At 47.4% G+C, this 288,358-nt stretch overlaps 1 protein-coding gene across 2 annotated transcripts; it reads right to left on the reverse strand.

The window, feature by feature from the left end:
* Window positions 1-33,132: 33,132 nt before the first annotated feature.
* LOC138582274 (fidgetin-like protein 2) lies at window positions 33,133-225,890 on the reverse strand. 2 transcript variants are annotated; one of them, XM_069653410.1, is made up of 2 exons: window positions 225,729-225,890; window positions 33,133-48,955 (listed from the first exon to the last, which is right to left on the reverse strand). In XM_069653410.1, the coding sequence occupies exon 2, from the start codon at window positions 48,942-48,944 to the stop codon at window positions 46,731-46,733; it is 2,214 nt and encodes a 737-aa protein (XP_069509511.1). In that variant the 5' UTR covers window positions 48,945-48,955; window positions 225,729-225,890; the 3' UTR covers window positions 33,133-46,730. The 2 variants fall into 2 exon arrangements, with proteins under 2 accessions (XP_069509511.1, XP_069509510.1); XM_069653409.1 differs by lacking the exon at window positions 225,729-225,890 and adding an exon at window positions 180,095-180,709.
* Window positions 225,891-288,358: the final 62,468 nt, after the last annotated feature.

Genomic DNA, 288,358 nt, shown 5'->3' on the forward strand with positions numbered 1-288,358 from the left:
ACAGAACATTGCATATTATAACAGCTACTTGATTTAATTAAAATAAAGCAATATGCTTGTCTCTCCCGCTCTCTCACCTACACAAATGTGTCATCATACAGCCAGTTCATGGATAGTGTGACCGCATTGTACCCCATTACCACATGTCTTTTTTCACAGCAGAAGTAATTTAGGGCCCACCAATTGATTTTCAGATATGATGAGGGAAGGGCCATGGGTGGGATCTTGGATAACGATTGTCCAATCCCTAGGTGTACACATATAGGTTCCATATGTAGCTTAGTAAAGGGAGCCAATGAGCAGGAGGAATAGGTTTCCATAACTGTGACCTCACAATGACTCATTCATGTTATATAAACTCCTGTTGTCTGTTGATATTTTTGAGACTTCTGGAGTGAGAGCTTGACTTTTATCTTGATTTTTCCCCAGTCTATTGCAATAAACTGGGTTACCTTGCATTTAACATACCACACTCTGAATTGTCTCATTTTTGACAAATGCCAGTTGGAGGTCTTTTTGGCTTTTGACCTCTACTTAACACGCATATCTCTGGAACCAAGCAGGGAACCTGCATCTGGGCACAGCTGTAATAAAAACACCAACAACAGCCAATTTAGCTGAACAAGGCAGTTTTTAAACGTTTTCCAAAATGACTAAGAGTCTATTTGACGGAGTTGCAAAGGAAGATCATTCCACAGCCAAGGTCCTCTGGAAGAGAATCGTCTGTCACACCAAGAAACTGATATAGAAAGAGGTACCACCAGCAAATGTTGGTCAAGAGAACATAAAAATGTGTTGGCTGGTAGGTTAGAATCTTTGATGAAAGATATACCGGTGCAAGAACATGTATGCACTTAGAAATCAAACACTGGAAGCCAGTGAAGAGTTCTACAATAGCCCGAAATATGAGAATGCTTGGGCAGTGCAAAGACCAGCCTAACAGTTCTGAGCAGTCTGGAGGCGGGGAATTTGATATTTAGGAATACCCAAAAGTAGGTAATTGCAATAATCCAGCTTTGAGTTGGCTATGGCTCCTACCACAGGGTCACAATCTTTCTCAGCAAGAAAAGGAAAGATGGATTTCAACAATTTAAGTTGGAAATATATAGATTTGACAATGTGACCGATATACATATTAAAAGACAAATCTGATTGCCAGATGGAACGCATATTTTTTATAATAGATGATAGTTGGGTGGGAACACCAAGAAAAGAGGGAAGTGGGACAAAAGGTAGAGTAGCAGCTAACCTGCATGAGCCCAGGATAACAATTTCAGTTTCATGTGGATTTAATTGGAGTTTGTTATCCAACACTCAAAGTGCAATTTTCCCTCCGCAGGCCACAACATTATTCAGGGCTTCCCTAGGTTGGGTAAGTCAGACATAAATCTGGGTGTCATCCGCATAGGAATGATATTGTAAATGAAACTGTGCAAAAATATCCAATAGAGGATGCATATAAATATTGAAGAGAATGGGAGACAATGACGAACTTTGGGGTACTTCACAGTGAACCGGAATGAAATCAGAAACATAAGAACCCAGTTTCACACTTTGAACACGGTCTGATAAAAAGGAAGAAAACCATCTAAGGGACTTACTGAATACTCGAACCACTGAAGTCAGTCTCAAACCAAGATATCAAGATCCACCGTATCAAAGGCTGCTGATAGGTCTAGCATAACCAGCATGTAGATATTGCCCCCATCAGCAGCCCCCAAAATATTGACCCACACTGGGAGCAGTGCGGTCTTGCTGCCATGCCTGGGTCTGAAACCTGACTGAAAAGTATCAAGAATATTGTGTTCCTCGATTAAGTTCTGCAACTGTCGAGTAACGGCTTTTGCTACAATCTTACCGGGCCACAAAAGGCCTGCAATAGGCAGATAGTTGGCCAATATTTCATGGTCCAGAGTAGATTTCTTCAAAAGAGGGGTGAGGTATGATTTCTTTTTTTTTAACTCTGTTGGGACAAAACCTTGTGCAACAGATGAATTAATAAAAAAAATAAAAGAAACACAGAGCAGCAGCCTTCTGTTTAGCCAAAGAGGCAGGAATATAATTAAAAGTTGGGTTTGTTGGTTTCAGAGTTTTCAACAATTCCTCAACAAAAGCTGAATAAACCAGAGAAAATGAAGAGTACCAAATGATGGATCAGGCACAGATAATGGGCCTCATTACGAGTCCAGCGGTAACCCTGCCGGTGTTTCCGGTGGGTTGCCGCCGGACTCGTCACATTTTACCGGCACCTAGCTTGCCAGTGTCACCGAGACATTACAAGTCCCATTGGACTGGCAAGCTAGGTGTTGGTAAATTTTGTTCCCCATTCCCAGGGGAATGGGTTCACAGAAGTGCCAGCACCGTTGATAACGGTGCCGGCGCTTCCATGAAGAGTCTACCTACCATGGCCACTGCACCAGGCAGGGTCAGAACTGTTGGGTGCAGCGGCCCTAGCAGGCAAACTTGTAATTTATCGGTCCGGAAACAAGGGTGCTGGTATGCTTACCAGCAACCTTGTTTCTGGATCGGAATGTCGTAATGAGGCCGAATGTGTCACTCACAGATGGGGCCAAACAATTAGCAATCTCGAGATCAATGTTGTTCTGAATGGATTCAATTTTATTAAAGAAAAAAACATTAAAATCATTGGTAAGCTGAAGAGAGGCGGAAAGACGAGAGACAAATCATTGAGGGAGCGACAAAATTCCTAATAGCCAAAAACAAGGCTTTAGGACTGTTTTTTTGAAAAATCAATCCGTTGTTGCAAATACTGAGCTTTGGTCAGGATTATTTCTTTTTTAGAGGTCTTGAGGGCTTACTTAGCCTCAAGGCGAGAAAACTCATCTTTATTTTTTAACCATTTCTTTTTCCTCTCCAAATATGCTCTTTTAAGAGCTCGCAATTGATCGTATACCAAGAGTTACTCCTATTGCAAAGCTTATGAGATTTGAAAAGTGCCAAAGTGTCACAGTTTTTTGGAAGTCCAGATATAATACTATCATATGAAGTCGCACAATCGGACTTGGAATCAAGGGAGGCCTGTCCATCCAGCAGAATCACACCTGAAGTATGATCCAAATCTTTCCTTGAATGACAAAGAATAGTAGTGTTGCTCTGAGGTTGTAAAGGGGCGGCAGAAGTGACTAAAAGGGATAAGAAAATCACACACTCGTCCGACCAAGAAACTGGTGTGGTTGCTGGATGCTGAATATTCAGTCCCCTGAAAAGTACTGGCTCAAGGCAGTGACCTCCAGAATGAGTTGGAAATGTATTAAAAAATTGCAAATTGTGTGTTTGTAGAATGTCCGAAAGATGATTGAAATCAGAATCATCTGACACATTACACCAGATATTCCGGTCACCAAGGATGACAAGATTGGAATGCAAAAGAGCTTCCCTGCCCAGGCAATTAAGAAAAGTTCCAACAGAGATGATGGACTAATTGGGCAACTGGGGAGTAGTCTGACGTTACTATTGGCACCAGGGAACCATTTTGTCTATGTGCTGCTAACAAGCTGAAAGTCCAAGGTTGGGAAAGCATGCCAACCAATCAGAGGGTCTATGTAGCAACATGCTATACAATGTTGCAAAGACCAACCAGCTGCAATTTTTCCGCCATAATCAGTATTATACGTATTAGAGGTAGTTTGAGGCGTGCCTAACAGTTAAGGGTCAGCCAATGATGTTTTTAACATTTATACATACTATAGGTATATATGTTCCCTTAACCAATCCCTCCCTTTAATAGGTTTTACAGTTTGCCACATAGGATGACATCATACCTGACGTACGTTGAGGTGAAAAACCTTTGTATAGTCAAGTTTGAGTGCGAGTGTGTGGCCCACAGCTTGTTGTTCGGCAGATTGCCCAACTTTATTTTATGCTGATAATAAAGTAGTACTTTGCCATATTCTTTGAGTCTGTCTGGTTATCTGGGTCAGAGATATTGGTAATTACATCTAGCACATGAGGCACTTCAAGGTGCTAGAGCACACATCTGCAACTATAAGCCATGCCTGGTTTGGCATGGTGACTGCCAGATTCACACAATTATAAAGACATAGAAAGTTGGTATCACACCAGTGTCAGCTCTGTAACATGGCCCGCTATGACAGGACTGATGTTTATTTGTGTCTAGGCTGACTGCCTCCACAACTTCCATGTGGAACAATAGCCAGGATGCTGCCCCTGTGATTCTCCAGTAGGAACGGTAGCATACACCCTCAGGGCGTAGAAGGTTCCCCCAGGTGGTCTTCTGGGAATGGTGTTTTAGAGGCAGCACTGACAGAACAAAGCCAGAAACACACCAGGGAGCTGAACACTGTAATCCTTTTGAAGCCAGAAGGCAGGGGAAGAGGATGGGTTTAGAATAGCCAGAGAGGAAGGTAAGACTGAAGAAGGGCCCAACCATCTTGCTTTCTGTTAGGGTTCTCTTCCTTTTCCTGTTCCCTCTATTTCATGCAAGCAAGGCATTCTGTTTGTGATGTCATGATGGAAAACACATTTAAACCCCCCTCTACCTCTCCTTGCCCAAAACAGACCCTCCTAGAATCTCCCTAAACTAGCCCACACTCCTGGGATTTCTATGAGCTATCTCCACCACGCAGTTACTCCAATCTTTGTGCTGTACCAAGTCTGCCAGTGTTCTTTGGAAGCAATCTTTTGAGAGTTAATGACTAAATTGCTGCTACAAATGTGCTCCTCATGTGATACAAATGTCTTAACTATGTGGGCCTTTAGCTGCTTCATTTCTAAGCAATATGTGTCTCCTCACATCTGTTTCGTGTATGTAGTCCTGTAAAAAAAAGCATTGGCATAGCCAACAGTTTTGCCTAGTGTATGTATAGTTATTTATTAAAAAGGCATTTGACAGGAACTGACATCATATGCTCAGGAACTCATACGATTTTAAGCTATTGCCATATTCTGTCCAGGTAGTACCATTATGGCAGTGCATGTCAAACATCTTTCCCATGCCTACATGAAACCCAATGCTGTTGGCTTTGCCAATGGCTGTTCCATTTGTCTTCTTTAACAGTGTTATCAGGCCCATACATATCAAGCGCTAGCAGCAATTTCAAAGACCTCCCTGAATGACAGATACATTCTTTTAACATTTTAGGCAAATGCCTGGGATGACTTACCATGCATCAGGGGTTTAATCTCTGGCGCCGTTACGACTGTAGAACCCATGCGTGTTCAGTTCCATCTGCGCCCGGATACAGTTAAGTCTGTCTTGGAGCGTGGTATAAATAATCAAAATTAAACCTTCCACTTGGTGTACTTGCCAGAGGATCTAATCGTGCTGGTGCACTGGGTGTTATTATCCGAAGGGCAAGGGGCGATTGCCCTATGGGCGTGATGATTTGGGCATCTACCAGTAAGGGCACCGGTGTGATTTATGTTATTAACAGAAGTGCAACAGGTGCTTGCACTATGGGCATGAGTGGTTGGGAATCTACCTGGGACCGAGCACTGCTGCCTTGTTGAGCACACTGGTGGAGGTGCACGCTGGTTGCCCCAGCATTGAGTGCACGTTGGGAGGTGCTGAAAGTTACAACACTACTCATTTCTCTCTTTAGAAAGAGCCTGAGCATACCCCACTTTGGCACCTTTTTTATTATTGCTCATTGAATGGGTCATGGTGTGACCACTCTTTAGTCCCATGCTGCCCTTACCCCTTCCTCACTTCCCATTTCCACCACATCTAGTAGCATTTCACCTTGGCTGTATCCTTAAAATAGATGGGTGCACTTTGGTCAAGACACCGCATCGGTGCCCAATTTATTTTCCCTTCTTAAGTACCATCTCCTGAATATGTGCCCATAATTGTGGGAGAGAGGAGCTTGCCACCATCCCCAAGTTCCATACCCAGCCCTCACTGACATGGTTAGGAAATACTTTCTCCACCCAGACCATGTGGGACCATTGCATGGGGCCATGCTTCCTGCTGTCATATGGAGTTTTGTTCTATGCCTGTTGAGTCCAGATTCGATGGTTACTGCTGCATGGTCTATATTAAATATGCATGCCCTCTGCAACCATGGGGCATGGCATTTGGCATGTGGCATGTTCAAATTGTTTAAATAAATTAAATGAATGAGTTTGCACTGGACATCAAGACTGGATCAGCGAGAGGCAGGTTATGAGCCTATGGATGTCCTTGATGGAGTCGATCTTGAGGTACAGCTGTGTGTCTTTGGTGCATTGGTTGATGTGGATGTTGTGTGTGGCTAGGAGGGCTCCCAGTGGCTCCATGTATAGACTGAAGATCACTGGGGAGAGGATGTAACCATGAGGGACTCCACAGGAGACGGGTAGCATTGGGGATCTAGAAGAGTCCATCTGAACAAACTGCTGGCGGTTGGAAAAGTAGGACTTTAACCAGCATTGGACAAGGTTGCTGATCCCCATGTGCCGATGTAGGGTGTCCGTAAGTGCTTGGTGGTCTAGTTTGGTGAATGCAGCCGAGAGGGCGAGTAGAACCAGAAGGCAGGGGTGGCCGTCGTCAAGGATGTTGAGGCCGTTGTCGACCACCTGTAAGGTTGCTGTCGACATGCTGCTTCTGGGTCTGAACCCGGATTGGTAGGTTTGGAGTACATGGTTGGTGTTGATGTGTTTCTGCAGTTGTGCAGCTATCGCTTTCTCGATGATCTTACCTGTGTGGTGGGGCGATAGTTACCTAGGTTGTCGGGAACCATAATGGGTTTCTTTAGTACAGGGAGGATTGGACCTGTCTTTAGGGTTGTTGGGAAGGTGCCTTGAGTTAGGGAGCTGTTGATGATCTCCAGCTATGGAAGGAGACCTTCTGCAAGAAGGGTCTTGAGGCTGGATGCTGGGAGGATGTTGTCTGTATACAATGTGGCTTTAAGGGTGGCCAGGGTTTCTAGCAGGTCCTCTGGCGAGAGTGTCTTGAATGTTGTCCAGTGTGTGGAGATTTTGCAAGGAGGGGCGTGAGGTGGGTCTGTGAATGCAGAGCTGGTGTCTATGTCCAGACGAATCTTGCTGATTTTGTTAATGAAGAAGGTGTTGACGACAGTGGGTTTTTCGATGTAGTGTGGTATGGCAGGGGTGGGTTGACAGCGACTAATCAGCTCATTTACTAGTAGTTGACATACCTATCAATGGTGCCCACTGAACAGAAAGTTTCATTAAACTGGGCAGGGTCAGAATTTTATTTCATTCATTTGTTTTTGTACCACACAAAATTCAGCCTATAGTGGTTTCTGTGCCCTGAGCAAATTAGGGGCAGAAGGACAAGGCAACAGAAGAAAAGGAAGGAATGGGATGCAGAGCAATGAGATAGGATCAGATGTTCAGTACTTTCCCAGCTGGCCAAATGTTACATTTCAGATGCCTGCACTGTAGCAAAGTACAGAAGTGTCGTAGGATGCATGGGTGATAAATCAGTGAGCTTTATCTTTAAGAAATATTTACTATGGGAAAGATTGACAGAAAATAACAGTTTTCCGCAGCTTCTGGGATTATAGCTGATCTTGCTGCGGTATTAACGAGCTGGAGTCTATGCAGTGTCTATGCCTGTGTTCGAGCAGTCAGAGGGCATGGAAGTCTTGATGGGCCTGGCGATCCTCTATCATCATCTGCAATGTGACTGCTAGTAGCTACCATAACCTTTATAGCTACCACCTTTAAATCTTTCTAGAACCATGGAAGCAGTTTCTAAGGGCCAAGGATTTCCAGACGATGTGTCTCAGAGGAAACCAAACAGCAAAGATTCTGTAACTTCCACCGTGATACAAGTGATGTGATGTTCCGTAGGCGGGCACTTGATGGATTTGTCAGAGAGAGGAAATAAACAACGGGTATCCACTGTACATAAACCTCAAATGCCCCACCACTGCCACTCCCAATGTATGAAATCCTGCTAAAGGTGAGATCCTACCTTGCTGGCACCATGGGCCTGAAATCTGAGGCCCATTACCCTACCCAGCACCAAAGAACATGGAGATTATCATTGGCGCAGAACGTTCAATAGAAACCACCAGCATCAGCAGAGGTTTGGAAAGGTTTCGACTGTCTCTAAGCCTTGAAAAGAATGCCCTCTTTTCCTTCCTTCACACACCACGAACAGGGCATCATCTCCCCGGTACTGTTGCATATTGATTATAAAACGGTACATATATGTCCCAGAACTTTGTTTACGATACAAGAGTTCCTCAAGGACAAGCAATTATTCTCTCCCCCAGTTGTAGGTGAAAGGGTCGAATGAAAAGATTCGAAATACAATTGTTTCGAATCAAAAGGACAGAAAACCAAAAGATCGAAAGTATTTTTTTTGGCGAGTGGGGGGTCCCCCACAAACTCCTGTTTTTGCCCAAAAACTGCAATTTTTACCTATATCAATCACCCAAAAAAATACATTTAAAAAAAGGCATTCAATCCTTTTTTTGTTGATCCTTTTGAGTCAAACTTATTGTATTTGACACTTTTTCATTCGACCCTTTGACTGGATACCCTCTCCCCCAGTAAACTCATATCCTCAAATGCCAAACTGACCAGCACCCTGAGATTTAAAATAGACAGAAGTGGTGGCTGAGCGTTCTCAGTCCTGTCTCCTAGGCTTTGGAAATCACTGCCAGTCTAAGAGCAACTAAGGGTGTGAGAATTTGAAACTAAATCATTAGAAACGTACTGCTTTCCTAAAACTGCATACAAGGATAGCTTAGGGGCAACGCGCTCGCCTTGGAAGTTAGACGGCACGGAGCAACGCAGGTTCGATCCCCGGGTCCGCTTTTAGAAACCTCTGGGTATTAAGCACGTTATAAATGACCTATCATATCATATAATATACAATCCAACTGCAGCATCTAGGCTATGCAATATTCAGCCATGCTTCCACAGTCATTGTTGCACTCTCTAACACCACTTTAACATAAGATGACTTGTACTGTTGTACCATCAAGAGGTTAGGATGCCAGGACAATGAAAACATGTGGCCAATTATCAAGTGCTGTGTAACTTTCACCAGAGCCCTGTAATGACATTATGGGATGATATGTGTTCCCCTGTTGTGCATTTGTCATATTGCAGGTCAGAACATTTTATCAGCTTACAATTGAAATGAAATATTGTATTTATATCACGCTCATACACAAGTGTTTCAGAGCGCGAAAATTGGCAAGAATCAGTATTTCAGAGCAATGTGGTTATTCGCATGAGTTTTGAAAAGGAATCAACAGGTCTGTCATTCCCCTCAATTATGGGCTATGGAGCCACTTCAATGTTAGTGTGAGTGTTGTGAAAATTTTAATGAGCACCAAGCCCAGTGTGCATCATTTACATGCAGCCCCTTTATCACAGACATTTTTGTCAAAAATAGAGATCTGTGGTCATTCTCATTTACTGAAAGAAATACTCCTTTATGCAAACCACGCAAGAAATCTCACTGGTGCTATTGTCCCTCAACGCGTAATTCTCATAGGGATATTTCGAAAGAGTACAATACCTAACTGCACACCCTGGAATGAAAACCTTCCTCATTTGTTAAACATAGCTTCTCAAGAAAACCAAAATCAATGCAACATAACGTTGGTCAGAAAATAATGTATATGGTTCTCTTCGTTTTTTTTTTATTAACTACTTTATTTAAGTATGGTTGCACATGAACAAAGTAAAGATGTCGCTTGTGTCTTTTGCAGATACAGAAAGCCCCTTGATGTTTCATAGACTTCCCACCCCTTCCATCTACCACAATTGTCCTCCCCTCTCCTATGCCCCCCCACTCCGGCATGAACCCTGTTCATGGCCCGCCCTGTAGGAACTGTGCCACCTGCATAGGTTTGTGAGTTTGTGCAGGAAAGTCCAGGCTGTATTCCAGAAAGGGGGACTATGGGCCTCATTATGAGAATCGCGCTACAAACGCAGTCATTACCGGCATGGTGGTATTAGTGCATCCGTGCACCCTTGACGCTGCTAATAGTGTCTGATTACGAGTGCGCAAGCATGCGCGAACCCCCATGCCGTTAATGGCTGCACTGCCATGCCGCAAAAGGCCCCCAAGTGCCCAATAGCGGCATCACATAACCCACTGATGCCGTCTCCGCCCATGAGCAACCCCTTAACAATGCACCCGTAAATACCATCTTGCAAATACCGGGTTCGTAATACCGAACCCGGAAATAATTTCATCGCACAGGAACGGGAAATGCTCCGGCGTCCATCTTTAAAATCACAATCCATTGCAATCCCATGGCTACCGGCACTGAAATCCAAAACCGAGATCCCAGCCTGCCAGAAAATTACACAGTCCACCCACAAAGGCACACCTCGTCTGCGCAAACAACGTTTCTCCGATGAGGAGTTAAACATGCTGGCTGACACCCTAGTCCAGCATGCAGATGTGGTGTTCTGCACAGACCTGCACCGTGCGACACACATCAAGAAGAAACAGATCTGGGAGGAGGTGGCCCAGAAGGTGTCTGAAGTGGAGACAACCACACGCAATACAAAGGAATGCCGGAAAAGGTGGGATGACCTGCGGCTGCATGTCCGCAACATACTGCCTACCAACCGTCAGCAGGCCCAGGCAACAGGAAGCGAACCATCCTCGCCCATCAAGCTAGCACTGTGGGAGGATACCTGCTGCTCCCTGATACACATGGAGCCCATTGAAGGGGTCAGGCGTGCTGAGACAGGAGTAGCATCATCGGCTGACGAAGGTGAGTGAGTGTCGGCACCACACAAAAGTGAACACATGCAACCAACCCCACTGACACAAACCACCAGAGTCCCCAGTTCCAAACCTAAGTACCATCAGCATGCAGACACACACATGCAGCACTGCAGAGAAGCAGGCCCCACCACTGTCACATCCCACTGCATTGTGCAGACATCTCCACCACCAAGTGTACACCAGAGCCGTAGAGACACATCACATGGCACGCAGATCCTGAGGCATGTACACTGCACGCAATCCATGACACCAAGCAAACTGCATGCACAACATGGATGCGCTAGAAGGACGCACAGACACTGCACCACCCACCCAATACCTGTAAGCACCAAGTCTGCCCCTCCAACATGCAGACAGCAATGCACAGGACCCAAAATGTACTTACATACATATATGTTGGATGTCTCTACACCCATGACTCATGCTCTGCCTCTCCATCCCACACAGGCACAGTATCAGACAGCGATGACAGGCCCACCGCAGAAACAAAGTCAACAGCACCACGCAGAAGCAGAGGGGAATATGATGGCACCGGGCCGTCCACGTCAAGGGCCGGCGGGATGAAAACCAGCACCCCCATGCCACAGCGGTCCAGTAAACAGGGGCCACAGGCCGTAGGACATGAGGAGCATCCACCCCCGACACATGGTAATGTGCACCGGCCTGGGAAATTGGGTGCCATCACTGCACACCTGCCACAAGGCACACCGGCCCCCAAGCTCACAGACAAACCGACCCCTGCCCCACTGCAGCCAGCTCATGTGGATGAGGAGACACCAACGGCTAGCAATTGTGAGGCTCCTCAGTCACCGGCCACTAGTGACCCACGGGAGGTGGCCCAATCCGCAACAAATAGTGCAGAGGATGATGTCCAACAGGACGAGGCTGACATGGCAGGGCAATGCATGTCAGAGGACACTGAGGGAACACCATCCATGGGGCACACACCACAGCACTCCATGGGACATGGGTCTTGTGGTGGTAGCTCTGGGGGGGAGACAGCTGGACCCGTATTCAGCCCTCAAAGCAGTCCAACTCCAGCTCCCATGCAACCACCAGCAGTCAATGACATACATGACCTAGAGGCCCGCTTCACCCACATGGAGGAGCGTCAGCAGTCCATGGACGAGATGTTGTGACAATTCATCACAGTATGGGAAACCACACGCCAGGCCCACCGTGACAGCACACAGGCGCTCACCCATGCTGGGAACCACGTCACCAGGCAGGTGCGCCAGGGCATGGAATCAGTGACCGAGGCACTCACACATTTGGCTGCCACCATGGCAAAATGTCCTGCAGCACCTGCCGAGTCACATCACCCGCCATCCACGAGCAGTACCCATGTAAGCTCAACTCAGACAAGCCCAGTGCATAGGTCACTAGGCACCATGCGCCGGCCAGGGGAGCCACAGCCTCCATACAAAAGTGGACGACTGTAGCCAGACAGACATGTAGGATGGAGGCTGTAAGAACTCCTATTGTGTGCCGGGACGTGGGTGTGTGGGGGAGTTGAGCGATGGTTTTTTTTTGGGGGGGTTGTGGGGGGGTAGAGGGATGAGTCGTGGAGGGTGGTGGGAGGGGATGGGGTGGGTGGGCAGACTCCATTGCATCGTGGGTGGGCTGTTCATCTATGTAAATAGTTTCATTGATAATTACATCTCATTTGGAAACAAATAACATGACCGGACATTGCTTATTGAGTGTGTCACAATTTAATGCCATACAGTGTACACTGCCCAGAGTCCCCCGATCCCAGTGCACAGCAAGTGGGAATTGATGCACCCTCTTCATCACAGTGCATCAAACGAAAATGTCCATCACTGATTGGTGCACAGCACGTCCGTCATGTGCATTGGCACATGGCCGATGTACTACTCTTATCCTTCATCATGCCCATCTTCACCCGGTGGTTGCTGGTCAATGTCAGGTGGCAGGGGTAAGTTCCAAACGGATGCACATGTTGTGCAGTATGGCACAGACCATGGTGATCTTATCCACCTTCTCAGGCCTGTAAAGGAGTGCTCCACCAGGCCTGCTAAGGCAGCGGAAACGTGCCTTCAACAGGCCAAAGGTCTGCTCGATCACAACACGGGTACGGGTATTAACCCGTTTGTACTCCTCTTAGTGCTCGGTCTGTGGGATCTGAACAGTGGTGAGGAGCCATGGCTTCAAGAGATAGCCCCCATCACCTGCATGGGAGCACAATGAGGTATGTTTGACTCAATTTCTGGCATTAAACCTGTAGTAATCACTGTCATGGCTGCAGCTATTTGGTGTTCACATGCACATGTCCCTGGATGTATGCACACAGGTACATTTGTCGCAATGTGTGCTGGGCAATGGTCTGCAGGTGTGGATTGCGTTGTCCAGATGATGCAGGGTGTTCACTTGCATGCTGATGCAGATGTAGTGTGGATACAGAACCATGTCTTGCCACCCATATTTCCGATGTATGGCACTCGGTATGTATTGCCACTAGCGGCATTGTCACAGGTGTACTTATGTTTTCCCATCCATCGCTTGACATTCCCGTGGTGGCCTGCTTGTGAGTCTGGCATATTGTCATTGCTGTGCAGCATTGGCCTTATGTATGGCATTGATGTGTCATGTTCAGGTTGGGATGTTCAGGGCAACAGTGTTTAGCTGTATGTGCATTGTCCACTCACCGCCCAATCTCACTCAGGTGGATTATGCATCCCCCCCTTCTCACCCAGGTGGATTATGCATCCCACCAATTCTCCCCCATGTGGATTATGCATCCCCCTCCACATCTGACTCCCCCCCCACTGCACTGTCATGGCCCTGTCGGGCAACTTACCAAGCAGCCAGGCACATTGTCTAGCATGTCACTCCATGTAGCGGGGTAGCGAGGAGTTACGCAGCACCATGGCATCATGTGTGGCTCTGGGATATCGGGCCCAACAATGTGTGATCTTGGTGGAGTCACATACCATCTGCACATTGATGGGGTGGTATTGCTTACGATTGCGGTACACCGCCTCCATGGCATGAGGGACCACCAATTCTACATGGGTACAGTCGAGGGCACCAACGCAATTAGGCATGTCTGCCAGTGCGTGGAAGCCAACTTTGGTGTCAGCAAGATCCTGGGCAGTCTGTGGTAGGGATATGGGGATGCTTGTGTGCTTCAGGAGGGCATCCAGCACTTGAGTCAGCATGCGTGAAAAGAGAGGTTGTGATATGCCATGCAGCTGGCCCAGTGTGTGCTGGTAGGTGCCTGCGGTCAGGAAGTGGAGCACAGACACTACCTTCAGTAGAGGGGGGATGGCAGTGCGGATTTCTATTAGGCTGACAATGTCGTCGTGTATCATGTCCACTATGTTGGTGATGGTGTCCCAGTCCAACCGGTACAGGGTGTGGATCTGCTCAGGGGTTAGGTTGAATGGACTGGCTCTGATGCAAGGGATTGGTGGCTGCCTACATGGTACCACTGGCTGCACTGGTGGGACTTGCTGGGCCTGTCTCACCCTCCTTCTCCTCCTGCGTCTCCTCTGTGCTGCCTGTAGTTGTTGTAGTTGTAGTTGTTGTTGCTGGTGTAGCAGTACAGGCTTGTCCTCCAGCCCCAGGATTGGAACAGCTAGTGGGATCATTTTGGTGTAGGAAGGGGTGTGGGTGTGCTCCTTTTGCACTGGGACAGGCTCCATTGACTCCACCTGTGGTGATTGTGTGCACCTGTGGCAGTTGGCTACAATGCAGTTTGCTATTTACGGGTGGTCCGCGATGCCTGTATTGCCGCCATCATGCAGGCCCTATTTACCGTCTTCGGGATGCTGGTAAGTGCATGCCCGCGTAACTTGTGATGTCCTCCTGTTAGCGGCATCCTGGTATTTCCGCCGCGAAGGGACGCATGTACGCGCGCATGCCGGTAAGAAGGGGCACGGTACGGGCGGTGGCGGTATTGCTGGGTTGTCGGCTCGTAATGGCCCGGACCCGTTATCGATGCCGGTAATACCATTCTGCCTTCCTTTTTTCATTACCTCCATGCTCCTAATGAGGTCCAATGTCTCATTAAAATGGTGTAGCACTGTGTCCTTGGCTACCAGGACCTTTTCCGCCACCAATGTCCCATATTTTCATCCACCATTGGGGAATGAGTGGTCCCTCCATTGCCTCCATGTCCGAGCTATGGTGATCTTCACTGCCAACAGGAGTTGGGTGATTAGCTTGGCTTTTCTCCCCAATTTTGGGTATTTACCTGAAACAGGAATTCCCAGTAGTATCATCTCCAGCTCTAGCTGAAGCTGGACCTGCATCATCCCTTCTATCATCTCTACCACCTTCCCCCAGAAGGCTTGTGCCTGCGGGCACTCCATCCACATGTGGAAGAATGTACCCCTAGACCCGCAATCTCACCAACATGTAGGGTCCACTGTGCTCTTTATCTTGTTCAGTTTGGCTGGGGGTAGTACCATTGGTACATTAGTTTGAAGGCACATTCCCTGTTGGTTACGTGGCTAGAGGAGGAATCATTATGTAACCAAATGTCCACCCATGTCTGGTCGTCTTTGGATCGGTCCAAGCCCCTTTCCCATTGCGACATGTAACGGGGTCGCAACAACCACATATCTGGTTGCAGAAGCTTATTGAGCCTGGATATGTTCCCTCCCTGCTCCACCTCCAGCAGGGTTTGCTCAATGGCCCCTAGCTCCCAGCTTGCCCCCTGTCGGATCGATGGGTGGACCACCCAGCGCCTAAGCTGGGCGTATCTGAACCTCTCCCCTCCCATGAACCCAAATTTCCTCTTGCAGTCCAGGAAAGTCAGAGGTATCCCCTGTTCAAAGAGCTGTGAGTTGTGCTATAGGCCCCTTTGTGCCCAGTTTTTAAAGTCTGAGGGTCTGAGACCAGGGGAAACCTCTGGGTTGTGGCAAATAGGTGTGCATGGGCCCAGTCCCCCCAGGATGCCTGACCAACTTGTGGATCATAGAAGCCCCAGCCAGTGGGTCCGCCCTGCTGCGGAGGTGTAGGGTAGGGAGCCACAGAGGAGTCCGGCATGTTCTAGCTCTACCCACTTAAGGGGATCAGTTGACCCAGACCAGGCGGGTAAGTGTGCTAATTGTGCTGCTGCCTGGTAGCTATGTTAATCGGGGACTCCCATCCTTCCCAACCGTGCACTGCTCAACATTACTCGTTTGGGGATTGTGGTCTTCTTCCCAAGCTAAATAAATCAGAGGACCATTTGTTGGCGTTGCATCAGGGGTTTCCACCGGAGCTCCCCGGGAGCACTGCGCGGTGAGAGAGGAACCTATGAAGCAAGTTCATTTTGCATGCTGTGATGCATTCCATTTGGACGATTTGCTGCGTTTTCCATCTAACTATGTCTGCCTCTAGGTCCTTGAAAAGTTGTGGGAAGTTGGTCTGGTGTATTTCCTTTTGCTCTGCCGGGATCTGGACGCCTAAGTATTTTATTGCTTTCTTTTCCCATTTAATTGGGCAACAAGGGTGGAGGGCAGCTATGTCCTCCTCCGATTGACCCACCCATAGTGCCCCTGACTGGTGATAGTTTATTGCAAAGCCTGCTGTGCATTTGAAGGATTCCAGTTCCCCGAGAGAGTGTCTGAGAAATGATGGGACCCCCATAAGGGATAGAATTACATCATCAGCATATAATGACAGCTTATATTGCTTCCGCCCACCTTTATGCCTTCGAAAACTGGAATGTACCTGACCCACTTAGAGCGAAAGGCTCCATTATTAGGGTGAGGATTAGTGGAGACAAAGGACATCCCTGTCTCGTGCTTCAGGTGAGGCGGATGGGGCTTGATTGCTGCCGATTCACTCTTAGCAAGAGTTTGGGAGAGCTATAATTAGCCAGCACCATGGTCCGAGAAAGGTGGGCCAAAACGGAAAGCCTCCAATGTAAGTTTCATAAAGGACCACTCGACTTTTTCTAAGGTCTTAGTGGCGCCCAACGCCAGGAGCGCCATCTTGCTTTGGTCCTTTGTCGCTAGTTCCACTAGGTCCAGGGCACGGCGTACATTGTTCCATGTGGTTCTGCCCTGAATTAATCCGGTCTGATCTGCATCAATAACCCCGGGCATCACCCTCACTAGTCTGTTGGCCAGCACTTTCAAATAGATGTTTGCATCGATATTGGTCTATAAGAGGCACAATCTCTATGATCTTTACCCAGTTTTGCATGGATTCTGTCACCCTGCTGGTTTGCCGAAAAGAGTTGAACAAGGAGGTCAGAGGTTTCACCAGTTGTGCCCGGTAAATGTTATAAATTGTGGTGTGAAGCTGTTAGAGCCCGGGGTCCTTGACTTAAGGGATTTGATCACTGTCTCAACTGTCTCTAGATAGATTGGGAGGTCTATGGACTCGCTCTCTACATCTGTCAGGTGGGGGAGGGCCGCTTCATCTAAGTATAGTGTTTGCTCCACTAACGAGCGGGGGGCCAGTTGTAGCTTATTGTGTTGTTCTTGCTTAGATGCCATGGTCTCGCTTTTCCTCTCTAGCAATTGTACTCGGCGGTCTGGGTCCGCAATAAATGACGCTTCCTCGGTTGTCTAGTCTTTGCTCCACCTTCAGCACTCGGTTGTCCAGACGTTCCACTTTCATGGAGATCTCCAACATGCAATTTCAGAATTCAGCCTTCATTTCAGACATTAAGAACTGGATGTCCTCCTTCGTTGCCAGTTTCCCCAAGGGTCGTTCTGGAGAGTGGACGATAGCTCACACGTTTTCATACTTCTTCCCTTTCTCTTGTGGTTGCAGGGAACTGCTATGTCAGCGCTTTTCTGTATCTTCTGTTGCTTGGCCACCTTTGCTGCTTCGGGGGCTGCTATCGTGGCAAGTTTGGGTTCCCCCCTGAATCCCACTGCAATGGGTGCCTATTGACCCTCCTGCTCTGCAAACCAGGCTGGGGGGCTCTGATGGTCTGGGGCCAGCCACCCAGCTCAGGCATTTTGTTTGGTGGTGCCAGCAGGGCGAGCACACAAATCGGCTCTACTTAATGGTTCACAATGTCTTCTGGGGCTTCTCCTTTGCAGGCAGTGGGGGCAATATGCTCTGGGCAGTGCACCTCACGTCAAGGCCACACAGAAGCCTCTGTCCCACTCCAACTTGCAACTTTCCCCAGCTGGTGCAACATGCTGCTCCTCCCAATGGGCTGTAGCGCCCGCTTTCTGCTGCCGCAGAGACTGTGTTGCCAGGAGCTCCCCCTCGAGTTCCCGGTCAGCAGGGTACTATGCGGGCCTCTCTGCGACACTCCTGCTCTGGGTTCACTGCTGGGCCTTACACTCCTCTTCTGCTGGGGACTGCCTACTCTCCCGACATCACCTGCAGCCTTTTTACAGATTACCCTCCACGGCCCCCTCGCACTGGGGACTCGCCACTGACCACCGTTCTTTACTGGGGTGTCACCACCCCAGTGCTGGTTCTGCTGCTGGTTGGGCTGCTGCGGAAACTGCATCCGACTGGCAACAGACACGTGCCGCCACTGGCATTTCTGCGGGCTCATTTCGGCTCCCTCTGTCACTGCAGCGTGGCCAGCTTTGCAACCTGGCTGGCATGGCCACCAACCAACTCACTCGCTCCCGTTGGGGCTCCCTGCCAGCCATCTGGACCCCAGCAGGTCTTAATAAGGCAGGATTGGGGCTAGGCGGTGGGCCGAAAATATCCAGGTAGGATGGGCTCCATCTTGGATAATTACGGGGACTCTGTCACCGGGACCTCCACTGTGCTTGCCGGACAATTATTTTGTCACCGGCTGCTGCCTCGTGTCGCCCGCCAGACTCTACTGTCTTATCTGAGGTGCATTGGGACCCCGACCTGCATCAGTTAACGGCGTTGCATGCTGTTTTCAACACGATCCACAAGGAGGCTCTTAGAAGAGCATCCGCATCGTCAGCGCTCCTAGCCACGCCCCCCATTTTCCTAGGTTTTGACCATGTGCTTTTCTCAGTGAGACAAGTATAACACTCTTATTATAAAAGAATGTATATTCAAAAAATGTTAAAGAGTCAGTTTACAATGTTAGTACAATTAAATGGTTTACTTTTTATTTCTTAAATAGCTCATTTGAAGCGAATGCACACCTTGTTGTCTCATGAAATGTCCTTCCTTCTTGGAGAGTGTCAAAATCAGATGATCATTTTCTTCTATGATCACCAAAGCACATTTTACATTTCATGCAGGCCATTGATTGGTTGGTAGTGCTGATGAACCTGCACATTTTTCTAACAGTGTACTGTTATGGAACATGTTAGCAACAAACTTTTCTCAGTTTATTACTTGCATTCCATGACTCTGCCCCTGGCCCTGCCCCTCAGCTTCAACCCCATCATTCAGGCCACACCCCAGGCCCCACAGGAGGAGGAATCACAGAGTACCTTTTTCATTAGCAGCACTACAGTCCATCGCAATCCCTCTATTTCATTATAGTATTATGATGTTATGCAGTTTCTGGTAATGTATTGCTACTTATAAAGTTAGACTGTATGCCAGTTATACAGCTGCAATGTTAACTCTGCCTACATACAGACTGTAAGCGCTTGCAGTGGATTGCTAACCTGGAGGGCCGTGGTCGGGGGTTGACTGGCCTATAGGGAACTCTGGATATTTCCCGGTACGCCTCTGCATCCTGGGCCTCTTTTGCGTGGTATTTTCTATTTTTCCCATAGGAAAAGGGTTGTGCTTGCTGAAAATGTGTAATATGGGGCCACTTTTCAAAATTACTTCCAGGGCCTCTTTTGGTTCCCAGTCCACCCCTGGCCATGGTTCTTTTTAACCTTGGCGATCTCTGTGACTTTTAACATGAAGCGGACCTGACTGTGCGCCTACCTTTTTCCGCTTTCTCGGTTAACTTATTATTTGATTTTTTAATACTATTTGTAGCACTGTGTAAAGTTGAATCTAGGTCAAATAGATTTGAATCCACCCTTATTTTGAGAGGCAACCCGTTCTTGAAATCTCAAATGTTTTTGGTCAACTTTTTCAGCAGAATTAAATATGTTGCGGCACCCTAAGGACCTGTTTTCCAGCCACCCAGTCCAAGTAAAAGTACCTTTCCTATTCCTAGTGCAGGTCGTGGGACCCTCTCCCACACAAGCTAGAAGTAGAAATGCTATGGTTTCAAAAATACCAGTTTATTGTGTATTTTCAGCACATTACCCAATTTGACATCGTTATTTTTAAATTTGCTGCATGGGTGGGGTTCATACCAGGAATAAAGAAAATGATGGGTGGATGGAGAAGTTCCTGCTGGCACACATGAAGGCCTCTGGTTTTCAGGAAGCAAGAGGATGAAGCAGCCATAGGTCAGTGGGGAGAGTGGTTCTGCCAATAGTGCCCATGCGTGCAGACGTCCTGAATCCCATTGAGAGTTGCAGTGCGGTTTTGAGAGTGTAGAGCCGGTCCTAGACCCCTCCACCCCTCAAACTGAATACAGGTAACATGCCAGGCTGATCAATGGTTCCAGTATTGCAAACATCTGAATTATAGTGCTTTCTGAAGACAAAGGGTACATATAGGGTGACATATATTTTTTGGGGTCAGAATGACCCAAGGGGTGGGGGGTGTCTCAGGTATTACATGCACATCATGAATATCTAGATATATAGTCTGAGAGCTGGACAGAAACTGAGTTATGCATAAAAGTAAATAACAACTCCCCATTGGTAGCTGAACAGAACATCCAGGCTGAACAGGCTCAGGTAGATTCTAACATGGATCCCAAAACAAAATTGCTTCAGATCCAGGTGTCAAAAGGGCTGACTCATTGTGAATCTAGAATATTCTTTGGCAGACGGCTGGGTATTGTATATTTAGACTTTCTTGGCAGGAAAAGCTGACAGCGATGGATCATAGATCGGCTAGAGGCCTGGGAAGACTACCAATTAGAGCTGCTTAACTAGCAACAAATATGATGAGCTCATGAGGGCTTGTCACAACATGAACTGCCAAGTAGATTTGGCAAGTCTCGGGAATCAGATAAGGGCTGGTTCTTGGCAGACATTTACGGATTTATAATGAGGGCCGGCAGGATCTCACCCAAGTTTATTAGCCTATGTGTCAGTCAAATAATGCTCGCCGAAATTAAGTCATGTGGGTTTGGTGAGTGACAGATTAACCAGCAAATACAGAAAAGTAGGGGTTTATTTCTGGATGAAGGGACCAATCAGTATGAATTGTGAAATTGTAACGCTCACCTGAATCCCTCGGAGGCGCAGGTCTGGGCTGGGGGTTCTCGGAGTCTTCTAGGGTCACGCGCAGGCCTCGAATGCCACCCTGGAAAGGCCCTTTCCTCACTGAGATCTTGATCTGAAGGGTGAGGTGTCTGCAATTATGAGAGCAAGGGGTTAATATGTATATATAAGCCTGACTGGGTAAGCTGCCTCCCCTTCCCGGTACTCCCAAGTAGTTCGTAGGCTAAATGTGCTCACCTTATGTAGGTGAAAGCGGAGCTCTCCATCCTGCGTCTGTGCAGGGGCGCCGAAGCCAGTTACTTCACTGGTTAATTGTCCAGCCTCTTGGTTGCATAGGATGAAGATTTGGAGCTAGGCCGTTGTTAGCAGCACGAACGGCGGTTGCTTGAATATGGAGGTTCGGAGAGCGATGGAATGGCGAAGGTATTGCAGGCAAGTAAGTAGAAAATGTCAATTCGAAGTTAAAAGCACTTCTTAATGTCTCTTTTCCTTTTTCAGGTCGCAGAAGCAGCTGGGTAGAAAAAATGGATGTCGAGGAATGCGCCGAGGAGTGAGAAAGATGAGCGCTGCCCAAAACACGTGCGTATAGATGGAGTTTTGTATTTCTTAATGATGTCCTTTTGTTTTGCAGATGCGAGTAGCAGCGTCGGCGGAGGCGAGAAGAATGCAGCGCAGGTAAGGAAAGTTTCACGGAGGTTTACTAACCAATGTCTTTGCTTCCACAGGGTGCCGGAAAAATGGAAAGCTGCAGCCCGTGGCTTGAGATGCACCGATGGACTGGGTAAGTGCTGCGCTGGTTTTTATCTCGTGCTAACCTGGTGTTCTTTTCCCTTTTCAGATGCTGCTGAAGACGAAGATGGTATTTCAGAAGGTAAGATTGCGGATTTCTCCTCCCCAGATGCAGAAGTTGAAGATTCTCTGGAGCTGACACGGTGAGCGTCCTGCTGCTATTGCAGAATAATGCGAAGCACGTTGCTCTGTTCGGGCGTGGTTTAAATAGCTTACTGGAGTGCTTAAGTGTCTCCTTCCACAGCAGCCTCGCCCAGGTAAGAAGTCCCAGCTTCCAGAATAGTTCCAGTATCCAGTCCCAGGGAGTGGTGCTGGCCACACCCAGAAGGTAAAGTAGTTCCAGCCATGGATGGATGCGGATTTCATCCTGCAGGTGAGTGAGCAGCATGGTCTGCAGCAGGTAGGTCCACCCAAGCACCATTCCTTACATCATGAGCCCGGCACGTCCTGTGCCGGGACTGGGTCCCCTTATGAGCCTGGCGCCACTGGCACCAGGACAAGGTCCATAAGGCCCCTATGGGAGCCGATGGGTGCCTGGAAATGAAGTTGTGACCCAGCTTCCGAGGTAGTTGGGCTAAACCTGACTCCTTGGAGGCTGCGGTCATGACAGAAATCATAAGAAATGTTTCATCAGTCTCAAAAATGTATAAAAGGGAGATGATTTTAGGAGGTCACTGCTGCCGTTTTCTGATGTCTAGTGTATATGCATTAAAGATTACTTTTTGAAGCAATAGCCCAGGCGTCCATCTCCCTGCTTATCCTGTCTCCATTGCTTGAGTCTACAGATGTCAAAGGTCATGGAGGGCCGAGGGTCCTCCTGTTCACTTGGTGACCAGTTTCGAAGGGACCCTGAAGATCTTTCTTCCAGGCATGACAGAACCCAGATCTATGCTGGCAGAGACAGGAAGATGCCTGGGGAGAGTGGCAGGGTAAGTAAATGAATCTGCAGTGTGACCCCATTTTACCAGAAGAAGTCTCCCAATGAATGTCAGTATGAATGATGGATGGTACACTTTGACATTTGAGGATTTTGGTATGTATTATGGGGAACTGAGGTAAGGAGTGAGAAAATAACATTTATTAAGTATATAATTAAGGTGTTTGTGGTAATGTAAAAAAGTTATGTGGTAGTTTAGAAGAGCAATGGTGTAGTTTAAGATAAGTCATGTAGTACCAGGCAAATAAGTAACAGGGTTGGTTGAGATAAGACGAGGAGCGTCAAGTGGAAAAAAGTGTTTTGGCTGAGGAGCGTTCCATAAGAAGACCGGAGCCCTAGTTCAAGGAATTCTAGAGGGAGTTGCCTGAAAACCCAAGTGGGTAAACTAGGCTGTGCACAGATAGAGACAATTCAAACTCCAATCAGAGTATTTTAGGAGCAAGATAGAAGCGAGGAGCACTGATGATAATTAATGTGGAAGTCGACTAATCTGTCTGTTTGTTATGTGTTTGTTTTGGAAGTAAATGTGTCGAAAAGCGACAAATGAGGTGTAAAAAATGGAGAGGTCAAGGAAATACATTATTTTAAAAAGGTGATTTGCACCAATCCAAAAATAGGCGGGGATCAGTGAAAAAAGATAGGTGTGAGCAAAAACCATTGATGAGCGTGCTCATGTGCATTATTTAAAATGCTATGAAGAACCAGGTAAAAACTGAATTACAGCCAAAAGAGTGTGGCTACTTTGTACCCATGCAGCGCGAGGGCGTTGGGTTAATTTTTATATTCCTACATAGTTGACAGCTTTTAGATGCTTAATTGCTTTGAACGATAAAATCTGCATAGTGCTTGATGTAAACGAAGAGCACAGACTTAATGAGATAGGAGAGAAATTAATCTTGCTTTAAACACGGAACTATGCAGTTACAAAGGAAGGAATTTAGGGGTCTTAAATCAAATTGAGGCAAAAAACCAACATCAAATCCTGGTTCCCTGGTTAAAAAATAAGAGAATAAGATGTATTACACATTCTTTTAAGGGAAATTTCATAGACATATGACAATTTTTAGATGCAATATGCAACTAATAAAAGCCAGCATTGACAGTGTACAATGGAGATTTGTGTTTGAAACTGCGCTGCTGGAAGCAGCTACAATGCCTTTTCAAGGCTGAGAGATAAGAAGTTGTCAGAGTTAGGAGAATAATTTATGATTGTAGGAAAAAATAAGGCTGTTTCACAGTAAGACACATGTAAAGTCCTGCGGGTGAATGTAGTTAAAACAGCCTGCGCAGAAGAAGCAACAATATGCTGTTGAGAAGTTTTGTATAAAACACTAAAGTAAAACTGCGCGCAGATTAGGAAAATATTTGGATATGTATTCACATTAAAAAACAGGCGAAAATTACATTAAGAAAAAGTAATTAAAAATGTATGGAAATATGATTAAAATAAGTAGGGATGGAACTAATATGTGTATTTAGTATATAAGAAATATGTTTAGTAACTCATTTGTGCAAGTTTGGAAAATTAGTTTTTTTGGTGCCAGGCTGGAAGTGGCCCGGGGCTCAGCCGGGTCCATATGAAAATGTGGACTTGAACCCGAACTCATTAAATTGATTTGTTATTTTTTGCGTTTTTAAGATATATATGTATAATGCATGTACTTTATAGTGGGGACAATCAGTTAGGGGTCAAAATGACTGATGCCCACTGAGTAATTGGCAGATGAATACGTTTTGAAAAATAGCATTTATTTTCATGGCATTAAGTGCACAATTGTTCTATATATGGTTGAATCTTGTGTTGAACAAATTGTTTTTGTATTGGAGGCTATCCCCAGCTATTGTATATGTGTGACCTGGGGGCCCCATTGAGTCATTGTTTAGGGCTATATAAATTAATTCCCATTTTTGAGGGATTAGTTGGTCATTTAAATGTTGTGGTGATGGATGATTCCTTGAAGGGCACACACTAAGAATACCCCTGATTTGTTGATTTTATGTTGGGCAAATAGCCATCCCTTGTTGAGGGATGGGGCATTTAGAAAGAGCGTAGGTCCTGGAGCAAGTATGGACCAATTGTATAGATGAGAAGGAAAGAGGAAAAATGTTTAATTAAGTGGTTTTCAGTGCGCTATGGGGGGAAAGACAGATTGCCAAATGGAAGCACAAAAGAGTGCTGTAAGGTGACCACAATAGCAAGAATATTGATAGTTAGGGACAGAGAGAAGGCATGGGATATGCACTACAAATCGAGAATCCTAAGGGTATTATACATGCATATGCACCAAGGTTGGAGAAGATAAGAGGAGCACTGTTTCCCTTATAATATAGTATAACCATGCAATATAGGGGCATTTGGAGAACAAAAGTAAAAAAAATATTGTCCAGGATCACACAAATTGAAAAGGTGTCGCTGAGAGAAAAATATTAATTATGAGTGCAAATTACAGTAAAAAATAGGTTAATGTATTAGTGGATGATATTGAACTAAGCACAGTTAATATTTATAGGGAATAGCAAGAATAAATAAGATTAAAACACATGTTTTGGCAAGAACATTGAAAATGTATGTAAAAATGCTAACATTTGTATTTAGAATGAGGAAGCAATGGGCAATGAGGGGAAGTGCTCGCAAAGCACACTGGGGCTTTGGGCACACATAAAACAAGGGGCATGATACATTTTAACAGTTGGATTGAGAAAACATTAGGTTGAAAAGGTATTTTTCATAGAAGTACACACCTTGATTGCCTGACCTTGAACAATAGGGTATACACTATTTAGGGGTTTGCAGGGGTTTGTTCAAGTAAAATGTATTAATGAAAAGAGTGTAAACAGGCTGAGACAAAGAAGAATGTGGGAAGGTTGGCACAATTATTGGGGGAAAAAAAGAGATGTTCAAGGATAGGATCTCTGTTATGATATGCTTGCAAGAAGAGGGGGAGTGACACACAAACGCATATACACATGCATGCAGATTCATACATGCACATGAGAAGGCACACGTGCACACATGATTTTCTGGAAGTATAGGCGATCAATTAACTATAGACAATGCATTTATAGACAATGCAGAAGATGGAATTCAACATTGCAGTGAGAGCACGCACACACAGAGGATGTTTTTGTTTTATATTGAGAGTACTAGATGAGAACATTATGTTTTATTGAAGTAAAATATAAGAACAGCTGGGATTTTTGAAGAAAATAAATGAAAGGTGAAGATTCAATTGCTTATATTCAGGAGCACTGAACTCTTGAAGAACGCGAGCAGAGGTGAAAACAGTGGCAGCATTTTACCACTTTTTATGTCAGAGATTGTTTGAGCAGGAACAGAGGCACTTGGGAAGCAAGCAGGAAGGTAAGTGAAACTGTGACTTGAGATACAGTGACTATAGTGCAATCACTGTTGGCTGTTGTAGGAGAATAATAAAAAGAATAATGATGCTAGGAAAACTTAAGGAAGCCAAGTTAGCTCAGAGGAAATGGTCAAGGTATGCCGTAGAAGGGGCACTATTGACAGATGGAGAAGGATTGGGAGTACAACAAGCAGTGGGTGCATCGCAGGTGATTAATCAGCGCCAAATGGACCAAGAAGGGAATGGATTTGTGCTAAAAGGTAGAGAAATGGGAAATAGAAAAAGAGGTAGTTTACAGAAATAACCAAGGCAGTCTTCAGAATATGAAGATTGATCAATCAGAATGTGCAAGGACCACTTAACCAAGGGCGACTAGTTAGAAGAGCTCTTCCTGTATATAAAATGTATGGGACAACAGAGCACATTGTGCACCCATGTAAGAGCCAACAATATGCACAAAATTGATCATTTTCAAGAGGGGGGACAGTTTATCCTCCAGTATATAGCTCACAAACTAGGGAAGGGTTTGCCCAGGATCAGACATTGTATCAGACATGAGTGCTGAGAGTGCAACAGGTATAGCAGCTACAGCAAGTGCAAAATTAATTCACTACATGGGCAATTGCAGTGACCCCCCATGAAGATTCAGCGATATGCAAACACAGGACAGGTATTGACACCCAGGATAGATGATCCCCGCTCTGGTAGGAGGAAATCCTTTCACAGGAACAGGGGTATGCATGCACATACAATAAGGCAGCTCACATGGCAATTTGATGTATTCAGAATTATTAGTGACACTAGGCCCTAAGAGGAGCCAAGGGTTAATGTGACGGTAGGAGGTGAAATCTTTGCCCTATTGGTAGACACTGAAACTATGCGTCCATGAGTGAAGGAGGAAAGGCGTTCTATGGTGGGAATTGCTATGAGTGATCATGGGTTTTTTGGAAGTATGGGTAGAGTTTCTTTTTTATTGATGAGTTATGAGTCTTAGTAGGAGAGTGTGACATAATGGATTTTTTAAATATTTGTGACAGGCACCAGTTTCATATTTTGGGAAGGGAATGAATGACAACATTTAACATGATTATTTAAGTTTATTTTGATCAAGGGAGGGCGTGCTCCACTCTTAGGATACACCATTTGAACCCGGGCGAATTTAATTTGCATGCACAGGCCAAGTGGCTCTGCAAGGTATTTTATTAGAGCCAGAGGTCTTTCTTATCATGAGGTGAGCAGTTTGTTAACATTGTTACCCAGCTTAGTGGGGAGGACTATGAGGATAATTTGACAAGTGTTTGCTCAGACAATAGATACCTATGGACAGGGAGGGAGGACAGGTAATCCCTATGGAGTTAAAAGCAGCCATATTGCGAAACAAAAGGACCATGCTCAAAGGAAGGGACAATAAGAGTGGACCATCGAGGTCAGAGATGGTTCTCGGTTGATTGACGTCACTGATGACGACATAGTTAGACAAGCCTGAACAAATGATGAAGTGGCGATTCTTTAGGAGCATCACACATTGAAAAAGAAAGGGAAAATCTTATAGCATTATAGCATGTGGCGATGATGTAGCAGCACTCAGTATAATTTTAGGAAAGCTTGGAGAGAGTGCCAAGTGTCCTGTGGATCATAGGCCCTTATGACATGGGTCTATTAAAATGAATAGGGGAACAAAATAAAAAATACACACAGGTAAGGGATTATAATATGAAACATATGAAGGTTTGTGTTGTAATTAGATTCATTAAAGTAGGCTAATCATAAATAGATAGGGATAAAAGCACAGGAGTAAGAACCTCAAAACTAAGAGATTGGCGTCAATTCAGGGAGTGAAGTAAATAAATAAAACATGAATGAATGAAGGAATATATGAATGAATGGATATTAAAGCAGCAAGATGCACGAGGTACTAGAAGGTGCAACTAAGAGAACAAAGAGTAACATAATGAGACAATGGTGATGAAGGAAGGACTGGATAAGGAATCCAGATTCATAGACAAGAGCACAATGGATGGTGCTGGTTATAATTAAATAATGTAGTGTATTTTAATTTAAAGAAATTATTAATGAAAGGCCAAAGGAGTGTGGATGGCCAAGATTGATTTAACAAATTTGAAAAACCTTTAGTAGAACTGCATGAAAGAACATATGAGAGTAACAAGACATTAGTTGAATGAATATGATAATGTTGATTTATGTTTTACAGATGAAAAAATATTGTCACTGTTGAACATAGAAGAAGTGTCTACATGGCCTTAGCCGGGAATAGCAAATATAATTAGAAGAAACATTATATCATGACAAATGTATGTATTTAGTGAACAGGTAGAGAAGAAAAAGGTAAGTATCAGTTCACACCGCAAGTGTGTGAACACACTGTTGATCATTATTAGGAGTCAGAGGACCCAGGTGAGTACAGAAAAAGGCAGCAAGGGATGCTTTCAAATAAATAGCATTTTCCCAAGATAGGTGCAAACAGGTGTGAGCATAGAATAGCATGTATATGCAAGTATGGACATATCTAACGACAAGGACACAGAAGAGTTTGGATAAAAGGTGGAGTAACCTTTTTTTTAATTATGATAAATGGCAAGATGCCAAATGGGTACATTTGGTAAAATCTATAGAAATGTTTAGGATAGGCAAAACAATGCATTTCTTATATGTCATACTCACATACATTTAATAGGAACAGTGCTGGGTTCCAAATAACAGTGGTAGGCAAGATTAGTGTAGGGCAAGCGGCGCAATATATCAATTATGTCTCAACAGAATAAAAGCATATCAAGGAAGAAGACGACCACGGTCCCACGCCAGCAGAAGAGGGCTTCAAACGTACAGAGAAGAACTTTCAGCATAGCAGGAAAATCTAAAGACAGGCCTAATTGCTAGGCTAAATGATAAATTGTTTTAATGTGCACCAACGTGTTTGTGGGGACACAAAAGTAGGCCTACGTGTCAGTGGGCTCAGAGTGTCAATAAATTACCTCCGTAAAACATATTTTATTGAAAAGAATTGAGCAAAGGTCTACCCTGAGGAAATAATTGCTTTGTCAGCTAAACTATGGCATTAACTATTTTGGTTTTCTACAGAGAGCAAGAACCAACACCAACTTTGTCTTGTTCAGCTATGGATGCATCAAGACAGAAGGGGGCGATTAAAGAAAATACATCCTTTTTTGAAAAATGTCTGAATTTGTTATGTTGTCTGTTTGTCAGTTGTTATTTTTTGTCTCTCTGGTTTGAGAATGTCGACCACAGGGAAAAAAATTTTCTTTTAGTACTATGCAGTTTTTTAAATAAGAAAGCCCATCCATGAGAAAGTAAGGCAATGCCAGAGACAGGAAGATGCAGTTATTGTACAACCTCAGGTCATAGGCCAGGTCCCGATATCAGCCAGTATGCATTTAAATATAAATTGAAACCAAGATGTGTGAAAAGAGAAAAAGAAGCAGCCATTCTGTTATATTAGAATGGAGAAAATGCAATAGAAATTGTTCAAGAGGCAGGAGTGTTTAAAAGAAACATAGCTTTTTAAGGGTTCGGGTTGAAGAGGAAGTACGGACGATAGAGACACTTATTTTTCAAAGGAAACCCATTCAGTTTTAGATTACAGATGGATGGGAGGGACCCAGACACCAGGAGATTGGCTGCAAACAATCCTGAGAGCAGAGAGAAAAGATCGAGGGAGACAGCCAGATGCCCAGTCATAGTTGTTTATGCTTTCTGTTTCTAAAAGAAGTTTTTCCTGAGACTCCCCCATCCTTGTGTTCTCCAGAAGCAATCAAATAACCCGCCCCCCCCCCGAATCGACTTCTGACTTTGGATAAACAAACTAAGAGTCCGAGTACTCTCTGAAGAGATAAGCATTGAAAAAAACAGACCTATGTTTAAAGGGCCTCTGACAACGTGCTGCAAAGCAACCCAAAAGGGACAATTAAAACGGATAAGATGGTCTGTGGATGCTAAACCAAGATGAATCGGGTGGAGGACGTGTCGATAGGAGACTAATGAAAAAAAGAAGACAAGCATTAAGAATGTGCATGCAGAAGAGAATGGGAAACAAGGAAGTGTTGTGGGATGGGAGGAAGGAAAAGGTGTGCAGTAAAAATCACATGTGGACAAAATGGGCTGGTGGATTCCCTCAAAGAATGATTTCTCTCAATTCTCATAATGGCCGTAATTGCCTGTTGTGTATAATTAGTTTGTATTTAATTAAGGAATAGAGGTGGGATCCGGATTGTCAGAAATAAGGGCTGGGGCAGACGTGAGGTTTTGCAGTTTACCCAGTGATAGAGATTTACAGTAGTCACAGGCTATCTGAGCAGGTGAAACAGCTTGTGAACTACAGTTCCCAGCAGCCCCTGGGACCAATGGTAGTTCTACAGTTCACGCGCATACCAGCTAACCGTGATTGTGGTCAGCTTATTAGCAGGCAACGGCATGGCTCAGGTGCGGATTATTTTGTTGGGCACGGGCCTTTCCAGGATTCCCTGCGCGTCTCCTCGCACACCGAAGGACTTCAGAAGAAGGGAAAAGAGGACCGTGGGCCATCCAGTGGTGAATCCACTAGGGTCCCTGACTACACTCTACTTCTTCAGTCCGGGTAGTTCCTCTGGGCTTCCGGACCAAAAGCTGAGTACTTGGGTAATATGCTTATGACTGCTCTAATTACTACAGGCGGCGTTCCAACTTCAATGATTATGTTTCTTTGGCATGCCACATGTTCAGTCTCACATTAGAGTAATGTCTCTCATGATACGCTGGTAAAGACTGCAAATAAGGGTTTTGGGCATCAGGACTTTTGTGTAGCATATGAATTACCCTACAACTATGTTTGTAAGAAGCGAGTGGAAAAAACTCTTATAGTTATGGCCATGTGCGATGAGTTAACACGTTTAATTGCGACTCATTCAGTTTGGTGCCATATGATTTATGTTGGAAAGTGATGTTACGCTACTGTTATGTATGTTTGCTTTTGCCTGCCCACAGGGCCATGTGTTTTTGTCAATTCATCTTGGGAATGTTTTCCAACTGACTGTGTAAATAAATGTATATTCTTTTACCAAGAAACCTTGAGTAAGTGTTTGTTTGAACCACTGTGATTGCTGCACCTTTGTGTAACCTCTTGTACTGCTCACTTTACTCTTGAGATAAGTCTGGCTGCTCAGCCACTGCTACCACATTACTGTGTAGTACAGGCTTGGTCCAAAGGTGAAATTGTACTTACACTTGTAGTCTTAATTGTGTGTAGTGTTCCCAAAGAGTACTGCATGTGATTCTGCCTGATAGATACCTTAGTATGGGGTAATACAGATGAGTAAACAATCATTAGAAGAGTGGACGGTTCTATTGCGACCACTTAATAACATAATTTTTCACAATGAACAGCCAACATTAAAGGTATTTGGAAATTCATGATTATTTTTCTCAAATATCACAAGCCACGCCTTAATTGCAGGACATCATAGCAGGGTATGTGCTGTATTTTATCATTACTCAATGGAATTATATAAATATAGGACATATAGTTCTGTTAAATAGGCCAAACTCTGTTTATGTACTTTTTCCTTCTCTTGTTATTTGATTTGAGCAATGCAATTGTGAATCTACTGGCAGTGTGCTCATCACCATTTACCTTTGATCTGGAGATTGAATAGCTAGCTACAACACACGGATCTATTAGGGTTCCTCTACAGCAGGGCTGTCCAACTCCAGGCTTCAAGGGCCGGATCCATGTTGGGTTTTCAGGATACTTCTCATTAATATTCATGAGATATATATGCATGCACATTTTCCCTCATGAATATTAATGAGGGATATCCTGAAAACCTGTCAGGATGTCTGCCCTCAGGGCGTGGAGTTGCGCATCCCTGCTCTAGAGAGACAGCACACCACTACCCGCTTAGGCCCAGTTTTACCTTAATCCCTCCACCAGATAAACATCTTTAAAAGTGGAAACCTTTCTCCAGACACAAGTTGGGATTGATAAGAACATCTTTCTTGGCTGGCGTTCTAATCATCGGGGCTCTTGGATTTGCCCTTCTCGCGTCATCGCTGGTTTCGAAGGCTCGCATAGCGTAGGGCATCAGGCTATAGAATTTCCTGTACACATGTTCCTTCACCAGATTCTAGGTGATTGTACTTTTAGGGGCACCATCCTCATTTTTGATTCTTTTGACTGACATTTCTGAGAAACATGGAAAGGGTGGTGGCACAGACTGTGTCCAGGGTGTTTTGCGCGTCGTGTACATAGTTTTCTTTTTCTGTGCGAGTTTTACTTCTCTGAGGAATGTCATAACAGGTTACTGGAAACCTAATTTCATCCACTCTGACCCTCCCCACATACCTCCAAAAATATAACATAATGTTATTTTGGTGCACACAACAGGTGTGCAGACATAGAGGAACTGACCAACACCCAAATGAAACTTGTGCCGCAGCACAGCGACTTTCCCCACAGTGCTAGACGCCCCATCTCTACAAGAGCCATGGGATTAGTGATCAATTGGATCGGAAAATCAAGTCGTAGGATTCTCAGCAGGAGCCTGTGAAAGGAATCGTGCACATCAGTGACAACTGGTGGCGTGTGCGCATGTGAGTGCTGCCGCCCAAAATCACACTGAGTCCGCAAAACTCGTATGTCATGCAGCTCAAGTAGCAGCCGTAGGATGGCCATGACGTTCGTGTCCCAGAACAAGTTGGCAGTCACCATAGATGCAAGGCTCTGTATTATCCCAGACTTGCCACTGGCTTCCTCTGGTGTTGTGAAGGTGGTCTAGTAACAGGCGAGAGGAGGCATGCTAGGGCCTTCATGCATGGGACTTGCTGTTTTCTGTAGGTAGGTTTCAGGTTGGTCTGAAACTGTAGGAACTTTGGGACATGTCTTAAAACATGCTGCAGCGTATGCCACAGGGTTTTGATCCCTACACACATCGCTGAGGTTTCAGCTCTGTTAGTTTTTGGAGGTGGGGCAGAGTTAGCTTGTACCAATTTTAATCTTTCCCTTAGTTTTGGCATCCTGAGCCTTGTAGACTAATGCCACCTGTCTTTTGGGGGAAGTCGCTGCAGTTTTTTTTAAGGCATCGTGTGATGCTTTGCGTCAAGTCGCTTCCTGGTACTGTGCGTAGTTTCTTGCAGCAAGCCTAAATGATGAAGCACACAGCTCAACCAGCAAAGTTCATGTAATCTCTTTAATACTGTGTAATACTTTCTTTTTAAAATACAGTATCTTTTGAGGTAGACCATTACAGCTCAAGAGCATTTAATTGTTTTTTTTCTCTCCAGACAATAAAAAGACATGAAATAAATACTTCATGTACAATATGTTGCAAAATGAGGTAGAAATGGTTACAGAGGATGTAAAAAGTCAAAAATGACATCTCCCAAACAAAAAATCTAGTACCACTTTTTGGAAATGTAAAACCAACCAACAGAGACATTTAATTTTTGTGTGGGTGCCGGAAAGTGTTAACAGCACTCTGTTCGGGTACTTAAGGCAAAGCAGCACATTCACAAGGAGTAGTCATACATACACACATGCACACCGACACACATACATACAGACAACGCACGCGCGCGCACACATCTACGTGCCTGGGCCAGACTGTAGAAGGAATCTTTGTCCCAGAAATATGCAATAGAGAAGGAGCCACCCACCCGCCTCAATGGTGTTCTGCCTGCAACCGCCTTGATGATTTGTCGAGATTCCATTGTTTAGCTGTGACGTCATGCACAGAACCTTCAGCAACCAAACGAAGTTTCCCTCACATGGCAACACAGCCACCAGAATGTTCAAAAAATGTTTTTGGTGAAACGGCTGCTTCTGTGGAAATGTACACACTAACGCCTTCGACAGATTTTTAAGTTGGGTTCCCCGCCCTTTCCTAAAATGAGTGTCACTTCACTTAGTCTGTATACTATAGGACTGAAACTCGGAGTACGAATTCACACGTTATGCTTGCTGCAGGCTAGGGGCTTTCTGAGGACAGTGACTATTCAAAGCATAAGCGAAAAAAATGTGCACATGCGTATCTGAGGATCCCCGGTGAGGGCCTAAAATATTTTTAAAAACTCCTTTGCCATGACGTGCGCTCAAGTGGAATGGTAACTAGTTGGATTCCTTTTGTTTTCCAATGCTGTGGGTAAACAGACCGTCGTCTAGTAATGCCCACTGTTCCATTTGCCCCAGTGTCTAAACCTCTCGGCGTATACTAAAAGAAGCAAATGTTGACACTGCTGTGATGAGTAACATGGGACTGGAGGTAGAGGTGGTACAAACAGACATGGAAGGGCGCGGGCGGGGAGGGAGAACATTCTCAATGACACCCTTTAGGCATGCACTTTGTATCTCCACACACCCATCACTGAGTGACTGGAACTACCCAGATCTCTCCTTGCAGGTTCCAATTTGAGAAAGTCTCAAACAACCCCACTACAGATACAGCAAAGTGTCATTGATCCAAGTGCCAAACAAACTGCAACTGCCGAAACCCACAAAGAATACGCACCTCGGTGTATTTTCTCATCGCATATAGAAGGACTGGCTAATGTTGCAAGCACAATGGAAGACTAGTCAAACATGTTCACCCAGAGATGCTGTTATGATAAACTTTTCAGACACTTTTTTTTATTGAAAGTGCTGCCCACGGACAGTCATCGGTGAGCAGGAACTTTGGCAGTCCTAACCTTTGTCCCTCAATGTCCACTCATAGATGCAAGCGCTTTTGCTCAAGACATTTTGACCAAGCTTCAAAAATCGAATGTCAGAGTCATTCTCTGAGTAGGCCACATAGATGCCTCCATTGTTGTTGGTCGAACCAGTTGGAGCCTTGTCGGATTAGTTAAATTAGGTCTTTAGTTGGACTTTTCTGTATTGAATACCGAATTCAAGATTGACTCTTCCAATACGCAAATAATTCCCACATGATGCCACCTTCATCAAATGATTTCTTGTAGGATATACACACGTGCAGGCGACACCAGATCTTTGTAGCAAAAGCAGTCTGGGGAGGAAATAGGGTCTTTTTGTTTCCGGATAATTGGACTTCTGCATAATGTATGGGGCTTGGTGCTCATCTCTTTACAGCCAACAGGACCATTAAGGAAATAACAGCTCACAACACTGATATCTAAAAGTGTCAGGCAGTTGCTTTCTGTTGTGCTTGATGAACCAAGATGCGTATCTATAATACTCCTCTTCCCCCGCAAATACGCCAGTTTCGAGATCAGGGTACTTCTTTCACGCTTTGTAAAATCTGTCAGTCCTCTCTTGCCATCTACCTTTGTAGAAGAGCGGCTTAAATATCCAAACCAGCATCTTCATGGTTCAGCGTGACCACATTACAATATCCCATCACAGCCCGTACTCGATCAAGGAGGGGCAGACATATAGCCGCTCCAATATCCAAAACAAAACCTTGAAAAATCCTTTGCAGTCAACAGAACCGTCTCTGATCTTCATTTTCTTTGAAAACCAAGCGAAAGCAAATCCCTGACCGACCACGTAACAGACGTGCTCTTTATTGCATGTTGTCAGAGAAATAACTTTATTAGTTTCCACATGAAAATACATTAACGTGTATTCAAAACCGGCCGGTAAATTTACAACTCAATTGAAAATGATCAGTGGAAAATGTCTATGTTGCTTTCTGTTGAGCACTGTAGATGTTCTACACTTGACCTACATAACACAGGCTGCTAATGTTTCCCGTCGGAAAACTATCTGGCTCGGTCGACCGATCCTTTGAGAATCTTTTCAGCAACTTTTACAGAAATTCACAACTTCTTGTAATGGTTACGATTCACCATCTTATCTCACCCGTGTTATTACATTGATACGCACCGTTGGTTACGTGGAATTGGTAAGCGATTGTAAAGAATGGTAAATATTTCCACGGGTGAGGGAAATGACTTGACTGGGCAGGTTGGTCTACTTACGGCCATTTGCCATATAACAAGAGGTGTTTCCCATTGAACTCAAAGGTCCTCCATTGGTATCCACCGGGCTGAAGCCATCTTCTACAGAAAGCAAACACTGGTGGATTTAGCTGTAATCAGTGATGACCCCAGAGATGTCAAGATTGGTAATGTCTAAAATACTGTGTGGGCATGTACAGCATCATGGCGACAGTACTGAACATTTTCAAAAGTGGTGGGAATACTGTCTAAGACTGTTCTCCGTGGCACTATTACAAAATAGGAGCGAAGCCAGGAAAGATCACCAAAATGAAAATGTCATTGCAACATAGAGGGGGAACAAAGGAGACACCGAGTGCGAAGAAGTGTGCTGAATTAGCTACCCAGTCGCCCGATTGCGCAGACAATATTCTGATGAACCGAGAGCCTTTGTATGAATTGTGCTCAAGTAAAACTGAAGTGACCCAAAGCGACCGAGAGCGGAGTGTGTGGTTCCGGTGAGATGATCACACGTGCGGTTTGTCCTGTTGCCACTTACACAGCACACAGAGCATACGTTTAGGGCACGTTCTGCAAACGGGCAGCTCGATGTGGACTCCGAGGCAGAAATGACAAAGGGGGCGGGGGATACAACATGCATGCTACATGTGCTGAGCTCGTGCATAGACGTTGCCCCTCACCAGCAGCCGATCCAGCACAAAAACAACTCCATTGAACCCCAAACAAAAACAAAACTACCCACTAACTGCCACAACTAAAAGGCCACACAGGAACCACTGCAGCGCCAACCGTAAACCAGCTGCAACTAACACACTCCTCCACAAAAGAACACAAACAACTAAAATGCATCATTAATTTACGGTCTGACGAGCCTTGGTAACATTCCGCACAAGAAAACACGTGGCATATTGCTCTAATGGAACAACAGGCCGGTATTTCATTTCTGCCTCGTAAATTACATGTCCACCAAAGGCTACTTTTAAATGCATCGCCGTCTTCTAATGATTAACCGACACAGCTGTCCTCGGCCGGCCTCCAAAAGAGAGGAGCTAGTGTTACACGGCATCCATCACCCATTATTAACAGTTGGGCACTCTCGGGCTCGGGCCGGAGAAGAGGGCATTCCTGCTGTCGGGGCAGCCCGAGGCACCAGGAGATTCCCAGCCTGACACCCGAGCCTGTGACGCCCGGGAAGGGGCGGGGCTGCACACACTTGCCATGGAAGCGCCTTCCAGTGGAGTAACTTTGCTGAAAATGTTAGGGGTGTGGGGGCATGACATCTAAATTAAAGGTGCCCAATGAGGGGGACAAAATGGTGTGCCACATAAGTTTGTGGGTCTATGGGGGGGCACACTGGTGCTCCCCTCCTAAAATTACGCCCATGGGGCCTTCTCCCCGACCTGGAGAAAATAAAGGCAACGGACTCTGGGAAGCCTGCTCAAGGGAGTGTAACAAAACCACACAAAAAGGGGCTTGGACAGGAGTCTACTCGTGAAAAGGCATGCGAGCAAACCTGGAGACCTCACTGCACATGCCAAAATGTGGTGTACCAGCCCCAGCCTCGTGGTATAGCTTACACGCCAAGACTGTGCTGCTACTGCGCGTGCCACAAATCTCTTGCAACATCCACGCACGGGGCATATTTATCTGGCAATATTTCTTACTCTGCATGCAATGAACTCAAGACTCTGGAGCCCCTGGCGGTGCGGTAGCCTCCAGGCGCGAAGCAAAAGGCTTGTGTGCACAGTGTGAAGACTGCTCACTTGACGTCCTGCTCTGCAAGTGGCAGATCTGCTGCAGAGCCCTGTGTGGCAAAATAATGCACCGAGGTTGATGTTTAAGCAGAGCACGTCCATTATGCGAGTCAGTGTCACATGACGGCTTCATCCGGCGGAGAGACGCGACGTGTTGTGGAAGCTTAAGGGCACCATTCTCGTGTGTGGCCACGCTTCTGGTGAAGCTTGAACGTGGAGAGCATCTGCTGAGGCGCTGCAGAGGAGTCTGGTGTGGGCAGATGTGGTTAGAAAGCACCTCCCCTCCCAATGGATGAGAACATGCTTATTTAATGTCCTCATCCATGGGGGAGGGCCGCCTTCATTTCTTTATTCATGGGGAGGGTTTTTTTTTTCCGCTCACACATGCCTGCAGCAGAATCATGTGCAACTACTTGTCAGATTGTCTATTTCTACACAACTTCAAGAATGAGAATGGTGGCCCTCCTTAAACTTTCACAACACATTTTCATTTGAGAAATCGGGGTTCTATTTAGGGCACTAGGCCCCAAAAAAAGTGTTGGGGAGGGGGGTCTCATTACCATATGTAATGCCTAGTGATGTCACAGGAAGTGAACAAATGTTAAAGTGAAACATGCACATTTCACTCAATCGGTCTTTCCAAATGAAAGAAAAGTGTGGAGGACAAATGTGCATTTGACTTACACAAGATTAATCGTGAACACCCGAAAATAGAACACCAGAAAGGTGCACACATGTAAAACAAGGAAAGTTGTCAGAATCCTCATGAGATCACTCACCGGTTTTTGGGAACCGAGCTTACTGTGGCTTTGTGGGCAAAAGTGCCGCCCCTTATCCTGACGCTCGTGGTCCGAATCTCGGCTTCTTCGCCGTTTGTGCCAGGCCCAATACACTAAACGAATTGAAGAGTGCAAGATTTTTTTTTTATTCCTCAAACAACCAATTGACAAAATTGTACACAAGGTACAAATGAATAATTGACTGTGCCTGATTGCTATCCTGCACTCGCTGATGATGTCGCCGTTTGCGATGCATTGAACTAATTCGGAAAAGTGCATCACCTCATCGATGCACAGCGGAGCGGATGAGGCCATGGGTTTGGTAGACTGGACAACGCGACCCAGGTTCTGATCTTGGCTGAGCCACTTGAGCAAAACTGCGTGATCCTTGGCATATCACTCAGTTCCCATATCACTCAAAACTGTAAGTGATGAGAAACTGGAGTAAAGCAGCATGTTGTGTTTCATTGAACATTTGATGTTTACAGATCCGAAAAATGAATGCTAATTTGAGGTTGACCAATGATTGAAGGGTTCTCTTGGATCACTTAAGAGCTGGATGCGGAGTGGGTTAAGGGGGTGGGGGGTGGAGTTCACGCCTACACGGCAGCAGGATTGGTGGGGTCTATTTCACACAGCGCATTACTTTCGCCGGGACTGTTCCTCAGTGGACTAATGCATCCACCACAGGGACCTGTGTTTGACCTCATGGTCACAGGTTTGAATCCCGGCAGGTCCACTCAGCCCTTCAGTTGGGTAACAATAAACATCTGCTATCAGCGTCAAGATGCCCCTTTGGGGGTGAACCTGTATTTTACAGATACGTCTGTTATGTTATGTTTCCAATCAACAGAAGGCCCGGTTGTTGATCGGACCTGGATCTTCTGCACTCCGGTGCTTGGTGCCAGTTTCCATCCGCATGTGCCAGCGGTTGCATCGGGTCGGGCTAGCGAGCAGCAGCCTGTGCCTACTTGTGATCTGATTAGGCTTGTAAAATGTCATACATGGAGGATCTTTTCCTGGTGTAGGAACGTGGATTAAGAAAACATGAGATTACATTAGCTGGGCAAAAAGGTCACCGCGATCCCATTTTTAGGAACCCCAGCAGCCTATGTCACAAAGAAATAGCCCCAACCAGTGGGCGGGGCTTGTTGCTCTACTGAGGAAGCCCGCTCATCCTTGACTGCTTGAGAAAGAAGCACTATAAGGCAGCAGCATGGCGTGCGTTTCAAAGTGGAGTGGGCAAAGTACGTAATTTGCGCAAAGACGAACGAGAAGTTACATCAATGAACAAAGTTTCATAGTACAATGCTGCGAACGCAGTCACCTCATAGCGCCTTGAAGCAGACGGGCGCGGTGCATTACTGTTCATTCATTCTGATGTTCAGTCAGATTCCAAGAGATCCGAATTTCTACAGTCCGGGGAACCGTGTACAGTAAGTTTGCCCATAATCATGACATGTGGGGTCAAGCGGGGAATTTGCGACTAGAGTCCACGTGGCTAAGCGTCAAAGTCAGTAACGCAACTAGTACGTCCCCACTGGGAAAGGCGCTTTGCCTCCAAATGCTCCTATCATGGCAGGGTCCGCCTCTTCTAAAACCGGCATGTGGGAAAGGAAGAAAATACTTGCACCGCGATACATTCCACCCGAGATACGCAACCGCATGGCGTAATACAGTGCATTTAAACTATTCAAGAAATGCCGTAACTAGCCAGGTAGGAAAAACACCAGAATTTGTTTCGGATTAGGATCACTCTGTTGCTGGTCATCATTCGGCAACGCCTTTTTCTGATCCCATTCTGCCCTCCCACACTACTGTTCGGGAGAGGTGGCTTGTCGACTCTCCCTTGCATTGCACAGAGGACAGCCCTGTGAACCATTAAAAAAAAAAATTGGGATGCAACCTTTTTTTTTTTTTACAAAGCAAACATTCCTGCTGTAAAGTGAGAGGCCCCCATTGTCAAACCTAGGATGGCAACCATATGTAGCCATTACTTTAAGAATCAACAACCTGTGATAGCCCATATGCAGACTAGACGACCTAATGCTTAGGCTTGAGCGCCGCTGCTTCCAAAAGACAAAACACTCAACTTCAAAGTGCCCAGATACCCCTGGGTCAGGTGCGCTATATAAATAAAATAAACAAACTCAATTTGAAAGAATCCTTTTTGAAGGCAGTCCTGGATTCTGCAAACACTGAAATGGATGAAATTTCAGGTTAAGCAATTATAAATTACAGCACCAGGCATTGTGGGTGAGCGATGTCATGACCCGTTGTTCCAAAATAATGAGCTGTATGCCTATTCCAAATAAAGGGGTGCTGTAATGATGTGGCAATGATGTGGCAATTAAATCCTGAAACAGACTTGAGAGCACATTCTCATCTCCTCATGAAGCAGCAATAAGGACACGAGGGTACAAAGAAAGCATCACTTTGGATACCCATTCAACGTCCATCTTGTCCACCTGTTCTAAAGATAACAAACTCCAGTCCCCCTTAATAAGGCTGTCCGTACACTGCTGATGACATCACTGCTGCCATGGCTTTAAAGTCGATGCAGAGCAGCAGTGACCCTGGACAGCAACCTCAACTGTGGAAGCCATATCGAGAATACCCAGCAGAAGGCAACAGGAAAGATGGCAGCGCTGTACCCACTCCTGAAGACCAAGTCCATTCTCCTCCGGGCAAAGATCAATGTCTACAAGGCGATCATCAGACCTACCCTGACGTATGCCTCCCCAGCATGGATGATCTGCCAGGAGCGACACCGGATGAGTCTTCAGAGAGTTCACAGGAAGGCCCTGCAGATATCGGCTGGAGCTCCATTCTTCACAAGGACAGCTGACCTTCACAGAGAAATGGACATCGAGATGTTGGATGAACATCTAGTGAAGCTGATTAAGAACTTCTGACAAGGACTGGATCAAAAACCAAACGCTTTGATCAGAAGACTCACTGCCACTACTGTAAACCCTTCGACCGCCAGCTGCGGCCCTTCACAGCGAAGACCCTGTGAAAACAGCCCTGCTGTGACAAGTCCACACAGACCAAGAAGAATACTAACTCACAACTACATACTCAACCCGAGAGCCTCGGTATCCAAAAATCACTGCTGATGGATAAAATCTATCAGCAAGAAGAAGACAGCCGGAGTGATGTCATAATTTTGAAAGCTACCTGCCGCCCATCACAGCAAAGACCCTGTGAAACCAGCCTTCCTGTGACACGTCCACACAGACCATGAAGAAATTCAACCCATGACACACTACACATCTTCTGTACGGTCTCATGCCGATGATAAAACAATCCCTCACTAACGAAATTGGGCGATAAGTGCTCGATACATCAACACGTTCCTGCTTAACGTGTTGCTTCTGCTTAAGACGTTGCTCCCATCAAAACAATGAAAACGTTTAAAATGGGCCAGGGTTGCTTTCAGAGCATGCCCATTCCTTTTCTACGTGTGACTTTACCCAGACTTTTGTCTTCTCGCTATGTACCCGGTTAGAATTCTCCCCGAGGGCTCAGTGATGGCGGTCCATATGCCAGACACGCCACTTCCGGCGCACGCACGCACGCGCGCGGCTGGTGGCGTGATCACGAAGAAATACACCATCGAGATGGAAGGCTGTAAAAGGTGCGCCATCCTCGGCCAATCAGTTTCCTTTTAACTTCCGAAGGCCCCCCTCATAGAGAACCACATTCTTAAAATGCAAAGCTCAGACTGCTTATTTTCATTTTTTAGAGCAGACTCGCGTCACGTCGCGGGTGAACGTGAAATGGCAGAAAACGGACAGTACGAAAGGGATACCTCTCTGATGATGTTTTGAAAAAGAGGAATGTTTTCAACCCCTAGACGCTCACCAGCCACTGCAGTTTTGGGGAACTGACCACGCTCAGAGGGCAAATGTAGCCAGCCTTCAAGAAGTCCAGAAGGTCAAATCGAAGGACCGGGCTCGGAGCCATCTTGGATGGCAGAAGACAGAAATACCCCACCCTGGCTCTGCAAACAGAAGGGCAGCAGCTGGGCCGCGCTTGAAAGACCCCGGGGGGAAAGGCTGAGCCTGGTCCTGCGTTTCTCCTACATCCTGTCAGATGAGCAGCAAGAGATGTGACGAGCCTCAGGGGGACCCTAGCGCCACTTTGACTGAGACAGACGTCCCGGAAACGTTTGCATCAGAAGCTGAGCACAAGAACCAGATGACGTTTGCGGCTTCAATGTGCGTTTGCCTTAATTGTTGTTTGTTAGAGTGCTCAAAAATTGCGAGCAGGTAAAAAAATAATAAAAAAATATTGTACACATTTTGCGGAAAAAAATAACTGGGGGAAGCCTATAGCAATAACGTGATTTACACAGGACAGCACAATCTAGTGAAAGGGAGAAGCCAGGAACAGAACTCAAGCTTTCATGGTCACTAACCTAACCTCTAGGGAGAGCTCCTTTCCAGGTAAGTGGTCTTCTCTCACTCAGTGGGAAAGGACCTCAATGTGGTGGAGCTGTGGGGTTAGCACAGGGGGTCTGAGTGTCTATGCAGAAACTTCTTCATGCAACAAATGGAGATTGCTACTCCATCCACGACAGAAAATGGCGCTGGATGGCGGAGTAACGCTCTCTGCACACCACAGCTTTACTCAGATGCTTTCCAGGCTAGGGTGCTTGGATCAAAAACCAAGACCAGCATCCAAATCCAACATGACAAGAACTCCGAGAAGACTGGGTCAGCAGAAAGATTAGGATCAGCAGGGGTAGGATGACGTCACAATCGAGGTCACAGCCTCCAAATGAAACAACTGCTGACTGAAAGCAGAGGGAGGACATCTTGGAAGTAAAAATCTACTTTTCATTTGCTGATTTGTCCATATTCACAAGTCAATATGTCTGGCGTGAATAAAAAAAGATGGGGTAAGTGGGTTCTGGGTGTGGGGTGAATACGTGGAGATAACAAACAAGGCTGAACGCCCACTAATAGGTGGTCCCACCAACAAGGAATTCGGGTGGACTGCCAACAGGCCAGTGCTTCCAATCGGCCCTTAGGCAGAGGCATTGCTAGGGGGTGGGGCTTAAGGGGCTATAGCCCCGGGTCTTTTGGTTGTAGCTCTGGATAGAATCTCAGGGTCTACAACCAAAAGGCTAGCTAGCCCAGAGTCCCGACATTAGTGTAGCCCCGGATCTTTTCCAGACCTAGCAACGCCCCTGCCCTTAGGTAAGACCGGGGCACATACCTGTTGAAACACCATATTTGCGGTGGACAGTTGCCTGGGCAGATAAGTCAGCAACGGGCCAAAGGGTCCAACAGGCCCCGTGGGTGTGGACTCACTGCAGTGACATCCAGTATATAGAGTGCCAGTATCACTCAAAAGAGGGAGTATGAACTAGTGCCTTGGGTCCCAGGCTCACAGCAGCCAGCTGGCCTTATCTAGATTAGTACACTGGACGCAAGACTTGGACAGGAAGAGGTGCAGTTTGGGGACTACGTGGACCCTTGTACGATGTGGTCAGGAGAGGGCTCTAAAGCCAGAGCAAAAAAATGTGAGACAATTCCAAGCTGGACCACGCCTTACGACTCTGCCCGCCTGCATGCTCAGAGGTGAAAAGGAGTACAGTTCTTTGGAATAGCTGCTAGATGTTTTTTTTTTATACTGCTACATGTTAAGATCGCTTTAGTGTTCCAGGAATCGTTTGAAGCATATACATCTTCAATGTGTTTGTAGTGCTTGTGAGAACAGCGTAGCACAGCAGCAGGATCCACCCAACTTTCCAAGCAGTAATGCACGTGTGGATACACAAGCCTCGGATGGGGCAGGAAGGGGCTATGGGGTCTTCCTAAATCAGAGAGTTCTTTGCCAGTGGGCCTTGAACACCCCCATGATCTCAGGGGACCTCTTAAAAATGTCCATTCTAATAAAAATAGCAAACTCGATACCAGAGCAACTTCTCAGCTCAGGGTGGCTACAAGTCTGCTAAATTGTGATGGGGATTTTCGAGTGAAGGGGTGTTAATTCAGCCACCCAGAACTAGATTGGGGCTGCCGAAGACACGCCAAATAGTCCTGTTGCAGAGGTTCCCAGTCACCGGGGACCTGGGCCAGTCTTGACCCGGTCATCAGCCACCCTGGACCATAAGGTCTTTCTAACTCTGCTCCAAACCCATGAAAACATCATCTCCCTTTTATAACTGTTAGAGGTGAATTTGTGCTTTTTTAATCTCTCCAAAAAATTCTGAGCGTCAATAACATATACATGTGAGATTCAAATGGGGTTTCCCAACCCAAAACACGATTCGCTACCGGCAGAGGACCCTCCAATCATACGGTTGAGCTGGGGCTTTTCTTTTCCTTCTAAATTCTCCCTTATTTCCAAACCACAGCAGGAAACGCATGCCTCTGTAAGCCACCATTATTTTTCTGGCCTGTTCCAGAGTGGGATTTCCAGGGTTAATATGGTTTAGGGTCAAAGATTTGAATACAAAGGTTCGAATAAAAATACATTTGAGTCTAAAGGACTGAAAAAAAAAGACCAAATGCATTTTTTGGGGGGGTTTCGGGGGACCCAAACCCCCGTTTTTTGGCCAAAAACCATTATTTTTGCCTATACCAAAAAAAAAAAAAAAACATTAAAAAAGGCATTCAGTCTTTTTTTTCGGTCCTTTTGACTTGAATGTATTGCATTCAATCCTTTTGTTTTCAAATTAATGACTGGACACCGTTAATATATCAGGGTTGTGGTTACACTAAATGACCAGGGCAGGACTAATACCGAAAACCTGGAATGACACATCATCCTCAGACCTGGAAGTGCTGATGCATAAAAATGGCTTTCCCGAACATCTTATATCCTCTTGACAGATGGAAAAAAGGACAAGAAAGGACTGAAAAGAGGTGTCCATCTTAAACATTTCTAGGGATCTTGTTTAAGAGACTTACATTTACTTCTCTTTTTTGCACGCGCGCACACATACACGCATACACACACACCTCCTGCTTTATTACCACACACAAAAACACACAAACTTGCCCTTGTTTAACATCAACACCATGCACATATGAAAGCTTGGGTAAATGTTGAAACATAGTAAAGCTGCAAGGCCAGAAGGCAAACCCCGCCCCCACGTAACCCCTCCAGTCTGGCCACTGAAGAAGAGCAAGGACTGCTCAAGCCGAACGACAAGTTGGAACAAGACAGACAGGCTTCAAAACAAGAACAAAATGCTGAACTGTAACCCTGTTGGCGATCCAAAAAGTGGTACTCTCAAATTCCTTTAACCTACAGCACTACTTATACATTCTGAAGACACGTTACTCCACCAACACTACAATAACAATGTAAAAAGAAAAATATGGCATACATTTTTGTGTGAAAACCCCTGAAATACATTCAATGTTAATCTTTGTAACAACTTCAAGCTTTTTTTTCTTCTTTTGATGTCTTTTTTTATTTTTGGAAGTAAGCACGTAATCTGTACCAAGTCATTAATGCCGCTATTTTGAGGAACGCGGCCTTGTCTTGTAAAGTTCATTTTTTTCTTAACACATACATTCTGAGGTAAATTTTCCTGAGTATTCAAAAAGGAGGGGGAAAACTACCATACTTTAAAAAAATAAAAATAAGGTCTAAGAATTTTAAATTACAGCTTGTTTTCCACCCCTCCCTTTTTCTTAGGTTTGCTCCCCGGTTCCTCTCTTCCCTGCAAACATCTTTGTGAACCAGCGCCCCGTCTGGAGTGAGTCTGGAGGGACCCTCAAAGTGCCTTCAAAGGGTTGCCAGTCCAGTGATAGTAGTAGAAGAAACGAATAAAAATGGAAATAAAAAACAGAGGAAAGAGTCTGTAGCGAAACATAGCAGAGGTTTGTGGCTGCCATGTGATTATTGAATGCTCAAACCTTACTTTGCTCCCTTTTGGTTAATTCCCGCCTTCACTCAGAGCGCGGGGTGACAGAGCAGTGATGAGAAAGTAGCCTTTTCTAAGGTTCATCGTAAACAGATTCCATCAGGGGCACAGCAACCACATCGCACTAAAAAGAAAAGGTAGCCCCGGCCCCCCAACAGAGTTTGAGATCTCTTTAAAAAACGAGAACACAACAAAGTATAAAAAAGAGACCAATCCTGGCTCATGCCACACATCCACAAGCAACACTTAGCCCTCTTGGCTGTGTCAGTTCCATACAACAGCCAGCATTCTATTTTAGTCTCCACCCACCACCTTCCAGTTTGATGAATAAGGGGTTCCACTGGCCCCTGAAAAGTGTTCTTTGTTTTACTACCAAAAAAAGAAATGCCACCACACTTCCGCCACAGGAGGCTCACTACACAGACTGCCTTGCCGCTAATGTCTGGATCCATACATTTTGTTCCAGTCCGCAAACAAGTCCAGCTCCTTCTGAGATGTGCTGGGGCGCAGTTTGCAGAATGCACCCTCAAAGTCTTTGTAGTTTGTCGGCTGCAGCTGGCCAGCAATGCCGTGGAGCTGGTCGGCTCCTGCTTGCTGGCAGAGCTGGACCAGCTCGCTGCTCAAGTAGCCCTCCGTGTGCTGCACCAGAGCGGCCATTTCTCGTTCACTGAGGCAGTAGTTTTGCTGCGCCAGGGTGTGGTGGAGAATCTGCCTCCGTGCTAAGGTATCAGGTGGGGAGATGTAAAACCTCTTGGCAAATCTTTGATGTACAGGTTCTTCAATGTCGTCCGGTCGCTGGGTTGTCCCAATCACGATGACATTATCATTGGCAGAGGTTGCGATGCTATCCAAGTAGGAGAGTAGTTGGTTCTTCATGCTCTTCAACTTACTCCCTTCTTCTTTCACCCGGGAAGAAAGGAGGATATCAATCTCACTGATGTAGACTACTGAGGGCTGACGGCAGCTTGCCATGAAGAAAATGGCTTCGAGGATTTTCTCACCCTCGCTCTTCCACTTGGACACCAGGGCTGCACAGCTGAGTTTCAGCAAGGTGGAACCCAACTGCGTACAAATGCACCGGCTGAGCAGCGTCTTCCCAGCTCCGCGGGGTCCAAACAATAAAATTGTCCTAGGTGGCCGGCTGGCTCCAGTGTAGGCTCCAGGCCTGAGTATAGGCCAGACCAGCTCTTCTTCAATCATTGCTTTGATTGAAACTTGTCCAGCAATGTCGGTCCACTGCACAGGAGGACCACAGTCAACTATTTCATTGTTCACCAGCTCCAGAATTAAAGGATCAATATCTTTCAGCTGCTCTTCCGACTGGCTGAAAAAAGGTTCTTGCTTAATTGCTGGAACCTGCATTCTGTGCGCAAAGGTATGCCCATGTTCATTGCCCTCCCTTTCGCCGTTCACCATTGTGGCAGAAGAGAACTTGTCAAATTGCTCACTGGATCTCAGTGGTACCTCTGTGGCGTACGAGTTAGGGGAAACAATGGTTTTCATTGATTGGCTGTTATATTTCCCGAGGTTCTCGTCGGTGGTTGACCGCTTTCCAGGTTTATAGGGTACCTGTGGCATTTCGTTGCTACGATTAAAGCCATTGCCTCTACATTCAATAGAAACACCATTGTTGGAAATCTGATACGGGGACTCTGAGGTAGACTTTGGTTGCTCGTAGCTGTATTTTCTATACCTTCCATCATTTTCTTCCTCCATAGGCATTTCAAAGGCCTTCCTTTTCAGTGAACTGCCGGACTCGCTGCTGAGGGAAGTTACAGGAATTTGGACCAGGCCAGAACTTTGATAGCCATATGCAGGTCTTGACGAAGTGTTAGCAGGTGGGAGTGGTGTAGGTGCTGCGATACCAGAGGGGAGATAAGAAGCAGAGGGATGAGGATGAATGGCTCCATATGCAGGAGCAAGTCCAGACTGAGAAGTGTAACCGCTCGATGTGTAATTGTACATTGGACCAGATGGACTGTAGCCAGGGACCAAAGCTGGAGATGGATGGGCAGATTGAAGAAGTCCTGAGGTATGAAGCGCTGAAGGATGGGTGGGAGGAAGTGCTGTGGCAGGCTGACTACAGTAACCTGGTGGCAGGTATGTGCCACTGTAGGCCGAGGTATAGTCTTGTGGCGCTACAAGTCCACCGGATGCTGTGGACCCCCCACATGTGTTACTGGGATAGATGGAGTCAGACAGGTTTCCAGGCCCAACTGAAGGACTGCCTATTCCGACAGGGCCATTTCCTGGAGCAACCGCAGAAGGGAGAACTGACTTGGAGCCAGCAAGTCCATCGTGCATGGAGGTCAGAGAATACGTATTCTCGGAGCTGTGCGACATCTGCCACGGTTCAAGGTCACCCTTCTGTCCATTAATTGGCCCAAAGGCTCCATCTGTGAAGCTATTCAGTGTGGGCCGTTCATATGGCGAGTCCAAAACCCCAGAGTACTTTTCGGCATATCGTTTCAAGAGGTTGGATGCCGTCAATGCAGATATGTCGTCGTTGGCCCAGGCGTAGTTGAACCTCTGCCGACTGCTGTGGTATAGGTCAGTTTTGTGGGCTGGGGATGAGGTGGTGGACGAGACATCGAGGTGCTGCTCTGGCCACTGGTTCAAGGGCTGGGCATGCTCCGGTGTCCAGTGCATCTTCAGGAGTCCTGGGTGGAAACACAGAGAAAAAGGTATTGATTAATAACAGAAGCATGCAAGCATGACACATACATGGACAGTACAAGGCTATGTAAAGTTTGCAGGCAGTATGACATGTAAAACAATATACACATTTCCAGCCGTGACTGCCCCACCAATGCTTTGGCAGTGAACCTCCCCCATAAGCAGGAAATAGGCCCCTTTGGTTGCACCCCACCACTGACTTTCCAGCACTAAATCTAGGTTTTCAGATGCAGTGAAAGCTGATGGCGCTGCCCAGAGCCCCACGTGCTGGAACCAGCTTCTACAACAATCCTAGGAAGTTGCTTCAAGATGTCTAGTCTTTTTTATTTTTTTTATCCATGGACAATTTATTCCAGAGGAACATTGTGAAGCATTAAGACATTTCTTCATTTTAAAAATGTCGCCTATTCAAAAGAAAATGACTAGCAAGAGATGTACTCTAGGTCAGAGCCATTTCTGACTTTCCCATAGGTGAGGCTCCTTCCCACTGATATTTTGCTACTGCTGAAAGCCGAACATGCGAACTGTGCAAGTGAGGCCACCCTTCCAGCGCCAGCCCAGAAGCAAGACACCGAGCCTAGAGTTATCCCTAGTAACAGTTTATCAACCTATCCTTGTCTGATGGAATAGTTCCAGATGCTTTGAAGTAGCCCGTTATCACTCCACACCTTAAAAAGCCCTCAATCACACCCTGTTGGTCTAAATAACGAACTATTGCCTTATTGCTAGTTTTCCTTGGTTGCCCAAAACCCAGGCACAGATGGTTACATCTCGGCTGCAACGCTTTGCCAAGAGCAATAACATATTTGAGTCTAACCAATCCGGATGTCAGCCTTGCCAGTCGCAGACTTGGCCTCAGTCCTGGGAGTATTTTGCTGATGAGGGATATCTCACCTTATTTGTGATGCTCCCTCTCTGCGGCCTCCGATCCTGTGGACCATCAGGCTTTCCAATCCCACCTCACGCCTAAGGCCCAGGTTTCAACGGAAGCTCTAAAATGGCTCTAGTCTCTGTGGCCAGAGAGCTCATTTGGGCATTTTCCTTTCTTCGTCGTCTCTTGTGGGGTCCCTCAAGGCTCCACCCATGTCTAGTCTCTGTAGCCAGAGAGCTCATTTGGGCATTTTCCTTTCTTCGTCGTCTCTTGTGGGGTCCCTCAAGGCTCCACCCATGTCTAGTCTCTGTAGCCAGAGAGCTCATTTGGGCATTTTCCTTTCTTCGTCGTCTCTTGTGGGGTCCCTCAAGGCTCCACCCATGTCACCACTGCTCTTTAACATCTACATTCTCCTTTCATTTTCCATCTTAGCTACATACGATTTGTGACATCATTCCTATGCGGACGAGACCTAGCAAAAGCACGTCGGGATGATGTTAACAAAAAACCCCCGGCTGCATGGATGAAATTATTCACTGGACGCTTCACAGTGGTCTCCAGCTAAATTCAAACAAGAGAAAGTGTATTCCGAGGAGTTCAAAGCACAGTGTAATTTATTTCCCTTGCTACCCGCTTGCCTTATTCTTTTCGATCTACCTATCACCATTGCCAAGATAACCAAGAACCTCCGAATTTATTGACAAACAACATGCCACAAGACTAAGCGCTGCAGGGCCATTACAATGGTGATGGGCGCTGTGCAAATTTTGGGTAGCATAACATGAGAAGCAGACCTAACATGTCCTTCCCTGTAGGGGATGTGGTTAAGACATTACTCGTTAAGCTCCAGCATCTCGGCCAGATCCTCCCTTTTCTTCTCAGGGATGACTGTGCGCCTATTAGGCCACCTGGAAGATGCCAATGCGCTCCATGGTAATGCAGCATCTTCAACAGGTCCTAAATGCTGCTGAACACCTCGTCTTTAGTTTGCCTAGGCGGTACTCGGGTTCACTGCTTCGGCAATCCATTGGCTTCCTGTAGAGACGCAAGGTCCTCCTCAACATCACACCAATGCCTGGATGGGTTGCCCCAAGGAACCTGCGACGCAAGATCCTGTGGCATAATACAACTCGATCCCTGCGATTGGAACCCTCCTGATCGCTGGTTAGTCGCAAATCTGGGTTTGAAATGAGACGGGGCAGCATATGTTGGCACCCACCTATGGAATAAGCTCCCCTTAGAAGTTCAAGCCGTCACACACTTTCTTTTTAGAGGGTTGCAAATACCCATCTTCCCTGTTAAACGTCCCTCAGAGGCCCATGCTGGCCTCTTCTGATTGGCTGTACCGCCCTCTGCCAGATCTGACTGTTTGAAATGTTCATAAAATGAAAAATCCACACCCATGGAATAATGGCAAGAAGCATATGCTGCACATGACGAGAATGTGGTCCCGGCAGGTAAGGAGCCTGGAGGCCACTCTGAACGGAACGAGCGCCCTGTTGCACTAAACCTTGCTGGGAAAGGTCAGCTGTGTTTCCTGAATGCTTCTCTGCTCCGGAAGTCAGAAGACGTGGCATGCAGTCAGAGCTGGGCCAGCATGCGCCACATTATCTCCTGGGGACCACCACGATGCACTAGGGCAGTCGTACTCAAGTGTCCCCGAAATTGCAATAATGGTGCACAGAAGACATTCACTCCATAGCGCGCTCTACCCACCTGGGCATTTCTGCCCTGGAACTTTGGTAATGCTGCAGTGCACTGCCAGCCCACGAGGCAGAGCGATGGAAATGCAGTGCTGTGCATGAGTGCACCAGCAGGCAATCCACAGCAGTGCTCGGTCCCTCTCACGCATGGACGTTTAGATGACCTCACAGAACATGCCATGCTTTACATGGCTGGGGACCAGGTGGTCCGGTGTCTGCGGGGTACTTTCCTGTACCAGTAATAAGCCCTTCATTTCGGAAACTGATCCTTTTGGGATTTTCACTCGCAGGCCAGGATTTGGAGGGCTGGCATCCCATAAACTTCTGCATCTGTGGCCCCCACCCTCCTTCAGCCAGGGAACAAGGAGCAGAGAGACTTTTTTTTGTTTAAAAGACACGCTACTAGTTCAATAGAACGCCGTAAAATGGTCAATTGCCAAGCGAATAAGCAAAGAAACCCAAAAAGGCGGATGGCAACGCTGCGCCCCAGCGGCTATGGCGTGACTCGGCAGCGGCGCTGGGAAAGGGGCGGGGCCGCGACGCGCCATAGCGCAATAACGGAACGTTCTGTGCCGCAATTCCGCTGGAGGCCAGGGCAGGAAGGGCCGGTCTGCAGCCTTCACCCTGGAATGCCACACGTGCACACGCCGAGTGGGGCAGGGCGTGGAGGGCTGGAATGCGGTCCTTCCTTTCATAGGTCCCTGTAACAAATTCCTCTGCGTGTGCAAGACCGTGCACCGGGGTGTTGCTAGGCCTGGAAAAGATCCGGGGCTACACTAGTGTCGGGACTAGGGACTAGATAGTCTGTGCAGGACCGTGCACCGGGTGTTGCTAGGCTTGGAAAAGATCCGGGGCTACACTAGTGTCGGGACTAGGGACTAGATAGTCTGTGCAGGACCGTGCACCGGGTGTTGCTAGGCTTGGAAAAGATCCGGGGCTACACTAGTGTCGGGACTAGGGACTAGATGGTCTGTGCAGGACCGTGCACCGGGTGTTGCTAGGCTTGGAAAAGATCCGGGGCTACACTAGTGTCGGGACTAGGGACTAGATGGTCTGTGCAGGACCGTGCACCAGGGTGTTGCTAGGCCTGGAAAAGATCCGGGGCTACACTAGTGTCGGGACTAGGGACTAGATAGTCTGTGCAGGACCGTGCACCGGGTGTTGCTAGGCTTGGAAAAGATCCGGGGCTACACTAGTGTCGGGACTAGGGACTAGATAGTCTGTGCAGGACCGTGCACCGGGTGTTGCTAGGCCTGGAAAAGATCCGGGGCTACACTAGAGTCGGGACTAGGGACTAGATGGTCTGTGCAGGACCGTGCACCGGGGTGTTGCTAGGCCTGGAAAAGATCCGGGGCTACACTAGTGTCGGGACTAGGGACTAGATAGTCTGTGCAGGACCGTGCACCGGGTGTTGCTAGGCTTGGAAAAGATCCGGGGCTACACTAGTGTCGGGACTAGGGACTAGATGGTCTGTGCAGGACCGTGCACCAGGGTGTTGCTAGGCCTGGAAAAGATCCGGGGCTACACTAGTGTCGGGACTAGGGACTAGATGGTCTGTGCAGGACCGTGCACCGGGTGTTGCTAGGCTTGGAAAAGATCCGGGGCTACACTAGTGTCGGGACTAGGGACTAGATAGTCTGTGCAGGACCGTGCACCGGGTGTTGCTAGGCCTGGAAAAGATCCGGGGCTACACTAGAGTCGGGACTAGGGACTAGATGGTCTGTGCAGGACCGTGCACCGGGGTGTTGCTAGGCCTGGAAAAGATCCGGGGCTACACTAGTGTCGGGACTAGGGACTAGATAGTCTGTGCAGGACCGTGCACCGGGTGTTGCTAGGCTTAGAAAAGATCCGGGGCTACACTAGTGTCGGGACTAGGGACTAGATGGTCTGTGCAGGACCGTGCACCAGGGTGTTGCTAGGCCTGGAAAAGATCCGGGGCTACACTAGTGTCGGGACTAGGGACTAGATGGTCTGTGCAGGACCGTGCACCGGGGTGTTGCTAGGCCTGGAAAAGATCCGGGGCTACACTAGAGTCGGGACTAGGGACTAGATGGTCTGTGCAGGACCGTGCACCGGGGTGTTGCTAGGCCTGGAAAAGATCCGGGGCCACACTAGATAGTTCAGGGGCTACAACCAAAAGACTATCTGTGGCTACCAGTGCTGGTCATTGGGCCGGCTCTAGGCGGATCCGAGATCCGACACCAGAAATGGAGCCGGATCTCAAAATCCTCTGGATCACGCCCTGTGGGCAACGCCCCCCCCACCCCACACTCCTCCCCACCCCGGCTCTTGTGTTGTGGGATCCCCCACCACATTTTTTCCATTTCCACCACTGGTGGCTACAATCAAAAGATCCGGGGCTAAAGCACCCTGAGCTCCCCACCCCCCCAAGCAAGCCTCTTGACATGCTGTGTGCTAGTACATATCAAAAGACATGCATATACTTATTAAGGGATAGTGGCAGTGTTTGAAGGGTAAAAAAAACAGTTGTGTAATGATGTTCCTCTGTCCCGTCGCCTTTTCTGCCCCACCCCTTTTTCTGCTCCCTTCAATCCCCCAAAGTCACAGTCACCCACCACCCCTCAATTCCAAACCCCTACATGAGTTCTTCCTTTCCTTCCCTTCAGCCCAAAAGTTCTCCTAAGACTAAAGAAAACGTAGTGAAAGAATATACAATTAAATGGCAACATTATTGTGTCATTGCCCCCTCAGCATGTAGCTCTATGGATCCTCCCCTTCACCCACTATTTGCACCTCTGAAGAGATATGACCATAGCCACTGACACGCCCCTCCCATTACATGCAACAACCTTTCTGCCTACACAAGCATCCCAGCATCTACCGCAACTCCCAGATTGCTGCGTTTCTGCCTGGGAATAGGCTTAATTCGCAAGCAGTTCATGGAAGTAACCAGGCTTGGTCAGGACTTACAAGAGAGCACAAAGTGGGTTGACACAGGACTGATAACACAGAGCATAGGTTCAAGTCCCCAGCAGGGGAGCCATTATTATTATTATTATTTTTTTAAGTGGCCTTTCCTACCGTCCTGCAACGGTACTGCAGGTAACATAAAGTAAGGAATTATGACTGATTTCCCTGAGAAGCAAGGGAACGTCGTACCCTTTAGTTCCCTCCCACTTAGATCTCTGGATAGCGGCCAGTTGCAGGCTGCACTCCTTTTTTCAATAGCTTTAATTGGTTCAATACGAATGAAGATTGAAATAGGTCCTTTTTGCCAGGACGTGAACCAGTGACCTGTGCATATTACACACATTTCTCTGCATTGGGTTCTCAACCCACTGAGCTTTCTAGCATACAGGAGCCATGTCTGTTGACTAGTCCATATTAGGCTAGACTGCGCAGGCGGATCCTGCTATTCCCTAGTCGTGCGACTTTGGTTGGGGTGGAAATGCAACCTCGAGTATTCCAGCATCAGCGACCGAGGGACCACGCAGGTGGACGGCGTCTGCCCACTTTTTGATAGGGTCAACGTTGCCCACCCTGTGTGTTTAAGAAATGTAAAATAAATTTTTAAAAAAGTCAGAACAGCCTGCAATTGGGTATGGTGGACGGAAATCAAACCCTGGTCTCACGCCTATGATACAAGACTCTTAACCGCAAGACCACAGCAATCATTTGAAGTAAAGGTGCAAAATGGCCAAATGCATTGATTTTTTTTGTCCCATGTGGTGTTTTTGAAATCGTGAAAAGACAAGCCTGAATAAAATGTGCATATTTCACGTTGATATCTCGTGGCATCACTTCCAATGGTCGCCCTACTATTTTTTTTAGGACTTTAACCCTGGGTGACCTTATGTTTCTTGCCTTCCAGATTCATGTATGGAGCTCTCCTGGGATGAGTCCCAATCCCCCGCCCCTCCCCCCTCCATAGGTTCCACTGATGCCAAGTGGAAAGTGAAGTCACTCGTGGAGGCCTGATGGGTCCCGGCGAGCAGAGGATGACGCCGCCTGATGGGTCCCGGCGAGCAGAGGATGACGAGGCCTGATGGGCCCCGGCGAGCAGAGGATGACGCCGCCTGATGGGCCCCGGTGAGCAGAGGATGACGCCGCCTGATGGTCACGGCGAGCAGAGGATGACGCCGCCTGATGGTCACGGCGAGCAGAGGATGACGCCGCCTGATGGGTCACGACGAGCAGAGGATGATGCCGCCTGATGGGTCACGGCGAGCAGAGGATGATGCCGCCTGATGGGTCCCGGCGAGCAGACGAGGACGCCGCCTGATGGGTCCCGGTGAGCAGACGAGGACGCCGCCTCCTGATGGGTCCCGGCGAGCAGAGGATGACGCCGCCTGATGGGCCCCGGTGAGCAGAGGATGACGCCGCCTGATGGTCACGGCGAGCAGAGGATGACGCCGCCTGATGGTCCCGGCGAGCAGAGGATGATGCCGCCTGATGGGTCCCGGCGAGCAGAGGATGACGCCGCCTGATGGGCCCCGGCGAGCAGAGGATGACGCCGCCTGATGGGCCCCGGCGAGCAGAGGATGACGCCGCCTGATGGGCCCCGGTGAGCAGAGGATGACGTCCCTGATGGTCACGGCGAGCAGAGGATGACGCCGCCTGATGGTCACGGCGAGCAGAGGATGACGCCGCCTGATGGGTCACGGCGAGCAGAGGAGGACGCCGCCTGATGGGTCACGGCGAGCAGAGGAGGACGCCGCCTGATGGGTCCCGGCGAGCAGAGGAGGACGCCTCCTGATGGGTCCCGGCGAGCAGAGGAGTACGCCGCCTGATGGGTCCCGGCGAGCAGAGGATGACGCCGCCTGATGGGCCCCGGCGAGCAGAGGATGACGCCGCCTGATGGGCCCCGGCGAGCAGAGGAGGACGCCGCCTGATGGGCCCCGGCAAGCAGAGGAGGACGCCGCCTGATGGGTCCCGGCAAGCAGAGGAGGACGCCGCCTGATGGGTCCCGGCGAGCAGAGGATGACGCGGCCTGATGGGTCCCGGCGAGCAGAGGATCACGCCGTCTTATGGGTCCCAGAGAGCAGAGGATCACGCCGCCTGATGGGTCCCGGCGAGCAGAGGAGGACGCCGCCTGATGGGTCCCGGCGAGCAGAGGAGGACGCCGCCTGATGGGTCACGGCAAGCAGAGGATGACGCTGCCTGATGGGCCCCGGCGAGCAGAGGATGACGCGGCCTGATGGGTCCCGGCGAGCAGAGGATGACGCGGCCTGATGGGTCCCGGCGAGCAGAGGATGACGCGGCCTGATGGGTCCCGGCGAGCAGAGGATGACACTGCCTGATGGGTCCCGGCGAGCAGAGGATGACACTGCCTGACGGGTCCCGGCGAGCAGAGGAGGACGCTGCCTGACGGGTCCCGGCGAGCAGAGGAGGACGCCGCCTGACAGGTCCCGGCGAGCAGAGGAGGACGCCGCCTGATAGTTACAGCGAGCAGAGGATGACGCCGCCTGATGGTCACGGCGAGCAGAGGATGACACTGCCTGATGGGTCCCGGCGAATAGAGGATGATGCGGCCTGATGGGCCCCGACGAGCAGAGGATTACACTGCCTGATGGTTCCCGGAGAGCAGATGATTACGCTGCTATGATCACAAGCGCCTCGTAACTCCTACCAACCCAAAATAATGTCATGCTTTGACATCGTCTCTCTAGAAAAATACAATCCATGATAGCTAGTCTGCACACTCTTTTAAAATTGACTGAAGAATGCATGCAATAAATGGTAATATTTTGAAGGACCTGTTGCAGGACTTTCTGCGTAGAGCGTTTGCCTGGGATTGTAGATTTCACCATCAACATTAAGATGGGTAATAATCTCTTGATGGATATTTAATATTTTCCCTGACGTTTGTTGTGCACAACCTTTTATATGAAAGTTTCCAGATAAATCAATGGGCAAAATGTAACGTTATGGCGTTTTAATTTGCTTCTAACGAAGGGTTGATGGCTAGAAACGTAGCAGAAAGAACGCATCAAACTTGTCGCTTCTGTAAAGATGGGGAAACTGTTGAAACACTATATATGAAATGTTCGCATTTAATTAATTTAAGGAGGTTGGTTTATAAGGATTGTGTACCTTGGGAAACCATGATGGATAATTAAATATTTTGGACCAAGACTGATAATGGGAAAGCACATTTAATTGATTATGGCAGTGTATTTTTTGTAAAAGTCTTTGCTACTCAATCTTTAAGGATGTAATTGTTTTTTTAATCTGAAATGCTTTTTACACATTGCACAACAACCTTTAGAATGCAGCTATGTCCCAGACAAAATTCTGTCTAGCTGGACACAGTTCGTGCCCTGCACGCGCATACTCTCCTGACAACCTCAAAGCACCCATCCACGAGCGACATGGGGTCATTAGCAGGGGCTTAGCCACCCCTACCTTCATATTGGCTAAAATGCACACACGCATTGAAAACTCCTTTGACGAATCTACCATATCAGGGGTGTCTGTTCCCAGAGGGCGTTCATCCTACAGCGCTTTGAGGCCATTCCAATGGGGAAAGGCCGTAAACAAATGCCACATTATTTTACATTACTTCTTTTCTTGCTACCTTTTGTATTGTGATTTATTGTAAGTAGATGTGCGTGGTTTCATGCACACCTTGTACCTTACATTTGCATTAATTTGGAAATTTGATTATTTTTCGCATTCTTAATGTTAGTATTGTTTAAGCATCATCACGGCTGTCTATTTCTGATGAAGTGCTTGAGACCCACACACCTCTCTGGGTTAAATGGAAGTGTCAATGTCTTTTGTTATTCGATACGCTGCCTAAGGCTGGTGGTTAGTTGGCTTGTGTTTGCTCATACGTTTGGCATATAGGAGAGGAAAGGCACTAGTCAACTGGTGAAGATCAAAGCGTGCTGGTGATAGGGGGACGCTGGGATTAGAATACTGACCTGGGCAATTCAGCCACTAGCTAAAACCCCAAATACCCCGCTCCACTGCACGAAAACAAGTACAACAGCTAAGTCCACTCCCTAAGAATGAAATCTCCAGAGCACACAGCAGGCACCTCCCTTACTCACAGCCTATCAATGCAGCACAACATGGTGAGCCAGCATGTGGACAGCATAGCATGTTTTACCCATGTGCAGGGTGGGATTTGGTCAGTGCCTCTGGTGAAGGAGAAGCTCAGTGCCTGTTATTCCTCCCTGAATGGGGTGCAGTGTATGTCCACATCTCATGGGATAGTCGGGACACTTCAGCCTTTTAGAGGGAAGAAAGGATGAAGGAACTGGTTTCAGTGGCTACAGAAGGTTTCAATTTTTAGGTCTGGCTAGACGACGTGTTAGCTCCCCGTGAGGGCACTATATGGCATAGAAGACACAACTGGACACAGATGCTCCCAGTCGGTCAACATGTCTGCTGGGTATGTAGAGGCTATCTGCCTGCCCGTGCTGAGCAAGGACACAAACACAGCAGCACTTGTGCATCAACCTGTAATAAACACATCACCAATAGTGGAGTTTTTACAGCCTATGGGCCCAATTTATTTATTTATTGTATTCTTAATTTAAAATGCGCTTAATACCAACGAGTGGTTTCCTAGCATGGGATCGGGATTCGGACCTTGGTTGTGCTGCATTGTCTTGCTTCCAAGACAAATGCGTTGCCCCTGAGCTATCCTTCCTCCCCAGAAAGATAGACATTCAGAAAGACATCCCATTGAAAAACGCTTTGTGAGCCAGGCCTTATGTCTTTTTAGTACCCCGGCGAGAGACAATCAGAATGCAACAAGCATTCTGATTGGCTCCCGCCAGGTCCCTACCTTTGTCCCCGGCGGGGGGCGTGGTAGCCCCTCAGCCAATGAGGAGGCTCGAAGCGGGGCCATCCCCGCTCCGAACCTCCCCGTGGCTGAGAGGCTGCCTTCGCCCCCCGCCGGGGACTCAGGTAAGTATTATTTTTTTTTGTTATTTTTTCTCCACTTTTCCCTTCCCTTCCCTCCCTCCCTCCCACCTGCCCTCCAACTTACCTTCTTGATCCTGCTTCCCCGGCGGGGGACGAGGGAAGCCTTCAGCCATGTGGAGACTCGGAGCAGGGCCATCCTCGCTCTGCGCCTCCACACGGCCCGAGGGCTTCTCGTCCCCCACCGGGGACGCAGGTACTTTTTTTTTTTTTTTCTTTTTCCCCTGTCCCACTCCCGCCCTTCCAACCCCACTTACCTTTTTTTTTTATCCTTTTTCAGGAGCGGACGCGCTGGGAACACCTGTGTTCCCAGCGCGTCCGCTCCCGATGGCCGCCATGGAAAGGGAAAACGGACTCAGTTTTCTCTTTCCATGGCGGCGCCCATTTTATTGGTCGTTTTTTTTTCTGTCCCAAAACGCTGCAGTGTTGAAACGCTGCAGCGTTTCGGGACAGAGAAAAAAATTGCTTTTAGTACCCCGGTCACGCAAATTTTGCAGGCCGGGATACTAATAGCAGTAGAACCCTCACGGCGGGGCATTACCGACTCTGGTAATGCCCCGGGGCCTTCGGTATTGCCCCCGCCGCTCAGGTTCTATTGCTTAATTATTGAGCATGTAACAACAAAACTACAGTGTGTATATTTTGCCCGCACAAAGTGCATTTGCAAATCTTAGGGTGTTTACCGGTGAACCTCTACTAAGCACATGATACTTAGAGTGAGTGTTCACAGTTGTGTGTCTGTAGTAAGCGGTGCCCATAGGCTGTGCTTCTAGCAGCGCTAAGCATATGATACAAACGGTTCCCTATCAGTGTGCGGGTCAAAATGTCCACATACGAAGGCTGCAAGTTCTGCACAGAGGAATTACATCCGTTTGAACCTCCAGCCTCCACCCGCCTGGCACCGGGCCTCTATCTGCTTCTGAAAGATCACTAGTCTAACATGGGCAAAGGACGCCACCACCATGGTCCAGTGCACCAGGATTTCGCCACTCGGGTGCTTGAGTACCATGTACAACCACCATCGCAGCCCCCACCAGTTTCTGAGGCACTGAAGACATTCCAGCTCCTCCACACATCAGCAGGGTTGCCAGTTGGCTTCCTTCTATTAAGGGAACAGCATCTTGAAGCAACTTTCCATTGGGGGTGATGAGTCCCAGCGTGCAGCGATGCTGGCAAAAGACACCAGCACTATATATAGAGCCTGGGTGCAACTCTCCTTATCCCGCTGTCATGGCATGCGCCGAGACGCGGGTCAGAGCGGGGGATAATCTTCTCTATCACAGGTAGTTTCAATGTTACCATACCAGTTGGAGCACTCCAGTCTCTTTACCTTCCTATCACCTTTATGCATAATCTAGTCTTGATTAGGCCACTCGGTGGCTCATTCCTGGCAGTCACAGAATCAGCATTCTGGAAGCCACCAAACTTCCACGATGCACCGAGCACACTCTCCAGCCCTCCGTCACCCAACTTTACACTGTGCATTAACTTACGCTTCTCCAAACCTACATTGGAAGCACAACCCAGTTATCCCAATATTTGAGGACATCTCCACTGCCTGTTTTGCAGCCCTGTGGCCCCCTTAACAGGACTAACATGCATCCATGCGATCACAAAACGTTCTCGGATACCTACTATGGTGATTTTGTGCAGTATTAAAAAATATATATATATTAATGGAACGTCATAAGAAGAAGAAAAATATGTTGCTGCTTTTTGAAAAAACAATGTTAACTGTCCTTTCAGGGCACACTGCTGGTGGAAAATACTTCAGAGGCTGCACGTGCCCTTTGTTAGGGTATAATTCACGCACGGCTCCAAGTGCACCCCTTTAAGACTAATCTCAAAAGGCTGAGCCCGAGGTGGATTCATGCAAGTGGAGCGAGGCCCCTTTGGCCTACTGGAAGGATGGGAAGTGGAGACGGAAGCGTTTGCAGCCGGCAGTGTGTCCCCCTATCGCTGAAAGGCAACGGCGCATGCGTCCTGGAGGGCGTTTGATTATTATGTATGCGAGAGAACTACACAGCAGCATGCTACACAGAGCACAGCGAGGACCATCAAAAAGTACACATGCAGCAAACGAAAAGGCCCGGAATAAGGCTACCATGGAACTACTTGTACAGGGAGCCACAGGGCGGGAGTTGCACCACCACTGGGCCACATATAACGCAATGGAATGGGACAACCATTGGGCGTAAACATTTTGTTTACATTTTTATTATCCACTGTGTTCCTTATATTACACTGCATGAGGGACTCCAGCTTCTAAGCGCAGCGCCAGGTCCCGGACCCATGCGGCTCTGTGTAGTCTGGTTTACGAGACCACAGCATTGCCCCTGAGCTATCCACTGGTTTACACGCGAAGCGATGGAATAGAGACGATGTAGTGGACAGCCTGGTGAAGATGTGCAGTATGCTGTACTGCAACAGTGACGCATTGTTCTGTCCACCGTAGAACTCTCTAGAACGTGTTTATTAGTCCCACAATATATGGAAGTATATTAAAATGTGTGTTTTTTTAAAGTATTGTTTGTAATTACGTTAGACAAGTTTTTCGTTTCCTTATTTTCTTCTGGAGTTGGGTTTTCGACTTTTGTCACGTGACTAACACAGTACGCATTCCCCATTATGAATCTAGAATCTGCCTTTGCTATGCATCTAGCACTTCCAGGTCAGAGGCCGGACTTCCAGGGGGACGACCTGTCACCATGGGTTTCACCCGCCACCTTTCCATGTCAGGGCCGTGCAATGTGATGGGGGACAGCAGATGCAGACTGCGGGCACTTCCTCTTCCAGATGCACGATCCCTCCACCCACTCCCTGTGCATCCCGGGAGGTCTCAAAGAAATCAGTCCGGGAAGAAGCAGCAATGCTGGCATTCATATTTTCAATGCAGTGTGGTCTGTAGTGGAGCGAGGTCTTTGAACACAGGACTCCTAGGTTCCAATCCTGGCATCCCCATTTACTCACATTGTGTGATCCTGCACAAATCATACCACCTCGGTTTCCGAGTATTTTTCAAAAATTGGGAGACCTTGGAAAAGTTCGAAACTCTGGTATTAAATCCTATAGAAAGAGCGTACAATGCGCGCGGAAAGTAGAGGCTGACCTCTTCTGGGATTCTTTGCACTCAACTGGACTTGCTTCACGTTTAGGGAAGAGCAAAGCAGTACCAAGGTTCCGTGGGATTGATCTAATTAACAGTTTTCCAAATGTTTAAATCATCACAATGGAAGATAATCCACTTGGAATATGAAGGGGGACAATGCAGGTTTAATTTGGAGTTAAAAATTGGCATTTAAAAAAAAAAAAAACACTGAAGGGTTGCAGTTTCTTTAACACGTTTTCAATCAAGGTTTCTTGCTTTGTTTTTACTAGAAAAATCGATTTTGATCACATCTACAGTTTTAACGTGGCAGGAAAAAAGGTGGCAATTTTTCATAGGAAGTTACATTTCAGGAAACTTAGAAAAAACAAAATCCTTTCTGCTGCTTCATCCATATTTGATGCGTCTTTTGGATACCAAATAGACAGGCATCCAAATGGACACCCCAGCCTTTAAAGAGGCAATCCAGGGTGAAGAAAACAAAATCCAAGCCTCTTTACCCATCCCTACCTACATCATCAGCCATCACAAATATGGAATCCAGAAGGTCCTATCCAGGCCTCCTTGCCCATCCCTACCTACATCACCAACCACCACCAATAAGAAATCCAGAATGTCCTATCCGGGGAGAAGAAAAAAAGATCCAATCATCTTTACCCATCCCTACCTACATCGTCAGCCATCACCAATAAGGAATCCAGACAGTCCTTTCCAGGGAGAAGAAAAATTCCAGGCTTCCTTGCCCATCCCTAACTACATCACAAATAAGAAATGCAGAAGGTCCTTTACAGGGAGAAGAAAAAAGATCCAAGCATCTTTACCCATCCCTACCTACATCATCAGCCGTCACCAATAAGGAATCCAGAAGATCCTATCCAGGGAGAAGAAACAATCCAGCCCTCTTTGCCCATCCCTACCTACATCATCAATCATCACCGATAAGAAATCCAGAAGGTCCCCAGGCTTCCATGCACATCCATATCCAACATAATCAATCATCACCAATGAGAAATCCAGAAGGTCCATTGTTTTGATAATGTCTACATAGGTATTGTGACATTCACAAAATAACCCCTGAAAATAGTGCTTTCACAACATTTCACAGTATCTGGCAAAAGTTAAAAAAACAAATTAAAATTAGCAGAAATCTGTCGTTCAAATTATACCTTTATTATATCTGATAACTTAGTACATTACCACGGATACATTTTATATTATAGTGTTTCATTGCCTGTATTTAACTCAATCCGCGTCTCGCTTTGACCCCCATCTGCCAAGGATCCTTTATCCTCTGCGATCACCCTAATTTGGAGCCAGATTATCCAACATTTGTACCAGTCCAGAACATTGAGAACATTCTTAGATTATACAGAATGGAGAAAAGAGGTTGTGTCACAATCTGTATTGTCTAAACATATTTGCACTGGAGCAAAACCGAATCAGACTATTTTTGTACTACATTTCTTACATAATATTAAAATAGATAAGTTCACTACTTTTCTTTCCATATTACGCACTAAACATAGTAAATGAAATGGTTTGCTTTATTTTTGCCCAAGTGAAAACATTTTTAGAGAAAACCGACTGGGGCTAAAACTGCTCGCTCTATTCTGTATTTTCTAAGTAACAACATTGGGATGAATTTGATTTGCTCCATCATTCTGCACTGGGGCAAAGTTTTGATAATCTGGCCCATTCCTGGTGAAAATGCCATGACTTTTATCAATAAATACATACAAAATAAAAACTATTTAAAAAATATATTTTGTACTGTTTTATCGAATTGATGTGATCACTGCGCCCTCCGTAATGCTTCTGATGAAAATGTCGACTCCAATTACGGCGTGGCACAGTGATCATATAGATCACTTTTGCCCAGAGGCCCCAGCCCGCAATCCTCCAACCCACACCTCCACACTTACCTTTACTGCGGCACACTTGTGTGTGCCGCCAACTGCCTTGTACCGCTTGGTCCTTTTTTTTTCTTTCTTATCTCCCGCTTACCATAATGGTAAGCGTGCGACACCCCCGATCCCCGGACTCCCGTTACTGCGACCAAGGAGAATGTGGGACACCCCTGCAACCCACGCTACGCTTGGGGGCAGTAATGGGAGTCGGAATAATGTGTAGGCTGAAAGTCGCAGTAACTGTCTGGTCACTTATTTTGGCACCATTTGCGTATATTTCTGTTTTATCTATAGCAAATTCAAAATAAATCTACTTAACTTACTTTGTTCTTGTGCATATTTAAGACACCTGGTGAAAAAAGCAGTTGTACTTAACATTTTTAAGTTGATTCAACACACTTAGACCAGGGGTCTGCAACCTTTTGCTCTCAACATGCATTTGGACTAAAATTTCCATGAGCCCGACCCAGCATAGTCAATGTTGGGGGACGATGAGTCGTAATCCAAAACATCTGGTGGGTGAAGGTAGGGTGGGAGGGGGCAGAGTGGGTGGTCTTAGGTAGGGTGGGGGTACGGGAAGTGTGGGTGGGTGTGGGAAGACAAGGTGGGTAGGGGTAGAGAGGGTAGGTGTGGGTATTGTGAGAAACCTGAGGGTATTCTCACTTCTATTCCCCATATGTCCTCTACCCAGGTGGCAAGGCAAAGGCCATCGCTTTTGGATCCTGACCCTGGGGGAGGACAAGTGAGGGAGGATCACCTGGGTGGAGGGGATGTGGGGGCTGGGAATGGGATGCCCTTGGGAGAGACATCGTATCCCCCTTTTCCTACTAACGATCAACCAAACCCTTTCCCCACCTTCTTGGGGTATTATGAGTCAACTCCCCTAACTTCCTCATATGTAACTACTAACTGTACTGGGATGAGGAAGAGGAAACCTGGGAGTAATGAAGACTAGGTGCTTTTACCACTCTTGTACTGGGACGAGAAGAGGCCTGCTGAGAGTAGCAGTGGTCAGACATGTCCCCTTAATGATGGACAGGTAGGGCTAATTGTACATTTACACCTGCAGCCTGTTAAAGGGCTGCAGGTGTATAAAAGACCAACCCAAAAGAAGCAAAGCGAGAAGCTGTGGCGTTGATGGAGGAGCTGCAGTAGAGAGGCCAAAAGAAGCAGCGAGAAGCTGTGGGTGCATGGCATGCTGGTAGTTGAAAGGAGTGCAGCCCGGGAGCTGGGGCTTTGCGGAACCAAGCAAAATCTGCAAGGAGAGCTGTGCATGGAGGCTGCCCCTTTCTATGGAGTTCAAAGTTCTCATTCTACTGGGGGTCAGAAGCCAATCCAGGAGTGCCTGAGGGGCAGAAAGTGGAGCCTGGAGGCAGAGAATTAAAGGGCGAGAGATCTGGGCTGCAGGAACACCAAAAGACGCAACCAGTGAGTTTCCATATGAAATTAAACCCAGTATGTGAGTGTTTGAACATTAAGAGGAGGATTACTTTGTATCGGAGTGGTTGCGGTTGCGGTTGCGTGCATGTTAAACCACGTTTTCGAAGGTGGAATCCTCATCAACTTTTGAATAAGAATACTTTGTAGTAAAGTGGTCGGGTGCAAGTGAAGACACATTTTCGAAAGTCTGAGTGCGGGGCACGTTACAAAGGCAATCTACAAAGACTTATAACAACAGAATGAAATAAATCAAACCATTTACAATTGGTCAAGAGTTCTGAGTGCTGGACACATTACTAAAGACATTCTACAACAATATATAACAAAGAGGTAAACTGAGACAAGATCTAAAACACTTACTGAATTCCAAACCAAATGAAAAGCATATTAAACATATCTTCATTCTTATTAAATACCGAACTGAAAGAAAACATTTACCTATGAAGACACCCATAGGTTTTGGACTCTGAACTTTATGCTGAATACTGTTTTGTTGGTTGCCGACATCCCTACACATTGTATAAGATTAGTTGTGAGGGCAAATGTAGGTTTTGGACCCAGACAGATTACTAAATTGCATTTTTGGACTTTGACTTTCCTCAGTTTTGGTTTGGTAGGGAAATCCCATCCTAGTATAGGACAAGATAGGCGTTTATCCATCCTGACTTTTGGGGGTAGACAGCTGGGGTAGGGAGAGTGGGGTTGGGGTTAGGAGGGTCGGGGTAGACTGGGTTGGGGTTGGGAGGGATAGACGGGATTGCTCTTGGGAGGGTGGGTGGGATGGGGTAGACAGGCTTGGGGCGAGGAGGGACGGGTGGGTGATGGTAGCTGGAGGCAAACCAATTTAAGAACAAAGCAGCCTCGGGAGGACATATCAAAAGTAGCCCAAAATAGCCCAATCAGTGCACATAATGGTGGTGTGGTACAGAGAGTGGGGTGGGTTGGGGTAGAGAGTGTGGGGGTTGGTGTATAGAGAGTGGGCATTCAGTGGAGGTTTTTAATGCAGAAAGGAAGTCTCGGGAGGGCAAAAAAACGATCTGCTGTGAAAAGTAGCTGAGAACAGCCAACTTGTCTTTGAAAAATAGCCCAAAATAGCCCAATAGTAAATTGCGCAGCTGGGAAATGGAAAGCCTGTCAACCGGCTTGCTTCTTGCAAAGCTACTGATTGGAGCAAATATTATTAGGGAACTCTCATTGGGTAGTACGGAAGAGGAATTTGAAAAATTAGATTTCAGTGATTGTGCAGTTTTATGCTGCAACATTGTCTGTTGCTATGCCAACCCAATGTTCTCAGTTCTGGACCCCCATGCCCTCTCTTCTCTGTAACAATGGTTTAAGCAATTTTGTAGCGCAAGTGCAATAAAAATGAGCCAAAACCAAAAATGAGATGGGTGACAGGTCCTAATAGAATCTATAGAGGGACATCAGTAACATTATGCCCAGCATTAATAAGCTTTGAAATCAGTACCTGAGGCTAATGTGATTTACAAATTAATGAATATGCAAATGGTCAATATCATCATGTTTTTAAAAAAGTTATTCACAAAAAACTTCTTCTGTGAGGGGGCCATGTCGGTTAGGAACAGCATGCTGTCAAGAGTTAATAGGCACCAGCGAATTGAGGGCTTTTAAAAACAGGTAGCGGGCCTACACACAGGCAAGTGTTTCAAAGCGCTCAAGGAGGGTGGGAACATGGAGAAAAACAACAGTCACTGAGAGTCCTTGAAATTCTGAGACGATAATAGTCTGCACAGGCAACGTGCATACAATGGGCCTCATTACGACCCAGGCGGTAAGGGGTTTACGGCAGCGTAAACAGCGCCGACCTTTACCGCCTGAGTACGAGGTCCCTTAGCGCCATGGCGGATTTAACACCTGCTTTTAGCAGGTGTTAAAATCCATGGCGCTAAGGGACCATGGAGTTAATTACGCCACCGTAATTTACGGTGGCGTAATTAACGCCTTCCCCACTCCCATTATGCCCTATGGGGCAAAAATGGGAATGGGGAAGGGTAAATGGGGATTGGGGACTTACCGCCCCGCCAAGGTCGGAATGGGGCGGTAAGTCCGCCAACCACCATGGCGTAAACGTAGTTTACGCCATGGTGGTAAAGTCACGGCCCAGGCGGTAACTTACCGCCTGGGTCGTAATGAGGCCCAATACATTTAACAGTTGAGACACAGAAAATAGGCCTGACGACGATTCTGCAGTTTTTCCAGTTTTTCCAAGTGCAATTTAGGGGTGAAGACAAGGGAGAACAGACGATCTTCAGGCACGGTGCATTCGGATTGTGCAATTGCACAGTCACAGGGAGGGGGAGGCCCAAGTGCACCCAGTCGGTGGAGGCTCAAGAGTTATTTCTCAAGTTTTAAGGCGACTGCTTTTAATCGAAAATATAAGGAAGGTGCACTTGTATTTCATATGAAAAGCAGTCATCTTAATCCCATTTTAAAGAGTTTGGGTCCCCCAGTTTGAAGACCACTGGTCTAGAAACAGATGGTTTAGGCAAAGTAGGGTGGGGGTCTAGGCTGTAGCTTGGAGTCAGAGACAAATTGCTGGGTTACCTCTTGAAACTAGGCAGCCAGCATGGTATGTATCCTGGCAAGGCTATACAATCCCAAACAAACGAATGCCATGTCGCCAAAAGATGCCTAGGGCAACGGCAAGCTTGCTGAAAGGGGTTGGCCAGCCGCTCAACCAGCACCAACGCCCGTCTCAGCTAGGAGGCCGGGGAAAAATGGCGATGCACGAGCTCCTAACAAGGCAAGCATACCACTCGCAACCCCTGACTTATATATATATATATATATATACACACACACACACACACACACACACACACACACACACACACACCCCGCACCCCCCCCCCCCCTTCTTCCTCGCCGAGAATCAATGCTCACTAGCCGATGGCTGGGGCGCCGAGAATCAATGCTCACTAGCCGATGGCTGGGGCGCCGAGAATCAATGCTCACTAGCCGATGGCTGGGGCAAGTTTTGAGGTCTGCGTGATGATGACCAGTTCAAACACGTTTATAAAAATGGCTTCTGGCAGTGCGAGTTGGTACAGGTTACTCACAGCAGTGGCCCTTACACTCCTAGCCCAAGTCTGGCTTCCACCAGAAATAACCTCCGAGTTTACCACATCAGCTTCGACATCACCACGTATTCCGCGCGAGTCACCAGTATCAAAGTTTTAAATAAGGCATACGCTCCCACACTTTACCTTTGCAAATATTTCAGTTTAGGGCAGAGGGGGGTGGGGGGGTGCGCATGGTCAGAAGCACACAATGAAGTAATCAGGGCGGCGCGCAGGAATGCTAAGCGCACATCAATCTCCGCGGCTTAAGTAACTTTAATTGCAGCGTTTCTCCGCTCATCAGTTTCCCCCGCCAACTAATGAAGACAGACAGAACAGAGCGCCTCGCTGAGGGGCAGAACAAAATTCCCAAATCTCAAGGCAGCCGGAGAACGAAAGGCCGTGGGTGGCGGCATCGGCGACTTGATCATATTACAAACTCGCGCACACACACACACACACACACACAAAGTATGTATTGCTCGCAAGCAAGCGGCGGAGCCCCCTCTGGCTAAAACCCCGGAATAAGTGCGGGCCCTGGCAACATCTGCCTCCATGCCCCCCTCCTGCCCAGGGCCCTATTGTTGCAGGCCTCCCTTCTCCGGACCCCTCCCCCACCCGCAGTGGCTTCCCCCTCCACAAAGCCCCCGAAGGGAACTTTGGCCGGGGAGTGGGAGGGGGGGCGCGGTGTGGATCCCCGCGCCATTCACTCGCCGCGCCATTCTAAGCCACTTTGTGAGCGCAGCACAATCACGTTATCCAAGGCTTTAATTGACTTATATCGCGCGGCTGCGCCACTCTGGGCGCCGCGCCTCCACGAGAGGCTTTAAACGGCCGTTTTGCACAGGCTTTATCCGACGTGCCCCCGGCCTCTGGCCGCCGCATTGATGTGCCCGGGACCCCTAAACGGCCGCATAATGAGAGCAAAGTGATCCTTTCCGAAAGGGGCTTTTATTTTCATTTCTTGGGGGGCCACTTCTTGTCGCAGTGTAGAACTGAGGGCAAACGCTCGACAAAAGGCGACTCCACATGGAATTAAAAAAGAAGAAAAAATCCCCTTAAATGAAATCATTTTTCACGGCCGGGGGATAAGCTCGTTCGTTTGCGCTTCTGAACAGCGTGAATGGCGAAATGGCGACAAAAGAAGAAAGGCGCGCGGCTTGTGGACGCGCAACACGGGAGGAAGGGACCAAAGCGCCTGGCCGTGCAGTGTGGCCAACAAGCAGCGACGCAGCCCCCGGGGGCCTGCACGGCAACGGTGGCTACTGCACCAGGAGACCCCGTTTTCCACAGAGACACTTTGTTTTGAGTCAGTAGCTCGGGCTTCCGCTGCCATTCCACGACATTAAAGTGCGACACACAGGCAAACGTAACCCGGCGGGTCGAGGGCATGGCGCCATAATATTACATTTCATCTATAGTAATTCATGCCGATTCCTCCCACTTCCAAGCGCTGTAACGATACCTGTTAGTATTCACCAACTGCAGACGGCTCCCATTTTATGGAAGGTCAAAGGGTAGAGGATTCAAACACGTGTCCTGCAGGCTGATGTCCGAGATGGAATTACTCTACGTTCTTTTACCAGAATAATTATAAATTATAAAAAATGTTATAACGCGCATAATACCAGTGAGTGGTTTCTAAGCACTGGATCGCTATTCGAACCTGTGCGCGTTGGCTTGCTTCCAAGACAAACATGTTTGCCCCTGAGCTATCCTTCCTCACCAATAAGACTTGGAGGCTTGAGAAAAAGCACCGTCTGCCAAATTCTCCAAAAATTGGACATATACAAATGGCGAAGAGGATACGCTGTTTAGATGCCCCATTTTCGGAAATGCGCAGGTCACCTTAATCTCAGACATGACCTGCGCAGTTCCAGGGGCTGCCCTGTACTGCAAGTGATGTGCTGGCCCATCCCCTTCCCTACAGGAGTGTCAGGAGCACGTGATCAACACTAATGTTTTACAGGCGCCTAGCACCCACATGGGTGCTGGGGACACATTGCACCACAACAGGCTCATAAAGGCACTTTCACTGTGAAATGCCAACCAAAAACAAAGAATCATTTCTTTCCTCGTAAACCGGAAAAAAAGGAAGACAGCCATGGTTTACATGGCAGGGTCCACACTTAAAGAAAAATGCGTGCCATGTCCCTTTCATGTTTTGCCCACCCCTGCATCTGTTCCCAACAGGTACAGGGGAACGTGTCCCATTTCTGCGCATTTAAAAGCGCTCCCCCTGATGGAAATGCGCAAAGGCAGTGAAAAAGGCCTCGGAATGCGCACATTCCGATGCCCTACGTGAATTTGTGTGCACTTTTTTGGACACAACTGATGAGATGCGCTAGGCCCAAACAAAACAAAAAAGATTTGGGAACATCGCACCCAAGGGGCTTTTTTTTTTTTTAGAAAGGGTTGTTTACAAAGTCAACATGTTCATTATAGCCTGAACAAAGACAGGGCTGGAGAATAGGTAGCATTTATGTTCTTTTCGTAGCCTGAAACAACAGGCTAGGCAGCATGTAAGAACGTTAGCCAGTCCCAGGCTTTCGACCCAATATCCATTGGCATGCTGGGACTTTTAGGCCAGTACTTCTGATGGGAGATCTGGAACGAGCGCGTCTCGTGCGCCTGAACCTCGGCGACTTGATAAGGGATTAGCATGGAGTAGTTGCGAGCAAAGCGGGTGCACAGACTTCACCCTTAAATGACGTCGCAGGAACAGGCAGGGGCTTGCACTGCATTCGATGAGGGAATGGGCGCACGTCTCTTTCCCTGGCCGCTTCACAGCACACTCGGAGACAGAGCTAACAGCAGGTACAGGGCACACGAGGGAAGGGCGAGCGCCTATCTTTCAGGGGAAGGCGTAGTCCGCCCCCCTTGGATGTTTTTGAGGCTAGGAATGAAAAGAAGAAATGGTTGCATTATCTGAATGAGGTCAGTGCCGAAGGCCGGGTGTAACACCCCCGCCATCCCATCAGGCTAAGAACCCTGAAACGTAGCCACTCGAGACCACAGGAACACGTGGGGAACAGGACTTGCAAATCTCTCCTACTGGGTACCTGGTTTCAAAGCTCCCAGTCTTTCCTATTTTGTCAGCCACGTTAAAGGATCACCTCTCTATATGTAATTATCGTTGCAGCTGTGAGAGAAGTCTAATAGTTATTTGCCCTGTGAACTTTATTCAATTGAAAGGCCAATTGAACAACATTTGCATAGTACCCTTTCCCGTGACGTCATTTTGCAGTAGGGTGATGAGAACCCACTTTTTTGTTAGGCCTTGAGCCCTGGCCATGTGGCTCTGGGGGATCCGCTAGCTCTCCGCACCTACCAGCTTCTCTGGGGACAGCTAGACACTACAGCCCTGCAGCCCCACCCTGGAGCCTTACCCACGACACACTACAGTCCTGCAGCCCCACCCTGGAGCCTTACCCATGACACACTACAGTCCTGCAGCCCCACCCTGGAGCCTTACACATGACACTACAATCCTGCAGCCCCACACTAGGGCCTTAACCATGACACACTACAGCCCTGCAGCCCCACCCTGAAGCCTTACCCATGACACACTACAGTCCTGCAGCCCCACCCTGGAGCCTTACCCATGACACACTACAGCCCTGCAGCCCCCCTGGAGCCTTACACATGACACACTACAGCCCTGCAGCCCCCCTGGAGCCTTACCCATGACACACTACAGACCTGCAGCCCCCCCGCACCTCCCTGGAGCCTTACCCATGACACACTACAGACCTGCAGCCCCCCCGCACCTCCCTGGAGCCTTACCCATGACACACTACAGTCCTACAGCCCCACCCTGGAGTCTTACCCATGACACACTACAGCCCTGCAGCCCCCCGCTCCCTCTTGAGCCTTACCCATGACACACTACAGTCCTGCAGCCCCACCTTGGAGCCTTACCCATGACACACTACAGTCCTGCAGCCCCACCATTGAGCCTTATCCATGACACACTACAGTCCTGCAGCCCCACCATTGAGCCTTATCCACGACACACTACAGTCCTGCAGCCCCACCCTAGAGCCTTACCCATGACACGCTACAGTCCTACAGCCCCACCCTGGAGCCTTACCCATGACACACTACAGACCTGAAGCCCCCCCGCACCTCCCTGGAGCCTTACCCATGACACACTACAGTCCTGCAGCCCCACCCTAGAGCCTTACCCATGACACGCTACAGTCCTACAGCCCCACCCTGGAGTCTTACCCATGACACACTACAGGCTGCAGCCCCCCGCCCCCCCTTGAGCCTTACCCATGACACACTACAGTCCTGCAGCCCCACCTTGGAGCCTTACCCATGACACACTACAGTACTGCAGCCCTACCTTGGAGCCTTACCCATGACACGCTACAGTCTTACAGCCCCACCCTGGAGCCTTACCCATGACACACTACAGTCCTGCAGCCCCACCATTGAGCCTTATCCATGACACACTACAGTCCTGCAGCCCCACCATTGAGCCTTATCCATGACACACTACAGTCCTGCAGCCCCACCCTAGAGCCTTACCTTACCCATGACTGTACAGACACCTGGAGTGAGGTCCTCCAGCAGACTGCTGGGGCCTTAGTGAGGCGAGAGGAGCCCTCTGGGGACGGCAGGGCCACCGCAAAGGCCTCTGTGACGACTACAGAGCCGCCCTAAACTGGAAATGAGGCCGATGCCTTGTAGCTGTATGGGGTCGCCTGGCACACTCCAGAAAGTGAGAATCTCAAGGGCTGCCGACCCATGGTTCACAATCGTGATTTGTTTGCTCTTTCACACCACGTGCCCCTCCCAAATGCCTCCAGCCTCTATACCCCCATGTCGATTGTCACATGCCTCCTTTTTACCCATGTCTAGTCCAACTACCTGTTGACCATGTTTCCCTCCGTCTCCCAGAAGAGCTCTCTCATTCGCCCCTAGATCCAATCTCGCCCACATCTCCTTCCTCCTTCTCACATGCATCACCTCTCTCTGCCCTTGCAATGCCGGCTTCATCCCTCCGTGTGATTCTCTGCTCGCTGCCATCCTACCTCTCTCTCCCCAGTCTCCGATCTTCTCACTCTCCTCGTCTCCCTCCCCTCTCCCTCGCTTGCTGAATATGTGAAGACCCTCGCTGCCCTCTGAAGTCTCTCAGGAAGTGGCTGGGCCAGGCCTTGCGAGTGGCACCATCTCCAAACCTGCTCCCGCGGGAAGCTTAGAGCGCGGGAAACAGTGGCAGTCAGATGAGAGCGCAAAAAAAGCAGGTGAGACAGGAGAAGGCCACTGCTGGTGACGTAGTTCAGGTGGGGAGCAGCATGCCAAGTCAAGGAAGGGAACAATTTACTTCCTGTAGCCATAGCAACAGAGAACATGTTTCCAATGGCAGCAGAGGATCTGTTTCCTTAAGTCAGGGTTCTCCAACTCCAGTCCTTGATTGTCGGATCCAGGTCAGATTTTCAGGATACCCCTCATTAATATTCATGATATAATTTGCATACAATGATTTTAAATGTATGCACATTTTTGCTCATGTATATTAATGAGGCATATCCTGAAAACCAGTCAGGTTTCTGGTCCTTGAGGCCTGGATTTGGAGAACCCTATTTTAAGTATATGAGGAACGTGGCCGAATAGGACTTACCCCTGTGCTGTTGCAAACAGAGGTGACTAGGGACCAGAAATCATGTTTGGGCTGTCCTGGGGTACTCCGGGTAGTCCGAGTACCCTCATTGCTGTCTGGACTTAAGTTTTTATTATTTTTATTGATTTTAAAACAAATTCAAACACAGGAACATGCACAATTGGCAAGTAACTATAAAGACATCAGAAATATACCAGCAACAGTACATCCATTGCCCCATACGGAAAAGAAAAGAAGGAAAAAAGAAAAAACAAAACAAATGGAGAGGTGGTCAGGCATACAACTCATTATCCTCTCGGGAGGATAGCTCAGAGGCAACGTGCTCGCCTTGGAAGCAAGACGACATGATCACGCAGGTTCGATCCCGGGTCCACTCTTAGAAACCTCTGGGTATTAAGTGCGTTATAAATAACCTATCATATCACATCATATCATAAAGGTGGTACACATCTCAGAGTGTATGTCTAACTTCTGCTGGATAAAAGGGATACCTCACGCACCGAGTCATCAACCGTATTCACTTATTAATGTGAAAGCAAATACGAGGGGCGAGTGGAATTTTGACCCTTTAACTATCAGTAATTGGCACCCCACAAGTTCTAGTCAGCTGCATTAGGAAATGAATCAGGTGACTCTGTTGCTTCTTTTATTTATTTACAATGTTACGTCACCTGGAAACACGGGTGGCGCCTTGAACACCTGGTTTAAACACAACTACAAATAGGAGGAAGAGGAAGCCATATGGACGAGAGTCCTGGGCAAAACGGAGAGGTGAGAGCCCAGAAGCCGGGCGTATAGGCCCGAGTGAAGAGAGGGCTCGCTAGCACTGCTACGGGCTCTTAACTCCCAGTATTGCCCTGGAGATCCGGCTAATAGAGCTAGTCCCACCCGTTCGATGGTTGGGTGCTGGGCCTGGTGCATTTGCAAAGAAAGAAAATGTGCGAATGGTCGCCGAGCAAAGAAGGCTCAGTGGCCAGAAAGGTGAAAAGTCCTTTGTTTTTGTCAGGCATGCGAGGTGGAGCCACGGTCCACTGAGAGGAGGGTGGAAGAGTGGCAGAGGTGACGGGTACAAAGAGTTGGCCAGCGGTGAGGAGAGCGGAGCGGGCACAGGGTGACTGGAGTGATGGGGGCTGGCCCAGGAGCAGGAAGGGAATTCCTCTGGGGCATAAGCAACGTTGTCACATTGGCAATGATGGCCCGGTGGCTCTCGGTTCTGATTGGCCCAGATAAGGGGCCATTCTACTCCGGATGCTAATTGCATGCGAGTATCGGAGCAAACCATGCATGGTTTTTTGGGCATTCCATGCCTGTGCATGACAAAGCATAGGGGGGCATGGATCCCCCTCTCAACAAGCCTAGTCCCCTGCCTAGTTGTTTGAACTTGGACATTCTTATGTTAGCTGCGTGTATAGCACCTTTCAGCACTGCCAGCCACCTCGAAGCACTGGCTACAAAGAGGCAAGAGGAAAGAGGAAGTAGAGGGGAGAGAGAGTGCAGTAAAGAGAAGGAGACAACCGTGTACGTTATGTTGGTTGTGCTTTGTACTCCCGATGCACTGGCCCAGAGAGCCCAGGGTGAAGAGGAGCGATCTACCCCATGATGGGCCTTTGCTCTCTACCCCATGATGGGCCTTTGCTCTCTACCCCACGATGGGACTTAGCTCGCTACCCCACGATGGGCCTTTGCTCGCTACCCCACGATGGGCCTTTGCTCTCTACCCCACGCTGGGCCTTTGCTCTCTACCCCACTATGGGCCTTTGCTCTCTACCCCACGCTGGGCCTTTGCTCTCTACCCCACGCTGGGCCTTTGCTCTCTACCCCACGCTGGGCCTTTGCTCTCTACCCCACGCTGGGCCTTTGCTCTCTACCCCACGATGGGCCTTTGCTCTCTACCCCACGATGGGCCTTTGCTCTCTACCCCACGATGGGCCTTTGCTCTCTACCCCACTATGGGCCTTTGCTCTCTACCCCACTATGGGCCTTTGCTCTCTACCCCATGATGGTTCTTTGCTCTCCATCAGTGTGCATGGCAGTGAGAAGTTTAAACTCGACCCTTTTGTTGTCCGGGAGACCATGGAGTTTTTAGAGGGCCAGCATTAAATCAGTCCTGTATTTGTGGCCAATTAAGTTTGAATGATTTGAAATAGCTGAACAGATATGCTTGGCCCTAGTGACCCATTTCTGAAGCCACAGCAACTTTGGCGATGGTGGTCTATCATACGATTTCTCGAGAGAACCAGGAGGGCCTTGCAAACTCATCCATTGATCGAGCTGAAACTAGGGCGACGCCTAAGGTCTGCGGCTTTTGAGAACACATGCATGTCTACGGTGGAGATGGCCATGGGAGGGTGGATAGCTCCCATCTCCGTCAGTGAACTAGTAGAGGTTCAAGTGAGATCACCTGATCTCCCCATAGCTACTCTTGCTGACAATCACTGATCTGCTGACCTCGGGTATAAAAGAGAAACTGAACACCAGCTGTTGCTGTCATATGATATTATATGATATGTTATTTATAACGCACTTAATACCCAGAGGTTTTGGACCCGGGAATCGAACCCGTGTTCCTCTGTGTCGTCTTGCTTCCAAGGCAAGCACGTTGCCATTGAGCTAACCTCCTGAGACTCCTGTGCATGCAACTTCAAGAGTGTATGAAGAGTGGAGCATGAACCTTTGGGAACCCCACAGGTTACACGTTCTTAGACACATTTCACTCACTCAAAAGAGAAATGTAGAAATCCCCAAGACCATTTATCTGCCTTTTTCCGAACAGTAACTTCGTCCTGCAACTTTGCTTCTAAAATGTAGAAGTAACATATTGGGTAGTCCTTATAACCAAAGGGTCAATGGCTGGTTAAAGAGCTTCAAAATCATCCCAATGAAGCCTAAATCTGCAGGTGTCTGTAGCATACATCTGGGTCCACCCCAAAAGATGCCTAAAATACTTGAGAACCTCATGGACCAAAAAACGAGTGAACTATGGCAGAAGCAAAGTCGTCAAAATGGCGAGTTACATGAGGCCCACCAGATTTGGCTACACTGGAGTATAACAATGAATGCCACGTCCAGCGATTGACCTTACGGTGCAGAGAAGGTCCAGAGAAGTGCAGAAATCTGGTGGTTGAGCCTTCACGCAACCATCCCATGATGGAAGAAACAGCAGGCATCATGGGCAGGGACAGCACCATCTACACCCTAGCATTAGAGGAAGAGTATCGCAGAAAATGAACCCACTTCTATCTTGCGCAGGTTTCGGGTAGAGCACGCTTCACCCGCATGTGGCCACAAATCTCCCTCCTCACTGGGCCACCGTACAGGCAAACAACCACCACATTTAAATCTACTCAACTAGTAATGAACATTCAGTCATCGTAAAACGAATTCTTCCACAATTACCCAGAGTGGAGCTATATGATCTAGAAATCCAGGAGAGCCGGATCCTGTTTTTGTAGAATAATGATGGTCTTTCTACAGCTGGAAACACTTAAAAATACTTTAAAAGAGAGTTGTGTAACGAAAAGGCCAATAAAGTTATGCTAAGATAGGCAGGCAGATATATTGGAGATGCCGTAAAAGCACAGTTTCAGAGCCTGCACCTTGCCTGCTTTCTCTTTATTTGACTCTGCTAAAGAGTACAACTGAGGCAAAACCAGCCCTACAGGTAAGGGGTAGATCAGCCACTTTTACCCCCTAAAAAATAGGAAAATACCGGCAAACACATCGTATGCCCCTGATTTCACACGCGCAGCTCCATGGATATGTCTGGAAGAGTAATGCACATACTACCACAGGAATAAACAGCTGTTATAAATGCCTGATCAGAAGAAGTAAAGATGTAGCTTTTAATGTGCACGAATAATTAGGTGCAACAACATTATTTTTCCAGTTAAAACATATTTTTCCCTCTTATTAAATACTCTAATTGGGAATTCAAATTACATTCTCACTCCCTAAAAAGTCATTTTACTCCCAACATTAAAACATAGGGAGTAAAATACTCCCACTTCCAAATCTTATTTGGAGCACTGGACAAAACCCAATGTTTTAAAAAGAAATCATGAAATTGCATTTCAAAATAACAAAGATATGGCGGTCAAGAAAAAACATATGGACAATGTATCTATTCCATACATTTTGGGCCCCTCTTAACAACTCCTGAGTGCCTCTAATATTATCAAGCCCTTCCCCAGTGAAGCTAATATATATGTCTTTTATCTAAGACATGTAAACTAACTCGTTGACTCTTCCAGTTCTTTAATTTACCTTTCTTGCAAGAGATTAAGGGCCTGATTCATGGAAGTGTTTTATAATGGCGCAATCCCATAGGAAAATGCTCTCTGAATCAGGCCCTAAATCTGAAGCCCGCCAGGCTCTTGATCCATTACTTTAAACCCAGTGCTCTGGTGTATTATTGAATATAATCAGTCTCACCTATTGAAGACGAAGACTTTAGGGTCAAAGGAACGTTCTTTAACATAATAAACTATCTTTGGGCTAAAAAGGTCTGTTAGCCCAATGCCTGCTGTTAACATAACAGAAACTCATTAAGCCGGTCTTGTAGGACAAGGTACGGCTAAGCTTTACAGAACCCTGCTTAGAACCATCTAAAATAAATCTGGTAGGAGTGCTCTCATAAGACAAGTACCACCTAAACAGAATGTATTCACTTTGACAGAGAAGTTTATGTGTAATTTGCCAGAGAATAGGTGGATGGCCCGGTATGAGGAACTGCAAAATACTACCAATGAAAGGGGTCTATGGTAGCTCGGCTCTGATCAGGGATATGTTAGGGAGATCTGATGTGAACCTCTTGAGCTATACCCAAATAGGAGACCTTGCAGTGGTGTTGTGAGAAGCTGCAGGACTTCGCTTTGAAAACGTTTTCAGTCAAGTGTGCCAAACTTCAGGAAGTTTTACGAAATGGGCAGAAAAGCATTACCATATGCATGGAATAACACTATGTACATATATATAATGTATATGGGATAAAGTACCACCAATGTACATTAAAAGGTAGTGCAGGTCACAGAAAAGTACTGTGACCAAATCGAGGAACAAGCTCCTTTATAAAGGTCACGATACTTCTTAGTGACTTCCAATATGAATTTTACGTACGGCAGAGGGTATTTAATTCCTTAAAGAAGCTGGAGCACCTGCATTGTCATTAACGGGACGCCGTGCAGAGAAAGTGGCGGAGGTCCAGGCACATGCAGAGGATGCACAGCAGGAAGTGGTGTGGAGGCCGGCTGTTTCAAAGGAGAGAGAAGCACTCTAAGTCCTTCCTGCATCTTGCTCCGGCGTGAAGTTTATACCAGAGAGCATGTCGAGTAGTGAGTGCTCCACTGAGAGCCAGAGCGAGCGAGCGAGGAAAGCTACCAGGAGCTGTCAAATGTTGTGAGGACTCACCGTGTTTGAGGAAGCCAAGAAACACGCCCGCAGAAGACGCCAGGACATAACGATGAGTTGGCCTATTAGAGGTAACCCTCGGGTGATCCGAAGTGGACCGCTGTGGACGAAAGCATATTTCGAATACAATCTTCCAAAAGGAAGAAGTCAAATGCCTTTTGGATACCGAACCTTTGATATGAAGCAAAGTTAATGTAATCCCTCCAGAGGGAAGTACCAAGCAGGAGAACATTACAACCCACATTGCCCTAGCCACAAAGGGGTGTTATTCCAGCAAAGTGAACATAACTCTCAAGAAGGAGGAATAGCCAAAAGAGAAATATTGTGAAACTATATGGTCAGCAGTCAATAAGTTGTTTAAAAAGAACTCAGAAATAGTAGGAGAGAAGCCCTTCTTGTGGAAAGGTTCAAGAGAGAGAGAGAACTGTAACCTGCATTGCCAGTGGCAAATAGATCAATGTAAGAAACATTATTCTTTTGTGCTGTATGTTGTGGAAGAAGTGATAAACGAATTGTGTTGCTAGTTAGAAGACTTGGCTAAGAAGCAGTGGATGGTTTAACTTTCCGCAGTGAGGATTTAAGTGTGGAAAGTTCGGAACAAACTACATCACAGATTACAAGTTTTAGTGTTAGGGGTTTTTATCCTGGCAGGCAAGTATAAACAGGAGAGGGACAAGTAGTGGTTAGTCCTGGCAGGCGAGTGGACCAGGAAGAAGATAAATGAAAGGACTGTGACTGTGGTAGAAGGTTGAGAAGGTTGTGGTGGAAAGGAAGTGGCAATTCCACTACAATGTTTAGTGAACTTTTATGTAACCATCCTGATCAAAGTACATCTTTATGAATAAACCATTTTGAATAAGCTGTTGCTTGCAAAGAAGAAACACAAAGTGATAGAAAGTGTTTGGTCTTTTGAGAGAAGAATTCTATACATTGACTTTACAGGTTGATATATGATGAGAACATCTTTTGTGGTTTACCAAGCAGAAGTTCGAAAGGCTTAACATCGGCCTTCAGAGGGAGAAACCTTATTTTGCCAAGTAAAGAACCTATTTGGATTGGAACTTGGCTATAGAAAATAACTTTTCGGAAACTGAACTTTGGTGTGAAACATCCTTAATTGATCCAGGGGAAGGTGATGCAACTCTGGTCACAAGAATTCTCGTTTTGTAATTGTAATGGGTTATTTATAACGTGCTTAATACCCAGACATTTCTAAGCATGGACCCGGGGATCAAACCTGTGTTGCTCCGCATCATCTTGCTTCCAAGACGCGCATTGCCGTTGAGCTATATCCTCCCGAGTCTCCAATGTTTATGTTTGAAAGTCATTCTGTGAAGTTTGTACTGCCATATAATTCCTGTATGATTTTTGTTGTATGTGTTAAGTGTGAGGTCAGATATCTTTTGTACACTTTAGTATAGTTTAATAGGTAGGGAAATTCTTGTTAGTTTAGACAAAGACATGCGTTTGTCTCACCTGTGTAATTTAATAAAATGTCTACTTGTGAGAAAACTCAACCTTTTTGTCCGCCTCGCATTTCTGACACATAACACAATACAAAAAATAGCCACAGACATAACGACATAGCTGCTGCATTTAACAACAGAGCTGCTGCATTTAACGACACAGCTGCTGCATTTATTTTAATTTATTTTATTTTCACTTATTATCCACTGGCATAGGCACATCCATTAATTAGCCTAAATACTCATTTTGCCCCCTTGCGTGTCACTTTAATTTTATGCAAGAATGAGACTGGTATATTCGTGTTGGGGGACATACACTGTAAACCTCATTACAAGAGCGTGTGGCAGCTCAAGGTTGGGGTAGCTCAACATGTCACTTGGCACAACAAGGCTTAGTGGAAAGCCGCCAAGCACCCGGCAGCATGGCCTCCTGAATTAGAGAGCCTGAGCAACGGAAGTAACAGTGATATCTGGCTTAATGGCTACCAACAAAGCATTTCCAGTCCCAAAGCTTTGCAAGTAACAGCCTAAACTGCAAGCAGCCAGGCCGTGTAATTCAGAGCAAGCTGCCAGGTACTTGCGCTCTGTAAACACCATTCAGCCTAAATTGTGCATGCGCACCCCCCCTGACCACCGTCCTGTTTTATGGACACCTTAACATGCACAACTTTCCTTTGGGGAAGACAGGAACCAACTAAGCAGTGACATGCATGATAAACAGGGTACTCCTGGTGGGGTCCCCGTCTCAGATTACAGCCGCTCGGCGCTCCCAATGCAGTATTACTGCCATCCCAACTAGCAGGCATGGGCACTGGCCCTGCACACGCACCCGCTGGTTACTGCAATCTAAGACACTTGGTTTCACATTCATCATTCTCCCGCCAGGTGGCATCTGCTCAGTAACGATGACGACACTTGTACTTATAGCCATCACTAAAGTGTAAGAGACACCAGTCCCATCACAGTAAACGCATTCCGTAGCGAGACACACATGCACGTCAACAAACTGAGGTCACGCACAACATTACAGTGTGTGCGTGTACACTCATGGACGAATGCTGAGACTCGAATAGTGCTCCTAAGCAGCGATGGCAGTCCACACAATTTGCACACCTTAATTAATCACACTACAAATGAGTCCTATTATTTTACTGGTTTACACAATGAGGATTACATGCATATCTTATAGCATCCAGACACCGGCCTACCCAAGGCCACCTGTACCAATTGCATCACTGTGTTCTCACTTCAAATCCCTTTCATGCCAGAGTCACAATCAGCCTTGCGGTCCTGGCACAGTGGCCCCACCTTCGCCTACAGGGGACACTCTGCACATTACTTGACGAGGCTGAGTGGGCGAAACATGTTATTTTGGGGGCATCCCACTGCCCCACCGATCAATTTTCAAATCAAGAATGTGCATGTGTTTTTGTGCTGGAACATGCGTGGAGGAGTACTTAATTCCTTGGATAAACATCTCTCATACTGTACATATAGGCCACACTTTTAGTGGGATCCTAAGATCCGCGGAGCAGTTATGGCGCTATGCTGAGGTCCACAAACGTGTCATTAACCACAGTAAAACAAACCCATTATATTCTGCTGGAAGAGTGGCCAGGCCTCGCATGATGGTGGGACCGATTGAAATTAAATATACTTTCACGAACAAATACTTAGGTGTAGAATTTGACCACAAAGGAAATTATCCCACATGGATCCAGGTGCGCAGAACCAAAGCTGCCCAACTTACAGCTCTAATTTATAAGTTCACGTGTGAACAGAGTGGTTTTTCAATTTGGACAGCACGCCAATTGTAAGTCCAATGCTTGGTTCCCACGGTCACGTATGGTCTTGACCCCCTTATCAATATGAATCTAGGATGGCAACAACTTGTGGAGGGTAAGTTCTGGGGGAAAATCCTAGGCCTCCCGCAATGCATCCCTATGGCCATGATTAGGCTGGAACTTGGAATCACCTCTCTCGGGGCCATATTTCTGAGAAAGCAGGTGGAATTTTATATTCGGCTTAATAACAATCCTACAAACAGGCTTCTCTTGACCATAAAAGAGGACGTAGTGGCTGGCAGACAGAAAGCACTGGAAACACAGATGAATGCCTTGATTGAAGAAATTAGCTGGTCTCCCGAATGGGGCAGGGAAATTGAGCATCTGTTTACCAGCATGAGCAGACGCTTGAATCTGTGGGACTGGCAGAGTAACTTTATCCATCTTGAAAGCTTGAAAAGCTACAACTTTATTACACATGTTCTTTACACCTTTATGAAGGCGCAGCCCTACTTAAATCTGTGCCCGTCGGACCAACGGAGGCGCTTTATTCTACTCTTACGCTTTAATCATCTGCCTGTTCTGGCAGCTAGAGGACCGGGAATGGGTTTAGTTGTAGCAGAAAGGTATTGTAGAATATGTGAACTCTATACCGAGCCGGAAACTGCTAGTCATGTCCTAACATTATGCCCCAGGATGAGGATAAATTGTATTAAATATCTAGGTGAGTTTGTCCATAACCCAGAGTTCATAGAGCAGGCAGATTTCTGGAATCAGTGTGTTAATACTCTTAACTCCAAACTGCATTTAGCACTTTTCCAGGTGTGGCGTGAGGCCTCTACTTGCATGAAAATAAGTACTAGGGTGGCCCCCGGTGCTCAGGGATTTTCTCTTCTTTAGTTAACGGTTGTTTAAATCTATAGAATGTGATTATGTAAATCTGAATTGTGTTCAAGTGTGTTTTCTTGGCCGGAACGTATGCTTATCCAGTTGTTTTAATTAATGAATTGATTTCATTTGATGTGCATATTAAGTATATAATGGGTTTTTTCTGTACATCTTTTATATTTTTCGCATATTTTTTATAATTCATTGGTTTAAATATGTGTAAAGTTTTATACGTTTGTACAAACCTGTATCACATTAATAAATATATATATGTATATATAATATCACACTTATATTAGGGCGCACCTAATCTGCTTCATCGAGTAAAGTGCACAGTGTTTTAGGTAAAACAATATGCACTTTAGGTGTATATATATATATCACAAACATATTGAATAATTATGATTCTATTATAAATTGTAGTTATGTAATATATATGAATGTTTATATTAAATGTATTTCTTATATTGATTATATGCATTCTATATAATTATATTTAATATGTTCATTATATTTTTAGATATAAATATATTGAATATAATAAAATATATGAATACACATCAATAAGAAACGATGATATATGTTATACTTTTTGTATGTATTAAATGTAGTCATAGATCTATTTGTTTAATTACTTTTTAATATATTTATTTTATTACATCGGTTGCTATGGATTACATTACAGTAAATTGAATATGAACATATGATACAAATAATAACAAGTAAATACATCCAATAAAGACAAATATTATTTGTATTATTATGGTATCGTTTTTATTTTCTGACGTCGGAATTACTTAAACAATGTTTTTAATATTTGGCAGGAGGGTAAAAATGGGCAAGAAGGGTTTGGGGGGAGGGGTCAAACAATAGGGAAAGCGGACTTTGGGGGAACCCCCAAAAATTCCACAAAAAAGTGAATGTTTTTTTCGAAGTAACTCCGACGTTGGGGAAAAAATTTGTCAGAAAATCAACATAGAACCATTATTTTATATGTTTGTGAGTAACCTAAAAAAAAATATATAGATAGATAGATAGATAGATAGATAGATAGATAGATAGAGAGAGAGATAGAGAGATAGAGATAGAGAGATAGAGATAGATAGATAGAGATAGAGAGAGAGAGAGATAGAGAAATAGAGATAGATAGATAGATAGATAGATAGATAGATAGATAGATAGATAGATAGATAGATAGATAGATAGATAGATAGATAGATATAGATGTTATTATATACAGGAGTATAAAAGAGATGAAAGTAAGTTAAAAAAGGGATTACATTTTTACTTCCGTCTTCTGAATTTGGCAAGTTGCTAAGTTGAGTAAAACACTGCAACTTCACAGTTTGCACATTCCCAAACGTTGCAGATCTCTGCTGGTGGGCACCCCTACCTACATGTGCAAACATACAAGAGAGATGGCGGACCTATTTGAATGGTCACCCACGAGGATGGGGCTACCTGAAAGAATATATGCTATATTTCAAGCAAATTAGCATTAAACTCTTAGAAAATCTCAGGGACGAGGAGCAGCTAAAAGCAGCTGGTGGGCGCCGAATCACCCACTGAGTAGGAGGCAACAGTAAAGAGAGGGCCACGATCCCAACATCCCTAGAACTGTTTCTCCATTACACTTCAGGAGTCTCCCAATAAATCTCCTACGTTGTTAGTTAAGCCAAGTCTTAAAATGATGAACGTTTAAAAGAAAGTAAAATAAGGGCCACCTGCTGTGCGCTGTGATTTTTCCACCTCCGCAGATTGAGGAATTAAAGAGGCCCAAGAGCAGACTGCACTATGGGCAGCCGGGGTACCGTAACCAAAACCATATGATCCCCACCTTACCCGTAACACAACCAAGAATAACATGAACACATGCATATATTTTGGAAGAAATTGGTGGTCACAGGTTTTTCTCAATAAGAAACTGGAAAAATGATAATCAAATGAGCCTGTATTCCCCCCCCTGCATTATAAATAACCAGAACCATTTGTCCATGGCCTTCAGCCGTGTCCTCTGCACAAGAATCAGGCAAAAAGACTGAGTTCCATTGGCCATGGCCTTCGACCATCGCCTGCATCAGCCTGCTTAGTAACTAACCCCCATTGCAACGGCCCTGGCCTTCAGCGGCATCCAGTGTGCATGTTGCAGCAATGCGGCAAAAAGACAATGCCCACAGCCCAGGACCCTATCACCCACACTGGCAAATAATCAGAGTCACGTCTTTGGTCATAGCCACTGGCCCTGTTGCACCAATACAGCGATTGTTTCCCCAGGGCATCTCTGTGGTCACCTCAATGCCACCTTGTATTACCCTGTAATCGTTCCCTATAATCATCCCTGTGGTAATGGGAGAACACCAGACAATGTAAAGGTCTTCCTCATCCCCACTGCCACTCTCCATGGGTGGTTCTCGTCCTTTCTAGGTGTCCTCGCCCCGACCCTCTCCTATTATACCCTTTCCCTCACTGGTTCATGTGATGCATTCGTTTTCCTGAACTGGAATTCTGTCAGAATGCCGTCACATTCTCACAGAAAGGCGAAAACAATATGCCACTAAAAGGGCTCTCCAGCCCAGCCCAAACTCTCCAACTAGACATGCGGGCCTCTCCCCCGCTGTAATGTGAAACCACCACTTCCCCCTCGCCCCCCCCTCCCCTCAACCCCCACAGCTCCCACAGCTCCTTTACAGCCCTCCTGAGCGGTTTTCTTTTTCGGCTTCCGGTTGGATTCCCGTGGGAGTCCCTCGCATCAAGGAAAACACAAACAAAGGCATCATGATACTTCTGAAAGGCCTCAGGGCTGCAGTGCACCATGACAGATATAGACACTTTTATTTAGGCCGGGCCGGGGCACCCCTTCATCTGTCACATTTTACTGGACAGATTTACACCCAAACCAAAAACAAAGGAATATCTGCAGGACTTTGGGCAGCGCGTGTTTCTTGTCGGGGGCAAATCCGGCCAGCGGTTTACCTGCTACGGGTGTTCAATGGAAGCACCTTGTTCCTCCAAGGGAAAATGAATGGGTGCGGACCGGAAACAGCTGTTAGGTTTTCTTAATAAGTGTTGGACCGTTTAACAAACTCTCCGCGTTTCTTCCCATTTAGAGGGGCCTTTGCCACTCTGTGACATGAGAAGACTCCAACCAAATCGATCCAGTGAGACAAACGTTCCCAGCAGCAGCATTTTTGGAACAGCCAATGCAAAGTGGTTTCATCTGAACTATAAGGTGGTGATCGGCGCCCTAATGTATGTGGACAACAGCTTTAAAATGACCTTCATGGATACAGTGAGGTAACGGAATATGAAACAGTATTACAAATAAATAAGCCGGACAATGAAAAATGCATAAAGTGAATACAATTATACATTGACTGAGGTATTGTGGACTCCGGGGTTTGAAATGCATGATACTTACAAGGGCGGTGGGGCAGACATGAGGCTCTGGGGAGTAGAAATAGACCGTGCAGAACCAGGTGGAGCAGGGCCATGAGGAAGAGGGGATCAGGAATGAACCAGAAGGTGCAGGCTATACAGCATTGGGGAGTAGAAATAGGCAGTGCAGAACCAGGTGGAGAAGGGCCACGAGGAAGAGGGGATCAGGAATGAACCAGAAGGTGCAGGCTATACAGCATTGGGGAGTAGAAATAGGCAGTGCAGAACCAGGTGGAGAAGGGCCACGAGGAAGAGGGGATCAGGAATGAACCAGAAGGTGCAGGCTATACAGCATTGGGGAGTAGAAATAGGCAGTGCAGAACCAGGTGGAGAAGGGCCACGAGGAAGAGGGGATCAGGAATGAACCAGAAGGTGCAGGCTATACAGCATTGGGGAGTAGAAATAGGCAGTGCAGAACCAGGTGGAGAAGGGCCACGAGGAAGAGGGGATCAGGAATGAACCAGAAGGTGCAGGCTATACAGCATTGGGGAGTAGAAATAGGCAGTGCAGAACCAGGTGGAGAAGGGCCACGAGGAAGAGGGGATCAGGAATGAACCAGAAGGTGCAGGCTATACAGCATTGGGGAGTAGAAATAGGCAGTGCAGAACCAGGTGGAGAAGGGCCACGAGGAAGAGGGGATCAGGAATGAACCAGAAGGTGCAGGCTATACAGCATTGGGGAGTAGAAATAGGCAGTGCAGAACCAGGTGGAGAAGGGCCACGAGGAAGAGGGGATCAGGAATGAACCGGAAGGTGCAGGCTATACAGCATTGGGGAGTAGAAATAGGCAGTGCAGAACCAGGTGGAGAAGGGCCACGAGGAAGAGGGGATCAGGAATGAACCGGAAGGTGCAGGCTATACAGTATTGGGGAGTAGAAATAGGCAGTGCAGAACCAGGTGGAGAAGGACCACGAGTTAGAGGGGATCAGGAACGAATCGGAAGGTGCAGGCTATACAGCATTGGGTAGTAGAAATAGACAGTGCAGAACCAGGTGGAGAAGGGCCACGAGGAAGAGGGGATCAGGAATGAACCAGAAGGTGCAGGCTATACAGCATTGGGGAGTAGAAATAGGCAGTGCAGAACCAGGTGGAGAAGGGCCACGAGGAAGAGGGGATCAGGAACGAATAAGACGATGCAGGCTATACAGCATTGGGGGGTAGACAGTGCAGAACCCGGAGGGAGCAGGGCCATGAGCCACAGGGGATATTGGGAATGGGCACCCCAGAAGCCGGTGGAGCTGGGTCACTTCAGTCGCAGGGAACAGGCAATGGATGGTGCACACGGAGGTGGAGCAGGGCGTCGCCACCTCTGGCATCTAGAATTCATGTAGTAGAATCGGATGGCAGAGGATCCTGGACAGAGCTCCTCTGCGATAGAGAGTGCATGATATGCCGAGGCATGGCAGTGAGGCGTAGGGCACCACGACTGCCTGGATCCTGGATCCAGCATCCGGGTCTTCAGGCGGACAGATGTTCCCATTCGCCCCCGCTTGGCAGTGTGAGAAAGTGCGTGCCCAGTAACCAAATGGCATGTCACACTCCCACCCTGGCCATCACGACGGCCTGTCCATTATCAGAGGGCCAAGACAATGGCAGCGGCGGGAGGGGGCGCCGCGCAGTGGCGGATCCCATTGTCCAGCCGGGCTCTAATTATGAAAATCTTGTTAATCTATTCAGCAGAGCCCTGAACTGGCCCTTTGTTCTTGCCTCCCCCCAACCACACGACTTTTGCAGGCTCCATCCAACTGGTGCCCGCACAGCGTCTCCCAGCCTTCTGCCAAGGGTGGGGGGGTCCAGATCCCCATGCACCCCAACCGGCCGGGCCCAGCGTGAAAAAGGTGAAATTCAAAGCACAAATATTTGCCGAATCGTCTGGCCGCAATGGGAGCTTCCCTGGTCAGTTATCATCCCATTGTCTTTGCCATGACAGCTGGACCCGAGCAGGCTCCAGGCCCCCAGTCTGCCTCTTCCAGAAAAGCCTTTTGTTGCCCATGCGGGTTTGTTTGGTCAGCGCCCAGCCCTGCCATGGATCAGATTTTAAAAAGAAAAAAATCAATTCTTAGAAAAAAAAAGTAAGAGAGCTCTAATGGCACTGGCTGTTTGACCAAGGAATTACTGTCTTTTCACTAATAGTAGGAAACATTTGCGAGCTGGTGCTTTCATCCTCCCCAAAAAAGGTTTGAAGAGGCGGTCCAATGGCTGCGTTTACCCCCAAAAAGAAAAGTGGGTGCGGGTCGGAGCTCAGCCGATTGGACCACGGAAAGAAACCACGCGTGACTTGGAGCTGGAATTAGAACAACGATTTCCAAAGTTTGTCATCGTGCGAGAATGTTAAAGGGCACCTCAAGCATTGGTAGTGTTGCCCAACTTGCAGAAAGTAAGTGTGATTGCTGTGTTATACCTAAACAACATTCTCCAGGCCTTGAAACCTTTGACAGGATTAACTGAAAATTATAGGCCGAGACCGTGGTACTGGACTTTCAACGATTTCCCGTTTCAACATACTTCTTAAATCTTGAAATCCGTGTCCTATGGGACTGACTGACCAGTCTCTTTTTAAAGCTCAGGAAGTTCAAAGGAACTTAAGGAAGCTGTGTGGCCTGTCCTGGGAGCCGCCATGTTGGGCGTCAGTCGCTTCCTGTATGAGCTTTCTCTGGCAGGCACCCTAATTCTTGGGTCAGAAGGCGAGGGAAGGCAGCTGCAGCAGAGGGCGTCATCAAGGGAGACCTTGCTTCTCAAAACGGCTGCCTCCAAGAGCAGCCAGTGGGGTTTCTTAAACCAGTAACTTGTCAGGTCAGACCTACAAGACCCCCGGCCAGCGCCTGCCTCGGATTCTGACTTGGGCAAGTAATGTATTCATTATCTGTGGGTGCTCGACGAGACAGCATTTCCCAATGCACAGGCATCGTGTCCTCATCCCCACTCCGGCCATTGCCTGAAAACTCACAAGCGTCAACTTGCGAAACCCAAAAGGTATTTCACGGTTTACCGTCTGCATTTTTTCGCTTTCCGTGTTGCCATCGAGTCGAGCTGTCTGTCCATCGTGACTGGGGCAACACGCTTTGCTTTTCACCCATGGACTATTGGGCTCCTCTTTGTACCATGTTCAGCGGCCATCTGCACCACTGCATGCATGCAGATGTGGAAATAAGCCCTGCCATTCAGGTAGGGCCCAGCGAAACTGAGTGGACCCCCGGCGGGTAAAATAGGGGGAGTCGGTACCCAATTCAATGGGACGCAACTCATCCACCCGGGAAGAATGAAGGGCTGAAGTGGCCCCGCCCGGATTTGAAATAAAGGGTCACATATAAGAGGGAGCCCTCCTAAATAGCAACAATATAGCTGCATGACGCAGAACATAAAGTGATGTGGGCGCATGGGGGGCATTTTAGGGGGACACGGGTGTTTGTCCCCCCCAGCTTTCCTGACACCACTTGTCCCACTCATTTGCTGCCTTTTTACTTTAGATGTCATGCCCCTCCCCCGACATTTTCAGAAAAGTTCCTGCGTGTGGGCGATGCAGTGCGCTTCAGTATTTTCTCTTCTAGGTGAGGCTACTTGCCCTTGCCCAGCTGTGCCCCTTAGGTCCTGCTATGGACTCATTTACCACAATGCCACCTGGGCACATACCAGCCTCTCCAAACCCACCAAAGGGGCGAGTAAGCAAGCTGGAGAGGAAGGCTGGTATAATCTTTTAAAACGTTGCATTGGTGGTTTTAAAACTGAAAATTGCTTACAGGAAACTTTGTGACACGAAAGTAAACGAGTGCAGGATTTTGAATGAGAAAAAAAAACGTTCACTAAGAACTGCCAGAGTGAAAGAACAGGCAAGCGGTAGGGTTGGCAAAGGGTCTGCAGGGATCATTGTGGCCGGTGCCCTGTGATGGGGCAGGAGGCAGGGGAGGGGGCATGGCGCCTTGCACCCAAGCCTTGCTGTGTTACCGGTGCCATCACTGTACTAGTGCAGTGGAATTTCAAGAACCACCGTGCACAATCCTCTGCTGTGGTTCAAGGGCCCAGGAAGCAATTTAAATTAACCCTTTCCCGTCTGGGTCCATGTGTCCATCCGCCCGCCCTGGTGACGAGACAACCACTCGGCAGCACTGATACTCGGTCCTGACCTCGAAGAGCGGCGGGAGGTTGGCACCAGTAGGTTGGCACCAGTATGCCAACACCAACTGGGTCATGGCATGACACCTCTGCGGTGACGCAGCAATCAGGGTGGCTCTCCGATGAGGGAAGATAGCCGCAGTCCCTCACCATGTTCATAACTATGGCAGCACAGAACGGGCAAATTTCACTCCAGGAAAAACAGGGAATATTTGGGGCAACATCTGCCGGCTTCACCATTTCACCAAGAGACCAAACGGGAAATTTCAGTCATGTTTCCACTCCAAATTTCAGAAATGTGGTTGTTTCGCTTCAGTGCTCTGAATGTTTCTGGCAAACTGGAAACATGTTGGTCCCATAATTGGCCAAAATACTCAAGCGTCCAAAGCAAGTGAGGCGGGAAAGGGTGAATTCGCCCAAAAGAGGCGAAATCTGATTGAAATCTGCTCTGCTGCAAAGGGGCATTTCAGGCCATTTTTGCCCGTTCCACTCCCTAACTGCCCTATCATAACAGGCAGCGTTTCCCTACCTGCCCTATTCATAACAGACAGCATGTCCCTGCCTGCCCTATTATAACAGGCAGCATGTCCCTGCCTGCCCTATCATAACAGGCAGCATGTCCCTACCTGCCCTGTCATAACAGGCAGCATGTCCCTGCCTGCCCTATCATAACAAGCAGCATGTCCCTACCTGCCCTATCATAAAAGGCAGCATGTCCCTGTCTGCCCTATCATAACAGGCAGCGTTTCCCTACCTGCCCGATTCAGAAAAGGCAGCATGTCCCTGCCTGCCCTATCATTGCAGGCAGCATGTCCCGATCTGCCCTATCATAGCAGGCAGCATGTCCCTGTCTGCCCTATCATAGCAGGCAGCATGTCCCTGCCTGCCCTATCATAGCAGGCAGCATGCCCCTGCCTGCCCTATCATAACAGGCAGCATGTTCCTGCCTGCCCTATCATAACAGGCAGCATGTCCCTGCCTGCCCTATCATAACAGGCAGCATGTTCCTGCCTGCCCTATCATAACAGGCAGCATGTCCCTGCCTGCCCTATCATAACAGGCAGCATGTTCCTGCCTGCCCTATCATTGCAGGCAGCATATCCCTGCCTGCCCTATCATAGCAGGCAGCATGTCCCTACCTGCCCTATCATAACAGGCAGCATGTTCCTGCCTGCCCTATCATAACAGGCAGCATGTCCCTGCATGCCCTATCATAACAGGCAGCATTTCCTTACCTGCCCTATCATTGCAGGCAGCATGTCCCGATCTGCCCTATCATAGCAGGCAGCATGTCAGCGCCTGCCCCATCATAGCAGGCAGCATGTGCAATGGGAATGGCCGGCTGAATGGAGGTCGGCCTGGAAATAGTGCCGTAATTCCCAGCTCCTGCCTCTGGGCGCCAAGGACTGCACCCTCAGGTGCCACATCGGGACATTCCCCGGGCACTGGCACAGCGGGGCGCAGCCCCCCCCCCCCCCCGATGCATTACGCTAGATCGACTCTCTCGAATATATATCTATCACAGAATGCACAGGACACGCTGACCAGGCCTCGTTCTTTGCTAATGACATCCATCGCCCACGCAGCGCCCCAATTTACTGGGCAATGCAAGGGCCGCTTGGGTGCCGCTTAGCAACGCCCCCCCCCCCCCCGAGGAGGCTTCAGGGATAGCAAATAAAGAGATGAGCCGCGTCTCGGCACCTGCGCGTCGAATTCAGAGGCATCCGAAATAATCCAATAACAATGCTCGTGTGATTGTCCGCCCGCGAGGACAATTCGATTACGAGGCGTTGGACTGCGACGAGCCAGCGAGGCAGGGACACAAATTGCACCCGCAGCCAGGCTTTGAGAGTGTAACGGGGTCACAGAGACCCCCCTGAAGCCATCTGCGATCGTTTTTTCTACCTGTGACTTTTATGCTTGCATGCGGGGTTCGGCTGATGGATGGGTGTGATAAAGTCTCCCCATCAGGGGATCAGGGGATTGCGATGGACACAGAAGCTCTGGGCCTGTCTAGACACGGATACAGGCCAAGCGCCCTCATCTGTGCCCAGAGCCCTGCGGTGGCTGGCAATGCCCTCTGGATACAGTGGGGGGCAAGGTGTGCATCGGAATTCACGGTTGCCACCCCCTTCTGCCTGCATGCCACTTCACTGAACACTCCTACACATGGCAGTAGGCGCTATATAAGTGCCAGATAACATAACGTAACTCGGTAACCCAGCTGCCAATATCGGACAGTGATCAGGTCAGGGCATGGTGCAATCCCACGGGAAAACGCTCTGTGAATGAGAACCCCCCACCCCCAATCTCCACCCATTCACCCATTCATGAACCCACCATTTACCTCATTTATTTTTCGCTCCAGTCAAACTAATGCATTGGGAGACATTCCTCAGAAGGCATTTCAAGCAGCAGGAAAGTAGGTTGGGAGCAGCTCCAGACGCGAGGAAGTGAATTCCAGAGTGTGGCACCCTAGTAAGAGAATGCCCCGACGACCATATGGTCACCACGGTCAGTTTCCACTAAGGGGCAGCGTCCTAGGACCATAGGAAGTTCTGTGTAAATTGCCTTGTGCTGAATTCGCGAGCCAGAGCAAACGTCGCGAGACAGAGGACGCATGGTCAAAGGGACCACCGGGATAGCGGAGAAGGTGGCGACTCTTCAATGGCCCAAGCAGGAAGGTCAAAGTGCACAGCATTACAGTCATTTCGGCTAGGTTTAGGCTAGGAGCGGCTAGGCATTTGGCAAAGTCATTTGAGCACTGAAGGAAAACCAAAAAGATCCTAAATATTTTACGGAGAAGTCTCAGAGAAAAAGTCTCCCCGTGGTGGAGCAGAGATCAGGGTCAAGAATGAAAGGGACGCATCAATTTGTACCCCAAGATTTTTCACCATTGTGAAAGGTGCTTATCCCTCTTCATACCAACCCATGCAAATCAACCCCCTCATACCGTGCAGACCCCCACCCTCATTTCCCCCCGATAGGCTGTGAATGTAGTGAGCCGAGAAGGTGCGATGGCGGCACTAGAACTGGCCTAGCCTAGCTAGAAGGCATGGGGTTTCAATAGTAAACTGAAACAGCGCGCGGCGCGGGTCAGTGGGGAGTACTTGCCACGGGGGATTAAAAAAAGTTAAAACAAAATGAGCTAAAGTGAAAATAGTGTCACAAATGTATCAATGGCAGCGACCCATTGGAATGCCCTGCCCCCCCACCCCCAAACCCGAAAGGTTGAATCTCACTTAGCATTCAAGAAACTAATCAAAACCTTACTGCTCACCTAATCACCTCACCCTCCGAATGCTTTTGTTCTCAATCCAGGCTACTTTTGCACAGTTCACTGGAACTGTATCGCGCTCACTGTAACCAAGAGCTAAATTAGGCTTCTGAACTAGATCTCTTCACGTAACTAAGACAGCATTGTATCGCGCTCACTGTAACCAAGAGCTAAATTAGGCTTCTGAACTAGATCTCTTCACGTAACTAAGACAGCATTGTATCGCGCTCACTGTAACCAAGAGCTAAATTAGGCTTCTGAACTAGATCTCTTCACGTAACTAAGACAGCATTGTATCACGCTCACTGCAACCAAGAGCTAAATTAGGCTTCTGAACTAGATCTCTTCACGTAACTAAGACAGCATTGTATCGCGCTCACTGTAACCAAGAGCTAAATTAGGCTTCTGAACTAGATCTCTTCATGTAACTAACTAAGACAGCATTGTATCGCGCTCACTGCAACCAAGAGCTAAATTAGGCTTCTGAACTAGATCTCTTCACGTAACTAACTAAGACAGCATTGTATCGCGCTCACTGCAACCAAGAGCTAAATTAGGCTTCTGAACTAGATCTCTTCACGTAACTAAGACAGCATTGTATCACGCTCACTGTAACCAAGAGCTAAATTAGGCTTCTGAACTAGATCTCTTCACGTAAGTAACTAAGACAGCATTGTATCACGCTCACTGTAACCAAGAGCTAAATTAGGCTCCTGAACTAGATCTCTTCACGTAACTAAGACAGCATTGTATCGCGCTCACTGTAACCAAGAGCTAAATTAGGCTTCTGAACTAGATCTCTTCACGTAACTAAGACAGCATTGTATCGCGCTCACTGTAATCAAGAGCTAAATTAGGCTTCTGAACTAGATCTCTTCACGTAACTAAGACAGCATTGTATCACGCTCACTGCAACCAAGAGCTAAATTAGGCTTCTGAACTAGATCTCTTCACGTAACTAAGACAGCATTGTATCACGCTCACTGTAACCAAGAGCTAAATTAGGCTTCTGAACTAGATCTCTTCACGTAACTAACTAAGACAGCATTGTATCACGCTCACTGTAACCAAGAGCTAAATTAGGCTTCTGAACTAGATCTCTTCACGTAAGTAACTAAGACAGCATTGTATCACGCTCACTGTAACCAAGAGCTAAATTAGGCTCCTGAACTAGATCTCTTCACGTAACTAAGACAGCATTGTATCGCGCTCACTGTAACCAAGAGCTAAATTAGGCTTCTGAACTAGATCTCTTCACGTAACTAAGACAGCATTGTATCACGCTCACTGTAACCAAGAGCTAAATTAGGCTTCTGAACTAGATCTCTTCACGTAACTAAGACAGCATTGTATCACGCTCACTGTAATCAAGAGCTAAATTAGGCTTCTGAACTAGATCTCTTCACGTAAGTAACTAAGACAGCATTGTATCACGCTCACTGCAACCAAGAGCTAAATTAGGCTTCTGAACTAGATCTCTTCACGTAACTAAGACACCATTGTATCGCGCTCACTGTAACCAAGAGCTAAATTAGGCTTCTGAACTAGATCTCTTCACGTAACTAAGACAGCATTGTATCACGCTCACTGTAACCAAGAGCTAAATTAGGCTTCTGAACTAGATCTCTTCACGTAACTAAGACAGCATTGTATCACGCTCACTGCAACCAAGAGCCAAGCACCCCATTGTTACCAAGTGAAATATGTGCAAATAAGACAATCTCTGCAACGGCGCCTCGATGCCCGTGGGCTGCTTAGTGCACTTTACAAATACAAATAAATCAATGTTTAATCGATTTGGTCACATTCAAATATAGAACAAAGTCCACCTTAAAGGGGTTAATATTAGCAAATGTAACCGTTTCTACGTGCGAGACAATGGGTGTGAAATGGCCTTTATATAGACCGATTTAAGGAGGAGTTTTATATGTGCAGTCATATTTAAATACCTTGCTAATATTATTTGTTCAGGAGTGTGAATGAAGGGGTTTTACTTACTTGTTTGGAACTGAGAAGGGAGTTTAGTGTCCCGCTTTTGCACCATATTATTTATATCTAGCTGTGGGGGCAGTGTCAACATTACGGTGTATGGACTTTTAGTGTGGGGAACAATGACGTACACCCGTTCTGTCAACTATGCAGGCACAGGTATTTACAGGCAAGTTGCCGTGTCATTCAATCCTACGGGCTTAGGGCACCTGGCCGCGAGCCAATCAGGGTCAGGATATTACAGGGCATCTACTACCAAAATCACATTGACCATTTAGAATGCGCACAGCCCCTCCCTCACAGGTCTAATTGCACATGCATAAGCAGGTGCTATCATCATCCCACATGCAGTCAATAACATGGACACGCTTCAGAGACTATCAACTACTAGACCTACAACATCACTTTGGAACAATGTGCATTAAAGACATCCTGACTACGAGACCAAGCACTTAGCATGAGAACCCAAACTTATGTGACCCATCGTTTCACTAAAATGCACAAAGACCCCCATAAAAGCAACCCATTTACCAACAGACCATAGTTGCAATGAGATATTCCCAAGCTTACTACGAAAGCAAATCCCTTTACTACTAAACTAAAAATCCGTCTTCAAGACCACCAAACGTGCCACACAACTCACAAACTCCTAGAAAACCCCTAAAACACACGACAGGACCACTAAACTAATTACAACACCAACATGATAGGAGGGCAACAAACTCACTAAAGCACAAGGAAACTCGACCTGTGATCCACATATCAATAGAAGTTCCAAAACTCACTGGGAGATCACCAAATACACAATGGGAATGTCAAAACTGCAAATTTACTAATGGACCCAAACTCACTATGAGACCAACAAAACCTCAAAAATATTCGGAACCTCGCTTTGACATTAGAAACACATTTATATTCACTGCAACACACACGCACACTACGAGACTATGCAACGCTGTAGAAGAACCAAAAATTGTATCTACCTTCAAACTCACTAACAGATCTCCAACCCTCCCTGAGGGAGACCACACCTCATTTTGAAGTCTGCAGGCTCACAGACTGTATAGCAAGATCCCAGAGTATTTCAATAGCCCCACGCCCACTTGGAGCCCCCGACACTCATTACAAAAGACCTTACGTGTGAGAGCTCAAGACTGATGAGCAGCCCAAACAAAATGCAACTTCTACTAGCCCCAAACTCACACGAGAACACCCGATTCACTAAAAGATCACCAAATTCACTATGAAACTCGACAAGACCACCTAATTCTCAACAGGGGTGTGCAGTTTACTCCACCTCCACACCTTTCACCGTAGAGCTCCAAGAACACTACACACTCATTAAACCCGCTGCCCGCAAACTCCCTACAAGTGCCCCACACACACACACCATGAACATCAAAGACTCACTGAGAAATCTTCAAACTTAACATGGATGACCTAAACTCACTACAAGTACTCTAAATTCACTGCTAGAGCGCTAAACCCACGATAAGAGCCCCAAAGCACCATCCTACGCCCCCACACTCGCAACGAGAAAGGAACCCACATTCACCATCAGAGGCAACTTTCCCAAAAACACACATACACTTGCAAACCTTCAACCGTACAGTGCATTTGCTTGCTCTGGTGGCCCCGACCACAGAAGTTCCAACCAATGCCAAACTGTGATGATGGCGTTTGAGTGGTAGGGAATGGGCATCTCTGCGGCAGGAACTCGACTTAAACCACCAAACCTGTGATACATACAGCACTTTGCATTTCCCAGATGGCACGAGCTTTCAGACCCCTGCAGCTCGGATGGTCTTGAATCAGGACATCTGCGGGCCAAAGGGGCTCGTAGCAGATCCTGGACTGCGAGACATTCTGCCCTGTGCCCCCAAGGGCGCACCCACTGCCACAGACAGATCTGCTCCCTGGTGCCCAGTGTGGCTCAGAGATTGGCAGGGTTACAGATCCAGGTAATAAGGAATGAAGAATGCCCCACCATTTGGTACTTGCTTTGGCATGATATTTAATTGCCGACCTCCAATGATTCTTGGGGCATATACCCATACTCACCACTGGCACACACCGTTTCGCCTTAGCAAAGAGTCCAGATACTGCCTGAGCATGGAGCATGATCTCTCCCCCACCCCCCGCATCCATGCGCAATGGGGTGTGTGAAAGAAAAGCACCTTTCACAAGCACTACACCAGGGCCAGAGAGTAAAGGCGATCCAGCTCGCAGCCTGGCACCCGCTTGGCACAATCGGGACCCCTGCACTGCACGGGACCCCGTGTTCTGTGGCTGAAACTCTGAAAGAAATGGCCGCTCTATTTTCGTGAAGACCCCCTCAGGGTGGGTTGCCCACGAGTCTGGTAACCCCCAGAGTGAGGGCCACTCGTGGTTGTAGATGGCGGTGGCCGTCGCCATGGTCTGGCTGGGTCAGCGCGCCTTCAGCGCTTTGCACTATGGAACGCGAGGGCTTCCTTTAGAAAGGACTGCAAGGCGCAGGGAAAATGGGTCTCGCAGCAATTTGACCCAATGCAGCCGCCATACTTAAACCACATATTGATTTCTTATTAAAACCCTGAGCACTGGATATGAAAAAAATCTTACTAGTTTCGGCAGGGTTTGAAAGTTATGATTGAAGATTCAACCACGTGCGACACTTCCCTGTAAAGGGATGTCCCTGTGTGAGCCTATAAAAGGGGAATATCCCCACAGCGCCAAGAGGCAGCCAAAATGGCATAAAGTGCGCTTTACAAGACCCGTCTACCTTTACCACAGAACAGTAATAGAAAGTACTTGTGTTCTCCACTGAGGCTGGAAGACAAGGGTTGACCCAACGTACATGAGCAGGAGCTAAAACCAGCTCCTGGGTAGTGGGCCTCGCCTAGTGCGAAGGGGCTACTCCTGGAGAACCAGGGGCTAGTACACAGCGTGGTGCAAATCTAACATGTATGTGCAAAGCATATTGGAACTCTGTGTCCATTACATGCAATCCATGATGGTGTAAAGGTCTTCTAGATGTCTCCAGTGCTCCTTGTCAGACATTCACAAATACAGAAAGTCACTGTCACCTGGGTATGCTTGTATGGCACAGATAGCCTGGGGAGCCAAAAGTAGTTCCCGGTAGCTGTTGGTGTCTAGCTAACCAGGTGCCCCAGGGCAGGACGCGGGAGCTAAATGGCGCCCAGCAATTCCAAACCCTGTTATGCAGCAGAGGTCTTTGACATATCGAGATAGCCCTCGCCGCATTGATCAATGCTATTATTGCAGTCTAGTTAAACGAGCTCGGCGCAGAATGCCGGCGCTGGGTGCATTGCTGAAACAAAAGAATAAACAGTGCTTTAAGTGGAATGTCAACACTAGGGGGAGCTCTAACTTGGGGGCTTGTCCTAAAGTGTTCAGGGCGTGGCCTAAAGGGAGTGTGCCGCCCCCAAACAATACATCATGACACCCAACAAACATGTAGTTTGGTCACTGCACATTGCCCCAGGTGACCCTTTTTGCATCCAGTCTGCCTATTGTAAATGCACCCCTTCATCTCCATTTTTAAATAACTTGCTGTCCATAAATGCAAAGCTCAGACCATGAGACATCTAAACTCCTTTGGAGAGTTACACCATTGGGTGGGGGCGGGGGGGTTGGGTTGCTCTGAACAGAGGGGATGGTCTCATGTCCCTCAGTGAGTTCATAGCTTCACAGAGACTTGCAGAACGCTAGTGCCTGCATCTCCTGAAGCACAACATACAGAAGAAAAACAGCCTGCTTGTAACTAGTGGCACACGGAGGCCAGGCTTGGGGCCAGATTTTAGAGGCTGCTGGGGCTCCAGCCTGCCTAGCCCCTGCCCACTTAAAACCGTGGGTAGAAAGGACTGGAACGTGATAATATCCAATAGCAGGAAAGGCACATGTGTTTTTCCATATTCTGAGCATGTTCGGCAAAGGGTGCATTACATCTGTTACATAGCCTGCCCAGGTCATGGTAACCTATAGCCCGAGCCCACAACAAGAAGCCCCAATTGTGGTGGCTGGGCTGTGGTCTCGTGCAAAGTGCGGCCACTGTCTCGCTTTGATGCAGAGAGGTGGACAGCAAGGTACTGGGGGGAGAGCAGGGTACGGTGACCAGATTAAAAAAGTAAAAACCTGGGGCAGAGCAACTAACATAAAAGTAGGACTAATTCTTGAAAGTGTCCGTCAAGGCACTACACTTCAGTAGCGGTTGAGGAGAAGGAGGTGTTGATGGTGGAATAAACACATATTATATGACAAACTACCACTATCTTAATTCGTAAAACACAGCATTTCTTCTGTGTGAGATTGTGCATTCCTGCCTGCCAGCAGTCGTATGTAAAAGTATACTACTACTGGAAATTGAAGCCCCTCTCATCTACGGCCCTGAGTTTATAAACGTCCACCATATCTCCCTCCCTACTCCGCTCGAGCCTGCACCGATCCTGCATCACTCACTGGCACTGATGCAGCGGCTCTCTGACCTCTCCCTCTCCTGCATTAATGCTCCTTGAGTTGACGACCCGGGAGAAAGCACTATACTTCAGAGCGGGTACCCAGAAGTGGTCATAATACTCGAGATGAGGACTCCAGAATTGGAATTGATACTGAAGAAACGGCCTCCAGAACTAGGCAAAACACTGGAGACGAGGCCCTCAGTACTGGGCAAAATACTCCCAACACCTAGGTCCACAGACCCTCCACTCGCCACCCTACCTGACACTCAGTGATCTGCTCCTCGCTGTCTCCCCCTTTTATCCACCCCCTCCCCGGTTGCTTGAGGGTCCCTTGCTGCCATTTGCTCTCCTGCTCCTCTCGTTAGCTCCCGGCCCCCCTTCTCTGCTTCCCTCGCTGTGTTCTTGCCCCCATGATTATAAAGCACCCATCGCTTCCTGAAGCTAGGTCTGCGCACAGTAAACACCACCAAAACATAACAGATGAGGCCTCAAGAGCAGGACACACGAGTCGCGATGACGCCTCCGGCAGTTCTCCAGATGGGGCCTCGCCAATGCTTCTACAGAGATCTTTGACAAACAGATTGACCAGGAGGGAAGGAGAAGAAGAGAGAGAGAAAGAGAGACAGAGAGAGAGAAACAGAGAGAGAGAGAGAGACAGAGAGAGCGAGACAGAGAGAGCGAGAGAGAAACAGAGAGAGAGACAGAGAGAGAGAGAGAAAGAGAGAGAGACAGAGTGAGAGAGAGATAGAGAGACAGAGAGAGCGAGAGAGAAACAGAGAGAGAGAGAGACAGAGTGAGAGAGAGATAGAGAGACAGAGAGAGCGAGACAGAGAGAGAGACAGAGAGAGTGAGAGAGAGAGAAAAAGAGAGTGAGAGAAAGAGAGCAAAAGAGAAAGAGAGCAAAAGAGAGAGAGAGAAAGAGAGAGTGAGAGAGACAGAGAGAGAGAGAGAGTGAGAGGGAGTGACAGAGAGAGATAGAGAGAGAGAGAGAGAGAGAGAGAGAGAGAGAGAGAGAGAGAGAGAGAGAGAGAGAGAGAAAATGATACATTTCTTCCAGAGCATTTCCATAGCGAAAACCAGACCCAGAGACAGGTCATTCCAGAGGGACAGAGTAGGAACAGTGTGTGTAATGTCGGGTAACCAAACATTTCCCTAACATAGGAACACTGTTGATTTGATAGTCCATGGACAGACTGTAATAGTCTATTTACATTCCTTCGTGTTACCTAAATTAGACACATTCTTTGATTTAAACACGGCGTGTATAGATAGCGCTTCGAGGCTGACTGAACATGCACTGAAACTGTATTTCTGGGTCCACAAGCCCAGAGTGTTTCTCCCTGAGAATTGCATCCCCACATTTTCGGCTTCTGATTGGATTTTGGGGTGCAATTTCGCCATTGAGGAAGAACGGGACTGTGCGTTTTGTAGATTTTCATGAAGAATGCACATTTTTTGCTGCACCTTTTATTGAAGTCACTGACAATCTTTTTAAAAATGTTTTACAATGTGCTGGTAGTGGAACACTTGGAAAGGGAAATGACCGATGCATTCACACTATATTAACGTCTTGCGCCAAATCAAGGTAATTGCAGTCCTTAACTGATGACCGGACGCTGCTGTCTTTCCCCGTAAAGAGACATTTGGCCCAATGTCTTTTTTACGGCGGCTGCGATGGTCGTTCTTGGTGCCAGGAGTTGTGTTTTAACAGATGCAGGCAGCTCCAGGCCAGGAGACTGGGGTGGTGTGTATTTCAACAGATGGGGGCAGCCGGCGATGGGTCAGCAATCAAGGGGTCAAGAGTTCACATGCGGATGGCATGGGAGGCTGGGAGCACATGGGAGGCTCAAGAAGGTTTGGTGGGCACCGTGAATGGAGTCAAAAAATGTTCCGCGGCGTTACAGTATTATTAAGCGGGGGCGGGGCTGGCGGAGAAATGACTACATTATCAAAGAGGCCTTCCAGGGGCTGCAATACCGGCGTTTTAGTATTTGGTCAACGATAGGCTCGTCATTTCCACCTGAAACGGAGTTCATAGAAGTGGTGCCGACCAGTCCTGGAAACTGACAGAATGTAATGGGGAAACTCCCTCTTCCCCCCTCCCTTTGCGCGTGCGGGGGGTAGAGGGGAGTGGGGTGCTAGCATGTGCTGGGGGGGATTTTAGTTGTATGGGTAGGATTGATGGACCTCGGTGACAAATAATGTGGGTGCCCTGAATCTATGATTCTGGCTGCTTTGCATAAAAACCAAGTGCATTTTGGGAACATAAGAATTACGAGTGCAACAAACATGCGTGTGATAGTAATTCAAGTGTGAATTCCTTCTGAGAATGCAATGCACGCTAGGTATGGTGCTCATTTGCTCATTTAGTCTCTCAGAACATTCAACATGAGTGTAACATGTGGGCAAAGCACGATAAGCATAATCGGCTTTCGACCGTTTCCTTGTTTGCGTTTGGGCCAAAGGACAGCGCTCAGACGCCGTTTGTCAAGTCGCTGCGTGCAGTTTGGGAGACTTGCGGCAGTCGGGGGCAGGGCGCTTCCTCGCCTTCTGGGTTTTGATCTCGCGTCTTCACAGCATGGCGACCTGGCAAGGCAATGTTGGTCTTTTTACGGCCCAACCTGGGTAGGGTGCTTTTAGAAGTGAACCAGCCGATGGAGGGTCGCTGGACAGGGGCAGCCTAAACAGAAAGGGCCTAGTGCCCCAACAGTTGATGAATATTCACATGTTGTACCCAGTACATGCCAGCGGGATGACACCAGGAAGTATAGGCTGGGGTCAGTTTGCGGGCTGCGATATCATACTGCAGCAATATAGCAAAGGCGCTGTCGCACATTATGGATGAAAATAGAAAAATGCTTTCCCAATAATCTGTAAATTGCTCTACACCGATTTAGGAATGCGGCTGATCGCGACCTATAAGGCTAAAGCATACGTCATTTGTTGACAACCCACAAAGTGTTTATAGATCTACAACACTTTACCTTAGAATGCTGGCAAAAATAATTTCCTCAACACGCGATTTCTCCAAACGTTCCACTGTAACTGTCGAGATTTGTGTATTTAAGCTTAGCATGAAGTTGGCATCCTTCTATTTTTAAAGACATATCAGCCAAACTCAAGATATTTATTAACATGTACATGCGCAACAAAACAGTGTTTCGAACAACTTTATTGAACTGTGTGTAAACAAGAAATGTGAAAAAGAGACATATGCGATTGTGGCACAGAAGGGTTGAAGCAGGTGTCGCTAGGGTAGGAATCTGCTTTGTCACCGTTGGTGTCATTCATGATTTCTCTCTAAACATGAGTTGCGCATGCGCCTAGAGCGCACAGTGTTTGCATATCCCAGCCAATATCGGAGCAAACCAGAAAGCATAGAATGTGGAGACGAAGTGGGTCTTATTCATTCATCAGCACTGGATTCATCAGCACAGGGACCATTTCAGGACACTTCTCTGAAACGCCTGGACCGATTTTCACAGTTTCCTCACATGCACACACATCTTGCGCTCAACGGGTGTACACTACCACGGAATACACTTGCTTACCCGTTTTAGAAGAAAGAGCAAAGCAATTTTGGGCCAGATAAGGAATATATATTTTGGAAATGCACACAGCAAAACAAACACTTTTAGTTAATATTTGTCAAAATTGAGATGTGAACATTAAACTAGAAAGCTTTCTCACACTGTTTTCTGTCGGTTCCTACACACACCCACATTCACATGAAGTACATACATGTTTATCTAGTTTTCGTTTCACTTTCTTTTTACTTATTGATCAAATATCGCAAACTATGAACACGAAGAAAACGTGTCCACCTTCACTTCCCTTTTCTTCACAAATCATTTATACAGACCCTAAGCGTGCACTTTCATTTTTATTACACGTGGATACCTAAATAAACTCGCCGACATACACACATGTGCAGTGCAACCTGACCAAGGCCGAACACATTCTCCTAGGACACTTCCGTAATCATGTCCAGGTGCAGAAGTGCCAGACGGTCAGGACCCTGGATGGATTCATGCCCCAACTCTCACTCAGAGCAAAATCTCTTGGCTTCAGCATTATCTGTGACCACTCATCCAAAGCACACATCGCCAGTAAGACCCAAAGAGCACAGTAGCAGCGTGTGCTCCTCTGCAAGGGCAAGCCTTGCATCCTCTCCAACCAAGTTTCAGAAGAGTTGTCTCAGCCCTGATCTTTTCTGACCTGGATGATTGGAAAACCCTACCTGCAAGAGCCCTAGACGCTAACTTGGCCCTTATGAAAGTCACCCAGCATGCTGCACCGTGCCTCATCACAGGACTTACAGGAGCTGCACTACCCACCCCTTAAAACATGCACCGTGTTCAAGGCAGACTTCATCGCCTACAAAGCAGTCACAACCAAGACACAATCCTCTGGCTGAGAAACTCGCCATCTCCCAAGGCCGGGACACCCCTAGAAGCCACAACGTCACCAGACTGGAGGCATCACCGCAAGAGGGAAAACCATGTCCTGCAATGCACGCCGTCTCTACCAATGCCGATGGGACAGCCTCCCATACTGCCTACACTTCAGGAAGGACCTGAACACCCTACTGTTCAAAGAGCATCGGGCAAACGTTGATCCCTCCACTCAACCGTACTTCTCCCCCCTCCCTGCTCCACTTACCCTCTTCCAGCTCTTCTAATCCTCCCACTTTTCAACAGTATGTGCGGCCCGCGTAGTATCACAAACCTAGAACTTTCCAAAAGTGGCTGCCTCAAGGTTTGTGAAACACGGATATGAAGATGCCAATCCATATTCCACTGCTGTGAAGTGACAGAGGATACAGCATTTGGAAAATGATGTCTTTTCCAATTGCTTTTTATAGCAGCCATACACAACAATACTGTGCCTTCTTCCTACGCTGAAGGTATATTACCTTGATTAGGTAGGGCCCATTCAAAGAGAATTCACAGACCGACTTGCACTGTGCTCAGATGCAAATTGCACATGCACAACGAGTCACAAAAAAATACACGCTTGTACAGTGCACCCTTTGTATGCCATGACTTGGATATGACAAACATTGTGCTACATAAAACCTAGCTACATTCCTAGGTGTGCATCCATGGCTGGGAACTTGCTCATGCTAAAGGGAAATGTGACATTGCTAAGTAAGGGGTCTAATAAAGTTGGGGCAGTGCAGCACTTTTAGGTAAAGGTGGCCAAGCTGACTTACGACAGGTTTGCAACCAGGGAAACCAACACAACCAACAGTAGTGTTACTCATTCAGCCTTTCCCGTCCAACTGCATCTGGTACCAGGCTTTGTCGGTTCTAGATATTGCCACTAGAATAAAACTGTGCTCTAATTCGAGCTGTACTCTCCAGAGTGCCACACTCATGTTTACCAATAACTTATCACATCTGAGAACCATATCCCATCCCACGCATCCCAATTGTCTCTCGTCTCTGTTTTGGGTCATTCTGTTGTCTACTTTCTCTTTCCTACCCTCGCCTCGGGTTCCTGTCCACAGACTAAGGCCTGCCGACACCCTGGTAGGCAGTCAAAGCAAGAAGCTGCCATAAGACCACTACAGTTGTGACGGGCGCAGTATAAACATTGGATACCATAACATATACAAGGCAGAGAGATTGGGAAGTGCAGTCACCCTGCATTGTACGGATAACTCATATCCATAACACAATCTTTGTCCCACTCGGCTTGACACATAAGCTCTACCCAGGAGCCAAAACTAATGGTGACTCTAAAGTGCCATCTCTGCACCAAGAATGCACAGCCTGGCTATGTGGTACTAAATCACCAGCTATGACCCAAACATGTGCAGTCTCACTACCTGGTGTCTGAGTTAAAAGTATTCATGGAGCTAAAGTGCCACCTCTGAGCCAACACTATGTAACCCAAGGACATGTGCAGATTCCTGCCTCTGAAATGCCACCCGAATATTTTAGCCTCATTCAGTTGTGCCTCGCCACCTGTGAACCCAAACTAGATGGCGGTAATCACCATGTTGAGAGTTGGCTTAGCTCCAAATGCAGGTGTGACTCGCGTGCCCAATGCCCAATGCCTGTTCCAGGGCACACCTTGAGCCATTGTCACTGTGACCACCCATTCGTATAGCTGCAAAAAATGCACACGCAGTGTAATTTGCATACGCACAGCACAAGCTTCCACGAAAGCAGTTTACCATTTATACCGCAAAAAATAAACCTATACCTCCAGAGCGCCAGACTCACGTAATCCAGATTTTTATCAGTATGGTGTTTCTCCAGGAGAATGCTCGTGTAGCTCGTTGTATTTTAGGACCTTTCTGGTTGCAAATTTAATGATACAATTCATTTAGCCTTGAAAAAGACCCTAGTGGGTTGAAACACGTGTTGGCTGGCCTTATGTATTGTGTGCTCATATCGAAAAACATCTTTTTATAAACCATTTCCTTCAGCATTTTGTCTCACACACATTCATTTTTTGTTCTGGATTACGGGACTCTGGCACTCCAGTGGTTTAGGTTTATTTTTGGCATATTCTATCTGGTCAATTAGGGAAATTAGTCACCTTAACCACCCACAATCAGATGGGGCTTTTTCATTAATCAAATAGGTGAGGCCCAGTTTGAGAGTTTGTTGTTTGCTGTGCTGGACACAGAGCTTCCTGGCTGTTATGAAGGATACACGTTACTATGACGTCTTGCTGTGCTGGACACATGGCCATGTTAACTATGAAGGATACACATTACATTGACTTCTTGCTGTGCTGGACACATGTATTCTCCATTTTGGGTAAGAGCAGGGGCCAAAGTTGAAGAAACAAGGCCTGCCTTGCTATTTGCCAATAAGACCAAACGCAACACAGCACTGCCCAGTCCAGGTAACTGCGTGTCAGAGAGAGCGCTGCATTCCAACATGGCGCTCAGGTGCAGGATTCTCTGCCATGGAGCACAGACATTTAGAGAAGGGACTCATCCACACACAATTGTGAAATGAGATTCTGAGCTTCAAACCTCCTCTGCCAGCAGTCGCCTGATGTCCTCAGTTTAGCATCCGGCTGCAGTGCACACACACATATATATATGGCCCGCCATTGCACACAAATGACGCAGTGCATGTGGTATGTGCACAGAGCTTGCTAGTTTCATACACGTCGTGTTACTTGAGGCCTGCAGCGATGTTCTTCTCACTGGCATGCGGGCTGTGCCAAAACGGGACTCGGGGGCTGACCAACCCTTTGACTGAGAAGACACATTCTGCACGTTCCTGAAACACCCGAAGAGATGGAACATTCCAACGCCGCCTCTCCAAAGCTGAACTCGAAGGGGTGGCTGGCGTTCCAATGAAATGTATTGCCCCAGCAACTCCTAACCAAGGCCTCTGTGTACCGTCTAGCTGAGCCCTTAACTGCCCCCACCCGCCAGATCAAGCGTGCACACATTCCCGCAAAGTCATGGTGCACAGCTCCATAACGGGCGTAGGTTAGAATCAAGGTGCTGCCTAATGCCATGTATTTTAACAGAACGTAAATGGAAAAGTACTGGATAAAGGTGACCCTATGACCTGTGGGTAAGTGCAGGCTAAACCGCGCAGTACCCGACCAAAGGCAACCACCAAATTCTCGAAACCTTGCCTCGTCACCCTTCCTTTCCAGCCGGAACCATTTCAGATCCATAAGCAACAGGACCCTCTCACTTTATGAAAAGCCTTTATAATATGGCGTATTCCCCACAAAAACACAGAGGGGTGCACGTGGGCAAGCAACGGTAGCCAGCACTTATGGCTAGCATCACCAAAACCAGCAAGCAAGTCCTCAATGACTGCGATTTATTTATTTATTTTATTTATTGTTGGCATGTTAGGCGCTTATACAGCAAGTCAAATACTGTTTCAAAGTGCCCACATAGCAAAGGGAGGGAACAAGGGAGTGAAACACATTACAAACACAATATTTAAAGCAGTGGAGGGGAAAAAAGAACGAACCTACGAACCAAGCGATGCTGCACAACCTGCAAAAGCTGCGTTACCCCAAAGTGCCTAGGGCCTTATTCACAAAAAGGTTTTCAATGGGATTTAACTTTGTGAAATCAGGCCGGTTGTGTCTTTCATAGGTATTCCTGCACGCCTTAGCTATATAGACAAGAAAAAAGATGCACTTCTCGACCACTTCTGTGGTTCTCATGCAAAACACCAGGACACTCTTCCTCCAGACAAAGGACTTCCATCGCTCCAAGACAACCTCCCAGGACTAGGAGGCCATACCAGTGGAAGATGTGCACTATTCAGGAGGCCATACCAGTGGAAGATGTGCACTATTCAGGAGGCCATACCAGTGGAAGATGTGCACTATTCAGGAGGCCATACCAGTGGAAGATTTGCACTATTCAGGAGGCCATACAAGTGGAAGATGTGCACTATTCAGCAACGCTGCAAGACAACCTCCCAGGACTAGGAGGCCATATCAGTAGAAGATGTGCACTATTCAGGAGGACATACCAGTGGAAGATGTGCACTATTCAGGAACGCTGTAAGAAACCTCCCAGGACTAGGAGGCCATACCAGTAGAAGATGTGCACTATTCAGGAGGCCATACCAGTGGAAGATGTGCACTATTCAGGAACGCTGCAAGAAACCTCCCAGGACTAGGAGGCTATACCAGTGGAAGATGTGCACTATTCAGGAGGCCATACCAGTGGAAGATGTGCACTATTCAGCAACGCTGCAAGACAACCTCTCAGGACTAGGAGGCCATACCAGTAGAAGATGTGCACTATTCAGGAGGCCATACCAGTGGAAGATGTGCACTATTCAGGAACGCTGCAAGAAACCTCCCAGGACTAGGAGGCCATACCAGTGGAAGATGTGCACTATTCAGGAGGCCATACCAGTGGAAGATGTGCACTATTCAGGAGCCCATACCAGTGGAAGATTTGCACTATTCAGGAGGCCATACCAGTGGAAGATGTGCACAATTCAGGAGGCCATACCAGTGGAAGATGTGCACTATTCAGGAGGCCATACCAGTGGAAGATGTGCACTATTCAGCAACGCTGCAAGACAACCTCCCAGGACTAGGAGGCCATACCAGTGGAAGATGTGCACTATTCAGGAGGCCATACCAGTGGAAGATGTGCGCTATTCAGGAGGCCATACCAGTGGAAGATGTGCACTATTCAGGAGGCCATACCAGTGGAAGATGTGCACTATTCAGGAGCCCATACCAGCGGAAGATGTGCACTATTCAGGAGGCCATACCCGTGGAAGATGTGCACTATTCAGGAGGCCATACCAGTGGAAGATGTGCACTATTCAGGAGGCCATACCAGTGGAAGATGTGCACTATTCAAGAGCCCATACCAGTGGAAGATTTGCACTATTCAGGAGGCCATACCAGTGGAAGATGTGCACAATTCAGGAGGCCATACCAGTGGAAGATGTGCACTATTCAGGAGGCCATACCAGTGGAAGATGTGCACTATTCAGCAACGCTGCAAGACAACCTCCCAGGACTAGGAGGCCATACCAGTGGAAGATGTGCACTATTCAGGAGGCCATACCAGTGGAAGATGTGCACTATTCAGGAACGCTGCAAGAAACCTCCCAGGACTAGGAGGCCATACCAGTGGAAGATGTGCACTATTCAGGAGGCCAACCCAGTGGAAGATGTGCACTATTCAGGAACCCATACCAGTGGAAGATGTGCGCTATTCAGGAGGCCATACCAGTGGAAGATGTGCACTATTCAGCAACGCTGCAAGAAACCTCCCAGGACTAGGAGGCCATACCAGTGGAAGATGTGCACTATTCAGGAGCCCATACCAGTGGAAGATTTGCACTATTCAGGAGGCCATACCAGTGGAAGATGTGCACTATTCAGGAGCCCATACCAGTGGAAGATTTGCACTATTCAGGAGGCCATACCAGTGGAATATTTGCACTATTCAGGAGGCCATATCAGTGGAAGATGTGCACAATTCAGGAGGCAATACCAGTGGAAGATGTGCACTATTCAGGAGGCCATACCAGTGGAAGATGTGCACTATTCAGGAGCCCATACCAGTGGAAGATATGCACTATTCAGCAACGCTGCAAGACAACCTCCCTGGACTAGGAGGCCATACCAGTGGAAGATTTGCACTATTCAGGAGCCCATACCAGTGGAAGATTTGCACTATTCAGGAGCCCATACCAGTGGAAGATGTGCACTATTCAGCAACGCTGCAAGACAACCTCCCTGGACTAGGAGGCCATACCAGTGGAAGATGTGCACTATTCAGGAGCCCATACCAGTGGAAGATGTGCACTATTCAGGAGGCCATACCAGTGGAAGATGTGCACTATTCAGGAGCCCATACCAGTGGAAGATTTGCACTATTCAGGAGGCCATACCAGTGGAAGATGTGCACAATTCAGGAGGTCATACCAGTGGAAGATGTGCACTATTCAGGAGGCCATACCAGTGGCAGATGTGCACTATTCAGCAACGCTGCAAGACAACCTCCCAGGACTAGGAGGCCATACCAGTGGAAGATGTGCACTATTCAGGAGGCCATACCAGTGGAAGATTTGCACTATTCAGGAGGCCATACCAGTGGAAGATGTGCACTATTCAGGAGCCCATACCAGTGGAAGATTTGCACTATTCAGGAGGCCATACCAGTGGAAGATGTGCACTATTCAGGAGCCCATACCAGTGGAAGATTTGCACTATTCAGGAGGCCATACCAGTGGAATATTTGCACTATTCAGGAGGCCATATCAGTGGAAGATGTGCACAATTCAGGAGGCAATACCAGTGGAAGATGTGCACTATTCAGGAGGCCATACCAGTGGAAGATGTGCACTATTCAGGAGCCCATACCAGTGGAAGATATGCACTATTCAGCAACGCTGCAAGACAACCTCCCTGGACTAGGAGGCCATACCAGTGGAAGATGTGCACTATTCAGGAGCCCATACCAGTGGAAGATTTGCACTATTCAGGAGGCCATACCAGTGGATGATGTGTACTATTCAGGAGCCCATACCAGTGGAAGATTTGCACTATTCAGGAGCCCATACCAGTGGAAGATGTGCACTATTCAGCAACGCTGCAAGACAACCTCCCTGGACTAGGAGGCCATACCAGTGGAAGATGTGCACTATTCAGGAGGCCATACCAGTGGAAGATGTGCACTATTCAGGAGCCCATACCAGTGGAAGATATGCACTATTCAGCAACGCTGCAAGACAACCTCCCTGGACTAGGAGGCCATACCAGTGGAAGATTTGCACTATTCAGGAGCCCATACCAGTGGAAGATTTGCACTATTCAGGAGCCCATACCAGTGGAAGATGTGCACTATTCAGCAACGCTGCAAGACAACCTCCCTGGACTAGGAGGCCATACCAGTGGAAGATGTGCACTATTCAGGAGCCCATACCAGTGGAAGATGTGCACTATTCAGGAGGCCATACCAGTGGAAGATGTGCACTATTCAGGAGCCCATACCAGTGGAAGATTTGCACTATTCAGGAGGCCATACCAGTGGAAGATGTGCACAATTCAGGAGGTCATACCAGTGGAAGATGTGCACTATTCAGGAGGCCATACCAGTGGAAGATGTGCACTATTCAGCAACGCTGCAAGACAACCTCCCAGGACTAGGAGGCCATACCAGTGGAAGATGTGCACTATTCAGGAGGCCATACCAGTGGAAGATTTGCACTATTCAGGAGGCCATACCAGTGGAAGATGTGCACTATTCAGGAGCCCATACCAGTGGAAGATTTGCACTATTCAGGAGGCCATACCAGTGGAAGATGTGCACTATTCAGGAGCCCATACCAGTGGAAGATTTGCACTATTCAGGAGGCCATACCAGTGGAATATTTGCACTATTCAGGAGGCCATATCAGTGGAAGATGTGCACAATTCAGGAGGCAATACCAGTGGAAGATGTGCACTATTCAGGAGGCCATACCAGTGGAAGATGTGCACTATTCAGGAGCCCATACCAGTGGAAGATATGCACTATTCAGCAACGCTGCAAGACAACCTCCCTGGACTAGGAGGCCATACCAGTGGAAGATGTGCACTATTCAGGAGCCCATACCAGTGGAAGATTTGCACTATTCAGGAGGCCATACCAGTGGATGATGTGCACTATTCAGGAGCCCATACCAGTGGAAGATTTGCACTATTCAGGAGCCCATACCAGTGGAAGATGTGCACTATTCAGCAACGCTGCAAGACAACCTCCCTGGACTAGGAGGCCATACCAGTGGAAGATGTGCACTATTCAGGAGGCCATATCAGTGGAAGATGTGCACAATTCAGGAGGCAATACCAGTGGAAGATGTGCACTATTCAGGAGGCCATACCAGTGGAAGATGTGCACTATTCAGGAGCCCATACCAGTGGAAGATGTGCGCTATTCAGGAGGCCATACCAGTGGAAGATGTGCACTATTCAGGAACGCTGCAAGAAACCTCCCAGGACTAGGAGGCCATACCAGTGGAAGATGTGCACTATTCAGGAGGCCATACCAGTGGAAGATGTGCACTATTTAGGAGCCCATACCAGTGGAAGATGTGCGCTATTCAGGAGGCCATACCAGTGGAAGATGTGCACTATTCAGCAACGCTGCAAGAAACCTCCCAGGACTAGGAGGCCATACCAGTGGAAGATGTGCACTATTCAGGAGCCCATACCAGTGGAAGATTTGCACTATTCAGGAGGCCATACCAGTGGAAGATGTGCACTATTCAGGAGCCCATACCAGTGGAAGATTTGCACTATTCAGGAGGCCATACCAGTGGAATATTTGCACTATTCAGGAGGCCATATCAGTGGAAGATGTGCACAATTCAGGAGGCAATACCAGTGGAAGATGTGCACTATTCAGGAGCCCATACCAGTGGAAGATTTGCACTATTCAGGAGGCCATACCAGTGGAAGATGTGCACTATTCAGGAGCCCATACCAGTGGAAGATTTGCACTATTCAGGAGGCCATACCAGTGGAATATTTGCACTATTCAGGAGGCCATATCAGTGGAAGATGTGCACAATTCAGGAGGCAATACCAGTGGAAGATGTGCACTATTCAGGAGGCCATACCAGTGGAAGATGTGCACTATTCAGGAGCCCATACCAGTGGAAGATATGCACTATTCAGCAACGCTGCAAGACAACCTCCCTGGACTAGGAGGCCATACCAGTGGAAGATGTGCACTATTCAGGAGCCCATACCAGTGGAAGATTTGCACTATTCAGGAGGCCATACCAGTGGATGATGTGCACTATTCAGGAGCCCATACCAGTGGAAGATTTGCACTATTCAGGAGCCCATACCAGTGGAAGATGTGCACTATTCAGCAACGCTGCAAGACAACCTCCCTGGACTAGGAGGCCATACCAGTGGAAGATGTGCACTATTCAGGAGGCCATATCAGTGGAAGATGTGCACAATTCAGGAGGCAATACCAGTGGAAGATGTGCACTATTCAGGAGGCCATACCAGTGGAAGATGTGCACTATTCAGGAGCCCATACCAGTGGAAGATGTGCGCTATTCAGGAGGCCATACCAGTGGAAGATGTGCACTATTCAGGAACGCTGCAAGAAACCTCCCAGGACTAGGAGGCCATACCAGTGGAAGATGTGCACTATTCAGGAGGCCATACCAGTGGAAGATGTGCACTATTTAGGAGCCCATACCAGTGGAAGATGTGCGCTATTCAGGAGGCCATACCAGTGGAAGATGTGCACTATTCAGCAACGCTGCAAGAAACCTCCCAGGACTAGGAGGCCATACCAGTGGAAGATGTGCACTATTCAGGAGCCCATACCAGTGGAAGATTTGCACTATTCAGGAGGCCATACCAGTGGAAGATGTGCACTATTCAGGAGCCCATACCAGTGGAAGATTTGCACTATTCAGGAGGCCATACCAGTGGAATATTTGCACTATTCAGGAGGCCATATCAGTGGAAGATGTGCACAATTCAGGAGGCAATACCAGTGGAAGATGTGCACTATTCAGGAGGCCATACCAGTGGAAGATGTGCACTATTCAGGAGCCCATACCAGTGGAAGATATGCACTATTCAGCAACGCTGCAAGACAACCTCCCTGGACTAGGAGGCCATACCAGTGGAAGATGTGCACTATTCAGGAGCCCATACCAGTGGAAGATTTGCACTATTCAGGAGGCCATACCAGTGGATGATGTGCACTATTCGGGAGCCCATACCAGTGGAAGATTTGCACTATTCAGGAGCCCATACCAGTGGAAGATGTGCACTATTCAGCAACGCTGCAAGACAACCTCCCTGGACTAGGAGGCCATACCAGTGGAAGATGTGCACTATTCAGGAGCCCATACCAGTGGAAGATTTGCACTATTCAGGAGGCCATACCAGTGGATGATGTGCACTATTCAGGAGGCCATACCAGTGGAAGATGTGCACTATTCAGGAGGCCATACCAGTGGAAGATGTGCACTATTCAGGAGCCCATACCAGTGGAAGATTTGCACTATTCAGGAGGCCATACCAGTGGAAGATGTGCACTATTCAGGAGGTCATACCAGTGGAAGATGTGCACTATTCAGGAGGCCATACCAGTGGAAGATGTGCACTATTCAGCAACGCTGCAAGACAACCTCCCAGGACTAGGAGGCCATACCAGTGGAAGATGTGCACTATTCAGGAGGCCATACCAGTGGAAGATGTGCACTATTCAGGAACGCTGCAAGAAACCTCCCAGGACTAGGAGGCCATACCAGTGGAAGATGTGCACTATTCAGGAGGCCATACCAGTGGAAGATGTGCACTATTCAGGAGCCCATACCAGTGGAAGATGTGCGCTATTCAGGAGGCCATACCAGTGGAAGATGTGCACTATTCAGCAACGCTGCAAGAAACCTCCCAGGACTAGGAGGCCATAACAGTGGAAGATGTGCACTATTCAGGAGCCCATACCAGTGGAAGATTTGCACTATTCAGGAGGCCATACCAGTGGAAGATGTGCACTATTCAGGAGCCCATACCAGTGGAAGATTTGCACTATTCAGGAGGCCATACCAGTGGAATATTTGCACTATTCAGGAGGCCATATCAGTGGAAGATGTGCACAATTCAGGAGGCAATACCAGTGGAAGATGTGCACTATTCAGGAGGCCATACCAGTGGAAGATGTGCACTATTCAGGAGCCCATACCAGTGGAAGATATGCACTATTCAGCAACGCTGCAAGACAACCTCCCTGGACTAGGAGGCCATACCAGTGGAAGATGTGCACTATTCAGGAGCCCATACCAGTGGAAGATTTGCACTATTCAGGAGGCCATACCAGTGGATGATGTGCACTATTCAGGAGCCCATACCAGTGGAAGATTTGCACTATTCAGGAGGCCATACCAGTGGAAGATGTGCACTATTCAGGAGCCCATACCAGTGGAAGATTTGCACTATTCAGGAGGCCATACCAGTGGAATATTTGCACTATTCAGGAGGCCATATCAGTGGAAGATGTGCACAATTCAGGAGGCAATACCAGTGGAAGATGTGCACTATTCAGGAGGCCATACCAGTGGAAGATGTGCACTATTCAGGAGCCCATACCAGTGGAAGATATGCACTATTCAGCAACGCTGCAAGACAACCTCCCTGGACTAGGAGGCCATACCAGTGGAAGATGTGCACTATTCAGGAGCCCATACCAGTGGAAGATTTGCACTATTCAGGAGGCCATACCAGTGGAAGATTTGCACTATTCAGGAGCCCATACCAGTGGAAGATGTGCACTATTCAGCAACGCTGCAAGACAACCTCCCTGGACTAGGAGGCCATACCAGTGGAAGATGTGCACTATTCAGGAGCCCATACCAGTGGAAGATTTGCACTATTCAGGAGGCCATACCAGTGGATGATGTGCACTATTCAGGAGCCCATACCAGTGGAAGATTTGCACTATTCAGGAGCCCATACCAGTGGAAGATGTGCACTATTCAGCAACGCTGCAAGACAACCTCCCAGGACTAGGAGGCCATACCAGTGGAAGAAGATTTGCACTATTCAGGAGGCCATACCAGTGGATGATGTGCACTATTCAGGAGCCCATACCAGTGGAAGATTTGCACTATTCAGGAGCCCATACCAGTGGAAGATTTGCACTATTCAGCAACGCTGCAAGACAACCTCCCAGGACTAGGAGGCCATACCAGTGGAAGATGTGCACTATTCAGCAGCCCATACCAGTGGATGATGTGCACTATTCAGGAGGCCATACCAGTGGATGATGTGCACTATTCAGGAGGCCATACCAGTGGATGATGTGCACTATTCAGGAGGCCATACCAGTGGAAGATGTGCACTATTCAGGAGCCCATACCAGTGGAAGATGTGCACTATTCAGCAACGCTGCAAGACGAGATCATAGGACAATCATGCAAGTCCACTGGAAGATGTGTACTATTCAGCAACAGGTGCAGGAGGCCAGTCCAGTGGAAGATGTTCACTATCCAATAGTGCTCCAGGACACTCTCACAGGACTAGGAGGCCGCAGGCACGCAACACCATTGAGCTGGCCAGGCATCAGCCTCCCCCGCCCCCCTGAAATTTGAGCTGAGGGGCGGGGCTTTTTGTTTCTCAGAGAGGGGAGAGAAGCGTTTCCTAAAACCGGCAGCTTTAAAGTGTTGCTGTGTTCGAGCAGAAACATTTATTTTCACAAACGCAGCAAAACTTTAAAGCTGCTACTATATGTGAGCTCATTATGTATGTATGCATGTGTATGTTATGTATGTGTGAATGAGTATGGGAGGTTGGGGGCGCATGTAAATCAGCAAGTGTATGGTCAATGGGATGGTTAAATGAGTGAGTGGATGTGTGAGAGAGAGAGAGAGAGAGAGAATATGTGTGTGTATATTATATATATATATATATATATATATATATATACACACTTATGTGTAATGCTGGACCGAGGAGCCGATTCTGGCGGGTAGAGGGTGGGAGGTAGGGTGTGTGGTGGTTGGTAGGAGAGAGACGGATGGGGAAAGAGGGATAGGATCTATGGGCTCCCCGCCAGACAACCCTTGCGGTAGAACACAGGGGGCGGATCCTCTCGGTGGACCTGCCCATAAAGTTAGCCCCCGCCCACGAACTGTAGCTTTCGCTGCACTCCTGGGAGGCCATACCCGTGGAAGATGTGTATTATTCAGATTTTAATAAGCATATTTATTTGCCTTCTACTATTAGAGCTTGGCTTTTTCCATTTTCAGTTTTGGACTTGCTCACCTTATCGTGCAAGTCAGGACGATATAAGGCAGCTGCCACGGCACTGCAATGAGATGTGCTGTTGCTCTCTCAGTGTGACAGTACCGAGTCCGCGGACGTGGCCCTGCATTAAGTACAGTTATTTGTGTATGTCTCTTGAGTCTCAAGAGTCTCAACGTAGTCTCCTCATTTTGATTTCTCAATGTGTGGCATTTTAGCTAAGCAAAGAAAAATTGAAAATAAAAACACTTTTACGTGGAATAAGTCTTTTTCAGGGGCAATGCCCTACCAAAAGAACTCCGCAAGTTTCGAAAGAGGCTACAAGCTTGACTTTGAGATCAGGCATTTTAGGATTTTATTTAGAAAAGTGGTTGATGTAATTTAGAGATTTCTATCATTGGTTTCAAACAATTTTAATGTGTTTTAGAGAGTAAGTATCCTCCAAAATAATGTTAGGCTAGGTATATTTGTATGTATTGTTGTATAATGGTGCTGCTGTAATTTATGAATTGTACATTTGTGTATATGGTTTTATTGTAAAGAGTTCCGATGCGCTCGTTAGCCATGGTCGCACAACATAATTATTTTTTTTATTTAATAAAAAAAAACGTAATTCATGAATTTTAATCACGGTGAAAGCTGATGCTTTCTAAGGGCTTTAAAAGATGAGACACGGAGGGAGAGCCCTTGCAGTGCTAGGACCTAAACTCTGGAACAACATTCCTCTTGACTTAGGAACACAACCCAACCCATACAGAGTCAAAAGGAATCTGAAATGCTGCTCCACCAATCACCTTGGTGGCAGCATGGTTTCACCCGTATAGCCATGACCCAAAATATCCTCCAGCTGGCTGTAGTCATTTCTGCCCACCTAGAACCATCCCACTCTGGGCCTGTGGAGGGTTCTTACCTGTACCGATTTTTTCGGAACATGTTTAATAAGGTCTGTAAGGTTAGCCCAAATAATACTGTGTTACATGCGGAGCAAGGAAATGGCAAAATGCCAGTTTTCCCCTACGTGTAACTCCACCTCATCGGAAGTAGTGACAACATGGGCCGGTCACCTACACCACACCAACTATAGATTACTGGTCATTTTGGGTTTTATGCATTCCCCCTCCACATCTTGTTTTCTGCTGAATAAGGTCTGTGTTTCTAGGGCTTTAAAGAAGTACCTCTGCTAGTTTGCACATAACAAAACAACATATTCAAATAAAATATTTGCAAATACACACACAGATTCAGGCTGAACACAATCATCAATTAGACTTTGTGGATGGTGCTTAGCAGGTACAGTGCAACTGGCTAAAAAGACGGGGTAGACAAAGATGCTGTGAAGTCATGGCAGCGGCAGAGATGGCCAACCCTTACAGAGAGGGACGTGTGATATAACTCATTGGTACGCCGTACCACTAGCTCGTTTGCTTTTTACAGAGGTACCTTTAGCTCAAGGAAAGCGTCTCGAGCCAAATATAGATGCAGCTGGGACCGGACATTCAAGCAGCATGGCCAGGCATACACACACAGACCAACACACAAAGTGGCTCTCCGTCCATGGCCAGGCATGCACACACAGACCAACACACAAAGTGGCCGTCCGTCCATGGCCAGGCATACACACACAGACCAACACACAAAGTGGCTCTCCGTCCATGGCCAGGCATGCACACACAGACCAACACACAAAGTGGCCGTCCGTCCATGGCCAGGCATACACACACAGACCAACACACAAAGTGGCTCTCCGTCCACGGCCATGCGTACACACACAGACCAACACACAAAGTGGCTCTCTGTCCATGGCCAGGCATGCACACACAGACCAACACACAAAGTGGCTCTCTGTCAATGGCCAGGCATGCACACACAGACCAACACACAAAGTGGCCGTCCGTCCATGGCCAGGCATACACACACAGACCAACACACAAAGTGGCTCTCTGTCAATGGCCAGGCATGCACACACAGACCAACACACAAAGTGGCCGTCCGTCCATGGCCAGGCATACACACACAGACCAACACACAAAGTGGCCGTCCGTCCACGGCCATGCGTACACACACAGACCAACACACAAAGTGGCTCTCCGTCCGTGGCTGTGTAGCCTAAGAACCTTAACGTTCTGCAAACACATTTCTTTAATCGGCAGCAGAGCCTTTCATATGCATGATGGAACATTTCCAGCTGAAAGGCCTTGCAAAGCGCCAGTAACCTTGCAAGTCTATGATAGAATGAGCAACACAAAGGGCCATTTTAAAGATGTGTTTATATTCATGATGTCCTCTAGCTTGACGTGCAAAAAATAGAGCTGTTCATGTCACCAATCAAATGTTCTCAACATAATGAATAACAATGAGCTGGAGGGGTTGTAACAAAGAATTTCCACATCTCACCGGGTTTATTACACACTTTATTTTATTGCATGCCTTAAATCACTGAAAGTACACTAGGGTTAAATAGAATTTTCAGGTTCCCATTATCTTGCATTCTGGGACTTATAGTTTACCATTCAGGATGTGAAATTAAAGACCCAGTGACATTCTTTTGGCCTAACATGTTGCTATAAGGGCTCCCATGTTGTCACGTGGCTTTACTAATCAACTTGTGTATTTAGCAAGTAAACTTTTTTAATGCTTTATTGTGGCATGCCTCGAAATCCAAAACTTAAATATTTGTACCAAGTAAAGATTGGAAGATGTGTGGTTAAATTACCAGAGGGGGTTAAAATCCAAGCTTCACTGCTTCGCCAAAGAGTGTGATCCTGGTCAGTTATTCAATCACACTCTGACTTAACAGCAACAATCGGGAGTCTTTATTTCAAATAATGTGAATTTACACTATTTGAAAACATGACACCCTTGCAAGGAGACAGATTTAATGAGTAGAAAGAAAATAGTGTACACTCGTGCTTCTCTGTCAGTGGACCCCAAAGCGGTCACCCAGGATTTCACTATTGGTGCACTGGCCCTCCTTCAATGCTAGATCACTTGGTTTGACAGACAAATATATAGGGCCTGATTCAGAGAGCATTTTTCAATGGGATTGCGCCATTATAAAATGCTCCTGTGAATCAGGCCCATAGTCTTAACAGCCAGTGGTACACTTCCTGTGCCAGAGCCAACATTAATGTTCTCCCCCTTTGCTGCCACTCACGGAAGTTGCGTGGGCCATGCAGGGTAGTGCGCACAGGAGAATGACTGACATGCTTGTCTGTGTCCTATGCTATTGTATTGCATCTTTTATGGCACACCTGCTGCCATGTTCTTACTTTCTAGGAGCTTCACGATCTGCAAGCATTGGGGTTGGAGGCTGAAGCAGTGGCGCGAGACCAGGGCAAGATTGATTTGTTACAATGTTGATGTGTTCTGTTCTGAGGACGCGGCTCTACGCGGTGTAGGATTTAGATAGTTTGTGAGCTGTCTGGAGCAATAGTTGATGTGCATGCACTCCAGGTTATTATGGTGCTTGTTTGTGTGGTTGCCTGTGGGTCTGTCAGAGTGACGCTTAGTGGGTGTGGGGAGTTGTGTTGGTGCATCTGTGGTGGGTTGGTTTGGTATTTAGGCAAAGGTAGTGCATATACGCGCATCCAGATGATGCACGTTCCATTTTGTAACCTGCGTATTTTCGGTGCACAGGTTGTGTGCCATTATGTATTTTCAGTTAGGGTGGGAGGTACAGTGATTTTGAAGTGGCTATTGCTACCATATCTTTCTCAAAACAATTGCAAACTTGATTGCATTGACACACCATGCAAGAGTCTGAATATGAGGCTTGCAAAGTGCACTTCGAAAAGAAACAGCACACAGAAAATGGAAGCCGTATGCTCTAGTTTGTTTTGGACAGCGACTCACCAGGAAGTCAAGGACCAGTCAAGGGGTGAACCAGAGGAGCAGCTCCCAGGGGTGCCCAGGGCCAGAGGGGAGTGACTCACCAGAACAGCCAAGGAAAATGGGGGCGATGACCACAGAGCTTTGCATGTACAGTAGTTTTACTTCAGTCAATTTTTAGCTTTTGCTATTAGGTGGTGCTTATAAGCCGAATGTATTACATTCAAGTAAAGCTGGAAGGAGAGGACATGTGAGGAGGGACAGAATTTAAGGGTGTGGTTTAGTTATTTAAAACCCACTGACTGCTCAAGGCCATGTTGGTCCGCATGGCCACACCCACTCACTATCGGCTCATCCCTCTCAGCCAAAACACATCCTCCTGGGATGTCTTTGAGCTAGCTATATTAAGCAGTAAAATCAAACCTGCCAGTGTTATTTCGAAGTAGTCTGCTGAGAGTTAATGGCTTAATTGCAGCTATAGGTTTAATAAAAATGTCTTAAACAAGTTTGCCTTCAGCCACTTGATTCATATACGATCCCTTCCACTGATGTCCTGTCTAAACAAACATTGACAAAGTCAACAGTTTTGGCTTGTGTATAGCTATTAGATAGGCATTTGCCAGGAACGTACATGCCTAGATAATCACACCATATTCCAGCTTTTACATCTTATGGTCAGGTAGTCCTATTATGGCAGTGCCTGACAAATTCCTATTCCATGCCGACACAAAAAGTATCTGCAGAAATGATTGTATATAAAAATACCTAATGAGAAATGACCAAATTGTTTTGGTCGAATTTGTTATGGATTTTTGTTTATTTTTATTAAAAATAGATGGGGTGGGGTAAGGGGATAGGTTAACGTATGCATTATTAAAAAAAGAATTGATCAAATTAAATTCGGTTAATACTCAGTAGGTAATTTTTTTCTGATCATTTCATGGTAATCCGACACAAAAGCCAAATATGTTGGTTTTGCCAATGTTTCGATTCAATTGGAGTGACTACCGGCAACTGCACAGTATATTGAGTTTAATGTATGTGTATGGGCTTTCTCAAAGTACTGAGTTTCTGTTTCGCTTAGTTACTGTCACTTATAAATATAGGTATTGATTAAGAGAAGAGATACAGTAATTAAAAAAGGAACAAGGAACATTAAACTGTTAACTGGCATAGATGGATTAACTTCTCCTGTACCATTAATGTAGGAAAATTACATTTTAACCTACTGACAAGGCCCCACACAGTTCTATTTTAAACATATTTTGATTGGCAATCAAATGTGATGTGTAATTGTGTGTTTTAGTATAAATGAGGTTTCACAGATAACAGTAATAAACATGTGTGTCAAATAGTATCTTGTTTAATTTGCATGCACAGTTGTATCTAAGATTTCTATTTATTAATATACTGTTTTTATTTTACTGTCAGGGGCGTATATAGTCAACTTACATGAAAAAACTACCACATGAGATATATAACGTATTAATTATTTGTCCCTCCCCCTAAGTGTTGTTCACCTTAACTATCACAGATTTGCAAGGGAACGGGGGCTTTGCGAGCTCTTTGAGTTGGACATGTCCCATCATGCACCTGGAAGGCTGTGACTGCGACTGATAAAAGAAATGGGTTTGCAACCCGAGCACCTTTAGGACCTGCAGAGCCACGGACGCTGAGACTTGGGAAACGGGTAGTGCTTGAATGTCCGTCCTGAGCCGATTCTATATTTGGCTCTGGAGAAGGAAAAAGCATCCAGGACACGTTTCTTGAGCCTTTGAACTAAAGGTACGCTTTGTAAAAATTAAAAGAACTAGTGGTACCGCTTACCAATGATTTACACTACACCATCATCTCTGAATGACGGGGAATTGCTGCCCCCCTTCCCTTTTTTGCAGGCTTCATTAACACTGTCCCTGAAAATGCAGTGGAGGGCATACAAAACATTTCCTGCAAACGTACTTAGTAACCGTTAAGGTCACTATCACCACCACTCTATTTATGAATTGGGAGGAAGGATAGCTCAGGGGCAACACGTTTGTCCTGGAGCCCGGCCTGACCCCCAGGCTCGGCCCTGGCTCAGCTCCCCCCATGAAATAATGGACTGCCTCACCTCTAAGAGTTTTCTCACAGACTGTGGTCACCCCAAATCCGAGATTTTTGCAAAGCGATGTGGTGGAGTCAATCCCAGACATCGAGTCTGTACCACAGGAAGTCGCAGGTTCCTCTCCTGGCAACGCGTACACAACTTTTCATCCTTCAAAGGTTGGGCTGTGATGGGAACACTCCAACATATTTGCAGTTTTAGGAAGCTGCCAGAGGGCCAGCAGGACTACTGGTTAGGGTTCCTAATATGGGACAGCACACTGCCCATTGCTTAATGAGGAATTCTGATTAAGAAGCTTTTCATTAAAAAAAATGAGGGCAATTCAGAAATAGAAAGGACGTCAACACCAATGAAGTGTAGAGGTATTCTGAGGAGAGAAAACATGTTATAGTTAAGAACGAACAGCACAAAAAGATTCAGAAAGGAACAAAAAAGGAGGCTGAAAAATATCTTGAAAAAAATGCAAAGAGGTCGGGGCAGGCTATGCCGCCTCCGCTCCAGGGAAGATTATGCAGGGGGCTCCAGGGAGACTGGGGGAGTTCAAAGCCGTGTCCTGAGCAAGCAAAGCTCTCGGTGATCTCCTGGTTAGCATTCCCGGGCAGGAGATGCCAGGCCTCTGGGATCTGATGCTTGTAGGCCTGGGCTCCCTCCGGGCAGGAGGTGTGTCACGGGTCACTTCAGGGGGTTAGGGTCGCTGTGATGGGTAGAAAAGACGGAGCAACACATCCTGGCAGATGGCAGGAAAATAGGAAATCCCTTTTTGGGACTCAATGTGAATACTGAATACGGTCGATCATTTATGCGATGCAACCAGACGCCCCCTTTCACCCTTCTAATCAGTGCTCGCTGTATTCATGACTTTTTGCCACAAACTTTGGGCCTCATTAAAAGTACGGTGGTGCGAGGAAAACCCATTACCACTGCATTACCACACCGCCGCACAGCAAGTCTGGCGATACGCGGTAGGATTTAGTTACAGCCAAAAGCTGGATGTAAATCCTCACCCTCACCACCAAAAACCCGCAGCATCAGCGGAATTACCCTACCACCACTTGTAATCCTGTGGTAAATCCGCAGGACCAAGTGGAACAAGTTCAGCGGTAATTCAGCCAATTTATCGCCAAATTACCACAAGTCTCAAAATGAGGCTCTTTGTGATGAATGGTGCATTGTAAAGCACACTGGCCTGGTCACTACGTTTAAAACTACTAGCTGCGCGGTGCATGAAGTGTATTTAACGGACGCACACTGGCCTGGAAAAATCGCACACTGTTGCCTGTTAAGCTGGCATACTATTGCCAACTGGGCTAGTCAGACCCAGAAGCCACAGCACTGCTTTTAAATATGCACCTTTTCACCCAAACAACCCTCCAGACTATCTGCCTCATCACGAGTTTGGCAGTAGCCCTTAAATGTCGCGGTAACGCTATTAACGCTGCATTTAAGGGCCTGCCAAATCATGGATTTGGCAGGATTGGGAAATCCGCCACGATTTTGCTGATTTCTGTTGCTATTACTGCCGCGCTAATACCAACGGCGGTAGTGGCGCCGAGAATTCCGCATTGGGCCCAATGGGGAATGGGAAATTCCCGAATGGGCCCAATGGGGATTTACCATTCCGCCAAACCCGCGAGCCGGCGCGGTTGGCGGTAACGCTAATAGCCCCCAACTCGTGATGAGGCCCTAAAATACAGGAATTTGCGGCTACAAAGCTGCCCTACTGTGGGGCAGGACACAGCAGATACAGCGCTTTCTAACCATGTGAGCCCACAACACCCTCACTGCCGGAGTAGAAGAGACGCCATCTGAGACCCACCACCCTCCTGTGTCACGAGGGTCCATTTCACACCACCACGTGCACCCTCCTAATGCACATCAGACTGCATCTGGGGCAGCAACGTGCATGCTTCTGATGCACGTTGTTGTGTCCTATTTCCATGGACACGTTTGTTTAAAGTTCAGTCCTCTTTCATTGTTTATGACAGGCTGTGGCGTGGCCACAGGAAAAGGGAAGAGGCGGGGTTACCGCCTCTAACGCCAGTACTGGCGTAGTTAATAAAGAGAGTGCATCTACAGACCTGGCTCCCGCGTGTCATTGTACGACTTATTGTCGGGGCCTGATTTGATTTACTTTCGCTTCCGACCAACGTCGGAAGCCAACACTGGCGACGAGGAGCTTCTACCCACGCCCATCTACAGGCAACCCCAGCGTCGCGTGGGGGCTGCACTGCACCGCCTCCGGCATCAGCCCGTCTGCAGGCAACTTCAGCGTCGCGTGAGGGCCGCGCCGCATCCACTGCCTCCGGCGTCTGCTGCTCGCCATCGGCCCGCCCACGCTCGCTCGCGGAAGAGACCATTTCGTCACCCTCTTGGCGCACAAGGGACTCCATTTGAGGCACCGACACCCCCCCCCCTCTTTACGCACACGTGTAACATTTTTAAGGCTCCAACACCCTCCGTTGTGTTGTGCCCTAGACTTAGGGTAACAGCCCGTCACCGGGATGTACACGAGTCTCCATTAGGAGGCTAGGCAGCCCGATTCTCATCACGAGCACAGGACGCCATCCCAGCCTATCAATCCCCACTCTCATTTTGAGCGCAACTTTCGCTTTAGCGCCAGAATACCTTAACAGCGTGACGTAAATTAAACTGGGGCACGGGCACCCATTGAAGACGTACGATAGAGTGCATTCATCCCGATGCACTGGCCACGCCTCCAAATATTAACAGGGCAAGTGGCTCACCCCCTTAAGATTCCCATACACTCCGAACATACCCTTCAGCACAGAAGGAGCCGTCTCTGTAAATGCGAACAAGAGCTCCCGGATTCACCTCTAGCCAGTGACGCCATTGCGTTGCACCTGGAAATAAACACGTGCCCTCAGTATTTTGGTGCCTGAAATAGCGAGTGGCGCCAGAGCAAGGCCCGTGTGTGGTGGGTGTTGCATCGGGGGCAGCTGGAATGCCCAAGGGTGCACACCTAAAATTAGTACCGTGACTCAGATCAGTGTAGCAGAAGAAGAGGACACCGTTAGCCTATTTTTAAGAAGAGGGACGCCCCTGACATGGTGCTTGTAGTCATGGCCAGACAGCTGTACTGCCAGAATGTCTCCCTCTGACATCAACGCCGCCACCTCCTGCATTTGGCACCTGTGAAAAAAAACGAACAGCCCTCCACAGGAACTTCTCCCACGGTTCCTGCTCTCGTCACCCAATGTTAAACGTACTTTTGTAATGAAACCTCACTTTTTCAGCTAAAAAAGACCACACCCACAGAATATATTATTTATTTCGAGTATTTGTTTTAAATGTGCACTAGGCTGATGCATCTGAGCGGACCTCCCACTCTAGCACAAAACCATAAAAAGTGCGTACTTCCTGCCTTTCAATGGCTCTCGTGAGTCAGAGACGTCCCACCTATGCAACTGCCCTCCTGCTGCGCCATACAGGCAGCCTTGCAACGTCGATCGTAAGAGGAGTGGGGAGGAGCTTTCTTACGGAAGATGACTTGAGAAACACTGAGTGGAGTTCCAGCTCCCGCAGGGGGGCGCTAGAGGGACAGCCAGCATAAAGGACCGACCCTCTGCACCCGCCCCCTCCATTCCCTCCCCCCCGCAATTCCCCTGGTTGCATTATGGTACAGAAGGACAATACCCCTGGTTGCATTATGGTACAGAATGACAATTATTAAAAAGTTATTCCTACAGCTGGATCCTTAGCAAAATGTGGTTAGCCCTGTGTGTGAGGAACCTTCTACAGAGTCAAAGCCAGTCCTAGTATGCGCTGCTGTACCGCCTACAAATGAGGTGTAGAGGTTCTGACCCTTTCCTCTCTCACTACTTTACTTTCCTAGATTCTAAAAAGTAAGTGCGCACATATTGGGGGTCGGTGTAGGTCTTTAATAGTACCTGCCGCCTACAGAGTGTGTGTCTTATTTAATTCTGTGGCCAATATGGTCAAAGAATAGTTAAAAAGCTAGTTTTCTACTCAACAGACAGTTGGTTAGATATAAGGAGCTATGATAATTTCCTTGGGATTGACCCAATAAGCCCATTGAACACCCGAAGACATCCTCTTTACCTCCAGAAATTGGAGATTGAAAAAAGTAATTTATTATTGCACGCAGAATACAACAGTAATAAGTATTCGTCCTGAAGAAAGCAGCACCTAACCAGTCCCGCTGAAACCGGTTGACTTTCACTGAAGTAGTACTGGATTTATAACCCAGACTCCGATACCCCACATACATTGATGAAAGGGCTCGTTTAAGGAAATTATCATAGCTCCTTATATCTAACCAACTGTCTGTTGAGTAGAAAACTAGCTTTTTAACTATTCTTTGACCATATTGGCCACAGAATCCATTTTGATAAGACACAAACTCTGAAGGCGGTAGGTACTATTAAAGACCAACACCGACCCCCATTATGTGCGCACTTACTTTTTAGAATCTAGGAAAGTAGTGAGAGAGGAAAGGGTCAGAACCTCTACACCTCATTTGTAGGTGGTACACCAGCGCATACTAGGGCTGGCTTTGACTCTGTAGAAGGTTCCTCACACACAGGGCTAACCAAATTTTGCTAGGGATCCATGCAGGGTGGGAAGGCAGACCCACCACTACTTCACAATTCACCCAATAGCCCGCTTTTGATTGTTTAACAGTTTTAAAAAAATAATGTATTTAAAACTTCACGTATGTGACCTATATGAAGTACATATGGTATATGTGGTAGGTTATATGTAATGTACTGTGGGCCGGGGCTAGCCGGGACCAAGCCCTAGCAATCTACAGAAAGGGCTCCCGAGCCAGGGTCCTGTCGGGGCCCAACCCAGGCTAGTCCCAGCTACGCCAACACCTCAGGAAGCCTGTTTAGCCAAAGCACTGCACGATACATGGGCTGCAAGCATTTCCAATTTTTAAAAAAAGTACTGACACCGGATGACAGCCCATGTAACTGTTACTTCGGCTACACGGGCTGTCTGATGACTCTGTACTCAGAAACAGGAGGAGGGCTGGAGGGCCCTGCTCTCTTATTGTTTCCAAGTAAAGAGTCATCAGGCAGCATGAAAGCTCTTTCACCGCGTGGTACGAACAGACTCCTTCTCTGGAGAGCACCTCCAGAAGAAGCAGTCTGATGCAAGGTGCTACTGACAGATGTAGGTCAGAATACCAAATTTGCTGTGGCCCCGTCAGAGCAATGAGGATCATCTTGCAACTGCTTTGCTTGAGTGCATTGATTACTCGTAGAAGAAGCAGGATCAGAGGCAACGTGTAGAGGAACAAGCCCTCCCAGGGCATGGAGAAAACATCCCCCAGACTCCTCCCTTGAGGGTAACTGCTGGCACATTGGTCACACTTGGAGTTGGCCGCTGTGGTGAACAAATTGATCTGTGGGTGACCCAACCTTGAGAAAAGATGAAGAACTTGATCTTGACAGTGTTCCCATTCATGGCAGAGTTGCAGTTCCCTGCTGAGGGAATCTGCAATAGTATTGTGGATCCCCTGCTAGGTGAAAGGGAGTGAGGAACATGTCCTGGGAAAGCACCCAGTGCCGCAGTGTCTGTGCCTCCTTGGACGGGACGGGAGATCGTGTCTCTCCCTGCTTCCTGATGCAGAACATTTAGTGGCGTCTGTGAAGTTGCGAACCACTTTGCCTTCGAGCTGAGTTTGGAGGGACTCGAGAGCCCAGAACACAGCTTGAAGCTCCAACACATTGATGTGTAGTATCTTCTCTTCCGGCTGCCAGAGTCCTCTGGCGTGTAACCTTCCAGTGTGTGCTCCTAAACTTTCCAGGGAGGGGTATGTCGTCACTGTGGCCTGATGTGCCGGGGGGCAGAAGGGGGCGCCTTGTGTGAGGTGCAGTCGATGAGTCCACCAATGCAAATCCCAGCTCAACGCCGAGTTGAGTGAGATCTTGTCGTTCCAGGAGCGGGACTCCTGTTTTCCACCTGGCATCTAGAAACTCCTAGACAGGTCTCATACACAGTCTGCAGTGAGGCACTAGAGGAATGCATGAGGAAATCATCCTGAGTAATGACTTGATTGAGCGAACCGTTGTCAGTTGGGGAAGAGGACAGGCTTCGGAAATTAGCTAAGAATGGTCTTGACCCTCTCCTCTGAGGGGGGTAGCTACACACGGCTGTGTGTTGAGTTGTGAGACCTAGAACAGGGCGTTCTGAGATGGCGACACACATGACTTCAGAACGTTTATGGAGAATGCCCAGCGAAGTGAGGCATTGAATGGTTTGCTCAGTGTTGCAGGGCTAGTGGGTGAGACGGTGCTCAGATTAGCCAGTCGTCCAGGTATGGGTAAACATAGATGCCTGATCGGCGCAGATGGGCAGTTACTGGTGCTAGGCAATTGGTGAATACCCTTGGTTCCTAAAATAGTCTGAACGGTGGAGCCTTGACTTGATAGTGCTTCCACTGCACCACAAAGTGAAGGAAACACCTGTGTTTCCGATGGATGGGTATGTGGAAGTATGTATCCTCCACATACAGGGATGAGAGGCAACCCCCCTGTTCCAGCACGTGCTGAAGCGTGGCCATGCAGAACATTTGCGATTTTAGGAACTTGTAGAGTTTCGAGTTCCAGGATGGGTCTCCACCCACAGGACTTCTATCTCACAAGGAAGTATCTGGAGTGCATTCCGAAGCCCCAGACGTGCGATGGAACAGCTTCAATGGCCCCTTTTCATAGCAAGGACTGAACCTCTTGTAGGAGGATTGCAGATGTTCTTGCGTTAGTAGTAGAGGAATGTAGGGACATTTGTCTTGAAATTCTAGCGTGACCGTGCTGAATGATGTTGAGCACCAGTTTGTCATTGGTGATGTTTGGCCATTGCTCAACAAACTGCGATAGCTGGCCTACGACTGGGGTGCTGAAGTGGGGGTTCGAGACCGGACGCTGGCCAGGCTTGCTGTGGGGTTGTCATGCATGTGGAAGCACTGCGTCACCTCTGCATACCTCTGTAGCCCTGGCACCTTAGGACTGCTCTTTTGCTCATCTGGTGAAAGCCTGCATCAGCAGTGTCTAGAGCCACAGTAATGGCATGATCTGAGGCCGCTTCCCCCTTGTGCAGCAAAGCTAGAGCCTTATCCCATTTGTTATCAGGCAGTAAGTACAAGATGGGACAAATCTTGGACCATAACTCCCTGTCGTACCTGGAGAGAATGGCCAAGGAATTGGCTGCCTTAATGGGGGTTGCTGCTTTGGTAATTACCCACTTTCCAAATGAATCTAGCTGCTTGCCTTTGGTGTCCAGGGACACCATGCAATGGGAGGATGGGTTTGCTGATCGTTTTCTTGCTGCAGAGGACTCCACAGAGTTGGGGCCTAGCTGAGTGCGAAGACATTTTGGATCGGAATCTGTAACTTTATATTTTTCCTCTAGGCGGTCTTTCTTTGGAGGTGCCTACAAAGAATTCTTCATAATCAGCAGCCCCTGCTCCCAGATGTCGTCAAGCATTGGGACGGCAACTACTGATCTTCTGGAGGCTTCCCGCCTCTAAAAAAGGAACCCCCTCCTTTCGTTGTTCCTCTGGTACAAGGTCAAAAAGCTTCACAGCTCCTGCGATAAGAGCATAGAAAGAGCCGATTCCGTCTGGAGGTGAATCTCTGGAAGGCAGGTCTGGCATGCCCGGTGGCTCCCGATTAGCAGGCACCAGGTTGTCATACTCATCACTAGTAGTATGCGTGTCTGGAGATGTATCCCTATCTGGGCCAGTATCTGCGAGCGTAGCTGCAGGGGCAGCAAACAATTGAGGAGTTGGTCTTGGAGGGTGTGATGGCAGAGCCACTGCCTCACATGAATGTCAGGGAGGAGGAATACTACTACACCTACTTGGCCACCTTGTGCACCTTGCGGGGCTGGAATAGTCAGGCGCTGCTGCAATTCAGTGACTAAAGGTTGCACTTCAGACAGGTAACTGTGTGCTTATGGCATTCACACGGGAACGGTAGGCACAGACACTGGTGGTTCAGGAACAGGGTGCTGGCTGAATTGGGTTTGGTTCTTCCTCTATTTCCTCATGCTCAGAGAATAAAGACTCCAGAGACTATCTGGACTATATGTAGACCTCACAGTTACAAACACACAGCCCTGTATTTGGAGCGATCACTATAAAATCGAAGCCACACTATCCCTGTCATTCGAAAAAACTCACCTCGACAACACACCCAAAACTATCCAGAGCAGAAACCTCAAGAGAATCACGCCAGATATTCTCTCGCAGGGGATCTCGTACATCAGGGAAAACACCACAGATGATGATCCCTGTGACATTATTACCACCTATAATAACCACTTCCAAGAGCTTCTAGATAAGAATGCCCCACTGAAAAACAAACAAGTGCGCCCCAACCCCAACCACCAAAGTTGGTACACCGCAGAACTAGGCACCCTTAAGATAGCCAAAAGGAAACTCGAAAGACAGTGGCTTAAAACCCCCACAGAACTTAATAAAGACAAATGGAAGGAATCTGACATCCTGTATAGAAATAAAGTAATTGAAACAAAGAAAAACTATTATAATGAGCAAATTACAGGTGCATCCAACTCCACAGGAAAGCTGTTTCAAATTCTAAAAACCTTTGAAAAGCCGCCTACTCTCACCCCTCCCTTCCAGCCATCCATGTTGGATTGTGAAAAAGTTCAAACTGCATTTGCACAAAAAATTTTAAAAGCTAGAGACACCATCTTAAATTGCAATATCATTTGCACCACACTGACTTTTAACAAAGCTGACCCCGAAATTAAAGTATCCAAATTTCAATTCACACCAATAACACCAGAAAACCTGTCGGACACTCTCTCCAACATGAATTGCACTTCATGCCCTGAAAATATACTGTCCCCCAAATTCATCCTAGACAACGCAGGCATTTTTTCACCTTTTCTTTGCCGTATGTCAAACTCGTCTTTTAGAGACCAGACTGTTCCCACCAGTCTAAAAACAGTAACAGTTACACCATTGGTTAAAAAGCCTGGCCTTGACCAGCAAAACCCGGCCAATCTTCGACCTATCACGAATTGCAACTTCTTGTTGAAGATTCTTGATAAAATAGCCACGCACCAACTCCAAGAATACGTGGACAAGCACGACTTGCTACACCCCCAGCAATCAGGATTTAGAAGTGCACATAGCACGGAATCAGCATTACTCGACCTTCAGTCTAAAATGCTGGAAATCCTTGATAAAGGAAAGGCCGGCCTGCTCAACCTATTGGACCTCTCGGCGGTATTCGATTGATTAGATCATGGGAAGCTCTGTGAGGCCCTGGGAAAAGCAGGAAACTGTGCCGAGGAAGCCATCGAGTGGATATCCTCCTTTCTGGAGGACAGAAAATCTAAAATCACCTGGGGTGGATATTCCTCTAGTACGAACCCTGGGACTGCGGCATCCCGCAAGGCACCATCTTCTCTCCTCTTCTATTTAATCTATATATTCGCTGCCTCTGCGCTCTTCTCTCACAGTTGGGAATTTACTTTACCAACTTTGCATATGATACACAACTGATTATAGAACTCCGCGGAGCCCACGCTACAGACAACAACAGGCTGTCAGCTATCTATAATACCATAGAAAGCTGGATGAAGGCCCACTGGAATTGTCTGAATGGTTCAAAAACAGAACTTATGACAGTTGGATCTACAAAAGCCTTATCCAATCTAGGCCCAGTCTATTCGTCATTCAATATCAAGGACTCCAACATCGTGGTCTCAAGTAAAGTGAAAACACTTGGCATATACCTGCAATCCTCACTAGGAGCAGATGCACAGGTCTCATACCTTAAAAAGAACTGCCAATACTACCAGAGATTATTACGCCGCATTAGGCCATATCTCAACGCCAAAAATAGCGCCACCATTGCTAGAGCCACGATTCTGTCCCGACTGGATTATGGGAATGCGTTGATGCTTGGTTCAAGTAACTCCTGCATTAAACAATGCCAGATAATCCAGAACAACGCTGTTAGAACTATCACCAGGAAATCCAAGCGCGAGCACATCACCCACGACCGAATAGGCCTCCACTGGCTCGCCATAGAGGAGCGTATTAAATTTAAATCGCTGACACTTGTCCACCGCCGTCTATTCGGTACGGCCCCATCATACCTTAAAAATGAATTTCACTGGTATAAACCAAGCCGTTGCCTAAAATCAGCCAAAAAAAGAGCTACTTAAAATTAGCCATACCAGAGTCAAAGCTACTGGACTTGGGAGAGCTTTTCCCACCAAAGCCATTGCACTCTGGAACGAGCTCCCAGATAACCTCAGACTGGAAAGCAGTTACTCCCTATTTAGGAAGCAGCTGAAAACGTTACTTTTCCAGTAATTCGTTAATTATTCAGCCTGGATTCCCTTGAGTCCTCCTCCTTTCTTTTTATGTAGTCCTGTGACCTCTGGTTTTTTTCGTGTTCTTGTCGCGCCCTGATGCTTGCGAGCTTTGGCGCGTTATAAATACATAAATAAATAAATAAATAAATATCTCCTGAGAACACATTCTCTTGCATCAACTGGGTAGGAGGTCTCACTGGCACCATGGTGAGAGTGGTTTGGTAATAGTTGGCTGTGGCAGGGTAGGTAGAGAGAGAGAGAGAGAGAGAGAGAGAGAGAGAGAGAGAGAGAGAGGTGGGGGCATCTCCTTGTGCACACTCATACTTCTAGGAAATGAAGCAAGCACTGGGGCTTGCAGAGTTGACAGCTGTGCCGTAGACACCAATGGTGCAGATGTTGGCCCTGGATGCCGAGCAATTCTGGATACTGTCACAGTCAAAGCCATTGACGACGCAATTGTGGACAGAGGATTCATTGATGAGGTGCTAAATTATCGTAGACGGGACTGTCGTTGAAAGGGTTGTGGACGAAGTTACTGGCAATGACGACGATGTTAGTCTGTGGCCCGTAGACAGAGTAGACGTTGTGGTAGTCAATGGACTCCTCATCTCCGAAGAGTGGGACAAGTGTTTTGTAATCACGCAGTCGTGATTGTAGACGACATGGCCATCTGTAGACAGGGCTGGAGATTGGGCCGCTGCTGATGTTGTTGACGGGGGTAGTCGAAATCTGCAAATTTTGACCCATTTTAGGTCTCTTCCCCTGGGAAGTGTCCTCATGGGATATGAACCTCTTTGAAGAGAGAGTCCAATCTACGAGTCTGCCAACCCTGGCAGAGGCATGACTCTGGACTGAGGTCATGACAGAGGCCCTGGCACGCTATTCCAGCTAAGCCACCAACCTTCTATGGGGATCCTTCCTAGACTTTGAGGAGAAGGCTTGGCAAGTGGAGCAGTTGTCCACCTTGTGTGGGTGCAGGCAATAGATGCATTTCTTGTGTTGATTGTCCAAAGAAATGTTCTTGAGGTGACGCTTAGATCAGGGCCTAAAAAGAGTTTTTCTTGCTGACGCCTGCCATGCATGCATGGAGAGGGCCTGCAAATCGAGAAGAGGGCCTCTCTTAGAAGACAGTAGGATGTTCAGAAGATTGTCAGACGTTCAGATCTTCACTGGCAATGAATCCCTGCTACCAGCGGTCACAGCAGTGACGATCATGAAGAAAAAGAGAAAACATTTTCTCGAAAAGAAGAAAAAGTCAAAAGTTTGAGGAGCGAAATGAGGATACCTAACATGAAAATGTACAGGAAAAATCTGAAGATGGTCACCAAGGGTGGAGCTAAGGAAGACCACTGTCAGTGGCTGGGGCAGTATGACCCAAAGTGACAGCAATAGGCTATACAGGTACCAAGCAGTTCGAAAGTTTAAAGCAAAAGTGCATTATTATTACCAAGGATTCCCAGCCTGACAACGGAGAATATTCAAAAGCATGTGAATCCATGAAAGATCCAATGCTGGAGAATGGTAAGAAAAACAACTAGCCATGGGTTCCTCATGCATCCACGACCCAAGCTCAATGACCAACGAACAGCGATGTAAGGATTGCTGAACCAGGGGAACACAATGGATGTGTCACAAAAGATTGAAAGATCAAAAGTGAAAGGGCAAAACACCAACTAATGCTTGGAATCGGTTGTGTGCAGTGAAATCTACAATCTAGCGTATCCACAGGTGTACAGAAGAGCAAACTGCAGCAATGCGGGAAATGGTTCCATTAGTTAGTTGTAGCCTAGAAGTGCCAAAGTGATGGTCACTAATAGCTCGGATTATAAATGTATTCCCCATTAGCAACCAGGGAACTTTGGAGATAAAATCACCTTCTCCGAACAGAGGCTTTATCAATTAATCAAAGCCTGTATTCCATGATGCTGGCTACCAGACCGCCTGGCCCTTGATGTTTGGCATTGCACCTGGGCACTAAGCATCCTGCCCTACCAGCAAACTGCTCCCCTGCGTTTACTCCCACTACGCTGCTCCTTTGGCTCTTGCTTGTCTCACCTGCCTTCAGCGCCATGCCAGCGTACCACTCCTTGTGCATATAAATCAAAGAGGGCCTCTGTTTTTTTTTTAATTCTTATGCTCTTTGCACCACGAGGTTTTGCCCAAAGTGCTAACAGCAATAACGCCCACCTCCTCGGTTCAGTACTGGCATCAATCGGGCCTATTAACTAGAGACTAGGGTTGTTCCCGCCTGGTAATGGGGCCTGGCCGGGAAACCTTGCAGCGACAGATGAATGGATCCTGCAGAATCCCGACAGGATCACTTTGCCTTTCATCCAAGATGACCACATGTGTGCCATTGCGTTGGCTGATTTTGGTGGCAAGAACCAGGGTGGTCTGTTAGTATAAATGGCCAGAAATAATGGCACTATGTATGATGCCAATGCTGCATGTTGTTGCTTAGCACACCAGGGTACACACAACACCGGATTGCATACAAACATGTGACATCTGGACATCTGCTGTCCATCAATATCCACCGCACCACTGTGCTTCCACCGGGGGCAACTCCATAGCTGTCCATCAAAATCCACCGCACCACTGTGCTTCCACCGGGGGCAACTCCAGAGCTGTCGGGTGCCAATCAGCACCTCCTGGAGTAAATTAACCGAAGACTGCTGACTCAGTGACTGTTGGACACCACATTGCCCCCTTCCCGCCCCCGCAAGCTGGAGGGTGCGTCACAGCCCGCACCACCGCCAGTGCATTTCAGAATTGCCAAAGTCTCCTTCCCACATCTCTCTGCTCCAGTGAGCAGCGAATCAAATCTGGGCTGTTTATAATCACAGAGATCTAGGCAACCCGAGAGGCGGGGCTCTGGTAACACTGGGGGAGGCTGCAGGCTTGTGGGTTCATACAAGAAGTGGCTCAACTGCCTCAGCCAAGATGGAATAAAAACCAGCCTGCGACAGCCCCAGAGAAGCGCCCACCATGCCCAAACAAGGGCGAAAGAATTATGCAGGCACACATAACCTTGTCATGCACAGCCAGAGGAGGCCCAGAAAGTCTCATCTGATGGCATCTAGGTGTGCAGTGCATTTGTGCATTTTTTTAGGCTGTTTCTGCAGCGCCGCACACAACCAGTGACTTAAAGTAAGAGCAGTTCTGGAGTTTAATAGGTTCTGCAGAGTTGGTACAGACAGGGCGGTGCTCATCAGAATCTAGGGCAGAGCAAATCTGTTACTACGGATGTGGTCTTTTTCTCAAGGCTGCATACCCCGACCCAGTGGGGTGCACTTAGTAGGGAGGTGGAGATTAGTGGGGTGATCCATTGCGTTGGTGGGGTGCAAGTGCCGATTGGTGACCAAGCACAGTATCGAGCTGGTTTGAGGGTGTGGTGAGGCATTTCAAGAGGGATAGGGAGGTTTTATCGCAGGAGATTTGGTCGAATCCGAATCCATCTAATTTTTGGGGCCAAATTCAGCCGCAAACATATGTGGGGTTGGGTAAGGGTAATAATTAAAAGGGGTGGGAGGGGCTGCAGTGGGAGGGGTCTCCCCCGCATACATTTGTGGCCAAATGGCTTAAAAGAAAAAAAATGTGTGCCTTCAATTCGCGGGCAATGATGCCATCTGCGCGGACATTGGAGCGTGCGCACGTAGACAACTTAGACACAGGCCTATTTGACTCGGCCCGGCTGCTCGGCCAGGGTTTCTGAAGTGTGCTCAGCCCTTGGGGACCGCTTCCTTCTCTCGCACATGTGAAGGGGGCAGCGGCGCTCCAGACAAGTCTCTCTCTCTTAGCTTGAACACTTGTTTAACATTTTCTTCATTTGAATGTGCAGTCAGATGAAGTTGGCCACGGGCTGCCAATCAGGGAGGAGCGAATGCACTCGCTGAGCTACGTGTCCCCTGATCAGAGGGTACTTGTCGGAAGCATAGCGGGTAAGATCGGGGCAGGCGTGCAACTCCCCGTCACAGAGGGGAGAGCAATCGTTCACCTGGGTCATCTATTACTCGGGTCGCTCCCTAGCAATTGAAGGTCATGGCTGTGGGGAAGGTGGGGGCGTGGGTTGCTGTACGAAGCACACTCTACTTGGCAGCCATAGTTATTCGCTGGTTCTCAGAAGCCATTCACTTCATAATAGGGATACCAATCTATCAAAATTACTTACAATTATTTTTTTTAATGATTAACCATATCCGCTCTCATCCCAATTGTTTTTGCTCTCTGATTTTGGTCATTCTATCGTCTAGTTTCTCTTTCCTATCACTTCACCCCCAAACGCCCCCCCCCCTTACTTTCCACAGACGACGGTCTGGTGACACCAACTCTCTCTTTCCGCATACAGTACAAACAGGGGACCTTGTAGTTCCGTAGCCTCCAACCACAGCTATCAGAAGCCCCTGGAGACTGCCCTTGGGTGGTGGTAGTGCGCGGTATAAATCAACACAACATCTCACTGTGGAAGTACAAGAGGTCACAAATGTTAGCGGCTCTTCTATAGCACAATGTCGGCCCTTTCCAGGGCCTCTTGGCACTGTGGGATCTGTAAGAGAAAGTTGGTGGGTCATATTCTGCTCTTCTTGGCAAAGAGTGCAGAATGCTGGGCCTTCTCTGATAGTACATGTCAGAGGAGGATCCGTCTCACTGATGCCCAGACTGGCACCATGTTCGAGCGTGCCTCTGAGTCCACCCACCCGAGCCCACTGCCACATGGGCCTGCCTGCTCTCTAGGGGCAGTGTGTGACCCGCCAGCTAGAGTCAACATACACAGAATGACTTACAATCCTTTGGAATACAAGCTCCAGGACAACGCCCCGTTAAGGATGTTAAACACAACGTACGCCTAATTCTCTGACGGCGATGAGCCAGATGTTTTTCACAACAGCCAACACATCCGCAACTCGGTCCCCATGCAGCATTCCCTGCCCTGAGGCACAGGGACCAATTTGACGAGGATCACATAGCTTGGTCATTGGGCTGAGCTGAAATTACAGCTCCGGACTTCAGTGGCGAGACCGCACCCCTCACTCGCCGCTGTGGGGTTCCCCTTGGCGTGGCACATGTACAGGGAATGCCTCCCTGTGATGACCAATGTACCGCAACTTGTAACCCGACCTGGGATTCGCGTACACATCCCCCCTTTCTAAATAACATGCACATGTCTCTCCCGCTGTGCTTACAACCCTCTCTGGGCTGCTGTGTGTACGCGACGGCCAAAACAAGTCCACCTTATTTTTAGCCCTTCTCGCCACCCAAAGGCGTCCGCACCGCCTCGGGGTCCATTACGGAGCGGCGACTCCGACCATTCGCCCCACAGCTGAAGTTTATTTTAACTTTAGCAGGTCACGTGGGAGACTTTGAGCAGCGTGCAAGCTCCTGCACACACTGCAGAGACGGCATGCGTGGCGCCAGCGCTCTTCTGCACGTGTTACGCCAGCGCTTGGCATCTGGCCAACTATCCCTCTTAAGCGCTCCGAATGCACCTGTCTGTTGGTACACATCAATGCCAGTTCTGCATAATCAAATAGAGCCAGTTACCAGTGGCACCTCAGTCAGAAGTCTGCAGTAATCCATAATTGCCAGTCCACCAGGAACCCCAAACCTTGGGACAGAATCCTGCAATGAGCAGCACTGATATTGGGAACCCTGCGCTCCAATACGAGTCCACAGTAACCCCAAATCGGCACATTTGCACATTCCGTCCACCAGCATTTAAGCGCTGCAGTGTAAATGTCCATCCGCTCAGAATGTCCAGTTTTAACCATGTGTGTATTCTTGCAGGGAGGACGGATTATTGCCCATTCAAGTTCTATGCAACCATGGGCGTCATTTTTTGGGGGGGGACAGGGGTGTTTGTCCCACCAACTTTCATGGCACACCATTTAGTCCCCATTCCTTTGGCTGGGGCACCTTTTCTTCGGCTGCCATGTCCCCCTCCCCCCCAACATTTTCAGCAATGTTTCTCCACTGTATGCAACGATGATCAGAGAAGCCACTAGTCCAATGCATGAAGTGTGAGATACACGGAAGGAAGCCCTGGGCACACCCGACTTCTGCATGAAAGCTAAAGGGAGGCTGCCCTGAACCCGGGCAGGCTGGGCCCCGCACAGTCACAAGCTGGAGAACCAGCAACAGTGACCACAAGTATTCAAAACATGTGAAGAATATTCTGGAAAAATCCTCTACAAATACACAATCATCTCGCACAAAAACATGTGAAAAAAAGATGCAAATAAATATAGAACATATATTAACAAGAGCAAGGCATTTCGGGAAAAGCAAAACACATCCGAGGGCTGGAATAAAAAAAAAAAAAACTAATGTTATATCTTGATCACAGAATAAACCACTCGGATATGGATCTCTCATGTATAGAGCAAAACAATTCCCGTGTCTAGATAACTCCGGAAATGTATCTACTTGATGTGTCAATATTGAGATGTGAGCCAAGACGCGGTTGGTAAAGACACATTGAAACGGTATCAGATAATGTTCTAGATAGGCTATCAGCTACGTACAATCATAGATCAGAAGTCACAAGTCTGTGATCATCATTTAAAAAGCCGAATCACAACGCTGTAGACAAATAAAGAGGAAAGGCAACACTAACGAGAAACAAATTGGAGATAATACTATCAAAAACTTCAAATATATATATTGTAGGAAAACACTAACAAATGGTGAGTATACAAGTAAGACTTCTAAGTTATAATCCCTGAAAGAAAGTTTGTAGGTCAGCTGATCAGTGTATTCATAGAGATAAAGCAGAGTAAGCTAATCTTAATACATGTCAACGTCGACACCGTGGGGGACTTCTTCTTCTTCTTCTTGCTGACAGATTTTATCCATCAGCAGTGATTTTTGGATACCGAGGCTTGAGCCACATTACTCCATCTTCTCAGGTTGTGTGTAGTCGTGGGTTAGGATTCTTCTTGGTCTGTGTGGACTTGTCAGAGGAGGGCTGTTCCACAAGTTCTTCACTGTGTTGGGACGTGGCTAGCGGTCGAAGAGGTTTGCTGTGATGGCAGTGAGTCTTCTGATCAGAGGGTTCGGGTTCTGATCCAGTCCTTGTCATAAATTCTTACTCAGCTTCACTAGATGGTCATCCAACATCTCAATGTCCAGTTCTCTATGAAGGTCAGTTGTCTTTGTGAAGAATGGAGCTCCAGCTGCTATCCGCAGGGCCTTGTTCTGAACTATCTGAAGACTCTACCGGTGTCGCTCATGGCAGGTCAGAAGGTCCCACACTGGCGAGGCATACGTCAGGGTAGGTCTGATGATCGCCTTGTAGACAATCATTTTCCATAGTGGCATGGACTTGTCCTTCAGGAGTGGATAAAGCGCCACCATCTTTCCTGCAGTCTTTTGCTGAGTATTCTCGATATGGCTTCCCCAGCAGTCCAGGGTCATACCTTTGTGAGACTTCAGAGCACCTCTTACTTATATACGGTAACTTTTGCCCGTGGAGTAATAAAAAAAGACAAAGGACTATCATGAAGTAACAGTAAACAGAAAAGACTATCAAAACAGGGTAGTAAACAATGATGAAGGAAGATGGAAGGGAGTAAGGCACAACATTGAACAGTTTCTGGGAACCCCCTCGGCACATATCGGTTCCACAGTATCTCTTTCCACACATGCCTTAACAGTTCTCCAGTAAATCATAATGCATCAGAAAGCCCATATTGCCTGCTTCCAAAATGTACCAGTGTTTATGCACTGTGGAGCTCATGCCCCAAGTCCTCCTAATCTGTGTGCAGTGAACCACCTATGCTTTCAATATGCATACATGCCGCCTCTGCGCATTGTGTCGGCATATAGGAGGTGTAAACTGCAGGCCAAAATTACCTGTATGCCTCCATTTTACACTCCACAGTGCAAATTGAGCAAACAATGCTTGCCATTTAAGCATGGTAGGCAGTGTTTACAATGGATTCCAATGGAATCAATTCACAGAATTTATGTCAGCATGAAAATGTCATGCTGGCATAAATGCTTGTGTGTTTGTATGGCGGAGAGGAAGGGGGAGACAAACCTAAATTAGGCACTGTGCCCCCTCTCCAACATACACATGAATAAAGATGTTGCATGAAATGCATACGTGTGCAATTTATGCTACACCACCCGGAAAACGAGCTGCTGTCCGTTTCCACACTCCTCAGAATGTGCATGCATCCCTCTTCCACAATGCAAAGCTGTGCATACATTCCCTGATGGAACAATGTTCCAGTATGCATTCACGATCAGCTTCTACAGTGCTCCAGCAAGCATGCATTGCCTTGTTCCTCAATGCAGCAGCACGCACATAATTAAAGCTTCAAAAAGGCCCCAGTATACACACAGCACACACATTGCCAGTTTCCACAGTACACAGGGTCTCATGGGGCTTGTGGGCCATACGACTTTGCTAGGGGACAAGGAGGTTTTGGGGCCCTAAACAGAAACACAACAGTGAAGAGACCCGGTAGGGCCACAGATCTACAAAGGCTGGAAGACAATGGAAAACGGTCGGGCAGCTTGGCATTCCAGAGAGGTTGGATAGTGAGGAGAGGGCAGAAGTCTGGGATTTAGGACATGCAGCCCTAGTGTAACCCAAGAACCTAGGAGCATCAGGGGCAGAGTTACCAGGGAGGCCTGTTCGGTGAGGTGGGGGAGCAGCCCAGAAATCTGGGGTCCGTGCCTTTTACCCGGGGAGCAAAAAAGGCCCAGAAAGCAACTGGAATCAGTATCTGGAAACATGACCAGCCCCAAAACAGTGCCTGGGCTGGAAGAGAGGTGCCTTCTTCAAGACCTGCCAGTGCTGCCCTCTGTGAGCAGTGCACAGGGATGGCCTAATGTTAGCCCTTGGCTGCCATCTTCTGCTCTAACCCAACAACTCTGACCTGTTCCAGGCCCACTCTGTTCCATTCATCCATTAGCACAAGGCCTGACGGACTCAACCTTAAGCTAGGCGCAGACAGACAGACAGACACACACCCCTGGCCAGCTGCACCCCGGGTGAGCTCGGTATTGCTCTCAAAGCCTTGCAAGGTGGGCCCAGGAGGCAGGGTCACGCACACCACATCACCACATGCATGCTGTACCTGTGGTGGAGGGCATGCTGGCTCAGCCGCTGGACCTAGGGCTTCCATGCTCCATGAGGCGGCAGGTCAACGTTTTATTCACAAGCTTGCATAACACACACACTGGCAAGCCAGCGTGGCTCATGGATATGAAAGCATTGGAGCGACCACGCTTTGTGCCCACTTGCCTCTTGCCCAAGTTCTGCTGCACCCCAAGCATTGTGCCAGCTGCAGAGAGCAGGCCATTAGAAGACCCCCGATTGCTCGAAAGGCGAGTTCAAGCCTACCTCTGGATGATGAAACCATACAAGAAGCTTGCGTTTTCTGCGGCAGCTGAATTTGCCCATGGACCCCCTCCCCCGTTTTAAAAAGGATGAAACAAATATCACCCGATACACATAACGCCTTGAAGCTTCGGTACTAATAATGAAAATGGACCCAGACAATTAGGCGATTTTATTGGCTGCTGGTGGCTGTCTAGGGCAATTTTCCATGTTTGATGCTTGTCCAATACTCTACGGTACCGATTCATGGAATGTGTTTGCACGGTTCAAAGTGACTTTGCACGGCCGATACAAACCCCGATTCATGGAACTGTGCAACGTGTATGTTTGCAGTGTAAAGTCAGTGCAAAGTCAGTGAAAATTCATTTTTGCAGTACAAAATGACTTTGCACTACAAAAATACAGATTGCAAAATTCCATGAATCAGGGTTAGTGTTGGCAGTGGAAAGTCACTTTGAACAGAGCCCTTAGTGTGCACATGTATGAACTACTAATAAAAATAAAGCCAATGTATTCCTGACAGACATGCACACGCACGTGTTCGTGGTCCGGTTTGATTTACTGTTGCATGCACTCTTTCCACGTGTGTCAGTGATGCCAATCAAGCATGCAGGTGAAAGACAGGGCATGGCCACCCTCTGCAACCGGGGTTTAGCAAGCCTGAAGTGGATGGGCAATTGGAAAAATGAAAGAGAGACAGAATAGACTATCACTCTGCCAGGGAACAAGGACTACTGCCTGAACCAACATTAACTAATGTTAGCGGCCCTTAAAAGCTAGAGTCCGAACTAGTGTGAACTACTAGCAAATAACTGCCAGCTGTGAAAAGGTGTGGCCAGACTTCTATTCCCGGTTGTTCTACTCTCACCAAATTGTATTTTCCTGGGCATATTACCATATGCCATTGCCTCCTCAGTTCACTAATCAGCCAAAATAAAGGGCACCCAGAGGCCTGTTAATAAACAGAGACGTGGAAATAAAATACACAGTTGACCTATGCCCTTAGAGGTCACACGCTGTGTGCTATACTCCCTTGCATCTGGCCGGCATGTTGTGGACTGGATCGCAGAACTGCTGGTGGGTGGGCTGCCCGGGCGCTTGCTGGGGCATTAGCACGCCCCATTTAAAGCGGTCACCTGCTGTGGGCATGTGCTCAGAACCAGTGCCTTCTGCTTGTGGGTTGGGGGCATCAGAATGCCATGCAATGCACACACTTGACACCGAACCATTTCCGAAATGATTGGGTACAACGGTGGTGGCTACAGACATTGCCCACACTTGACTTGCTATGAAGAGAATACATATTGCCATGTTATAGCACCTGCCACAAACGAAAATTGGGGTTGGTGTCTAAATAATGGGCAATACTTGTATCCAATACAAAGGCACACTCATTTTACTGTTCTAAGAAGGATGGAAGACGGAGTCACGTCACCCGCTCACGATCTATATATAACTTGTTATGTTATGTTATCAGTACTTGTATAGCGCACCGTCTCCAACGAAATTGGTCCCCAGGTGCTCTGGCGGATCTGTAAAGAGGAAGGGTGGGTTAGGGTTAGTCAGGAGGAGGGGAGAAGGAGAGTGGGAGATGTGGTGTGCTGTTGGCAGCTTCAGCTCAGTATACACAGAGTGCTGGGCTTTGGTGCTAGTATCGGATCGGATGAAGGCCTCGAGTGCTGTGGGTGAAGTTTATGTGTTGTTGATGCGGTGTGGTAAAGTGCGTGCGGATTGCTGGGATAGAGATGGTTGTGTGGTTTTGTGTGGGTTTAAGTATGCAGAAGATTGAGGGTTGGGTTAGTGGGGTCTGTATCCAGGTTCAGGTACTTATGATTCCGTTAGAGTTGTATACCTGTGGGTTCGGATGTTGCTGGTTCCTAGTGGCCGACTCGATTTTGTGGTGTTGCGCCGATCCAACTGTACCCTATTGAGTATAGTTTGGATTGGTGGGTGCGTCTGAACCTAATCTTCAGGTGTGGGACAGGGTGGGTGATATCTATTCTTATGTGATCTAGTGTGACCCTGGTCGGTTAAGGCTTTGAGTGGTTCAGGATTGCGGTCAAGTTGAAGTGTTGACCTAGTGGATCCGTCTTGGTGAGTGTGTGTATTCAGACGTAAGACACTTGTAAGTGACAGAGAATACGTTCTACAGCAGGTGCTCAACCCACCTAGCTATTTCATTAGCTCTAAGCATTGCAAATAGTGGTACAATTTCCTAAACACATGGTAACGAAGAATGAAGGAAGCCAACCCAGAACATATAACTTTCTCTCGAAGTAAGAGCACTGCACACATCGGCTAAAATGCCAGAGGGCAGTTTAGGCACTGAGCCAAGGCGACATGTCAAGCTACACATGGGATTGCTTCTCATTGGGGCTATGAGCGAGATTTGAGGGGCGGGGGACACTGCTTCCCATGGGTAGTGCGCAGGCGTGGAGTTAGGTTGGAACAAGACGGTCCTGCACATAGGCAAAATGTGTCTAGCTGGAGTGCCGTTATTTCGCGTGGCCCAAGGCCCAGATCCACCTGGCCACCAAGATCTGCCCCCAGGGCACCCTCTATAAACCATAAGGGCCCTATCAGTAAGCGTGGCAACTAAGTGATCAGCCTACGAGCTTTGGGCCAAAGAGCCCATGCCTCTCATCCATAAAAAGGCACTGTCAAAGAATATATATGTCTTGTGGTTTACAGACATATGTTTCTGTTAGAGTGAGAATTGTGACAAATTATATGAGCAGACATTCCCTGTTTATATTACTTGAATTACCCCTGTTTTACTTGAATCACCATCACAGACATATTTTAAACATAATATTCTATGGTGATTCTTATGTTCCCAAAATGCTCTTTGCTTTTATGAATATATATTCTCTCTCTCTCTCTCTCATCTGTAATGAGACTTAAAGGAGGGAAGCTACAACATTGACTGCAAAGCACAATGTTCAGAAGCAGCCAAACTGCTTTATTGAAGCAGGAGAGTTTTGACAAAAGTACAAATTACAAAAATATGCTTATTTTGAAAATGAAGAGCCCAACCAGCTTTTCAGGTACCACCTTAGCAGAGCAAATCACGTGTGTGCCCCCCCCCCCCCATTCCATGCATGAGAAAGCCATCCCTCCTCTTTATTTCTTGGAATTCTGGGACTTGTAGTTGTATTTTCCATTTTAAATGTAGGGCTACAAATTCCAGAATTCCAAGAGACTGACTTTCAGGACCATGGAACAGAGAACTTGAAGGCTCTGCCTTAGGGATGCTACCAGATCTTGAAGGCCCGGATAATTGTAAGAGTTGTGGACTGTGGTTAACCATCAACCGGTGGTCAGCAATGCACACCCCTCAAGTCAGACAGTGAGGACTAGAAAAACGCCCCAATTAAGGGTTATATAATGGCTCTGCTCGAACGCCAGAGCACTGTAGGTATGTAATGATATTACTAAACCTTAGCACCTCTAATCCTGGACACCTCAACCGGTACAAACAAAAGGTGTCCAAAACCAAACCATTGATTCAAATTAGTTTGCGGTGGTTATAACAAATACCTTTCCCGATGGATAGTGCCAAGCCAGCAGGCAATTGGCTAAAAAATAAGGCTAAAGTCACAAAAGTCACAACTGACAAACGTGGAGACTTCCCTCCATAAACTCTGCAAACCTTCGACATTTTCTTATCTTGTCATCTCTGGCTAAAAACGTGCCTCGCTGCCAGTGCTCAAATATAAACAAAACAGCACAGGAGGAAAGGAGAAAAACAAGATGGCGCCCCCGTTCACTTCCCACAGTGTAATTGCAAAGAGCCACTAAAAGCGCTCAAAATCAAATATTAACTGCTAACCTTGTATTCACGAAGGCGCTCATCGCTGGACTCCAGATGGCTTCCCCCAAGCGAGCCCCCATTCGTGGGACGGCCCAGTGTACGCGGGTTCTCTTTACTGAGGACTATACAGTGGGAATCCCCCTTCAAATCCATCCACACGAAAAACTGCAAGTGAACCAAAACGCCGCAAAACCCCTCTCGGCTGGGCGCTTATTTCTGGGCATCATTCGGCAAATTGACAGGAGGAAAACAAAAGGCGCGCCCCTGCCCCCCTTTCTCCCTATTGTGACAGCTCCGTCAGCCATCCCAGAAGCCGGGAAATTTGCACACGGTAAGCAGAGGAGAATTAAAACAATAGAGTCGCTCAGCCGGCAACCAACAATGGGCCATGCTGGCCCAGGGGAAGAAAGGGGGAGAAGCACAGGGGGCCAAAGCATGGGGGAGCCATTCGCGCTGGCTTTTCAAGCGCGAGCTCCGGACGAAGCGCTAAACGGGAAGCCCTCTTCAGTAGGAAGGGCTGCTGTCCTTCCACGCTTCACTGATGACCAGTCGCAAAATACTATTTAATGGGATGACAATACCTACAGCACACTCTGCACTGTTCGGAAGCCCCTAGGCCCTTAGGTAGGGTGACAAGATTTTCCAAATGAAAAACGCCGGGGCAAGCCACCAACATAAAAGTAGGACTGCAATTTTAAAATGGCTGACAGGACGACACTTTAGTAGAGGGAAAACGGTGGAGGATTCGGACATTCCACTGCATGTTAGTTGCGCACATTTAACTGTGCCTGTAAAGCAAGTTAATCCCCCAGAAACTGATTGTTATTCTAGAACTGGCCACGACAACAAAGCAGTGTCTCTGTGGCACAATCAATGAATGCAGTGTGGCTGCCAACTAGAAGGTTGCTGATTCCAGCCCTAAACTGGGGCCCACACAGGGAAGGATGGTGGAGAAGTGGCTAAATTGACCATTTAAAAGATTTCACATTTATTTGGGCTATACGTATTCTGGTGACTTGTTGGTAAAAGCGGATTGTGCTTTGCCTCAAATTCCACAGTGCATATTTTGCAACGTCCTTAACCCTCTCCCAAAAAAGGGATGTGTTCTCTGTGAAAAAAAACTCTGGGGACAGAGGTTCTAATTTTGATAAGTCTGGTCACTCTACATTCGGGGCAAGGCAGAAGATGACTGAATAATGCATCGTAGCTCGGAATAGTGTATGTTCAGCGTGGCAGCAATATTGCACAGTTCCCATGAAATAGGCATGTGCTGAGAGTGGACATGCAAACGCCCTCTTTTTTGGGTGGTGCCAGTCTGCTGGTAAGCGCTCCGAGCCTGGGCAGAAACAAAGGAAGGGAAATTAAGTGGTTTGCTTGACATCGTACAATTTCTTCAGGTGGGGTAAACCGATTAGAATCCTGGCTTCCCGGCTCCACCACCTTCTCTTCTCTGGCCATGTTTGGGCCTGGTTATGGGATTCTGTATTTTTAGTGCACCCATCACCACCGTAGTGGTCTCACGGCGCCTGAGCTGGTCAGAGGTAAGGTGCGTTATGAACCCGGCTGGGTGTTGGCAGACCATAGTCTATTGGTTAGAAAGCGTAGGTTGCAGTAAGAGCCGAGTGGCAAGAACAGACTTGAGACGCGAGTTGGACATCAAAGAGGGAGAGAGCAATAGAACAATCGGGTTCCGACGGGAAGGCAGCCGGGAAGAGGGGAATGCGATATTGCTGCAGTAGTTGGGGATGTGTGTTCAGAACTGCGATTAGTTAGAGATATGGAACAGAGGAGGACTAAGTAAGTGTCTTTCAGTTAGGAAGAGAAACTTAATGAACCAGCAATATCTAGAGCAGTAGATGCATTTGGTGAATGGTTGCGTGATGGACTTGAAAGCTGCTCCGGCAGGCCCTGCATGGGGAACATTAAACGCCAACCTGGTGGTGCGTGAACTATTGGCAAGACCCTCCTCTCCTTCCCATGCCACATTATCTCAAGGGAAATTCCTGTTCTCCTTTTAGATTTAGAAAAGGCCTCCTGCCCCGTGGGTATCCCTCTGTGCCCACTGAGGGACATCCTCCGAGTTTGACATTCCGCAGTTAAAAGATAACTGGATTATGGGGAACTTGGGAAAGTTCAGAAGACTGTGTATCCCCAAAGCCATCAGTGCGTCCGTCAATAGTGCCGGCTATAGCTCCTTCAGGAAGACCATCCACAAGAGTGGCACAGTGACCATTCCTCCATGGCAGAGCCTGTGCAGCAGCTCAGGGATCACCAACGATTGTCATATAAAGACGGAGAGCATATTCAAAATATCTCGCAAGCGAAGGAAGGCCTCCACTCACAGGTACGAAACCCGACCACAGCCCTCCCGGCCAATCACATTGATGAGTGCCGTTAAATACATGGACCCCTTAAAAGAAGAGTGCGGGTTGAAGCGCTAGATTAAATTGTGATATTATTGCATGTCTCTCTTTAGAGATTCTGAGACGCCGCCTGCGGCATCGATTCATGCTATTATGAGAGTGGAGCAGAGTAGTTTGTTTGATTGTTTATTGTTCCTGAATCAAACCGACGCGCCAATACCTGGAAAACGTTATTCTAAGATCAATGCAAAAACAACATATTCTATGTCCCAACATGAAGGCCAATGGTTCCCCATGGCCTGCATCAGGACCCCGTGGTTACAATGCTACTATTGTGTTCTTAAACTCATGCTGTTTTACAAACACAAGTTTGCAATTGAATTGACAATACTCTTATCCTGTATATGTCCGATATTCTGAATGTCAATGCACACCAGGCTGACACGGGTTTCGCACAAAAATGGATGAGGCATTGTCCACTGTGCGCGTATTTGTTATTTGTAACAGAAAATGGATTCACAAGTTCTTAACAATTCCTTTAACTGTTGGCTGTGGGCCCAATTGGATTGCAAACCTGCTGCCTCTGCGGCTATTTATGCATTCTTAGTAGTCATAGTTGTACTTATGCCTTAATTACACAACGGCTCTACCCAGTTTCCTTTTCTCTCTTTCTCTCTGGTTGTCTACTTGGCAAATACGCCACGCCCTCAAAACAATACCAAGGCGAAATGACGACAAACTGAAAACTACTGAACATCAAAAAACGAGAAAAATGAGACGCAAACGCGAGAGCAGTCAACGTTTAATCTTCGTAGAGATAGCACGAGGATCAGCTCAGGCCTCCTGCTTGGGTACATTATGATGGGCACTTGGCAACCTTTCCGGTGTTGTGGAAAGGTTGGCATGAGGGCCATCTCTGACCTCCCTATGAGGGAGAAACCCGGGAGAATCAATTGTCCGCCTTTCAGCTTATCGTGGATAAAATGCGGAGCAGCAGGGACCTCTGTCATCGATATAACCTTGTAGATCGATTGCAGGTTTTTAATCGTTTAGAGATGGATACAATGGAGACACTAGCATTTGGGAAGCAATGCAACCAAGGTGTCCAAAATAGCAACCGTTTACATAACGCCTGACACACATTCACTCACGGTGCACGATGCCCGCCTCAGCCCACCCACCGCGTGGCTGTCCCGGCAGAATCACGGCGCTGGGCAAAATGCCCACAACGTATTCCACAGCTGCAGATGAGCCTCAGAAGAGCGCGCGGAGCGCTGCTTTACATGTCTAAATAAACACGCGTTGACTTCAGTCAAACGCCACAAAGAGCAGGGGAAAGCCGACTGGAGGGGCCTGTGCGCGCGCGCCCAGTGGCCCTCTCTGGTTACCGGCTCCTTGGAGTGGAACTCGAGGGCAGGGCCCGGGGCTCGCCTTCTACGGGCTCTCTTTGTGCCGCGCAGCCCTGTGACGGACAGCTTTCTTATGCCCCCCGGCCCGGCCGGTGAAAGCCGTGAGTCAGCTAATGGCGTCCCCGCAGTGTGCACTCTGGCCACGCTTGAAGCGCCCTCATTGCCATGATGCCAGAGAGCCGGGCAGCGAGGGCAAGCGCTTCACCCGGGCTCCTTCTAAGTCGGCGCTTCTAGTGGGCGCCCACAGTCCTCCCAGCAGAGATCCGCCAGTTCGGACTAACAGACCCACAAGCAGTGCTGGTCACTGGTCCGGATTTCTACAGATCCAGCAACAACAACAAAAAAGGCTCCCCCCCCCCTTTCCGGGAAAACCATTTGTACCCTTCAAAAGCTTTAGTGTCTTGGATTTGCTGTAAATATTACCGAAGCCAGGATTCGAACCCACGGACGTGACACCCACCAGACCAGTTGAACGTCTGCTCAGGATGCCTGTGAAATTGCCAGTACCCTGCAGAACATATTAGCCTTTTAGGTTTATATTTTGCTGGCAATATTATAGGAAAGACTCAGCCTCCCTTTGGTTATTTTGCAGGTGTTTATGATTAATCCCATGAAAGGCAAATGAATGCTTACTTAAGTTTGGGCTGAGAAAATCTCCCACGCCCCACCCACCCTCCCTCCTCGCTGCTGGGGTCCCACAGTAAATTATTTCCATTTCCCGCTACACACAAGCATCACATTGTCTCGGGAGGATAGCTCAGGGGCAACGTGCTCACCTTAGAAGCAAGAGGATATGAAGCACCAGAGGTTCGATCCCTGGTCCGCGCGTTAAAAATAACCTATCATATCACATTTGGTGAATTTCAAGGCAACGCTCTTGCCACTCCACCCCAGGCCCGCTTCCTTTCATAGGATCTGCTTTTACTTTTCGAGCCCGACAGCTCCCCCAGATTTTAAATTTAAAAAGTTCCTAAATCCAGCCCGCTCCAAGGGATTTCCCTCTATGCATATTTGTGATTGTGCTATTTTTGTCCCTTGCCTCCTTTCGCTTAATCATAGAGCAATGCGTTGCCCTGGTCAGTGTTGGAGACCATATACTCCAGCGTGAAACTCATTCTTGCACATTAGTCAGGACTAGCAGATAACTCAATGCCAAAGGGGACACCACTTGTCCAGCCCTGGACTTTCCTTACACACAGTGTTGCCATCTGGTACTTTAAATCGATTGACTGATTGAAAGTGACCCGAGTCTGCAACTCCCAGGAAGCATTAGTGCAGGTGAATGAAAGCTCACGACTAGAGGTTGGTGAAATTGCAGTCCGGCAAGACAATTGACAAAATCCGTCAACGCTTCTCTTCCACCGGCTGCGCGGTTGCCTACCTTTTACGACACAGCCTTTGGTGTGGTTTAATTTGGCACGTAGATTTAAATTGTTTCCCCAAAATTTCGTTGTTATTGGTGTCCGAAACACACAAAACTGAAATTTCAGGAAATAACTAAACGTAAGGGGGCAAAACACAAAATAAAACGAAATTTTGGGTGGCAAAAGGCATAAAAAGACGATGTTTTGGCAGGAAAAGGCTGCAAACTGTCAATTCCACTCCTTGTGGAAAATTGGCAGATCGGGCACATTTTTCCTCATACTCGCCAATTTCTCTGCAGAACAAAATGAAGCCATTTCGCCCATCCATACTCACGACTGCAACACATTGCCACTGATAGTATGGAGTCCCCTGGCAACCATAACAGAAGTTACACATTATGTAAATCTTTCTATACCTTGAAGCGCCCCCAAAATGTCACCACTCCTGCCCTTCGCCTACCGAGTTAACAAAATATGACTTGTCCGTTCTTCACCCGGAAGCAGAATGATCCCCCGCTACCCTGCAATTAGAGGACCCTCCCAGTAGTATCCTTTAATTTCAGCGTCTTCCACCATCGCTCATACACAACAGGAGTCCTCCTCTTTCCTCTTAAGTCGGGCAAAGGGGGGTGGCATTGCAGACAGGAACATCATGTGAGATGGAGGGGGTGTGCCATCTCCACTATTAGAACCCACATGCAATGCTTTTTGGGTAGTTGTCTGCCAAGGACCAAACGAACTAGCACTCCACTCTCCTTTATAAATCTGAACGGGAAAGCCCCAACTCACCAGATGATTCAATCTTCAATAAGGAATCTTAGCAAAGGTGACCCAAGGTTGCGATAACAAGTGTAACTCACTTCTTCAGGCAAAACGAAAGGAGCAGAGTTGGCCGGCAAGGATCCAAAAGAGAGCAATCAGTGCTGGACCGGCCTACAGGGAACTCGAGGGATTTCCAGGACGGCCTCTGCACCCGGGGCCTCTTTTGCGAAGCATTTGCTATAAAGCATCCAGTATGTAGTCCACACTCTTAATAAATATTAGATGCCAGTGTTTTGGTAGGTTTACTTTTTTCTGTCCCTATAAACGAGGACAAAACATGCTTTAAAATTCACTATTTGAAGTCCAACGTTTCCAAATGTTATAGTAGGAGAACCTGCAAACCCTACTTGGAGGGGTTCGGCTTGGTCACGTGATGTTATATGGGCCACTTTGAAAAACGGTGCAATTCCATGCACACTAAGCACGTATTACAGCAAGGGCTGCTCAAATCTGTGTATATAGTTTAATGTTACAAACATGTTAATGTTAGGGGGAGTGTTGTGAAAATTAAATGAGCACCAACCCCAATGTGGATTTTGTACTTAGATATTCAAGCATATAACCCTTTCCCCACAGTACATGCTTGCCAAATAAAAGATCTCTGGTCATTCACAAGTTCCCACAATGCTCTCTGGTTTTATGCAAACTGGAAGTCTCATTGGTCTTATGTTCCCCCTTTATCTTACTAATAAGGGTATTTTGAAAGAGTACAATATGAATTTAGCAGACTGTCCTCCATCTTGAATTAACCTATTATAAAATAACATGTAGTTATTGTAGGTTGTGTGCTTTACTTAGACAAGTGGAACGTTCTTACAGTTATTATGAAAACAATATGTACTGGAAGTGATATTTAGAAATGAACACACACATTTTCAAAAGAGCCAGTTTACAATTTTAATACAATTAAATAAGAGTTAATGCAAATTCTGGGTTCGAAATTGATGGAGCTGGGAGCGATTTAGCTCCTGAATATAGCCAAGGAGTGCCTAGTTAGCTTAAAATCAAGAGCTACAGGAGCTCCTTTTGACTCCTGGCGGAAGTGATGCCATACAAACGTAGCTATGTGATATTAACCATGTAGGTTAGTGAATGTGTAAAAAATTAATAAGCATAAAGGACCCACCAGAGGGACATTTGAAGGATATTGATGATCTATAAAAGAAACATGGTAGCTCGTGCCTATCGGGTGAGGCACGATACCCAGGAGCTGCTTTTTGCTCCAGGTCAACACAACTTCATTTTGATCACCGAAATGGTAGCAGTGTGCTATATAAAACCATATAACAGACAAACATTATTTACCTTTCTTTCCTGTAAGTGGGATAAAAAGTGAATTGCAAGCCAAGCTAGTAGACAAGTACCATAGACTGCTCACTCCTTTAGTTCGCCAAATGCGCAGAGCACACCATTTCACACTTGTCAATAGTCAATTATCACTCACCTGTGCACATTTTGAGGCCTGCATTACAGATCTTTCAGGTGTGTTTAACCTTTATCCCCCTTTACACCCTACCCCCCCCTGTCCTTTTTCTATTCTTTCCCTGTCTAAGGTCTGGTCACCCCAGCGGGAGAGCAACACGCCATTCTGCCGACCAGCCACGCTGATGTCAGACCACCACAGTGTGGTGACTGGCATAGTAGAAAAACCTATGAACATAAAATAACAGCAAGAACCAGTAGTGAAGAAAAAAGAAAGGGGTGTGACGAAAAGGATGCCACATGGCAACATGTATGAAATTAAATTGCATCACAAATGGCACCAATGTGGGCCATTTCCAGACGGACTGAAGTACGTGCCCTTGAAGGCTGGAGGAGCCTTAGCGGTTACTGTAACCTGCCAGAGCCCAGATAGAAACATCTGGGATTTCCCAGCCAGCTGTTTGAAATGGCAGATCCCAGAGTGGCCTGCGTGTGGTGAACCCCAGAGGGAAGAGGAATAGGGAGCGCAGCCCGTCAAATACCAGTGCATTATATGTGTCATTTAGGTGTTTTGTTAATTCCTGCATGTTGTTTTGTGGCAACTTCAAAACGACTTTCTGTTTTGTGGATGGTGGTGTGGCTGAACTCTAGTTTTGTAGTGACTGGTGGCAGACGGCAGGGGGGGTCCCGGAGACACCTGGGGAAGGGGGGGCAATTATCTGCTCTTAGAGGTACAGCTGACAAAGAAATGGATGCCAGGAGAAGAGCACTAGGTGTATAAACATGGAGTTTGTGCTCCAAAAATGAAGGTTCCACAGCAGGAGTAGGTGTGGTTGATGAAAAATACAGAGAAAAAGTGAAACGCTCTCCCCGTGTGTTAAAAAGATTAAGAATGCATATGAATTTCTAGGGGTACTCAACGGATTTCCTTGTGTTTATGCATGTTATGTCCTGATGAAGGCCTTGTTGCAAAGTAAAGAAATTGAACGCTAAAGGATGGGCGGATCTTATTGGAGGGCCGAAACACTGTGTCGACAGATTATTTTTGCTTATCTATTACATCCTTTAAAAGTGGGAATAGAAAGCATACCCGCAGGGCAATGGTTCAATACACTAAGCCAATATGAAGAGGAGGATGAACTTTATAGCTCACGGATAAAGCACTGTACTGAATGTGTTTGATCATTACACAATCAGATCAGGAAAATGAACTACTTCTGTTAAAAACGTAGATTTGGAAGTGAATCCATGCCAAAATGGATAAGAATAAGTGAACTGAAAAAATAATGTCTATGCTCCAAAGAGAAATACCTTTATTGCACAAAGGCACTTGGTTACTAGCCCCATATTGCACTGTTGCACTTTCATGAGTAGTTTTGCACATTAATCAGCAACTTTTTTATACAATGTATCTGGATCGTGTTGTCATTTATCAAAACTTTGTCTAATTAGTGTTGTGTTATATGTTTTCAAATTGATATGTGTTACAAATAAATTATTTTTTAAAATGATGACAAGGGCGTGAGGTTCTTTGCAGTGAATTGAATGCACCTGCATTTTTTCCAAAGGTGTGCAAAAAAAGTATTTCACAAAAGAGGGAGGGGTAGCTTGTAGCTCGTTTTTCTGCATACTTGCAGCGACTGGACATGCATTGACTTTTTTTGGATTTTTTTTTATTAATCCTATTTTGCTGATCAGAAAGTTAGAGAAACTTCACAACATGAAAACAAAATACATGGCCTGTGGTCAACTGCTCTGCAAGAGTCAGGTCTGTCAGCCATTGTGCCGTCGTCCCCAGATGTGTTTCCTGCTCCATCCTGGTCAAGACGCGGAACAAAACAATCCTGCAAACCACAACAGGGTGCATTCTGCCCATTTATATCCACGATTATTCCATTTACTTTTCATTCGGGACACAAAACCCTGCGGTCCCTCTTTCAACGTGCACGCTCTTATCCTTCAGTGTGTAAATTGTTTTCAGTCCCATGTTTGCGCCCTGTTGGCGTTTTGAAACAAAATGTACTTGTTGTATAAGTGCCTAACAAATGTACAGTAAATACATTTAAAAATACAGCGTTGGACGTGAGCATTTTACTCCCTAAAATTAGGTCAATACAATGAAGAAAAAAAAATAGGGACTAACAGGTGCTCCTGCGTTTGAACCCGTATGCTACCTGCACTGCTCAGGGGTGTGTTGGGACCAGTGGACTGAACAGTGTCTTCCAGACAGAGGACCTCTGCAGTGGGGCGGCCTCATGTGAAGACGGCTCACATGATCAAACTGAAGGTCTTCATTACTGGAATGACAAGCAAGGAAGAAGGTTCGGATTAATTAAAAAAAGCCCTCGAAATGTGTACTGACCAATAGCCATTGGCTAGTGATAATTGACTCTTTGCAAGTAAGAAATGGTCTGCTGTGTGCATGCAGAGAACTGGGCTGACAAGTGACATTTAATGTCTGGCTAGTACCTTGCTCATTGAAATGTTACCCTGATAATACAAACTTGTAGTCATATAAAGCACTTTCACCAAAAGGATGCAAGATGGAACGTTTTTATATAAACGTAATTACCCAACCCAAGTTGGTACTCATTTAATGAGCGCAAAAGTATAAAGGGCTGAGTTGGCCTAGCAAGAAATCGAACCATTGGTCTGCAGATCTAACTTGCTGCCTGATTCATGGAATTATTTGCGTGAAAAATGCAGATTTGCGCGCCTTTCTGCCCGAAAATCCCCATACTTCAAACAGGGATTTTCAGGCAGAAAGGTGCGCAAATCTGCGTTTTTCACGCAAATAATTCCATGAATCAGGCTCCATATCACAACAGCGGGTGCTTAATCCACTGATAGATTAAATAGTGACAAAAAATACTTTTTTTATTATTAAAATATATTTTCTTTGTGCCAATCGAGAATGAGCTATATTTTCACTCCCTACAAAATCCTTTTACTTTCATTTTCCCAAAATATGGAACAACACAGTTGCAGCTGAAATACCGACTGCTCAATCGATGAGATACACAATAAGCTTAAAGCATTTAAGCACGTACACGCGATGCTGCGTCATACTTGGTGGCCAATGGAAACCGTGCTTGACCATAGCTCTTTCCTGCTCGGCCACCTTACCATTGATGAGTGAACCTAACCTGACGCAGCCTTTGTAGACGACTCCTGGCTCTCCTTAAGGACGCTTGAGTAGCCCTTTGGCGCCACAATGAGGGTTCAAAGGTGATTCCGAAGTACCATAAAGACTTATTGGCCGGCTGAAGTGAGGTCGGCGTGGAAGCAACGTCCACTGGGTGAGTTGTGTACGCACTCGATAAGAACGCACCACTTGACCGGCCGGACGCACACAGAGGACTCGGGGCAGATCAAACAGCATCGCCATGGCCAGTCTGTGTAGGCCAAGTAAACAAGCGGAAGTAGTAGCCTCGGACGCGCGTGATCTGCTCCTGGGTGTGTATAAGGTGACAATGATAGCCTCGTGCATAAATGGGTGTCTTTGCAGACCCAGAAAAGCAACTGAGACTGGTTCCCGAGTATGTCCCTCCGATTAAAACGTCGTTAGTCTGAGAGGAAGGTCTCTCTGTACCAAAGCCCAGTGTGCCCAAGTAGCCAATAAATTGCTTGTTCGGAAACAGCCGCTAATTCAGGCATCTCCTTTAATACTAGGAAAACAGTGGCAAACGTTGGCCGTTCACACGTGTATGTGATTGTGCAATGGAGTGGCTGGATTGTGGCCTTGCACTCTAGCGAGATGGAACATGTTGCTTTGTGGCCCGATTCTCCTTAACAATGCCACATAATGGCACGCAGGGCCATTTCTTGGAAACTACGGTCGGGATCCCTGGGAACAGAACTGGAAGAGTGCTCCTCGGGCCTGTCTTTAGCATGTCTCATTATGAGTAGAATAGATCAGGTGGGAAGTGACGGGTGGTAGACGCGCTTCTGCAGGGCGATAATCAATATTCACTTCCATTTCGAGTGTAGCCCAGACTTCTGTAAGTCAGGTTCTCTCACACCAACACCTACTTTTCATGCCTTCAGTTTGAACCTAATAAACATAACTTTTTCAGTTTGCCCTTCTATTGTTGGCCAAGGGTTGAACCAGAGGGCACCACAGATTTTTGGTTTGTTTTAAGTGAAATCTGTAGGTGGTAGGGCTGCTTCAAAAGCAGTAGCATACTGCTTAAATCTGTAGGGTTGGCAAGTATGTGCTCATGGAAACACAGCACACCCGTTCTGTTCCTCAGCGGACCTATCGAAACAAGCCGGAATTGCTTCATCGGCACCAGGATTGCTCTCACCGTGGACTGCCTTTAATAGCGAGCTGGAACAACAGTGCCCCCCACGGTACAGGGGAAAGGGCGAGGCGGGCAGGGTTTGCACGGCCATTAACCGAAATCTACGAGATTTCAGAGGTTTCGTGGTTTCCTCACCACTTCTGCCACGCAGCACTGTTTGCTGCCTGGACAGGCGCCTTTAATTTGGCGGTTTCAAAAACCAGCCCCAGCCCCCAATAGTCAAACAGGTACCGGCTCAGGAGATTTTATGGGTGGGGCCTCGAAAGTGATGCCTCGCACATTTCGAGTGACAGGCTGCACATGATCTAAGCACCATTATGCATGATTAATATGTGACACAAATGCAGAGAAACAGGCGTGCACATGTGTGAAGGAGTTCATCATTGCTGAAATGATGGCTTGCACGACCCACTGTCACGTGACCAGCCCCCTTCTGCCCTCTGTATGTGACCATAGGGTTCCGTAGAATGTTGAAGAACAACAATCTGTTATTACATAGAATCGTTATTTTGGTACTCATTCAACAACCCGATGAGGATTAAAAGAGCCTGAGTGACTGCATTAGGGATTGGAGCTGCGACCCGCAGATCTCACACACGGATCAGCGGCGTGCGTTTAACCCGCTGAGCCATCTTGCCACCTTTGCTCCACCCCGAGCCAATAAAAGGCAGCGGTTCTCATACTGTGGGGACCTGGAGCTCTTTATAGAGGGACGATGGTGTCAGCTTTTGATTAAAAGTGTAAGCAACTTATTTTGGGGGATGCCAACAATATTTTCACTCTGGGGATGGAAAAGGGGGGGGGGGAGTGTACTGGGAGAACCCTTTCATTATTTAAAGGGGTGGGCCGCGGGAGTGGCGCCGAGGGGCGTGGCTCCAGGATAGGATTGCGTAGAACACAATCCTGGTGATTTGCATAAAGGAAAGGGCATTATGGGAACATAAACATGTCCACAACTTTTTATGCGAAGCATGTCTTATAGTGATTCAGTAAGAAACGCTTTTGAGCAAATAATGGAAGTTGGGCTCTGCGATTTTGATTGGTCACACAACACGCCCTAAGAAGAAAAAAATCTGCACAGTGGTAGACACATATGGACATCTGCAACAGGTATGTGAGGTTTTGGCAGTTTCTGTATTCAGTTGCCTGTCTGCTTGTTGAAATGTGGGCTGCTCGTGCATGTGATAACTGTTTCAGGAGCGATTTTACAGGGAGTACCCTGTTCCAAAGGTGAGTTATCACATGCACAAACAACCCGTGCTTCAAAAAGCAGACCCCAAGATGCTGCAGAGTGCTTAAAGTCGCCTGCACGTTGAAGTGCGAGTTGCACGTCTGCCTGTATTCTGAGCAGTTCTTGGTCAAGCCCCTGGGTCTGGGGACAAAGTGCAGCTCCGTCTTGTTCTGGCCCATTTCCTTCACTGGCAGTCGGCATCAAAAAGTTTGCACAGCACTTCAATAGCGTGACTTGAAGGTGGGTTTAACATGACCATGGTGTTTCCTTAAATGTGGAGGCCGCATCGTAGATCCTTACGCAGTGCTCTGCACAACCAGCGAGTCAGATCATGAGTGATCGGGAAAATTCGACTCCCTTGTTGTCCTACCAGAAGGGGAGGCCCTTTCATAAGCTGCTACATGAGCTTGTGTTGTCCCAGGACCACTTGTTTTAATGTATAATAGGCGCTGAAGACCCAGTACACTTCACAAAACCGCACGGCGTAACTACCGGCCTTGCATATATGGACGGAGACGTTTATGGATTGTCAGCCATGTGGAAAGCACGGCTGATCTCGCGTGCTCCCCGCCCCCCTTCTCGGCTGAACTCGCGTGCATCTACCCCCATTCAAGTTATGACAGAGACCGGGAAGGCGCTCGGTCGGCGGTGGAGGGGGCGGCCTTTGTTCTGCACACGAGATTTCGCTATTGTTTCTCTGGCCTATTCTTATTTTTGCTGCCTCCAAAAGTGCTGGCCGCAGCTCGGCAGCTGCTCCCCTCACCTGCCGTCGCGGGTGCCGGGCTTTCCGGCCGCCTCCCTCGGGGACCCACATGGAACCGCAGTGGCAAGCCTCTGTGTGCCCCCTTGGATGGACAGCTTACATATATATCTGAGTTCCAATTTCTCACGTGCGCGATTCTCTTCTGTCTTTGCTAGCCCCCTCATCTGTTTTTAGGCGGGAAACAAGCCGCATCATGGGTACTTCTGTCCAACGGCCTAATGCACATATCCCAGTCACCACATTGTCTGAGCATCTTGAAACCGCGTTCTTCAAGCATCCCCCCACCACCAGATGGTGGTAAACAGCAATGAGACAAGCCTCACGGGACATGGCTACAAAGCAAGAGAGATCGACAGCCTGAGGGCTGGCTGGAATAACACGCCCGGCGCCCGCCATTTGCTTTCTAAGCTCAGCTCGAAGCAAGTCCCTCCGCGGAAGGGACTTTGCGAAAAGTCAGCCACTGTCAGCCCACATACAAGGCACGTGCAATTAGAAAGCCAGCGCCATGTGGTGTCATGATGGCCGGCTCTCCCAGAGAGTGGCGACAACGCTAACGACCCTGGGCATGGAAAGAGCAACGCATGTGTGCATGCCCTTAGCTATACTGCGATTGGGCAAGGATAATGCCCTTGCCAGCCCCACGGTATGCTTTCCGGCGGTGGCAGAGGCAGGAGGAGATCGCAGGGTACACGCCCTGTAAGGACACGCCTGGACATTAGGTGGGGAAGCTGCCCGAGAGTGGAGGGGACTCTCATCCTCAGGGCTGGCCCCAGGCATGGGCAGCCGGCCTGCCTCGACTTTACCAAGAAATATTGTTTTAAATAGAGGCTGTGCTGCTTCCATGAACTAAGACTGCTTTTCTGTTTGTCCGAGTGAGACCCTGTGACACTCTGCAGGGTTGTCCAACTCCAGCGCTCGAGGGCAGGATACCCATACGTTAATATTCTTGAGATACATTTCCATACAATGATTCCAAATGTTTGCACACTTTTGCTCATGAATATTAATGGGGTAATGGGGGATATCCTGATAACCCGTCCGGTTTCCGGCCTGCGAGGCCTGGACTTGGACATGACAAATACCCCCTCCCCACAGCTGATCAGACGCTGCAGGCCTTCTAAACATTGCTCATCGCTTTCTTTTTTCTGGCAAAGGATTTAAAGTGCGAGCGATTTACATGGGGACGGCTCATTTAAGAGACCACTGTTTTGGAAAAGACCGTCTTAACGTTTCCATGTAAAGAACTGCAAAGGGGCATTTTTATTTTGAAAACACACACAATACACCCGTTAGCTGCCTAAGTCTATGCCCTCCAAGACAATTACACGTCACACAACAGTTTTACACAATCTGCCTTAGTTTCTATTGTTCATATTGAACACGCCAAAAAGTGCTTATTTTTTGTAGCAAGTAATATTTTCCACCCATTAGATATGAAGCATACATTTGTCAACCATTGAAATACAAACGGGTAACCTTTTCACACATTACCTTTTCTTGTGAGTCACTGGGCCTAATTCACAGAACGTTTTCCAATGGGGTTCCTCCCTCTGGAACAGCCTACCTGCCTCTCTCCCGTCTTGAACCGAATCGCCTTAAGTTCTGGAAATTCCTCAATACCTTCCTCTTCGCCTCCTCCTTCTCTCTGCTCCCCTCTACTTCTCGGCTCACGGACTGGCTGCATGGTGTACCTTCGGAGCCTCACAGGTCCCGTGCACTTGCTGCAACACCACTGCACATCGGTTACGCCCCATTAGAGTGGTATCTCTCTGCACTTAGCACATGTTCTGATGGGACTAAGCACACTTGGTCCCCAACTACCCCCGCCCCCACGCACTTGCTTTTCTGTTTGCCTTCATAATCTGAATGTACCATGCCTAGTAAGTTCGTTTGTTCTGTCCTTCCTTATGTCTCCCCCCGTCCCTGGCATGGTTGTGCTTTGAAACACTTGTGTATGGCAAGTTGTTTTCCTCTGCTGAAGAGCATTCTGGTATGTGTAGTCTTTGATTCGAGGTGGGAGGTTGGTGGCGGGAATTGCCACAAGTGTACACTTTTTGCCTACATATTTCTCTATCAATTTAAGTATTGATGGTATGTATACTTTTCAAGTCATCTTCATAAAATAGAGTATTGTTGAAAGCTAAACCGGGGGTGAGGCGGGGAAAGGATGATGGCAAGTGAGTCATGAATAATTTCCCAGGATGTGGCGGGAGAGGGTGCAGTCCAGGAGACTGGTTGGGTTATTATCCGTGGTTCTGGCTCTGCTGATTTTCAGGTCACAAGTCGAGGATACATGTGGGTGTACACAGTCCAACCAAACCCCCCATTTTTTCTTTTAGACCTGCATTCAAAACAGTTTGCTTGCTCAAGGATTTCACCCGAGGTTGTCATGTTCCCAGTGCAGGCGTTTGCCGACAAGACTACATAAACGTGTCATCAAAGTACACGTCTCTTGTTCAGATTTTGTTTTCCAGGGAATATTTAATCCCAAATTGTTGAGTTTAAAAGGTGGGCTCATTTTATACATTGCCAGAGTAGTCATTATAAAGTCTCCCCTCCCTGGTGTTTTTTTTTTTGGTGTCAATTTTTTTGAAAGGCTAATGTTCGTTTGTTTTGTGCACTTTCTTCCAAGGGGATAGGTCAATTGAACTTAATCTTCATATTGGACTTGAAGACCTGTTCACTTATTTCGAGTATATTCATAGGTGCCTTTGATTTTAGCTACAGGGGCAGAAATTCCATCACCAAGTAAAGTGAGGGGGCTGTACCCAAAACACATTTTACAGCAGGAATAGGAACAAAGCCATATCATTTATAGGAAGGTCTAAACATAAAAAAATGTGAGCAACAGTCGCCTAACCTGCTGATTTGCTAACCTGCTGATTTCTTTGAAGTATTCTACTATAGGGCCCCTTGCCTCCCCCTGCAATGACTGCGCCCGCAAAACAGATTTGGCCTGCCCACCGTGCCCCAACAAGGGTCAGGTGGTCCATTGATTAGGTTCCCCTCCCATTTTGAAGTGAGCAACACTTGCTAATTTTGCAAGATGTATACCAGCGCGTCCGCAAGACTGAACCCAACAGGCGAGGAGAAAGAAACCCTGCCACAACTAGTGATTTAGATGAGCAAGGCAAGGAGAAGGGGTGCAAAAGCGCCCTCTGCCACCATGAACTCGGCACCCATCTGTATGTTATTTAGCCCCCCACTTTTTATTTCAAGACTTGAGCCCTGTTCATTTTGTTTAAGAACTGCAAAATTGCTTACTCTCACTGCCTCAAGCCCTCCCAGTTAAATGGGCTCCATCGCACTATAAGGCCATCCTGCAGTAGCTGCAACCTGACCAGTCTGCCGCAGGCCCAATCCCTGGCCTGACATGACATCCTTGAAACCTGCTTGAAGATAATTTCTTGTGACAGCCAAATTAATTCTTATCTGTAGCTTCTGAAATAAAAAACATATTGACCGTTTGGACAATACTAATAGCAAAAACAGCAGTAAACTTCACTTAACAAAACACACACTATCACCATATTTTTGCAATGTCTTCGACTGACTGATGGCGTTTAAGGAAAAGTTTCAAAAAGCCCTTTTGAAAACCATACTCCTACCAATTACAACCTGGGAAGAGATGTGTTCAAGTGTCTGAATTGCAAAATGGCCTAAAATCCCGGCGTCTCCACTTAAGTGTGTGCTCCCGGGCAAATCCTCTCATCTTTTGCCAACCAGGGCCCTGCAAATCCTAGGGCCGGTCCTGCTCATCCTGATGGTCTAAGCTGACCAGACGTCCCAGGTGGGACCGTCTTGGAATTGGGCCATCTGTCCTGCTGTCCGGAGATTTTTTAAATTTAAAAACCCAGTCCCAGTTTTGTGGAACGGGAGTTAGGGAATCATTAAATATTCTGCGTTCGCAACAATTATGAACCAAATAAAATGCAGAATAGTTTCATACTACGAGTGCATTGTTCAAGCCAATTCTCTGCCATCATTGTATGGGCAAAAAAAAAAAAAAGTATGGTAGCAGCCATCTGAAATAACAGATTGTGCCACCGAGAGCGGCTAGGAAGTGGCGCTATAGCGAGGCCTGGAGTATCGATGGCAGCCAAAGCTCCCTGGTTATTGACCTGCTAACATTCACAGTCAAAACCGCACAATGTATATGCAGGAAATACTGTGGCACACCGCACACCAGGGGCGAGGGAGCGGGGCGTAGTCCCTCTTATGTTCACGGACATCCCTTTTTTTATCTTAAAAATCCGGCCACCCTAAACTTGTCAAAAATGGTCGGGCCGCTTCAGATTACAATTCTTGTATGAGACTTGGACTTTTGAGATGTGTGTTTTTTTGGCCCAGTATGTACCTAATAATGCACATTTAGCAGTTAGACGATGTTAAATGAACTCAAACACACTATGATTGAAAAGATCCCTCCGCAGAGCTTGCGCTGACAAGGAAGGGTGGAATGGCGCCAAGTTCCTGCGCTAGCCGCACGTTTCAGCTGTTTTCAGTTTAGTACCTTGTGCTCTGCCGATGAAAGGAGCCGCGTCAGTCAATGCCTTCCCGCTAGGGTGGCCAAACGTGCCGTGGTTCACAGGACGGCCCACCCGGACACTTGCCTGCTGTCCGCCACTCTGCAGGGATCCCAGAAGAGTCTTTAAAAGGCAGGTGAGCAAGGACAGGCTAAAAGCTCCATACCTTTTATTCCAAGCCCAAGGGAAGAATAGTCTCAGGGGGATAGCTGGGGGGCAACGTGCTCGCCTTGGCACAGAGCAACACAGGTTGATTCCCCAGGTCCGCGCTTAGAAACCTCTGGGTATTAAGCGCGTTATAAATAACCTATCATATTATATCATATCTATAGAAGGCAGGCCACGATTTGTTACAAATGTCGAGGAGGCACCCCCAAAAAACTAGACACCACTAAGCCACAGCATTGCAGTAGTATGGCCGGGATACAATGGCAGCCATTATCTGAGACTGTAAAACCGACCTGAGACTGAATGCTAAAGGAAGTCCTGGGTAATGCACAGTTGCACTGCCTTTGTGTTGCTGCCTCGTGTTAATTCCTATGTGGATTTTGTGTGTCCGAAATGCATTTCTGGCCCTTGCCATAGCCATGTGGACTACTTTGGAAAAACAGAAGTCCCGATGATGTGTTTGTGTATGCAGTTTCTTTGTAAAGCGCCCTCTCAGGACGTCAAAAGTACAAGGGGTCGCATAGGAAGGTGCGAGGCAGACAGTTTCCTGAACTACGGTAAGCCGATTGGGAGCCGGGGACACTTTCGGGTCCCTTTTGAACCACCGGTGCTCAAGAACACGTGTTCTGTGCTGACTGGCAACGTCTGTAGGCCTCCAATGGACTGGTAAGTGTTCAGTCACACGGGTGCTGTGCCGACTGGTCACAAGCAAATAGTGCGCGGCGCCTGTAGGCATTCGAGGGACTGGTACAGTTTTGCGCTGCATCGAGGGTGAGGCAGGGAATGGTGTAGTCTATCCTGGAAGTCACTGGCAACCTGTGTTGGGCCTTCCTGGCCGATGGGGTGGGGTCCCTTCGTTTCACGCCGAAGACTCATCTGGCACCCAAAGGTCTATCCAGTCGCAGCATCTCTTGATACGCCTGGAACAATCCAGAAAGAACAGCTCTAAACACATTTTGGGATGTATTTCCATGGAAATGCTTCCATCCTTTGATCGGACGTTTCTAAAGCTTTCTCCAGATGTCAACCTGGCAGGTGGCAGCCAGGCTGCTGATGCCCCTGACAAGGGAGAGTAACAAGGCCCATACTAGGATATGTAGCATTTATAAAGGGCACTGGAGGCTGCCTCTGGCTTGCACACGGAAGGGTATCGCCTGGTGGTGGGTACAAGAGGCGAGCCTCCCCGAGCGGAGCAAGGCCCAACAATGACACGCCGCCCAGAGGTTTCGGGGTCTGATGTGGAACCGTGAGCCCAGAGTCGGGATCTCAGATCTCCCGCCTGACTTCACAGTGCAAACATGAGCAAATCACGTCCCCAGTCTCCTCACCTGATGGAAGTTGGGTGGGCTAATAAATAGCCTGCCAGGAGCAGGCAGTCCCAGAATCACTATGCTGGAGTTTTGTTTTGTGGGAGAAATTACTTGTACTGCCAGGCAGAGAAAGACAACACGCTTCAAGGGTCAGCTTGAGCACATCTCAAGTTCAGCATGCAGGCACATACTACTTTTAGTAACACCCATGTAGCTCTTGGAACCAGCGCCCACCTTTCTTTGTTGTATTTGTTCTTCATTCCCATGTTCCCCCCCCTGTGGGACGCTTTGAAACACAATTCACGTGATATGATATGCTATGTTATTTATAATGCACTTAATACCCAGAGGTTCCTAAGCACGGACCCAGGAATCCAACCTGTGTTGCTTCGTGTCGTTTTGTTTCCAAGTCGAGCACGTTCCCGCTGAGCTATCCTCCCGATACACTTGATGTATGAACGCCTTACAAATGCACAATAAATAAATAAATAAATGTTCCCTCTGCTTCGGGCACTTGAGAAGTTACTACGGGTCCATTGAGCTTCGGGTTCGAGCAAGTATTCGGCTGAAGAAACTACACAGCTCTGGTCGAATCATTTCTTGCTGTACAGCTCTGGCCAAACACCTGCCACAAACGACCTGAACATACAGTGCGCTGCAACAATTAAATCATGATAATTTAGTTTGCAAAGGTAGCGGGCGCCCCTCTCTCGACAGAACAAGGCCTGATAACCTGTTCAGTGGTTATTAACCACTTGAGAGTTCGCAGCCACTGCTTTTACTCACTGTGCCTTTCACAGATGGGAAATATCCATTTGCATATCAGTCTTTGTCCTGCCCAGGGGCAGTCCAGCACCGAAATGCTATGGCAATTCCAACCTGAACAAGAGTACCACCAGCAACCCCATACACATGTTTCACCCTTGTTGGGGATCATCAGTGAGGTGAAGCTGATGCCTCTCTAAGCACAGTGAGAGGGAGACCACGTCTGGTTGCCCCCAGGAGACCCTTTTTTGTATTGAAATCATGATAATAGCGCAGGACCCATATTTCAAAGTCAAGAAAATGGGATGGAAACCATGAACTGTGGGAATTCTTGCTAGAAGGCTGGAGTGACGTTCACACGTGCAGGGAAAGCACTTCATTCATCCATTCAATCCTTAATCGGTCATTTTGACGCATTGCAACAGCAAAAGAAAAATGTCAGCGCACATTCAGAAAAATACCCGGGCGTTCATTACACCCCTCTCGCATGAAAAGCACTCCACGAGAAAATATAAAATCCGAAATAGTTCCATCAATATGCAGCGAAGCACTGCATCGCACAGGGGAAGGCTTTGAATAGTAGGATGCATTCATTTAAAAAACAATCCCAAAAGTGCATGAAACCCAAGAAGGACGTGGGGATGGTGTACACATCGGATGAACCGATATAAACCAAATCAAGACGAGCACGCTGGGACACAACGAATTAGCCAAACACGTGCCCAAGATACTCCAAGACTTCTTAAATTCATATCAGGAGTGGTTACACCAATCAAACAATCCTCTAGTTTAAAACTGCTTCTAGGCGCTTTGGTTGAAAAGCGATGGAGGCGAGGACGGAAGGATGAGACGGGGGTCTTTGCCCACAGAAGGAACGGAGAGGCGCATTGCAAAGCGAGGCCTCCCTGGATGGAAATAATACACGTGGTGATCCTATGGTGGGTGCCTTGCAGGGGGCTAATATTTCACAATAACGATGTAGTCATTTGTTATGTTTTCCTTTGAAAATACCCAATGAAGCGATTTTGCAAAAAGGGAAATAAGGGACCTGAATCCCAAAGCCCCCAGAGGCGTTTGGATGCGGGATTATCATCGCAGGCTGTAGTTGACCGCTTTTTGATCACATTCAAAGCATCATGTCCTAGATCATGGTAAACTGGCACAATGGGCCTCATTTGGATGAAGAGCCGCCAGGATACCGGCAAATGTTTTTACCATTTCCGGCACTCAGTCCGGCAGCATTGCCACTGGATTCAGAGTGCCGGAATGAAGGTGCAAATCCCGATTGAGGGGATATGCCGTCATTACTGGCACCGGTAATGCTGCCGCTGGTAAGAAGGGCTTTTTTTGCCAGTAGGGCATCTTGGCTTACCTCCAACTTTTAGCTGTAGGTAACCATGTGCCCGACCGGCAAACCCAGAGTCAGGCGATCCGGTAAGGTGCCAGTATTCACGAATATTGACACTTTACCGGACCGCCCGACTTGGAATGAGGCCCAATTTTCTGCACCCCGAGAATCCGGAACGACTTTCTGCTGCCTCTCACTCACCCCATCTCTTCCACATATAATCTGCAGGCGATCCCCTTCACCTCCCAACCAACCAGTGACGCAGGCTTGCCGGTCTAATGCAATCCAACCATCCACCCGCCTCAAGTGTAACCGTGGCCTTGCACTCTTGCAATTCTGGCAGCACTGAAGCATTGTTTTCCATAAAACCTTCGGCTGACTCTTCAAGCCAGCCAGGTAACCCACAATAAATAAATAAATATCCTCACAGCTTTTGGAAAAAGTGTCATGCAAGATTGGCAATAGTCATCCAAGTGCCAGAGTCAGCCAGGGTGAAAGACTGATGTGCTGGGGAGGAATATGCTGGCTTATGCCACACATCGCAAGCTGCGCACCCGCTCCCACATGCTGTGCTGCGCATACATCGGTGGAGACAAGAAGCAGTGCCACTCGTGGCTGCAGAGAGCTCCTGATAACTCGACAAGCTAAGCGCTGTCCTAGACAGCAGGGCACAACCTTCAAGGTACAGGTTCAAATCATCGTTCCGTGGTCGATGAACTGAGCATCATTAAACTAGGTAATAATAATACCTATTGGTCAATTTCGAGGTCTGCTGCATAGAGCGCTTCCAAACTCCAAGACAGAGGCAGCAATGGCAGAAATAAACATGGTGGGCATAGGCGCCGAGTGGCAGTTGGCCCCATACCCTTTAATCCGCGATGGCAGGAGTGTCATTTTGCCCCTGTTGATATTCTGCATGTATTTGTTTGGGGGCGATCAAAAACGAAAGAGAAAAAAGGATAGAATGTTGTGCGCTTCTAAATCTGGCCTGGTGCGACTGGGCTTCCAGCTCCTCTACTGCTGGGCCGGGGCTGAGTGAGGTGTTAGCAAGCATCTTGCCCCCTCAAGAATGGACCACTTGAGCCTGAATTGCAAGGTGGTGTGGGGGACCAAGGGGGGGGAACAAGCTAAAGCTGTTTGGCAGGTTCAGAAAGGCAAAGATCCAAAAGCAGAATGTGAGGAAAGATAGCACAGCAGGTTATACAACTGTTGCTGAAATGTTTTAGGTTTAGATTGCCTGTTAACCCCATGGCTTTTTTCCAATTCTTGCTGAAAAATGTGCTCCACAATGGGTTATTTCGACCTGGGGCTGGGATGGGTATGTCTTCCTCGCTTCGCTCAGTGTGGGAATTTCTACCTCTGCAGCAAAATATCAAAGGTTAGCGCCCAGAAGGGTGGGGGTCGCAGGGACAGAAAGATGGGTGTGGTAAGCATGCAGCACGTGAAACGCTGACTGTTAAATATCTTCATCCGGTTCATTACTGGAAGAAACCCACTGCCGATCCTTTGATTGTTTCCAACTTTCGTCCTATTTCTCTCTTATCATACCTCTCTAAACTGTTAGAACGCCTTCTCTACTTCCAGATTTCTTCATTTGTTTCTAATTCTTATTTCCTTTCCCGATTTCAATCTGGCTTTCCTCCCTTTCATTCTACGGAAACTGCCCTTGTTTCCATTCTGAATTCTCTTCTCTCAGTTTGCTATTCTAAGCACTCGTCTTTTCTCATTCTTCTAGATCTATCGGCTGCCTTTGACACTGTGGATCACGCTTTACTTCTTGCGTCACTTCTTTTGGTCTTAAAGGATCTGTTTTTTCTTGGTTTCACTCCTATTTGTCTAATCAAGTGTTTTCTGTCTCCTGGGTGGGCAAGTCCTCTGTGTCTCCTGCGCTTGCCCATGGGGTTCCTCAAGGGTCGGTCTTAGGCCCCTTTCTCTTCTCTTCGTACATCTCGCAGCTATTATTTCCTCTTTTCGCTCAGCTCACCACTTTTATGCTGATGCCACTCAACTGTTTCTATCCTTTTCTTCCCTTTCTCCTGAAATTCAAACACTCTTCCTCCCCATCTTGCACCTTCTTTCACATCTTTTCCTCCTAAGCTCCCAATCTCATCTACAGCTCATCATTTTGGTTTCTACTTTGACTCAAATCTCTCTTTCAGTCATCACATTTCTCTAACATCTCGCTCTTGTTGTTCATTTTCACATCATCTGTTAGGCTCGCCCCCGTTTCTCACATTTCAAGCATCTACATTTTTAATCTCCTCTTTAATCTTTTCTTGACTTTTCTACTGCTCGGTTTGGGCTCTCTAATTCTCGTCTTGCTTCTCTTCGATCAGTATTTAATTCTTCCATTCATCTACTGTGTCATCTCACTAATTGGCATTCTTCTCCTTCTCTTGCAACACTTAGCCCTTTCTTATCCACATTAGTTAATTTACTCTGTCTTGTTTTCAAGTCTCTCCATGGTCGTGCCCCTACCTTCCTTGCGGCACTAAAATCCTTTTACATTCCCTCTCTTCGGTCTTCAGTTCTGACTTTTGGCTCCCAATCCTCCCTGTGGTCGGTCTCGTTTTCGATCTTTTGAACTTCTTGCCCTCTTTCACTTGAATGCTCTTCCACTTTCTCTTCATTCTATCTCTGTCTACTCTCTCTTCCGCGGTTCTTTAAAATCTCATCTACTTCAACATTCCTGAGTGATCATTTTGTGGACATAACTGCTAATTTAATTTTATTGTACTGTATCTCATTTTTATGTTCAGGCCAAAGCATCCGGGTGGCTGGTGTAGTGATGATTAATCCAGAACCATTCCTGGCCCACGAGCTGTCCTCTGACTGAGCAGGTTGCCGCCTCAAGACACTGCAGGAAGCATAGCTCCCAGCGTGAAGTCACTACAATGAGGGCAGCTCCCAGCGTGAAGTCACCAGAGTGTGGTGTAAGGGATCAAGAGTAAGAGTAAGACTCGGACACAGTGGCATGCTTTCTGTTTTCTATAGATTTATTTCTCAATGCAATAAGAGGGTAAGGGGAAATCCTGTCTGTTCCTGACCTAAAAACGTAGGAACGTCTGCTTCAGGATGTTAAACAAAAGTGCATCCTCCGTTCAGTGTCCAAAAATCCTAATCCGACCCCTACTCTCTCAATTTAATATAATGTGTACAACAGGATTTCTATAGACTATGCATTCATAGCCTTCTTTCAGAGTTCCAAAAATAAAAAGTTTGAGGTGCAGACAAGAAAGAAAGTTCCACCAGGAAAGGGACCCTCCCTTCCCCTGCATTTCTTCTTTGTCTATCTATCCGGTGCCTCCAGATAAAGCGCCACAAAGTTTTACTATTCAACAAAAGGAGGGCTCCTTCCCTGGGTTTCTCTTCCCTTTTTAAGGGTTCGCTTTACAAGTTCAACGAGAACGGCTTCAATATCTTTCTTTAGGCCTTCTGAAAAAATCCTCTTTTCCCTTGTATTCCTTAAAAGCTTTACTTTAAGTATTCACAATCTTAAATGATATGAATCTTCCCATGAGTTTTTCATTTACACATATGGCGGTCTTTAGGTCACAATTTCAAGGGGACTGAAATCTGCCCTTTAAAATACACAGTTCCTTTAAATTGCTCCATCTCATCACACTCAGTATTTTCCACTTGCTTTCTGGGGGTATCTCTCTACCCTGCTACACAGATTGCTCTTCTTTACTTCCCTGGTGTACTCTCTTGCCAGGGTATTTGCTCCTTTCTCACCGATTCTAAAAGAAGGTGTCATTCTTCCATTTTATATATTGGTGGGACACTTTTCCCAACTTCAGGTTCACTTCCCTTCCCACACCTGTTTTACTCTCCTGCCAGGCTCTCACACCGTTTCCCAAAGTTCACTTCTCCTGGGTGTATGAGCCCCAGCATTACTATTTATCTGGTTTGCTAACTTGCCAGGGCTTTCCCATTCTCCAACTACTTTTTGTTTTCCACAAAACAATATTTTCTAGATATTGGGTCACTGCCCCTTTCTGATCAGTTTGTTTCTGCTTTGATTTCTTCTTTCAGATATGGGGTCCCCAATCCTTTTCCAACACTGTTCGCACTCTCACCAGTTCCTTTTTTGAAACATTGGTTTAGCAATCCTTTTCTAATATTGCTTGCATCCGCATCAACTTCTTCAATGTTGCTACTTAACGCGACACAGCGTTCACCTACACGCGCTGCGGTAGCCTGTTCACCTTCTCTAGGTTTACGGGGCTACTTCAGTGTTCCTGGTGTCTTCCCTTCATAGTCTTCTCCGTTTGTAGACTCAGCATGCATCCCTGTGAGCTGGTTAGCTTTTGCTTTGCCCTCCTCGGCTGTGCATGGCTCTCGCTGCTTCTGGGCCTCAAGTGGTAAGCTTTCTTCATTTGCTTCACCTGCACACTGGTCATGTCAGCCTCAGTGCTGCTTCTGATGGTCTGCTTGCTTGTCCTCGTCGTTCTGACTGGTATCAGAACAAGTCATACACAGAGCCAGCCTCTGCCCCTCTCTTTGTTCTGGTGTTCTCTCAGCTGTGTCAACTTTAAACTTCCGGGCACAATGTAACTCTTTCCAAACATTAGAACGCAGCGTTGGCTTACCACTTCTGGTCATCTTCATTACTCTCATCCCACTTCCTCGTCTTAGTACTGAAAAGGGGGCTATGGAGCACATAAATTGTTGGACTGCAGTGAGGTGAGATTTCTTCTTCTATAGCACAATACGCCATGTATGTATGTTGCAGAGGCAGATGTGTAATTGGGAGTGACTGCAAGACTATTTTGATCTAGCATTCTTCGGTCCGTGTGGAAGTTCTTCCCTTACGTGGTCCTCCCGCAGATAGCTACCCCCGGGTCAGAGTCAGGTCGCTTCTGCCTTTCCCTGGCCACGTAAGGGAAGATTCCCTCCAGAGAATCAGTGACGATAGTGCTAGATTCGTCACAGTGGTCAGTTCCCAGTGGGAAGTCACCATAATGTGGGCAGCTCCCAGCAAGAAGTCACTACCGTGAGGGCAATTCCGAGCTTGAAGTCTTCACAGTGTGGTCAGTTCTTAGTGTGAAGTCAAACAGTGCGGGCAGCTCCCAGCATGAATTCACTAAAGTATGGGCAGCTCTTGGTGTGAAGTCACTGTAGTAAGTGCAGCCCCCAACCTAAAGTCACTTCAGTGAGGGCAACTCCCAGCATGAAGTTAGTGAAAATGAAAGCACTAAAGTGACGGCAGCTCCCAGCGTGACGTCACTGCAGTGAGGGCAGCTCCCAGCATGAAGCACCCCAAAGTGAGGGCAGCTCCCAGCGTGACGTCACTGCAGTGAGGGCAGCTCCCAGCATGAAGCACCCCGTAGTGAGGGCAGCTCCCAGTGTGACGTCACTGCAGTGAGGGCAGCTCCCAGCATGAAACATCCCGATGTGAGGGCAGCTCCCAGTGTGAAGTCACTGCAGTGTGGGCAGCTCCCAGTCTAATGTTTGAAGCAACTGAAGTGACCACAGCTAAAAATCTCCGCAGTGAGGACCGCTCCAGAGGCTTCACAGTGCAAAGCACTCTTTGAGCAAGTAAATATGGAAATGGTGCATAAAAACACTGCAAATCGGCAGTGCATGACTAAAGTGAGCACTCGAGTCTCTTGCAGCCATTAGACCTGGATTTCCCTCCGGAATCGACGCATTGACGTGCTGCTTAAATGTATTTTCGCAAATGGACATCCACCTTTCGCTTCATCGATCCCAAGGCAACGTCATATGATAAAGGCAGCATTGCTTTAGTGGGTGACGCAGTCACCAGGGCCAGGGAGGGAAACAAACACCAATGTTCATTTTGGAAGGCATTAGACCACATTTATTACATATCTTACATCACCAAATGTGACAAGGCCATACATGAATTACAAACGGTTACGTCATCATTTACATCATCATTACGTACTACAGCATGGAGGGAGTGACCATGGCCAATGCCTCCATGCTCCAGGATGGGCCTGAGGGAGGGAAATATTTGACCCCCCTAAACGGAGAGGACCCGCTCACCCCTTGCACGGACTGGTGGGGACCGCTCTGAGCCCCTGGCCCGACACCTCACCGGTCCACACTGAAGAACCCAATGAAAATCAGCAATAAATCTCCCTTCCAGTGACCCAAAAGGTTGAGCCCACTTGCTCAATTCAATGCAACCTATCACAACACACTCCCCTCACCTGCTGATGTAAAGTGTGGGTGGGAAAACGAAACATGCAGCCCACCGGTCCAAGGACCCCTCCCTTTACAAGCGCCCAAGTCCTCTCGACTCCGCACTTCCGGCATTGGCGCCTACCTGTGACGTCGCCCTTCTGCCAGGCGCTGAGGAGGTGCCTCCTCATACCGGTGCCCATCCCCGTAAGCCTTCATCTCCGCCTCCCAACCTGTTGGCCTGGCAATATTACCAGGGCGCATATGGATTGGCCAACCATTGGGATATACCTCTCAGAGATACTCAGCAAATAAGGGGAAAGCGATCAGACTTTTCTATAAGTATGAAAGACATTCAAAGATTCCAATTAAGTAAAATTACAGGAGAGGGCACAATTGAACTTCCTTTCTTAGTTTACAGTTATGCAATTCTCGTGATGCTTAGTTTATGTTCTATATGCACCTAAATGCATTTCCTTCTGCCCGGTACATCAGAGTAGTGCAATAAAATGCATTCAATCATTCATTATTAATGCTGTGCCAAGAATTCGGTCCATCGCAGGTGGATTTACCAGGTCTAAAAAGCCCAGATTAAGTAACGCAGACGAAGAAGCATTCCAAAACATTACTACATACTCGAGCAGCGCACCACTTACAACAACCAGGTTCAAGCCTCAGTTATGTTAATGTTAAAGGATATTTGTACCGCGCACTATCCCCACCGGAATGTTAAATGTCAAAGGATATTTGCACCGCGCACCATCACCACCGGAGTGGTCCCTTGGCACTCTGGCGGCTCTGAAAGAGGGAGAGGGGGGGTGAGTTAGTGGGAATAAGCTGGAAAAGTGCAAGAGAGCAGTGATTTGCTGTTGGCAGCCTCAGCCCGGTGGGTCCGTTGGCTGGGCCTGGGGTGTTTTACGGTCTGTAGTCGTTGTGTTCTGTTGTGCAAGTCTATGTGCGGTTTGTTTTGTTGGTGCAGTGTAGAGAAGTTTGTGCGGATTGCTGTGTTTTAGGCTTGTGGTTGTGTTTGGTTAGAGTTTGAGAGGTGCAGCAGAGGGATGACATTTTTAGTGGATTGGTTAGTTGGCCTTTCTGTCCTTGCAATTATGTCTAGGTGTGATGCTTGCTATCATTCACTATTCCTTCTGAGTGTCTGGCGCTTGCTAATTTCAAAATTCTATCTAGATGTGAGGAAGGCTAGTGATCATGATTCCATTTGGGTGTTGCACTTGTCATCATTCACAGTTTCATCTAAGTGTGGCGCATGCTAACATTCACATTTCTATCTAGATGCGACGCAGGCTAAAGTCAAGAATTCCATCTAAGTGTGGTACATGCTAGCATATCAAAGGCATCACTGACAATTTAAATCTGTGAGTCAGAAGGATCCCTGGCATTCTGGGAGGCTGCTCTGCCCACCAGCAGGAAAGGTGGAGGAAAGTGAAGAACGAGCTGGGGAGGAGGAGGAGAAAGTGAAGCCCACTAAGGGAAGAAGGGAATGGGATCAGGAAAGGTCCATTCTTTGGTGGATTAAAACCAACTGTGCCGGCGTTGCCAGGTTCCTGTGGAATGCCAGGGGTTGCAGGGCTCTCCCCCGGCAAGGCGGCACATGACTGTAAGCCTCTTCCGCTAGAAAGAACACGATTGCGAGACTATTTGACTGAGACCAAGGTCTCCGCTCCGCGTGTGTGGCGCGTTACAAGCAATAAAGTAAAAGATGCCCATGATGGTGAGGCTCCACGGCAGTGCTGGAAGTGCTACTCTGGCTGCATCCAAAAAGGAGGGAGCGTGTGTGGGGCGGGGGGAACGGGTGTCGCGTTGCGGTGGGGGTGACCAGGATCACAACGTTGGCTCAATTTGTTGGATTTCAAGCTCTACAGTAATACATCCTTATAGAGTTTAGTTACAAAAAACACAAACTGCATAATAAAGCCACATAGCAACATATAAATCCGTACAGCAGCATGTTAAGTCAAAAGAATAGAATTGTGACTTTAATTTAATTTTCACATCCTGAGTGGTAAACTATGCCAACCTGACATATCTAGTTAGTCCCGCTTGGCATTCAGTGATTTAACAGCTATGCAGCTTCTGTGTCACAAGCTGCCAGCTCGGTGTCACTCCTGAGGTTGGAAACATTTGATTAGTGACTTCAAGCAACTTTAATTTTTTTTGCATGTCAAGAGATAGTAGACTCATGGATCTAGATAAATCTTGAAATGGGTGATTTGTGTTGCTCACTTTAACTATCACAGATTTGCAAGGGAACGGGTGCTTTGCGAGCTCTTTGAGTTGGACATGTCCCATCATGCACATGGAAGGCTGTGACTGCGACGGATAAAAGAAATGGGTTTGCAACCCGAGCACCTTAACGACCTGCAGAGGCAGACGGAGAAGGAGAGGGTCAGGGTGAGGGAGAGGGAGAGGGAGAGGGAAAGGGAGGGGGAGATGTCTAGCTGAGACTTGGGAAACGGGCAATGCTTGAATGTCCGGCCTGAGCCCATTCTATATTTGGCTCAGGAGAAAGAAAACACGTTCAGGGCCTGTTTCTTGAGCCTTTGAACTAAAGGTACGCTCTGTAAAAAGCAACCGAACTAGTGGCACGGCGTACCAATAATTTATATCTCACTTCCATCTCTGATCCACTGGAAGCACATCATTGTCTCGGGAGGATAGCTCAGGGGCAACGCGCTAGCCTTGGCTACAAGTCGACGTGGTTCGATCCGCGGGTGCGCGCTTAGAAACCTCTGGTTATTAAGCGCGTTATAAATAACCAATTCTAATTGTAGCCCCCTCCCATCGAGAAGGACCTGATTGGGGGACTAGGCCACTTCGAAGCAAATGACGTGTGGGCTTAGAGAATGGAGCACACACGACTGTGAATCTCTGCTTCTGGGAAGCCCAGGATCGTGAGGCTCTCAAATAGTGAAGCACAAGGCTGTGAGCCTCAAACGCCAAGGGGCAGGATGAGGCCCCGCCACTGAGACACCCAGGTCTCCCAGTGTGAGGCACGTACGTGACCGATGGCCTCGCCTATTGCAGCACACACATAAGCTGGACTCTCCCTGGTGGGTGTGCATGCAGGTCAGAGCCCCATTGCGACCGACGGGATTGAATGGCTCTCCCTCTGGGTGTCACCGGAATCCACGAGTCTGCCCCGGCCGGGCTCTTGGTAGGTCAGCCAGATATTCCCGTTACGCCGGTTCAAGGGCAACACCCTGTACCCGCACGCACATGTGTAGTAGATGTCGTCACAGGTGTCATTATGAACATGCAATAGCGGTGGGTACCGCTCCTTTCAGGTGCAGTTGCTGCAACCCCCGCCCCCCCCGCAGAAGTTTGAACCTCTCCATACTCTGGAATGTCTTGGCAGGATCTGCGGGGGTAACGGGGTGCTTAGACTAGAGGGTAACTGTGCAATTATTTGTATGCGTCCATAGTTCCACCGCAGGGAGACATTAAGACCCCAGGCTACAACTGATCAATTGCACTGAAATACCAATGTGCGTCATTATTGCCCATCGATATGGAACGCAGCCATCGATGCTAACTAGAGACCCCTTCAAGCCCCGCAGCCGCTCTCCCAGGAACGCCCCCCCCCCCCAACCGCAATTGCCCGGCACATTCCCGGTAAATGTGTAATACTCCCGTGGGGGACTTGGCGGATTCAAGAGCTCGGTGTTCAGAAGACATGATACATCGGCAGTACGCCCCCGCCCCCACAATGCCCCCCCCCTTTAAACCCCAAAACAAACAACCATTGAAAGTACAGCTTTGAAAAGTTAAGTGCACTCATTACACACATCGGCTGCACCCCTGTCCCACCGCCCCCTTTCCAATGAGCGCCCGGGGTTGTCCCCCACACGGACCTCAATGCCCATTGCGCCCGGGACAGGGGGCCTCGCATTAAAGCTCCGAGCAGAAGCCGCCTGCACGGGCGCGGGCCGTTCAGACCCAGCACTGAGGTAAGTGCGCAGCAGTGCGGTCCAGGCAGATAAAGACACAGACACAACTGAGCCAAGAGACGTGCAAGAAAATAGTCCAGTCCTCACCTCCTCATTCCGGCACACGGTCCCCCAAAATCCAGCGAAAATAATCCCAAACGCCGGCCGGCGGTGTGCGAGGCGGCCCCCCGGACCCTGCGCGCACGGGTGCTCCTCCGCCCTGCGCGCGGCGGCTCCCGGGAAGAGAAGGTGCTCCCTGGGGGGGGGGTGAGGGGGTCGTGCAAGTGCAATGTGCGAGGGCCCTGTGCTGGGCGGCGGTGCGTGCCGACCCGAGACTCCGGCTCGGTGTCCTGTGGCCCTGTGCCGGCTTTGTGTGCGACTCTGCACTGAAGCAGGGGCTCCGGGGCTCCGAGTGTGGGGGCTGGGCCCATGTGCCGCTGCCCGCAGTGACAGTGTGAATGGCTGTGTGACAGGCTCAGCTGCACGGGCGGCCACCCCTTCCCTCCTCAGGAGGCAGGACCAATCCGGCCTCTCTGGCCACTGGGAGCCTGGGGGCTGCATCTCTCAGAGGGTGGGGGAGGGGGGAGAGGGCACGCCGGAGCTGGAGGAGGGGCATGCGGCTCTGAGGGCCACCCTACGCTCCTCCCACCTCCAGAGGGCACAACGCACTTCGGACCCCTGACTGGGCAAACTTCAGCACAACATACTTCACTGGGAGGTAACGCACACGATGCTGACGGTAAATACAGAGGCAACCGTATTGCGCAGACTCTCTTTTTGTTAACATTTAGAAGGCAGATCCCCGCTCCCCCATATCCGACATTAAGAGATGCCCTCTACTGCCCTCTGCAGTTTCCAGTGGATCCCGAAATAAGGGGCAAAGTTTTGCCTTCTCCGGTGTTCTAGGGAAGAATTTCGCTTTATCCAGAAATAATGCGACAACAAGTGTCCCAGAACTGAGTCAGTGCCCGAGAAAGTGTAACACGGTCTCGCCCGTGTCCTCCATGTCCTCAGTAAGTTTCTTGGTTCCATCGAGTGTCGGTCCTTACTCCAAATCCGCTGCATTTGCAGAGTGTTTGCATTATATGGTCCCTTGTCTTTCTGATCAGCCAGAGCACGTGCAAATGTCAGCGATGCGCGTTATAAATCCCACAGAACACGTGAAGACAGAACGGAGAAACGCGGCTTAGAGACGAGGGTAAAGCTGGAGACCAGGTAGGGAAAGAGAAGCCAGAAAATGATGAGCAGCGATAGGCAAGCAAAGGCACAGTTGGGGACCTTGAAGGGCATGAGTGTTATAAGAAGGTGAAAAATGGCCGGACAATCAAAGGAGCCCACACGGACAAACCTATATCCTTCGTACATTTCAGAACTATCCTTAAAAATACGCGAACCATTTTAGACACACATCCTAGAAATCCAACCAAAACATATAAACGTCTAAATATTAGGGTTCACATCAGTCTCCAGAAAGGCAGCCCCCCCCTACGACTACCTTTCCCTTTTGTACTGTGAGGTTGTTGCTTCCTGGGTACAAGAGACCCCCTGTGGAGACGATTCACTTAATGTGCATGTGATGAGCCGTGACATTCCCCCGCCCCCGGTCTGTGGAAGGGCAACCGCTAAAATTAGCTAAATACCACATACAACCTTTTGAAATGGATCTATCGTTAGCTCTAGCACAAAACTCTGGCAGATATTAGCACCTAGCAATGGACCAGAGATTCGAGAAATTCGAGACTGCATTGCTCAGCCTATAGTACACCCCACCCCCGTCACCAACCCCCTTTCCATCAGTGCCAGTGTGCTTCTCTTCACCTTCCAGCACCACAATAGGCCAAGGAATAGAACTGCCAACTTCCTGGGACACTTTGAGGATCCGCACTCCACCTTGTATCCCTCCTACTCATGCCAAAGAGCCCCCAGGAGGTTCAGCATCATTTTGAACACCAGGTGAGGGGTGGTGAATGGCGGCAGGTGAGCATGTAATTCTGGCGCGTGGCTGCGTGTGCTGCATGCGAGAAGTCTGAGGCTTGTGGGAGACACTGGGTCGATTTCAGAGAGAAATGACGGGGAATCTTGCCCCCCAGACTGCCTGACCAACAGCAGTGCACGCAGCACAGCAAGCTTCGGGGTGGCTCTGCGCCTGCCAACAAACACACCCAAGACGGTGAAACGGGCACCAGTGGTTTTCACATCTCAGGCAGCCCTCATGGAAACGACTGTGCCCTCCCCACATCTGCCAATTCCCAGACCCTTGTGGAACATAGATACAATGCACCGATTTGGGAGAGCGAGAGAAAGAGCTAGACAGAGAAAGAGAGAGCTAGAAAGAGACGGATGGAGAGAGAGAGACAAAGAGAAAAAGAACGAGCGAGAGAGATTGACAGACGCAAAGTCAGAAAGTGAAATGGGAGAGGGTTTCAGAGGCCACGGGGAGGACACGAGGATGGTTTGTCTTGTTAGGTCTTTTTCATGTCTTGCCATGACTTAATATGCTTCATAGGACTCTCGTGCATCATTGTCATGTTAATATTTGCTATTTGAGGCTTTAAGATTGGCTTCTCCCCTCGCCAACACACACATCAACTGAGGCGCCCACGCATGGCAAACGAACACCACTGCACCAACTGTACACACCGCTACAACCATTTTACACACCAGCGCTCTGGCCAAGGCATCCTAGCATCAGAGGCACAAGGGGCCCCCTCTCAGACACAAATGCCACTATACGCTCAACATAAAACACCTAGAAACTGACCGGCACACAGAGCTCCGGGTCTTAGCAGCCCGCACGCATCAATGTAACCGCAATCCTGCCTGGCATTTGCCTTCTCTCCCCACTAACCTAAGCCACCTCCCTCCCTCCCCTTCAGATCCACTGGTGCCCCTGCAGACCGTGCACAGGTCCGTGAAGTGCAGTATGCATTCCAGAACCACAGCACAGTCAACGGCGTGCATGCGTTCAGCTGTGGTGTGGCATTCTGGATTGCTGTACTGTCAGTAAGCTTTGTAATGGCTGTGGGTTCTCGGCGTGGTGCCGCTTGAGGTGAAGTCGCTGTGGCATAGGACTCGGGCGCTCGTTTGGTGGCAGAGTAATGTGGCTCTATACGCCCTGCTCGCATAGGCCAGTGAACGTGGCACCAAACTGAGAGGTGCTCTTATGACACGTGAACAGCCGAGGGAATCTGCCCAGTTTTGCCCTGCGCATCTCTTGTGCACGCTTTCAATGAGCAAGAGAGCAAGAGAGCAAGGATTCTGTGGACAGCCCACATCCCCCCTCCCCCGCTGTGTACTACTTCTTTAATGTTATGTTACATTGACTTATACCATGCATCGCTACCATCCAGGGGCAGTTCCCAGGTGCCTTAATGTTGGGCTCCAGACTTTGCTTCCCTTGAGTGAGATGGCGAAATGCTGTTGTGAAAGAATTCCAGCTTTAGTTGCACTAGTGGATTCATATAGGCGCTCTTCTCCACACTCCTGGCCTGGACTCCACTCGCACTCACAGCAGCTCCATATGTAGGGTGACCAGACAGACGTCCTGGTTTTCCTGGGACAGTCTGGGGAAATCACCCTCCGTTCCGTCGTCCCAGCAGTTTTTTCTTAATCCAAACCCTGTCCGAGGATTGGAAGGCTGGCTGGCTACGGTCCCGGTTTTTGCAGGGACCCGATGTCGAAATCCCCAAATCTGGTACCGGCACAACTCTTCCTGCATGTAAATGGGGGTGTGAATGCTTTTCACGCCCATTTCCTTCCCCCTTCCCCGGCGCTCTCCTCCAATGAGAGGCGTGCGCCTGTGAGCACACCCCTGCCCACGCCCAACAGGCCAGCAACATAGAAGCAGGACTACCGTTTTATTGTAGTCCTACTTTTATGTCTTTGGCCTGTCCCTTTAAAACAAAAAAAATCTGCTCTCCCTATCCATATGAACCTACCGTAAACTTCAATGGATCTCACCCACCAAAAACCTCTCAGTTTACCCGCCTTGGAGTGTGAACAGGTTACCGAAACATTTTGATGCTCTTAAGTTATAATATGAGGATTTTTTTATTTGACCGGCGAAGCATTGCTATGCTTTTAATCCGATAAGTAACGCGCAACATGATTCACTAGGTTTATCAAGTGAATACAATGAAAAAAACAAAACAATAAACGAGAACAAAATTAAAAAGAAAACATTTAGCATAATGCACGTTGCAATAACTGTTACAAAACTAAAAGCAGCCACTATATCAGCAGTTGGCATTCATTAGTATCAAGAAAGAATTATAACTAGTTTTTGCTGAAATACCAGGATTTAATGTACGCCGTGACCCAGGTCTTGTGTCCTTCAAGTAGGTTTAGCATTTGCTGAAGCCCGGTCAGAAAGCATCGTCCAATGGAAAGAACTTTCCTTCAATGGCGTCACACCTGGCTGCGGGAGCTCCTTGAGCAGCGTAACCACGTCACTGATATGAAGATGTGGAGCCAAGTTGGGCTGAGACTGCAGCACTCTCAAATCTCACCGTCCTCATAGGAGGCTGCAGTTTGCGACCCGCCACCACCCCAGTGTAAGCAGTGGTCGAAGTGTAAAAAAAAAAGGAAATTAGTGGCATGATGTCCCCGCTGCCCCGCCACCTTTTCTGCCCACCTTCCCCCCCATACTCACTGCCACGCCCATTCAGACCCCGTACCTGGGTCCTTCCTTTCCTCCACTTCACCCTGCAACATTTTGTTTTAATACTCAAAAGCTGTGCATATTCAGATGCTCTTTTTGAGCACTTTTGGCCAGTGGGCAAGCTTTACCAGTGTGGCGTGAAGAATTGCCTTTCCAACCAAGTGGGCACCTTCCATCAGAGTAAAGCGGAAGTCACCCCTCCACAGACCTGGGGCTCGATCTAGAGAGCAGGGAGGAACTCTTCTCCTTTCAAACGCATGGGGCGCTATACACCAGGGTCCTGATGAAACTATGCCCTACCACGTCTCGGGCATTCGCCCCCAGGAGCAGGGAAACTACGCGCTTCACGTTATGAGGGGGAAATGCAGCCTTCCCCATTATCACCGCAAAAAGTCAGCCTCGCAGGGAGAACACATGTACCTCACAACAGAAAACGCGCACACATTTCACATTAACACGGTGAGAACGCACACATTTCATGCTCACAGCAAACATGCATACACCACATTATCAGATTAAAAATACCGCTGTTATTTTTTAATTGTAACAGTACATATCTGCTGTAAAGCAGCCCCCCACACTTCCTTCCCTCATTCCTCCGGCTCATGGGCCCTACTTTCCAGTCTCCAGTTCGCGTCAGGAACACCCACGTTGCATTGAACCTTTTGAGTGACATCCCAGTCCATGGGGCCTTCCCCTTCCGGTCAAGCAGCATGCATTCATGTCCCTCGTATTCTCTGCGCACCCTCGGTTTCTGTAGGCGATGCGCCATTCCCTCCTTGCATGTTGAGGTCCTGTGAACCTCCTCTACACCCCACCACAAAAAGCGTACACGAAGAATGCACCGACGTGGCACCAGGCTAGGAAAAAACGCCTATTTCACCAAGGATACGAACTCGCCACATACTATTCTCATATATATCTCTCTCTCTCTCTCTCTCTCTCCCCCTCTCTCTCCCTCCCCCTCTCTCTCTCCCTCTCTCTCCCCCCCTCTCTCTCTCTCCCCCCCCTAGGGATTAGACATTCCCCTCTCTCTTCCCCTCTCTCTCCCCCCCTCTCTCTCTCTCTCCCCCCCCCCTAGGGATTAGACATTCCCCTCTCTCTTCCCCTCTCTCTTCCCCTCTCTCTCTCTCTCTCTCTCTCTCTCTCTCTCTCTCTCTCTCTCTCTTCCCCCCCCCAGGGATTAGACAGGCCCAGGTGCTTATAGTAAGCACAAATACGTTTTACATCAACATCGGAAGGACACACACTCCACACCATCGCTGGGAGTATGCACACTTTACGTGGCCCGATGAAGAAAATCACTACAGGAAAGCAGGTGCACAATGTCAGGGTGTCAAGTGTGCCAAAATATCCACAAACGGCCCTCGAGCTCGACACACAAGACCTGATAGTGTACTACAGCAAATACAAATATGACTGGCAACACCATTCTTCCCCAGCAGATGTCACTATCGGCCACGTTTAGAATCGCATTATCAATTACAGACATTTTGAATTAGAATATTTGCTTTCTACCAGTCAAGGGTATACAAAATATAGTGTTTGATCTTTGAAACATACACTATTGAAGTCCTGTCATTAAAACGATGTAAACAATTAACACACCAGGATCATGCTTTTCCTTAAAATGAACAGAGGGGTTGGAATGTGCATTGGTTGGAATGTGCATTGATTCCATATCTTAATATATTTATTTTAGGCAATTCCGTGGCTGCGTATAAACCACATTTTGAAAGAGATTTTACTCCGTTTCATTTCAGCTATGCAATCTTGACTGATTCTGTACGGCCACGCCTTTTAACGGCCCCCTCCCTACCTCTTGGGGATCTGAGGCCGTGCAGAGAATATTGCTTTGTGAGCTCCCCTCGATTTCTCATTCCACGTAAAGCATGGTTGCTATGGTAGTGGACGCATCAGAAGAAGAATAAAGACTACTGCAAAACCCAACTCTCACCTTTATCACATCCCAGCTGCAGTGGAATGCTGCGCGCTCTCAGGGAGACATTCTGCACAATAAAACCCCGGGCCCTCCATAGACCAGGTCAGGCCTCCAGCGTCAGTCCATCTGCACAGTTGTGTCAAAGACTGGAAGCAAGCACAGAGAGTGAGACGTCCATCTGGGTGGCGCCAAGAGGCGAAAGTGAGGGTCTGACACAGTCCAGGCTCCACCTCGGCAGGGTTCAACACTTGCCCTGAAACCCGGGCCCTCTAGCCGGATTTGACCAACATATGACATAAGTGACAATAGTGTTCATCACCAGTAGAGGTCACTATCAGTCCATGTTTAGAATCACTTCATCCGTTTCAGACGTTTGTAGATTATTTGTATTGTGTGTTTTTTAAAACATATATGAAGTCTTGTCATTAGAATGATTTAATAAAATAAGTGCTATATACGAATCGTGGATTTCCTTCAAAAGAACCGAGGAACTGACCTATATTTTGTATTTAAGTTATTTTTTACTGCTGCATAATCGTATTATCTATTTAACCCACCTTTCAAACTATATCTTACTAGCCTACTTTACATGTACAAAGACTGGACCGTGTCTATTAGGCCAATGCTTTAGCTAAATCGCCACACGTGTTTGGAAGGTTCCTCAGCTACGTGATATGATATGATAGGTCATGCATAACGCGCTTATTTCTAAGCTTTCTATGCGCGGACCGGGGATCGAACCTGTGTTGGTGCGTGTCTTGCTTCCAAGGCGAGCACGTTACCCCTGTACTATCCTCCCGAGACTTGAGAGCCAAAAACCATGCCAAACACTTCTTGGCCTATGCCAACAAATATTGTTTTGCAGCTGAAGAGGTGCCCAACCCTTTTGATTGGTTATCCCACTTAGTGCCCTGGTGCAGTTTCGTGTGTGGAGTCGCATGTCCGCCCATATTAACCTGAAGGCCTGTTTCAGCTAAAGATGAGTAATGAGGTTTTAGGTGAGCACAAAACAATGCCTGGGAAAATAGGAACCCGCACAGACATTTTTTTGGACACAAGTGAACCCTTCCCACCAGCGGGGTTCCATCCGGGTCAAGGTGGGGTGAGCTGTCTTATCAGGGGCCGTCACCAAACAAACCGAAAGAAGTGTGCCTTCATTCACAGTGGCTCTGTGGTAGCTTCCCAGGCTTGATATAGGTCAACTTGCAGTGATGCGTTTTTCTTAGTAGGGTTCCCCTTCCACGTCACATCCCGTTTCCTGTAGACGCCATCAGCGTCTCATGTTCCACTCCAGACCCTGCTATCAGAACCAGTGCTCTCTGGTGCCCCACTGCTCACTGAAGCCACACAGCCCAAGGGGAAATCGTGAAGCAAACCGACGAAGTGGCAAAGCACTTGAACGGAAAACGTTAGATCGCAAGTGACAGAATTGATATGTTTGAAGTAACATGGTTGCAGGCTGCCACACCACTCTCCCTCTTCACGCAGTCACAGGCTGTCTATGTTAAACGTCGACTTTGTAGATTTCAGATTTCCAAATTAGCCATTTGGATTTTTAATTCATCTTTTTGAGCATTCCGTGTTTTTCATTCAATATTTTGAGTAGCTACCATCAGGAACGTGACCCACGTGCAGAACGTAATCAAACAATCCCTGAGCAACCATGGTAACGACTAGCTGTACTCGCCGGCCAGGCTCCCAGCCAAAGCCCCGGAAGCGAAATACTTTCACACGCGGAGCCAAACCGCAAGACATGTCAATCAATTTCTCTCCCAAATAACGGCCGCTTCCGGGCACAGCACCGCAAAGCCCCGGAGAATGGTGGATAAATACACACACACACACACCCTGGCACTAAGCGCAAGGATGGAAACCCGCTACATGCAAACCCACGCCAGAACGACATGGTTCAGTGGCAAACGCCCGAGTGTGGCAGGGTCCCAAAACACGCTTTTAATTACCCACTAATGGAAGGCAGGTGCAAAACTGCTTTGTGTAATTGCCAAATTGAGTGGCTCGTTGTCATAATACCCAGGCAGCCTCTAGGCATGCCGCAAGAGGGCAGCACTGACTGTTGACGACCATTCACAACACACCAACAGCTTCACTTCAAGTAATTCGACGGTGGCGGGGAGAACATGACACACAGGGACGGAATCGCATCATGGGAACCCAGGACCATGACACTCTGCACAAGAAACCATATGATCGGAAACCCCGGAAAGTACAAAGACCGCCAGCACCCACCCTGCACACGAGCACAACAAAATGTCACAACATAGCATGCTCTCACTCCACAAGAAGACCACCATCCATGCACAGGAACGCATGCAAACCCTGCATACATCAACGCGCCCCCCTCCACAACACACGCTTGCCCCTGCTTATGCAAGCACATTAAGCTCAGGTAAGCCTTTGCAATAAAAAAAAACTGGAGAGCCCTACACAAATCACCCCAAACCTGCACAAGAAGCAGCCACACAAAGCATGCACCAGAAACTACCATGCCTGCCAAAGAAACAGTAACCTTGCACAAGGGACTGCTAACTTTACACAAGAAACTACACAAAGCCTGCACACAAATCACACTAACTCAGTAGAAGAAATCATGCTCAACCCTGCAAGTGACACCAAGGCGACCCAGCACAATAACCCACATTAACCATGTAGAACAAACCAAGCTAACCTGCAAACCACAGCAAACACCCACCCTCTATAAGAGCATAACGCACTTTCACAAAATAGCAAGTACCCCACAAACCCTGCACAAGCCTGTATGCCCCCCACCAAAAGGCATCCATAACCTGATCCTGAAGCACACCAATCTTATACACACTAATCCTTTGCAAGAAACCAAGATATTCGTGCACAAAACACACATTAAACCAGCAGAGGAAGCCACACAAATCATGCACCAGAAACCACCCTACCCCAGCACATGAAATAATAACTTGGCACACGGAACTACAATATGCTTGCTCAAGAAACACCAAAGCCTTGCACGTGGCCCTGCTGAGACCACACGAGACAAATTCCTAACTCCACAAAAGAAGCAACTGAAAACATGCACAAGAAACACTTTGACACGATTTAGTTTCTCTAGCTGCACTATACAAATAACTCAAATCAGTCAAGTCATTAGCCCTGTACAAGAAATCATTTTCAGTCTACACGTGACAACATAACATGGCAACCCAGCACAAGAAACCACAGAAACAGAAACCAAGCTAACCCTGCAATGGAATCCACTGTAACCTTGCACAGGAAACCCTGGGAACCTGGCACAAGGAACCTTAGGAACCTGGCACAAGGAACCATGGGAACCTGGCACAAGGAACCCTGGTAACCCGGCACAAGGAACCATGGTAACCAGGCACAACAAACCCATGTAACCTGGCAGAAGCAATCAGGATGACCATCAACTATGAGCCACACTAACTCTGCAGTGAACACGTGGAATATTCACAAGTAACCATAGTGACATCGTACAAGAATGCATTCTAATTATGCACCAGACATAATGCTAACTGTGCACAAGAAACTACATTGAACAAGGAAAATCTGTATGAAAACTGCACACAAACAATGGCAAACAAGCACAATAAACTAGAATAGTCCAGCGTTCAAAAACAACGCAGTCTGGAACAAGAAACCACATAGACCTTCACAACAAAGCATATTAGCCTTACACAAGCAGCCGCATGAAACATGCCCCAAAGAAAGAAGTCACACCATGCAAGACCAATTTGTGATATAATTCATGCTTTCTATTGTAAGGAAGGCATGGAATCAAACAGTACGACAGACACAAGTGATTACAGTTCAAGGGTGTGACAAACGCCTATCGAATCCTAAATCTAAAGATGGGAGCAAGCTGCTACCATAAAATAATAACGCTGTCCTAGTCGAGTCTGTCAAAATAAAAGGGCCTATACTAATAAACCTATTGTCGATCCTTACTTCTAAATACAAAGAGTGTGGGAAACAGTGTTATGTAAAAGAAAAAAAGTGTTCAAGAAATGAAATGTCAGGATACTCAAGCCGTTGGCTTCCCTTGCCCACATTTTCAGCTCAGGAAAAGGCACCACACTCGAGCGTAGCACACTCTTTGGCTTCTCTAGCACAAGGATGCAGTTCAAAACTTCAAAATCAGGGCCTTCTGCGCCAAAGTCTCTTTGCCATTCAAAAGGGCCTCATTACAAGTCAGGCAGTAGCCGTGCCGGTAAAACTGACATGCGGCCGCCAGACTTGCAAGATTTTCCGGTGCCTGATTTACCTGGGCATTACAGCCCAGGCAGTCTGGTAAATTAGGCGCCAGAAAAGGTAAATCCCCATTCGAGTCCCATAGGACTCAATGGGAATGGGGAGCCTGGAAGCACTGGCACCGTGTGCAACAGTGCCAGTGCTTCCATGTAAGTCTGCAAGCGGGTGCCAACCCGCCCGCCAGGTCAGGCCTGGTGGGCTGGACGACAGCCACTCACAGACTCGCAGTGTGCCGGTCCGGTAACAACAGTGCCGGTAGGCCTAACAGCTTTGTTGTTACTGGACCGGCACACACGTAATGTGGCCCAAAGTCTCTTATTTCAGAGGGCCTTTCTTCTTAGGATTTCACATATACAAATTCTCAGGTGATTTAGTGTTCACCCCGGGTCCCACTCTGCTCGGATCCACTTTAACACAACACCTTCAATTGGTCTCCATCCACCGGGCTCAAACAAAATTGATCTACTTTTCCAAACTTTCTCTACTTCATCAAAATCCAAGACTTTCAACTGTGTGCAGGATTTTGCTTGACCTATCGCAGGACCACTTCGATTCACAATTACTCGTTCTCTTCATATAACCTTTTTCTCACAGTTCACTTTTGCCACTCCTCAGCAGAATATCTTACAGACCTTCGATTGAGGACCCACACGGTGCCGGACTTAACACGTGTTTTAACAATGTTCGTTCCAGCGCTCGACATACAATGTTTTTGCTTGCAACCTTGGCTTCAACACAGACCAGTCTTATATCTGTCTAACCAACTCACCGCCTGTGTTGATTTCACGGACGCTGCTTTGTTCTTGGAGTCAAGTTCAGTACTGCAGTGGCTGCTGCTTCTCCCCGCCTTGATTATTGGTGCAGTAGGACCCTGGCTATCTCCAACACAGAATGCAGGATTCTTCAGCCTGGTTTCTTGGTCTTACGCGTTCTAGTCGAGGTTTCTGGAATGTAACGGTTCCTTGTTGAAAAGGTCCCACTACCACAAGACCCCTCACCCAGGGGATGCTCCGCACTGGTCTACCCCCAGGAACTGGATCCAAAAGTGATGGCAGTGTCCTGGCCACCTGGATGACAGATTCCCCAGGGACTAGTGGGTGAGACACCTTCTGGTTTATCACACTCTGTACAACACACCACGCTAGTTCATCACAAGAAATCGAAATAACTCCACTCAAAAGGCTTATTCATGAGCACAAGAAATGGACTATAAAGAAACAAATGTTTTGCTAACCCTGCATTTCAAACTAATCTACTTTGGTAATGCAGCTGGCCAGCGATGGGACACGCAGGATGATGGCACTATGGCCAATGCTGCATGGGCAGACGCCATGTGGGGCAATACATCAGTTAGACAAAACGTTCTCTCAGAAAGGGCGGTCAGATGAAAGAGCAGTCATGGACGTAGACATGGCTTCTACCTGGGCCACTGCATGTATGCTTGGATGCCATATAGCACACTCAAAAGGTAAAATACAGGAAGTCTTTTCTTACCTCCGCCATTCTCCGTCCCCTTCTCTCACATGACTTCTAGACTAGTTTATTGATGAGACACCATGAACCTGATTCACAAAGCGTTTTTCAATGGGGAAACCCCATTGAAAAGGCTTCAAATCAGGCCCCATGTGTTTTGTGCACTTTTGTAGGACACTGATGGAGATTTACATTTGGACATGTCAATTTCTTTCTGGACTGGGGCCCTTTCAGTGGGAAACCATTGCTGCCCATGTCCCGTATGCCACGCGGGAAACCATTGCTGCCCCTGTACCATGTCCTACATGGGAACCCATTGCTGCCCCTGTACCATATGATATGCAGGAAACCATTGCTGCACCTGCACCCTATACTCTGCGGGAAACCATTGCTGCCCCAGTACCGTATGATATGCAGGAAACCATTGAGTGCACCTACCTGACCCTTCCGTGCGTTTGCAATGGTGTGACTCTCCCTGTGAGGCACTGGCTGTGCGTCCCTCCTCTCTCTTCACTCCCTCCTCCTCGCACCGTCTATGGTGCTTTGCGTTTCCCTCCATCTTCTCCAACTGCTACTCTAGGGCCTATCCTGTCTCTCTCACTTTGTCTGGAAGGAAGAAGTTCAAGAGGGAAAACCTGGTCTCCAACCCAGGCCTCCCTATCGCTGATACCCATATCAGTGCTTCCTCCAGACAGACTTTTACCGACATCCTCTTTGTCATTCCCTCTCCAAACATATGGACCCCTCATAGGGTTTCTGCTCTCCCTCTCCTTTTCCGCCTCTCCCATTAATGGTGGGACGTCCTCTTGGCCCCCTTCTATTCCTCATAGACCATTATTAATGTCAATCTGAATGGCAACGTCTTGGTCCAGGGCCCTTCGCCCCATCTCCTCCTTTTAGATAGGCGTCACCCGCATCTTACCAACTTCCTTCTCCTGCTACTCCTACCGGCACCTCGCTGGCTCCTCTGCCACCTCCATCGTCCCCCACCTCTCTGGCTACTCTGCCATCTTGTTATTCCTCCTCTGCCCACTCTCAGGCCCCTCTACCACTTCCGCAAGGTGTACCTCAAGCATATACCCCTCCACGGAAATCTTTCAAATGTGGCAACCAGCTCCATGTCACTACTCTCAATTATCACTCTGCTGTCAAAAACTCCTCTGTCACCTCCTTGAATAATTAAACCTGGATGTCCTCGCGCTCACAGAGACATGGTTCACAGCCAGCTCAGTCACAAGTTTTGACACTCTCCTTCCTGATGGCTACAAGATCCTCTCTGAACCCAGAACCAACCGCCCTGGTGGTGGAGTATCTGTTTCCAGAGTGGATCCCTGCCTCTGTCATTCCTACACAGGCCTACTCCTCCTTTGAATTCCTTGTCTGCAGGCTTTCTATCTCTCCGGGCCTCTCTCGGGCTGTGGCCACCATCTACAGGCCACCTGGCCATGTCGCCCTCTTCCTCTCAGAGTGGGCTGACCTCTCCCCTCTCCTTGCCTCTACCTCTCAACTTCTCCTCCCATCCACCTGGATGCTTCTAATCCCTACTTGGGGCTCTTCTGCAATCTCTGCGACATTCTCACTCTTACTATTCTACCCTCTGGTTCGACACACTCGGCCGGGCACAACTTGGATGTTCTCATCTCCTCAGAGATCCCCCTCTCCAATCCTCTCACCACTCCTGTCTCTTGGACCAACCACTTTCTGCTCTACTCCCACTTGAAGCTCTCTTTCCCCCTGGTGAATCCGAACAAGCACTGCCACCTACCTTCTCAGTCATCCGGCCCATGAAGCGTGTGCACTGTCACTAATCAATTTTTAGTGAGGAAGCAATTGCCACTAAGACATGGCAATTGCTTCCTCACTAAAAATTGATTAGTGGCAGCATTATTTTATTTTGGATAAATTATTTTTGTAAAAGTAACAACAGACTCTTCTTACTTTACGTGTGAATATAAATACCATGTTGGATTTATGACATAACTTACTGCAGTTTAAGATTTTTTACCCAAGTTGGGTCCAACGGAGAGCTGCTGTTTGATCCAGTATTGTTACTTGATCTCCAGCTCCGGTTGTCTCCATGACTATCAGTCTGGCTTCAGAGCTGCCAAGGCAGGAAACTGCTCTCCCGAACACCTGGGAAGATCTGCTCACTAATCTCGACACTAGCCTTCCTTCTGCCCTCATCCTCCTTGATCTTTCCTCTGCTTTCGACATGGTCAATCATGCCATCCTGATCAATCATCTCAGTGAGAACTTAGGCATCACAGATCAGGCCCTGGCTTGGTTGTCCTCCTTCCTCCTGGGCCATCCCTCCCACGTTCAGCTTGGGTCCTTTCTCTCCATCACCCCTCTCTCCACATGTCGTGTTCCCTGGGGCTCTAACCTCTCACCCTGGCTTTTCAACATCTACTTGGCCCCTCTGGCCGGCTCAGCTCCATCTTCTCCTCTAACTTTCATTGTGCTGCAGATGACACTGCGCTCTCCTTCATGCTCAGCTCAGCCTCCTCTCCTATCCCGCTCATTCATGATTGTCTATCTACGATTCAGTAGTGGTGTGCCTCCAATGATATATGCCCTAATGCCAATAAGACTGAGATCCTTCTCATTGGGGATCCGCCCCCCTGCTTTCCCTCCTTCACTCTGGCTACCCTCCTTGGGCCCTCTTCCTGCTCCTTCCCGTGAGGCAAAAAACCTTGGTGACATTTTGACTCCACTCTCTCCTTACATCACGGACCTTGCTAAGCAGTGCCACTACCAGCTGCACCTCCTTAGAGGTATTCTTCCTTTTCTCACTTCCCCCCAGAAGCTCACTATCTCCAGAGCCCTGGTTCTCTGAGACTGGACTACTGCAACAGCCTCTTTATCACCTGCCTTCCTCTACTACTAATCCAGAACAGGACTGCAAGCCCATGCATCGCATCTCTCCAGCCCTGAAATATCTCCACTGGCTGCAAGGACCAAGTTGAAGACCTTCATTGTCCACAAGGCTTTCTGGGGCCCGGGTCTGCACTACATCCAACTCTCTCTTCGAAAAACACCTTCCTTCTCGAGCCCATTGCTCAGCCACCTCCAACTCTTTGAGGGTCAGACGCTTCTCCAGGCAGAGAGTGGGTGTAGCTCTCTCTCTCTCTGTCTCTCTCTCTCTTCCCCCCTGTCTGCTGCGCTGACTAGTTGCCTGGCTACCCTCAGAATCTCACGGGCACCAGGCTCCTCCACGACCAGTAGTCCCTGCACTGCCTCTGGGCCTACCTCGCATTTGGGGCTGTATCTGTAACCCTACAGTCCCTTTCCTCCTAGCACTTACCCAGAGTCACGCTGCCCTGGCTCCACTTCTAGAGCAATGCTCTCCTGACTGCACTTCCCCTTCCCTCCCCCTTGCACTTCTCCTCTCCCTCTCGCCCCTGCACTTGCATGATCTGAATTTCACAAGGTCTAATAAGATCATTTGTTTGTACTCCCCTCTGTCTCCCCTATCTTTTATTGTCGCGCCTAGAAACACTTGTGCACAGGTGCGTTATAAATGACAGATCACATGATATCATCAGATCACTGCTTCACCTATATTGTATGATATGCAGGAAACCATTGCTGCCCCTGTACCATATGATATTCAGGAAACCATTGCTACCCCTGTACCGTTTGATATGCAGGAAACCATTGCTGCCCCTGTAACGTAGGTTATGTGTTGTATCCTGTTCTCTCTCCCTTTTGGTTAGTCTGTATGTGAACCTGTGATGTCATGAAATGTGTTGATGCAGGTGCCCATAATGTTGTGATTTGGTTTGGGTTCCGCCCTGGGCAATTGAATGAGAAATGTAGACTGGGTGGTGGGAGCCAATTGGTGCTCCCTGTACCACCTAAGACCCTGCAATCTATCTCTGGTACCGGATGTCACATATGTATCCTGTGAGCATTCAATGTAATAAAGGAACCAAAGGACTTACCAAGATGACTCCAGGAACTTACTTTCTACCACTGGCGACGAGGTGGGATTATCAGGTACCAGGCAAGAGAAATGGAGAGGTGTGAGGTGACTACTTTGGGGGATGCAGAGGGCAGGATTAAGAACAGAGGAGAGGGAGGCCCACTGCCCACCAAGGAGACAATCCCACCACCCAGGGCCTTCTACCAGAAGATGTAAAGGCTGACCGGGGAAGCAGAATATTTCCCAGGAGGAGGTGAAGCTATCTGGGAAAGGAGGGAGAGAGTATGTTGGGGAGCACGAATGTCTTACCATGAGAACTAGAGAGTAACGGTAGATGGAGTTTGACAAAAGGAGTAAAGCCTCTGCACAAAGTGTCTCCCCATAACTACCTGCGAAGACCATGGGAAAAACCAACTGCAGAAAAGGTGATTGATCTGCAGAGAGATTTTGGCACACGCGGAAAGTCATTCTAGCTACCTACAGGCATGCGAGTGTGGGCCGGGTACTGGCTGCTGGATGTTGCAGTCATGTTGCTAACTGAGGGATCGTTGGAGCCTGCTGCAGGCCATCTATTTGGTTGGTCCTTGGGAGACCCCCTCCATCCTGCGTCTCGTTGCCTTCTGGTGACGTCAATCCCTACCTGAAGGAGTCAGCTAAGTTAGAGTGCTGTCAGTGCTTCCAATATATGTCAGCGCGTGCGAAGAATGATTGAGGGTTAAGAATAACAGACCCACCGGCGTACATCAGCCGTGATGGTAACATGTAAAGTTGTAGCTTCGCATTAGCCTATGGGATGAAGGCCCACAAGGAAGAAAAGAATGCAGCGACGTGCGTAGCTTGATGAGGTCCCGCTCTTGTTGCCATGTTATGGCAAAGCTGCGCTTGGGTAATGGTGAGTTTACTTCCAGCCATGGGAGGATGAGTTGCAGATCACGGTTGCGGTCGCTGGATGTGGCCCGCGCACAACATTCTGGCCACCTGCATCAACACACGCAATACAATCCGTGACATCACAGGTTCACATGCACAGACTAACCAAAGGGAGAGAGAACAGGATACAACAAGCCTCCTTCCCCCAAGACCAACAACAAGGAGGACGACATCTGAAGGAACACAACACCACACAACAATATGCAGGAAACCATTGCAGCGCTTGTACCCTATGTTATGCAGGATGCTACATGAGAAACCACTGCTGCCCCTGCATCCTATGCTACGCAGGGAAGCATCGCTGCCCCTTTCCAGTACACTACTTGGAAGATCATGAGTTTTAATCACAGGCCTCCTAGTGAATCACTGACCACAACAATGCAAAGATTGACAGAGATACCGCTTGCAAACACTTTAAAGGAGGCAAGTGGTATTGAGTGATAGTATGCAATCCCTGCGAGGTACACCCTTCCAAAGTAGGAATTGCTTTTTTTTAGAGAACTAGTACATTCCGCCTTCCCATCTTCCCTACAGATGCACATGTGAGGATTACATTGGATGCTGTGGTGGATCTACACTGAGTCAGTTATTTAGATCTCAGGCAGGAACATGTAGCTGCTTGATCAATTACCACTGGCATTGATGAAGCTCACCTTTCTGCATGACTGAGGAAGCTTTAGGCATGGTGTGTGTATTGTCTAGAACAGCAATTGATGCCATTCGAGTCCTTGATGCTAAGAAGCACCCCCCTTGCAGATACCCTGGGAACCATGTTTCTTGAATTTATTTACACTTAATAGTGAAGGCAAGAATGGCTTTCAGACGGACATGAATGAGTCTGCCTGCCATGTCCTCTGTCCCATATATCGATGGAGAGATGAACCTCTCAATACTTTTTGGCTGTATGTGATTATATACCAGAAACAAACATTATACACTAAAAAAACAGCACATGTTCCATAAAATTTCACATGATTTTAATATCCATACACTAAGACCTTGCCCAAGCCGACAGGTGTTTCGACCCCCTTGGGTCATTTTGAAGGCTGTACAGCCAAGTACATCCTTGATACAGAATCTTTCATTCAATTTGCAAATCAATATTTCTCAAAACCTCTCAAATCTCTAAATAGTTCTTTAATGCACATCCGGTTCTGTACTTAGAATTAAATTGTCATGATCCATGTTGTCATTAACTGTTCAACCGATGCTCTGCAAGTCATACCAATGGGCATATAAAGTGTGTTTGAGCTTCAAGGATGTTAATAACTGTGATAGAGACTAGTCTGACAGAGCAAATATCGAGACAGTAACCTTCTGTATTAATACAAGAAGACTAAAGAAAAACTAGAGGTTTAAAAAGAAACCAAGCAATAGTCGAACTCTTATGAACCGACCAACAGTATGTTTCAATTTGACTATCTTAACAGTATACACATTTACTTCTGTCGCCAACATTTATTGTTGTAATACATGCTACTAATTGTACTGTGTTGTTATTGTATAATGTATATGTTGTTTTTAATCAATTTTGACAAATAGAATAAATCGTTTTTTAATTTTTTTTTTTAAGAACGTCTAGATGACCAGACTACATTGGAGCCCTCTGCTCTGTCAGAGAATAGTCTCCATCTGAGTTATTAACATTACATGTACCCCACCCGGATAAAGATAGAGCTTGCACTTGGTTATTTGTTTGAATAGTGCAACCGGGATTCCTTCACGAGCATTACGATGAGCTTCAAGGATTTCATATAATATATACACACGCACGGGATGCCGAATGCGGTAAGGTTGTTTCCTACAGGACATCCTATAGATTGCACGATCTGTGTCGCATGATCTGTGTCCCGCTCGATTTGCGTTTTTCTCCATTTGTCTCACTTTCTATGTGTGCCTCGGCCTTCGTTCCCATTCTCTGTGTATCCATTTCTAGCGGCCTCTCCCCCCACACTCGCACTCCAGTCATGACCTCACACCAGAGGCATTACTGGGGGCAGAGGGGGGGGGGCTATAGCCCTGAGTCTTTTGGTTGTAGCCCCAGATAGAATCTCCGGATCTACAACCAAAAGGCTAGCTAGCCCCGAGTCCCGACACTCCCAACATTAGCGTAGCCCCGGATCTTTTCCAGACCTAGCAACACCCTCTCGAGCTCTCGGTTAGCATGTTCCTTTTCCTGAGCCGGGCCTTGGAAGCGTGATGTGCTGATGCTACAATCTCAGTCTAATTGTTTACTGTCATTCATTAACTATTCAATGTGATTCTGTCCCGCGACTGCTGAACCACAGCCTGAGTTTGGCTTGTACTGACACCAGTATTGCCATGTCCAAGACGTGCCAACTCCCAATGTGTGCAGGCAAGGCAACGCTGAGACTCAATTCTTTGTTCATGATCAAACACTTTGGTCAAGCAGTGAAGCTGGGGTTCTTTCACGCAAACTCCCAGTTTGTTGTCATTGATGGTGTTAAGAAAGTTTGAGGATCCATGTAAAAGCAGGTGTCCAGCGGGCAGGCAGCAGAGATAGAAACGAAGCTTTACATGGGCAGTTTGTATTAGTGCTCGCTTTCATGGTCTAGTACGGGATTTGCTAGGGAACTAGAGTTTTTGCGTGGGTTTTCATTCTGAAAAGGTTCTAATAACTTTTACACATTAGAAAAGGCACTAATAACAAGGAAATGTGCTAAACAACGATTTGCCAGGCTTGCCAAATCACTCTGTGCTCCATGTAAAGGGGACCCCCTGGGTAACATGTAAGCAAAATGGCGGCCCACGCATGCCTGGTGCGCTGGAAGCTTGGGAGCTGCATGCTGGACTCTCCTTTTGTTCGGCAGGGTGGGGGAGCTCTGCACGGGTGAGTGAGACAGGAGGAGGGAGACGGCACTGCTTTCCACAGGCTGCAGGGGCCTAGCCATTGATTGCGGTGCAGTTACATTAATTGCTTTGATTTTCATCTTGAGTTCCGATCTCCTTCAGCTTTGAGAAGTGCAGGTAATCGTATTCTCAAAGATAAGAAGTACAGGTACGCCGGGGGCAGTTACGACGGGTCTATTTAAAGACCGGAGCCACGCGCCACTATTTCCACGGTCACCAGAGTCATGTTTGAGTGGGGAAGTTCTTGAAAACGCCAAGACATCGGAGTCTCTTGGAATTCACATCTAAATCCTCCAGCCGACCCTCTGCTGCTATGAGGGACCAGAGCCACTGTATTACCAACATTGACTTAAGCCTGGTTGCGTGGACCACCGTGAGTGGCGAAAGTCTACCCATGGTGACAAACTGAGACAGAATGCGCCAAAAGCACTTCCAGCATAAAAAAAACACATCCCTTCACTCTCACGTCAACAGTTTGGGAGATTTTTCAACCCAGCCAGTCAGACAAGTTCTGGCTCCAGAAAAACCCGTTGGATTTAGGCGACTCGGGTCACCTTGACGTCATCGCCAGAAAATCCTGCCTAGACCTCGGCCCATACACGCAGGTCACTGCACCTTTTAGCTCTTTAAGCGAGTAAGACATGTGCTCTTAGCATGGGCCTGTTATTGTTCCACTGCACTGCTGAATGCATTGTGGCCTCTTACAAAAGGGATACAAAAAAAGCCACTCCAGCGCGAGCGCCCTCCGAACTAGAACACTCCCGCTTCTCCCATACACCCACAGCTCTACACTTCTCCCATACACCCACAGCTCTACACGAAGGGCGTTACACTCTTTATTAGATCCTTCGTACAAACATGAATTAACTTGGTTCAATTTTGTACCCAACAAATAATCAGGGCTCAAGTCGAGGGAACGCGCGGGGGGACGGAGTCCACCCAATTTTTTCAGATGGTCGACTCAGCCCCCCCCCCCAGCTAAAATGATAAACATTGAGGGCTTTATTCATGGAAGTGTTTTACAATGGCACAATCCCGTAGGAAAACGTTCCACGAATCAGGACATTAATGTCTTCTCTGAATGTATATGAATTAAAGCCAACTTCGGGGATCGAATGGCAGTCGTCAGGTTTGCAAGCCGCACATTTCACCAATGCACTATATAACCCAATGAAAAACAACAAACAACTAAAGGTGAAATGTTACATTTCTATTGGTTCTTGGAGTTTAAAACATGCACACCTTTTTCAAAAACACTACGAGAAGAAAATATCCTCTCTTGGTTTTGTGTGCGTATTGATTTCATAAAAGGCAAATGCCATTCGTCCTGTGCAATTTGGGTGGTTATGCAAAGTCAATTTAATTAAATGTGCATATTTCACCTGAATATGCTCATTTTTGGCGACGTCACTTCCCATTGAGTTTGTTCTCCCCACTTTTATTTTTAGGACTTGACCCCTGCAAATAATACTTCAATTAAAAAAATGCATAATCATAATTGTTATGTGGGGGTTGGTATGTGAGTCGATACTGTACTCAAACCCATTCGGAACGCTTTGCCTGGGCTCTTTAATGACCCCATTGTATATAATGCGGTCTTAAGCACGCGCTGGTCCCCTGATGTGGCCTATTGACTGATGGTATAAAGTTGTCTTCATGCAAACACGCTCCAGCTCCACAATCCCTAATGTGGCGCTCATGCGCACACTCCCAAAAAGTGGTCACTAATTGCCACCTTATACAATGTACATTCTTAAGCTTGTTGACACATCTGTGTTTCGGCCCACTTGTCTGCAAAATATCGCCTGAATCTGCCCGAGAGCCACATTCATTCCTGTCGGGCCTTCATCAGGGCTCCCAACAACCAATTTAACCCCTCCTTTGTTCGTCTGTGTTTCAAGTTTAAAACTTAATCCCTTTACCACAGCAAAGAACCTGCAAAAAGCATAATTTGGACGTATGTGTCAGTGACTCTACCTCACTACCAATAACATCAACTTGCTGTTCCCATCACCAGGTGCAGGAGTGTCACTTAATTGGGGCCTCTCAATGGCACCACTACTGGAACTAATCCCATTCAGTTCACTTCATCTGTTCTCAAATCATGTTCCCTTTTCATTTCTTTATACAGGAAATACACCCGGGTGTTCTGAAAACAAAACCCCCTTCGATTAACTCATTTGCAATGTTAATTGAAACTTTGTGTGTTACAAGACATACACAGTCCAAACAGAAATTGAAGAGGTCACTTATATTCTGCTATGCCGGGTGCACACTCCTAGTTCGCTACTTATCCTTCCATTTTAGCTTCGCTTGAAACAATTTCACAATGCTGCAGTATGCCACCAAATTTCAGCGCCCTGTATGCAATATAAATCACACTCAATCTGTTGACAAATACTATGCCGGGAACTCTCTTATCTCTCGATGCCCTGTGCAAGCCTGCCACATTTTCCACTCACCTTCTCAGTAGACTTGCAATGTTTCTTTTTCCTGGCTGCGAGGAACACACCCTCACTGTACAGCGCTGCCAACATGGCAGCGGCCACCTCTTACTTATGAATCATGGAGCACTAGAGTGGTCACTACTCTTCCGCTGCACTGACTCTTGGCAGCCATCTTGGGAAAGTATTCCACACAGCCATATTCCTCTGGGCCCAATGGTCCTGCAATACCATGACCCGCATACGTATAGCGGTCCCGGTACCTTTGTAAAACACCCAAGCTGTCTGGACACTATACTCCGGCTAAACCGATGCAATGTTTTGTACTGCAGACTTTATTCCCCTTCATTACAAAGGGCATCTACAAAAACACAGTACACAATATGTAACAACGCTGATCACTGCAACCCGTAAGGAATCCCCAGACTGCCTCCATCTTCGATGTCTAGATGCTCCTGTTTTGCTCACACAGTGCACTTAAGCAACCAGATTACACTGCATCTGTTCACCATCTCTGCAAAATTCAAAGAACCCCTTTCAGCAGTTACATAAGAGGGCCCGATTCTATGCTTACATTCAGGCCCTTCTCACCTGTGTCAAATGTCTTGATTAGCCTTTGTTCCATTCTTTGCAGTTGTTGCTCTGAATTCCTGTTGTCTGTCTTGATTTGGAAATGCAGTACCAACCAAAGGAAGTCTTCTACTATATGCTGTTTAGAAATGAAATGCTGACTCTGTTAAATTTCGTTCCTCAAGTCTTACTGGTGTCCAAAAAACTCTATTCAAGAGCATTACTTGTCTGGATCTCTCTCCAACATTCAGGGACATGCTTTTAATATTCCTACATAAGTCACTCCACCTCTCTGAAGTCATCTCTTCTCTCAGATAGCAAGATCATTTGTCCTGGAGCTTCGCATTAGCATTAGTGAAACCACTCAACATTTTATACATTTTAGATGCTGAATGATCACTTCTGCCAATCTGTTGAATAGTTAGAGCCAAATCAAAGATAACCAAATATCGAATGTTCACTGCTCTCCTTAACTTTCTGTATTCGCCATAAGTACCTGTAGGTAAATCAAACTCTAGTTTCAAAATCCGAAATGTTTTCCAAGCGGTCCCATCGAAAAGATCTTCGACTTTAACAATCCCTGTTGCGAACCACTCTGGCCAGAACAAGGTCTTATTGTTCAGTTTGATATCCGGGTTCAACCAGATTGATGACATAACCGTCTTACCAGGCATGAACCCGGCAGACTGTTCATATGATTTCCATGTGGTTCTAAGGAAACTTGTTAGAACAGAAACGTTTTCCCGATCTGTCGTGACAGTGGAAAGGAGAGCCCGAGGGCGCAAGGGGCCAGCACCCTTTGCCTCAGCCACGGCCCATTCATCTTCCATATCTTCCAAAAAGGGCAGGACATGCCTCAATGAAAATGCTTGATGATATAGTTCGAAATTTGGGACATTCAATCCCCCTCTGTCCTCTTGCAGCTGCAACTTCCATATTTTTTATCTCAGTGTTTTCTTACTCCATAAAAAGTTCTGCAGAATACTTGAAATCATTTTCCAATTCCGTTTACAGACAGGAAGGGGGATCATATTCAGAATGTAATTTAACTTTGGAGCTAAAATCATCTTAATAGTATTAATTTTCCCGCCAACGGATAGGCCAAGCTCACTCCAATGGTCCAATTCTGTTGGGGATGTGGTCACTTTCGTGGCACTATGGAGCACATGCTATGGGAGTGTCACAGGGTGAGGAATTTCTGGTCGGATGTGACAAGTATGATGAACAAGGTTGTCAATGCAGATTTGGAATTTGACTTTGAAACTCTAATACTGGGGGAATCCACCATGCTGGACGACTTAGGGAAACATCAGATTACATGGATTTTACGTGGGGCTATGATGGCGAAAAAACTGATCCTGAGAAATTGGAAATCAGATGTTCACCCGACGTTGAACATGTGGATGGAGGAGGTGTATCGCACAAGCAATATTGAAAATGTGATATATTCTGTGAATGGGGAAGGACGTATTTTTAATAAAATATGGAAGGCCTTTTTGGATAAGGGTTAGTCAGTCGTTGGAGCTTCCTGTGTCAAGTTTACCTGTATTCAGATAAGTAGACATGCATGTTTCAATTTACTCATTATAATGTTCATGTCTTTTGCTTCTTGGTTTGTTGCTATGCCAAAGTTTTCTAGAAGGTTGTTTTCAGGTCAATGTTATGAATTGCTATTGCTTTTTGACTTTTGCATCACACCTTTTCTGCCCCCATTTATTTATTTATTATTATTATTTTTATTATTATATTTTTCTTAAATATATAAATTCTTTTTCTCAATATATTTTTCATTATTATTGTATGGATAATTGTATATTGTATCTCTTTGTTACACTGATTTCTTCTGTTAATATTTAATAAATTGGTTTAAAAAAAAACAAATAGAAATGAAATGCTGAACCAGAAGTTTATCTGGCACACTGTCCTTTATGCAGGAAAGGTTGCAAAGGCACTTTACCCTGTAAATTACCCATTGCTCTTACAATTAGAAAAAGCTTTCATGCTTCCATTGAGTTCACCTTCTTTTATGTTTCTAGATAGACTGCACACAGAAAAGCCACCACAGTGTACTGTCACCAGGGTCAAACCCCACAGTTGCATCACATTTTGAGGTTCTTTGGGTTTATCATGCTGGGATCGCAAAAGATTTGCTTGAAAGCAAACAGTTATTTTAATGTCAAAACCATTTGACTTAAGCAAATGTCAGTTCTTTCTGACCGCCTTTCGGATTACATTTCTGACAGGATTGAATCTGGTGATACAAAACAAGAGAGAATCGTGTGTATGTTTCTGTTGTTGCAGACATGCTTGCTGTGGAATGTTGAGAGCCTGTTTCTTGCACTGTCCGGCCAGTCTCCCGGGATACCCTCGTTTCCTCAGCTCATCCTCTACGTTTTGTGCTTCTGTCAAAAAATCTCCCCTGTTTGGGAAGTTTCTCCCGATACTGAGAAACTGGCCGCTTTCTTTCATTATCTGTGGATGGTAGATGTTGAAGTATAAAACACTATTCCGGTGAGTGTTTTTTTTTTTTTTTACAGTGCTGTGATCAACTGTGTCTTGTTTCCTGACCTAAATGTCAAGGAACAATTTCCTCCTTACTGTACTTGATGGTGGATGGCAGATTTACCGCCCCATTGCAAGGTGAGTGGGGCGGTAAATCCCCATTTCCCATTTTCTCTTCCCCATTCCCATTTTTGCCCCATAGGGCATAATGGGAGTGGGGAAGGCGCTAATTACGCCACCGTAAATTACGGTGGCGTAATTAGCATCATGGCGGGTTAGCGCCATGGATTTTAACGGCTGCTAAAAGCAGCCGTTAAAATCGGAATCAGGCGTTAAGGGTTAACGACGGCGTTAACCCTTAACGCCCGAGTTGTAATGAGGCCCATTGACGCAGTAAAAGACCACCAGCAGGACTCAAGATTGCCACTCACAAGGAAAGACATAAGCAGGTGGAGAACTAGAAGGCTACCAAATCCTCAATATCGGTTAGTTATTCATGAATGAAGAATAATAGAGTGCAAGGGGAGAGGAAGAAGAGAAGCAAAGACAACGCAGTAAAAGACCACCAGGAGGACTCAAAATGACCACTTGTAAGAACAGATATAATCAGGGAGAGACCTAGAAAGGCTACCCAATCCTCACTACCAGCCAGACACTAGCAAATGAATGAAAAGCAAACACCAGCAGCAACAAGAGCAGGAGAGTGCAAGTAGAGAGGAAGAATAGAAGCAAACACACTGACACAGTAAAAGACCACCGAGAGTACTCGAGATTGCCACTTGCAAGGACAGAAATAAGCAGTTGGATACCTAGAAAGGCTACCAAATCCCCAATGCCAGCCAGAGACTACAGAACGACAAGCAAGAGAGTGTAAGGGGAGAGGAAAAAGAGGACCAAACACACTGACACAGTAAAGGACCATCAGGGGGACCCAAGATTGCCACTTGCAAGGACAGAAATAGAAATTGACCAGGAGAACTGTAAGACACTTCCAACCCTATAAGTAGCATCTTCATGAGTGGAGGTTGACACATTTTGGCCAGAAAACTGCTTTGCTGGGGACCTGCAAATCAAACAAGCACGGCCTAAACTACTCACTCTCATAACAAAAGCTAAAACAGATTAATTAAAATGGGTATTTTTAGGCAAAAGAAAATTGATTTGCAAAACCATATCAAATCAAGAGATTTTTTGGAAAACAGCTGTTCTTAATAAAAGCGACTGCTAATTTAAATATGGTACAAAATAACCCATCCCTCTTTTGCTTCAAGGCAAATCAGCAACATATTTAGAACTTTTAATCCAATTTCTAATTTGCCCAAAAACAAAATTCATCCTGTCTCAGTGGGCTGCAGAGCTGGCATTATCCAAATGCCATCCCCGAATATTCTATCACTCAGAGTGCGCCACTTAAGGACCTAAATGCTTTGGCTAATTTGAGGGGCAAAATGTACATCCTTCCTCCGTTACCAGCCACCCTGCTCATGAGCCTGCAGGGGATATGATATGGCATTTATAACGCGCCTATACACAACTGTTTCAAGGCGCGACGAAGCAAGGGAGGGGAACAGAGGGAGGACGGATAACGATCCTACTAGGCCAGGTGTCATTCAGATCGTGCAAGTGCGTGGGAAGGGGGCAGGGACAGTGCAGTACATGGGAGAAAATGATAACAAGTAACAGCCATCAAGTGGCAAGTGCATGGGTAAGTGCGGGCAACAGGTTTAAAAGGCTGCTAGGGGGACTGTAGGGATACAGAAACAGCCCCCAAGTGCAGGGGTGGCCAGGTGGGTAGTGCAAGTAAAGGGCTGCTAGGCGGACTGTAGGGATACAGAAACAGTCCGCAAGTGCGGGGGTTGCCAGGTGGGCAGTGCCGCAAGTGCGGGGGTTGCCAGGTGGGCAGTGCCGCAAGTGCGGGCGTTGCCAGGTGGGCAGTGCAGGAGTGTGACGCTGGCGCGAAGGACCTGGGCCCGAGATTAGAGGGTGTCCAGGTAGCCAGTGCAGTTCCGGTTACAGCCAGGTGGTCAGCAGAGAAGAGGAGGAGAAAAAGCAGAAGCAAAGAAGGGAGATCTGCTCCACTTTGACATTGTGGACAAGAGGCGGTGGGAAGAACTGGTAGTCAGAGTTTCAAGACAAAGAGCACAGAATGATCTAGTCCTTTGGCAACAGTCAGGTGGAAAGCGTGCACCGGATGCAAGACCCGGTGAAAGGGATCGCGTTCATGTTCCAAGGTCCACAAGCTAAGCTCCGTCTGCATTTCATAAATGTCCCTGTTTCAATGAAGCCGCAGTACAGGCAAATCGGACCCAAAGGCAGTCCTTTACCACCAGATACTGGGCCAAAACCACAATTATTATGAGAAATACAATAACTAAAGACTACTAAAGAAGGAGTACCCACAATGTTATCATCGACCATGAGGACAGGGTGTGGTCCGCAGATGTATAACCATGCTTGAGGAACCCTGCAGAATGTGGCGAGGTGCCCCCTAAATTGCAACCAACCATAAACAAACACCGGCTGTTCACCAAATTGGAGGCTCTTTCATAGCGGTGGCCACCTGCTCCGCAGGGTATGCAGTGGTGTCTGATGGCCCTCTACCAAAGCAATTATAGGCTGAAGAAATAGAAAACAGGAAGCAGAAGTCCTACATCTGAAAGTTCATGTACAAAAAAGAGGAGGGTAATTGACCACATCACTGGGAAGTGGTACAAATCCCATGTGGGCAAAGATATTAAGGGCATTATCCCGGAAACAGGGACACTTACCGATCCATGGGAATGATATACTCTGCTAATCGATCCTCCACTCCTTAAGCTAGAAGCAATATTTATTATTATTTATTTATTGCAATGCGGTGCATGCCCATGGGCCTCAGGGCGCACAAGTAACAATCAAAGACGTAGACAGGACAATGACATGGGGAATCAGTGAGTCAGAGCAGTGGGTAGGGAGACTATAAAATTGGGTTCACCTCAACCCGGTCTGAGGTTAAATAAATTAGTTGTAACAGATCATTTGAATTCTGTCAAAGATCCGGATTCTCTCAGTGCGAGAGGTGGAACATTCTATGCTTTAGATGTCTGTATGTCAAAGCTGACGTCACCAAATTTGGCCAACTTAAACCGTGGTTGCAGCATTTTGTAGTTATCACTGGAGCACAGGCTCCGGCTTGATGATTCACCGTCAGGCGGTCTGTGAGGTATTGAGGGGCAGCGGAAGTCCAGCATTTGTAAGATAGTGACAAGGGCTTTTGTGCAAGCCTATGCGTGACCAGGAGCCAGTGTAAGGCCGTTCTGGACGTCGTTATATGATCTTGTTTGGAAAGACCGTAGAGTGCGCGCACATCGCCATTTTGAGCAATTTGGAGGGATTGAATGTTTGCTTGTGAGGTTACAATCAATAGGCTGTTACAGTAATCAAGCCTGGTGTTGACTAGGGTGGTGGCCAAATTTGAGCCATTACTGATGGATAGGTAGGGCCTTATTTGATTCAGAAGCTTGATAACATAACCACAAGAGGTTTGAAGGTGATAGACCTGAGATTTCATAAATTGTTCTGCATGCAGATGGACGCCTAGGGTATTTACACATTTGGGTTTATGACAATTATGGATGCAATACTCTTAGCACATGCCCTTGGCGCTATGGTTCATCCGAGAGCTTGATCTCTCGAATAGTGATGAAACAAATAATGGTTGAGTTTGTGCAACCTAGATTTATTGGTATAGCAGACACGCTCGACCGTCCTGGGTCATTTTGAAGGAAATTGAAAATTAGAAGGTTACTCAGTGAGCAGAGTAGGTAGGTATACGTGACTTGAGAACAAGTTTCTTGGAGGTTGCAGTCCGGAGCCACAGGTAGTGGCTGCAGAGAAGTCGTAGGAAGGATGATCCAACGGATGAATATAGAGTTTATTGCTGGGGAGGCGGGTTGGACTCACTCCATCAGCCATGCAGGTTGCACTGTCATTGCAGTGACAGTCCAGTTTTCAATTGCCATGAAGATGACGCAGGTGGGTTGAAACACGTGTCGGCTATACCAATAAATATAGGTTGCACAGACTCAACCATTATTAGTTTCATCACTATTAGAGAGATCAAACTCTCGGATCAGCATAGCGCCCAGGGCATGTGCTAAGAGTATTGCATCCATAATTGTCATAAACCCTGCCAGGGACAGCAGGGCACTGTCCCAAGCAAGCCCTTGCAAATGCAGCAGGACAATCCCAAATTCAGCTGATCAAGAGCAGTATCCTGGCCATTCTAGTACCCCTACTTAACCTTTCTTTACACATTTGGCCAAGCTGATCCTACTGCCTGCGATGCTAAAGCTTTCATAAGCAGGGTCCAATTTCTTTAACCGAGGCCCTGAGGCAACAATGAGGAGCTCGGTTTTATCGCTGTTGAGTGCTAAGGCATTTGAGGCCATCCAGCCTTGGATGGCATTATACACCACATCCAGGGCCTCAGAGTGCTGTATGTAATTGCCCGACAAGTGGTCGAACAATGGCCCGATATAGATGTTAAACAGAGTTGAGTTGATGCAATACATGCTCCTGGCGGCACTCCACAAGTGGTGATGGTTGGTGCGCATTGAGAACTCTATCGCCACTCTAGAAGTTTGAGAGCCCAGGCAGGAGGTGATCCATTGTGCGGCTATGCAAGAGCAGCAGGACAGGTTTTTTAATCTTCCCACCATTAGAGTGTGGTCGACAAGATCAAGGGGTTTTATATTATTTATAAAAATTGGATTGGCAGAATAGGAGGGGGAGTGGCCATTATTTTTTGATCTTGGCTGAAATTCAACCAAATTGATTTGGAAGAACCAGAAGGGGTTGAAATGCTTGTGGTTAAACTGTCGGTTAATATGCGAAACAGCAGTGTTCTGGGAGTCTCTTTACCGGCCTCAGTCACGGGGTGAGTCTCAACCAGATATTTTAACTCACTATCCCTTTCACAGAAGAGAAATATCCACAACATATCAGGCTTTATCCTGCCCAAGGGCAGTCCTGTACTGAAATGCTAGCCAATTCTCCGACATTGTCAAAACGTTTGCGTATTGCTTCATTTCCACCAATACATGAAATGACAGTCACCTCAGATTTACTAACACACCTATATGCATAACTAATTGCCGACAGTATGCAATGCATATCTCTTGTGCCTAGGATGGCATATGTCCCCTTTTTCCTTTTTTGAGAAAAAAGTTTTATGTGTATAAATAAAATGAATAGTTTTTGTTTGTAAACATTCCTACTCCCTTGTGTTCTTTTTAAGAGCTAGATGGTACATGCTATCCTAGCTCCACTGCTTATAACAGAAGACTACCAGAGCGTTAATGACAAGGGTAGACTTTGAGTCCATCTCCTTTCGATAATTCTGCTTTAACCCTCTGGAGTCAGGCCCCCTTAAAAAAAAAAAAAAAAAAAAAAAAAAAAAAAGAGGGTCCCTGCCCTTATCTTACACATCGTATATTGCGAACATCCAGTCTATGGGTACAGTTTAAACTACAGAACAAAGATCAACATTTTGGAAATAGTGTAAGCATACACAGTATGGACATAGTTCACTTGCAGAGTTCGGCTACTTTGGTAATGTCCACATTACGGATACATCAAAATGTGCCTCATGGACATCCAAAGTTACCATAAATCATCGCCCCAGACAAAGTCACACAGCAAAGGCGATCTGACAATATGGGCTCTGCACCCCGAATAAAACGGAGAAGAGCACTAGCTTAGTTTGAATGGATATAGTTGGGAAACAATTGAGAATTTTGCAAAACAAGGAAATTGAGCCAGGGGGACGGGCAAGTTGGGGTTAGTATTGGACCCTTATATTTGGTAGGTTATTTATAACGCACTTAATACCCAGAGGGGTATAAGCGCGCACCCGGGGATTGAACTTGTGGTGCTCTGTGTCGTCTTGCTTCCAAGGCAAGCACGTTGCCCCCGAGCTATCCTCAGGGTCGGACTGGGACAATAAATAGGCCCGGTCACCAAAAATAAAGTGGCCCACCCCTCGCCTCACGACCCTGGACCTCTGATGACATCACCAGAAGTGATGTCATTTGGCCCCACCCCAAAGTGACATCCCGGGAAGCATGAAACCCAACCTTTCACCCCTTGACAAAACAGGAAGTGGCATCAAATAGCATTGTTCCTAAGTATACTAAATTACTGTGAATACAAGCAAAAGTCCAAGGCCAAATTATAATAAATTATTGTATAGCACTTACGCTTAAGCTCTTTTTATAGAACAACTATGCATACAATATCACCCAACTTGCGTTGGTACTCATTTATCGACCTAAGAAGGATAACAGGCTTATTGAGAAGAAAAAAATATATATTTTTTCTCAATTTTCTTTTCTTCCAAACCAGCCCAGTCATGGCCAGAAACCGGCCCCCACACCCCAGGAACGATCTCGGGCCGGACACGGCCCAAAAGGCCGAGGGGCCAATCCGACCCTGGCTATCCGCCTGAGACCCCAGCCATTTCCTGGACACTCCTAGCGAGAGCAAGACCCGGAGGCGGAGGTCAATGGCAGCAGAGACGACGAGCTGTCATTCAGATCAGGGTGCATGATTTTATATTTGTATTTATTGAAAATCCGGGATGCAGGAATATGCAATTTAAAGGTGTTGATAACAACGCCCCAAAGGCACCCACCCACGGAAACTCCTCCCTCCTGGCACCAGGAGGACACATCAACAGATAGAAATCAGCCCATGCGGCGTCTATACCTGAGCGCCATCATCGTGTCCAGAGCGGGGACTCTTTCCTGCTCACCCAATGGCGGTGGTCATGATCAGGCGAAAACGGTGTAGCTGAGAGGCCAAGATAGTCCCCATCCCACATCTTCCATGAAAACCATCGCCAGGCTCTGCCACTGGCTTGTTCGCAATGGGTTATTTGTTTGCAGAAACACATGCACAGCAGCTGAAGCCTAGACCGCCTGGGTCACCCCACAGCAAGAGGCCAGCTGAAGCCTAGACCGCCTGGGTCATCCCACAGCAAGAGGGCCAGCTGAAGCCTAGACCGCCCAGGCCACCCCACAGCAAGAGGGCCAGCTGAAGCCTAGACCGCCCAGGCCACCCCACAGCAAGAGGGCCAGCTGAAGCCTAGACCGCCCAGGCCACCCCACAGCAAGAGGGCTAGCTGAAGCCTAGACCGCCTGGGTCACCCCACAGCAAGAGGGCCAGCTGAAGCCTAGACCGCCCAGGCCACCCCACAGCAAGAGGGCCAGCTGAAGCCTAGACCGCCCAGGCCACCCCACAGCAAGAGGCCAGCTGAAGCCTAGACCGCCTGGGTCATCCCACAGCAAGAGGGCCAGCTGAAGCCTAGACCGCCCAGGCCACCCCACAGCTAGAGGGCCAGCTGAAGCCAAGACCGCCTAGGTCACCCCACAGCAAGAGGTCAAGTGAAGCCTAGACCGCCTGGGTCACCCCACAGCAAGAGGCCAGCTGAAGCCTAGACCGCCTGGGTCACCCCACAGCAAGAGGCCAGCTGAAGCCTAGACCGCCTGGGTCATCCCACAGCAAGAGGGCCAGCTGAAGCCTAGACCGCCCAGTCCACACCACAGCAAGAGGGCCAGCTGAAGCCTAGACCGTCTAGGTCACCCCACAGCAAGAGGTCAAGTGAAGCCTAGACCACCTAGGTCACCCCACAGCAAGAGGGCCAGCTGAAGCCTAGACCGCCTAGGTCACCCCACAGCAAGAGGCCAGCTGATGCCTAGACCGCCTAGGTCACCCCACAGCAAGAGGGCCAGCTGAAGCCTAGACCGCCCAGGCCACCCCACAGCAAGAGGGCCAGCTGAAGCCTAGACCGCCCAGGCCACCCCACAGCAAGAGGGCCAGCTGAAGCCAAGACCGCCTAGGTCACCCCAGAGCAAGAGGGCCAGCTGAAGCCTAGACCGCCTAGGTCACCGCACAGCAAGAGGGCCAGCTGAAGCCTAGACCGTCTAGGTCACCCCACAGCAAGAGGTCAAGTGAAGCCTAGACCACCTAGGTCACCCCACAGCAAGAGGCCAGCTGATGCCTAGACCACCTAGGTCACCCCACAGCAAGAGGGCCAGCTGAAGCCTAGACCGCCCAGGCCACCCCACAGCAAGAGGGCCAGCTGAAGCCTAGACCGCCCAGGCCACCCCACAGCAAGAGGGCCAGCTGAAGCCTAGACCACATAGGCCACCCCACAGCAAGAGGGCCAGCTCAAGCCTAGGTCACCCAACAGCAAGAGGGTCAGCTGAAGCCACGACCACCTAGGTCACCTCACAGCAAGAGGGTCAGCTCAAGCCTAGGCCACCCCACAGCAAGAGGGTCAGCTCAAGCCTAGACCACCTAGGCCACCCCACAGCAAGAGGGCCAGCTCAAGCCTAGGTCACCCCACAGCAAGAGGGTCAGCTGAAGCCACGACCACCTAGGCCACCCCACAGCAAGAGGGTCAGCTCAAGCCTAGGTCACCGCACAGCAAGAGGGCCAGCTGAAGCCTAGACCACCTAGGTCACCCCACAGCAAGAGGGTCAGCTCAAGCCTAGGTCACCGCACAGCAAGAGGGCCAGCTGAAGCCTAGACCACCTAGGTCACCCCACAGCAAGAGGGCCAGCTGAAGGCTGAAGCCTAGACTGCCTAGGCCACCCCAAAAGCAAGAGGGCCAGCTGAAGCCTAGACCACCTAGGTCACCCCACAGCAAGAGGGTCAGCTCAAGCCTAGGCCACCCCACAGCAAGAGGGCCAGCTGAAGCCTAGACCACCTAGGTCACCCCACAGCAAGCGGGTCAGCTCAAGCCTAGGTCACCCCACAGCAAGAGGGTCAGCTCAAGCCTAGGTCACCGCACAGCAAGAGGGCCAGCTGAAGCCACGACCACCTAGGCCACCCCACAGCAAGAGGGTCAGCTCAAGCCTAGGTCACCGCACAGCAAGAGGGCCAGCTGAAGCCTAGACCACCTAGGTCACCCCACAGCAAGAGGGCCAGCTGAAGGCTGAAGCCTAGACTGCCTAGGCCACCCCAAAAGCAAGAGGGCCAGCTGAAGCCTAGACCACCTAGGTCACATCACAGCAAGAGGGTCAGCTCAAGCCTAGGCCACCCCACAGCAAGAGGGCCAGCTGAAGCCAAGACCACCTAGGTCACCCCACAGCAAGAGAGCCAGCTGAAGGCTGAAGCCTAGACTGCCTAGACCACCCCAAAGCAAGAGGGCCAGCTGAAGCCTAGACCACCTAGGTCACCCCACAGCAAGAGGGCCAGCTGAAGCCTAGACCACCTAGGTCACCCCACATCAAGAGGGTCAGCTCAAGCCTAGGCCACCCCACAGCAAGAGGGTCAGCTCAAGCCTAGACCACCTAGGTCACCCCACAGCAAGAGGGCCAGCTGAAGCCTAGACCACCTAGGTCACCTCACAGCAAGAGAGCCAGCTGAAGCCAAGACCACCTAGGTCACCGCACAGCAAGAGGGCCAGCTCAAGCCTAGACCACCTAGGTCACCCCACAGCAAGAGAGCCAGCTCAAGCCTAGACCACCTAGGTCACCCCACAGCAAGAGAGCCAGCTGAAGCCTAGACCGCCTAGGTCACCGCACAGCAAGAGGGCCAGCTGAAGCCACGACCACCTAGGCCACCCCACAGCAAGAGGGTCAGCTCAAGCCTAGGTCACCGCACAGCAAGAGGGCCAGCTGAAGCCTAGACCACCTAGGTCACCCCACAGCAAGAGGGCCAGCTGAAGGCTGAAGCCTAGACTGCCTAGGCCACCCCAAAAGCAAGAGGGCCAGCTGAAGCCTAGACCACCTAGGTCACCCCACAGCAAGAGGGTCAGCTCAAGCCTAGGCCACCCCACAGCAAGAGGGCCAGCTGAAGCCAAGACCACCTAGGTCACCCCACAGCAAGAGAGCCAGCTGAAGGCTGAAGCCTAGACTGCCTAGACCACCCCAAAGCAAGAGGGCCAGCTGAAGCCTAGACCACCTAGGTCACCCCACAGCAAGAGGGCCAGCTGAAGCCTAGACCACCTAGGTCACCCCACATCAAGAGGGTCAGCTCAAGCCTAGGCCACCCCACAGCAAGAGGGTCAGCTCAAGCCTAGACCACCTAGGTCACCCCACAGCAAGAGGGCCAGCTGAAGCCTAGACCACCTAGGTCACCTCACAGCAAGAGAGCCAGCTGAAGCCAAGACCACCTAGGTCACCTCACAGCAAGAGAGCCAGCTGAAGCCAAGACCACCTAGGTCACCTCACAGCAAGAGAGCCAGCTGAAGCCAAGACCACCTAGGTCACCCCACAGCAAGAGAGCCAGCTCAAGCCTAGACCACCTAGGTCACCCCACAGCAAGAGAGCCAGCTGAAGCCTAGACCGCCTAGGTCACCGCACAGCAAGAGGGCCAGCTCAAGCCTAGACCACCTAGGTCACCCCACAGCAAGAGGGCCAGCTGAAGCCTAGACCGCCCAGGCCACCCCACAGCTAGAGGGCCAGCTGAAGCCTAGACCACCTAGGTCACCCCACAGCAAGAGGGCCAGCTCAAGCCTAGACCACCTAGGTCACCTCACAGCAAGAGAGCCAGCTGAAGCCAAGACCACCTAGGTCACCCCACAGCAAGAGAGCCAGCTCAAGCCTAGACCACCTAGGTCACCCCACAGCAAGAGAGCCAGCTGAAGCCTAGACCGCCTAGGTCACCGCACAGCAAGAGGGCCAGCTCAAGCCTAGACCACCTAGGTCACCCCACAGCAAGAGGGCCAGCTGAAGCCTAGACCGCCCAGGCCACCCCACAGCTAGAGGGCCAGCTGAAGCCTAGACCACCTAGGTCACCCCACAGCAAGAGGGCCAGCTCAAGCCTAGACCACCTAGGTCACCTCACAGCAAGAGAGCCAGCTGAAGCCAAGACCACCTAGGTCACCCCACAGCAAGAGAGCCAGCTCAAGCCTAGACCACCTAGGTCACCCCACAGCAAGAGAGCCAGCTGAAGCCTAGACCGCCTAGGCCACCCCACAGCAAGAGGGCCAGCTGAAGCCAAGACCACCTAGGTCACCCCACAGCAAGAGAGCCAGCTGAAGGCTGAAGCCTAGACTGCCTAGACCACCCCAAAGCAAGAGGGCCAGCTGAAGCCTAGACCACCTAGGTCACCCCACAGCAAGAGGGCCAGCTGAAGCCTAGACCACCTAAGTCACCCCACATCAAGAGGGTCAGCTCAAGCCTAGGCCACCCCACAGCAAGAGGGTCAGCTCAAGCCTAGACCACCTAGGTCACCCCACAGCAAGAGGGCCAGCTGAAGCCTAGACCACCTAGGTCACCTCACAGCAAGAGAGCCAGCTGAAGCCAAGACCACCTAGGTCACCGCACAGCAAGAGGGCCAGCTCAAGCCTAGACCACCTAGGTCACCTCACAGCAAGAGAGCCAGCTGAAGCCAAGACCACCTAGGTCACCCCACAGCAAGAGAGCCAGCTCAAGCCTAGACCACCTAGGTCACCCCACAGCAAGAGAGCCAGCTGAAGCCTAGACCGCCTAGGTCACCGCACAGCAAGAGGGCCAGCTCAAGCCTAGACCACCTAGGTCACCCCACAGCAAGAGGGCCAGCTGAAGCCTAGACCGCCCAGGCCACCCCACAGCTAGAGGGCCAGCTGAAGCCTAGACCACCTAGGTCACCCCACAGCAAGAGGGCCAGCTCAAGCCTAGACCACCTAGGTCACCTCACAGCAAGAGAGCCAGCTGAAGCCAAGACCACCTAGGTCACCCCACAGCAAGAGAGCCAGCTCAAGCCTAGACCACCTAGGTCACCCCACAGCAAGAGAGCCAGCTGAAGCCTAGACCGCCTAGGTCACCGCACAGCAAGAGGGCCAGCTCAAGCCTAGACCACCTAGGTCACCCCACAGCAAGAGAGCCAGCTGAAGCCTAGACCGCCTAGGTCACCCCACAGCAAGAGGGCCAGCTCAAGCCTAGACCGCCTAGGTCACCCCACAGCAAGAGGGCCAGCTAGCATTGGCACTCTATTTTGTGTATCCCCTGCCCACTGATTTGATTAAGTCCAACTTTTCATTACTAGCTCCCCAGTGACTGAATATTGTAAATGTGCCTTTCCCAATCCTTCTAATTGAAACATTGGCATTGAAGCACCTTTAAAGGAATAGCTTCTCTTGATAGACAAACTAACCTTTCTTAGGACAGGTCTAAAAAGTGGCGCTACTGAACAAGTGTGCCAGTGATCACCTCCTTCTCACCCATCAGGCTTGCGTGTAGAGGGTAGTACCTAGACAGGGCCCCTGCGAGTGATGGATGCTATATGCCTTTTGAATTTCTCAGCCTCGGTTGAGAGAAGCGCTCCAGTGGCACAGTTGGACACCATGACAGCCGGGATAGGATTAGAGCAGGGCAAGGGGCACTGCAATAGACCAGTTGCCCTCCTTCCTCTTAGCTCAGTTTTAATGAATGAAGAGGTGCCCCTTATGCCCCATCTCTCCCCCCCCAAATCCTCCCATGCCACATGGGAATCCAATGGGTTGATCTTGAAGCTGCTGAGAGATTGGATGCCACCAGGTCTGAGGAGAATTCCCCAGCAGGCAGACACCCAGCTGCAGGTGTAATCAGGTCTCCCATATTGGACATTCAGGGGACTGTTCTGAGTGGGTGGGTGGGCCATTCATGTCCTGGACCAAAATACTAGCAATGGGGCCAGTGTTATTCTCGCAGAGAAACCGAGTCATTCCTATCCAACCTCTGCTCAGTAAATTGACAGCTAATGGACAGAGGCCCATTATGCCCAACTCTGCCAAGTCCCTGTGCTTTGCACCCACATCTCTGCCTAGAGCACCTCAGTGCCAGCGAAGCAAGGAGTTCAAAAGTGGACCTTGTTCCCCCCCTAACCTGCTTACTGCTCTCAGGATAAATATATAGACAGAGTCTAAGAAGTGGTCGCATTTTGCCCTTAAAATGTATATGTAGCTAGTAATTGCACATGAAAAACACTGAAAACTCGGCACTGTGGGTCCACTGGAGGTCCGGCAACCAAAAGCTAAAAGCGAGAAAAGCACTTATGCCTGAAGTTGGCTTTGTTTAGTCTGCATTGCACTCAGTGCTCCAGATATAATTTGGAAGTGGGATTATTTTACTCTCGATTTTTTTAAGTTGGGAGTAAAATTATTTTTTAGGGAGTAAAGGTTAAGTCCAATTCCCAATGAGAGTATTTTATAAGCGAGTAAAAAAATGTTTGAACAAAAAAAGAAAATGTTTTTGCAATATTTCTTTGCATCTAGTTATTTATACTCATTAAAAGATACATGTTTACTTTGTCCAATCAGGGAGTTAAAATAGAAGTTTCTTCCTGTCGTACTGCTGGTACAAACAGATCCATGGAGCAGTGTGGGAGAAAGCAGGGGCGCAAGATTCTACATAATGTTTCCTGCTTTTTTTGGTTGGGAGTATTTTCACTCCCCATTTTGATTTTTGGGGATTATTTGCCAATTTCTTTAGGGAGTAAAAGTGCCCAATACACCCCTTATCTCTAGGACTGATTGTACTATGAGAATGTCTGTTGGGTGGACCCCCAAAGATGTCTCTACCAAATGAAAGGGCTGTTCTCTCTACTGCTGCCAGATTGGAATCTACCCCTCAGGCTTCTTTTAAACGCACCTCTTCCCAGTCACGTTCAGTTTACGTGAGCCGGCCATTGGTCTCCTCCAGATCAATTGGCAGTAGTACTGAATATTTTGGGCGGCCCTGGATATCCGAGTAGCCCAGATCTTCTGAAGCTTGTGGTGCATAGAGCCAGGCATTTCAAAGCCTTTAGTTTATGCAATCTGGAAAGCAGCGCCTTTGTGTGTTTATGGAGGCCATGGTGCTGTGGAACATGGGCCATGGACAATGAGCCAGGTGGCGATAAGGGTGAGGTTGGGCAGAAGGCAATAGGCTGAAGCAGAGGAATGAGGAGCGGGGAGTAAGAACAGGGGCATCTCAGTCTATTGAAGGGGGCGGAGAGGGCGTGATGGGGGAGGGGCGCCAGAACGTGCCAGGGGAGTGAGGTGGCCCCTTCAAAGAGCAGGTGATGGCCTTAGGGCTGGCTTGAAAACCGGAATTTTGGTGATGATTTTGATTTTAGATTTGGGACTTCCAGGGAGGTCGTGCGAGGAGGACTCATTTTAAAGCATGGCACTTTTAACTCTAAAAGAACATGTAATCCTCCCTTGTTTTCTTTATGACGCATCCCCATTTTTTAATTTGCACCTATCCTGTTTTTTTTGGGTTTTTTTACATTCCAGTGCACTTCGGATTTTACGTGCATTATAAGGGATCATATGCTCTGTGTATTGGGAGAGTTGAGGTGGCTTGCGACATTTTATACCGGTCTAGTATCTTGCGATCGGAAAAGGTTCATCCTGAGTTTAGTATACGTCACTGCAATGCATCTCTGGTACCTGGTATACACTATAAAACGAAATAAAAAAGAAAAGAATGTTTTGAGCCTCAGCCCTTCCCACCATAAGTGGCAGGCATGGGATAGTCTTGGACTTTAAGCTGGCGTGTAAAGTTAATCAGTGTGGCGATGCCAACAGTTATTTGTATTCATCGAAATCCCTGCTCTTTGCAGCCTTTCAGCGCCTTCCATTTTCTTTGGCTCAGCACTGCTCAACTGTCACGTGGTCCCATGTTATGCTTGACCACCCCAGTCATCCGTGATTTTTTAGCCAACATCCGTTTGCATTCTGGGAGTTCCAATGTTCTGTTCCAGGGCCAGGGTCTACTGGCACCAGCAAGCAAGGTGATGCTTGCTAAAAATCCAGGTGACTTGTGCCCGCTTGGCAGCTCTGCTCTTCATGTTTCCCAAGACCTCTCAGTGCCCCACGTGTCTCTGTTGCTGCACAATGTCCGTCCAGAGCGTGAGTTCAGTTGGCCGAGAAGTCGGCTCTAGAATGATTGCATTGTGAAATTCGGGAACCAATCAGTTTAACAGGTAGGGCCAGCATCCTCTCTCAGAAGAGACCAGGTGTAATTGGGGGACCCACCCGGGTTGCTGCGCCACTAACCCGGTAGGACAGGACCCCCTTTTTGGCTGTTAAAGCCCATTTCATGTCACTGTTTGCCAGGGCTCTACTCCCCAATGAGATCATGCCCACATAGCGTTGGACGCCATTCTGGGCTTCTGTGCCACACCAGAAAATCATAGGTCGATTAGAGAATGTAGTGCCCCCGTTCCACCAAGAGGGATGCCCATAGGACTGTAGACCGCCATACTTGTGGTTAGATCCATAAGCAATGCAGTCCCCAAGGCGGCCTCAGGGGGCATGGGTGCAACATGACTTTACATTATCCGTGGAAAGGATCCCGAGCAGGGCCGGCTTGGGGCTGGGGCAGGAGGGGCAGTTGCCGAGAGCCTCATGCTACGAAATGGGCCTCACAGACAGTATGAAGTGAGCATTTCTGGTAGGAGGTGGGGGGGGGCGAAACTGACAAGGCGCCTGGTGCTCGTCATACTTTCTCCTTGCTGCCTCCGATTCATTTGTGGAGGTCTTCCGATGCAGCTTCCCTCAGGCTAGCCTTCCCGCTGGGGTCTTCTCGCCTCATGCACACCAGACCAGGGAGCACAATTCAATGGAGTGACGGGGCAAAGGCCAACAGCCGTCTGTGCCATGTAGCCTGGGAGCGGCCTCCTTTCCTTCTCAAAATGGAGCAGTTCATCATCTCTACTGAAATCTGGAAAGATCTATTGTTTCATGAAGTTTGTCAACTTCTCTATCTTAATTCACAGCAGGTGTCTTTCCTTGTATTTGACATTCCACTTTGTACAATCACACAGATGCAGGACTAATGTTTTATTCCACATATTTTGTTGCATTAACATGTGAAGATAAGCCTTCTCTGTTGATCTAATTTCTTCTCTAAACGTGAACCATGCTTTTATCATTACAATTAATATGGTATTTATTGAGCGTGGACCTAGCTTTGAGATGCATTAGAGCGCTTTACAGAGGTAACAGAACAGATATTCAGCGGGGGGTGGGATACAGAGGGGCACTGAGGGGTGCACAGCTGTACATGGTGGGGGAGGAGAAGGGTGGACGGCATCTAGTGAGTCAGGTGGTGTGGGCGAGAAAGTGATGGCCTAGTTGTTGAGGAGTAGAGACTCCTTGAAGAGGTGGGTCTTGAGTTGTTTTGCCTGACGGGTTTCTATAACCAGATATATTCCCAGGTTCAATTAGGCACTCCCCTTGTTTTACAGAAAAGTCCAACAAGTGATCGGAGATTCCGTGGGGCGTGGGTCTCTGAAAGACAACACACATCGATGAAAGGTATGTTGCATGCTGTCCCCGGGCTAAGCAACGAACGCTTCGGCACTTATTTCTGACCGATGCAAACAATGTTTGGGTGGGAGGCCTGGTAAATTTGCTTGATGTGACAATTCATCTTTGTATGGGATTTGGATGAATAGATGGGATATTTGTGTCAAATTGTTGTAGGTAGAGATGTACAATTTGCAAACAGGAAAGCTGGATTCCCCAAATTACCAAAAGTGTGTGATCCTGGACAAATCACATTCACTCTCTGCGTCACGGTCCACTTATGTGTCAAGATTCTGCATACGTAAAAAAGTGAAGAGCGAAAACTAAGCAACCGTTGGCAAAGCCACCAGTTATGGCTTTGGTGTAGGCATTGCCAAGAGAGTCTATGAGGCGTGAGGCCTAGAGGAGGGTGAGGGAAAGCAAAGTAGTGGTTAGTGAAGGAAAGAGTAGAGCGTTTGTGGTGCTGTCTGCAGATGTGGGGTTGGACATTACGATGGACACAAATCACCACTAAAACTTTCTTCAAAGCAGGTTCAGAATAGCTACAAAAAACCATATATCTGCTACTGGGTCCAGTAGAAACTATATGGACATTTTAAAGTGGAAATTCCAACAGCACACATTGTAACTTTAAGTAAAAAAAAAGGGAGACAATAGAGATTGGTCACCACAGGGGTGGAATATCGCAAGTAATTCCAGGTCAGCTTTAAGCAGCTAATGCCAGTGAGCTTTCAATTGACACTGAAGACCTTGTTTCTCAAGTATCAACGTTTAGGCTTTAATAATGTCATACAACTGATAAAATGCCATCACCTTGAGAGCTTTCTTGATAGCACATACACTCATCTTTGATCAACTGGGTTAATTAGAACGGGTGTGGAAAAAACAACACGCACACAGGTACACCTTGCATTCAGGTGACACATGAAACCCACATTCCGGTTCTTCCAGCCTTAGGCTCGAATGAGAGTTCTGCTTTCTCCTGTTGGTGGTGCTGCTGGTTCAGGGCAAATCATCATTTAAGAGGGCTTCACCACAATTTCAGCTTCCACCCAACCCTGCGGCCTTCCACATAACGGGGTTCACAGGAAACGCGGGGACAGATGCCCCGGCTGTCTTCAGAAACATCTGGCCTTTAGATCGATGAGATGGAGGGGGGTGTGGGGGGGGGAGGTGCACCACTGCAGCCACTCTGCACTAATATGCAAATAAGGACCCCAGGCCCGGAACGCACCCCGAAACACCCCGCTAAATATTGCAAATAAAGTGCTTCTATAATAAAGCCTGCAGTGAAAGGTCTTTCTGTGTGCAGTCTCAGTCGGCTTCTTACCAATCAGAAGTCGAGCTGCCTGGCCACTGACTTCTCTTGGCACCTGATCTGTAAACTGATTACTACATTATTAAATTGGCACGAGCTTGAGAAGGCGGTCTGTCCCCTCTGGGGCATTTCAGTCAATGATGCAAGTATGCTTTGGTTACAGGCAGAGCACGAACGCTCCTGCATCTAAACACATCAATCCCTTACTTGCCCTGCTTGCCGGGGAGCCAGCACCCCGATCTGCTGGCTGGAGTCCCATGGGAGCAGCAGGCAAAATCTACTCCTCGGCTAACCCCTCTCCGAGACGACTAGCCTGTAGGCAAACAGGGGCGTTGACCTCTTGGCTGCTGGTTCTGAAAGGGTAGTGGGACTGGGGCAGAATCAGTCACATATCGGGCTGGGCCGGCGATGCAACACGTAACCTACTCTTCCCCAGGGCTACAGGTCTTTTAGAGGCAACCGCCTGTTGCTACAGGCGATACCAGTCTCCGGCCAATTACTCTAGCTTCATTGTCACATTAAGGTGTGGGATCAAGGGAGTCAGACCAAAACATCTGGAAGGCCATAGGCTGCCTGCCCTTGAGAACATCTGCATCTACTACATCTAGTGCGCACTGCACCTACAAATCTCTTCAGTTCCAATGGGATTTTCCACATAGCAAGATACATCGTAGCTAAGAATTATTACTGAGAAATAGCCGCAGTGGTCAACACGATACTTCAACATCATTGCAACGACTTGTGTTCCAAGCTGCAGAAAGTCCATCTGTCCTATGAAAAGAAATGCAGCACCAGGGGAGTCATTGGCCAATCAGGAGGCTAGGAATTCATGTGAATCTGACGCCAAGTGCCGGCCTTCTCGTCCGCTTTCCCGGTGCTCGAGCCACACCAACCCCATCGCCTTGCCACTCATACTTCCACTCAGTGGTGGACGTGGAAACAAGGAACGAGTGGTAATTTGGCTGCATCCAAAAAGGAGGGAGTGGGATGGTCGGACAGATGCCCTGGGTGGGGGTGAGGGGATTGTCAAGTGGGGGTGACCGGGATCCCAAATTTTGGCTCAAATAGTTGGATTTCATGTCTATAGTAATAATGTCTTCTAGAGTTTACTTACAAAATACACAAACTGCATACTAAAGCCACATGACAACATGTAACTCCCTCTAGCAACATGTTAGGCCAAAGTCTATCATTGTGGCTTCAATTTTCACATCTGAGTGATAAACTATAAGCCCCAGAATGCAATGTAATGCCAACTTGAAAAGCTTAGTTAACCCCACTGTGCTTTCAGTGATTTAAGACATGTAATAAAGTGGTGTAATAAGCATAGACAGATATGCAGCTTCTGTGTCACAAGCTTCCAGTCCAGCTCGGTGTCACTCCTGAGGTTGAAAACATTTGATTAGTGACTTCAAGCAACTTTATTTTTTTTGCATGTCAAGAGATAGTAGACTCATGGATCTAAATAAATCTTTAAATGGGTGCTTTGTGTTGCTCACTTTAACTATCACAGATTTGCAAGGGAACGGGCGCTTTGCGAGCTCTTTGAGTTGGACATGTCCCATCATGCACATGGAAGGCTCTGCCACGGATAAAAGAAATGGGTTTGCAACCCGAGCACCTTTAGGACCTGCAGAGGGAGAGGGTGAGGGAGATGAAGGAGAGGGAGAGGGAAAGGGAGAAGGAGACTGTCTAGCTGAGACTTGGGAAACGGGCAATGCTTGAATGTCCGGCCTGATCCGATTCTATATTTGCTCAGGAGAAAACGCGTTTGAGCCTTTGAACTAAAAGGTACGCTCTGTAAAAAGCAAACGTACTAGTGGCAAGACGTACCAATGAGTTAGATTACAATTCCATCTCTGCCAACACTGGAGTTCCACCCTCCCCGTTCTCCCCTCCTCACCCCACCCCCCTCAACAACTTCCCCCATTTGCTGCTGCAGTCCCTCGCTCAGACATGCAGCTTCCCAAATCTTGGCAAGGAACACAGTAAACAGTTTTATTATATCTACGCTGGTCATTTTGTTTTTCAAAGCATGGCGCCGATTTCTCTCAAGAAAAAAAAAAAGCAAGCAGCATCGCGGGCGACGGTCCTGGTTGTGAATAACGATCAATTGGGGCCAGACCACATGCTAGGGCTTGCTGGCTGTTAGCAGCCCTCCCTGACCACGAATGCGAGGGGGGGGCAGCTATAATATATACTAAATATACTTAAGCGGGGATGGAGAATTCACGCACAACAAATCGCTCCCGGAACAATCTAGAACCCGTTTTTTCTTAACTGGTGATTGCATGTATCCCCAGTGGGCCAACTTTTTTTTTTCTGCACTCCCCTTGCGGTGACATTTTTTGAAAATCCCTCCTCGACGCTTTAGAAAGAATAAAATAGAATTTTAAATCTTTAACCCCTGCAACTCATGGGGCATTATTAGCGACTCTAGCCTTCGGTCCCACTGGAATGGTGCCCATGCACAGAAATGCCAATAACGCACACACGTGTGACTCAAATGCCTTCTGTCAATTTCCAACTAAGAAAAAAGCACGATTGCTGTAGCAATGCATTCGACACGTGGACATGGCAGCAGTGCACTGTACTTACCCCCGGGCCTCTGCAGTGGCTATTGCATCCCACAAGAAGCAGCACTGGAATGCTAGCACAGGACTCAGTGCTGGGTTCGTGCCCGGCGCCTTCAGGGCTTCACACGCCAAAGCTGGTCAGTGTCCGTGAGCCACGCACACGGTGGCTGCCATCCACGCTGGATCCATTCTGTGGAGAAAGGGAACTGGTTTAATTTCCTATACGCATAATCCAACAGAAAGGCCTGGTGGATAAGAAGGGCAGATCACGCTGGGCACATGAAGGTCAGGAGAATAGTGCCCAGGGAAACTAATAGGAACATTTAAGATGTCTACTTACGGCCCAACAACAAAAGGAACATTGTGAACGTAGACTGTAGTCTAGATGAAAAGTTTTGTAAGGTGGGAGCTGGCTACCCATACCGGTATGGCTAGCTGTGTGGTAAAGGAGTGTGGTCTAATGCTGGTCAATAAGACGTGTGGTGGGAGCTACTGAGAGTAATCGACATTGGTGGCGTGGTAGCAGCCTCAGCGTGCCTGGGCTTGTTCATACATTGGCGTATGTGGCCCTGGCTGGGCCGTGCAGACCGTAATCTACGGAAGGGAAAAGGACCCGGATAGAGATCAGAGGATCTGAAATATCTGGCACAGATATAAGGGCGCGAAGGCTACAGCGCAGAAGGCGGCTTTGCGATAGCGTGGGTGCAAGTGGGTAATGCAGAAATAGGGATATGACCTAAAGTGCTTGTGATGAGTGGACAGTGTTTTGAAACGGATTTGAAAAATAAGTACAAGATGGAATGTTTGAATACATGAGGGGCTCAGGCAAACCCTTGAAGTTTGGCGGCTTCTTTGCCGGGCATACATTAAAATGTTACCACCGAGTGCACTGGGGAGAATTCATACTGGAACTCCCAATCAAGGGCCGCAGTGCGGCCCAGTCAGGAATAGAATGTAAAAACGGAAAGCTGGTGCTTAGCGAAAGACGAGCACGGTCTGACTAAACCAAATATGGACAGCCTGGCACCCTAGAAATGAAATGTTGGCTTCATAGGTATTTTTTCTATGTTCATGTGCTGAGAGACTTAATTTCAATTCCCAAAAATACATAAGAGAGCTAAATAAGGGATAGAAGGTGTCTACGAAAAGGCAATGGTTGGAGGCCAGGCAACGACAAAAAGATTCGGGGTAGGGGAAAGGGAGGCATTCATGTACATTTGCTTCCAGATCATCGCATCAAAACAGTTTGCAAGTGAGTGGGCGGGAGAGTGGGTTTGATTACTTACAAAAAATACAGAATGAGGGTGAAACCACCTCTTAGTGTTGCCTCCAGTCGAGGTTCAGCAATAACAAAACAAAATGCTCTTCAGCGCTGGACGGTGCCGCTAGAGTAAGAAGTGCACCACAATTGCTGGATAGTCTTATTATGCAGTGTTTATGGCCCCACAATACGCTCAAGTGTTACTCGAGGTAGGATAGTAAGAGGCCAGCTGGAGAGCGCAACTACTCCTTTTCTTTACTTGGATCAAACCTTGTCCTACTGAAGCAGGCATCTCATCCCCATAGAAACAGCAGGAAGCATGGCAGCACCAGGAGATTTCAGGTGCCAGTAAGGGCATTTGTCGAATAGAGCCAATTAAGAGCATCCGATAGGCTCAGAACATCTTTTGGGAAAATGCATTCATGTATGTGATGTAATGTCATTGATAAGAATCCTATCAGGCTAACTCAGCCCTCCATCTTTAAAAAAAAAAAACTTCTTGCAACAACTGCATCATACCATCACAATCCCTATATGACAATATCACGACCCATCTAAGAGCAAAAAGAGGAGCAATACAATGGACCATCGACGCGGGCCAGAGTACCACCAACACCCTGCCAGAAACCAGCACACAATCCACCACCACACAACTCGATTGACTCAAACCCATAAGCGAGGACTGTTTTGACAAACTAATAAAAGATACCAATACCGTTGGATCTCCCAACAACCCATGCCCACGGAGTATCTACAAAAAAAAAAACCTCAGCTACAAAACACCAGCCTTATACTTCTGACTACCAATTAATCTTTCCCTAAACACAGAAATAATAGAAACATTCTTCAAATCGGCGTATATCAAACCCCTCCTAAAAGATGAGACGGGAAATACATAGGACCATACTAACTATACAGACCTATATAAAATCTACCATACCCAGCAGAAATCCTACAGAACCACGTCTACAAAGAACTAATCAATCATGTAGAAAGCAACAGAATACTTAACCACTCCCATGTCGGCTTAGGACCCATGAGAGAACCGAATCAGCACTCCATGTACGGGACGCCCTAAAAATAAATGTGGACCACAGCATCAAATCGGCTCTCGTACCACTGAACATATGTTATGTGGCATTTATAGAGTGCCTACTGCGATTGGTATGGCCTTGAAGCGCTGAGGAGGAATGTAGTCAGTGGATTGAGAAGTGATAAGAGTTGAGAAATGCGAGTGTGCATTTATAGCCATGATAAAGGTAGGCAGGGGGTGGCCAGGTCCCCAACAGCAGCCCGATGCTATCAGGTGAGGGGACAGGTACTGTGACAGTTGTCAAAAGAGTCAGAGAGATCATAAGAGTCAAGAGCCAAGCTATGTGAATGGCTGAACCGAATTTTGCACGGGACTCAGCTGTAGCCTATTGGAGGTGGCACTCAGGCCGAGGGTGATGAATGTTTAGGACAGCTGTGGAGGAGGTGGGCTGGGCCTGCATGCGTAGCCCCCCCCCCCCTTGTGAATCTCCACCCTTTGTCACTTGGACAGCTGCATTCATCAAGGCTCTGCCCCCTTCCTCATGGCACCTTGTGTGAGGGCTCTGCAGGGGTGGAACAACAGCCTTATAAGTGGACAGAGAACCAGGGCTGGGTATCCTTTTTTGCTGCAGTGCACACGTAGGTGGGGGTAGGGGAGCTACAGAGACCATGCAGGTACACTTCTCCCTTTCCATCCCCTTGTTCACCTTCATTAACAACCTGCTGTTCTCTGCCCCTGTGTCTCTCTTGGTTTCTCTCTGTGTCCCCCAATCTCTGTCCCTCTCTGTGCCCCTCACTCTCGGTCACTCTCTGTGCCCCTCACACAACTCTTGCGATCATCTCCTTGGTATTATCAAGAATAGTCTCTATTTTGGAATGCCAGGAAGCCTAAAAGAAAACTACAACGTATCCAAAATGCTGCAGCAAGACTTCACCTGAAACTAAATAGAAGAGACCCCATCTCACCGGCCCTCAAAAGTCTACACTGGCTGCCAATAAAAAAAACACATCAATTTCAAAGCCCTGTGCATTGGCCAAAAATCAAGCCAAATTCCTCCAAGCTAAAATCCCCAGTTACCAATTGCAAGAGACTTAAGATTGAGCAAAGACTTCCAAATAGAAACAAATACGAGAAAAGGAAATTCAGAGGAACCACCTCTTCTTATTTGATAGCCAAACTATGAAACCCGATACCGAAGGAAATAAGGACGACAGAAGACCACTTAACATTGAGGAAACAACTAAAAACATAACTATTCAACTCACCGAAATGTACATAGAAGCGTGCCCCTACAAACCATACTCCTGGACCAAAGCCAACAATGGACAATCCAGAACGGAAAACCAGCAATAAAACTACTCAACGCCCAGAGATCACCAGAAGCCTACAACCCAACCCCCCTTCTCTTTTCCACCCCCCCACAATCTCTCACATACTACACACGCCCAGAGAGCCAGTGAAACAACCCACCAAAATACTCAACCCACACACCACTCTATAATCATGCTGCAAACCCAATATCTGCAGACAACAGACAACTGGGGCACTGGACACCACCCTTCCAGACATAAGCCCAGTACACATAACAAAACACATCGAGAAAGCTCGCACACAGAGATGGCAGCTTCTCCTGGTTAGGCATGCACCAACAGATGAGCACAACCTCTATCATATCCCTCTCTCCCTCACTAGCCAACCCTGCCACCTTTTTTTACAGAGCCACATGAGCACATGGAGACCATGCAAATGGCAGCGGTGTGTGGTATTTACAGGGCCATCTTAAGCACTTTTGGGGCCCTGGGCACGGACATCTTTGGGGCCCCCTCCACCAAACCAAAGGAATTAAGTGATCAAGAATATCTGCCCCGCTCCCCCACCGCAATCACAAACCATAGGTTGATATGCTGCCTCACAGCATTAAAAATAAGGATGTTTACTCCATTTAAGTCTTCTCACCCTCTTCATTCAGAATGATACACAAGTACCATTTGAAGGCCAACATTATCAGTTTACGAAGAGGTTACTTCTGTTCTAGCATAGATTCAGGAGACTTTTTATCAATAGAATCCAGGAAGGTATGCAGCCTGTAGTATTAATGCGGGACTGTATGTAGAAGGTACATGTAACACAGAATAGACAGAGTACTCACATTTGCTGCCTCACAGAATTCAAACGTGCTCAAGCATGGATAGAGGAGACCAATTGGCAGGAAGGAGAAAGCTATGCATACCATAGCATGGATAGTGGATGCAGATTAGAAGCTAGCAGGAAGGTGTCGTTATCCAGACAGACAGATTATAAATGGGACATGATTTTCAAATAGTGTTGCCATTAGAGATCAAAATAATAAAGTGCCTGTGGTGTGCAATATATCAATACTCACTATTACAGTGGAGGCAACACTATAGCCAGTGAAACCATGAGTGAGGCTGTTTTGAAGATCATACCCTGAAAAGGAAATCTCTCTGAAGGGCTGACAATCAGGGACGTCATTTAGGAGTCGCCAGAGGTCGCAACTGTGACCTCTGAGGTCTCCCTTGCGACCTCTAAAAAAAAAAAAAAAAGTACTTTTTTTTTTAATGCAAGCTTGTGGGCCGTGGCCAGCACCATGTGACTCCTTAGGTCTGGAGTGGCTGGCTTTCTTGTTCAGGCCCCTTTCAAACAAGAAGAAAAATAAGAACAGGAGTGCCACAAGTCTAACACTTTCAGAACTGACCCTAAATAAGGAAGAATAGGAATACCAAATAATGTGTCTTTCTGGAATTCTATACAATAATTGCTAGACTCATTATAGGTTTCTTTCAGGCACACTTCAGGGGGTGAGTCACTGATTTAGTCTGTTCTTAAATGCCTCAACTCAGCCTTTCATCCTTTGGAGGTCGATAAATGAGTACCAACACAGATTGGGTGATATTGGGTGTATATGTTTTCTATATACAGCGCTTAAGTGTAAGTGCTGTATAATAACACATCATTATCATTTGGTCCTGGACGTCTGCTTGCATTCAAAGTAATTTGGTAATATGGGCCTATACATACTGATCTTAACACTACATATGGCGATCCGTTTTTGTATGAAATGTACATCACATTATAGTGATATCGTAACCATAGTTTTCATAGTGTACAATGCTATGTGATACCACTTCCTGTTTTGTCAACGGGTGAAAGGTCTTGTTCCATCACTTCCCGCAATATCACCTAGGAGTGGGGTCAAATGACATCACTCCTGTGATGTCATCAGGGTGTCAAGGGTCCTGTGATGTCACTTCCGCTGCCCCTGGTATTTTGGTGAAATGACGTCCCTGCTGACAATTTTCAAAGGTTCAGGGACTGGCAATTTCAAGAGGCTAGGCAATACAAGATTAAATTAGATGCACAGCATTACACACACTGGTTAAGGGATGAATCTGGGATGTGTGCCAACTCTGCAATTTCTGCATTTGAACACTTTCATTACCAGTTCTTACCATGAACTAAAATAATCTCATTTTATAAAACTGACTTGGAAAGTACACCAATCACATTACCAAACATGACAATTCTTTAAAGAAAATACTATAGAAGGGTGTAACACAGAATGATTCTAGCTTCATTCTCTCCATCATCAAGAGAAGTATATAAGTACCAGCATACTAATCAGTGTGATTTAATCCGGGTTGGTCTTTTGTATTTTAAAGCTTTACATAGTTCCAAAACACTGGCTTGTGAAATTGTCATTTATAAACGTGCAGAAAAACCTTTGACTTTTACAAAAATGCAAAGCGTTCTTTTACGTCAAACAAGCAGACTTTAAAATATGCTTGCCCGAGTCCTGGGCCATCTGGTCCGCTCCCTTCTGTCTACCACCCCTTCCACTCAAATGGCCTGCATAAGCAGAAAGATAAATAAATGGGCTAAATGATGCCACCGGCATGCTAGGAGGCAAACTTCACAGAAGACAGTACAATAATGTATGAGATATTTAATGATATGACCAAGATCACTGTATTGTCTGCTGCCAACGCCAGGATACAAGCAGGAATGCTTTGGTTCCAACTTTGGAAAACATAATCATCTCTTGGATTGACAGTTTACGCTCATCGTTGGAGGTGATCGCCTAGGTTTTACAACACCCCATCTGCACAAATCATTTTCTAGACCTTCACCATAAGGATGGCAGGTTTGTTTTTATAGCAAGCCCTATCTGGTGAAGGTACATTGCTGCTAATAGCACCTGTTGTGCTGCAAGACCAAGTACATGCACAGGCAGGTTTATAAACTTCAGACATAGGAAAGGCTCAGCCAGCCTTACAGGAATGTGCTATTCTAATCTTGCATAGGAACACATATCTCTGCAATGAGTGCTTAACACACTGAGCTAACTTCTGAACCGTTGTGGCACTCATTTTACCAAAAGGCATTTCAAATGTGGCTATTGCACATGATCAAAATAATTCCCACAATAAGGAAAGAATGCTACAGTAGTTGTGCGGCAATATATACCGCAGTGAACACAGACAGCATTACATGATGAATTGATCGAGGCAGAATGTACTTGCCAAACAGACAGGCAATAGGTTTAGAGCACCATGCCATAAAATATCCTGATGTGTGCCATTTAAGTCTGGTGGACAAAGGAATCTTACTTCTTTAGATCAGGCAGCCTTGTGGGGCCCCCTCCAAGGTAGGGGTCCTGGGCAAGTGCCCCTTTTGCCCTCCCATAAAACGTCCCTGGGTATTTATCAACATAACTCCTCTTACTGACCAAATAAAGATGTTAAGTCAAGATGTTGTGGTATGACCTCCAGCAGCAGCCTCGAGTACAGTGAGTGAGAATGGAAGGTACAGGGGTGCGCAATATTCAAGCACCAAGTGATAAACCAGTTTCTAGGGTGCTCCGTCAAATGGGCAATGCTGTTAACATTATAGAATTTTCTGGGTAGGGTGTAAGAAAAGGGAATCTATCAAGGGACTCGATCTCCAAGGGGCAAGCAATGGCCATTTGGTGTAGTTGAGCCAGGACTCTGAAGTGGCAAGGCAGCGAGGGCCAGATCAAACCAAGAAGAGAGGGTTCTAGAATGACCATGGGTTTTAAAGGAGGTTAAAGTATTTAAAAAGGTGCCAACCCCCTGCAGAATAGGGGCTCTCCACAAAATGGAAGACAAGGAATGAGCATTGGCCCTGCCATTTAACCCGCAGTCGCCATCCTTCCTCGTCCCACCATTCCACCTGCAGTCGCCATCCCTCCTAGTCTCAAAACAGCCCTTTGCTTGTTCTGACCTGCCAAAGCTTCTCCTGCCAAGAGTGGGGATGACGTCTGGTGGATGCATTGAACACTGCGGAATCAGGAGACATGGGTCCTATTCTGCTCGACTAAGATTGTGTGATCCTGTGCGCATCCGTGCATTGTTCTGCACCTCCTTTACCTCATCTAGCATTACTGTATTGCTTACAAACACTAGTGTGAAGCTACATGTAAACCGTGGACATTTAAGTTCTCTGCGCATGGGCAGAAGGCCACCGTCCGGTGCACAGGAGCCCAAATTTAGGGGGGGCAGGGGGTTTGAGAAGGGCAGTCATCGCTGCGGTAGCAGAACGGAGCTGCTTAGTATGAACAGGGGACCGGACATGATCGGGGACTGGCTATGAAGACAACACTAAGAGGAGATTAACATACATTAAATAAATCACATGTGGCTAATGAGGCGGGGCAGAAGCGAGACCAGCACCCCAAAGTAGATCTGCCCCAGATTTATTCAAATTTTACACTTAAACAATAGCACATCATTTTTGTGTAAACAAAAAATAAAAAAAATAATTACATTTTGTGTCCTAGCCAATCGCATCACATTTTAATGAGCCGGAACGGCAAAGCAATTGGATCCTTTGGAAGTGAAGGGCAAGAACACACATTCCATTCATGGCACACTCCCCCTTTTGATGGAGAAGCATATTCTGGAAGAACTTCTGCAGGATACAGAAGGCGGCCAGTAGCACTGGGACCCGGGCGCTTATTGCAAGTAAACATGATGGATGCAAAATAGGCTGTTTGGTGCCGTTCTCTCATCTATTTTCCTGCCACAAAATACTGAGCCCAACGCCTCAGTATTCCAGAGGGAAGCGTTAATATGATCACTCTCCTCTCCACTCAGGATGAAGCTCCACACCCACTCAACTTCGCGTGGGCCGCGTAACCCCTTCCTCAAGACGATATTGGGTCTCATGTGGAAGGAAAGACTGATGGCCTGCTACCCATCAACGTATCACGCGCGAGTAATACCCCAGGGTGCGCGGAGAAATACGCCCTCGGCCATTTTCATTTACTTGATTTATTAATGATACATAAAATTGAATCCGTTTTTTGTTCCAGAATCCATTTTCTTTTCTCTCCCATCCCCCCTCACCTTCTCTGTGGGGGAAGAATTATACTGCCCCTAACCCTGGCGTCTACCGCTTTAATCCGCTTGTATGCCACATGCATGGCCAATTTGCTCCAGATTTACCTGGCCCTACTTGATGTTGGCAAAGGACAATGCTTTTAGTAAGTTAGCCTCCGCCATGCTTAGGTGAGGTTTACATTCTCTAGGAACAGCAATTCTCAACCGGTACAATCGCCATGTTGGAAAATGTTGGGTGTTATTGACAGCTGTCTTTGAGCAGACACTACTTCTGTAGGTTACGCATAGGTGCAATGCGCAGAACCTGCAGATCTATGGCTGGTAGGTTGCTCAAATTAAGTCGGCCGGCAAACTGGCTCTTTGGCTTTGGCAACCATGTCATCTTATATGTATTTATACAGCGCGCATACCATGGAAGGAGTTACAGGCTAGAGGCAAAGGGGTATATCTGCAGGGATCAAAATGCCGGGAGCGATTTTGCTACTGCTTCTAGCCTACAATAGCCTTAATAGCTTGACACCAACTGTTCATGGGCTACTTTTCACTCCTCATGCAACTAGTGCACACCTGTGAGACATTAACAATGTGTGTAAAGGAGGATTAAGACACATCTAGAAATCATTCAGAGCGGAATGAGCAAGAAGTTCTATTTTGCGTCCCAAGTGGAAGGTACGCTTTTCCAACACTATGTTCAAGCTCCTTGTTCCTTGTGAGGTAGCTCCGGCTTACTGGGTGATGTCGGATTAGCAGGGGCTGCTTTATTCTCCTGCTCATCAATTCTCTAACTCAATCACTACATAAGGAATATGGAAGATAGCCACTTAGAACCAACTAAAAACACAAAAACCGTGCTACTAATGATGCTTTATGAATCAGTTTTAAAATGGTATTTCTAAGCCAGGGTTCATCTGGAGTGTGAATAGTTTCAGTACTGCGCGAGCCCTATCTCCCTTAAAAAAAAAACAAGATGGCTGCTGCTGCCATAGTAAATAGAAAAGGGACTTACCCCACAATCAAGATGGTGCCACCAGGGTAAGAGCCTCAGGTGGCTGGAAAATGCAGCAAGTACACCATGTGTTCTCGCCCGCAGTTGTGTGGATATACATTCAATAAAATACAGCATCAAAGGTGGTGGGCTCCTTTCCCTTTGTTTTAATTTGACGATTGGAGTGGACTGTGTGCTTTCACCTCTTCTCCCAGTTTTTTTTTTGTCTCCTCTTTCCCGTCCCTCCCCACTTCCACCGCCCGCCGTTCCCGTTGCCGCGAATGGTCCTGGGAACATCCATGTGACCGGAATTGAAACTTGGCTCAGGGACCCAACAACCTCGCTCCCAGCACACCTCCCCATTTCCTCCAGTCTACCGTGTGCGAAATATCCGAGGGGAGCTCCTTTGCCTTTATTTTAATTTGTCAATATGTGAGCGGAATTTAACTACTTACTAATTCCCTCCCAGAGCAGCCGCTCTCTTTAGTGGCCTCGATCTAACTTTTACTATTGACACCCCTCGATCCTGCCCTGGACTCTTCATTGTTTGGTGAGGTCATTCAACACAAGGCCAGAACTCAAAGGCGGCCCTAGAGGTAATGATGTCACAATAAATGGCACAACTCTTACAGACATCAACAAGCCAAGGGCCATCCTGGTGATCATTTATGATGCAGGGTTAGGAAGAAGGGCCAGGAATATTTTTCTTTTTACTCCATAGGGCCTTTAATTATGGTATGCCGAAGAAGTCATAATGATTTTCCTAGGGTCAGTAAAGGGATTGGATTCAAAAGTGTATGGCCCTCCTTGCGAATGTTACTGACCCTCGTCCCCGGTCCCAAATCTCTGATGCCAGAAACAGCTTATGCTCTGAGTGGGATGAGGCCCTGGAGTCCACTGTGTCCTCGTGAGACAGACACAGAAGGACCAGTCCTTGCGGCCCAGCGTTGTGGTCCTCAGAGCCATCCTTCCCAGGTCATCTAGCCTAGCCGCCGGCCACATTTCAGTACAGAAAAAGCCAAATCATGGCTTAAAACAGGAAGTGTGCGGAGTGCAAAGACAAAAGACACCGGACTCTGCCGCCAGACACAGACAGATAGTGGGGGTCGGGGGTATTGGAGGGGCAGGAACCTCTGTTGGAGCTTGAGAGGGGGGAATTGGAGACCCCTCCATTGGACTTAACCTGGAGGGAAATGTCGCTGGGTGCCCTTTGATGCCCCCGTCTGGTCAAGCTGACAATAATGGCACTGTGTTGTAATGTGTCCATTCCATGCGCGTAGGGAATGTTGATGGCCCTTCAGGCATCAACATTCCACATCGAGCAGTTATTTCTGGATCCTTTGGCGGTGGCTGCTCGAACTTGGGGTCCACACAATAAAGAGCTTAAGTGCACCTACCTGTCTCATTTAGGTTTCATCAGTGGCGACCCCTCCCGGCTCCATGCGTGCGCCTCCCCTTCCCGTTGCCATCCGCTGCTTGCTGTCCTCCAGTTAAGGGTAACCGAGCACGAGATACTGCGCTCCCCATACACTGGATCCGATTGTTACAGAGAATTGGCAGCATCGCCATGTCACAGGGATCAAAGACTTTACGCCAATGGTCTGCGCACGCCCTGACCACAGAGGTTGCACGGCCTGTGCAGAGCGAGGCCCCACTTAGAAATGGTGCATTGACAACAGCCCCCTTATTGTTGGTCTTGTGTATTTTTGGTTGTTAGTTTCTTGCGTATTGTCGATTTATGTGTAGCGCCTTCGGTTTTGCCCTCGGTGTATTGCGGCAATGCAGACGTGCCCCTGCCCCTCCCCCGCTCTAAGTGACCCAGAGTAAGGTGCACGTGTGGGGTTGTTGATTACATTCTGTTTGGAGGAGGATTTCCAAGCGGTTCTCTGCTGGATACGCCTTATTGCTACCTTGAGGGAACTTCCTTTAGTTCTGAGAGGACAGCAAGCAATTACCTGATGGACCCTGGGAGGTCGCTTCTGCACGATTCCTTGGAAAATAAAAACCTGCAAAAATAAAACGCCCATGTACTTGCACATTTGTTCAACAAATTGTGTTTTGATACGGATTTGCTGAATGGTGTGAATTTCAGGGGTTAACATTGCTTCTCCTAGCCCAAGAACCCCTCCTAGTCCTGGTTAGCTTGCAACCAACTGCTACCAGAACCCCCGTTTGATTCCGGTGCCAACTAGTGCCATACAAACACAGCTAGGTGGCATGAACTTGATGTGCGTGCATGTGTGCACAAAGAAGTCCTAGTTTACATTTCATAAAGAAGTCGGCCTGGTGGCAAGCCGTCTACTAGCTCCTCGGTCCCCACAGGTGTGTGCGTGTGTGCCACACGTGGCACATTTGGCCCCTGATCACCAAACCTTCATTTCACTCGCAGGTAGGTTCTCTCTGAATTTCAGAGTACACAAAGCAAAGCAAAACAGAGGATCCAAAGGGTATTTCACTGAAACTGGGCCCCCTCGATCCTTTAAAAGTGCAGGAATGAGAACAATGTCTGCATGCTACTTTCCTGGGAAGACTATTTATTTGACAGGATCTCTGAAACTCCCATGCATTCTACATGGACTAATCCAGCATTACGTTTTACCCCAATAAACACTCCTACGGTGGGAAATATTTGGATATGTTAATGGTATTTGTACTGTGCACTATCACCACCGGAGTGGTCCCCTGGCGCTCTCATGCAGATATCTATGCTGCGCGTGACTCCACCCACAGGCTGCTTCAAAGCTAGATTGAACTCACCAGGATTCACTTCTGGGATAACAGCTTCCACATTGGCCCCGCCAGGATTCGACGCTGTGATCACAGGTTCCGCAATGGCCTCGCCAGGATTCGACCCTGTGATTACAGGGTCTGCATTTGCCCTGAATCCTGGCGAGGCCAATGCGGAACCTGTGATTCAGCCCTCAACGGGGTCCCAGCCACGTGCCGTCACCCGGCCACCCGGCTCTCATGGTCTCCATCTATCTCCTTGCTTTCCAAGTACCACGGCCCCTCGGTCTCTGCTCTTACCCTTCACATTTATGCTGGAGCCTCTAAACGAGTGACTTAATTATTAGACCAAGTGAAATGCCTTGGACACCTGGCATCTGCTTCTCGCCAGAGGAGCTCCTGTTGGAAAATCAGCCAAGCTGGAAATCGGAGGCCATGGCGGATATCGCTGTGAAGTCCTTCTTTTGGAGTCTCCTAAAAGCCTGGTGGTTCGGCTGTGGTCAGACATCCAGGAGGTGTCTGTCAAAGGTTGCCCATTTAACCATTCTGGAGGAGAAGTCCCAAAAGCCTGAGGGTCTTGAATTTCCGAGTGCATGGGAGCGGGAATAGCGGGATCGAGATAGTCACGAGGCTGCCCAATCACAGCCATATGTGGCAAGCAACACTTTCTGAAGCCAATCCTTTTCAGGCGCAGGTTCTGCCAGAGCCTAGGAATGTACAGCATTGCAGCAACCTTGCAATCGCAGGTCCTGCATTGGCCTCGCCAGGATTCAGCCCTTTGATCACAGGTTTCGCACAGATCTTGGAAGCTCACATCAAGTGGACCGAGCCAGCTCGCTCGGTCACTGCTTTGTGCGAGTGTGGGCAGTGGTCACATTTTTGTTCTGATCATGCCTTATGGTAAAAGATGAATGCATTTGATGTGCGAGTGGAAATAGAGGTGTTTTAGGGCCATTTTTACGATCCAGTAGCAAGCAGCCGGATAGCGAGTCCCGAAAACCACAGATTTTTGAGAAATTATGCAATGGTAAATCTGTGCTATTTAGTAACGCTGTAAACATTTTAAAAAATGATGTTCCTTCCGCCAATGTCAACATTTTTCAAATTCAAATTTGTCCCCAAATTTCAAAATCATGTTATTATTAGCTGGTATCTTTGCCACAAATGGAATCGGTTTCAGGGAAGCAATTAAGCAAAGGAATTGAACAGATCTGAGTTTAGAGCTTCCTTTAAACAAGCTCAACTTTTCTTGAAATTATACAAGTTGAAATTGTTAAATCAATTGTTTAACTTATGGTTTAAGGAAATGCTCCCCTTTCAACTGGAAGAACATATTTTTCTAAAAAGACTGAAAATATGGATTTTTTTCTCATTTTATATAATGACAATCTAGGAAACAAAAATACAAAGGTGAATCCAAATAAAGCTTTATTTTCAACTTTAGGAAATGAAGTTTAAGGCTTTTGCAACGCTCTGATCTTGACATGCGGTTGGTCTTCATAATATCAAATATTCCATAGCCATTGCACTAGCATTGCTGGGACGCAAGAATGGCGGCACCTCGTGCCCCTCAAACTCCTCCCCTTTACACAGCACAGAGGAAGATTGAAGTACCTCTACCCACTGAGGGGCCTCTACCCACAGTGGGGCCTCTACCGGCATCCGCACCCTTAGCCGCTCGGGGCAAGTCATTTCTTTTATCTGCAAATGCCAATTGGGAGTGTTTTTTTTGTTGGTAGGGGGGGCATTTAAATCCCCAAGCATGTATTACACACTGATTGGAAGCCCAGCCGAGACCACCAAACTCATTTCAAATAGAAATGAGAAATATCTCAAACCAAAGGCAGGACTGAAACTTTGTGACTGGAGGGGAAGGCTCCATTCCTAATGATTCCCCAATGAAGATCCGGGTGTCTGCAACTTGTGCGCTTATCTGGGACATTAAGGGGGCTGCTGCAAATGTTTTTTCTTCCTGAATCCCGGTATCGTTCCAGAGATTTGGTTATCTGGCCCGGGGTTCCGGTATTCGTTCAGGGCACGTTGTCGCGTCTCAGGGTTTCATGATAATGGAAGTGACTTATCTGTGCAGATAACTAGGTTGGGATCCCCGGCCACTCGGACACGAAATTTCCAGGGGCTGACAAGAAAGATTATTCCGTCACATAACAGAAGCAGGACCTTGGACCATCAACTTCAATGGCACTGTTGGATGAGCCTTCTTTTATTTTACATTCCGTTTCCAGCTCATCTCGCACTGAGGAATTTTGAACGTTATAGTCTAGGAAGGTCAGGCCGGTATCGCACGAAAAAAAATGATACCCAAAAAACTGAGGCCGAAAACATCAACGTTTTTGGGCCGAATGTTTGGTGTGATTCGAGCCCCTTTTTGAAAGAAAAATTGATGGTGGCTTGGGTAAGGGTGGTCTCCCCCCGCAATAAACAATGAAAGATATGAGAACATTCGACCCCAAACATTCTTTTTTCAGCCTCGATTTTTTTTCTCACTATTTCAACATAGATCTGGTCAGGCCTTCCCAGTCTCCCCATAATGGACCACCCTTCCCAAAAGCCCAGACTACTCTTGACGGGCCTCAATGTCAGCGTCTCCATGCCTCGAGTCCTGCACTGTCCTTAATATTCATTCGCCTAGAATGAGCCAATTGTATGCAAGCAACCTAGAGAGGGTGTGAAGAGAAAGTCCAGGACTGGAAACATGGGGGCATACGTCTGGTCTTTCCTGCCTGTGTTGGATGACTGGAAGCTCGGGTGCCTGGTTACTGCATGGTCTCTTAGAATGTTTTGTCCCGGGTGCTCCATGTGTATCAGAGTCCGCTGTCTCTACCTTTGGTGTGGCTGCCCAGTGTCTACGTCCTAATTATGCCTGCCTGTGTTTCACCCGTGTCGTACTGGTGCTCCTAATTCTTCACTTGACATCTTTGACTTGCATTTTCTCAACGGGGTCCCAGCCACGCGCCGTCACCCGGCCACCCGGCTCTCATGATCTCCATCTATCTCCTTGCTTTCCAAGTACCACGGCCCCTCGGTCTCTGCTCTTACCCTTCACATTTATGCTGGAGCCTCTAAACGAGTGACTTCATTATTAGACCAAGTGAAATGCCGTGGACACCTGGCATCTGCTTCTCGCCAGAGGAGCTCCTGTTGGAAAATCAGCCAAGCTGGAAATCGGGGGCCATGGCGGATATCGCGGTGAAGTCCTTCTTTTGGAGTCTCCTAAAAGCCTGGTGGTTCGGCTGTGGTCAGACATCCAGGAGGTGTCTGTCAAAGGTTTATTTATTTATTTATATTTATATAGCGCGCAGACAGCCCACGGGCATTGTGGCGCTGTTACTTGCAGGAACTTAGTTACCGGGGGTACAGGATTGGTAGCAGTCGTTGGCACATTATGATTGCTACAAACAGATTAGTCATTACAGCTCATGCATCTTTGGTTATTACAATATAGGCAGTTTATTGGCAAACATGGTGCTGCGAGAGGCCTTATGTGAAGAGGATGGTTTTCATAGCTTTCCGGAAGGCAATGAGGGAGGGCTCACCTCGGATTGTGGGAGGTAGGGCATTCCAGTGTGATGGTGCGAGATAAGGGAAGCTGGATCCTCCAGCTCTGGCTCTTTTTACTAGTGGCACACAGAGGTTGCCTATTTAACCATTCTGGAGGAGAAGTCCCAAAAGCCTGAGGGTCTTGAATTTATGAGTGCATGGGAGCGGGAATAGCGGGTTCGGGATAGTCACGAGGCTGCCCAATCACAGCCCTATGTGGCAAGCAACACTTTCTGAAGCCAATCCTTTTCAGGCGCAGGTTCTGCCAGAGCCGAAGAATGTATAGCATTGCAGCAACAGGTTTATGTGCACTTCTAGGAATTGTGCACCCGATGGAAGTGCAGACTGCACAATAGACAAATATGTGGAGCACAACACTAGAGAATTTCTTTTATTTATTATTTATTTCTGCAATTATTAAGCGCCTAGCAACCCAGGGGCATTGTATGTACAAGGGCGCTGCCACCGGTGGTCGGTCAAAATACCGAAAATAAAATCTCGAATTGCAAAAAGCACGAAACAAAAATCTCGAAAAAAAAAATATCGAATTTTTTATTTATTTATTTATATGTGTTTTTGGGGTCAGGTAAGTAAAAAAAAGGGGTAAAATAAAAAAAAATGAAAAAGGGGGGTTGGGGGAGAACCCCCCCATTTTGAAAAAAAACGCATTGAAAAAAAAATTCGATATTTTTTTTTTTCGAGATTTTAAATTCGTGCTTTTTTTTCGAGATTTTACTTTTCGAGATTTTGACTATAAACCGCTGCCACCATATGCCAGATTACTTTAACAGTAAAGCTAAATATTGTGAATACGGCTCAGGACCCTCGTCAGTACGTGGGTGATGGCGCAATATTCCAGGGAACTGCTAAAAAACAAAAAAAAAAAAAGTGTGGCAACTTGGTACTTACGCTGCACGAAGAGAACACAACACTCTCAAAAATGCTAGTTTTGTTCAATGTGCCAGTTTTTTTGGTTAAAACATTGCCATGCCAATTTGCATATTGCCAAGACAGTTTTAAACTTCCCCACTAATGGCATAAGGATGTCATGCCAATTTCAACAGTGCCAAGGAACTTTTTCTCCTCAAAAGATTGCAATGCCAGTTTCACACTGCCACAGAAAATGGCCATGCCAATTGGAACAGTGCCTTGCCAGTTCCCCCCAATTAAGCACATTTCCAGAGGCTGTAGGGAAGTCGGCTGTCAAACAGCTGTAATTTTAAAATTACCCATCAAAATAACCCATGCCATACTTCTCCTAGCACATTAACCCATTCCACTACAAATGGACCCTAGAATAATCCCTTCCTATTCCACACTGCTCACAGACTTGCACACATTGTTGGCGACCAGATACCTTTCCAATTCCCATTACTCCCAGCACCATACCATGTCACTATTCACTATCAACATAAATGGCCACATTACCACAAGACTAGCCCCGTGCCACTATGCAATGACCCAAGAATGTCTGATGCCACTATATGCTATACCCAGAACTACCCCTGGCAATTCAAATCGACCTTCTGAACTACTGTATCCCACAAATGTCACGTTCGCTTTGATTGGCGGGGGAGGTCACAGCCGCTTTTAAGGTCGACAGAGGCGTCGGACAGGGATGTGTCCTTGCCCTGCTACATATATATATATATAATACATTACTCACCGTAATCGTATTTCTGATGCTTGTATCTGCTTAGATTCACATGCTGTGCATAGGACGACATCTAGTGGAAGCTGCAGAGTATTACAGTTTGTTTTTCGAAACTCGAAAATGGGCGTCGACACAGGGCGTGCCAGTAATACTATCCCTAGTGTGACGCCCACTGTACCCAAGATCCCTCACGCGTCTAGGATCCTCAGATTGTATTTTTTCTGACATGAGGTAGCATGATGAGTAGCGTGAGTACAGATAATCCAAGCAGATAGACAGAAGGTAAGAATACAAGCAATCATGCGCCTTCTCTCGGAGGGGAGGAAGGGTGGGTCGCATGTGAATCTTAGCAGATACAAGCATCAGAAATACGATTACGGTGAGTAATGTATCCCTTCTGAGGCTTGTGGAATCTGCTTAGAACACATGCTGTGCATAGATTAGCGAGCAGTACCAGAAGAAGGAGGTGGGATGTGAGAAGGGTCATGAGCAAATAAGTGTCTTAAAACCGCTTGTCCCACTTGTGTATCTGCCTTGGAATGGGTGTCAATGCAGTAATGCTGAGTAAAATTGTGAATAGAGCTCCAAGTAGCTGCTTTGTAAATGGTGTCAAGGGGCCTCTAGTAGAGTGGGCCCTTGGCGTAAAAGGCAGAGTCTTTTCAGAGAGTGAGTAACACAGCTGGATACAGTTAATAATCCACTTCGAGATGGCACCTTTAGAGACGCGATCCCCCTCTCTGCCTGTAGCTACAGAGACAAACCGTTGATCTGTTTTCCTTAGCGGTCTGGTTTTATTTACATAGTAGAGGACCGCCCTACGCACATCTAGGGTGTGTAGTTTCACCTCAGCCGAGCTTTGCGAGTTCTGGAAGAAAGCCGGAAGCTCGATGGACTGGTTTACATGGAATTTTGATATAAATTTAGGCGAGAACCTAGGGTGTGTGCGTAAAACCAGTTTGTCTTTATGGACAGTAAAGAAGGGATCCTGCACTGACAGAGCCTGAATTTCACTGACCCTTCTTATAGAAGTAATAGCTACTAAGAAGGCCGTTTTATAAGTCAGGTGTTTGAGACTGCTTTTATGCATGGGTTCGAAAGGGGGGCCCATGAGCTTGGCTAGCACCACATTAAGGTCCCACCCTGGTGGTGGGTTTGAAATAGGAGGGTGAAGTCTCTTTACTCCTTCCATGAAGGCTTTAACTACTGGTACTTTCCACCACGAAACCTTGCTATGGTAAGTGGTGTAAGCCGAGAGGGCTGCCAGGTGTACTTTCAGTGAGTTAAAAACCAATCCTGCATCTAGCAGGTGGAGCATGTATGTAACAATAGCGGAAGGAGTGCAATCAACTGGGTTAAATTGTCTACTCTGGCACCAGATAACAAACCTCTTCCACTTGTCAAAGTAACAGTGCCTTGTGTTTGGTTTCCTAGATTCCTTTAGGATGGCCATACACCTCTGTGGTAAATTGAGGTGTCCAAACTCTATGACCTCAGGAGCCATGCTGCCAGGTTCATTGAGTTGGGTTGCTGGTGCACTGTTTGACCTTGGTGCTGGGACAGTAGGTTGTACCAGGCTGGAAGTTTGATGGGCTCGCACACCGCCATCCTGCGTAGGTGTGGGAACCACGGTTGTCTTGCCCACATGGGAGCAACTAGGACGAGCGTCATCGACTCCCTGTTCATCTTGTTTACCACCTTCCTGATGAGGAGTTGGTGGAAAAGCGTACGCAAACATCCCTGACCAGTTCATCCACAGGGCGTTCCCCTGGGAGTCTGGTTGGGGGAACCTGGATGCAAGTCCTGGGAATTGTCTGTTTTCGCTTGTGGCGAATAAGTCTATAGTGGGGAAACCCCACTGAGAGAAGAGATCTTCTACGACCTCTCTGTGAAGAACCCATTTGTGTTCCTCTGGGAGGGAGTCTCTGCTCAGAGCATCCGCTAGGGAATTGAGCTCCCCTGGAACATGTTGTGATGACAGGAAGATGTTCCGTCTGAGTGCCCATATCCAGATTTTCTGGGCAAGCTTGGACAGATTTGGCGAGCGAGTCCCTCCTTGCTTGTTCAGGTAGAACATGGCTGTAGTGCTGTCCGTCCGGATTTGCACTGACAGGTTTAGTAGGTGGGGCTTGAACGCCTGAAGCGCTCTGAATACTGCCAGAAGCTCTAGCAGGTTGATGTGGTTCTTGGCCACTGAGTGAGACCAGAGACCCTGAGCTGTGTGGTGGAGATGGTGAGCTCCCCACCCCGTCAGACATGCATCTGTAGTGACTACTGCCTGTACTTTGGGATCGTAAAAGTGTTTCCCCTGTGCGAGATTCTCTCTTGTCCACCAGTGAAGGCTTTGTACCAGTGTTGGCGAAACGACCACTGGATCGTCCCACTGACCACTTGCCTGAGACCACTGTTTCGCCAACCATTCTTGCATGGGAGGCATGCGCAGGCGTGCGTGGGGGACCAGGTAAATGCATGACGCCATCATGCCCAGTAAACGCATTGCTTTGCGTACCGTTATTTGTTGACCGGACTGATAATGCGGAATTTGCAGTAGTATATTCCGAATTCTTTCTTCTGAAGGAAAGGTCAACCCCTCCTGGGTATCCAGGATTACTCCTAGGAATTGTTTTGAGGTGCTTGGCACCAGGCTTGACTTCTTCTCGTTGATTGAGAAGCCTAACTCGTGGAGGAGGTCGATAGTCCTTTGAATGTTTGTCCTGCAAATTCCTGGGGTTTCCCCCGTTATGAGCCAGTCGTCCAGATAAGGGTACACTGGGATTGTGTGCAGCCGCCACTGTCAGTACCTTGGTGAATACCCTTGGTGCTGAAGCTATCCCGAAGGGCAGTACCTTGAATTGGTAGTGCCGACTGTCCACCTTGAAGCGCAAGTACTTTCTGTGCGCTGGGAACATGGAAATATGAAAATAAGCATATTTCATATCCAATGTTGCCATGTAATCCCCCTTTTTTAGGAGGGGGATTACCTCTTGTAGCGTGGTCATACGAAATTTTTGGGGCTCGACATACTTGTTGGCAGGCCGTAAGTCCAATACTGGGCGCATTGTCAAGTCTTTCTTTGGCACAAGGAAGTAAGTTGAATAAATACCCTTGTTTACCTGGTGTCCCGGGACAAGTTCTATTGCATCCTTTTGTAGAAGAATGGCGATCTCCTCGAGGAGAATCTTCTGATGTTCTAAGGAGTGTACTCTTTGTCGTGGAGGATGGTTCCAGGGACGCTGCAGTAGCTCTATACAATATCCCGTGGATACTGTTGACAGCACCCATCTGTTTGATGTGATCCCTTTCCAAGCCTGGGTGAAGTTTGAAATGCGTACCCCTACTGGGGTTGCGTGAGAAGGGACCCTGAACTGAGCGTCACTGCTTTGGTGGAGGCGTGCCTCCTCCCTTGCTGGGGCTGCCTCTGCCTTTACCACAACCTCTCCTATTACCTCTGCCGTAACCCTGGGTAGACTGTTGGTGGTTGTTCCACTGTGTACCCTGCCCCTGGGAATAGTTAGATCCTCTCTGGGAATTTTGGCCGCGTGGGCGACGAAAATTACTATCCCCTCTCTGGTTAGGGGGTTTATTGGTTAACTGACCAAGGGATTTGAGTGTCTCGTATTCATCCTTGGCATTTTTCAGTGCGTCTTCGACCGCCTTACCAAACAACAGATCGGCTTCCACCGGTTTGTCTAACAATGATGCCTGTGTTTCTGCCTTAAAACCAGACTGCCGTAACCACGCATGTCTCTTGATAACAGTACCTTCTGCTATCAATCTGCCTGCGTTGTCCGCGGCGTCGAAGGTTGCTTTCAAAATGCAACCAGACACGGCTCTACCCTCTGCGGAAATCCGAGCTAATTGGCCCTTTAACGGTTCAGGAGCAGAGGCTATGAGAGCCGCGACTTCTTCCCACTGATGGCAGTTGTAGCTGGCCAACAGGGTGGTGGAGTTAGCAATCCTTGCTTGATAGGCGGACGTTGAGGCTACCTTCCCGCCGAAACCGTATAGTTTTTTGCTCTCCTTGTCGGGAGGAGCTTCTGACGAAGACAAGGGTGTCCCAGCCCTCTTACGAGTGTTGGTGACAACTAGGGAGTCTGGCTTCGGATGTCCTCTTATATAGAGAGGGTCAGACTGATCTGCCCTGAAAAGTTTTTCAACCCTGGGATTGACTGCTCTGGTGAGGTTTGGGTTCACCAGGCACGGATCTATTCTCCGCTGAATGGATTTAAGGATAGGGATGGTCTGGGTAACAGGCCTCCTTTCTCCCACTAACTCTTTTGCGAAGTCCCTTTCCTCCTGTACACCGTGGGTGTCAATGTGGAAATGTTCTGCTGCGCGAGCGAGAATCTCATTTAGGAGGGGTTGGTTATCGACCGGGGAGTCGGTAACCGGGGCTTCGTTCTCTACCGGGGAATCTACTCTGTATGTTTCCGGGTCATCCTCTTCTTCCTCCTGGTCCTCATCATCATCCCCATAGTAGGCCGTCCCGGTTTGCTCTTCTATCAACCCAAAATCTTGGTCTTCACAAAAGGAAGCCTCCCCTTGATACCGTGAGTATGGATTTGCGTAAGGTTGTACCTCGAAGGGTTCGGACCTCATTGGAGTTTCAAACCGGGCCTTTTTACTCGGGGGATAGGATCAGTAGAGCCTGAGGGTGTGGCCCCTTGTGGATCATACGAGAGGAAATGTTCTGGATTTTTATAATAAAAATCAGCCAAAGAAGACATTCTTGACATGATCCTATCTATGTCTTCACTGGACCATTTTTTGGAACTGGGAATGACTCTCTCAGCAAGTCTATGGGATTTATCTTGAGTAGCTTTGCTGGTTGTGGACCTATCAGCAGACCTGGGCTTGTCTGTCTGTTTAGGGGGGGGTGGAGTGTTTCACAGGTGTGGAAGAATGTACAGCTAGTTTCTTCTGCTGTTTTACCCCCCTCCCCGTGCGTAGAAAAATGTGTTCCCTGTCCCTTAGTGGCTCCGGAGTTTTTCGACGCCTGGCGTCGAGGATCGGGAGAGGTGTCCCTGTCCTTCGAGCGTGGGGCCTCGCTGGCTTTAATTGTGGGCTCCGACTCCTGGAGCGCGGCCTGGGGGTGGAAGTCGTCTTCGTCTTCTGACGATCGAACTTCTGTTAGCCTAGGGAGCGAGGCACTCTTGGCAAGAGTGGATGATTGCCTGGAGTCATGCGGCGATCTTGATCGAGAGCGCCCAGAGGACACCGAATCGGACCGTTCTCTCTGTGCCTCTTTCCGAGAACTCGACGTCGTCGAGTCTCGGTTGGACTTCGTGTGTTTAGTGTGTGTAGTATGTGAAGCGCTTGTGTCGCCGGGGGTCTTCCCCCATAGCCGCCCTGCCGGATGACCTTCTGAGGTCGGGGACCTGCGCTCGGCTGTCTTTCGACGCTGTAATGCCCTCGCCGTCCGAAAGTACGGCGTCACTGCCATCGCTGAAGGTGCCCCCCGCTGCCATGGCCGCCTGCCTGGCGTGGTGGGCCCAACGCTTCGTCGAACGGTCCTTAAGTGTCTTAGGTTTAAACCTACTACACGCTCTGCAGTTCACTTCGGGGTGGTCCCTCGGCAAGCAGAGATTGCACGTGGCGTGCCTGTCGACCCAAGGGTATTTGCGATTGCACTTGGGGCAGAATTGAAAAGGGGTACCCTCCATACGAACCTTGAGGCAGCGGGCTGTTAAGTGTAGGAAATGTATAAGGTGTACCTATATACCAAGAGTGTAGAGTATGTACCACCCCCCACTCTCCCTACTTGCAGGGCCGAGGCCAGCGGCCTACCAGGCCCGAGCCGAGGCCAGCGGCCTTCTGAGGCCCAAATCCGTCATGCAGCAGCCGACGGTCGATTTCTTCTCCAGCCGGCGTCGAGTGTCGAAGTTCGACGTTGGGGTGGGAAAGGATGTCAATAGATTATTATTTTAAATTCTAGCAAAAGTATGGCTAAGGCCAGGGGACTCCGCAAAATGCTTCCGACCAGTATGGCGGAAAAAAACAATCTGAGGATCCTAGACGCGTGAGGGATCTTGGGTACAGTGGACGTCACACTAGGGATAGTATTACTGGCACGCCCTGCGTCGATGCCCATTTTCGAGTTTCGAAAAACAAACTGTAATACTCTGCAGCTTCCACTAGATGTCGGCCTATGCACAGCATGTGAATCTAAGCAGATACAAGCATCAGAAATACGATTACGGTGAGTAATGTATCCCTTCTGAGGCTTGTGGAATCTGCTTAGATCACATGCTGTGCATAGATTAGCGAGCAGTACCTGAAGAAGGACGTGGGATGTGAGAAGGGTCATGAGCAAATAAGTGTCTTAGAACCGCTTCTCCCACTTGTGTATTTGCCTTGGAATGGGTGTCAATGCAGTAATGCTGAGTAAAAGTGTGAATAGAGCTCCAAGTAGCTGCTTTGCAAATGGTGTCAAGGGGTACATTTGCAATGAAAGCCAGAGTGGCCCCAATGCCTCTAGTAGAGTGGGCTCTTGGCGTGAAAGGCAGAGTTCTTTCAGAGAGTGAGTAACACAGCTGGATACATTTAATAATCCACTTCGAGATGGCACCTTTAGAGACGCGATCCCCCTCTCTGCCTGTAGCTACGGAGACAAACAGTTGATCTGTTTTTCTTAGCGGTCTGGTTTTATTTACATAGTAGAGGACCGCCCTACGCACATCTAGGGTGTGTAGTTTCACCTCAGCCAAGCTTTGCGGGTCCTGGAAGAAAGCCGGAAGCTCGATGGACTGGTTTACATGGAATTTTGATATAAATTAAGGTGAGAACCTAGGGTGTGTGCGTAAAACCAGTTTGTCTTTATGGACAGTAAAGAAGGGATCCTGCACTGACAGAGCCTGAATTTCACTGACCCTTCTTATAGAAGTAATAGCTACTAAGAAGGGCGTTTTATAAGCCAGGTGTTTGAGACTGCTTTTATGCATGGGTTCAAAAGGGGAGGCTCACGAGCTTGGCTAGCACCACATTAAGGTCCCACCCTGGTGGTGGGTTTGAAATAGGAGGGTGAAGTCTCTTTACTCCTTCCATGAAGGCTTTAACTACTGGTACTTTCCACCACAAAACCTTGCTATGGGAAGTGGTGTAAGCCGACAGGGCTGCCAGGTGTACTTTCAGTGAGTTAAAAACCAATCCTGCATCTAGCAGGTGGAGCATGTATGTAACAATAGTGGAAGTAGTGCAATCAACCGGGTTGATTTGTCTACTCTGGCACCAGATAACGAACCTCTTCCACTTGTCAAAGTAACAGTGCCTTGTGTTTGGTTTCCTAGATTCCTTTAGGATGTCCATACACCTCTGTGGCAAATTGAGATGTCCAAACTCTATGACCTCAGGAGCCATGCTGCCAGGTTCATTGAGTTGGGTTGCTGGTGCACTGTTTGATCTTGGTGCTGGGACAGTAGGTTGTACCAGGCTGGAAGTTTGATGGGCTCGCACACCGCCATCCTGCGTAGGTGTGGGAACCGTGGTTGTCTTGCCCACATGGGAGCAACTAGGACGAGCGTCATCGACTCTCTGTTCATCTTGTTCACCACTTTCCTGATGAGGAGTTGGTGGAAAAGCGTACGCAAACATCCCTGACCAGTTCATCCACAGGGCGTTCCCCTGGGAGTCTGGTTGGGGGAACCTGGATGCAAATCCTGGACATTGTCTGTTTTTGCTTGTGGCGAATAAGTCTATAGTGGGGAAACCCCACTGAGAGAAGATATCTTCTACGACCTCTCTGTGTAGAACCCATTCGTGTTCCTCTGGGAGGGAGTCTCTGCTCAGAGCATCCGCTAGGGGATTGAGCGCCCCTGCAACATGTGATGACAGGAAGATGTTCCGTCTGAGTGCCCATATCCAGATTTTCTGGGCAAGCTTGGACAGATTTGGCGAGCGAGTCCCTCCTTGCTTGTTCAGGTAGAACATGGCTGTTGTGCTGTCCGTCCGGATTTGCACTGACAGGTTTAGTAGGTGGGGCTCGAACGCCTGAAGCGCTCTGAATACTGCCAGAAGCTCTAGCAGGTTGATGTGGTTCTTGGCCACTGAGTGAGACCGGAGACCCTGAGCTGTGTGGTGGAGATGGTGAGCTCCCCACCCCGTCAGACATGCATCTGTAGTGACTACTGCCTGTACTTCGGGATCGTAAAAGCGTTTCCCCTGTGCGAGATTCTCTCTTGTCCACCAGTGAAGGCTTTGTACCAGTGTTGGCGAAACGACCACTAGATCGTCCCACTGACCACATGCCTGAGACCACTGTTTCGCCAACCATTCCTGCATGGGGCGCAGGCGCGCGTGGGGGACCAGGTAAATACATGACGCCATCATGCCCAGTAAACGCATTGCTTTGCGTACCGTTATTTGTTGACCGGACTGATAATGCGGAATTTGCAGTAGTATATTCCGAATTTTTTCTTCTGAAGGAAAGGTCAACCCCTCTTTGGTATCTAGGATTGCTCCTAGGAATTGTTTGGAGGTGCTTGGCGCCAGGCTTGACTTTTTCTCGTTGATTGAGAAGCCTAACCCGTGGAGGAGGTCGATAGTCCTTTGAATGTTTGTCCTGCAAATTCCTGGGGTTTCCCCCGTTATGAGCCAGTCGTCCAGATAAGGGTACACTGGGATTGCCTCCCTGCGTAGGTGTGCAGCCGCCACCGCCAGTACCTTGGTGAATACCCTTGGTGCTGAAGCTATCCCGAAGGGCAGTACCTTGAATTGGTAGTGTCGACTGTCCACCTTGAAGCGCAAATACTTTCTGTGCGCTGGGAACATGGAAATATGAAAATAAGCATCTTTCATATCCAAGGTTGCCATGTAATCCCCCTTTTTTAGGAGGGGGATTACCTCTTGTAGCGTGGTCATACGAAACTTTTGGGGCTTGACATACTTGTTGGCAGGCCGTAAATCCAATACTGGGCGCATTGTCAAATCGTTCTTTGGCACAAGGAAGTAAGTTGAATAAATACCCTTGTTTACCTGGTGTCCCGGGACAAGTTCTATTGCATCCTTTTCTAGCAGAATGGCGATCTCCTCGAGAAGAATCTTCTGATGTTCTAAAGAGTGTACTCTTTGTCGTGGAGGATGGTTCTGGGGACGTTGCAGTAGCTCTATACAATATCCTGTGGATACTGTTGACAGCACCCATCTGTCTGATGTGATGCCTTCCCAAGCCTGGGTGAAGTTGGAAATGCGTCCCCCTACTGGGGTTGCGTGAGAAGGGACCCTGAACTGAGCGTCACTGCTTTGGTGGAGGCGTGCCGCCTCCCTTGCTGGGGCTGCCTCTGCCTTTACCACAACCTCTCCTATTACCCCTGCCGTAACCCTGGGTAAACTGTTGGTTGTTCCACTGTGTACCCTGCCCCTGGGAATAGTTAGATCCTCTCTGGGAATTTTGGCCGCGTGGGCGACGAAAATTACTATTCCCTCTCTGGTTAGGGGGTTTATTGGTTAACTGGCCAAGGGACTTGAGTGTTTCGTATTCGTCCTTGGCATTCTTCAGTGCGTCTTCGACCACCTTACCAAACAGATCGGTTTCCACCGGTTTGTCCAACAATGATGCCTGAGTTTCTGCCTTAAAACCAGACTGCCGTAACCACGCATGTCCTTTGATAACAGTGCCTTCTGCTATCAATCTGCCTGCGTTGTCCGCAGCGTCGAAGGTTGCTTTCAAAATGCAACCAGACACGGCTCTACCCTCTGCGGAAATCCGAGCTAACTGGCCCTTTAAAGGTTCAGGAGCAGAGGCTATGAGTGCCGCGACTTCTTCCCACTGATGGCAGTTGTAGCTGGCCAACAGGGTGGTGGAGTTTGCAATCCTTGCTTGATAGGCGGACGTTGAGGCTACTTTCCTGCCGAAACCGTATCGTTTTTTGCTCTCCTTGTCGGGAGGAGCTTCGGACGACGACAAGGGTGTTCCAGCCCTCTTACGAGTGTTGGTGACAACTAGGGAGTCTGGCTTCAGATGTCCTCTTATATAGAGAGGGTCAGACTGGGCCGCCCTGAAAACTTTTTCAACCCTGGGATTTACTGCTCTGGTGAGGTTCGGGTTCACCAGGGACGGGTCTATTCTTCGCTGAATGGACTTGAGGATGGGGATGGTCTGGGCAACAGGCCTCCTTTCTCCCACTAACTCTTCTGCGAAGTCCCTCTCCTCCTGGACACCGTGGGTGTCAATATGGAAATGTTCTGCTGCGCGTGCGAGAACCTCGTTTAGGAGGGGTTGGTTATCGACTGGGGAGTCGGTAACCGTGGCTTCGTTCTCTACCGGGGAATCTACTCTGTATGTTTCCGGGTCTTCCTCTTCCTGGTCCTCATCATCCCCATAGTAGCCCGTCCCGGTTTGCTCTTCTACTATGCCAAATTCTTGGTCCTCACCAAAGGAAGCCTCTCCTTGATACAGTGAGTATGGTCTTGAGTATGGTTGTACCTCGAAGGGGTCTGACCTCATCGGTGTTTCAAACCAGGGCTTTTTACTTGGGGGGATAGGATCATTAGAGCCTGAGGGTGTCGCCCCTTGTGGATCATACGAGAGGAAATGTTCTGGATTGTTATCATAAAAATCAGCCAAAGAAGACATCCTTGACATGACCCTATCTATGTCTTTGCTCGACCATTTTTTGGAACTGGGAATGACTCTCTCAGCAAGTCTATGGGTTTTATCTTACGTAGATTTGCTGGTTTTAGACATATCAGCAGACCTGGTTTTGTCTGTCTGTTTAGGGGGAGTGGTGTGTTTAACAGGTGTGGAAGAGTGCAAAGGCTGCTTCTTCTGCTGTTTTCCCCCCTCCCCGTGAGTGGAAAAATGTTTTCCTTGTCCTTTAGTGGCTCTGGAGGTTTTCGACGCCTGGCGTCGAGGATCGGGGGTGGTGTCCCTGTCCTTCGAGCGTGGGGCCTCGCTGATTTTGACTGCAGGCTCCAACTCCTGGAGCGCGGCCTGGGGGTGGAAGTCGTCTTCGTCTTCCGACGATCGAACTTCTGTTAGCCTAGGGAGCGAGGCACTCTTGGCAAGAGTGGATGATTGCCTGGAGTCATGCGGCGATCTTGATCGCGAGCGCCGAGAGGACACCGAATCGGACCGTTCTGTTTGTGCCTCTTTCCGAGAACTCAACGTCGTCGAGTCTCGGTTGGACTTCGTGTGTTTAGTGTGTGTAGTGTGTGAAGCGCTTGTGTCGCCGGGGGTCTTCCCCATAGCCGCCCTGCCGGACGACCTTCCGAGGTCAGGGACCTGCGCTCGGCTGTCTTTCGACGCTGTAATGCCCGCGCCGTCTGAAAGTACGGCGTCACTGCCGTCGCTGAAGGCGCCCTCTGATGCCATGGCCGCCTACCTGCCGTGGTGGGCCCAACGCTTCGTCGAACGGTCCTCAAGGGTCTTAGGTTTAAACCTACTACACGCTCTGCAGTTCACTTCGGGGTGGTCCCTCGGCAAGCAGAGATTGCACGTGGCGTGCCTGTCGACCCAAGGGTATTTGCGATTGCACTTGGGGCAGAATTGAAAAGGGGTACCCTACATACGTACCTTGAGGCAGCGGGCTGTTAAGTGTAGGAAATGTATAAGGTGTACCTATATACCAAGAGTGTAGAGTATGTACAACCCCCCACTCTCCCTACTTGCAGGGCCGAGGCCAGAGGCCTTCCAAGGCCCGGGCCGAGGCCAGAGGCCTTCCGAGGCCCAAATCCGTCGTGCAGCAGCCGACGGTCGATTTCTTCTCCGGCGGGCGTCGAAGTTTGACGTTGGGGTGGGGAAGGATGTGAATAGATTAATATTTTAAATATTTTAGCAAAAGTATGGCTAAGGCCATGGGACTCCGCAAAATGCTTCCGACCAGTATGGCGGAAAAAAACAATCTGAGGATCCTAGACGCGTGAGGGATCTTGGGTACAGTGGACGTCACACTAGGGATAGTATTACTGGCACGCCCTGTGTCGACGCCCATTTTCGAGTTCCGAAAAACAAACTGTAATACTCTGCAGCTTCCACTAGATGTCGGCCTATGCACAGCATGTGATCTAAGCAGATTCCACAAGCCTCAGAAATATATATATGATCATAGAAGGCATTATCTTGACCCTCCTAATCTCAGCAGTGACAGTGTCCCCCGCCCTGTTTTACACTGATGACGCAGTACTCCGCTCTACTACTCCAATGGGATTGAATAGGTTGTTTGTTTAAATGTAAGCCCTAGGCCTTACGTTACATGCCGGGAAAACTAACATTCAGATCTTTCGCCCAAGAAATGTTAATAGACGAGAACTGTGCATCATGGCAGTCTATGCATCATGGCAGGCTGGAGCAATTGGACACATGAATACCTGGGTATTTGCTTCTCTGAGACTGGCTCCGGTTTAAAAGTCTAGAACCAATTCGGATAAAAACAGTAGTGGCACCAGAAGTTTCTTTGGGTGGCACAGTAAAGATGCCATCTCGCCAGCCTGAGAAAGGTATAAAATGCAGGCAAAGGCCTCGGCACTCTAAGGTGCGGATATTTGGGGTTACATAAACCATTAGGCCATACAAACTTCAGAAAACAAATTTCTGAAAAGTCTGCTTGCGTTGCCGATGGGGATGCCTAATGCCTCTTTACGTATGGAGTTTGATTTGTGCACCATCGGGGACAAGGCCAATTTAAGACCAGTCCTGTATTGGGCTAGGTTGTGGGGAACACCCCGTCTTGTTAAATACAGAGAGGCCATGGCACATGTTTTGACACTTAAAGGGGGTAAACATTTGCCTTGGCTGGCACATGGGAAGAACAGTCTAGCTGCCCTCAATTGGTCTAGTCAGTGGATTAGCCAAAATATTGGTAAATGTGAGGAATCTGAGGGCATCCTCGCTTCTTTCCCCAAAATGTCCCAAAGTGTCCAGGGAAAGGCTGTCACTTTCAGATCCCAACCCTGGGGGTGGATATGCGAGGGAGGATAAGGGAGGAGGAGACTTGGGGAGTGCAGATGAGGCACCCTTGGGTGACACACAGTATCCACAATTTCCCTTTCATTAGGAATCAAATGTCTCCCTGGCTTTTATGCGATATTTCCAATCCGTTCCATATAGTGTTAGAAAACCATCTCCCAATGTATACCACTATGGTACTGAGACGTGGAAGAGACCCCCTATGAACTTACATTAATCCTTTATTAACTCAGACATACACAAACACCACTCTGCTACTGAGACCAGGAAGGGGGATGCCGAGTACCAAGACCCTTGCGAAATTGATGTAAATGGCCTGAAACTAAAGCTAAAGAGGTGGTATAAATGGCCCGCTCAAGTAAGGCTAATGAGGAGATCGGGATCGCCTGTGGAATGCTTGCATACGGAGAAGCTGGAGGTGAAGGCAGGGAGACGTGTGTCCGAAGCGCCCAGGTGCCGCAGAGTCATTGCAGCAGAAGCAGAGTGTGGCTGGTGTTGTCGGAAGGCCTCCGGTGGCAGTGGCAGGCTGCCGACCTCCTGGAGTGAAGAGGACTCGCTCTCCGGTAGCCAGTGGTGTCGGAGACCCAGGAAGAGGAGCTTGACGAGCCAGGAACAGCAGCAGCTGCAAAGAACTGACCGAAGCAGAGAAGGGCACACAAAGACAGCGTGCCCGGTGAGTCAAGTGAGGCTGAATGACTCCGGAATGCTGCGGTGCAAGCCATGTGGTGAAGGAAGGTCAGAGCGCTCACGAGTGAGCGAGGGACAGCAGAGGCAATGTGATTACCAGTCCAGAAAATGAACTTTATGTAAAACGCTGATGTTTAATGACTACGAGAATGTGAAGGTTGGGTTTGTGAATACCGAACTTTAGTAAAATTGGGAAGGCTGCGCAAGGGCCACAAAAGCAGTAAACTTGAAATTGATTAAATTGAATGAGAAGACAGAGAACAGGGTGCAAATTACCCGCAGGAGAGTGGACTGGGAATTTGCAGTTACATTATTATGGATATGAATAAACTGCAATTTTGAACACTGAACCAAGGAAAGATAATAATGAGCGAATGCCACATGAGAGGAAAGTAGAGAAAAGAGTTCCCTGATACAAAGGAACTGTTAATCACGGAAACTAAGAAAGCAAGCATTGTTAATTAACATAAAGAAGTTTGAATTTTACAAGTTGAGAAAAAGCAGGCATTGGCAAGAGCCATAAGGAAAAGAGGAACTGTTCAAGTTGAAAGTTCAAACTGTGGCAACACTGAGAAAGTCTGATAATCCAAAACGTGGATGGTGGCAAAACGAGTGTTGAAAAGAACTGCAAGAATATAAGTCCAGTACCACTGTTGTGCTGAAGCAGCGGTGGTGTTAACTGTGGAAAAGAAGCCAATCAGGTGTGTTGGTTGCTTGACCTGTAATGGATGGAACGTGTGGTCCGACAAGTGCGCCCAGACCGAATACACCCCACTAAAGAGAAGCCACTTGATTCATCTATAAGTGTATGTTTGAATATCCAGAGAAGCTTGTACATGGTGAACTTAAAGAGTTGCACTTTGTGATATTGATGAAAGAGCCAACATCCTGAAAGCTGGTAAGAATACAGAGGAATTGTGTTGTTGTGAAAACAGTGAAAGACTTCGAAGCTTGTGGAAGGGAACCACTTGTGATTAAAAGTGAACTATTTGGAATCCTGGGGAAGAAAGTAGCCCTTTCCGACCAAGAGCTGGAAGAAGTTCTGAACTTTTGTTTGAACACTTTTTCATTTGATGCTGGCATCACTACATAGTTTGAACAAATAGAGGTGAGGGCAAGTATAGGTTTTGGAGACAGACATACATTTACTTTAGACTTTCCTGACACAGACAATCATTAGTTTTAGTTAGGTAGGGAAATCCCACCCTAGCAGAGGCCAAGCTTTCCTCAGTTGACTGTGTGTACTTCCTGATGCCTTCACATAAAGTCACCTCTACATTAGTAAATAAATAACACAGCTCTGTTATTGTCTAGAAAAAGAATGGAGGAGTTATGCATGGGATAGTGCCTGGGCATGGGGCATTTTGAGCACAAACCTGATTTGGGGTTTGAGGTTTATTTAAACATGATCTCTCCTCCGTTTGCGTGGACCTTGTACTTGGAATTTATACTGGTCATGCTTAAGGTCACATCCTTCACGAAGTCCTGTGATGTAGTGAGCATTGGCCCATGCCCACTCTGTGGTTACAATGTGAAATCTGTGTTACGATTTGTAATGAACAGAGGGCCCTGAGAAAAGTTTACTTAAAACCGATATTTAATCTCCAGGCTATCCGCAGTACCCTGGATGCCTTGAAAACGTGCATGTCCACTGATAACTTCAAAGTAGTACACTGAGTGGCCAAACATATTCACCCGGGCATGGCTGAAACGAAATCCGGCAATCCAAAGGATTGAAAACCATGTCTAACTTAATATGCCCTTCACTAGGATGAGTATGATGTTTTGCCGGTTTTGTAAATTTAACCGTACTGTTGCCATATGTCTTTGTACATCATGTTTTAATTATTTATTAATTTGTTCTAGCCTGTAAATAAATCTGTGGTTGCTCTATCAGTGTGTATTAATGCGCGTGGACTTTTGTGCTTTGTGCTTTAAGATGTACGTCTAATAAAGGCTATGAAGAACAACAATGGTCAGCCACAAAATACCCTCATGCTCCTCACATCCTCAGAATGTCCCTGTGGAGCTGTCATTTGCCCTAGGAACTGCTCCTTGCCACTCATATGGCCCAAACCACTGGTATGCCACTCATGTCTCAGAACTACCCAGCGCCACCCATATTTTCCAAACAAATGTCCATGTGCCATTCTTCACACATGCTAGTGAATATGCGCAAGGGACCCAAGGAGGACGTAGAACAGAAACACGAAACTCAGAAGCAGAGAGCAAATCCCTAGAGGGATGATAACGAAATAAAGGAGCATAGGTATGGAGGAGCCAGAGCATGGATCGATTTAAAAACACACATAATGGAACTCAAGACGCTGCGTAATAGGGAGCCAGATAGGGAGAGATGCTGGCTGACCACGGAAGACAAAACAGAATACGAACAGAGGACTAAAGAATAGAGCTCAGAGGGAGAATGGTTCCAGCCAACACAATGGGAAGAACAACAGTTAAGACAGGCCAGCACAATGGTTTCGACAAGAGATTTAGTAGAAGAAAAAGTGAGCAGGGCTGAATATTCCTAATATTAAACAAAGGAAACAGCAAGATTGAACAATTGATACGATTTGGGAATGAAGAGGAAAGGAGGAACCAAAAATAATGCCAAGACTACGAGCCCGAGGACTAAGAGCTGCAGCGGGGGAACGAAATGGATAGTGGCGAGGGTGTAGAAGAAGTGGCTGGAAAATAAGATTTATGTCTTTTTTGGGTTAAGGTAGAGGAAATTAGAAGCCATCCAACATTGAACAGCCAACAGACAAGATGAGAGGAGAGAATGTATAGCATTAGTGTAAGAAGGAGAAGAAAGAAAATCTTCGTTAGCGTAAAGATGTACTTGAAAACAAAATCAAGAATCAAAGAAGCAAGAGGAGAATTGTAGAGGCAGAAAAGGAGTGGGAAGAGAACAGAGCCCAGCAGAACCCCACAGGATAGAGGAAAAGACTGAGAAAAAGAACCTTTCCAAGAGACAGAAAATGAATGGTAAGAATCGAACCAGTGAAGAGAAGGGTTAGAGAAACCAGGAGGTGTTCCAGAATGTTTGAAAGATAAGGCAACAGTGAAATAGGGTGGACATTGGAAGGATCTGCAGGGAAAGGTTTTTTTAAGAAGGGGGGTGATTGTAGTAGCTTCAAAGCTATCAGGATAGGTACCCGAGGAAAGAAACAAATTTAAAAGAACAGTCAAGAAAGGAATAAATGAAGGAAAAATGCATGTAACAAAAGAAGCAGGGATAGGACCAAAAGGGAGCAGATGTAGGATGAGCGAGTGAGATAACCAGAGCAACTTCTAGTTCCGAAATTAGGGAGAAAGAAAAAGAAGATTGGTTGGGGGCTAGTGCAACAGAAGAAGTGAGAGAAGACAAAGATAGCCTACCAGATGATGACGTAGGGAGGCAGGATCTCATTTTCTTAATTTTAGAGCAGAAGTAATTGGGGAGATACAAAGCAGTCAAAAGACAAAAGTCAAGAAGTCTTACAAGAAGGTGGAACAAGATGTTTATTCATTGTAGAGTGCAATGGTCTTGGCAGGAACGATTGTCACGGTTTATAACACGGCACACTCCAGCCACGGTCTCCTTCCCCGACAATGAATCCAGCGCACAATAAAACGCTTTTTATCTTTAATATCCTACGGATTCTTTCTGAGTAGGCCCCCAACCCGTCTCGCACCCATCCTTCACAAACACCCCATCTCACAATGGACTAGGAACCATGCTGGTGTGTATCAAATAGATATTCTTTAATTTATTCTTTAATGAAAAAGGAAAAATACTCAAATACAGCAGCCACCAATATGTGGCAACACAATGCAATGATTCCTACAGGACAATTGGTTCAGAAATGTCATCACAGTTCACACGGATCTATAATGGCAAAACAGGAAAAAGAACAATTTTTAATCAATTGATAGCGCCAAGGTTTAGCACTCCCCCCCCCTAAACATCAGCTAACGGAATGGAATATATGAGTGAGAGAGAGAGAGAGAGAGAGAGAGAGAGAGAGAGAGAGAGAGAGAGAGAGAGAGAGAGAGAGAGAGAGAGAGAGAGAGAGAGAGAAAAACAAAAAACAATTACAATCAGATTTGGGGTAAAGCCCACCACCCCAAGATGGGAAGCCAGAAAAGAAAGTGAAAACATGTTTTTGGAGCAAAATGGCATAATCTTATTTTGATTATTTCCCAACACGGCTACTCACAACTTCTGTGGGACAGAATAAAAGAAAATTTGTGTTGCTACACTTGAGGAGATAGAGAAACCTATTATTACCCCTACCCCCAGATAGGACAGTTTCCCATTACTCTCTCCGCCCCCTGACATTATCGGTTAGAGCGGAGAGAGCACCATCTGTCTGTTTGGCATTTATGACAGTTCTTTGTTCTCAGGTCAACTTTTTAGCAAAACTGTTATGCCTCATAACTTCGTACTTGTACTAGCCACGGCCATGTGAACCAGATATGCAGTTGTAGCCGGTCATGGGAAATTAGATAAATCGATTGCCAAATCCGTACGATGTAGCATGGTCATTTAGCACATTTTTGTCCTTTTCACACAATGTATAAACGTTATAACTCTGCAAATGATCAGAGCATGTTCATGATTCCCATTTCCATCTTTCCACCAACTGTCATATTTGTCCCATTTTTAAATCAGCCAGAAACTAGCCTTTACTGGCAATTTCAGTCCACAAAGTCCTAGGAACGTGTACCTAGTCTCTTAGAAACCACCTGGAAATTGCATGGAAAAATAGCATTAAAGGAATATATTTCTTATTCTGAGTGCTGCAAAAATGCCTAAATTGAAATCAATCTTTAAATGTCAATTGGGAGGATATATCCTTCTCTGTGGGAGGGGTGTATCATCCCCCATAGTCAACTGTCTTCCCCTGGCTCAGCCAGCGACCAAAGATTGATATGACCCCTTCAAAGTTGTCAGTTTGTCCTTGGTAGTGGGTGCAGGAGGAACTCACACCTGGGGTCATGCTCCATCCACACTTCGCTTTCTTTGTCCTCCCTTAGCCCCTGCCTTAAAGTCTGCTAGAGCAGGGAATTATGACACCCTTTATCACATCACATGTTACGGCTTTGAAAGTCATTTTTCTTTTGCAGTGTGAAAAGTACTGCTGTTCGCATTATTTTATTATCTTATTTTTTATTTTTATATTTGTAACGTGCCGAAGGTCGCAAGCATCAGGGCGCGACAGAAACACAGTCTGAAAGTTCACAGGACAATACAAGTAGAAAAGTGATGTGGGTTCAAGCGTGAGCGCAAGGGTGGGAAGTGTGTCAATTTATTTGAAAAGCGTGGTTTTCACCTGCTTCATAAATTTTTGTATGTTACTTTGGAGGCTATGATTGCGAGGTAATTCGTTCCAAAGAGAAAGGGAAAACAAAGCCATTTCTAGTTGGAGTGTTGAATCTCTTGCCTCTCATGTGAATTCAAAGTCAAACAAGGCCATTCTTGGATGTAATGCATAACGTTTTGTCATCAAGATGGAATAGAAGCAAACGCAGGGCCGTTTTGGGTGTCAGAGTACAAATGCTTGCCACACATGTGTCAGGGAAAGCAGAGCAGAGCCGTTTTTGGTAGCAATTTTTAATGCAGCTTTTCAGGTGACAGGGATTTCTGTTCAGGGCCTGTAAAGGCACCCAACACTATGAGCTTGAATCAAAGACTCAAAGTAGTCCGCTTTCGCTTATTTGAGATGGTGAGAAAAAGAATGGAAGAGTTCAGAAAAGAGAAGAATGGGAACTGGATCTAGATTTTAGCCAATGTCATTCAGCCCTGCGAAGCTGGATCCTCAATAATTTGGGGGATTCAGAAAACCAAGTGCGAGGGGGATTTCCTTTGGGTTTAAATCTGGACATAGGGCATCAAGGAATGTCTTCATAGCATGATGCAAATCACTGACAGCGCAGTCAATGCCAGAAGAACAAAGATCATAAGAGCTAGGAAGATAAAAGGAAATAGAATTGATAAGTCTGAATGATCCTGATTCAGGAGGTTGCGTCGAAAAAAGGTTGCAGACCATATCGGGGAGGAAGAAAGAGGAAAAGGTAAACAAATAAAGATAAAAGAAAATGGTCTGCAGAAGGACTACAGTGGGACTGTACAGAGTTACGGAGAGAACAGTCAGCGGAAATAAAACCACAATCTAAAGCCTCTCCCTTAACATGGCTGGGGGGGGTGGGCGACAAGAAAGCAAGTTTAAATATGAGAGGTATGAAAAGACCAAAAGATAAGAAGAAGGGTCCAATGACGGAACATGGGTGTTAACATTACCAAAGACAATAAGAGAAGCAAGACTAGAGATAAGTAAGGGAGTCAAAGTCATGAAAGGAACCAAGAGGGCCTTGAGCCTAGATGACCGAAACAATAAGCAGAGAGGCCGCTGAAAAGAGCATGAATTTCAAACAACGAGAAAACGGGGAAAGTAAAAAGGAAATGGAAAAGTGATCCAGCAAGGGTAGAAATGTAGACCAGTCCCTCGCCAGGGCATGAAAAGCATGGAGAATGAGAAAAGAAAGAGACGGAAAAGGTAAGAGAAGCTTGGCTAGTGGTATTAAACTGATGAATCCAAGTGTCAGTGATATCCACAAACTCAAATGTGTGTGAAATAAATAAATCAAGAACTAAGTCAGCATTCGACAAAGTGGAACGAGCGTTCCAGTGGCCACAGTGAATAGGAGAAAGAGAGGAGGTGTCATGGTCAGGGTAGATATGATTTGAAAGGCAGTCAGAACGTGGTGAATGATGATAACAGGAATGCAAAATACGCAGATATTCATGGGAGTAGGAATAAAGGACAGGAAAAGAAACAAACAGTGAACAGGTAGCATCATTGTTGGCAGGGACAGGAGTCATGCATAACCAGAAAACAAACATGAAAAAGGATGATTGCGCAATGGAGTTAATGGGGCAAACGGGGAATACTAGTGTCCTTAGAACATCCGCTTTTGACAAGGCTGCCGGAGCGATGGACGCCCAAACGAGGATGCTTACAAAGGGGACAGAAAGTCACATGATGACACCGCTGTGGGGCGGAGCCAAAGGGCACGTGCTGGGCAATTGTATATGTCGGCAGTAGGGGTCCTGGAGGCGCGCTGGATCCACCGCCATGAGTCACCCAAAGCAGATACATTGTATATTCAAACACTGCACATTGGATCTTAAATTGCATTGGGAAGTGAGATTCAGGAAGACACCCACTCAGTGATGGAAGGGAGCGGGAACAGTCAGGAGAGGTGTTCCCCTACTTTTAGTTTTTCTGCCATTCCTCTACTTTTTACAACCATATTCACCATTCTATATACAGGGTGTGTCTTTTCATGTCCCTGTGCAAGTGTAAAGTTATAGTAGGAGCCTTAGTTACCAGTCACTTATACTATGGCAATGACCTGGCTGCAACATCCTGTCACGTGTTGCACTATGCTTCTGCCTACCCTCTCCCCTGCCGAGACCACAGTTCCACTACTTTTTTCTGTACACTTCTACCACTATACCCACTCCTCAATGCACTTCGTCTTGGGCCCCAGCATACTGCAAGTAGATTTGAAAGTGTAAAACGCGCGTAGAGGCCTATCGCACCACGCTGATGGAATGCGACAACCCTGTTATGGGCACCGCATGCCCCAGCATCTTGTTGTCCTCGATATTCCCAGTTGCGCCTGTCCCTCTGGTGCTTTGACTAACAGGAGCATGGCTGACCTAACTGAGAGGTGCCTGCGTAGGGGGGCATTTCAATGCTCTCTTCAACTGTGGCATAGTTCCCAAATCTGCTGGAAAGCGTGCTTTGCCAATCTGTGCCGTTCTGAATTGCTACCCACAGCGTGGGGAGATTTACATGGCCCAGAAATACAGGCCGTTTTTGCCCACAACACGGCCTTTAGGAATAGCCATGCTGCCTATCGATGTATCCCCGATGCGTTTTCCGGTGCCAGCCCGCACCAGCATACATAAAGGAACGTCACTCACGCGAGTTCACATCCACGGTCACTCCGTCAATATTATCGATGGCGCCTTTAATTACTCTGATTATCGCAGCCGGGGCGAACGCGTGCTCGCAATCACAGCCTGCAGGAGCGGAACAGAGCCAAGGGCCAAGCAGTTAGGGACGTTTCTCGGCACCGCGGGCTTTATTCCGGTTAGCATGGCTAAGAATACAGAACAACAGGGATACACAAGATAAGATTTCAGCATTCCCGCGTATTCTGTAACCCTGGCCAAATCGCGTATTACTGGTTACTCCGCTCCCCACGAGCCATTTAGAGAACGCAGCAAGGTGTGTTCATCAGATAGCGACACAACGTAATAGCTTCCGAGTTGATGTGCGAGATTAACAGGCGAGTCTGCATGCGCGTGGCTCCGCTCCAACCGATGACCAGCCCTTTCAGATGCACCAACCCACTAGGAATAACCACCGCAGTCCACATTCATCCTTATTCCACCAACAGGAAGTGTGAACAGCCTCTTATGGCAGCAAGTCCTTCCGCTCTTTTCCTGGTGGATTGCTGCTAACAGCGCTGTCACAGAGCTCCACGAGTTCATGCCAGGCAGAGCTAAGAGATTGAAACTAAAACATGTCATGGTGTGTCTGCTGCACAGTAAGGACACCGACATCTTTCGCTTTATTTGTCAAATTCCATGACCCCGACAACATGGGGTGTTTCATATAATTTTTTTAGGACTTCTGTTAGGCTTTTTTTAACCTGTAATGAGATGCAACCTGCATTGGCGCAGATGTGGATGAACTGCGCAGGTTAGTGGCTTGTCCAGGAATCTGCAATCTTTGGCTCTGCACATTTTTTAGACTTCAACTCTCATCAGCCTTAACTAGCATCGCCAATAGTGAAGGCTCATGGGAGCCGTTGTCCACATCAGGAGAGCCGCAGGTTGTGGAACCCAGGGCTAGTCCCTTCCGTGGTCTCCCCAGCACTAAAACTAAGACTGCAATTGGCGGGAACCTACGTCCTGGATTGGATCCTATCATACCTCAGTGACTGACCGCAAGCAGCAGCTTTATACTCTTTGAAATCAATCACCAGTAAATTGACCCACTGGACTCCCCAGGGTTGTTGTCATCCTCCACAATTTAGACTCTGAAGCACCCGGTCAGGTGGTTTGGGTTCGATTTTTACATGTTTGCAGATGAACACCTGCTGCCCCTCCATGTGGACGATGGCAGGCTTGCATAGAAATTGCTTGTGGATGAACTGTAACATGTTAAAGGAGAATCCAGTGAAGATATGCATTTTACCAGTAAGCCAATCAAAGGGCATGTGGTGGTTTCCCAATTTTCTAGCCAGAAACAATGGGCTCATGCATTACAGCAGTGTCCCTCCCTTCCCCGGTGTCAAATATGGGAGTGCCAGACACTTTGCCCTCGGGTGGGAGCTCTTGTTGAACGTTTCCTACATCAGGTTAAAGCTTTACGCAGACCTCACCCACTCACTGAGTCGCAATCGCGAATGATTCTGCAGTACCACAATGGTTCTAGTTCCATCTTCCGCATGTTTGATATGGCTCGGCTGCAGAAAGTGCAGCACGCTGCCACCAACCTTCTTCTGAATGTAAAGTCATTTGAGCACATGTCCACAGCCATCTGCGGGCTGGAGTGGCTATCAGTGGAAACGAGTCAGCTAGAAGGGTAGGCTTGTCATCAGAGGAGACCTCTACTTTTGAAGGAGTGCTCACATCAACCGCAGAGGGTAATCCAAGGTCTGAATCAGCTGCAGCAAGCAGTCCCACGGTTAAAACGCACCCACTCTGGAGGAGGCTCCTCAATGTAGAGGAGGCCAGAACTTGGAACCAGCTCCCACTACAATTATTTATGGCGAAGAACCATATAGGCTTCAGGCAGGCATTGAAGAGGGTGATGCTCCCCAAATTACTCCATTCTGTAGTCTTCCATTTACTCACTCTCGTTGGTGCCAAAATGGCTTTGGTGAAAGTGAATACCGCAAACATTTGTATATGTTCCAGCCCTTATATAGTGCTAAACGTCTGAGCAAGCATGTAAGCACTTGTCCTCAGTTAGGAGCGAGGAGAAGTTAGGCTGACCTCATTTGGGAGCGATGTTCTCAAGGGAGACCTCAGTGAGGTATCAAGGAGAAGAGTAGGCTAACCTTAGTTGGCAGCTAGGCCAAGCTAAAAATTCTCTGTTAGGAGTGAGGTTCTTCAAATCAAGTAGGAAGGATTAAACACGGACAATAGCAAGAGAGAAGGGCACATTCTGAACATTGCTACTGGTGAGGCGGTGGTCAGGCTGCCCTTATCCGGGAGAGAGAATGTTCCAAGACTGACATCAGTTAGGACTGATGTGCTGACATGCCCACCCTTTGTTAGGGGAGCACACACACTGAGTGGACTTAGGAATGAAAGCATTAAGGCATTCCTTTTCATGGAGTTAAGGTGTGCCATGAATTGCAGCGAGGAGCAACATTTCAACATGAACTAGTGTTTCGAGTGCCCTAACGAATATCAATGTTTGGACCCAATAACTGAAGGGTCATATTATCTAGCTAGCAGGTCTACCCAGTAGATTGCAAGATCTTCCTCAGTAGCACGTACATTCAGTGTAGGCCAGGAGTGATCCAAGACCAGCAATAGAGAAATGGAGCCTATTAAGACTCTTCAATGCAGACATGTAATGCATTGCCTTAACCACTCATATGTGTGTGCTACTGGCTGAAGAAATCCTGGCTTGGGATGGCAAGACTGTGCAAATTGCAGTCTCCATGACACTTCCTGCTTACTGTGGGCTCCTTGTATTTTCCCCCATTTTAAATGCATTACATGACTTTCCATTTGCACACTGCATTTTTACTTAATTTTCCCCCAAAGTATTTTGCATCATGCACTGCGTGACTGAAGCCCATCCAAGGCCTGTGCCACCACCCAAAGGAGCCCCCTGGTGACCGCTGTGAATTTTTACTGCAGCCTGAGCGAGGCTGATCCCCCCACCCCCCTTGCCTTCCAGGGATCAGTTTCCTCCCCTACCAAGGGGTCCTGCCTATGTTTGCCCACCTGCCCCCTCTTCCTGTCACCAGCCCCTGTGGGAGCCATTATGTCCATCATGGGGTTGTTTGGCCGCCTGCCTCCCCTTCCAGTCTAAAATCTGCAGCCTCAGGGCTGGGTACACCTTTTGAATGCACACATACCAGGCTGCATGGCTCGTGGCTGGGAGGCTCCAGTCCCTGCTTAGATGTTAGGGTATTTCTGAAAACTAGTGTTGTTTGGCAACATCCTCAGGAAGTCTGCTAACGCTAACGCCCTGCAGAGGATTTTTCTGGAGCAAGTTACACTCCTGGATGTATATTGGGAATATCCAAACTAGAAGGCACAGAACAACATTTGAGAAGTATCTGCTGAATGAAATGAAGCATGCAGGCAGGTATTTTTGGGGCGTGTCAAGATATTTAAGCATGGGATGAGTTTGACACCACTTCTATCCATTCTGTCATTTATTGTTTGAAGAGGATCGCAAACTGGCAGCCAGTGTGCATGTCCGATATGGGGGGAATGCAAATGGTCCTCTTCATTACAGCGTTAACTCTGACAGAGTGGTTTTGAAGTCGGACAACTGCTGACATTCTGCAGAATTCACTTTAATGCCAAGTAGTCACCTCTGCCCACGGCAAAATTGGGTACTGTGAAGCCATATAATCAGAGATCCCACAGAAACCACTAGGGAGGTTCTCCCGTTTCCAAGCACTGTAATAATTGCAGTTATTAGCCAATTTAGTAGTACTCAATGTATCGATTCAAACATGTAACTTCAGGTTGCAAAACGACATCTTAAGCAAGTGCTTAGCTCACTCAGCAATCTTGTACATTTTGTTAGTTTAGCCGAGTCATTCTGGTCTATAAAGGGGAGACAGATTCATCCCAGCCCTCAACTCAGTCCATTGGCAGCCTCCATCCCCTTACTTTCTCAGTAGCCAGATTGAAAATGTTGGTCTAGAGCAGGCACCAAAATGTGCACTCGCCAACAGTCATTAGCTAGCGATAATTGACTCTTGGCGAGTTAGGGGGTGATGTGTGTATGTGGAGAACTGATGGGGCGAGAGGCCTATGCCGGGTTAGTAGCTTGCAAATTGAAATCTTGACCCCCCCCTCCATCGCCCCCAAACCCTGGACCAGAGAGAACCCCTCTCCTAGCTTTAAAATGACACCCCCACTATTATCCTCACAATCTCTGCCAGTCGCAACAAACAATAACCCAGAAGAAGGACTACAAGTCAGTGGGACTAGATGCAGACTCTTCTGGCAGGAAATTGGGAAATCCTAGGCAGGCTGCTGGCTCTATAAGGTCTGTAGGGAAGGGGAAGAGTCCGTTACATAGACGTCTGTCCATTAGGAAAACTGCCAGTGTATCAGTAGGTCCATGCACCTCTAAAAAAAAGAGCTGACGTCCGAGACAAACGATAGCAGAGCGAAGAGGACAGCTTACACTCCCAGAAATGACCAAACACTGCTGTTCTGACACGCCCACCATTAAAGGCTTCTATAGCTTCGTCCTACACTAGAACTTTCCAGAATCCCACAAACCACTTCTATGTCCCAAGTAATGTCACCAAAATACTAAAGCACACTTCTCGTTTTAGTTCTAGGGCTTCCTTCCTCCTGCAAAGCTCCTAGCCTGTACCCCAGCCACCCACGCCACCATTGCAGCACCCCTAGCCTCGTGGATCACCTCGGAACTCGGACATATACTTCACTGTGAGCATGGCGGGTCCCCACTGACACTATTGTACACAAACAGCCTTTTGGTCACTACTGGACCGAATCTCACTGCTTGATCGCTAGCTCCCTCTGACTGATCAAGATAACCACCCCCTTCCCAACGCTCATACGGACCCTTCCTCAGGCCCCTCCCCTTCTCACTACTCTCCCCCCCCCATCATGCTCCTATCTCCTCTACTTCTCACAACGGTCTGCTTTCTCCATCTCTCCCATGGCCTCCGCCTCTTCCCCATTCTCTTTAGCTCTGCTCCATAGTAATTTTGTTACTTTTCGCACTCCGCATCACATTACAAAAAAAAGGCAGTGGCACGTGCCTCCCATTCAGCAAGGACAAGCCATCGGCCCCTATCCCCACTCTGACTTGACTGCATCCTGCTTTGAGGCCAGATCTATCCAACGTCTTGATCTCTCCCCTCTTGTCAACCTCCTGATCTATTACCCAGCTGGAAACTGTAACCGCTTCTCCCAACTAGACTGGCTACTCAAATCTATCCCAGCGGATGTGGCCCACCCAGTCCAACTGGGTGACCTCACATTAGTCAACAATAGGAATGGCCACCAACTGCAACTTGACTCCACTATCTGACCACTCCCTGATCAAACTTCATAACCTTCCTACCCAGACCCGGATTCATTCCATAAATCTCCTCTTTCTATCTTCCACACTCTGATCCCCATTGACTCCACCCGTTCCGGCCACTCACATCACCACCGCCCCCCATCCATGTCGCCTTCATCTTTCACCAAAAGGAAATTCAAACCAAACACCAAGGGTCCAATCCCTGGATATGGTCAAGTCTCCCATCAAGCCGTCTCTCCATTTTGTGCCCTCTTCGTTGAACTTACCTTTGCAGAATTCAATAATACACTTGCAAACTCTTGACAAACACTATCCTGCACAATACTTCACCCCGTCTCACACCCGCCCTCAGCCAGGGTTCTTTCCAGCCATTCAACATTTGAAGAAACCTGAAGCACCCCATGCGTCTCCACCTCGTCATCTGGCACGAGGATATCTCTCTCTCTCTGCAGCTGCACAGTAGCCAATTCTATCCCCATATCAATAACCCACAGCTGATCCCAATTCCTCGTTCTACAAACCCGTCTTCTTACTCCACGCCTCCAAAATCATTGAGAGGGTAATTTTGAACCACTTTGTCAGTTACCTCAAGGTACAGTAGGAACAGTATTGCTTGTTAGGCGTAAGTGAGGCTAAGTGCTATGGGGTGTGACTCCTGCTTGAGAATATGTTGCTGTTCCGAAAGAGTGTATCTAGAAGTAGGGTAGGCCTTCAAAAAACAACTTCATTGCTGTCATAACGTGAAAGCAAATCTCATGTTTGAGATTCAACTTCATTCATTCAAGATTTACAATTTTTATTGGTTTCCATTCAAAATGTTCGCATGGTACCATTCTGTGTCATTCATTCAACGCCTTGCATGGTTTACCAAGCATTGGCAATGCCAACAGTTTGGGCTTTTGTGTAGGCATGGGATAGGCACTTGCCAAGCAGTGCCCTAGTGGTGTTAACTGGCCATTGATGGTAGCGGGTTCAAAATGGTGCAAGTACCTGGGTGGGAATGGCAATGGGTATTAGCATGGCCATGGGCAGTCAGTGTGTGTAAATAACCAAATGACCTACATGCTTTGCGTCCCTCCTCATATGCCATTTCTCCCCCATCTATACTCCTCTCCAATAGTTTCGGCTGAACGGTGGTGCTGCCACCAAATAGCCCAAACTAAAAGTATACTTGCTCTCACTTCCTCTATTGGTGCTGGGTGCCTTTTTAACGAAGGGTAAACATTGTACTTGTATTGTATTGTCTTTAAACGTATTCATTGGCTGCATCTCCAATATCCCGTAGTTTAAACGCCAGCAATGACTTCAAAGTATTTCACTTCAAAGTAATTAATTTGAATGTACTTCGATTTAAAGATAGTTGTGGGTTAAGGGGCTAAAAGGGGGCGGGGAGGGGTTTGGGGTAGGGTTTGCAGAGAAGGCAAAGCGGGGTATATGGGACCCCCCTCCCCCAATAAAAAAAAAACAAGCGACACCCACTTGCTCCTGCTACACCCGTGCAACTCTTACACCTGGTGTAACTTGAGTGTGTTCACAGAAGTTTTGAAAACAACGTTGAAGTCTTGTAAATAGATGTAAGGTTGTATTTAACTGGCCTGTGCCCCTTACCCCATTCAGACACCACCCTAAAAAACACACACACACACACACACCCCCCCCACTGCGCCTCTGAGAACACTTAAGCTAGCCTTGGAATAAGCAGATTTAAGTGTCAGAATCCTTTTTTTAAATCGCCTGTAAATCCTTTTTTTTAATTCAGATTAATTTGCCCATAAATTACTCATTTTTTTCTAGTCAAACTAAATCATGAAAAAAATGCTTTATGGCCCATTCCTTCCAATAATTTTTAGAGTGTGGCATTCAGAGCACAGACGTTGCATTTTCCCTTGTCACGGTGCTGAAATGCGGCAATGTGTCTGGGGTGTGTTCTTGGCGAGATCATAGATGAGCACATTAAAAAAAAAATATATATGTATATATATATTATTCTTTTAAATGGGGGGATTCAGACATTTGTAAAACGGGAAAGAGGAGTACAGGCTCTTTAATATATGTCTCTTTGTCCCAATAAGGTTTTAAAACACTTTGGGACAAATCGGGTCCTGTGTTCCCAAGTGCCATGATCATGCTGCGTAAATAATCGTGCTGCATAAATGGGCCAAACATGGTGACCGGCAGTTGCATGATGGTGGCCAGGCCCAAGCCCAAACGTTTGGAAAGTTCTTTGAAAACCTCACAAGAACTTTAGAATATATTATTATAACAGCAATCTGGGTTAAGTCCTGCAGAAAGGAACTACCGTTAGAAGAAAGTGGCTAGTGTTCCCATTAAGTTGTAGTACTTTCAGTGTGTCTAGGCTGTCCGAGCTGTGACAAATAAGAGAAAGGCACATGGAGATGCAGAGTTTATGTTCAGCAACACAATATGGACAAGTCAATAAGCACTGATTAAAAGAGCAAGGGTTTTGCAAATTGATCCACAGACTACTCAAATCGAACTAAACAGACTTTGTTTATTTTTTACATTACTAACCCCAATTTGTCTCATGCCTATTAACTGTCGGGATCCATCAGTGGGTCAATGGTCCCGGTCATAGCATTGCAATGCCTCGGTTCTGCACCGCCACGTGGCTGAAAATTCCAAGTACAGCAATGGAGCAGTTTTGTCTCCCACAGGCTTGGGTTCCGTCCTTCGGAGATCCACTCAACTATGTCAAGAATTAGTTTTCTTAAAGTTGTGGCGAACACAAAAGATGAGTAATATGTGCTTTCCTTCCCTTGACCTTTGAGAAATGCAACTTTAAAGGAGAAGAGCGTCACCAGTGATCTTTTAAGATTAGCGGCACCTGTAGCTACTTACTGAGAATTTCACCATATCCCCAGATTACCTAGAAACATGATTTTCTTGCCTGGGTATGTCACCCTGTTTTTTTACTGCACATACCAGAAAGCTTGAAGATGAAAAGTGGAAGATGAAAACTTGACTAACTGGTCGGCAATTACCTGGAACTATGTGGACTGGAAACGCAACTTCAAGAGAGATTCTGCGAAAAGTAAAAGAAAGGACACCTCGCTTGGATTCTACTTAAAGGATTAGTGAGCAGGTTTCATTGTTCTGGGGCTTACTTTCAACAAACCATTTGTAGGAAAAATGGTTGTGGTGTTTTCAGAATAATTACATTGAATTTTGAATGAACAAAGAAACCGAGTGTTTGGCAACAGAGTAAAATAGAAATGGCTGTGCTTCGGTCTCTTATACGGTGAAATATATAATAGGAAATTACACATTAATGCTTCAAACGGGGACCAGTTATTTCTGGCGTTTGTGTTTATTTTACGACAGCAATTTCAAAAGATGAAGAAACCCCAGTCCTGTGACTGCCAATCCGCCTGGTTTTGACGCTGTAGCGGGGCATCTTACAAGACAACTTCCTAATGGGGAGCCATTATAAGGGGAGCCATTATCGACTATCCCAATGTCTGCCTGATATGATGGATCAATAATGACCAAAAAGCTGTCGGGTGGGTGAATGGCGAGAGACCCAATAGCTTTGCGATAAGGAAACTATACCTACCCCAACAGCTGTCAGATCAGGCATCATTGATGGACCTCAAGTCCCCTGATGAAGGATAATTCATGGCCAACAATCCGTCCAATGAGGAGTACGTTATTACCACAGTAACTCTGAGCAATGATCAATGGCACAATAACTGTCTGTCGAGGGCATTTAGGACCAACATCTCCATCTGCCAGAATTACTGGGAGTGTGACTTATAATTATATAAAAGGCTCTACTCTATGCTGGATTGATTTGAATGGTTTTAGCGGACTCAATTATTTGGTCTCGTTTCCACCTTTCATTAAGAAACCAAAAATCTAATTTTAGTTGAACTGGAAATTAACATGGGAGAATGGATCACTCATAGGATTTCTCCTCATCGGCTGCGAGTAGCACACTAAACCGAGAGTAAAAAAGGAGCAAGACTACTGCTTCTTTCACAGAAAAGTGTGCGTGCATCTTCATAGGTCAAATCCTGTTGGTTTCCGTTATATAACATCCAGAAAATCTTGTAGTTTACTTACCTTTTCTGCCACTACAATTCTGCTTAAGTCACTGGTTCTTTATCGTATACATTACTGTTGTTCTCTTTATGTTGGACTCCCTAAATTTGCCCTTTTTCCTCTATGCTCTTTCTTGCACTCTGCAGTTTGTTTTCTTTTTCATCTTCCTTTCTCCACTCATCTTACTTCTTACCTGGCACGTTTACGTTGGTTACCAATGCAGCACCATTTGAATATCAGTTTGTCTTTAAATGTATACATGCTCTTGCTCCTCCTTATCTTTGTTCCCTGCTATCTTTGTATCAACCTTCTTGCAAACTACATTCTGCAACACTTCTTCTTTACTGTCCCCAGTCCTCCATGTACCCCCTCACGATTTAGATAATTGCAACTTCTAGGGCCTAAACTCTGGAATGCTCTTCCACTTAACATCCACTCTTGTTGTTCTCTCTCTCAATGTAAGAAATTCTTAAAATCTCATCTCCTTTATTCTGCTTTTACAGACTCGGGCATGTAATTTTCCCTAGCTGTGGTGTTTTAAGCATTTATTCTTTTTTTGTGCTGTCATCAATATATGTGTAAAGCACTTTGGATAAAAAGCACTATATAAAGCATTAAAAAAAATCAAAGATGTGCTTAGTGCCTTTTTGACAATTGCTTCCTTTGGCGCACAAGCAGAGTATCATTCAGAAAATAGCACTCTGAGCAGAAGGGGGACACCTAGCATATTATAGTCAACCATTCAGTAAACAGGCACTGGCGCACTGCACTGGCAATGCCAACATTTCTGGCATTTGTGTGGGTATGGGAAAGGCATTTGCCAGGCACTGCAGTAGCGGTATTGACTTGTCATCGATGGTAATGGGTGCAAAATGGTGCAAGTACCTGGGGCTGGAATAGCAGTTCCTGGCAAATGCCTAATATTTATACACAAGCCACAAGTGTTAGCTTTGCCAATGCTTGTTTTAACATTACTTCAGCGAAGTACACACATAGTGCTAATAAATAGAGTGGCCGAAGGCATAACTGTGTAAGACATTTTTAAATTACACTAGTGGCATGATTACAGCTCCTATTAAGTCATTAACTCTTAGAAGACTGCTTTAAAAAAACACAGGCAGCCACTACGAGCACACAGTTTGACGGTAAGGCTTGATAATGATCACAGGGATAAGCTTGGCCAGTCAGTAGCTTATACACATCAATCCCACATAATCAAGGCATTGAAGCCCTGGAATGGTTTCTACTTATGCATGAAGACATCAATATTCATAAAACATTCGCCATTGAACTCATCAACCTCATTCTATACAACAATTACTTCCGTTTAAACAACCAGTAATATTTGCAGAAATCAGGAACATTCATGGGCTCATCAGTACCCCCTTCATATGCGAACATTTTCATGTATAACTTTGAACGAACATTTGTCTTGGAAAATCCTGTCTGGAAGGACAAAATCAAAACCTGGCTACGATACATTGATGAGGTGTTTGGCATCTGGTTAGGCACGGAATCGGAATTGAAACTCTTTTGGGAATTTCGTAACAATTGTAACAACAGGATTCAATTTACCATTGAAATTGGTAAACCATCCATCAATTTCCTGGACATGACAGTTGAAATTACGAGCCAAGGACTCAAAACACAGATCTTCAGAAAACTCACAGATGTGAATAGTTCTCTCCATTTCCAAAGCTTGCACCCTAAGCATCTTAAAGATAATTTACCATATAGTCAACTTCTAAGAATTAAAAGGATCACTTCCGATACAGAAAAACTACAGGATGAATTTGGGATCCTAAAAAACAGATTTATTGAAAGAGGATTCCCTGAAGACCTAGTGGAAAAAGCGATATGAAGAACAGAAACACAAAGTCGCAAAGAACTTTTTACACAGAAACCAAAGAATACCAAAAACAACTTAATACATACACTAAGATATTCTAGTCAAAGCTTTCAAATAAAGCGGATAATCCATAAAAACTGGGACCTTATCAAAACAGACTCTCAGTTGATTACTCTTTTTCTAGAACCACCCATGCTAGCATTTAAAAGGGGCAGTCATTTTAGAGACAGATTGATCAAAGCAGAAAAAGTAAGACAATCTACACAAAGCACCCTGAGCAAACCAAAGAATGGAACTTTTCCCTGTCTCAACTGCCAACACTGCTCAAATGTAATTAAGGGTGATCACATCAGACATGCCAATACTGGCAAGAAAATTCCACTCAAATAATATGCTACATGTGATTCTAAAAATGTCATTTACGCGCTACGATGCCCATGTGGTAAATACTACGTGGGCAAAACAGCCAGGAAAGCCAAAGAAAGATGGATGGAGCATAAATCAAACATCAGAACCAAAAATATTAAGTCACCGTCTACATGCATTTTCGAGATCACAAACACAATGTTGCACACATGAGAGTGGTTATACTTGAGGTACTCTATCCGCTCCCAAGAGGAGGAGATCTACAAAAGAGATTATCTCAAAGAGAATTATACTGGATCCATCGCCTTGACTCTCTTAACCCACTAGGGATTAATGAAGATTACTATCTGGGACCTTTTCTATAAAACAGCTACCATTCCTCTATTTAGCAGTTACCATCAGTTTTTACCATATTTACCAGATACTGTTAAATGAGTTGAATATTGTATCAGAAGTCATTACTACATAGGAGTTGCTTACTATGAATATTCAAGTACTGTATATATACAGATGTGTATGTCATGTATCAGATTGTGAATCCATAGATGGAACAGCAACAGAGAGAACATTTTATCATTTGAGGTTAACATACATTTTTGACAATAACAATAGATCATATTATATGTCCATGACCATCTTTCGTAGGATATAGATTCCACTCCTTCACTTTCTACTACTTCTGAGTTATTCTTCCCATTTGTGTAAGTAACACCTACTATGATTACACTCACAGATTTTGTTGAACCGTATCCCTACATTTCTGTTTGGTTAAATTTATTTGGGCACTCGATCTCGACTGGTTTCGGAATGCATTTGTATGCGTTCCACTTCTCCTTACAATCGTATACGAGAACTTTAGCTGTCATCACGCTCATGTACTTCTGACACATCTAATTCTGACGCGGCCGCGTCTTTCATCTCAATCATGCTAATTACAGGACAATTGCACGACGCATGCGTACAAGGACGTCAGCTCCCGTTGACAGGATCACGCTATGACGCGTGTGACGTAGGACGTGCAATTGTCACCCTAATGACGCTATATTAAGTGGACAACGATAAAAACCTTTACATCTAGCAGCGGCGGTGCCTGCTCCTGTGAATCTTCGCGTGTTCTGCAGAGCGACTTCTTTTTCGTGTAAATAAGTAAGTCTTGAATTGATTTATATTCTGGGTTACTGTAGACCCGGTCCATCACACCATGAGACTAAGTACTTTTTGTATACTCTTTCTTCCCTCCCATTCAGTTCGCTGATGTGGAATCTTTTTGATCACTCATAGAAATAGAGTACAGGCTTGATATACATTCCTTTTGGAAACTACTGCGGTGGCTGGAGTGTTATGTGGCATATACACCTAATAAGGTTAGCACCTTCTTTTTAACATGCATTTCTTTTTGTTAATTGAGCGTATTCAGCGCTTAATATCCCCGATTACTATTTTTTACAGGTAGTATCCTGTATTCCCTGGGGAATAGCCCCTCCCACATATGATGCCGGATGTTTTTCATCCTTTTTAAGAAAACGTTCTATTCCAGTTTGAAAAATACATCCTAAACACAAGGTCAGCAGAATTAATTTCTCTTCACATCTTTTAATCATAAACTTATCTACAGGTTTGGTTCAAATAAATAGTCCTTAGTTTTCTGGACCGATTGGAGTGTTGAATTCACTAATTTAATCTAAAATGTACATCATTAGGTTGATAACAATGTTGATGTCAATATTGAAGCACTACATAGATGTTACCCATGTCATGCATTTATCATGCTTGGTTTGAAGATGTATATTGTTTTGATTGCCACAAACTGTTGTTGCACAGTAGATTTGTTTAAGTTTTATAATATTATTCATTAATACTTTCTTCCGTAATTTGTAGAAACTTTGAAAATTGTGAATTTTGCCCCTGATGAAGAGTGAATACTCGAAACGCGTTGGGCCATCAAATGATGAATTAAATTGAAGCTTGTGTTAATCATGAAGTTTTGGTTTATTAATACTTATGAAAGAATTCCATTTCAATTATTGTTGATGAACAGTATATAAATACATTTGAAGAGCATTAACTACATATGGTGTTTTGTATATCAGACACCATATGGTTAAAAATGATTGGTCTGTTTCGACAGATCTTAGACAGTGTGCAGGGGACGGAAGTTCCCCACTTTGGGAACATCCACTTCTTGTTTTATAAGCTTGGCCATGGCCAGTCAAACGGTGGGTAGATAACCAAACACCACCTACAAGCTTTGTGTCCTTTCTCATGTGCCAATTCTCTCTGGTTGTGCACCAATTCAATAGTTTCAGCTTTTAGGTGGCACTCTTTTTGCAAAGTACATTCACAAACTCAGCAGTGTTGAAAGTTGGTAGATTCAAAGGCACAAGTCAATAGTAAGCAAAAGTATTGCAGAAGAAGCTGGGTAGCCCCATGGCGCAATTGTTCCTGCTCCTTTATGGTTCAACTACAACCAACAGCATATTCACACACAGAAATCTGGAAACAGAAATAGGTTCCTAGGCAAAGAAGACACCAACTTGGCTTGGGTTTAAATAAATGCTACAACAGGTCTGTTGTTATTAATCATGAAATTTGGGGCGGGCGGTGGAGCTCCCATTAGAAGAGTGCACCTGCTACACGAGCCCCCAAAATGGTGACCATCTAAAGATGACAACATTTGGGTTATCACAGGTATAGGGCACAGCCTTGTTCTATACCATTACCGCTGCAGGGTCCACCTCAGAGTCAGCTTGATCCTTATTAATTGGTTTGGTTTTCTCAGCAGTGGGTAAGCAGGTGCATGTGGATATAGGTCACGTGGCCTAAGCCCCACCCACCTTCTTAGCCCCGCCTCTAGCTTTCTGCTCTTAACCTTTAGATCCAGGGCGTCTCTTGGTCAGGCGTCCAAATTAAAGGGCAGACGAAGAAAAGGGCAATTCCTGTTCAGACCGGGAGGACTCAGTGCCCGAACCTCTGCTCAGACAACAGGTAAGCATGTGCCAACATGTGTTTTCACCCTTCGCCCCACAAGCAATCCCCACCATCACCAGCCAACGCCAATGTCGACAACATCGCCCATCATCTATGGCATGAACTCTGCAATACATGTCTAGGGTGTTAGTCTTAGCAATGCACGTAGTTGGCGCGAGTTATGGTTGCTTAGCTTACCATAAGTAGCAAATGTCAAGTGTTTTTCGGTTTTACTGTGAACCAGAACGTCCCTTTAACAACTTTTTTTTACTGAATATATATATATATATATATATATATATATATATATATATAGCAGTGAACAAAAACAAAGGGGCTACACATGTGATATCAGTGATGTCATCAATGACATTTGTGATGCCATCTTTCATGTCCTGGGTGTTAGTGCTAGCAGTGTACAGTGGTGCAGGCAGGTATGGGTGCTTAGCCTACCATAACTGGCAAATTTCAGGGGTTTTTCGGTTTTACTTTGAACCATAACGGCACATTTGTAAAAAGTGTTTTTAGTGAATTGCACAGGTTTTTAGTAGTGCAACTTAACCATAACGTCCCCCTTAGCAAAGTTTTTTTGGAGAGAACACAACACACACACACACACACACACACACGGCACCGGCTCCAGACTATTCACTATGTATAGCAAGCCTTCATGATTAGTCTACTTGCGTTGCAGCATCTGTACATTTATAATGCAACTTATATTTTCTTCAGTGTTCTTCGTACGTGCAATCTTCATTTTGCACATAAAATGTTCCTCAATTCTTTATCTCGTCATCAGTTTCCATAAGGTCCATGCATTTTCTTCTCTGGTCATCCTTCTCGGTGCGTCACGCTCACTTCTTGTGACGTCACCAACCTCTTGCGTTCACCGCTTCACACTTCTTTAGGATCTCCCCTCCTAAGAGTCTGTCATCTCTCTGCGGGTACATTTTATAGGGTCTTCTCAATGGATTCCTTGTTTAGAAGATCTTTCTCAGCATTGGGATCATTATCGGCATTGCACATGTCGCAATTTCCGGCTTCCAACATATAGGCAGAACAGGGGCGGGATTTCCGGTAGAGGCATTTGGCTCCTCCCGTACACTTTCCCTTCCACACAGGGATAAAAGGCAGAGCACGGGAGCACACTTTGAGCAAGGGCAAGCACACGAAAAAAAAAAGCTATTCCAGGACAGCAGTTCAAGGAGGGAAGTGCCCTTGCCCTTTTCGAACCAGACACCACGAAGCCTCTGAAAAGGAATCATAAGACCGGGTATAACAGATGTCAACGGTGCACATGACCCTCCTGTGCTGATAGCCGAGGTGGGGATGTGTGCTTGCTACCATGATACAGTCCTTGACGCCAGATTCAAGAAAAAAGTTCAGCATGCCGCTGAGTCGGAGGGAGAACCGACAGTAAACTGGACCGTATTGAGCAAAGGTTGCAAATGGCAACATGATATGAACAAAGAAGTTGTGTGCTACTGAACTTTTAAAGTCCTGGCAAAGACCAGCTGCAGAGTGGTCCAGCGCCACGTGGGAGCTCAATCAAAAGACTCTGGCTGGTCCCCTTTTTTATGAACATTATAGTACCAAGAGGCTATAGGGAAGGCCAGCATAGAAAGTTTAGGTAGTCATACCAGGGTCGAGCCAAATCCCTTTTAAAATTGAAAGTCCTTAACCCATTACCAAAGTTTTGATATTGAGAAACAGGCGTTTACGCCCAGCTGAAGGAAACAGTGTGAATGGTGAATGTGTGAAACCTGACTGGGTGCTAAGAGAAAGCCTGACTGGGGGGCTGGAAAAAGCTAAGGGAAGTGAATCCCACAAGGTGTTACAAATACGTGAATTGTGTAAAACTGGCAAATGTGAACCCGGCTGAAGAATGCCCGTGAAGGAGAGCAAACCGTAATACCCCGTAAACATTGAGTCGACAAGAGTGAACCCAGCTGAGGGATGTCCACAGTGAACGGTTGGTTAAAAAGACATTGCGACTCTTGAATTTTACAAGTTGCTGATATCTTCAACGAAAGGCTGTAGTGAACCCGACTGAGTGAAGCCAATGTTGCAAAAGGATCATAGCCCGGTTGAGGGGAAAATCACTCAACAGGAAGATTACTGAAGGGAACTTTTGTTTTGTTGATTACAGCACACCAGGCCCTCTGAGGCAAGACACTTGCTGCAAAGATACTTGGCCACAGAAGGCGCTGATATTTTGGAAACAAACTGTAAGCTTGTGCTGGAAAAGCCCAGGAGTGTGCTGTGTTCTAGAGTACCACCTTGTCCAGTGCTAAAAACTTGGGGAAGGGAGACCCCAGTTATACCATCCTGACATATTTTTGGTAACACTTCTTTCTTTTCTGGTGAACATTAACCCACACTATTTTGTAACTTAGCAGTAAGGATTGGCAATCGTTTTTTTCAGTATAGGCCCTTTTTATTTGACCAGACACCATTAGAACTGCCTTACTATTTGATGGTTGTAGCTTGCTCCCATCTTAGATTTAGGATGGGTATTTTTCCACCCTGCATTCATTGTTCAATAGACACCCTTGAACTATGATCACTTGTGTCTGTATTTACTGTTGCCACCAGGAGTTCCTTACACCTACAATTAAGAAAAGAACTCTAGACCCACCTCTTCAAGGAGTCTCTCCTCCTCAACCCCTATGCCATCACGTCACCCCTTGTTAAGATGGATTTCTGAACTCTGTCCTGGAGGGCAGAGGTTCAGAAGGCCAGCCTAGTTTCTTGGAACAGGGTAACCTCTGGACAAGCCAGACCAATCAAGGTAGCGATCGCGGCGGTCAAGACTAGGTCTCAAGAGTGGTGAGGGTGACTGAAAGCCCGCAATGAGCACACAAAGCAACAACACTTACAAATTACTCCAAGCAGGTGTTCTATTAAAAATATAGACACATTTATTACAAGGCCTTTGTAACATTGACCGTAGCGAGAAATCACAATAAAACTCAGGTAAACCAACACATCACAATCAAATACAATATATATACAATTACCAACGAGTCTAACGAGTTAGACGCACGAAATGTGCAGACCACCTAGATGGGGAGGAAAACAGGCAGTGGGAATAATATTTAGACCCAGTCCGCCTTCAGAGGCACCTAACTAGAAGGAAGTCCGAGCCCTACGAAGAGTGGAGCCTTGTGCTCAAAAGTACCTGCACACACGGGTGCCAACGGGCAAGGGGAGTTTCCTCGAGGGAATCAGGCAGTTCGGTGAACAAATGAAGATGAACAGTGCTCCGCTACTCAAGCGCAGCCTCCACTGTGGGCAGAAGCAGAGCGCGAGTATGGAAAGGCGTGCTGTTTGACACAGCGGGGAAAAGCTATGGGCTACTGCAGGAGGGCGACCAGTTCCTAGCGATGCTACTCACCGATGCTACTCACCGGTCCCCGATGCAGGCAGACCCAGGCTTCTCCGCGTCAGTTTCAGTGCTGGCAGGTTCAGATACGAGCAGGGGATGTCTCGGCATCGTGTAGATTCCACAGCAGCAGAAGTTAGAGTTGAGGATGTCCCAAACGCAGTGAACCCGCACAGTTTGTTACCACAGCAGGGCAACGGAGCGGCCGCGTGTATTTCAGCTCAATGTACACTCCTCACTTCAGACCTGGGAATGCCAAGTGTACGAATCATGTGAGAGTGGCAAGGACTCATAATACAGCAGCAACCTGACGGCAGTTACAGAGCAAGACTCTTGGGTAGGCTGGTCAGTCCACTGGATGGCCCAGAGATACTTCCGAAGGCTTACGTGCAGGAGATGGTGAAGACACTGAGAATAGTTGTTCCCACTATTCCAACGGGTTGAAGTACCAGTACAGGCCTGCTCGTTCGATCAGAGGTAGAAAGGGTTTCACAAAGCGACAGCAGTGCAGAAGAGCTGTCCTTCAGCGGGTCACCAGCGATTCCTCGGTTCAGCCTCGTAGTTGCAGGATACTTGGCTCCTGTATTCCTTTGTTCGTGAGAACTCAGGAGATCGACATGGTAGTGGTATTTCCAGCCTCCTCTTATCCACGGTTCCCTTCACGCCAAAACGGAGGGGACCCAATGGGAGATCTGCTCACAAAACACTCACACCATACGTGGACCTATCACGGACCACGGTGGTCCCAGGCATTCACGACACACTAGACTCTCTGGCACCCAGGATGTGTATTGGGACCAGGCATCCCAGCCCACATCCTGGAGGCGCACACAAGGCCTGTAGAAGCCCGCGAAAGCATCTGTGTTTCGCGGGAAACTACATGCCCAAATAAGGAAGGCCCCGGGTCGGCTCGACCTGGGGAAGGTGAAGGGGGCAAGACGGTCAGCGGGCAGGACAAAGAGCCTCGTGGTCTGGCCATTTTGGAAGCCAGGCCACCATTTTGGGCTAAGCGCGAGAAACGCGCTTAAACGGCCAAAAGGAGCTCAAAACGCAAAGAAACGATCGCTGCCACCAGTCCCGTCCGTGATTCACTTGCACCGTTCGTTAACAATCCAAAGAGAGTGTCTAGGGCCTGTAGAAGACTAGAGACCCAAGAGAGCAGTAACTTAGCTTACAGTGCCCTCTTGTGCCATGTTGTGCCATGTTGCGCGAAAGCTGCAACATGATAAAAGAACAACGGAAAACAGCGTTTCCTGGTACTGACTGTTTTAAGGGCATGTCAGTTTCCCCTTAAGAATGGAGCGAAAGCCCAGAGAAGTGCGATAGAAGGCTGCACTTCTCTGGCAAAGTCTAGATCATGGTGAAAACAACAGCAAAAAGTTTAGGGGTTGCCACATGGAGGGAAAATTACCCACAATTAAGAAATCTTTCCGAACACCCCCTGCATAACTCGCTAGCCACCGTCCGCCCCTTTCGTGGTGGGTAGATGTTGTGGAGCCAGGCCATTTGGTGCTTGTTCTCAAGGCCGCATTAGCGGCAGCAGCGCCCTAGGCATAACTGGTACCCGCCCCCCGCACACCTGGTCAACAGTGGGAGTGGCATGGGGGGGGCAGGCATGCAAAAAAATAAATGTCTAACTCCCCGCTCCGGCACCTGGCAGTTAATCACTGGAATAGGGCACTCATGCTAATACATGAGCGGCCTATTCCTATGAAAACCACCTCTCTCCTACGTCGGAACGGGGAGGGAATCATCTGAATACGGTAAGGATGCAAAGCATCAGCACCCTATTGTTATTAAATGTGCCCCGCCTGCGCAGGCGCATTTAATAACAAAAGGGTGTCTGCTGCGCCTTCTCCCACTATGCCAGCTTAGGGGAGCCCCTAAAATACTACCCCCGAGCTGGCATGGCAGAGGGATAATGGCACCTTGGGGGGGCATGGCGGCCAGGGCAGTCGCCTGGCCGGCCCTGCTCCTCCCCCCTTCCGCCCCACCGTCCTAGAAGCCCGCATCTTGAGGGGATAGGTCTGTAAGATGGCATGATGGATGGCTTGCTCGACTCTGGGCTTCCAGAAGGTCCGGAAGAAGACAGATGGGCTCGTCTCCAGAGGACGATCGAAAAAGCAAATGCGTGTACATAAAAAGTTCTTCTCGAAGCGAGCGCGTGAGGTACCCAAGAGCAGAAACCCAGCCTACCTCTGCGGACCTCCGGCTCGGAAACCCCGAGCCTTCTGCTAATTGAGAGGAGCTGCATTAGCAGATAAGGCAGAGAGGGGCAAATCCCTGACCTGTTATTCAAGAGGTCAAGCAAAGTTCAGCGAACATCTTCAGGGCGATTGCCTCCATTAAAATATGGTTTTCTTGTTACAAAAGAGAATCGAAAAGAGATGTTTGGGTGGGGGCTAAAATCGGACACGAGCAGCCGGATTAGGGTCCCTACAATGAGGAGAGAAGTTATGCACCAGCGACGATTTTTAATTGAACCGCAAAGGTCGAAGCTTTTCTGGGGAGTTTGGCTTGAGGGGTTGGGGGGAACGCTCTACCAAATGCAAGCAAGAATGTCCAGTTTAATGGCGGTGGAACAGCCGAACCATTTAGACCGCCTGCGGCTGGAATCCCAAGCGGCGTGTGCTGCTGGGCTCAAATGATAAAAGCCAACTCTGACGTGATTGGATCATATTTTCATTGCACTAACAATGAGCCGTTTTTAGGATCCCGTGCGCAACGGAGCTATCGCTCCCCGCAGACCTGCCCTCCGTACCCCTTAACATGGCACCCTTGCCGTGTGCTGCAGAGTGCTCGTTGACCGGGTGTGTGCTGCGAGTTGGGGCCTTATACAGAGCGTCGTCTGCGTATTACGTCATACCCTGGAAGTAGGACTTTCATGGGCTACTTCCGGGGCATTATACTTGGGTCATCCTGCAGTTCCTACCCGGCAGAGTGTGGCAGCACATGGAGCAGGGGTGCAGCAGATCAGCGGGCAATATCGCCATAGATAAGTGGTGAGCAGGAGCTGCAGCAGATGAGCAGTCCCTTTCCAGTCATATAACTCCTAAGCACACGAGATGCGGCAGGAAAGCAGGGTATGTTGCCACAATAGATACGCAGCAGACCAGCAGGGAATGCCTTCACGTGGAGAAAATGTTCAGGGGATGCGGCAGGCAATGCCGTCACAGAGAGAACATGTTCAGGGGATGCAGCAGGCGAGCAGGCAATGCGGTCACAGAACACATTTGAAGCAGGCGAGCAGGGAATGCCGTCACAGAGCAAATGTTCAGGGGATGCAGCAGGCGAGCAAGCAATGTTGTCACATGGAGCAAATGTTAGATGCTGCAGGCGAGCAGGGAATGCCTCACAGAGAGCAAATGTTCAGGGGATGCAGCGAGCTGGGAATGCCGTCACAAAGAGAACATTTTCAGGGAATGCAGCAGGCAGCAGGGAATGCTGTCACATACAGCAAATGTTAAGGGGATGCAGCATGCGAGCTGGGAATGCCGTCACAAAGAGAACATTTTCAGGGAATGCAGCAGACGAGCAGGGAATGCTGTCACATACAGCAAATGTTCAGGGGATGCAGCAGGCGAGCAGGGAATACAGTCACAGAGAGCACATGTTCAGGGAATGCAGCAGGAGAGCAGGGAATGTCGTCACATGGAGCAAATGTTCACAGGATGCAACAGGCGAGCAGGGAATGCGGTCACATACAGCAAATGATCATCTGCATATCTTTGGAAGGGCATCAAAAATATTAGTCAGGGTCGCTCATGTGCACTTGCACACTGAACAACACAATGAAAGGGCAGAGCCCTGAGGGACTCCACCAATTATATCTTCGGTAGCAGAGAGGAAGGGGTGCCCTTAATTTGAGGTGTACGGATATAGATGCAAAGAAAAGATGCAATCCAACTGAGTGCTGTGGCCACACCCTCACCCGCCCCCCCCCCCCCATCTAATTTTGCAGTCGTTGCAGGACAGTTATCCAGCCTCATTGGCCATGCACCATGGATAGCAGGATGGGGCTTCAGACAGCTCTTTTAGGAGCACCTGCCAGAAGGCTGCTAGCAGGTCTGGGCCCCTATTGGCAGGGGTGGAGCAGGCTTGTAGTATAAAGCATACACACAGTGGACTTGCTGGGATGACAATAGTAAACAGACAGCATCCTTGTGAATGAGTTACACAAGCTGCAGACTTGCAGTGAACACGAAACATGCATGCCTCGGGCTTGCAGTGAATGACACAGATCTAGCATACTATACCATAAGCTACACACGGCAGCCTTACAGCTGCATGAAGGCCTACAGCAGATTAGCAGTGTAAAATACATGTCACAGACATGCAATTCAAGTGATGCGCTGAGCATGCTTCCGGCGTGAGGCATATACACATCAAGTAGAAGGCATGCATTGAGTGGGCAAACGTGCAGGGTTACATTTACATAGAATAACCGTGCAAGACATTGGACATACATATGGCACACTTGTGCTGTAAGACATGCACACATTACACTAGCAGCATATGTCACAAATGCCGCAGATTTAAAAGTAGGAAAAACATGCACAGAAAATGTGCAAAGTAAAGCAAATGCAACACATTTGCATTGTAAGACACACACAGAGCAGGCGTATAGTGTGTCAGGCACAAACACACAGCATACTGTTGTGGACATCTGAAATCTCGTCAGGTTTCAGCGAGTGGCCTTTCCGTTGCTGGTTTTCTTTTTCCAATAAAAAGGCACTTCTGCTGCCCCTCCAAGATGTGGCACTGGGTGGAAACCGCACTGTCCCCGTGCAAGGTTTCGCCAGAACCAATAGCAAGGTGGAAGAGGAGGAGGAGGAGGAGGAGGAGGAGTTACCACTCATCAATGCTTCTATGGTATTCGAGAACATGGCGCTGGCTGGTTAGGAAGTGCGTAGGCCACTGGCCTCCAAATGCAGGTTAAGGTTTGAACGGGTGGAGAAGGGCAGATTCAGCTCAACATCGATTGTGAAGAAGGTGGTGCTGGAGGTGTCGGAAGGCGGGGTGGCAGTCATGAGTATATTTACGTTAGAGTATATATATGCACACGTAAATAACATAACCACTGCCCGAATTGTCCATGTTGGCCGCACAGTATTTTTGAACTATCAAAAAATATCTCTTTGATGAAATTGTAACTTAACTTCTATTGCATATCAGTTAGAGACTCTCTTGTGAATTGTAATAGAGGTCTATATGAATATTATCCATATGGGCAATATGAAATATTTTGCACTTTGCACTTTCTAAGATGGCAGAATGTAAATACTAGCATCTGTGCAAGTCACCTTTTCTGTGTTCATTGATGTGTCATGGGTTAAAAGAACTCCCAGAACAGGACGGAGTTACTGTGAACAAGCCACAGGTGTGTGGCAAAACGCGTTAGCTAGCCTCCCTGCTACTGGGAAGCCGTTTTTTATTGTAAAGTTTATCGAATTAAAATTTGAATAAAAAAAAAAAGCAAACTGTTGCAGTGCAGTCGTTAGCTGTTGGC

This window comes from Ambystoma mexicanum, chromosome 3q, assembly GCF_040938575.1.
Source record: "Ambystoma mexicanum isolate Mex_15411 chromosome 3q, UKY_AmexF1_1, whole genome shotgun sequence".
NCBI classification, from domain to species: domain Eukaryota; kingdom Metazoa; phylum Chordata; class Amphibia; order Caudata; family Ambystomatidae; genus Ambystoma; species Ambystoma mexicanum.

Bases quoted from the DNA above. Each gene is read 5' to 3' on its own strand.
- LOC138582274 (XM_069653410.1), bottom strand. From the start codon at position 48,944: ATGCACTGGACACCGGAGCATGCCCAGCCCTTGAACCAGTGGCCAGAG.